The 257,687-nt window shown below is 40.6% G+C and overlaps 4 protein-coding genes across 10 annotated transcripts; 1 reads left to right on the forward strand and 3 right to left on the reverse strand.

Moving 5' to 3' along the window:
• Positions 1–8,571: 8,571 nt before the first annotated feature.
• On the forward strand, positions 8,572–31,086 carry slc12a4 (solute carrier family 12 member 4). Its single transcript, XM_020632048.3, has 24 exons — positions 8,572–8,800; positions 20,488–20,585; positions 20,678–20,809; positions 21,158–21,304; positions 21,640–21,694; positions 21,989–22,119; positions 22,247–22,488; positions 22,873–23,087; positions 23,407–23,571; positions 23,938–24,036; positions 24,227–24,284; positions 24,389–24,563; positions 24,820–24,938; positions 25,100–25,198; positions 25,427–25,546; positions 25,737–25,841; positions 26,641–26,809; positions 27,189–27,384; positions 27,528–27,697; positions 28,082–28,213; positions 28,361–28,468; positions 28,696–28,883; positions 29,096–29,229; positions 29,351–31,086. Exons 1-24 carry the CDS (start codon positions 8,665–8,667, stop codon positions 29,440–29,442), a joined length of 3,285 nt encoding a protein of 1,094 aa, XP_020487704.1. The 5' UTR covers positions 8,572–8,664; the 3' UTR covers positions 29,443–31,086.
• A 133-nt stretch (positions 31,087–31,219) lies between these two features.
• Positions 31,220–39,564, reverse strand: dpep2 (dipeptidase 2). The gene is made up of 11 exons (XM_020632176.3): positions 39,410–39,564; positions 39,033–39,152; positions 38,783–38,909; positions 38,451–38,580; positions 37,927–38,077; positions 36,419–36,488; positions 35,474–35,650; positions 33,097–33,181; positions 32,928–33,003; positions 32,201–32,336; positions 31,220–31,769 (listed from the first exon to the last, which is right to left on the reverse strand). Exons 2-11 carry the CDS (start codon positions 39,143–39,145, stop codon positions 31,560–31,562), a joined length of 1,275 nt encoding a protein of 424 aa, XP_020487832.1. The 5' UTR covers positions 39,146–39,152; positions 39,410–39,564; the 3' UTR covers positions 31,220–31,559.
• Positions 39,565–48,079: 8,515 nt separating this feature from the next.
• On the reverse strand, positions 48,080–50,302 carry LOC109996172 (uncharacterized). Its single transcript, XM_065953005.1, has one exon. It carries the CDS (start codon positions 49,476–49,478, stop codon positions 48,642–48,644), a length of 837 nt encoding a protein of 278 aa, XP_065809077.1. The 5' UTR covers positions 49,479–50,302; the 3' UTR covers positions 48,080–48,641.
• Positions 50,303–99,819: 49,517 nt separating this feature from the next.
• Positions 99,820–238,587, reverse strand: celf6 (CUGBP Elav-like family member 6). Of its 7 annotated transcripts, none has more exons than XM_065953011.1 (13): positions 238,131–238,587; positions 228,860–228,942; positions 152,520–152,568; positions 140,229–140,354; positions 136,258–136,337; positions 126,275–126,418; positions 125,164–125,311; positions 123,512–123,661; positions 122,680–122,742; positions 122,007–122,087; positions 118,569–118,712; positions 112,922–113,071; positions 99,820–107,147 (listed from the first exon to the last, which is right to left on the reverse strand). In XM_065953011.1, the coding sequence occupies exons 1-12, from the start codon at positions 238,378–238,380 to the stop codon at positions 112,944–112,946; spliced, it is 1,446 nt and encodes a 481-aa protein (XP_065809083.1). In that variant the 5' UTR covers positions 238,381–238,587; the 3' UTR covers positions 99,820–107,147; positions 112,922–112,943. The 7 variants fall into 7 exon arrangements, with proteins under 7 accessions (XP_065809083.1, XP_065809082.1, XP_065809081.1 ...); XM_065953010.1 differs by having other exon boundaries at positions 140,229–140,357; XM_065953009.1 differs by having other exon boundaries at positions 122,007–122,084; positions 126,245–126,418; positions 140,229–140,357.
• Positions 238,588–257,687: the final 19,100 nt, after the last annotated feature.

Here is a 257,687-nt window from a genome sequence, read left to right on the forward strand (position 1 = left end):
ATAAGCAACATTGTTGGCATTAAACTTTGTTCCTATATGGTGGGAAAAGAGGAAAGTTACTGAAATAGATAAGCATTAGATGGATGAACTAATGTAGAAATCACTCAATACATGCTTGCTGCGTAATTTTGTGTCGCACTTTCCATCCATCCACATGAACAGTGTGGATGGATGGAACATGGAAGTGAAGTGGTATTTTTGTGATAAGAAGCCCGAAGGAAGGAATGTTAGCTTTGGAGATTAGAGGTTTCATTTACAGAGCACTAATCTGTTTTTTCAGTGGCCAAAAATAATTTACAGTGTTTTTATAATCAAGATGGATGGATGAATTTAGTAAATTAAAAAGTGATCTCGGCAAACCAGACAGACCGCAGTTAGAAATACAATCAAAGGGAAAAGTTTACCAAAGATTTTCTGTCACTGTAGTAATACCATACCAGCAACTTGAGAAGTCTCGTGTTTATAATTTTCAGCCAATGTTTTTGTTTACAATTATGCAATACTGAAAAGAACTGCGGTCAGATGACATGTCTATCTAAGTAGACAAAGCAGAGCAGGGCAGGGAAAACACAAACCCCGTCCTGTGGTGAGTGAGTAGAGAATGTTTGTTTAAATACCCCCAATTAATGTCTTGACCGCTTCAGATGACTGGTCTTTGGCTCCCTCCCAGTTTTATTACTGTGTCTCCAAAACTATCTTTTTCTGTTTTTACCTTCCTCCTCTGTCTGAATCTCCTTTACTCCCTTAATTGTAATCCAGTTTGAGCTGGTTCTTTGTCTGCTATCTGTCACAGAAGAAATATCGTCTTGATGTTATCATGTCCATCAAGAGTGGATTTCCTGAGAGGATGGTGTGTGTGTGTGTGTGTGTGTGTGTGAGAGTGAGTGAGTGAGTGAGTGAGTGAGAGAGTAAAGTCTATGTAATAACATCATGTCAGATGTGTGTTGCTCCAAAGAAGATAGAAAGTTGCCACATGTTAAAAGGTGCTGCTTACATGATGCTTACAGGTTCATCATGTGGACAGCTAAAATGTTGTTCAAATGTGGTTGTATTATTGGAATTCAATAGTAAAAAGTAAAGTTCATTGAAGACGAAGTAAAAATCACTTACACATAAAACAAATAGATTTACTACATATTAGACTGTATTTAACATTAGCTGTCTTTTACTGATTTGATTAATCATTACTGTGGTTTTCACATCAAATTAAGTTATCTGGCTTCAACAACATATCTCTGTGATAAGATACTGCTTGTTCACTTAATGAGAAGAGACATAGCTAAGGTATCTAGGCTGCGTTCTTATCACACCAATTTATAGTCTCATCAGGGCATCTGATGTAGGACCAGCAGTACAAAGACATAATGGGAAAATTGAGTGTCAGGCACAGAGAGTTAATGATAATTTGTAGGATATAAAGCAAATCTTTCATAAGATGGTTCAGAAAAAATAGGAAATATAGGAGGTGAGATTTGTCTGTTATTGATTACATCTGATCATCCTAGAATACGCCTGCGGAAGACTATCTAAAGAGTGAGACATCCCCTTTTGAAGTCTGATGTAGTAATTGTAGAACTTGTTACAAATATGGATTGTGTAACCAAAAAATGCCAATCATAAAATGCCAATAAATGACTGCATAGAGTTCCAACATAGACATATTTACAATTTTACATTTCATTTAGCAAACACTTCTGTCCAAAGTGACGTACATTAAGGAGCAAGTACAACATAAACAAGGATCTGAGGTAACTTTAACTAGCTTTAAGTACAATCTGACACAGGTGCTGCCAGGCAGTGCACAGAGGCAAAGCACATTTTTATAATTTTCAACATCAACAGCTTCTCATGAGAATTCTTACCAGCATAAACAACATCCTAATATAATCATCGTCTCCGTATGATCATAATCAAAGTAATAATCATCAGTCCCTTCAATACTACTGTTTACTACAGCAACACACAGAAAAAAACAGTATAGTTTATGGGGTTTTACTTGCCCACATTGGCTATACAGTACTTCAATCTTAAACCCTTCAGCAATCATTACCTATCACTGTCTGATCGACAAATATGCCTCTGGGAACGGATGTTAATTTCTCCGTAATTCTGGTGAAGCCAGCAATTAGTGATGAAAAACTTCCAGGCAGGACTTCCTTTACTGTACAGAGTACAGTACTGATTTACAAAGTAAACGCCAAATGACATTTCTTGGTTCATATTATATCAGAGTAGCATCCATTCATCTGTTGAATCTGAGTTCAGTTCAACAGTAGACTATTAGGTATACAGCGGCTTCACTCCAACTCACTTTAGGGAGCCAGAAAAAGAAACTGATTTTGTCATGATTTGCAATTAACGGGGATTAAGTTTGACCGAATAAAAAAAAACATCATGATGAAGATTGGTAAAAAGTAAAGATGCTAATTTTGTCAGGTACTACTTTTTACATTTTTGCTGTGGAATGGAGAGAAGATGGATCATTTCTGAGGTATTTCAGGTGGTCCGAAATCTAAATGCTGTTTGGCTTTAACAAGACGTCAAGCAGTTTTGTGGCTCAAGTTGGAATGTATATGATCTATAATTGATTGTTAGCTGCACTTTTATCCGGATATCTGTTTATAGAAACCAATAAATCATTGTTAGATTACTGCTGATGCCGAGTTGGCAATAACTGGTCAAGATACAGCTCAGAACACAGATGTAGTAAACAGAAACCAGAACAGTTCCTATGCTGACAACCCAGACCCCCATGTACAGATTCTATATTTCTATGTAGAATCAGTCAGATGAGCTCTAGTTAAAAGGATGCACAAATCTGGAGTGATCACATACAGAAGGATTCAAATCAACATCAACATGTTCCAGCTGTTGCCAAGCACCTCCATAGTCAACTCATAGACACTAAGACAAAAGACATTGACAGATTACCAGTTGAAGGGGATACTTAAGCCTTTGTTACGCCTAGCATGATATTTATCACGCAAAGATATGCAATAGTGGTAAAGTCTTTGGACCCCTGATCTGCCATTGAAAGTAGTAACAGAGGCATAACTTGGTGAAGACTGGTGATGTGTAACGTCCTGTGTGTAGGGCCTACGTGGAGTTTCCCCCTGTCCTGTTCTACTTGTGCTTCTGCAATGTTGTTATGCAATGTGAATTCACACACTGGGACAACAATAATACACCAGTACAGATGCAATGCAAGAACACAGGTGTAATGTTGGCCGAGCCTCATTACAGCGCTGTTGCAGACCGCGATCTGTAAAGGGTGAGAGTTTTTCTCCTTTGTTCATTAGACATTATCACCCATCTCACAAGGGACCAGCCATTGGGCATACCAGCATCATCAGATGAACATGCATATCAACACATTTCTTGCATAAATAACAATGAATGTATTACTAAAGCTAATAGAGAAACTATTGTAATATCTTCTAAGTTGTTAATTTCTTTTCATTCTTTTTGTTGTAACTGTTATATTGCTTCAATATTGAATACTGGGTTGAACATTGAAGTGCTTGAGCCCCACTTCAATGTGCCTTTCAAAGTATTCAGAGCATCAATAGTTTTTGAAAAATGGAACTGCAAAGAACTTGAATGACAATATATTGCTTTGGGCTATGTATGTCAAGCAGACTTGAGTACACATTGAGACTTTTGCAGGAAAACATGTGCATACCTGAATAGATGACAGTCTATTGATGAGAAATTAGACTTCAATACACTAGGCTGAGTAACTACTAAAGGCCTAACCATGTCACATCGTAAAAACAAAGAAGTAAAAAACATAGGAACAAGTCATAGACAAACCTCTGCACAGGCTGAAAACAATTCTTACAGTAAAAATGAATAATTTGTTAAGAAACAAATGTGAAATCCTGTAAACATTTGTTCACTCTACACAGGCTCTATGGTTGCTTGGAGCCTTGTGTCAGAAACACAACAAACAACAAAATGTCACTTTCTGGCAAAATGGCATTTTCTAGGCTATAGGCTAACCTCAACAAAGGACCCTTATTTGGCACAGTTGTCTTGGTAGTATATCAAATGTAACACAGAGCTTAAAGCTTTAAAAAAAATGCTGAACCTAAATGTTTGAGTAGCATTTCGATGAGTCAGCATGCACAATATAACCTACAGAAACATGAAACTGAAGCAGCTAAAAGCAATTTTCAACATTTAGCCTACAGCTGTTCGATTTCAGACAGTGACATGTCAAAATTTCAACTATGAAAAAGGTGCAATTTAATTTCTGAAGGCAAACACAGTCGCAAGTTTGTCACATAATAAAAAGACTTGGTAGAAAAGAAGTGTCCCACTTACTAACAGAAAACATAGTCCATGGTGACCAAACGTCAATAACCAATTCGTATAGTTCCCCAGCAGACTTGGCTCTCCAAACACAGGATCAAATGTATATTTTGGCTAACCCTCTTCTGTCCACAGACTCAGTGATATCCTTCAAATTCACTGGGAAGCAGGTCCACTTTTAGATGGGCTAGGCCTATTTCTTCTCTGTCAAACATGTTGTACAGTTCCGGAAATGCACTGTCAATCTCTACTAGTTTAGTGCGGCTTTTCTAACCCTGTTGTAAATATTTTTGGCAATAGGCTTTTTGAAAAGCTGGCTAACCCTCCTTGTTCTTTTTGCCTTTCTTTTAAGGCAGTCTAGTTGTAACTTAGTTTTCCTGTGCTGCTTCTTCTTTTTACTCTGCCTCTTAACGCAGTACCAGCCATTTAAAAATTCGCGGTAGCATGACGTCACTAATCAAGGTGCACCTGCTTCCTCGTCCCCCCCCCTTAAAAACTGTCGTCGGCATCGTGTCCGGTCCCGATGATGTACCTCTTTCACCCAAGTTAATTATCCAGTCATGACTCCAGTTGGAGATCTTAGGACTGGATGAGATTTTTTTTCACAACAATAGCCTATAGGCTATTTAAAATAGACTATAAGCTAATTAAATAATTAAATAAATCCGCAATTAGGCTACAATAATAAAAGGATAAACCTGCATGGCTTTACCTTGCTGAACAATACAATCATTTTCCTTTTTTTGGACTTTCTTTTCAAAATAGGCTATTGCTACAAAAAAGTTTGAAACTGTCAAGAAGAATATTTTGTGGACATTGAACAACCTATTGCTTTATTGTAAATGATCCCAAACCTAAGAAGAGCAACCAACGTAATCTTTAATAATTTTAATGTAATAATGAGTATTTTTATCTGCCTGTTCAGGGAACTATGGCTGTCCTCTAAAACCTGCTCGTTGCTAGTTTGAAGGCCTATTTATTTTGTCTCTTCCCCACACTCATCATGTGCTTGACATCTATAACTGCCCCTTTTAAAATGAAGGAACGAAGCAATATGTATTTTCTGTTTATTGCATTAGTTATTAGGAGATACAAATATAATTTTACACAGTGAGTGTATTGACACGGACTAAAATCTACCAAACTTGTTGTAAGTTAAGCCACAAGGCTCTCTTGACAACAATGTGATACCACGGCCTTTGGCCAACCTTTCAGTCAGCAGAGTGGCCAGGCTGCATGGCATTCATTGTCATGGAGGCAGATCTCTAGTGGTAGAAACAAAGTGGAATGGCCGGCGGGCCATGTCAAGCTAATGATGGCAGCCACAGGTAATTGGATCGACTTAAGTTCCCTAAGGCATCGTATTAGAAAATCCTAATCAATGTCACTGGTAGAAAGACAAGGGGTGCTTAGCTTTCACAAGCAATTAGATTTAGCCCCATAGCTAAGTACCATTCATTCAAAATGCAAAGAAATCCCTTTTTGTCAGACAATAGGCTCAAAAGTTTCTTTTTATCTCAAGTTCTTTACCCTGGCTGACTGATGGAAAAGAAGGTTATAATCAAATCTAAGAACTTATATATCCCAGTTTCTCACAGTCTTTAAAAATAGCATTACTGATCACAATATCATGTTAAAAAGATGATGTAAGGGCATGAAATAAGTTTACGATTGTAATTAGAGGACATTAACCATGCCTCCCAGTACAATGATCTGGACTTCACTTCAACTTAAGCTGACTCTTTTTTTAAAACTTGGAAAGAACCTATACCACTAAAACACAACACTACATTTTTCATACTGATATATTTTTTTCACATCTCTTGTGTCACATTGTAAAGCAGGCTTGTATTTTCACATCACCTATAAAATCTGCGGATTTTCCAGCTTTTGTTTTATATGTGGCAAAGTTTGCAATATGAGGCAATATATAAATCTTTAATACTTGCAAGTCTGCTTATTAAAAGTTCAAAATATGACATTCAAAATGAGACCAATAACATTTAATTTAAGGACGGAAAATTCCAAACTAATGTCTTACATGTTGTGAAGTATTCTAAGGCTGCCATCTAGTGGAGGGAAACCACAAGTGCCAGTTAGCAAGTATTTTCTGCATCTGGCAGCATTGAGTGAAACTGTTATTGGGGAAATGGAGTATGAGCCATCATCAGGTCTTTGGGGTAAAGGAATCATCATTTCTTAATTCACCATAGTTGAGGTGACATATTGGCACATAAGAAAATGAGCATGGAGGACAGTACCAACGGCAGTTTTATATTTGCAAGATTACCCTGAATAGTTATAATTATTGGTTCATTTGTGGGTCTAGTGGAAAAAATGTTACTCACACACCTACCTGTCCGTTTTGGCATCAGAAGCTTATTTTTATAGCCACCAACCAGAATGTATTTTAATGTACTGGAATGGAAGGCATCATGTTTGGCCATGGTGTAAAGCAAGTCTGGGACAAATGTGAGCAGCTCTTAAAGTACTTTCTCTTCTTAGTTTTTTTCCCCCAGAACCTCCCGTCTCTTTCTGGTCTGTGAAAAGCTGACCCTTGAGGGCCTCCTGTTTCCCGGGACCTGCCCCTGTTGCTTACATGTCTTTCCAGAAGACTGAGTAATTGTGGTGAAAGACAAAAAGAAAAGCCCTGCCTGCCTGCTGTTCACCGGCCCTCACTCATACACAGCCCAGCGTGTGTTTGTCAGTTCAGGAAATGTCCTTATACGGTTTATTGATTCTCATGTGCATATCTTTAACAAGCTAGTAAGTCAGGCAGAGAAATACTTCTGTGACACCAAAGCCTTGGTCTGTCTGGAGCGATGACAGAGAAGATGATGGCAATACATTTTGTGATACACAACTGTATAAATATATGGGAGATATGAATTACAAAAGAATCTTAGTCATAATACATGGGCCTGTTTGAATCATCAAAAAAAAACTTATTCATTGCCCAAGACAGAACATGGCCATACTTTTTTAGATTTACACAAAATATCAAGCAATCGACAGATTCCTTTATTTCACTTTGACAACTTTTAATACATCATGGAGAATTATCTTAAAGGAGCAAACATGCCCATACAGATGATCAAGCCTGTGTTAGTTTAAATATTTAATTATATCAATGAGTTTTAGTTTTTCAAGTACATACGTTGTAAGACTACAAGGTCATGAGTCAAAGACATAGAAAAGTCTTAGCGCTTGCCTTACTAACTTAGAACTTAACATCTGAGTAAAGTTTCCATTTACTTTCACAGTGGCCAGAAAAATGTCCAAGACCTGAAGCTTGTCTGTAATTATCTAGAGTGAGCAGATCCAAGTTTGATGAAGTTCTTGTTTTATGTGCACATGTACAGATGTGACTGTCCCTACGTTTCAAACAAGAAAGTGAAAAACTTTTTTTTCTAAATGTATTTTTCCTGGAATAGCAGATAGCTGTTAATAGAGCAAAGAAAACTGACCAAAGACAGTCTACCAAGTTTATTTAAAAAACCTCTCAGACACTAACAGAGCAGTAGCAAGATTTTCAGCTGCCTTAAACAAGACCTCTAATAACAGCTTTCAGGTATTTGATCTGCTGTTTTATGGTTTGAGAGGAGCTACTCTTCCTGGAAAGAGGCAGTAAACTTAACTGTCTGCTAGAGATGATTCTGCAATTCACTGCTGAGCCTTTTCTCGCAACTCCTGAATACCATACCAGGTCATAAGATTTTGACTTCAAAATATTTGTAAAAATATTGATTGAATGATGATTTGGCAACCTTTCAAATTCTGATGACCATGGGGTCAAAGGTTGAAAGGACATCCACATGTACAGCTGTTTTAAAAGATTGCAGCAAAAACCCTTCCCTCTCTTTCCTTTCGCTTCCCCGTCACCAAAGTAGTTTGATTATTTTTTCAAACTGCCACGTCGCTGTCTGTGTGTGTTTTGGGAAAGGCCTGCACACACAGATGACTCTCTGTCTGAACCTTGAACAGACTTAGTTCACTCTGTCAGCAGTCATTCTGACACAGAGCAAAGATGGGCTGACCCTACACTCTCTAAACCTCAGATAACTTGGAGATGACAAAGCAAACTCTTCAATAAAAGCTGTGCCCTGCAGGTCACATCTACTTGTGTGAATGTCATCCCAAATGCATCCCCCAGACCTCCAAACCCTTTCTGTTCACACACAAAACCCAGGAGGGGACGGCCTGTGGGCGGGGAGTATGGTAATACCCTCCAGAGGAAGTGAGCGCAGTGTAGTGGAATGTAGTTGCCATTAGTGGGAGTTGAGCTGAGGTTGAGGCTAACAGCTAGCCTGCTATGTTGAGTGTGAGACGGAGACGCAGAGTGATGAAAACATGCCTCACTTCACTGTGGTACCTGTGAAGGATCAAGCTCAGTCCAACTATGACAGTCTGGAGGGCATTAACTGGGTGGATTACAGGGACACTGGACAAGACTACCCTGATCATCATGACACTGTCAGCTCTGATGGTGAGTCTCACAACTTTTTTCAAACTCTTTATCTTATAGCTTGGACAAAACATGAAAAACATGACTATTTTGATCATGTTTTCAATGTGAAAAGTGTGTACTTAATGTGAAAGTTCATGAGTCGGACATAGGACAGCATGGGGAAGATTTACTTTGTCCTGAGAGGCACTGAACAGCTGGTTGTATGGTTACCATGGCAATTCTCCAGCGACAGAAAGCAGTTTTCCTACAGCAGGCGGGTTTGTTTTTGACAGCTCGCTCAAAGTCAGCAGCTCAGCAAAGTTGTTGCAACATTTCTCTTAACATTTTAGACTCTATTTCCTGGCTTTTGGAGTCCTTTTAAAATAAAATCGGGGACAGATGAGTAACAAAGGGGAAATAATGAAGGAGGTGAGAACCGTGGGGGAAAAGCACAACGGAGGGTGGGATTGTGTGAGGGGGGGTGGCAGTACCACCACAACAAGAAAAGGCCTCAAGTGCTTCCTCGAACAAAAGATGGAGCTCTCTTTGTGCCAGGGAGGGATTTCCTTTCAGATAGATTGGCTGCTCCACAACACAGGACCAGATTTGTCCCTCCTCGCCTCTCTGCCTCAGCTTGTCTTTCACTGTCACTCATTTCTTTTTCCACTGTATCAGAGAATGGGAAGACAAGAAGAGGTGCTTGTGGGATTATGAGAGAACAGGGTTGTTGTGTGTGGGTTTAGGGAGTGAACCAGATGGGGGAAAAGAGTTGTTTAATAGAAGACACACATGGGTGTGGTCTCTATGAAGCACCCAACCAGAATGCCAGGCTGGGCACCAAAACCATCCGTTTGTATCACATTACAACCTAGCAGTGAAAATCTTTCCTCTTTAAACTGGATAAAATTAGAAAAAAAAACCGTGATGGTCATATAGCTTTTAGTGAGTATAAGTAGGGAATGCATACATATCAATTTACTAGAAATTAGTGCTGTGCAACCATGCATAAAGTTATTTATCTTTTAGAGAGCCACAGAGATAAGGTGAAATGATATTTCAAGTGTAGCAAGCAGGAATCTGAGAACATGTTGACCTAGCTGTCTGCTTGTATATTTGTGGAATGCATGGACGTCACCCTGTAAAGCCAAATGCCAGTCTTGAACATCAGAAATGTATCGAAATATACGAAAGAAACAGAGCTTTAAATTTGTGTTGAAAGGTTGTTGCTTGGAAGCTGTTTTGCAGAACTTTGTACTATGACATAATGATAACAGAGGGGGAAGGAAAAGCAGATGTCCTGAAATAACCCTCCAAATTTTATGGACTTGTTTTGGGGTAAGCCTGGTACTGCCTCCCTCGTCTTCCTGCTGTCATACGTCTTTGTAACTCAACCGAGGAGGACTTCCTGAGAACAACAACCATTAAACTTAGTGAAAAACTGCAAGGATTACTATATCCTAAAAAGGGTTAAAAGAAGAAGAAAGAGGAAGAAAAAGAAGGAACCTAGACATTATGAATGATGAGATGGATTAAAGGGCGCAAAGTATGGTACCATTAAGTTTGAAACACGTGCTGGAACTGTAAACTTACAGCTTCTTAAAGAAGTGGAGTTGACATTTACATGTCATACAAGATAAGAATTATTCAGTCACATGACCAGATTTATCTTAAATCATTACTTTAAAAAAGTTTTTCCAGTGAAAAGAGTAGCAATGTAGACATAATTCATATTTCTCCTGCTTTTTTTATTCAAAGTTGTGACAGATTTAAGGAAGGAAAAGTTTGGGTGTGTTACTGTGCTCTGGTAGAAGCAGTCCTAAAATGGGTGTGAATACTTTATGATTTCATCATGGGAGTGGGCTGCCGGGAGGTGGTAGGCCTATGCTGTGTGCCTCAATTCCTATGTGACGTGTGTGTGTGTATAGCATGGAGGAAATGACACAGTGCAGAGTCTGTTCCAGCCTGCGAACTTGGCTCTGTTGAGCACAGCACATTGCCCACACTGTGGTCATTGTGACAGCGCTGCTCTCCTGAGCAAGAGCAACCAGCCTGAAATAGCTCTCACATCCCAGGAAGGAAAGTTTGTTACAGAGTTTTCCTCTACATTTTTTCTATCCGGGAAATAAGAGCATATGTTTTTGATTTTATCACAACTTGCCCTAGCCTAGGTGGACACAACATTTGCATAAAGAGCTTGTCAAAATCATGCTTCACTAGCTTTCTATTTTTTCAAGTATTTATTTTTAAACCACTTTTTTTTATTATCTGTTGTGGTAACATCACAGCCCTTATGTCATTGTTAAAGAAATTAATACTCTTGAATTTGAAAGAGAAAGAGTAAACGAAACAATATTTATTCCCTACTAATGTCATGTGACACCTGATGTATTTCTTAGAGAAATATAATCAGTTCAATTAGTTAATATCTGTAAATGAAAAAAAAACAAGATTGAAACCCATGTTTTATAGTGACTCTGATTATTTTGGCCACTTGGTGGCAGCAGACAGAGCTCATTAAGGAAGCTTGCAGTTATCAAAATGTCAATAAAGCATCAAATGTATAATATTTATTTTACCTGTACCACACAATATGGCTGTTTCCCTCAAATCTGAAGTGCATTTCAGTGCTGCATATTGACCTGATACTTGTAGTTCAGTCTATAACTACCCTTCTCAGTGTTGTTTTCTAGCCACATGATAGCAGCTGTTTCCTGCTTAAAACTTCAGTCTGACTAACTAGCAGATGAACATAGAAGCAAGCACAAGCCTGTATAGCAATCAAATATTTGGCTCAAAATGTTCAGGAATAGACAAAAACCTGGCTTAAATTGTTCTTTATCTGCTGGGTGAATACTGCACACATTCAGACAAATTTCTACATGTCCATCCATCCATTTTCTTCCGCTTATCCGAGGTCGGGTTGCAGTGGTAGCAGGCGCAGTAAGTCAACCCAGACTTACCTCTCCCCAGCAACGTTTTTCAGCTCCTCCTGGGGGATTCCGAGGCGTTCCCAGGCTAGACGGGATATATAATCCCTCCAGCGCATTCTGGGTCTGCCCCGGGGTCTCCTCCCAGTTGGTCGTGCCTGGAAAACCTCAAAAGGGAGGCATCCAGGAGGCATCCTTAACAGATGCCCAAATCACCTCAACTGGCTCCTTCCGATGCGGAGGAGCAGCGGCTCTACTCCGAGCTCCCCCCGAATGTCTGAGCTCCTCACCCTATCTCTAAGGCTGAGCCCAGCCACCACCCGGAGGAAGCTCATTCCAGCCGCTTGTATCCCTCTTCGCCACAACGGTCCAGCACAACTCCTGCATTACTGCAGACGCCGAGCCAGTCCTTCTGTCAATCTCACGCTTCATCCTACCCTCATTCGTGAACAAGACTCCGAGATACTTGAACTCTTGGGGCAAGGACTCACTCCCCACCCGGAGAGAACAATCCACCTTTTTCCGGCAGAGAACCATGGCCTGGGACTTGGAAGTGCTAACCCTCATCCCAGCCGCTTCGCAAACCGCCCCAATGCCTGCTGGAGGTCCCAGCTTGAGGAAGCCAACACAACCATGTCATCTGCAAAAAGCAGAGATGAGATTTTGAGGTCCCCAAACTGGAAACCCTCCTCCCCCCGGCTGCTCCTTGAGATCCTGTCCATGAAGATCACAAACAGGACCAGTGACAAGGGGCAACCCTGGCGGAGGCACTGGAAACGTGTCTGACTTTGTGCCGAGGATGCGGACACAGCTCCCACTTTGGTCATACAGGGACCGGATGACTCGTACCAACGGCCCCGGGGCCCCATATTCCCGCAGTACCCCCCACATGATCCCCCAAGGGACACAGTCAAAAGCCTTCTCCAAATTCACAAAACACATGTAGACTCGATGAACAAATTCCCATGCTCCCCCAAGAAGCCCTGCGAGGGTAAAGAGCTGGTCCACTGTCCCACGGCTGGGACGGAATCCACATTGTTCCTCCTGTATCCGAGGTTTGACAATCGGCCGGAGCCTCCTTTCCAGCACCCTAGAGTAAGCTTTCCCCGGAAGGCTGAGAAGTGTGATACCTCGATAATTGGAGCACACCCTCCGGTCCCCCTTTTTGAAAATGGGAACCACCACACTGATCTGCCACTTCACAGGCACTGTCCCAGATTTCCAAGCGACATTGAAAAGGCGTGTCAGCCAAGACAGCCCAACAATGTCCAGAGTCTTTAGCATCTCAGGGCGAATCTCATCGCGCCTTGCCACTGAGGAGCTTTCTAACTGCCTCAGTGATCTCTGCCAAGGTTAGTGGTAAGGCTTCCCCTGGATCTTAAGACTCTGCCTCCTCTTCAGAGGACGTATTGTCTGGGTTCAGGAGTTCCTCAAAGTATTCCTTCCACCGCCCAACAATGTCCCCAGTTCAGGTCAGCAGTTCTCCACCCGTGTTGATAACAGCCTGGGGCAAGCCCTTCTTTCCCTTCCAGATGGTTTGCCAGAACCTCCTTGAGGCCAACCAAAAGTCCTTCTCCAAAGCCTCCCCGAACTCCTCCCACACCCTGGTTTTTGCCACAGCCCTCCGAGCCACCCGATACCTGTCAGCTGCTTCCAGAGACCCCTGGGCTAACCAAGCCTGAAAGGCCTCCTTCTTCAACCTGACGGCTTCCTTCATCACTGGTATCCACCAGCGGGTTCTAAGGTTGCCTCCACGACAGGCACCGACGGTCTTCTGGCCGCAACTCCTAGCCGCAGCTTCTACAATGGAGGCTTTGAACATGAACCACTCACCACCAGGTGGTGATCAGTTGACAGCTCTACTCCTCTCTTTACCTGAGTGTCCAAAACATATGGCCGGAGATCTGACGAAACAACTACAAAGTCGATCATCGATCTTTGGCCTAGGGTGCTCTGGTACCAGGTAGACTTATGAACATCCCTATGCTTGCACTTGGTGTTTGTTATGGCCAATCCATGACTAGCACAGAAGTCCAACAACAAAACACCACTCGGGTTCAGATCGGGCAGGCCGTTTCTCCCAATCACTCCCCTCCAGGTGTCCCCGTCGTCGCCCACGTGAGCGTTGAAGTCCCCCAGTGGAACTACAGACTCCCTAGATGGAACCCCCTCCAGGACCCCACCCAGAGACTCCAAGAAGGCCGTGTACTTTGAGCTGCTGTTAGGTGCATATGCACATACAACAGTCAGAGCCTGCCTCTCTGCAATCTGAAGTCACAGAGAGGCGACCCTCTCGTTCACCAGGGAAAACTCCAACACAGCGGCGCTCAGACGGGGGCTTGTGAGTATCCCCACACCCGCCCGGCGCCTCTCACCCTGGGCAACTCCAGAAAAAGAGAGAGTCCAGCAGCCCCCCTAGGAGTTTGGTTCCAGAACCGACGCTTTGCGTAGAGGCAAGCCCAACTATGTCTAGCTGTTAGAGCCAGTCTGCGCTGCCAGGAATCAGAATGCCCAGGCCTCCGCCTACGCCTGCCACCTGGCTCTGCATGCACCCTTCCCCCATGCCTCTCCCTGCGGGTGGTGGGCCTACAGGGCGGCGGCTCCATGTGGTTGTTTCAGGCTGAGCCCGACCGGGCCCCATGGAGGAAAGCCTGGCCACCAGACGCTCGCCCTCGGGGTCTGGCTCCAGGGGGGTGCCCCGGTTTCCCTCTTCCGGGCGAGGTGGCTTGCTTCCATGTATGCCGCTTCATAGGGGTATTTGTTGAACCGCTCTAAGTCTGGCCCCTCCCCTGGGACCACTTTGCCTTGGGAGACCCTACCAGGGGCTATTGCCCCCGACAACACAGCTCCCGGGTTCACTGGGACACGCAAACTCCTCCACCACGTTAAGGTGGCGATTCTTGGATTCTTTCTACATGTCTGTGTTCTAAAAGCAAAAGAACAATATACATAAGTAGTCCATGTATTGAAAGCATCCCTTGTTTGTTTGGCAAAAATCAAATAGCTCCTGAGAAACATAGCCAACCAAAAGCCAACCTCCTATCCCCCCCTCTTAGAACCAAGCACCGAACCTGGGGGGACAGAGCCTTCTCCATAGCTGCCCCCTCCCTCTGGAACTCACTCCCTACACACATTCAACACTGCACCGACCATCCTACTTTCAAATCACTTATCAAAACTCACCTCTTTAAACAAGCTTTTAATGTATGATTGTGATGTATTTCCTGTTTTCTGTAGTTTACCTTTATTGTTGTTATCTTTATTGTTGTTATCTTTATGATTTGTGTGTAATGTTGCGATGTCCGTTAGTCTGTCCTTACTGTGCTGTTCTTTATGTTTTAACTATTGTAAAGTGTCTTTGAGTTTTTAAAAGCGCTTATGAATAAAATGTATTATTATTATTTATTATATGTAATGAGTGAATCATTTGGAGAATGCTGCTGTGTGTTCCCCCTCTAATGCAGGACAACAGGGGGTCACTCCCGTCAGGCCGTCTGGCATACCACACAGATGGCTCAGAACAGATAAACACACTCTGTGCTGGAGCACAAATGTGGAGCTGATGACAGAGTTGGAACAAAAAAAAGACACACATAAGCAATCATGCTAACATGCATACATAACATTTATCTAAGCTGAATTCGATGGTATACATTTTAAAGATACTTTGATGAGATAATTTGTAACACATAATTTCCTGAATCATCTTCCATCATTGTTCCATCTGCTCATTCACATCTTAATGGCAATAGAACTTCAGAGCAGAACAGATATTTATTTTCCCTTTGCACAACCTTTGCTCTCACTGAAGATCTCCAACTGACTAAATACACAAGTGCGTCCGTGCTCTATTGTGTTTTTTCTTCACACTGCCTATTTAGGTATGAAACAAGAGATTGTTAAGTTCAGTGTTTCTGCAGAGCTGATTTTTTTTTCAGGGTTTAACTTGATAAGATGAATAAGAAAAATATCATACTAGCATGAAATATCACCATGTAGCCCTTTCAGATTGTCACGCTCACCTAGGAATCAACTAACTTAGGTAAAAACTGCCATTACTGAACTCGTAATTCTAAGATTGGAGTGTGCTTGTGTGCTATTTATGACATGAACACACAGCACATGATGTGTACATATACAAGGCAGTCTGTATCCGTGTCATGGCAGGTACAGTATAGGATCTGAGCTGTAACATTTACACTAAGCAAACATTTGTGAGTAGAGCATGAACTTCATACAGTACTACACCCAGTTGGCAGTCATAATCAGCTGATGTATCTTCTCAAGGGTCTGTTATATGATGCACCTCTTCCTGCCCACATTGAGCCCCTGAGGCAATAAGGCTAAGTTGTCATTCTTTTCTCGTCATTAGCACACATCAAAGCTAATGTGTTTTGCTGCACGACTCAGCAGGTTAGCATTCCTCTGTTCTGTTCAGATTAAACAGAGTTATAAAAGAGTTGGCCTGTTGTTACACCTGAATATTATGGAGGAGAAAAAAAATACAAGGAGTCGAAAGGAACTGTATATAAAGCCAGAATCAGTTGGTGACAATGAAAATAAAAAAATGAAGTTATACCAAGGAATATAAACTGATAGTGTATAATCTGACTGCCCATGTTCATTTTTCCTGATCAGCATGACAGTACATGCTGTATTATACTGTGTAGGCCTATACAAGTGGAATAGGACTATACATACTCTATATAATATATACCAACACATTTAAATTAGTTAACATGTTAAAAGTTAGTGACAGAGAAAACCCACTGCATGAAATTGGCAAAGCTGCTTATCACTGCACTGCAATGATGTTATGTATGATGTGTATAAAATGCACAAAAGGACATTATGACACAATTGAGCTTAGCCTTTGTCAGATTTTGGAAAGAGACAGATAAGTCAGCGCACTTAATGTCCTGTAAATTTTCTTTATCTGGGTAATAGCAGCAAAACAACAACGGATGCTGATGAAGGCCTAGTGCTGAGACTTTTGTGTCTCTTTTTAGTCTTGTTGCAGTTGTGCACCTGAAACTGTGTTTACTGTCAAGTGTGCTCCTTTTTTGCAGTTTTTGTCAGATTTTGTACCTTTAAAAACAACTTTTGCTTATGAGAAATGTGATGAGGTTTAATTCTGATCATTCTGATTTTGGTAGGTCTCTAGCAGTTTTATGAAAATAATATTGTTAAATGAAGTGCAGTGGTAAGTGCTGTTGCCTCACAGTGAGAAGGTTCCTGGTTCAAATCCCAATTGAACAGGCCTTTCTGTGTGAAGTTAGCATGTTCTCCCTTTGCATGTGTGTGATCCTTCCAGGTACTCCGGCTTCCTCCCACATTCCAAAAATAAGCTCATTAGGTAAATTGGTGACTCTCGTCCAATGACAGCTGGGTCAGCACCAGCCCCTTCATGACCCTGAAAAGGATAAGCGGTAGATAATGGATGAATGGAATATTCTAAATGAGCCATGTTTAGGTTTGCATTTTTAAGATGGGTGTTCGTGCACATTTTTTTTTTCATGCTGCAGGTTGGTAATAAGATGGTGGATTAAAATTAGTTGTCACAATGACTCTGAGAGGGCAGAGAATCATTTTAAAGGCCTGCAACCATAAAAACACCTAAATGCAGTTGACATTGGAGAACACGTTTGCCCTTAAACTATTTTAGCTACTCAAAGGTAACAGTGGTGCAATGTTTCAGCCGACTTGGGGCATTGTGACAATGCTTTCAAAAGTATGCAGTGTATATAAGCAGATGGAGAAAAAGATAGATGTGCTTCAATTTAGTTTGTGATTTACTCAAGCACTAGTGTATAAAAAAACATGTTCTCCTAACATATTTTAAGTAAAACATTGTTGCCACAATGTGCGATTAGTTGTGCAAGGTGGGCTAATCTGTTTGACTTGTGCCTTTCACTGTTAAGTCCTATAATGTTTATTTAACGTTATTAAAGAGGAAGTTTAGCAAAGAGGCTTTTTCAAAACCCTAAGACGCTAAAAGACGCCGATATTGTTTTCCATGTCTAATAGGCTTTAAAGAGCAAAGGCTCAGGGTGGTTTCTGTTTTTAAAAATTGTCATTTTGACGATGAGTGTAAAAACTGCCCAATCCACTTTGCACTTTGAAAAGTCTTGACAGTGTGGTGTCTTGTCTTGGAATTGATCTACAGATGCTTGTCTCCACATAGTTATTCATTGAATCATCTTTTTGTAAATGTTTGGGCTCCACAGCACCGACAGTCTTTGATCTCCTTGGCTGTGGGTGTGGGCTGTGTTCAGTGGGGGCAAGGCGACATGTCGGTACACGCTCCCATAAATCCTTCAGTGCACACAGCATGACTCCTGTGTGCCTTCATAACAGGCCAGTTAATCTTTAATCTTTTTAATAAGACATTTTACGCAGGTTAGAGACCCCACTGCCTTGCATCAAAGTTAAAGTGACTTTTAGTTTGCTGGCCTGAGTTTGAAGCTTTAAGGTTTATCATCAGGCGAGATATTCATTTGCATGCTGCAAAAAAAGTGCTAGATATCCCTTCAGGTAAATCAGTGTCTACATCTAACCTGCATTAGTTTGCCTTCTTTTTTTCTTCAAACACAGACTCTGTCCTTTGATCACACGCCACTGACAGCAAGAGGACACTAGAGGACAGTGTTGCCATCGTTTTTGCTCTTATCTCTTCCCTAACATCCAGCTGAGTAGAGTAGGTGTCACGGTTGGAAAGGCAGACCAACAGGGATTCGGCATTTATGCTTCAAATGACAAATTACTGATTTATTTTAAACTTAACATGTTTTGCTCCTGGTTATAATTCAGATATATAACTCCATCTCATTAACCCATCAGAACATCATTTTGATTTTTTTTTTTTTTTTCTGAAAGTACCTTGCTAAAGCCAAGCTTGTTAAAAATGTCAATCATAGTGGATTTTATTTAGGTTTCATTTAAGGAAACAACACAACATAGTCCATAATTTTCAAGTTGCTGATACATGGTATTCAAGATTACATACAAATTAAACTGGTGAAAGCTTCAAGTGTTCTGTTGAAAAATCACTATAATCAGATGCAAACAACTGCCCTTAGGTAAACTTTGCACCAAACAGAGAGCTGTACTGCTCGTTTTTCATTAATTACAAGATCAAAATAGCAAACAATGTCTCTAATCTCTACTTCTTGAAGATGGTAACAATGTTAAATATGGTCACATCTAAGTAGGACTTGTGCAAGTCACTGTACTTTTTGCTGCATCGTATGAATAATGGCTCAGAACAGTGTTTATGTCTTATAATTTATCTGGAATATCATTACACATGTAGTTTTTTAAATTCTGCACTTCTTTGAGACACTTTTAATCCATCCGAAGTATCTTCTACCCCCTCGAGCAGACATGCACACTGTGTGTGTGTGTGTGTGTGTGTGTGTGTGTGTGTGTGTGTGTTGAGTGAGTTAAAACTATACCCTCCACTCTCCACCTCTCATCCCCCTCACCATGCTCCATGTGTTAGATCAGTCCCCTGAATGAGTTTTCACCCTGGGTGACCATGGGTGTCCCGGATAGTAATCGACTATTCCCCAAGCTAGAGCACAGAGTACACTGCTGCAGACTGCACACACAGCGTACAACTATGCTCACCCACAGTGAATCTAGCAGCAGTGGGACACAGAACACAGGTGAGTGAATACCAGCATGGAGGCGCAACTGAATCACTTTCAACAGAGCGTCAACATTTTAAATATACGAGAGGTTTTTTTTTATTATTTCATGCCAATTTTGCAGTCTTTGAGCTGCAGGGTCACTTTGTGCTTTGAGATGCTGCTGATGAAGTTTACATGCTCTAATAACCCAAGGTGAGGTAATTTTGGGGTAATGAGGTGTGTGCCTGCCTGTGAGTATGAATGTGTGTTTGATAATTTTGCGGTGCTATTTTGTGCTCCATAATTGCTCCAGGCACTGTGCTCATCTCTGCGTGATTCTTTTCTTCAAAAGCAGAAGTTAATGAGAGTGAAATCTTATTATGTGCCTGCATTTCACCTGGACTCTGCTTTGTTTGGCTCTGCTGCCTTTGGCCTTTCACTGCACCTTCACTGCACTCCATGTGTTTCCTAATCGTATTAATAAGATATATATGTTATTTTAAATACAGGTGAAAGCTGACTGCATTCTGGTGGAAGTAGACAAACTTTATAATGTGCTGTTTGGATTGTGTTATTACTTAAGGCAATAGCAGTTGGCTATATTAATCCTAATGGAAATGTTATCTTCTACTGCTGCCTTAATTCACTATAAGAGTCAGAAATGCACAATGTAAACGTATAAAATATTTTCTTTGGTAATGAATCTAGATAAAACTAAAAAAAAAGTTAGGTACTAAAAAAGTAACTTACATGATGGTATTAAAGATTTAAACCAGTTCTGTTTTCTATCATTGACTGTTTATTGACAATGTGCATGTGTCACAGATTGACCCTTTGAAACAAATGTTTGTCGACCCATTATTGCACATACCATTTTAAATAAATGAAAATGACACAGAATAAAACTCTTACATTAAACTATAACTTTTATTTCAATATACAATTTAGATGAAAACAAGCATCGCTTTGACATGAATGATTTGCAAGGTTCACTAAATGTATTAAACATTGATGACTGTATGCATTAGCACAGAGCCTTTAATACATCTTTAAGAAAATTATTAGCCTGATATATTGTCACTAAATTATAAGTCTGCTGGTGAAGTAAAATGGTTTATGTTTTATATTTTTGTTAAGGTAACCTTCATTTTGTTTCCTGTTCACATAGGACATGGGAACCATAAAGAGGACAGTCCATTTCTCAACAGTGCTGATGCTGCTAGCAAGAGGAATGACTTCTATGACCGGAACCTGGCTCTGTTTGAGGTCCATATTTTTTTGCCTTACATTATTTCCCTCAGAAAACAGACTTAAAGCAAACTCATTAATTTGACCTCATCCCCGCTCTCTTCCTTCAGGAAGAACTGGACATCAGGCCCAAGGTCTCCTCCCTGCTCAGCCGCCTGGTCAGCTACACCAACATCACACAGGGTGCCAAGGAGCACGAGGAGGAGGAAAGTGCTCAGGCCTCACGCAGGAAGACCCCCAAGGTCAGGAGTGGAGAAACACTATGGCTCACTGTTTCTATCATGAGTACACAATGTCTTTTGAGGTTAAGAAACATTATCCTCCACCTCTGGCTGAAGTTGTAGTTTAGTATTAAGACTTGTTGACTGATTGTCTCTGCTTTTGAATGCTCAGTCCCAGTGTGGCTGTGTAAGCCCTGCATACAGGGAAAGGGCTGATAACATGATTGGATGACCTTTAAAAAGTACATCAATCAATACTAATGATCAATTCACTTGTTTCCTGAAATGTCATGGTCAATATCCGCCCCCCCCCCCCCCCCCCCCCCCCCCACCTCTCTCTCCTTTCTCCCCTCTCTTTCTCTCCATCAGTCTCCCAACATGGGCACTTTGATGGGAGTCTACTTGCCGTGTCTGCAGAACATTTTTGGTGTCATTCTTTTTCTGCGGCTGACGTGGATTGTCGGGATGGCTGGCATCATGCAGTCTCTGCTGATTGTCCTCATGTGCTGCTCATGTGTTAGTATGCCTCACAATGTGTACTGTCCAATGAAACACATTCTCTGTAGTACTAGGTTCACTCCACCAGCAATGTAGGCCAGGTTTTACTGCAAAACAAGCTAATAAAATATGTCTCTGTCTGCCTGAGCAGATAGAGAGGTTTAAGGCTTAGAATAACAATTACGGTACATTTTTGGGGGGGTCAGTTTGCTATTTTTGCATTGATTGGCCAACAGATTGTGTATGCCGCAATGTATTCTACATGGTGAGGAATATGCTCCCTTAAATGGAAACTGAATGATTTCAGCAGTTGCCATCTTTATGAGTGTCCTTTTATTTTCTTTCCTTTGCAGACGATGCTGACAGCCATATCAATGAGTGCTATTGCTACCAATGGTGTTGTTCCAGGTAATGCTTCACTTTCACTATATTTAATTAGCCCATATAGACACATTAACAATAACACACATTATTCAACAAGTATCTTCAGTACTGTAAATATGTTTGGAACACAATTTGCACAACTGGGAAATAAGCATTTTTAGCATTTTTCTTTTTTGATGGTTGGACTTTTTCTCAACACATACTGTAGTATTGCCATAACTCCACCACTTGGGGGTAGTACAGATTCACTGTTAAGTCTACAGCATGTAGCAGGCCTTCAAGTGTTGCTGTGTGTAACAAACAGTTTTACTGTTGCAGCTGGAGGGGCATACTTCATGATCTCCCGCTCTCTTGGCCCTGAGTTTGGAGGAGCAGTGGGGCTGTGTTTCTACTTGGGCACCACCTTTGCTTCGGCCATGTACATACTGGGGGCAATCGAAATATTCTTGGTCAGTTCTGTTGCTAAAATATTATCATCTATCCCTCGTATGAAAAAATCCTGAACACGCTTCTGTAATGGAATATGCATTTGTGTATGTGTAGCAATTGTCTTGTTTTTTTTTGTTCCCTCCCAAGAAATATCTGGTCCCCCAGGCAGCCATCTTTCATGCCACAGACCCCCCTGGGAGCGACAGTGCCATGCTGAACAATATGCGAGTCTACGGCTCCATCTGCCTCAGTCTGATGGCTGTGGTGGTTTTTGTAGGAGTGAAATATGTCAACAAGCTGGCCTCTCTTTTCCTGGCCTGCGTAATTATCTCAATTGTCTCCATCTATGCTGGAGCAATTAAATCCATGACTCACCCGCCTGATTTCTCGTAAGTCTGCAGAGAAGGTTTACTAGAACAGAAACACTCAACAGGAATAATGGGAATTATTGCGGAACTGGTGGTTATGGGGAAGAGAGGGCTACTTCTGTATAACATGTTTTTTCACACGAAAAAATACATAATGTTTATCATGTTTTTCTTTTCTTTTTTTTTTTGGCTATTTATGATTATGTGTCCTGTCTGCCACATTTAAAAAATGTACAGTGACAATTTAGATATTAGCTTTTGAAGGCAAGAACAATCCTATGTGGGAGAATATTTCTGAGTTAGCTCTAGTTTATGATGACAAACAAGATACATGATGATGATGAGGAGGAGGATGTTCCATATGTTGCAGAATGACACAGTATTTTTTTGATTCTATTGCTGTAGGATCTGCATGCTGGGAAACAGGACTTTGGCAAGAGATCGATTTGATGTGTGTGCTAAAACTGTGCTAAAAGGAAACATCACAGTCCCCAGTCAGCTGTGGGAAAAGTTCTGTCTGCCTGGGAACATGAGCAGCACTCAGTGTGACGACTACTTCATCCAGAACAATGTGACAGAAATACAGGGCATTCCTGGATTAAGCAGCGGGATTATCAGAGGTACATTTATAATGAGTTTACTTGGATTTAAGTAAAAAGCGTGGGATTTAGTTCATGGTAAAAACTCTCAGTGATCCACGTATAAACGCATGATTTTAAATACAATATGGTTATAGTTAGAAAATAGTTGTAAACCCCAATTCCATATTAGTCAATTTAAGGTCAATTTGCCATAAACCTTAGTTTATCAGCATGATTATCATCATTTATCTTGATTTTTTTCTTGCAGAAAATGACAACATTTTGAAAGGCCTGATAAAATGAAGGTTCTAATGAAAATGTGTCGCTAATGGTTGTAATGTCTGTTCTCTGTTGTTAGAAAACATGTGGGGGGATTACATGCAGAAAGGTGAAATCTTAGAGAAAGCTGCGCTTCAGTCAGTGGATGCTCATGGTGCTGCGGAGAACTTTGGCATGTATGTGTCAGCTGACATCGCTACATCCTTCACACTACTGGTGGGGATCTTCTTCCCATCTGCCACAGGTATTATAATGTCATCAACCAAAAAATATCATGTGATGGTGCACAGAGATGTCATTTTAGTTTTAATTCAGTAATTGCATTACTTTGAAAGCAACTTCAAGTGTGTATAAGTGTCTATACAATACATTAGTCACTAGAAACTAGTTTACCTGTAGAAGCTAATAATCCATGTCTAACATGATACACACACAGATTCAAAATTAAGCTACCTGAATGTTTATAAAATGAGTCAAACTCAGTGACTTTCTCTTCATGTGCAACATAAGAGGGGGCTTTAAACCTCCTAATTCAGCCAGTAGGGGGCATAGTCATACTGTTTTCATATTCTTGGTTCATACCAGCTGTCTATACTTTATGTTTTTATAGGTATCATGGCCGGCTCTAACAGATCTGGGGATCTCCGTGATGCTCAGAAGTCCATCCCTGTGGGGACTATCTTAGCTATTACTACTACTTCCCTTGTTTGTATCCTTACTTCTTCAGTGAGAAAACACACACACACACACACACACACACACACACACACACACACACACACACACACACACACACACACACACACACACACACACAATGTTGCCTCTCTAAACAGAATAGGAAAGCAGATCTGATATACACCCATATGTCACCTGAAGCTCCTTGACCTCTCGTTCAGATTTCAGCTCTGTGGTCCTGTTTGGGTCTTGTATTGAAGGAGTAGTCCTCAGGGACAAGTAAGTTTTGTGTTTAAATGCAATGTACTACTGTTATTATTGTTAACATTTGTAGGAAAGTATAACTTTTGCGTCAAAAAGATGACTTGAGTGTGTATTTGCAGGTTTGGGGACGCTGTTAGAAAAAACTTGGTGGTGGGAACGCTCTCCTGGCCATCTCCGTGGGTCATTGTCATTGGCTCCTTCTTCTCTACAGTTGGGGCAGGTCTGCAGTCTCTTACTGGGGCTCCACGTCTTCTCCAGGCCATTGCCAAGGACAACATCATTCCTTTCCTTAGGGTGGGACAGCACACATTGTTCATTATATATTGTTTAATTACATCATAGCCATTGTGCAACAAATTCCTCCCAGGCATAAATGACTTCTTCTATTGCACACCAGTTACCTCTAACTATTTAGCATGTTGTGATATGATGGAAATGTTTGCATTCGGCTATATTTGTTTGACTAACAAGCTTATTTTAATATGTCAAAGTACCAAACAGTAAGTGATTTGCATATGTTAGTTGGTGTTGAACTTCTATTTTGTTTCAGGTGTTTGGTCATGGAAAGACAAACGGAGAGCCAACCTGGGCACTACTACTGACAGGTCTTATAGCTGAACTTGGCATTCTTATTGCCTCTCTGGATATGGTGGCTCCCATCCTTTCCATGTAAGCTCATATACAAGCTAAACTGCCAAAAAATATAACAGCAAACGACCCACACATGAACGTCTCTCACACATATGGACATAAATATTGTAGTTTAGTTTAACAGCACTGCTCATACTATGAGTTGATTTATTCCACATGTGTTTGTATTTATTCTACAGGTTCTTCTTGATGTGCTATCTTTTTGTGAACTTAGCCTGTGCAGTTCAGACTCTTCTACGCACACCCAACTGGAGGCCGAGGTTTAAATATTACCACTGGTGAGCACAGATGTATCCACACAGTCTTTGTTTATATCACATATGACAGAATATGGTGCATGCCAAATGTTTCCTATATTTGGACCGTCTTGGCTGTCTCATGCATTCAAACCACATTTGTAAGATGTGTGCTACAGTTGTTTGTGTATATGAAAAAACATTGCATGCAATGCATGATGAGAACTGATGAATAAAGTTTCTGTAAATCTCTTTATGTCACACCTGCAGGGCCTTGTCCTTCCTTGGCATGAGTATGTGTCTGGCTTTAATGTTCATCTCCTCCTGGTACTATGCGATCATAGCCATGGGGATTGCTGGGATGATCTACAAGTACATTGAATACCAGGGGTATGTCGACAGTCTGCACTTTTGTTTTTCTGTGAAAAAATCAGTACATTCCTGGGGGGAGTACGGTTGCATCACTGTGTTTCTGTCTAATCGTTGCATGTCTGTTGAGAATTCCTAGGACAGCTGGTTTATTAAAATGTCTCTTAGCTATGTGTTTTGCATCATCTCTTCTGCTCACAAACAACAACAGAGCCGAGAAGGAATGGGGAGACGGCATAAGAGGACTGTCCCTAAGCGCTGCTCGATATGCCCTGCTGAGGCTAGAGATCGGACCGCCCCACACCAAGAACTGGAGGTGCAGCTATACCTTTAAGATGACTATGAATTTAATAAAAAGATTTATTCTATTGCATCTCTGGGAAGCCAAATTAAATTGCATCCTATGATATACATTTTGTTTTTCAAATCCATCTTCAGATATGAGAAAAATTTATAATTTAAGCTGCTCTAATCACCCCACATTTCCACCATCTGAACGCTACCAAATAGTTCACATGATGTTTCCACCTCAAAAATGTGTTCGGTGTCATCTTAAAGGTGTGAGAAACTGCCGGTTTTATCCAAAGATTTGTTTAAGGCATCTTAAAAATATTGTTTAGCATCCTTCTGGACAAGCGTAATATATGCCTTCCATAAAAACAACTACCTGTATAACAGTGCCCTCCACACTTATGGTAATGCTACAAAACACAAGGAACACATGAAATGTTTGCTATCAGTTCTTCTTTATATTACACACTGTTTTGCATTTCCTGTTAGTTTGTGAGTCATCTTTTGATGTGTGATAAGCAACCACGCATACACTGAACTTCCTGTTTTGCCACAAAACTTTTGATGTTTGTCAAACTCTGAGTAGTAGAAAATAAAGTTTAGCGTTTAGAGAGAAGAGTGCTTAAATATTTTAATTCAAGATGTTTTAAGGACATGATTTACAGTTAAATGCTGTAATGTTATATCAGCAGCAAATATATTTATAATCCTTATTTTAATCTACTTCATCCAGTGATCCTTTCCCTCTGATATAGTGACACTTTTTCTACAGGTGTTCAAAGATTCGGCCTTTGTCTCTTATTGACTATCTTTATACACTACAGACCTCAGCTGTTGGTGCTGTTGAAGCTGGATGAGGACCTCCATGTAAAATACCCTCGCCTGCTCACCTTTGCCTCGCAGCTGAAGGCAGGAAAGGGTCTGACCATTGTGGGCTCCGTCCTGCAGGGCAACTTCCTGGACAGTTACGGTGAAATGCAGGCAGCTGAACAGGTAAATACTAGAAAGGGTCTGGGTATACTGTACATGCTCTATTCTATTCTCCTTTGTGCTGTACTGCTGACTGTGTTAGAACTTATTGTTACAACTAATCACCTTTTGTGACTTGCAAAGCACAATGAAAGGAAAACATGCTTCATCAGTTCAAAAGCATTCATCACAAGTTGTTAGCTAAATCTTTATATCAATTTAAGGCATGCACCTTCATCTACTTGTAAATCTACATTTTGAGATAACTTTTTGTCTGTCTGTCTGTCTGTCTGATACTTAGATAGTTCTATGTTTCAAAACTGTTTGAATATTCATTATCTGATTTCTTCCTTATATGACCCCAGATTTAAGTTCAGATTTCCTTTTTTTTTTTTTATGCCAGGCCATTAAGAATATGATGGAGATTGAGAGGGTCAAGGGTTTCTGCCAGGTCGTAGTGGCAGCTAAGGTGCGGGAGGGTGTTGTCCATCTGATCCAGTCCAGTGGTCTTGGGGGCATGCAGCACAACACTGTGGTGATGGGCTGGCCGTATGGCTGGAGACAGAGCGAGGACCCCCGAGCCTGGAAGACTTTCATCAGTAAGAATCACACTGGACACTTAAAAGACCCAATCAGCATTTGGAGTACATTTAACGTAATCTGTAGAGAATGTCCGTTGTGGCTACATGAATGTATATGGTATAATATGTCTTCATGCCACCTTGTGCTCCTCTTTACGCAGACACAGTCCGCTGCACCACAGCTGCCCAGCTCGCGCTGATGGTTCCCAAAAATGTTTCCTTCTACCCAAGCAACCATGAACGCTTCACAGATGGCAACATTGATGTGTGGTGGATCGTCCATGATGGGGGGATGCTAATGCTGCTGCCTTTCCTGCTCAAACAGCACAAAGTGGGTTGAGTTTTATTCTGTTAAGCTACTTTAAAAGTTTTGAATGCTGAAGTTTTACCCTCTATATGTTGGCTACAGAGTAATGCAAATCTTTGAAGGATGTTTCACAGTGTTTTAGTGTGGTCAAAACGTATTTAAGTTGAGGTATAAAATCTCAAATGAAAAATAGAGGACAAAGTCATTGTAATGACAATCAAAATAAATCGACCATGTGACTATTCCTAACTCCAATGCACTCCTCAAATAGTCTTTACTTTTACATTATTGAGCTATTTTCTTGCTTTTTACAGCCTTTGTTTTGCATGATAATTTCTCTAAGTATTGTTTATTATTGCGACTTTATATTACACTTGTGATGAACCAGATGGTTTATTTGCATTTCAGGTTTGGAGAAAATGCAAGATGCGCATCTTCACTGTAGCCCAGATGGATGATAACAGCATCCAGATGAAGAAAGATCTGGCAACCTTCCTTTACCAGCTGAGAATAGAGGCTGAGGTGGAGGTGGTGGAGATGGTGAGAACCCCTCTTACACGTACCAAACCGAGCAAAAGTGAAAACTTCAAGTTCTAACAGATACAAATAAAAACTGCTTGCCTTGAGCCAAATGACAAAAAGGTTTCATTTGTACACAATAATTGTTTTGTTCTCATTGTACTTTAGCACGACAGTGACATCTCAGCATACACCTATGAGAGAACTTTAATGATGGAGCAGAGGTCCCAGATGTTGAGGCAGATGAGGCTTTCCAGTGCAGAAAGACAAAGAGAAGTATGTCTGCTTATGCAAAATGTTTTCATGCTGAAACATTTGTAATGAAATAGATTTAAAAGAATATTCAACCAAATGCATTAGAAAACAATGAAATAAATAAACTGCATGTGTTTTCATGCTCACGTTTCAAAAGTGTTTGTTTAAACTGGTGAAATCGTGTTTGTAGTTAGTTACATACTGTATGTAGACACCCAAGCTTTATAATAATCCCCTGGCCCTCACAGGCACAGTTGGTGAAGGACAGACACTCTTTGGTGCGTATGGGAAGTCTCTACTCAGATGAGGAGGAGGAAGTGGTGGAGGCTCCTCCAGAGAAGGTACAGATGACATGGACGAGAGAGAAGTGTGAGGCGGAGAGGAGGAACAGGAACAATGCACCCGAGAACTTCAGAGAACTGATGAGCCTCAAACCGTGAGTCAAGTGTTCAAGCTTTGTCCTCAACTTCTATATTTTTTGGGGTTTGCTGCACTGAAAGGTAACTGAAATATATATATATATATATATATATATATATATATATATATATATATATATATATATTTATATATATATATATTTTTTTAAGAATCCTTATCTGAGCAAATGTATTTTATTTTGTGTCTCCAATCCTTGCTGCACACCAGGGATCAGTCCAATGTGCGGCGGATGCACACTGCTGTGAAGCTGAATGAGGTAATAGTCAACAGGTCCCATGATGCTCGTTTAGTGCTGCTCAACATGCCAGGACCACCTCGAAATGCCGATGGGGATGAAAACTGTATCCTTTCCAAATCAGATCGTACAATAGGGGCCTTGGCTCATTTAAAGTGCACTAATGAAAAAAACTGTGTTCAGGCTGTTATTTTGTTTTTCTTTTACTCCTTTAACTTCTACCTCAGACATGGAATTTCTGGAGGTGTTGACTGAAGGTCTGGAAAGAGTGCTGCTGGTGCGAGGTGGAGGTCGGGAGGTTATCACTATTTACTCATGACCTGTTATTAGCTGCTTAGCTGCTATACTCGGAGCATGGGCGTCATCAGAATACATTCCAGCCGTGAACAGGAGGCAGCACCTCAGAGCTGCTTTCAGATGGTTCTGGGTAGAGGCATCAATTGTGAAGTATGGACTTTTGAGTTCAAAAGATGTTTATTCTATTTTTGTAGAATAATGAGACACATTGGTGTACATATCCACCAATCAGTCCACAGCTCAGCAAAGAGCTGTTACATTTGACCCTTAGAAATCAATGCCACAGTGTCAAACTTTAGAGTGTATTATTTATAAGGTCACAGATTTTTATAGGTGCCATATTTTCGTTTTCTATTAGCTCTTTGATTTCTATTTATTTATTTATTTTCCAACATTTCCCCACTAAGGCAAAAACAGTGTTACAAAAGATGTAGCGTGTAACGTTGGTTGTGCTCTGGAGGTGGCACAAAATGCCAGAGACTGGCTTTCAGAATTACAAAGTTATTGATTTTTTTTTTTACCATTTTCAGCCTGTTGACAGCTGTGAAAGCCAGATTGCTGATAGCATGACAGGCTAACAAGCTCAACATTGAACAAGAGAGTTTTTAAAGAGTTATTATTTATGATTTTTGGACTGATTTTTGTGTTTCTGGCAGGAAAAAAGTATGTGAATGACTGCTGATGGACTGTTTTTTTTGCAAACCAGAAAAGCTCATCCGTACACAAATGGCTATAATTTAGATCCTTAAGATTGGTATGAAATTCAGACACATTTTTGATATTTATCGTTAGCATTTCTTTCCTGCAAAAGCAATAAACTGAATGGAAATTGTTATTAGCTTTCTACAGAGGAACTTTATAGTCAGTGTCCACAGTTTTCACCCTGAATGCAAGTTATTTCACTAAGCATAATCCTTGTGTGTGTGGTCCTACTGTAAACAGATACACCCATTCAATTTCTGTAAATGTGCCGTTACCACAGATACCACAGGCGTTTCAGAACAACTTCAACAATCCTGATATAGTTTGAGGCTTTTTTCTGATAAGCTAAGTGTTATCAGTGTTTCAGACTAGCAAACAGTGTCGAGAGCAGCTGCTTATTTTTTTCAGTGTAGACGAAACAATCAGCATGGCAACAGTGTTTTATTTGTGATGGGATAATCCATATCCAATCCAGTCAAATATTAAATACCGGTACTTATCACACTTTTCTAAAAATCTCCCTGTGACTCTGATTTTTTATAAAATATAGGTATTTTTTCAGAACAGCATAGATTTGAGTGGATTTTTGTACTTCATAGTTGTTATCAGCCAGTTATACAAATATTACTTGTTGTTAATCAGAACTGTGGAACAGCACACTCTTTAAAAGGAAACTTCATGTTAGAAGTATTTTAGGAATGCATTTCCATTTTTGAACATGATATTAAAACTACTTGATTATGAACATGATGCATATGATGCAGACAATATTAGTGTTGAAGTGAGCTCACCAAAGTTAATGTGCCAATATAAAGATAAGAAAAACAAAGGGAGTATTTTTGGACAAAGTGAAGTTTAAGTAACACTGAAATGACTGAACATGATATTTTGTAAAATGTACAATATCTTATTTTGCAGTAAGATAAAATTAAGGAGCATCTGTTAATAAATGGCTTCCTGTGTATTTTTTAAGACACCTTACATTGAATCATTTAAATTAAATAGTTTGATATCTCTATTATGATAATGGATTCCTCATTATAAGTATTGGACAATAAAAGACACCAAAAATAAAAAATACAAGTTTAAATAAAATGTGTGATCTCTGCAGTTTTATTTAACAGGGTTAATCTGCTTTAAATCATAATTCTGCAAACAATCTCCCAACAGCACAGCAACAAGATTGATCATCAATCGATAATAATGAAAACAGAGCTTTTTACATATTCTATTATATCTCTGTGTTTAATTTATAGTTTCATATATCTTATTCAGAGATTGAATAAATTAACCTTAAGTAGCGGCTTCAAACTGAGTATGTGTATTGGTGTTCATCGATCAATAATGACCTGTGTAGTGCTGAGATGACCCATACATGGCTGCAGCAGTCTCATTAAGCTTTATAAGGAAAAGTAGCTGAATCCAGTTTTCAAGTATTCATTCCATTTTTAGTAGTCTTTGAAGCAGCAGAACTAAGGCCAGGATTATCAAATCTGTTGGTCTCTGGTCAGCTCTAGAGGAGGGAGTCTGGTCAGAGGGCAGCCCTCTCCTGTCAGGGGGTCTGAGGACCAGCCTACAGGGGTTCTGAACTTCCTTTATGGGGATCTGGACCTCACTAGGCATTTTCTCCCTCAAGTTATCACGGACCTGGAAATACAGTATAAAGATATTGTGGATATTTACATAAAGAATCAGTCAATCGAGCGTTTAGTTGTGGGCCTCATGTACAGAGAATGGAGTCCTTGCACAGGGCGGCTGGGTTCAAATCTGACCTGTGGCTCATTTCAACGTATATCATTCCCCACTCTCTCTCTCTCTCTCTCTATCTCTATCTCCATCTCTCCGATTTCTGACCCTTTCACTGAACTATTTTCCAATAAAAGACACAACAATCAGTCAATCATTCTCACAATATCAACTGAATAATTGTTTATGGTGAAATCTTGTCTTGGATAGAAAAGTAAAAAAATGAGACGCTAAGTGTGGCTGTATTACGATGGTGTACAAATGTATTTTCAATTACATAACTGTCCTGGATGATTTTTTTTGGCTTAAAACATAGTTATCGTCTTGCTCACCATCTCCACCTCCTCAAACACTCGCAGGAAGTTCCTCCGAAGGACATCAGCAAGGTCATTCTCAGTCCAGTTCCTTTGCAGGAGTTCCTGGATCAGGGCGGGATACTTTGACACATCCTCTAACCCCTGAGGAAAGCTGTCAACAAAAAAAATGAATAATATTTGTCTGCACATTTTTATCTTTCAAATAAACAATTCCTGAAATGATTAATTACCATTATGAAAAGAAACTTAGAGCAACTCTTACTTAGATTAATCTGTTGCTTTTAATTTGTTTTTGACATAAAACTATTTCTGGACTGGATTGTTTCATATGAACCATTCTTTGGTGAGTTTTCTGCAGCAGACCTTTTTGATGTCTTTCAGAAGTAGACAGTTATTGATTTTTTTTTTTTTTTTTTTTTTACCATTTTCAGCCTGTTGACAGCTGTGAAAGCCAAATTGCTGATAGCATGACAGGTTAACAAGTGCGGCATTGATCTGGCTCAACGCCAGACATAAATATAAAGCAGCAAAGACAGAAATGAACCTGCACATAGGCATGTGTTTCTTTGTATTGTAGTTTAAATAATATTGGTATGTAAGTAAGTTCTGTCTTAACACATCCCCATTTATTCTGAGGGTATGATACCATAAATCCACTAAAGCATAACGGTGCTCTAGATCTACTGTTGCAAACAGTGTATGAAAATGCTTCAAGTAATTGGCATGTTTGAGTTTTTCTCACCTTATAGCACCCTCAAAGTCCCCTCCTATTCCTAGCAATTCAGCTCCAATCACATTCTTAATGTGATCAAAATGATCTGTAAAAGCCAGGTGGAAAAAATGGATCAAATGAGATATAGGAAATACAAAAACTACAAGTAGATATTTACTGCATCTCTGGAAACTCTCACCAGCCACGTGAGAGATGTTGGCATCATCCCTGCAGGAAATGAAGTTGTTGTGGAGATTCACCATGATCAACCCTCGGTTCTTTTTCTATAAACACAACAACATGCAATTGGCACCGATACGTTTAGTAAGTGAGGCGACGCTAACAAAAATAAAAGCTATATATTAAGACAGTTTTTGGAAATGAGTAGCTGTTATGTCTGCCTCTTTTACTCTCAATTATTTATAGTTGTGGTAAAGATCAGGTTAATACTTGTCCTTTCAAAACAGCCAGTAAGCCTGAGCTGCAGCAAAAACACAGACATCTGTCATAATAAAAAACATGCACCCAGAGGTGAGTTGAGGTAAAAATAGAGAAGGATGTTCATTTGTATAATTCACATTGACATGTGGTCTTCATCTACAGCCACTACAAGCTGATAAATTGTACATGCCAAATTAACAGAAGGGATGAAGCCAACAAGGTCGTGGATGTCATGAGGATGTTAGCCAACATGCTGTTTGATCAGATAAGATGAGAATTTAGCTGGATGGTTTAAAAAAATGTTCTATTTTTATAACGAGATAAACATTAAAAGTGATGTCCGCTACTATCAACACAACATTCAGAAACACCTCAGGTTAAATATGAACACAGACTACTTACAAAATAAAGAGATACTTCAGAGAAGGTTTGGAGAAAGAGAAGGTGACACAAGCAAGAGAATATTGATAGTGTTGTTAGCTTATACTTAACCTCAGAGTTAGAACCTGCAGATGATTGGGCACTTGACAGCCATTTATGAGACATTACTACGTTTAATATTCTTTAAGATGTTTGTCGATGGAAGCAGCCTTCGCACAGTTATATCCCTGAAAAAGTCTTGCAAAAAGTCACATATAGTGTTGTTGTTTTCACTGATAAAAAAAATCCAATCTATTTGTTAGCATATCTGAAATACATGAACAGTGATAAATAGGGATGTAACGTTACCTCATGATTCAGTTAAAAATGTACACAAATAAAGGACAAAAAATATATTGCAATACTTGTTTTTACCAGCATAGGATGTGCTTTTGGCTTCTCTTGTTCAACATCAGTAGCTGAAAAAGACCATAGACTGTAAATATTAATGGATGAAGCCTGAGTGACGTCAGCTATCTATTATGGCAGGGGGTTCCGGAGGCTCATCGGCAGCCGCTGCCATGCTGGAAATGCTTTCTCAGTCGAACCCGCAATTCACACATAATCCGTGCATGCCGCGGTCCGTCAGCGTTTCTGGGACGTCAGCGCAGCAGAGTGCACTCATGACACATCACAGGAGAACTACAAGATCCCGGGGGAATAAAGAGAAAAACATGCAAATAACATGTTGCTTTGTCTTTCTGAGGATGCATTGTTGTTAATTCGGTACCTGTTTTGACGTAATGTTGATAAAGTGATGAAAAATACGATCGCGAGTCCGTATATTTCGTTTTATTTTGAAATTGACCGGATGCTCTGTCCTTGTCTGACTTCCTGTCCGGGCTGTCATATTCTGTCCAGTTTGACGCGTGCCTGCAGCGTACTCCGGTGAAAATAGACTCGCTGTGTATTTGAAACGGAGCAGAGACGTAGTGCCGTTGGTGGCACGCGCCAGAGACGGACCGCAGCGCGTATTGTCTTCAAAATCAGCCGTTCACCCAACGTACAGTGTGTGTGCCAGTGATCGCAATAACTAATCAGACCTTTTACGTCTTCTGAACCAAGCTGTAAACATGTTTATCTATGCTGTAAAAACAGCTTTTGATTTTGCACTTCCGCATTTTTTCATTTTTCAAGACCAGAGGTTGCCGCTTGGTAAAGACATGGCAGTGGTAAATCAAGTTTTGGCCTCATTCTCAATCTCATTTCTTTATAACAATTTAAAAATAACAAATTTTCCAAAAAATCTTATTGGAAACCCACTATCCTGATATATATAGTGAGTTGAGTGTATCATAACATTTCTGGACATAAACAGACAAAACAGACAAAAAGAATTGTGTGGCATAAAGTTTGACGTTTTAGCAATATTGTTAATGTTAATCCACTAGTAGCCTCTATTTACCTTTGTCAGGCTTAAAACACAACTTCTTGCCTGAATCTTGTACACAACACATTCAACTAAGTGACTAGAACAAGAATCTAAAATCAGCACAGATTAACTGCATTGATTAAGAAGCAATTATATGACTATTATTGTGGTGAGATGGCTTTATGGGAAAAGTGGTTCTTATTTTTTTTTTTAATCCTTTTGAATGAAAAATGATCGCATATTCTCTGTCAGGGGTACAAATATAACTTATAATGTAATAAATGCATCAGTGATTTCATTGATAAGATAGAAAAGAAAGCAGTTTGTCACTTGGTTGTCTCACCAGCTCCTGCAGCAGCCAGTCAGGTACGTTGCGGCTGTGGTTACAGATGGAGTGGGAAGATGAGTGGCTAAAAATAATGGGAGCCTTGGAGTGCTTTAACACAGCCCCGGCTGTGTCCCATGAAGTGTGGGAAAGGTCCACTATCATTCCCAGTCTGTTCATCTCCTCCACCACAGCCTAGCAAACAGATTGAAGATACATGTAAGCTACAGTTTACAATATACTTGAAAGGAAGCAAGTCAATATAACCAACATCATGGGATGTTACACACACGCATTGCATACAAACACGCTCATTCAAATGCAGTTGAGGAACCAACAGTTTTGCCGTAATAGATGTAAGATGACAAAAAGTCCAATTTTGGGTTAAGCAATTTATCTTATTTATATTAAGTGTCTCACTTCCAGGGAATAATAAAATGTGCAGAACATTTTGCAAACGGAGCCATGGATTGGGAACCAAATTTCTAAAAAGCGAGGGGAGTCTCTTTTTTCTGGACTAGCTCTGAGTGAGATTCGCTAGGCGGACGTGGGGCTACTCACAAGACTGAAGTGTTAACGTGGTTAACACTTCAGTGTTCGATTTCCCCCCATGCAACATGGTGGTTGCCTCTATGGGACTACAAGTCCCTAAGGGGAAAGGTCACACTGCAATTCAGAGTATCTGGCTTTCTTGGAGTCTCTGCATTCATACTTGGCACAAAGTCAAATACATTTTCAGACGGGCGTTAAACTCGGACAAAATGTTTACATTGCCATCATCTAGTTTGATTATTATTGGACAGGATGTCCACAAAAATCAAACAATTTGAAGATCATATTATTCAAATATTGTCCCAAAAAAATCAAACAAGTTTACATCATTAACGTAGTCAGAGTCATGAAACAATAGCTTGTTTTAGTTAGTTATGTATAGTAGTTAATATGAGAGAATATAAAGCTTACCTTGCCAAAGTGTGTCAGACTGTTGTTGTGTCGTTGATAGACATTATAAACTTTTGAGGAGGATTCTGCCCTGCATTGAAATACAACATAATAAAATAAATAAATCACTTAATCATTCTTGTGCCATTGTAGTTCCCAGATCTGCTCGGGGTCCTGCGTCTGCTAGTGACATTACACAATATGATTGATTGTACGTTTTTTTAATGAGGATGTAGCACACTGTGATTGGCTGTTTGTCGTAGAGTTTACAGATGAAGTTTTGGCGGGTATGGGACAGAAAATATGGATGAATGCTAGAAATCTATGGATCATTTTTAACCACTAAATACAAGAGTGGTCACATGTTTTGGACGCAGCAAAAAGTAAGTGCACATTGTGTACATTTAATGTTAAACTGATTAAACATATTACACAAGGCTTACTCTTTGTTACCAGAAGGTGGCATCATTACAAACACTGAATATTGGCATGTAAATATGTTCAAAAGGGACTCTCATCAACCGTGTACCATTTTAAGGCTTTATATGTGGTTTTTTGATCCAGCAGATGTCGCCCTTGAGCACCAGCATGAAACCAAAACAACTTGCGGTGCATTGTTGTGTTAGCATGCTAATGCTAGTGATCTTTATTATGCTCATATCTTCACACTGCATGTAAATTTACCCGAAATGAGCGTGATCTAGAAACACAGTTAAGCAGTGAGTACAGTATGTTAGTCTTCTTTTCTCTAGTCCCTCAATTAAACAACACGAGGGGAGGACTCAGCCGCTGTCCCGACGATGTAAACAAATTGAAAATATGACTCAGAAAACATCACAGACAGTGGGACTCGGGTGTTACACCCATTGTAGACAGCCATGACTCACAGAGTTATTTTCAGAGGATATACACGCATATACACACATATAAAGCCTTTAAGCCAGTTTGGACTGTGTGATTGAGTTGTTTTTCTTTCATGAGGAAACATTCATCTCTCTCATCGACTCTCTGCCGTACAGCCAACCACAATGAGCTACATCATCATACGAACACAGGCGAAGTTCCCCCCGAGCAGATCTGGTACCTTTACTGTCACAACTACAAACAGAACAGTATTTTAAACGCTGCTTCTTTTAGAGCATCTGAATGGGGCAGCTAGCGCACATTCAGCTACATGCAATGCAAAGTTTCAAGGTTAATAAAAACATGGACTTATTTGCATTAAAGAAATAAATTCAAAAATATTTGATCATTGTATTATGTCAGACAGCAGTTTATTTTTCTCTGCTTTTTGGGTGTTCAGGGGCTCCATAGTATTGGATCGTTGTAGATCCTTAGTATTAATACTATATGTGTCCAGTGGCCCATTGCCAAACCAAACCCCTTCTTGAAGTTCAGGCAGAACGTGTGTGCTGATACATTTTGCATAGCAACAAAATACATTTGGGCCCTAAACTTCTTTTTGAATGCATACATTTCTATCTTCAATTGTCTATGCTTATTTGCATTGAAATCAATCTCTTAATTACCAGGGAGTGTTGCAGGTATGTGTGAGGGCCATGGAGCGAACCCCAAGCTGATAAAACATCCGCAGAGCTGGCAGACTGCTGTCGATGGAGTGGCCCCCCTCGATACTGATTAGACAGGCTATCTTATGTCTCATCTGAGAAGTCTTTAGTTCTGCAGCAACAGAAACACATGTATGACACATAGAGTACTAACAATCTATCCACAATAATTTACACAAGGTCAGAAATTGTCTGGGTTATATGATTATTAAGAAAGTATTTTAAAGAAAAAAATTGAAATCTACAAGAAAACACAATATCTTCAAGTGTTGTTCCTTTATTTGGCAAGTGTGTTTAATTCAAAGATTGTTATAATTGTAAACACGGCTCTTTTCCCACACAGACTGAACATAATAATTATATTTAAGAGCATAGATTACATAAATTAATTAACTAGACTGAAAAAAGAATCGATTAGTCTTTCATCTCAACATAACGTTGTATTAATTGCCTGAATTCCCACCTTGGGGTATACTATACTGTACCTTGGGCAGAAGTGACCAATTCAAAGTCCTGGTACTCAGTGCACATGCGCCTGACTACATCTATTTGTTCCAGAGTGAGCCTCACAGCATCCTTCTCCTGGGCCCCACACATCACATAGACCGCAAACATCTGACAAAAGGACGGGGACATGACACAAGAGATACAATCAAGTTACTGAGGAGGTCATTATAGGTCAGGTCAGCTCCTGAATGTAAAAGTCGGACAGTTGAAATAAAGTCAATATGCATTTTTTTTTAAACTTTTCTCTGGAGCCACTTACACTTCAAAGAACCCCTGTGTTAGGATTTGATGATTTATTACATTATTGTACCTGTGCCTGCACATGGCCTGCTTGGAGACGGGTGATATCGGTTGCCACTTTGCTGACATTATGAAGGTCAATTTGGCTCAGCCGATTGTTATGAAGTATCCTCAGCTGGAGCGCTAGGTCATTATGACTGACAGATGGAGAGACAGGGTGTGAGGAAAGACAAACGGATGAAGAGGCGTACTAATTAGATTTCACAAATTCATACAAATGACTATAACTGCAGTGTAGGCAGGATGATAAACATGTTTACCCATCAATAAGAGGATATTTGGACATCAAGTCATGTGCTCTGTCTCTCTCAGAGTATCCAGAAACCAAAGGGCACAAGAGGGAGAGCACCAGCAGAAGCCTCATGATCGTCATCCAGAGGCTGCATGTATCATTTATTGCAGTCGAGGACATTTTTTTAAGAGAGAAAACACATAGACCTTTACAGAAATAACAGCTGGGCTACAGTACGCAAACTAAACACATTTAAAATGACGTAGGAATATCTGTTAATTTGATAGCACTACTATTTCTCTGGGCTACTGTAAAACTTTGATGCAAAGATGCAACTTTTATGTTCAAGAACGTTTACTATCTGTAAAATTGCAAAACAATAATAACAACAAACTCAAAACGCACCTGTCAGGTCATCGGATGACAACTTGTTGACGACCTCGTTGAACAACTGCACACAAACAGTAGTCTATGAACTTTCCAGCTCTCCGTCCCAGACCAATGTTGCCTTCAACAAACCTAACAGCATTCAAAACAGGCAGATGTGCTGGCTGCAGCATTCAAGGACTGTCGGAAAAACCGCACTAGTTTATTGAAGTTCAGCATCCCGCCATGCTTTGTCGACAGGTAGCTCGAGATCTCTTAATGCTGCCATTTAAATACCAGTGTTTATTCAACATTTGTAGGGGATAGCTCTAGATATGTTCATTTTCTTTGACTTCTGCATCTGTTCCTCCTTCCCCTCGAACAGCCTGGAAAGTTAGAGATGTATAATGAGTGTATGAATGGTTCAAGTTATACAATTACACCAGAGTAAACATCACCATCCACGGCCGACCTAACTTCCTGAAATTTAGTATACAGTATATTGTTTATTGTCTTTCTATTTATTTATTCGTCTTTATATTCCGTGGAGTTAGTAATTTACGAGAAGCATTTGAAAGCAGCGTATACTTATATGATGTTGCCATCTGCTGGTTCAATACGATTATCGGAAAGGCTCAAATTGTGGACTAAAAGCGATATTACATCTGACACCTCTTCATAATTATCCTACCTTAGAAAGACCTACGTTGTTCTCGTTTGTATTATTCTTGATTTGTCGAAACATAGCATATCCACCTTTTGATAATAGTTTACTTTTAGCAGTCTGGCCTACTCTTCAATAAAAACTATCAAATTAAAAAAATGCCCAAAAATGTCCAAAAATGGCAGACTATGGTACCTGGTCAGGTGAAAATTGCCTTGGAAATTTGGCTTTAAAGTATGTGTAAATAAAAATGTAAACATTTTGATATGACAAGTTCCTATTAATAAAAAAAAAGGTTGTGAGGGGCCTAGTCCGAGTTCTATCTGTTGTAAAATCTATCCATGGCTCTCAGTTCCTGTTTGGACCCAACATGTACTATGGTTGAAAGATCACATAAACGAAGTTGACTAAAGTTGTGTGGAACTTTTGTTGAACTGTGAACAATGGCTGTATGCCTAAATTATAAATGGTGAATTTCTTACATTAGCTACATTTGCTTACTTTGAGGTCTGGCCTGTATATAAGCCTAGCAGTTCAAACAGGACAACAAGATCTTCTGTTTTGTATACACAACATATTCAAACAGCAAACCAGAATGTGTTAAACTCTTAAAGGTACCAAATTAGTATCATAACTAAACTAATAGTAATTTCTGTTTGCAGCACAGACACTTTTGAACTGCCAAACAGAAGTTTGGAGGATTCTGACACTCATCAAAATGAGGTAAGTGCTGAAAAGTTTCCTCTAAAATGTTTGTAAAACTTTTTTGGCTGTGTTTGTAAATATACTACATGTTGCTTGTTGGTATTTATTAAGGTGTATGTTGGGATGAGATAGTCTAGGCCTCGTCTCCACTGCTCCTGCATGTTCCTACATGTATCCACAGAAAGCAGCTCTAGCTGTTGAAAAGGCACTGAATGAAATAAGGGATCTGCCAAATAAGCAATCTAGGTTCATATATTGCTTTTAGATTTGTAACCTCGAACGGCATGTGATCTCAGTTCTGGATCAGGTACCTCATAGTCAGAATGAGGATGTGACTACACAAACCGTATTGCAACAAGCTCTACTCTGGAAAAGCCATCACCAACTCGTCCTGCTTTGAGGTTGCAGAGTGGTTCAAGAAGGCGCTGTGTGTATTGGCAGCAGCTACAAATCAGTGAAAGATGTTTTCCTTCTTCCATAAACCAATCATTTTTTGATGGCTTTAATATTCCAAGGTGGCTGCCACTATTTTCCAACAGATAGAAACTTGTGAAAAATACTGCAGTTCGACAGTGCAAATTCTTAGCTTATGCATAGTTACTTGGGCTCTTTAAAAAGACACATATACTTACCAGTGACATATTTGTGGGATCAAGAGTCTCCAGTGTTGTCTTTCACATGTCATTGTTATTTTGTCTTTTACCGTGAAGAAAATATCTTCAGCTCCCAGAGCTAAAGTTATCTCTCTCCTGATGCTGTCAATTCTTGACTTTGAGTGTTGTTGTCTTTTGCTGACCAAAAAAAGTTGCATATTGTGTTCATTGCAGGAGTAGTTAGTGAAAATAGTCATGGGGTGTGTAAATAGTGTTTGGCCATAAACTGCACACTTGCCTTTGTTAGGATTTTGTCTGCAGAACATTCTTCTTTTACTTATTTTTAGAAAAAACATCAGTCCAAATATATTAGATGTACAGACTGATTTTTTGACATGGGGTATAGTGACTTGTAGTGGGGTATACTGCCTTGAACCCCTCTGTGTCTGCGCAAGACTATGAACATTTCAGAAATCACTCTACTGAAGCAACACCTACAGTATACTTTGCTTTGTTTCTGATTCTGTTAAGCCCAGACAAAAGGAGACCACCTCTGCCTTTATATGCTTTCAAACTCAAAATGTGCCTGTTTAATTAATCCGGGTTGGATTGTACAAATGTGAATTAGTCTGGTGTTGATGGCGGCATCAGGGTGCCACAAATGAATTTCAATTAATTTCAGTGGGAAGATAGGAAGCCTGATTCTGTGTTCCTCCCACTGAGATTCAGCCTTGTACTCTGTAATGAGGAGAGTGATTCGCCTCTGATTGGAGCACCCTACTGCTTCAATGGAATAATCACAACTGTGTTGATATCACTCTACCAATCCCCCCACTGTGCCGACTGAACCCCCTGCTGACACTGTTTGAATTCAAATTAACCAAATCATTTAGTCATATTGGCGACCTTAGTGACTTTCAATAGAAGAGATAAAAAATCCCTAAAGCTAAAGCGAATTTCTTGATCAGAAAGCCAAAATCTGGTCATTAGGGATGCTGGCTGCAGCTTTTGTTTTTGAGAATTTGTTGAAACGTGCGGTTGCAACATTTAGAGATAACTAGTAAAACCCCTTTACCTAGCATGGAAAGACTATCCCTACGCGGGCAGGAAATGCTGTTGGCCTCAAGTGTTATTTATCTTGATTACTACGGCACATAAATTATGAAACTTTAATTTTGCAACTTGTTTAAAGTTTTGATGGATTAATAGATTTTAAAAGTGAGATTTGAATAACCAAAGAAACATGTCAAAATCAGCCACAGAAATCAGATTTACAGAGTTCTGTTTATAATTAGAGATTTTTTTAAATTCAAATGCTGAGGTGTTTAATACGTATAGAATTGTTTTGTCAGTCAGTCTTTGCATCTATATATTTAAAGTCTCCATGCAGAATCCCACTTTCCATTAGGCTCATACTGACTATGTTCACCGGGCATTGCCAAACTTCAAAGAGAAGGCCCATTTTCAACAATATCTGTGAATAAATCCATGAATGTCTTTTTACTTAGTTAATGTATTACAATACTTCAGTTGAATCCTTCTCATTAATGAGTTTGTGATCACTAAATAAACTGAAATGGACTATTGGCACTATGACAATGGATAATACAGCAACATGATTATACATAAAAAAAACAATAAACATTTAAGAAAAATGTATTATAAATAAACAATGTTAAAAATTCTAAATAGATACTAACATTTGACTGTCCCATTCAAATTTACAATTGAGGTTATATTTTGTGACATCATTTAAATAAAGTCAGACAACTCACGATTGTACCTTTTTAATATTTATTGCAGCAGATCATAGTTTGTGTTTGGCAATCCAACTTAATCACTCCTTACAGTTTTAATTTACTTGCAGAAATGTAAGGAGTGATGGGATGATATCTTAAACCCCCCAGTCGGAGCCAGCAATAGGATGCTGGGTTTGATGATAGGGCTGAGCAAGAGTGCAGTACTGGTGCAGGTCAGAGCTGGCAATAAAAGGAGCAGAGGGACGGACTGGAAATCTTTCATCCTAAATACAGACAGCTGATTGGAAGGAGGTGTTGTCAGGTGATTTTTGAGAATGAGGCATGTGAAGTGTGAAATCAGTGCAGCTCGAGTTGACTACCTGAACTAGCTCGCAGGCGTTGCTTCATTAACTAAAAGTTAAAGCCAAGTAAAAATAAAAAAAAGACTTGCTTTAATTTAGAGAAAATAATCCAAACCATACAATATAATATAATACATAACCGTCTGTATAATAATAGTATTTTCCTATTTGATGCAAGGACTGCTGGTGAAGTTATTTTCCTTTAAATGGTCATACTGTTTGAAGAGAAACTTTCATTCACTTACTACTTCAAGGGTACAAGGTGCATAGTAAATCTGCTGTTCATTTCTCCAGTTGTTAAACTGATCGTGCTGAAAATGGGGATCAAATTACACCGGGGACAGAGAGAGACAGCCACAGACAACATTTGAATGTAGATATCACAACATTTTACCCTACCTGTGTATGATTATTGCATGATATTGACAAAAGAGTCTTTACAGTATAAACAAATAAAAACAGGACAAAAGCAGCATGGTATTAGGCCACCACTGCCTCACATTGATATCTACAGCTCAAGTTTATTGTTGTAGCATTCACACATAATAACAGACATTAGTATATTTATGTAAACATGTAAGTAGCTTTTAGATTAAAAAAAAAAAACATTTTCATGCAAGGGGCCGTACAGATCTGTACAATAAACTAAATGCACTCTTGAGCTGCAGAGATATATTTGTTTCTGCTTTTGTTTTTGAACTAATCATGTGTCCACCAGAGGGCAGCAACAGTTAAAGAACAAAATCCTTATTGGTTTTCTTTCCCTTTGAAAGTCAGTCTTTCATTTAATTTAGTTTTATAAATACCTGCTCTATGATTCAAATGACTGAGAGATGCATGATTACATAAAAATGTACAATAATAATGAGGGAGTTTTAAGAAGGTTCTAGAGGCAGATATAATTACGATTCACATTGTTTTTAAATTCTTACGGTACAATGCAGGTGTCACAGGCAATAACAATTGCATGTTTATACCCACAAGTATATTTAATTTTTCAACTAACTTAATGTCTTATAAATACAGTGTTCTCCCATTTTCCATCAGTGTTTTTAAAAAGAATGCTGAGGACATTTTGGTCTCCAAACTTCTCATTTCTCGCGCCCTGGATTCTGGCAGCCCTGTAGTCAGTGTTCATTATCTGCTCTTACAGCTTTGACTTCAGCACAGCAATTACATCCTCAGCTGCGCTGATTAATCCAACATGGAGGCATTTCACAAAATGGTTTTGAAAAGACATTTCCAGACACTTACCAGGGAGTAGCTGTGGCACAGCTTGTTTATGCAGATAGACCACAGCCAGTCATATTGCAATGAGTTGTTTTCAATGGCTGCTTAAGTGTTCTCTTAACCTCTAGTGTACACTGTGCACAAAACAATAGACTGTTAGGAAAGTGATTAATTTCATCTGTTTTTACTCCTGACTTAAAATGAAGGTCTGCTGATGTCATATTTGGGTAATGCACGTTTTCTTTTGTTCAACATTTTTCCTCTTCAGCCGTCCATTATTAAGTCCCCACTGCTCTCTGCTCAACTGCTTAACCTTCCATTCTCTGGACAATCACATAATCAATCACTGTCCCTTTACTTGACAAGGCGGACAAAGAAAGTGTATGAGTGAGAAAAACCTTTGGCCTGTCTCGACAAGCAAGAGGAATGTCGACTTCAGAGGGCTAACACAGGCAGAAAACATAGGCCCAGTAAATATTCAATTTAAAGGATTCCCAGATAAGGCGAGTTGAAAAATTGAGGCAGCACCCATTCTTCTAGATAAGAGAAGACGGAGCCATCTGGAGGCTGGGAGATAGCGAACTCCCACACCATCCCAGAGACCTCACTCTCATCTGCTGCAGCGGCGGAGAGGGGAAAATAGAGTGCCAGCACTTTCATTATTTTCACTTCAAAGTCAATTTATTCACATTCAGTGCATGTAGTTATTGGCTTTGGTAAACAAAAGATTAGCCTATTGTCTACCATAACAGATGATTGGTCAGTCTTCACAGAATGTCACCCTTTTTTTAATGATTTTATGACTATCTGGAAAGATATTAGTGAGTATAAGTTCAGTAAAAAATATGCTTTTGTAAATTCTTATTTTGAAGAAACATTTGTTGAAACCCAATTTTTTTTCAACTTTCTGAAGAATTCAGTTAGATGTCTCTCACCGTGGGGCTGCACAATATAACATAAAGTCATTGTTAACACAATCTTAGGGTTCACAATGAACAGATTGCAAAAGTCAGAGGTTATATCAATAAATACATAAAAAATGTTTATTTTACCAAGCCATGCTTTCTCACCCAGCATGCATACATTTTACTTATTGGATAGAGGCCTTGGTATAATGGCTTAGCTTCCAAATTATTTAGATGCAGTCAGACTTATTGGTGTCAAGTTAGCGGTGTACCTTAAAAATGTTTTTATATTGGATTCAGGAGTGACATGATTTAAACACAGGTATTGTGTAAAACATGAAGAAGAGCAGTAGACACCCATAGTTTAGTTCAAGCTAAATATGCACTCATTTATAGTCTTTATTTATTGCACTCACAATATTGAACACTGTAATAACACATCACATATCTTTGAAGATCAAAGTTATAGTCACCTTAGGAAATGAGAGTTGGTTTGGGGTGTAAATAATCCCTGTTTAAATGTTTTCCTTAACAGCTGTTCCATAGAAGAGCAGTTGCTTCAAGGAGTCTCTGCACCTGTTTATACACGTATATCCATACATTACATTAGGAAGCTAACCAAACACTAACAGTGGTTTTTCTTTGGGCCTCTATCTCCTCTAAATCCACTTTGGCTGCATCTTTGAAAACAAATGTGTTTGGCAAAATGGACTCTGAGCTTGAGAATAACCTTGTCCACACTCTTATAATGCACTCTGTTGACTCCTCCACCATGCTTTTTCTTGCCAGCCACATTGGATTTAGCTCGGGGATAATTCTTTTGTCAGTATGTTTTATCTGTTCTCTCACTCAGGTATGCTTTGCTGTTATCCCTAATTACCTCTGCTGCATTTTCCACTTGGCCCAGAATTCTTAATGCTTGATAACAGATACAGGTCGATTTGAAATTTACTTACAGCCGCATTATCTGTTTGACCTGCATCGCCGACCGCCTGTCCTAGGCTCTTGGGTTGAAAATTGTTAACTCTGTGATAACAGCCAGACAAAGTGATAACCTTCCTGCAGTCTTGAGGACGCGCAGTTTGCTACATACATTCTGTATTGCAGTCGCAGCATTTCTTATTCAACCTTGGATGCTCTGCTGTGCTCTGATTCATTTAATGGGATCGAGAGGGAGGTTAATCACTATGTTCACCATAGACTGTTAAAGTGCAAGCTGACCACTGTATGAAGGCTCACGATTTGTAATTCATTGAAAACTATATTTAAACATTATCCCATAGGGGTTAACTCTCCTTTTTTCCCTCTGCTTTAAGCTGTAACAGAATTGTCTCCCCAGAGAGGAGTCACTTTGATTAATTTACTTCACGAGGCTGACATCTGCGTTTGCAGATTTTCATTAAGATCAACAGTAAAAGCTTCAGACAAGACTTCCCTTGTCAAAGTTATTATCCCCAAAAGACATGGTCGATTAAGAGGAAAGAGTTTTTAACTTCTTCCTATCCCTTTTGAACATGAACTATATTATTTGAGTTATTTATTTGTTGCTATGGATCCTGAGGATCCAGTTTGTTTTTGTTTTTTTGTTTTTTTTCCTTTTTATTTTGTGTTTGTATTTTCTTAAAATGTTCAATAAATAGACTAAAAAATAAAAAAAGAGGAAAGGAGTTCTTACACATTAATTTTTATTTATCTAAATAATTCTCAGGAAAGTTTTCTCTGTCGATCTTGATTGGGGCAACTTTTTAAGAAACATCATACATCTTGAATCCGTTAACTTCAATTTGGATACCCTCCCTGCACTTTTTCTTTCTTTCTTCCACTTTTTTATTCTGGTTGGAGTTGAACTCTGTTCCATTTGCTTAAGATGTCTGCGGCGGTTAAGCTTCTGCAATTACTCAAATGTACCTCTTTTGTGCAAAATGGTATCTAAATGGTGTGAAAACTGCAGACAATCAATGCACAACAAATGAGAAAAATCTCTGCAGCCGTTTTATAAAGTATTTCAGTCAAACCAAAATGCATGTTGTTTCTGTGGAAACGTGCCACTTTTCAGAGCGAATAGTTCACACATGATTTTGAAGGAGAAAGGAGAGACCGTATAGGAGAAGACTTAAAGTGAACTGTACAATATAAATGGTGGGTGGATCGGCTTATTGACTGAAAGGAGAGAGTAGCGTGTGATTCCTAGGTTTTTATATTTTGCAGGAACATTGTAGTGTGAAGCTGTGTCAAGCCTAGTTTTAATCCTTTTCTCCACTGTGTTGTGTGATGTTATGCTGTTATCTTAATGATAATCTGTGCTTGTATTTCTGCCCCAGGCATATCTGTCAGACTGGGTTGGTTTAGGAGGCTGTGCCTTATCAACAGCTTTGTCATTAAATCAGCTTTTTCTACAGACAAATTTCACTGCGGTTATTCTTATCAAAAGATGAGCACACTGATTTGCTCTTCAATCAGAGCTTTGCAAATTCACCGGTGTGAGTAAGAAAGATGAAGTACAAAACAGCATTTCCAAGGGGGAAAAAAACAAGTTTATTAATTTTTTCATGATGAATCAAATAAAATTGGTATGTTTTCCATTTGTCATACCTTTAATGGCTTCAACCTTTTTTTTTGTCCTTAGTTCTACTTTATGTATTTTTAGAAGCTACACTGTAGATTAGAACATGTTGGAATAGAGATGATTGTAACATGATGCCAGTAAATTATTTTGTCCACAGGCTGCCGACATTTCACTGGGACCTGTGCTATTCATGGCTTTTTCTTTTTGTCCGTGTTTCAGATGTTATAGCACTGTGGTAAACATCGTCACAGTTCTGTGGAAGTGGGCGGCCATGTTGGACGTGCAGACAAACACATCCCTTAAATGCTGTATGTACAGAGGCAAGCTTTACAGGTCCCAGTCAAACTGACCTCTGGAGGCTGGAGTTGGTACTCAGTTCTTGTGACAAAGCGCTGTTCTGTCTGAGTGAGTGTTCTGATTGTCTCAGCATTGTGCTTGAGTGGAGGGCAGCGCCAAATGAACTCCTCTGATTCAATCCTCTCCACTGTTTGATACCGGTTCAGCCAGTCAGTGAGGAGGGACGACAGAGACTCCTTCCCCCAAATACACTCTCTTACACTGAGGGAAACTGCTGTATGGCAAAGGTCCATGAGGTCGCTTGCAGGCTGACTGCAAGACACCAGTTTCCACCCCCTCTCTTTCCTCCCACAGTGCACTGAGAGTCTCTGGGGGCTGATAGCCTGGTTCCTGGGGATCCAGCGGGTCTTTGGAAAGGAGGATGCTGATGGAGGGAACAGTCCTGTGCACCGTCATCTCAGACGTTCCTCCCTCAGAACTCTCCCACACCTCTTTCACCACCTTGTACCGCAGCTTTGTGAGCTGGTGCAGTGAGCCCACTTTTCTTTTCATGATCTCAGCACAGGTGATGGTCTTTGTGACAGCACGACCTGACCCAGTGAAGACCACTTGTCTGAGCCCATCGCCGCTCATACCTCCCCCACTTACGCCCTTCTCTCCCTGCATCCGCGCCATTGCAAATCCCATTAAGTTGCGGATCTTACTTCCCTCCTTCACGCGCATCTCCAGCACCCCTGAGGCCAGTCCCGGAAAGGGACACGGGCTGTCCTCCTCGGTCCGGCAGACTTTCTTGAACCCTTCCTGCCCTAGTTTGATAGGCGGAGGGACTTGTACTTGCGTTGGCTTCAGCAGGTTGGAGCCATTGTTTACCACCGTTAGCTGGCCTGCATTGCAGTGAGTTTGATCCTGGTAGACTGAGCAGTTCCCAGAGGTTACCCCATTCTCAATCTGGATTGGTCGGTTCACCTCTAGTCCTGGGTGGGGCCTGACAGCATCTCTGATAAGATAGTGGCTCTGGCCGCTGACCACTCCACACCCTGTGAACATTTCTTCTGTCCTCAATTCTCCAATTAAATGTTAGTCAGACACTTTCCACACGTGAAAAAAAAAAAAGCGTAACATTATTTTCTCATGTATGTGGCAGTCTCTCCCTCCAGTCAGCAGCTGTAAAGTTTCAAGTCTTCATATAAGAAATATTACCCGCTTCCCAAGAGCACTATCGCTGAAGTCTTTAATACGCGCTCTCAGAAAGAGCTGCAGAAATAAGATAAACGCCTTGCTGGTGAATTAAGAGCACTGCGGGGACCATACAAGTTGTTCTTTGTAGCCTCCCAAATAACTATTTGGAAAGTGCTTTGGAGATTCATGAGAGTAAAAAAAAAAAAAACTCATCTAAATGATTCTTTTCTTCATTTCTATGTATTTGCTATGGTGCTTTTATCCGTAATAGCTGCTGCAAAAGATATGGAGGAATTAGTTTCTTCTTAAACAAAACTTTTCTAAAGAGAAAGTTAAAGCTCGTAATAAGACTCCACCTTTTTGATAGAGATCCAATCCAGCGTTGTTCGGTGTGATCTGCTGATCATGTCGCTTTCAACTCAGAATTGACCTCCTGGGTTGTCCAGCTGTTAAGTTCAACCTCCTGGATGTTTGATGTTTTACTCCAGCTTGAGTGAGTCTGTTCCTCCTCTCCTTGAGGTCCTCCGGGCATCCAAAGTAGTTGAGGCCAGGTCTGTGTGGAGGTCTGCACCCAGGGTGTCCTCCCTGGAGCTCTGCCCTGTCTCCTGTGATGCTCTGGGAAGTCTATTCTATTCTCCACAAAGAGACATAAGGGACAGGAGCTGCCTCACAAATGCTCACAGGAGGAGTGTCTGTATGGTTGAGGGGGAGCATGAGGGAAAGTTGAGACAGCCCTCTTAAAGGCGCAGGTCTTTTCATCTTTTAGATGAACACCCTCCCCTCCGCAACTGAAGCCTGCCATCTGAGGGGGAAAAAAAGAGAAGGGAAAGGCTACTGTGTTCCTTTAAAACGTAGAGCACAGATCCCCGGCAACTTTGTCAATCTCTTTAGAGGACGTTCCAGTGTTCAATGTACATGACTGATTAAACTGGAGTTCTGAAATAGAGACTCAGTCAACCTTTAAAAATGCATTTTCAGCTGCGAAACAATGAATTAAATTAGCTCGGTTATAATTGAAAACATCCTTCAAACAGCCACTGAAAGTCAGCAGCATTAAATTGCACTGTACTTAGCCTTTATCCTATTAGATGTTTGTGGCCATTACCATTTACATAATATAGCATTAATAGCTTCATTGTTGAGGCAATCAAGTGGCATGCTAAAAATGCCTGTCTCTTATCGCTTGGATTGTTATATTGTTACAAGACTGGAGAGCTCTTGTGATCAAGGACACGGGGACCACAAAAAGCATAGAGGCATGACTCCCATGTTCAGGGTGCTGTATTAATACTGACTGTCTTCATTAGGCTGGCAGATCTGTGCAGGTGAGGAGACGCGGCTGTCAGGTGGGGTAATAAGTATCTTAATGGGCCTTCCATCACCAGTGGAGGGCGCTGGCTCGCTCCTGTCTGCACTGAGTCGGGCTCAGACAGCTGTAGCATCGCCCTGCTCAGCCCAGTCTCCCGGTCGACAGGTGAATTTGTTTTTGTGTGTGACTGACAGATGGGAGAATAGGTAAAGACAGCCCACTGAGGCTGAACCTATGAGGCCAAGACAGAGAGAGGCAGGCTAGTCCTAACTACTCTCTGCCCAGTATCCCATGGTGCACCGTGGTATACAGACTGCACAAACTCTCTGTGGCTCAGCTCAGTCCGTACTGTGAGGCTAATTCACTGTGGCATGTGTATTATATTGGATCCCTATGGTAATCAAGGAAAAAATAAGGAAACCCCCCACAGCTCGAGCTTCAACTGGCAAAGTGAAAACTGGATTTGAGTGTCTTTTATTAGCAGAGTTTGAATGGAAACCTTCAATAGTTTGATCTGATGCATGGAATGATTTCTTTTTTGATTATTTTTTACTTCCTATGCATGGAGTGGTGGAGCTATTTATCTCTGCAGGAACCGTCCCTGACTCTTCACCAGACATTGTAATAAATGTCTTTCTTTCTCTTGCCTTTTTTTGTGAGCTAAGAAATAAGCAGAAGAGACGAAAGGACAGGAGGAGGGAGGGTCTGTGGCGCTCACCAACCAAACTGATCATTCTGTTGTTTGGGAGAAATTACCCTCATCAGTCATACAGAGATGCACAGCTGCCTAAGGGGATCTGGTAATGTTACTGCATAATAAACTGTGTTTGTGTGTGTGTGTGTGTGTGTGTGTGTGTGTGTGTGTGTGTGTGTGTGTGTGTGTGTGTGTGTGTACGCATTTGTGTGCGTTCAGAGTTAGAGCAAGTCAAAGAAATGCAAAAGGGCATAAAATAAATCAGATTTTTGCACTGAGAGGTTAAATTGTTGATAAAAGCAGCCCTGCAATCATTCCTCCTTACTTCATGATGTTGGCACTTAATTTATTGCTCCTCAGTTTAACTTTGGGGACCAGTTTGCTTGCAGGAATGTGATAGATTAAGCAATTCAGCCGGTGAGTAAAAACACAGGGTTGTGAAAAAGATGTCCTCGCATGTATATTTACTACTTTTTGAGTCTCCATTAAAAACAAAACTATTCTTGAGGCTAAATAATACCATCAGTGTTTTGCAGAAGTGCTGTGTGCAAGCCATTATATAGCTCTTTTTGCTTTTTTCCTTTTAAGTGGCTTCATTTAATGATGGGTAGAGGCGTGGGGGCTCATTCTTGGTCACTCACTCCTTCACCTCCTCCGCAGACCCTGGGCTCTGCTCATGGAGCTCTCCAAGCACTTACTCCTAACTTTATCTGACCTTGGCTGGCATCTGTGACAGTCTAGGCATTCTCTCTCCTGCACACTCATCCCCCTGCGTTCACTCAACAACCGCACTCATGCTTTCACTCCTGCCCACAAGAATTTAAGTAAAGAAAAACCATTTATCCCCAAAGACCGTGACAAATAGCAGTGCTAGTGTTTTGCTCTTCTCACTCTTTGCTATGTACTTCAAATGTCTGAAGTGGTTGTTGTTATGGATTGTAGGGTTGTTTCTTTGTTGTTGGTTGCAGCACTGCAGAGTGGAGTCGTAGAAGGGGCTCTTGTCTGGGCTGCACATAAGCGCAGTGGCACACTGTGACAGACGCTCGCTCACTTTACGTTAACCGCGAGTGTTTTCACGGTCATCAACCAGTGGTGGCCTGGAGGCTGTCATTTCGCTCCGTGTGGAGCTCGCCCGCAGGCTCGGTTCTGCCCCACAAACTCACAGCCGGCTCTGGTGGGGGCACAGAGGCAACACACACATGCATATGTACACACACACATGCACACTGGATGGGGCGCACACACACACACACAAAAAAACTATATGCTCAGCATAAGGCAGGCTGTTGGAGCAATTACAGAAACATGGCAGAACACGATGAAGCAGGCCACACTATCAGAAGGGAAATAGAGTGAGCAGAGGAAAAATGATGACGCCATTAATAACAGGGCGGCTCGAAGGCATGAAGGGAGGTGGGGCAGATGACCCTCTCTGTGATTTCACTGTGACAGCACTTTGAGGCGCAAATGGTTGTGTTTGTATTATATAGTCGGACGTTGAAAAGAATACGTTTTGCGTTTGAAAGTACACAAAAAAGAAAAGAAAATGAACCAAATATTAAACCAAATGTGGCAAATTAAAGTGATGTTTCCCTCAAACTCTTGCATCCATTATTTTTTGTAAATGGCAGGTCAGACTTTGCATCTCTTTCTCACACTATTCACACACATCTCTTCTCCTCTTGTCATTGCTCTCCCCTCAGCACTGCAATGCAGATGTGCCTTACACAGTGGCAAGAAAGTTTCATTGAAGATTTTTGGGAAAGAGGAACATGAGAGAGATGAATGAAGGGCAGGGAAGAAATATAGCCAGAGGCACACAGGGCAGAATTTGAGGGAATATACTGCTAGGAAAAATAAAACAAAATCTGCACTTGCATTAGAATGTGATAAATTAGAAGCATATGGTAGACAAAGAGCAAACATTTTGATTTGTGAGGCCTGTCAATGAAACTGATGTCTTCAGCTTCACAACCGAACAGCTTAACAAAACTATCACACAAGCTACCAAATGTTTTCATGTGTTTTAAATAACACTATGATATAAAAGGGTGGTCTATTTTTGATCCAAGGTTTAATTGAATTGGATGGAGCTGAACACATTTTAAGCTATTAAAGCATAAAGTTTGATTAACAGTGTGGCCCTCTTTTAAAAATTGGCTGCAGCAGTGGATTTTTGAATCTGTGTTCCTGAGCCTGTGTTTTGTCTAGCCTTGAGCTAAAAGTTAATGGACTTTGTAGGAAAAAAAAGTGATCAATTATCTTCAGAATTAATTTCCCGTGTCGAAAAACAAATGCAAAAAGTAAATGAATGCCCCAGAGCAAACATGTACTAATTTTTTAGCTTCCATGAAATGCTGCGTACTGTATATTCATGGACAAACAACAGATTTGTCCTTTCATGAAGCTTTCCTGAAAATAATCCACTACGACAACAAAGAGGGGACAGATGATGGAAATGAGGGCTGGGCAAAAAAAAAAAAAAGTGTATACAGCAAAGTATTAGGCTATTAGTTTCTACGATACTGTATTGATTTCCCTCTTCCTACATCGAGACATTAAATGGGTTTAAAGTGTCCTTTAATTTCTCTTACATTTCTGTAATCACAACGAACGCTGTTGATGTTGCAGTACGGCTAGTAGGTTGGCTCCTACAGAGCCTAAAGCTGCCGTGAGCAAGAGAGAGAGACAGAGAGCAGGGAGTGCTGCTGATGTAAATAAAGAGTCTAAAGAAAGAAATAAGATGTTATTTTACGACTATCTCACAGCAGTTAAGCTCTAAAGAACTAATAAACTCATCTGCAGCTCCATGCAAACTTGTTTAGTTTGCATGCTGCTCCTCATACTGCACACTGTGTGTCACTGTATCCTGTCAGAGCTGCAGCTACTCAGCCACGACACAGACAGACCGTTTAAATTCAATACCGACGTTTGTGAAGTCCTTTTGGCATCTCACTTAGATTGCACAAGTTACATTATTGTCTGCAAAAGACAGACAGAGAGCACAGGCGAGAGAAAGAGGTGTCACCTGATCACTAAGATTTCATTTAGTCTCGACATGCTGAGTATTTACCGTGAGTGCTACAGTACTGCACAATGAGAGACTGACACACAGAAATGATCCCCAACTAAGAAAAAGAATAAGAAAACTCCAAAATACAGACATTGACCAGGGTAAGTGCTGATACAGACACTTCAACTGGATTAGGAGTGATAATTGAGATATATATTTTTAATCCTACCCTCTAAAAAAATATACCCTGGCTGAAAATTAAGGTAACAATTTGCATTGATCGTTTTAAGTTGTTCCAACTCTCGTGTTATTGAGTAGATCCTTTAAGGTCTTTATTGTCAAACTAACCAAATTAGTTGAGTACAACCAACATGATTTGTTTTGACCTCTACAAGCTTAATTAAGTTGAACTAACCTAATTTTTATTCAAAAGTTGTGGTCATATTAAGTTGTTCTAACTTATTTATTTTACTTTGATCCAACTTACCGGGAATACAATTAAGGTAACAATTTGCATTTACTTTTTTGAGTACAAGTAACTTAAGTCACTTAAGTCAGAATAAAAAACACTTTGCAACTTTATGTTCAAACCGCTTATTATAAAAACATACACACAATATCGTACCAAAAGCACAATGTTTTCTGTAAACTTCAAAGACAATTACCATAGCCTTTATATATTTGTAGGAAAGCAGTCTATTTGTTTAAGGACATTACCTTTAGGCTTGCTTTCAGCCCCTCTAGCTCAAATAATATCTGTTGAAATACCTCAAACATTCTGATCAATTCTTTTGGGTATCTGAGGTTGAGTTGTATACCAGACCCATCGGCCAGGTTCAGCTCTTGGTACATTCAGGTCTTCAAGGTTCCGATCCTTCACTATCTTTGAGCTGGCTGGATCAGACATTATGGCTCCTCTGGTAACAACAATCTCATCAGTATCCTTCACTTCAGAATCCTGGCATAAGGAAGTCAGAATCGACATGTTAGTTTTTTTTTAAGTGATCATGGTTTAAAACAAAAGTTACACAAGTAGTGTCTCTAAACTTTAATGTCTGGATTTACCTACCATGTTTTCCTTGAAGGCCTTCCCCCACAGATAAACCACCAGGCAGTGGATCGCCATCCTTAGGAGAGCAAAAAAATGTCTTAAAAGTGGTTCTCAACAACAATGTATTTTAATAAGTACATTACAGGGAGGAGAGGACTGAGTGTTGACCAGTCTGTATTTTTTATATTTATCATGTACAACTAAAATTGATTCAGAAATGTATCATTTTCAAGACATATTTATTAGTTTTTGCATTATAAAACATTAAGTAAAAATTAAGAAAAACTTCAAGTAATCCGTCAAGTATTAGACAAATATTTCAAAATATTTAACACACAAATAACTTTACCGACTTTACCCCAAAAACATCATAACCTACAATTGTCACAGGTTAAACTACACATGAATGCCAAACAGCCCAGTCACACAACCTAATGCAAACTTTAAATATAACCAAATAAAACACTGGTCCACTTACCTTTTTGGTTTTTCAACCAACAGCTGCATGCTGAATAAAGGCATTCAGTTGACTCTGTGAAACACAACCAAAAGAAAGAGTACACTGAAAACACTGTAAGCTAGGTCAGTGAAGTTCTAGCAAAATGTCAATGCTACATTAACGTTAGCTTAGGACAAACATCACATTAATTTACAGAGCCCATATTATGCCCTTTTTGGTGTTCGTATATTTAATCTATGTACCTACTGAAGTATGTTTACCGTCTCGCTTCTGACTCTCTCTCTAAGGGCGCGGTCACACTGGTCATCTGTCACACTACACAGGACTATTCGTGCCTAAGCACGATTACCTCTTGATAACGTCTTAATACAACACATGCACGCTTTATGTTGTTATGAAGCGTGCTCAGTTTACAAACAGGTGGACGAGAGAGAGAGAGAGAAAAAGAGACGCGCAGTCAAGTCCGAGTCTGCACATCAGAGAAAAACACAGCATGACAGCTACTTTACTGACTTTACAGCTTATTTTAAGCCATTTTAATCAGACACAGCAATAAATAAATTAAAAAATAAAATAGATGCACGGCCGGAGAACAACACAGAAAACATGACAGCTACTTTGTGTCTTATATTGTGTCATGTTAGTCAAATACAGACATGAAACTCTGGATTTCTCCATAATGAAGGCTGTCAGGGTTGTGTACCCACGTGCTTGTGCATGAAGTGTACCATGCCGAAGCACACCTCTCCGAAGTGTACCAAAGCCAAGGAAGTGTACCGTGCCTGAGCACGATACAGAGCGGTCACACTGGCCAAAGCACATGATCTCACATGGGCTCTGAAGTGCCCACGTTCAGAGTCCCCACGTATGCCAAGTCTGATTTGATTGGTCGGCCTGTTGGCTCTGCCGTAATTGGTCAGTCGCTCAGCCACTCTGGCTCCAAGGGCCAGGGAGTATAAACATTAGCACCTTAGCACTACTGTGCTACCGCAGGCTACGGCATATCGTGGGTGTGCTACAGAAGTTAATGGGCGTGCAACATGAACTGATGGGCTTGCCACAACGAGCCAATGGGCTTAGATCAGTGATGTCACACTGACAAGACGTCACATTGGGGGGCTAGAACTGAGCGTTACATGCGGCTAATGCTACAGCTAACAGGAGGAGGTAGGAGAAGCCGCGTTTCCGCGGACTTTGAATTTTTGCACATAGATGTGCCTAAACATGCACAGGACACTTGGAAAACACACTAAAGGGCATATAAAACCAGAAAAAGCATAATATGGGGCCTTTAAGTTTAGCGCTGTGATAAAAAGATTTTTGGAACTGTGTGCAGGTACAGTCATGAAAAATAGTAAAAATAGCTACTTACCAAGTATCTAAATGATTTTTCTTGAAGAAAAAACACGCTTCTCCCCTTCTTTCTCACACACATGGTCACGGTGTGCCAGCAGAACAAGTCTAAAGAAATTCACACGTGACCGCTTTGAAATGATGCATGCAATTGAAAAAGAGTAGGCTATTAAGTTACACTAACTTAATATCTACAAATGTTAATTGGATGCAGAAAAATGTGTTTGAAATCAATATAATAATACGTTAAGACAATGTTCTTTCATTTTGAGTTTGCCATACTCCTTTAAGAATGTGGTGAACTTACTAAATCTAGTACAAGTAACAAACTTATTATTTTATGTTGAAAAACACATTTATTTCAAGTATATTTTACTAACCCCATGAATCATTTCTTAGAGTGTACTCATTATGCCTTTTGTTACTGGTGATAGTATGAGTTGATATTAGTGCCTTTTTCTTGGTTAGTAATTAAAAACCAGAAAGTTCACAATTTTGGGTGTCCAGGTCTTATATCTTTGTTGTTTTGATATCAAAACAGGTATAGATCATGTTTGATTTACCAAAATGACGGTGTTGTGAAAACCCTGCTCAGATTGGAAATTCTGAATATAATCGTTTCAGTAAGAGTACTGTAAAGTTTTGCAATATGTATCGTGTCGTGAGGTACTTGCCATTACCCAGCCCTGATGGAAAAGTGGTTAATGCTCTAAAGTTGTATGTTCCTACCTGGCATTGAGTGATATTGTGTTGTGTTATATATAATCTGCCAAATGGAGATTTTTTAAGTATTAGCCCATTAACTACCAACCCTTTGTCTAACTTAAATCTGTTTGACCTTGAGGCTGTTCTTGTTTGTCTTCTCTGTCTTGACATTATGTGTGATTTGAAATCCTTCACATCTGGTTTTATTTAAATCCTATTCACATAGATGGCGTTTTTTTCAGCAGTAGCTATTCCAAGTGCATTCAACAATTATCTGTTTACAAAGTAGTTTTCATTATTCTTGCAGAGTATGCTTGTCCTGCATGGTATTTAGATTTTCTCCACACATTCATTCAAAGTGAACAACAGTGCATTCATGTGTTCCAATATAACTTTTTAACAATATTTTGTTATTGACAGAAGTCTCACCAATACTTCCCCCTCCAGCAAAAACAGGGAATTTAAACATTCTTTGTTAGCGTTGCTTTTGCTTAGTCATAGTGGTTCTACATGACAATCCACATTACATGGATGCATTTTGGGGTATTTTAATCAACAGATAAGTTTCAAATTTGGGAAGAAAGTAATTGTACACAAAATCCAGCCACGGTAAACTGTACATCTTTACAAACAAACACACCTCACATGTCACGGAGTTAGAAAAAACAGTCTTTCACCTCTCTGCCCCTTACAAATAGAAGCATTTCCAAAGTGCAATTATAGATCTGTGCAAGGCAGGTAGTCATTGCATTGCTTGGCATTGGTATAACTTCTGTAGGACCAAATACATGTTTTAGCCACTTTGGGGCAGCTCAGAATACTCTGAATGTTACATTAGTACATGATTACATTGTTACATTTACATGGTAAAATACATACATGGCATCCACAAAGTCCCGACATGTCTTTGGGTGTGAAAAATGCAGCTCAAGCAGAGCATCACCTGTATGATAGGTATTTCTTATCTTAAGTCTGTTCTTCTTTAGACATGTGTCTTTTTGTGTTTTGGGGCTTTTTGTTACCGCACTTTATAATGAAACAGCCGGTCCACAGGAGGGTCCACGTTTGAGCCAAGTGACAGTTATGTCCAGTGTATCCACATTACATTGAAAAGATTAGGATGTTTACAGATGGGTTTTTTTTAACAAAACAGTCAACAGGCCTTCATGCATTAGGCAATGCCTGACTTAAAACTAAGAGATGGTTATTTATTTGCTGCTTCTTTACAAGTTTAAAAAATACAGTATTTATACTCAATATGTTTGATTTCAACTCTTTCATCACATAATTTGCAATTTGGGATATTTCATCAAACCACATTGACACAATAATATCTTCCTTCTTTGGGTCCCAATTCAGCCTCATAGTATGACTGCCCTGGATCAGTGGCTCCTGTAGAACAAAATGAGACAAAGTAGTCTGTGACTCTGTGTTCCCCCCAGCCTCTCATAAACACCTTGCTGTCACTGAGTTTCCAGATGGCCACGCTCCTCTATATCCCACAGTTCATAGCTTTAAACTTCCTCTCGCACACATTTGCATCGGGTCACTGCTCACTCCGACACGCTAGAGGAAGAGGAGCACTAATCCTACCCAGCATGCCTCCCTGGGAATGGTCTCTATGCAAATTGTTGTTTTCCCCCTTTTTCTTTTTTACTGGATCCCACTGTGAGAGGGGTTTGGTTGTGAGCGTGTGCATCCAGGAGAGGTGCTGTTACAGAAGTATAGTTGTGGCTCTTTTTTGCAAGTGACCTCCTTTTCAGATGTGGTTCAGGTTACCAAGCTGGTGACTAGTTGTTAGAAAACACAGTATAGCAAACTTTAAAAGATTCATTCACAGGTCTATGCCAGATTTATCCTGTATTTAATTGCATCAGAGAGCAATCACTCTCTGCCCTACAAATCCTTGGTAAAGCTGAGCTTTACAATAGAGCCATAATTGCAGGAGTTTAATTGCCTGCCAATGCTCTGCTCCCTCTGCCTGCTTGCATTGAAGGGCCCAATAATTAGAAACGGGGAGAAATTAGGTGGCAATTTTGTCTTGGCAATTATCATAATGCAAAAGAAGTGCCATTAGTATTGTTAGCCCCACAGTACATAATCCTTTGACACTGTCAAGTCCCTCTCTTGGCTGCTTGGTACAACAACTCTTGATTTCCCTGTAGCCTTTGCACTCCCTCACTCACTACTTAAGTCATCAGCTTTCCAGGCCAGCCGGCACACTCGGAGTCAAACTAGCAGACTGAACACATACACGCCCGGAGTGCTGGGAGGATTAGAAGCTACAGCATTAACTGTCTGTGTTTCCTTTAAAGGTATATAAATTGGGTGTTAATCCTCTTCCACCATGTCAACCATGAAATAGTGTTTGATATAACAGAAAAATTAAAGCAGGCGACAGATATTGTATTGGTACTGTACTGCATTGGCATTCCATTATGTTTCAGTTAGTTTTCATTGTTTAATCTCCCACGTTTGATATCTTTTTAAAAGTATACCTGAGTAGTGTTAAGATACTGGCAACGGCAGGGGGATATTACAGGGAGCTGCTGCTGAGTGGCTGTGTGGTACGTTTTTATGGTGTATATTTATACAGCTAAACATAGTAAAGTAACAACTCTTCACTATTCACCACTTTAATCTTTGCCTGAAGCAAAAATAAAATGAGTTTCTTGCTAAACCTAAAAGATGGCCTGAAGGAAATATAAAAACGTGACTTAAGGCAGGACATTTGCATTCCTCAAATAATGTATTTTCTCTGGATACCCAGATCCACATCCTAACCAACTTCTTATTATGATAGGGGATACATTGTCATTGTAATTTGATTCTATTCCCTTCCCTTCATTAACTGAGAAGGGCAAGCTGTGTTTTTGCTTAGCTGTCTGAAAAAAAAGATCCATACATTTTTATAAATATCTGTATGAGAAGCCAAAAGATAGATTTCTGTTTGAATGTGATGCATAAGGAGTGTGGCTGTGTTTTTTTTCTTTTTTTTTGCATTCTGTTGCCAATTAAATCAAATAAACTGTCCTCTTAGTGTGAAGGTTTGCCCATTTGCAATTCTATCTGATCAAAATCACAATGACTTATAGAAATCTACTGACTGGATATTTAATCAACAATTTTCTAAACGTAATTCTGTTTTCTATTGTTGTATTCAAGAAAAAAAACAATTGTGTTACACAACCCTCACACAGCCTATCCTTCTTGTTTTTGCCTTCAGCAGTTTGTTTAAACTTCTGCCTGAATTCTCTCAGAATCTGTTTGTGCAGTCCATTGCAAAATGGCTTTTACCATTTTTAGCAATTTCCTTCATGTGAATGCATGATAGCAGATGCTGACTGTTGTGTTTGACACCCACAGGGGAAGTGACCCTTGCAGCTACGCAGCAGTGACGCATCATGTGCTAATGCACACTTGGCATTCTTTTCCTTTTTTTAACTGCAGCATGTGCTTTACATTTACATATCTCCATTTGTGTTGGTATGCTGCTGGTGTGGCTAATGTTCGTACAATATTTTGAAACTAGAGTATACAAAATGATTGTGTATCTCAATATATTGTAATAACACACACACATATATATATATACCCAGCAGCTGCTACCACTCAATTAAGCCCATGTTTGGTTGAAGTTAGCTACAATACCATTCACGACTATGCTGCCCATGACTGCAATTACAACCAGGTCGAAGTATATTGCTGGCTGGACTTAACAGAATGTCAAACACAATGTGCATTATCTCCTCAATGAATTTCACATTTTTTTGTAAAACAACATCAACCAATATCACATAATGTGTAACCTTTGTTGTTTTGTTGAAGAGTATTTTTAGTAAAGGTACATCATGTGATGTTTTTAAGTGGCATAATAGCAATTGCCATGTGTGGTCCATTAACTTCAATAGAAATGGCTTGAAAAGTCTGGTACCATTTCATTTAAAATTGTTTGGTAATAACCAGGAAGTTGCATTAAATTTGATCCGCATTCATACGGGGACCAACTTAGAATTAAACTTGACACTAGGGACATGGTAAAGCAGATAAAGGGATGTGCAGGACCTGTTTGTCTCCTCGGATAACTGTGTTGTGTGAGAGGCAGTTAAACAGGAAGGTGTTATCTCTGTGCAAAACAAGAGGTGCTAATACACGGCTGAATAATGAAGAGAAAACGACTTTGGGAATCAGGAAGTCCTTCACCATTAATGTTGAACAACTCTCAGTGGCTCCCAAGCAATCAAGCAATGGGATTTACAAAAGATTTTAATTTGGATGCATTATCCAAACTCCTCACAGACCAAAAGGCAGGCAATTGCTCTGACAAAAGATACGCACTGATAAGTTTGAAGGTCAACAAGCTGCTGCAGTGGAGATACCAGCAGCTGGTCCGTACCATACACAGTCAAACTCAATAAAAAACAGACATGCTTAATGTATGTGTGAAGGGGTCGACCAGGTGGCATAAACACTATCAAACACCAAAACTGAGTGTACAATTAGCCTTTTTCACTCCTCATCAAAGTTTACGACCAGTGAAACACTTCTGTTCCATCACAGATTTGAAAGTCACACGGAGCACAGCTTACAATTTCAAAACGCCATAAAGGAGAAGAGCTAATGAGGCCCTGTGTAGGGAATAAAAGGGGGATTAATGAACAACACGTTTTGAAGAGGCGAGGCAGCCCTCGCCTGAAACCCTTTACAGTGTATGCATATATACTAGGTGAGAATATTCTGAGGCTTTCACACGCCGCTGTAGTATTGAATGGTCTGTGCCGCGCTTGGAGGAGCATTCTGCTGATGGAATCAAAACCCCTTTCACAGATTCAAATGAGGTGCACTCAGCTGTGATTGGTATTGGAAAAGCATTTGTCGGAACAGAGGCTCACAGAAGGCTTCTTAAATACAAGGCAATCACAGTGTCGAAACGCAGAGACGCGGCGAGAGGTGTGCCCGGACTGCAGAGTGGAAAACAGGACAAAGGATTATGATGGTAATAAGCAGTAAACCAAAACAAAGTCATCCCCTGATCCCTCATTCTCTCTCTCTCACTCTGTCTCCGTCTCTCCCTATCTCCCTCACCCCTAAATCCTCTAACTCGCTCTCTCGCTCCTTTTCTCTCCCTTTTCCCTGCTTCAAACGCACCACATATTGACAGGGCCTATTTTTTCGCTGCGCCTGAGCTACAATTTAAAACTCATTTCTCATTATTTGCGGTGAATCCTTACACACACAATTTCTAATCTGTCAAAACCATGATGGCTGCTGGCAGAAGCAGAGGCTCTTTTTATGCAGATGCCCGGCTGTACACCTACACGCAATGTCAACTCCTGCACACCCGGCTGGCCCTATTTTATTACAGGCGTCAGCAAATCTGCATGCCGTCAACTGTGAACCTTGCGTGCTAATCTTTCATTCATTCCCCCCCCCCCCCCCCTCCTTTTAGCTGAGCTTCTGGTGCACATCCCAGTGATAACATGAAAAAGCAGATCAGAAACTCTTTCTAGCTCACAGTAGAAATACTCTACTGGGAGAGACCTGAAATACAGAATCTGCAGGCTGAGGCCACAAAGGGTAAGGTCGAGGTGGATGAGCTTGGTGGGCTGCAATGGGGAGGGGGTATACAAACCTCTAATTTGGCTTGTTTAATGGAAGGTTGTCAGAGCTTCAGTACAGCCTAAAGTGGCTCCCCTCCTACTTTTTACCCGCATCTTCGACTGACACTGGAAGGTAAAGTGTGTGTGTGAGAGAGAGAGAGAAAGGGGCAGGGGACAAAAGCAACCATTATTATGCCTACAAGAACATGGTTTGGCAGCAGACGAAAGAAAAGAAAAGAGGGGAGAAGATTGTGTCTGGGATTGTCCAAGTGTGGCAGTAGTGGTCCTCAGTCACTTTATCAGTGCCACAGCAGCCTTTTTCTCCCCTTCAATCTATCTGCCCAGTGACTATTCTTCCCCCCTCTCAGAACAGGAAAAACACTCGCTCTTTCACCATGGATGGCTCAACACAATCACCAACCCTTTTTTTTCCCCCACCACCAATCCTGCTCACGCTATTTCTTCACTCAACAGTGCTTTTTGTCTAAATGCTATTCTCCCCCCCCCCCTTTCCATCGCTCAATCGCCCATCATATTTGTAGAAGTGCAGAGTGCTGAAAAATTACCACACTTCAGCTCCTCTGCACATGCTATTTCTATCAGTTCACTTAACATCAGGGTTGCTGGGTGTAAATGCCACACTGTGTCGAGTAACTTATAGGATTTGTAAAGACGTTTTTTTCTAGTTTCTACACACAAATGATTATTCCTCCTTGAAGAACATCAATGAGACAGAATGACTCTGTTCTCGGTGTTTGACTGTTTGCTTTGCCCTCAAATGAAATATTTTATCATCCTTCGGTTGAGATTGTGCACAGCTTTGATGCTCAATAGGTTTCATATGATTTTATTCTTCATGATTTGTAAACAAACAACTCTGTGTCAAGTCTTCTACTGTATGATACTTCATCTTCACTAGAGTGCTTGAAAATGTATATTGGATAATAACTCGTTAAGAAGTAGCCTACTTATATCTCTATTGGTAAGCTCCAATGTGTAGGTTGATTTCTGTTTGTCAATGACTACATCTTTGCAGAGCTTTTAAGTCAGGGGTTTGTCGTGAAATGATTGTACTGCAGTGTGAAAAAAGAAGCTTTATATTTATAAATGCATGTTGGATCGTAAATAAAAAAAACATGGCTTACCCTTCATATTTGTGATTAATCTTGCATCTGTGCAATGCGCAGCTCTTCATTGATTATCACCATCATCAATATTTAGATATTGACCCCCCGCCGCCCCCCTAATATAATGGTAGGGGAAACTCTGCAATGCACTAAAGCCCAGAATGATCCACAAATTGTTTAAAAAAGTGTATTCAGTTTATGATAAAAGTAACAGCATATCCCGGACAACAGAAGTTTTGAACATAGAGATTTTTTCAGCATTTCTGTTAAAAAGTAGCCATTGTTAGAAACCTTATTGAGTTTGAGCACTGAAAACTAAATTTCTTTTGCAATGCTTGAATTCTTAACATTTCTGTTCGAAAAAGTTAGCCCCTTTTTGTCATTATACTCTTTCTTACATTTTGGTCACAAACAGCATACAGTAATATCAGAACCTTGACCAACATTTTTGTAACCATGAAAAGACTGGTAACTGGGAAATACACTTCAGATGTCAGAAAATCCTTTTCTTTTTTTTCAAGGCGAAGTGGGAATAGAGTAAAAACTGCAACATTGTTATCTGTGCATTTACACCTTACTGCTGCAGAGCAGACATTTATGCTTGGTCAGCAAAAGAGGTGAAATAAACCAGTAATCTGTAGATCACAGATGAAGAGATGTGTGCCCTTTGTGTCTTCTGAAGACTGAAATAGCTGAGTTTAAATTCTGAAGAATGGCTCTGTGGCTGTCATAAGAGGGAAGAGGCTAAAGTAAAAGATATGTCAGCAAACAGGAGAGAGACATGTGCTCACTCTGTGTGAGGGAAGTTACCAGGTCCTTTGAGTCATGACGCCATCATAATTTTAAATAACATACACTTCAAAAGATAATTGTTTTTTCATGACCTAACGCTGTAAGGCAATGTGAATTCACAGAACGAGACACCAATGTGTTAAATTAGCAATAGCTATGAACTCTCTGTGCAGCACATCGGTTTCATGCTTTGTATTTAAATTATGTTAAATTTCATTTCATTTCATTTAAAGAAATGAATTAAATATTTAAAAGTATGCAGTCAAGGTATCAATATGAATGTACAAAGACGTAATGGAGGCAGAGCTTGCATAGTTACTGTGCTGTTGCGGAAAGACAATCTGAAATGGGCTAGTATTACTTATTTTTGCTTGATTGACTCCATTTTCACTTTCAATGTAACAGTCTGGTTAAGTGTTACACACACCTCACCCCTTTAAATAAAATCACTTGACTAGACTTGGATATCCTAGAAGGACTTTACTACGAGAAATAGCCTCAGTCACCTCACACACACTCCAAAACTAACACACACAGTTACTTTCAGGACCAAGGTACAGATCTCTCCCTGTCAAGAGAGAGCGTGCCATGCTTTGTGCCCGCTTCATCAGTCGTATTAACATCTAAGCTCGTCTGGATACTTAACCCACTGCCAACGCAATTACATTTTTCAGAATGATTTGTCAGGTGTTTTTTCTGTGTTTACTTTATAGTTCTTTTAACGTTTAACTTGTATGTTGTCTACTTTTCGTTTTTAGACTGCCTAGCATTGTGTTGTGTTTGCACTGATGCATTTACACAAATTTAGTTCTAACAGATGAATAAAGTTATTTTAAGTGAATTGAATTGTTTATTATGCCAACAAAGGTGCCAGTATTTAAAAAAATAATGAGAACATTAACTTTTTAACTGTAACTTTACTTTAGTAACTATAATTTTAACTATTTTCAATGTCTACTTAAATTCCCTGTTTGAGTTAAACAAGGGAAGAGGGCAGTCAAAAAGAATCTATTCAATAATCTTTTAGAGGCTTGTTTCCTCACATTTTCAGCATCACTTGTGGCAGGTAAAGTACTGCATACATATTTAAACAGTGAACTTTTTCTTAGGTAATGTAACTACATCATTTGTACTTTTATTGCTATTTTAACAACAAAACAGCACAGGCAGTGTAGTTTCTCTTTAAATTTCCTCTCCAACAGTAACTAGTTTGTCTTTGTCGCCCACAGAAGCACATCAAAACAAACTAAACTGAGAGTGTGCTGAGGCTGAGCGGATAATTGATCAGGCTGAAATTACCATGGATTTGTGCAGAGCTTATTCCTGAAAATCCATTGTGCTTCAGGTCATCTATTGGGAATCATAGAGGTATGTAATACAGTGAAATGGGCTCAGAACACAGTGTTAATAATCTGTTTACACTTCAACCCCCTTTCCATTGATTTCCATTCCCACCATTCACCACCTGACAAACAACACACCCCCCCCCCCCCCCCCCCCCCTTCCACCCCCACCCCCACCCCCGCCACAGACTTGTGTAAGATGAAGAAGGAGCCCATTTAGAATGAAACTATGGGGCATATTGCATTCTATATTTTTATGCAACAAAGGATGGCATTCATGTTTCTATTAATATACCTATTTAAAAAAATATATATATTTATTTATTTATTGGAGAATACAATAAGCTTCTGTCTGTATGGTTTTTTTAATAATATGTGAGTTTGTGAACAGCTGCCTGTGCACTTCTTGGTCGAAAAGTAGTTTGAACTTTCTAATGCCAATTCTAATCCTTACAAGTACACTGAAAAAGAAAGTAAACACTTAAAACACACATCAAATCTTAATGAACAAATGATTGCAGTTGAAATTCATTATTGATGTACTTTGTATAATTTGTTGAGAAAACAATGATGTAACAACGATCAATGGAAACCAAAATCATTAACTCATTAAGGGCTAGATTCAACATCACACAGAAAATCAAAGTAAAAAAGTTGAATTCACAGGCTGATCGAGCCTTTATGAATTTTATCACGACAACTTGTAGTGTGTATGGCCCAAGCATACTGTTTGCACTTGCAACAAGTTCTGGGCATGCTCTTGATGAGTCAGCGGAAGGTGCCTTGGGGAATCTTGTCCTGGACCTACACCTGGATCAGGGTATGAGCTCCTGGGCAGTACGGCGTTACTTGCCGTTGTCAGATGAACTGATACACAACGTCCCATAGGAATTCAGTTGGGTTTAGGTCAGGGAAATGAGAGAGCCAGTCCATGGCATCAGTGCCTTTGTCATCCAGGGACTGCCAACACACTCTGGCCACGAGACCAGCTATTGTACTGTACCAAATGTAACCCAGAGCCCAATGCACCAGCGTAAGGTTTGACGATTGCGCGGATGATTTCATCCCTGAAAGCATTCAGGGTACCATTGGCTATGACATCATGGTCTGTGAAAATCTCCAAGGATATGTCTTCCAATTTTCACTTTTCTTTTAATTGATTTTATGTTTACAATTAAACACTGACTGTACAGTAACTGTTTATTTAAAAACAATGAGTTTTGAAATTATCTTTTATAATAAAACATGAATTGCATTCTCTGCATTAAATTTTGATATTCTTGAAAGACTCAATCTTAACACTCCTTAGCCCGAGGTTTTTAATGTAACTAATTCATTAATCCAATTATACCAACAGCAGAGTTTACTACTTCACTCTCTTCAGTTGAATTCTCTCTGACTCCAGACGAAATGATCAATTACGGACTCTGAGCGGAGTAGTTCTGCTTCTCCAGAGACGTTCCAAAGCGCGTGCTGTGGAAATATGAGCATTGAATTGAGTGGGAGCAAATGGCGCCGTAATGTGTTGACCTCGGCGTGGGTCTCAGGTGAATGTCAATCGAGCTGCAGGGTGCTGTGCTGTCAATACAGGTCCTACTAGAGGACGTCTGGCCCTCATGCTACCCTTGTGGAGTCTGACAGTTTATCCAGAAACATTCAGTGGCCTTCTGGAGGTAAATTTTAGGGTTCTGTTAGTTCTCCTTCTGTTCCTCATCGCACAAAGAAGCAGATACCAGTCCTGCTGCTGCCCTTCTACAGCAGAATCAGACCTAAATGCATCTCCTGATTGGGATGAAAGTACTGCCTCATGCTACCCGTAGTATCATGGTTGCAAGGGTTTCGGGGCACTCACTGGTATGGTTTTCAAACTACCTCACTATTAGGGAGCAACGGGTGAAAACTGAACATCTTCTCTCACAGCCACTCCCTGTCACTAAGGGTGTACCCCAGGGTTCGATCCTAGCCCCCACTCTCTTCTCCATCTACATTAATGATATCCCCAAATCTGTCACAGACTCATCCATCCACCTCTATGCCGATGACACAGTCCTTTATGCCGTTGGTCCCTCCCTAGATATAGTACTCACATCACTACAAGATAGCTTCAACAAAATCCAGCGGGCCTTCTCCACCCTGAACCTCATGCTTAACACCAGAAAAAAAAAAAACCAAGGTCATGTGGTTTGGGAGGCCAAGACATCACTACCCTTGACGGGGCTGTCCTAGACCAAATCACTGAATACAAATACTTAGGTATCTGGCTAGAGAGCACCTTGTCTTTCTCACACCATACCAACAGGTTACAGTCAGTCCTGTACAGAATGCGCTCCACCCTCACTCCCTCTGCCAAACTAACTCTGGTCCAAATGACAATACTCCCAATGTTAGACTACGGTGATGTATAGATCAGCATGCAAAGCCTCACTCCATAAACTTGACGTTCTCTATCACTCCGCCATCCGGTTTATCACCAATGCCTCTTTCAACACTCACCACTGCACCTTATATTCCTCTGTCAACTGGCCATCCTTACACACCCGTCGTAAAATGCACTGGTTAATTCTTATATACAAAACCCTTCTTGGTCTGTCCCCCCCCCCCACCTGTGTGACCTGGTGCAAACTACAACTGCTACCTACAACACCCGTTCTGCCCACCACATTCTCCTAAAAATTCCAAAAACAAATACAGTCATTGGTCAAACATCATTCAGGGCTGCTGCAGCCATTGACTGGAACAATTTACAAAAAAATCTCAAACTGGACACTCTCATCTCTAAATCAGCTTTCAAGGACTCTATCATGGACATTCTCACTGACAATTGCAACTGTTTCTCAGTGCACTAACTTTTCCCAAACCTCTATCTGCTGGCTCATTACTGTCTCTCCCATGCATGTTGTCTTTTAGATGTTCACCTCTCTGTGTATTGCATGTGTATGCCACACATCTATTGGTTGTTCTATGTGCTGTGCTGCTGTTGTGAGTGTATGTAAGGAGGATACATTGCACATATGATGACTGTGTTTTGCCTTCCTTATGGCTGGTATGTTTGGATATGTTCTTTCTTGTTGTACACTGCTATCTTCTTACTGTGCTGTATGTCCTTTTAACATTGACCTTTCCTTTCAGCCCCCCCCCCCCCCCCCCAAAAGGCTTCTGTCTTTTGCCAGGCCATCGTTGTAAATAAGAATCTGTTCTGAATGACCTGCCTGGTTAAATAAAGGTAAAATAAAAATAAAAGCAGTAGTAGATGACACTAGCAGAACACAAAACTAGAGAAGAATCAGGCAGGAATGATAAAGCGTGATTTATAATTGTGCATCAAAGCCATACTTTCAAGTAGCCCCTTAACTACACAGACGCCTACGTACATAGCCTGATTGGGCTGATTCCATCTAATCCCATTTGTATCGTCTCTTTCCTCAGAGTATTGCAGAGCGAAGCACCTATACAACACACCATCTTGTTATTGATTGACTAAATTGTTTCTTATCACAATCTTTTTCTTAAATAATAAACACTATAATTTAAATTTGTATTTACATCTCTGTTAATATTTAATACCTTTTTTAGTTGTGTACTTTTATAAAGTACATATATTATCATTGTGTAGCATCCACTCCATTTCTTCATGGCTGCTGTGTGTGTGTGTGTGTGTGTGTGTGTGTGTGTGTGTGTGTGTGTGTGTGTGTGTGTGTGTGTGTGTGTGTGTGTGTGTGTGTGCGTGTGTGTGTGTGTGTTATTGATAATACACCTGCCTCTTCTTTCATCCATGCACATTCTAATGTGTGTGTGTTAGTGTGTTAGTGTTTGTGTGTCCCTCTACAGCCCTGTCTGCCTTTAAAGAGGCTGTGAATGATCTTATTTAGTGTGCGCTGATTGCTGCTTTAACCTGGCGGCCACGCTGGCTGCTGCTGCATTAATAATCGCAAGGAGGCAGGTGAGCTGGCGAGGCCCGCACCTTGTTCACCGCTCGCTCGCTTGCTATCTCCACGGCACCAAGGAGAGAGCCAGCAAACAGCAGGGGAAGTGTGGCGGAAAATTACAGTCTTCACATGCCAGCCAGGAAGGCTGCTGCTGCTGCTGCTCGGTGGGGGCCAGTGCTGTGTGAAGAAGACAGAGGAATTGGGAGGACGTCAAAGTGTATAATGCGTTTGTGGAGGGAGAGGGATTGAATGTGTGGTTTTGTGTGTGTGTGTGTCCTTCTACTTCTGTCCATGTTTTAGCCAGTTTGAGATGAAGTTTGCAACACGTTAGGCCTCTCTTCTTGAAGAGGATAGTTTGACGTCAGGCTACAGTTTGAAATAGGATTTTGTTTTTTCTTTAACACCAAGACATATAAAATAAATGATTTAGGTTTTGTTTTCGTGTTGTGTTTATATTCATTTAACTGATTTGGTATATTTTCCTATCCTACCTCAGTCATGACGTATGCAGGATAGTGATTGGAAACTCAGAACTTTACGTTATCTGCTCATGCTTGATTTCAATCAGCACCATCTTAAGGAAGTACCCTGCATGTCACCCAGAGCATGCTGGGATTTTATCCATATCTGTTACTTTGCACAGAAAATACAGGTACAGAAACATACGGAGATTTATTTTTATGTTAGAAAGTGACCATGCATGTATTCATGTGTGGGATGTGAGGGGGAGAGAGAGGGAAGAAAACAAGAAAAAGCAGATCGTGGCAACAATTCGCTCCACCGACAGACCTCCTTTGTGTCAATATTAACTAGATGTGTTGAAACTGCTGCCCTTTTAAAGCATGGCCAACAATTCCCTCTTTTAGACCAGTCCAGACGACATTTTGATTGGTTGTGTGAAGATTAAAGCTTTGCGCTCTCTGCCAGGGAGAACAGTATAATTGATATTTCAGCTCTGGGCAAACTTGCTCTCGCAGGCCAGTGGCTGTTTCAGCAGAAAATTAATGTTAGCACAGCTTGGCGGCACAACGCTCGGCATGTTTCAGGAAATATACTCTGAGATGGGTCTCTCTGGTCCACTGGCTTCTGCTGTGACTCTGTGTGGGAAATGAACATCCTGTTTTGGGAAAATACATGTACTTCACCTTTTTGCACTGGTACACAATCACACACACTGGTACACACACACACACACACACACACACACACACACACACACACACACACACACACACACACACACACACACACACACACGCGCACACACACACACACACACACGCACACGCGCACACACACACGCACACACACACACACACACACACACACACAATCGCACAAACACACACACGCGCACACACACACACACACACACACACACTCACACACAAAGTTTGAGCAGGTTTAATCCATCAATCTTTATTTATAACGCCAATTCATAACAAATGTTATCTCTAAAAAGAGCCAGTCTAGACCTTGTCCTTATTATGTTATACAGAGACTTAACATGAATCCACAATGAGCAACATTTAGCAAATAAGCAGTGGAAAGGAAAAGGCAGAAATGTTGAGCAGAACCAGACTCATGTTAAACAGCTATCTGCTGCAACTGTGTTGGGCTTGGAAAGTGGGATTGCCTGCCTGAAGTCAGTATGCTGCTATTGCAACAATTGAGAAAGTAGATCTTCCATAGAACTTAAGGCTTTGCATTGTTACAGACATTTATCTATTTTATGTGCACTTCTTACGTTTACATAATAATAAGGGCCTGAGCAGCACGCTGTGCGAGGACCCTATTAAAAGGCAAGAAATTATTTGTCCAAATGAATCACAGATTTTGCAGCCTTCATTCACCATAAATCTCGCCAAAGTTTAAGTCCCTTTTGACTCCTTTGTTAACTGACCAATTAACATGCAGATTTAGGGTGTGAGTCAGCCTTGCCACTCCCTGCACTGACCATTATAGCATACACATTTCTCTGTTTTACATTGTCATGATGTAGCAATGAGATTTAAAATGTCAAGAGCACTTCAAAAAGGAACACAACGAGAGTCAGAGTAGTATTTGATCAGTCCCTATGGAAACCAGGAACATCAAGTTGCTCAACAGTGAGGAGCATCTCCTGTCTACTTCATTAACACATGTATCATTCAGTCAGTGTGAAGAACATAAAGATCAACCTAGCATGACACAATGCCGGCGCTCTCGTTCCGACAGCACCCTCATGCTGTACTTGTCCTGAATGGGCCATTTAAGTGGACACAGGGGATTAGGCAGATGATGGCAGCTGAGGTCCTCTTATTGGTGCAGTGTGACTCGGACCACATTAACACGACATTAGTCTCATTTCCATTCTGACCGCGTGCACTTCCACACAACACTGGAGAGCTGTGACCAAAATCATTGTGACCCTCACGCTCCAGCCTTTCATTTCCTGTCACCATTCAAACCTTCCTTATCTCGCTCTCTCTCTCTATTCTCCCGTTTTCATCTTTGCCCTTTCTCTGCTGTCTGCCTTTTTCTTCCTTGTCCTTGCCCCCTGCACATCCCTTCCTCTCCCCTCTCGGTCTCCTATTTTTCTTTCTTTCTTCCTTTCTTTCTCTCTTTCTTTCCTGTTCCACATCAGCGGCTGGGTGAAGTCTCTCCCCCGTCACGCTTAGCTGCACTCCCCTTAATTACCATGTATTCTTCTTTAGCTAATAAAAAATGCTGATGAAACCGATTACATGGCAGCAGGGCTTTGTAGCGAGTTGGATTTAGGCATGAACGGAGAGTGAGAAAAGAATAGACAAAAAAAAGAGGGATGTTGAAAAAAGAGATAAAAGGAGAGTGAGACAGTAGGGGAGAAGTGACCAAAAAAAAGCAAGAGACAAAGGGGGTTGTGAGGAAAGGAAAGAGACGGAAGGATAGACAGAGGCAAAAAGGACCAGAAACGATGGATGGAAATGAAAAAGGAAAAAAAAGGAATGGCTTGGGCAGTAACCCGTTTGTTGTCTTTGTTGTTGTTTGGGTCAGGGATGCTTTAGGCCCTGAGGGAACTTCCTCATCTTATCACAGTGAGCAGACGGCTGGCACATCTTTCTCATTACTAGCCTCTCAGTTATAGATTACTCCTGCCTTACTCCTCTCCCCAGCTACAGGCATTCTCTGTTACAGTCTACAGAGCCACACTTGCACCAAACGCAGTTTGAACTCCTGAATATAGACTTTGCCTTCTTCTTTTCCTTTCAAGAGCATTAAGTCTCTCTGTCTGTCCATGTAATTGTGGTTTCAACTGCAACCAACTGTGGCTCGGAAGAGAAAATGAATTATGGCTTCGTGCTTGATTGAAAAGCCTTCAGAGGAAAGCTGGTAGGTGGTTCATGATACACTTTTTCTCTTTGCTTTACACTGTGTCCCTGCTAAGCTGGATGAAGTAGTGCTTGTTTAGTTTCCAACTTGATGCATTATCACGTGTGTGAAGTTCATACCCATGCGGAATAAACTGAGAGAAAACGGATGAGAAAGCAGTGAGTGTTGCTGCAATCTGTTTGCTATATTTGAGATAAAAAGAAGTTAATGTGATTTATTGTGAGAAGTTCTACTCGCTTTGCACTCAATAATGGAGTTCTAATAAGAAAGATTGGCTGCGACAAAGTGACCTCTAATGGAAGAAAATGGCTACTGCCAAACTAAAGGTTTTTTGTTCTTGGGGAAAAAAAACTACCTTAGTAACCATTTCCTATATTTTTTGTATTCCATATCTTTATATATATGACTCTAAATACATATTAAAAATGGCTCATGTAAACATTTTAGATCATAGACTGCGGCCTTTGTACCCAGTGCAGTGTTCTGTGTGTAACTGGACCCATTAGCAGCAGAATGGTGCTACACAACAAATGATTGGGAACAAGCTGTGCCATTATTGGTTTGTTGTCCCATTTCATGACCCTTCTTCAATGAAAACAGAAGCCCTGTGAGGCATCCTCCACATTTACATGTTAATGTTGGCAATTTGTAAACATAAATTGAAAATGTCAGAAGCTCAATAGCTAAATGGAGATAAGTAAACACATTATTGAAAAGCGGTGGCCACTTAAAGTTGGGTACCCATTCCATTCGAAGGCCAAAAATTATTAGGAGAACGGGAAAGGATGAGGAGGAGGAAGAAGACAAAGAGGGAGTAAGAAAGAGAAAAAGAGGGCAGGGGCGCTTTAATTCGCACAGCACGTACTTGCCGAGGGGGTGAGACGATTAGGTTTGTGATGAGAGGCAGCAGTGTGACGGAGAGGGCATGGGGGGTGTCAGGATGAGCGAGGATGAGGGAGATGAGAAAGAGAGAAGTATTATCTTGCTGTGCTTTCACAATCCGACACGTGCACAACTGCACTTTTAAAAAGTGTAGACATGCACATCAACTTGTGCACTGCTTTGCCCGTGAGCACACATTTAAAATGTACACATATGCACATAATGTTCACACTCTCTATCTCTGTCTCTGTTGTAGACACACGCACACACAGACATTGGAGAAAAGGAGTCAGTGCATTTGGCACCAGGTTCCCCTCCATGCACACACATTCATCACTCAGTCGTAGGCCTGACAGAACACTCTGCCCCACAGGCCATGGGCCCACACATGCAGGCACACACCCTAACTCTTTAACACACATGCACAGACAAGAGAATGATGAGACATCAAGACTACCAGCCAGCTGGAAAATACCAACAGGGCAGAGATGTGTATAAAAATACATTTATGCTGTAGTGTGCTATCAATGTCAATTAATAGTTCAAGCTGAGCGACGTTATCGATCCAACAACTATTGTCTGGGGAACATACAGCAAACCATGGCAGAAAATATTAACATCGATGTATTGTGTACTGTGACGGCCCATAATGAACTTCAGGAAGTCACACGCTTGTTATGAGTCAATCAAAGACTGTATAAATGGTGGATGTTGCCATTGTGATATAAGGGTTTGTAGACTGCTGAGGCATTGACTTTGTGATTTTGGGGGTTGCTGTGTTTGTTTTCGGAGCCTGATATTAAGACGTTTGTACGGGATGGGCTAGAGAGTATTGTAAGGGAATGCTTAGGTATCACGGACATGCAATCTATGCCTAACCCATTAGATGGTTAACAGGATGGTAAACAACAGTTTCCAACAGAATGAGGTTATGTTTATTTTTCATCTGAGTTACAAGACAAAAAAAGCCAAGCAGGTAAGATAGCCACACCACAAATTACACATAATTTTAAGCCTTACTTAATACCTGCAGTTGAGTTGCCAAATTAATTTGTCATAGCTGGGAAAGTATCATATGATCTAAACCTTGTTTTATACCAGACTGTGAACATGAGTAATTGTAGTTTTTTGTCACTTGCTTATCTTGATAGAAACGATTTCCAGCCCTATTGATCATCTACACTTTTGGCCAGAAAGGGAATAAGGATTTTTTTTAGAAAAGGGTAATACAACCACTGCCTGTGCTTTTAAATTTAGTATACTTAAGTGGAACGTAAAACATAAACAATGCTAGCATTAAAACATACATAGTGGTAAAGTACACAAAAATAAAAATCTCTCAGTATGTTTACATTCAGTTAGAATAGGTGGATTTATTGTGGTGGGCCGATTAAAACCAGACTGTTCATGTGCATGTTAAACATGTTAGTCCGGTTGAAATGGTACTCAGTGGAATTTCTCGAAGTCAGACTAACACACCTCCATAATGCAGCTGGGGGTCAATTTTTCTTTATGCATGTGTGCACCTCAATCGGACCCAAACTGACATCCCATTTCAACCAAAGTGTAGACTAGATCATGTACAAAATGCACAGAGCTGTGAAGTTGTCTTTGTTTTCACCGTTCATCATAAAACTCCCACTTTACTGTTTGCCAAAGTTAGCAAGGTCAACCAGAAAAAGGTCCAATAGTTATTAACTGAAAGGGGGAACATGGCCACCTACTGTATGGAGTCAATACATTGATTCTCTCTTGTTGCTTTTACCAGGACAAGGACAGTATTCCAATTAAAAGGCCTAATGAAGCTGTAACTTAATTGTGCATCTAAACGTAGTGTCTGACACCCATTAGTTGTTTTTAATTTTTTTAAATAATTCACTTATAGGGCCCTACGTGTTGAATGAGAGTCAATAATAATATTTGAGGGTTGCTACATTAACTCAGTCTCTGTCTCGCACACAGGCACCAAGCAACTTTTTTATGAACAGCTTGTGTTTACTCCTGACCCTTTTTTCTTTCTTTCTCGTGTCATCTTTTTTTTTGTTGATGTCTTGAGAAAACATGGCTGATAAACAAAAGGAATAGTGGTCTACCTTCCACAGACAACAATTGGTAACTTCAGGGGCGTCAGCATCATTTAAAATGTTTGGGGGACAAAAATTGTGAATGAAGTAGATCCAATTTCTCGCCTCTTCTTTGTAAAAAATTTCCTTATGTCCATCTCGTCCCTGGAACTATTGTAAACCAAGTGATGGCAACGGAAGATAAAAATTTTAAAAAACACCTCGACTCGAAATCAAGTTTCCATTGTTTTGTTGAAATGAACAACAATCTAACATGACCTGACACTAAAACATAGGCCATGCACTAATGTTTTTGATGGCAAATGCGGAGGGGTCCAAACGACTTCTTTTAAAAGGTGAGAGGGACTCGACCCCCTGCAGATTATATGGTGGTGATGCCCATACGTAACTCCATTTCCCGTAGGAACATGGTTTTAACCTCCCAAAATACTTCATATCCTAGTTTCCATTTTGTTTGACAGCAGAAATCATGGAATTAAAAAGCATGGAAATAGTTTTTATAAAAGGAAACTGACATATTTGCAAACTGCCTCTGGTTTATGGTAAACCCAGCTAAAACTATTTTTTGTGGTATTTTGTAAATGAATCATCATAGAGATCATTTCCACTAAAATGTTTTCCTTTTTTTTTTTTTTTAACAGGACACTCTTTGATCAGAATTGGGTAATGGTTGCCATGTCAACTAATTATGAGTTTGTCAGCTTTGACAGCCAGAAATAAAACACTGTGATTTAGTAACATGTAACAAGATGTGCTAATGTCAGTCTGCTGATAAATATTATATATATATTATATATATATAGTTTTTTATATGCCCCAAAAGGTCCACATAATCCAAAAACCCTTCCATTACACATGTGTCCCAGATGTTGTTGCTGTTAAGACAACACTGGAGGGTCGCTTTAAGTCTAAATGTAAACTGCTTTTATTATTTTCTGCTGCAATGAAGACAAATTAAAATGTCTATTCTTTAGTCCAGGGGCATTAAAGTATACATTCAATTTAGTTAAAATTCTAGTTTAAAGTATCTTCAATGCCGTCCTTTTTAATATGCAACATGGGTGCTGGGACTGATAAAATGCTTCACTGTGACAGTAAATAGACTTTTATTCTCTTAAAATGTCATTGCACTTTGTTGCTACTAGGCATTGTACTCTCGGTGTATTTACCTCTCTTTTAGAAAGAGTCAAAGTGCACTGCACACAATACTCTGGAGGAATATTCACAGATTTTTGACACTTCACTACAAGCAACATATAAGCCGACCTTTCCGTTCGAGACATTTTGCTGTTCCAACACTATTTGAATCCATTCAATGGTGCAGAATTGGATGCCTCTATAGCTGACCAGCGGATCATTTTACATGACAAAATGTAAACTTGAATGCTTAAAAAATCATATTGGAAACAAAATATTCTAGGTTATTTGGAAATAATGTTTTTAAACTAATTTTCACGTATATTGAATTAAAATACAAATGCACAAAAATAATGCTTTATTGTATCACACAGTATAGCCACATTGTTTTAGTCAGTTTGGGTAAAAAAAATATAAACAAAACCTATTTAAACTTCTTCTCACACTCTTGATGCAGGAGAGCACAAGGAAATTGTTTCTCCTTGTCATGATACATTAGACCTTTCCTCTGAGTGCAGTTTGAGAAAATTGCAAATGTGCATGTATCCCAGGCTTTGCCTAAAGAAGTACTTTTGTGTGTCTGAATGTGCTCATTTGAATGTGAGCACTTGTGTGTGCATTGCAGTATTAATGGACGTTCCAGTACATTTGGTCTGACGCCAATGGGCCCAATTGCTTAGCATGCCTGCAGGACATTAATTGATGGCCGGGTTACGCTTCCTAATAAGTGTCATAAATAACGGTTTAGCAGGACGAGGGGGAAAATCTCAAATGCATTAACCACTGTGTTGACATCTTAATGGAGATTCAACTGAGATGTGATCAAGTGGAATCCGTCAAGTAGGAATCCATTAATGCGGGGCCGAAACCCTTCCGCAGCACAAACTGGCGCCAGCGATGACGGCGACGGGACAGACCAGCTTTACTGCTGCTCGTGTGTCACTCGTAGCTTTAATGGACAGCCTTGTCAACATCCTCTTCCCTGCTCGCACATGGCCCTCCACCAACACAGCTGTTGAAGATCTGTCAAACCTCCATGTCAGAGAGCCACACACATCCTCCCTAAAGTCACTGATGGAGCCAGTAAAAACCAGGGACCGTTCACTGGCAGCATCATTGATTTTATCCTCGAATTATTGTTGAGGACACACTATGCCTTGCATACCAATGACAGGCCTCTCACAGAAAGACACATAGGAGGGTCAGATTAGCCGCAGGTTGATTCAGTTTTTGCTACGGGAATGGAAGATGGAGAAGCTTGAGCTGGCACCTCTTTTTGGTGATTTTTTTTTTTCCATGTGAACATGAACACACAGGCACACACAAACATGGGTAATTCGTAAAAACCTACCCACACCCATTTAGCCAGATTTACCTTTCGTATTGGGTATGCAGCCAGGAAGCTCATCAGTGGAATTGCAGGTTGAGCCAACTGAGGATTTTTCTGTGTAACCATGCTTCAAATGAATGGGATGAAAAACCTCTGAATTCCCACAATGTACTGTAAGTGGTGTGCGAGTCAGCAAAGGTATGAGCATTAGTTCCATGCCGGGGATGCATCATGGAGAAAAGTGTGTGTATTTCACTGAACGTGTGGAAGAGAGCCAGAGGATGCATATATGTGGCTGCATGCTCATTTTTGGTGTGTATTTGTCAAAATGGGATTTGACATGTGTATAAGTGCATGCTTATAAGCATGGATGTGGTGTTTGTGTACATCTACACCTCTGAATATAGATGAGCCCTTCTTTTTTTCCTGTTTTTAATTATTTGGTTTTTCAGTACTTTAACATTTTTTTTTGCCGAAGACAAAAATGATATATGACACATATTAAGCAATACTGCGAAGAAGTTTAATGTGGATTTAGGCGGCCACAAAGCTGTTCTTGTAATCTCTTAGCTGACCCTGTCCTGTTAATGCATTTTTATATCCTGTAAGAGAAATCTACTTCCTCTAACTGACTTATGCACTTAGAAACGTTAGAAATCATAAACAAAGCCTCTATTGGTAGCATGCTGTAAATTACCTCCTTGGAGCCTGATCAGTTGACAGTGGTGGTAGGCATTATAAATTAAAATGAGCCAAAATTATTCCTGATGATGGTTTGTAGTTTACTGACAACAGTAATTTCAGTCGGTTGCATAACCAGCTATATCGTCCTCATCATACATTTAAAGCAACTTTGATTCACTTTGTTTTATGTCATATTTTGGCAGCCCCAGTGGACAAACTAGTTCTTTACTCATCCTGTCCTCTACATGTGTGTGATGTATTTGGTGAAATCTCCTTCTTTGCCATTTAACTGTGAAACTACACAGTGGCAAATGTGCTCTGCATTGCTTTGTAAGAAATTAACTTCATGGTAGAGGGGGCAGAATTTAAAAGAACTTCAGTGAAAGTTTCAGTAATCTTCCTGATGGTCTGATTTGCTCTTGTTAGTCACAAGGAGTCATCAGTATACATGTATTTCTGTTCCCTAACAACATAAATAATCCTCAAAGTAATATTAAGAACATTTGTATACATAATATAATTCCTGTGAACATAATATTATTTAAAGCCACAGTGTGTTGAATTTAGTCAAAGTGTTACAACCCTCACTCTTTATCGCTTTCAATAAAAGGCTTAACAGTAGCTGTTCAACAGTGTAGCAATAGAAGTGCCATGCTCAGCTCTTCCAGCAGAGTGCTGAATGTAGTCTATCATTAGCCTACATACTGTCTTGACAGGTGCTTTTGTTAAAGGAAATTCCCTCAAGTTATCAGCGAGGTCTTCTGAAGTTTCTATTGTAAATGTGCCACTGTTTAGGAGGTGAGTAGACCTGCTACAGTGACAGTTGCTGAACGTGTGCTAGTGTATGTGGGTGCTAGTGTGTGTCTGTATGTGAAAATGTCTGTCGGGGCCTGTGGGGTGACAGTTCTGCTCTCGGCAAGTAGGTAATTAGCATGCATTATTCAAATGAAAGACGGAGGGAATGAGGGTGGGGACCTGTCCACCTGGTTGTCAGCACTGGAGCCCGTCTCGTTCAGCGCCACTTACTCGGCACGTTTGGAACATCACAGTGTGTTCTTGTCAATGTATTAGCCTCATGTTAAGCACGAGGATAATGCACTTTTACGGGGGCCTATTATAAGGCGAGATATGATCCAAGTAAGCCATAGTTAAAGACGTTAAATCTTTAAAGTGGAACAGAAAGGCCTGCAATCAAAGTATATATTTAAGTCAGGTCAATTCTTTATATGAAGTACTGCAAAAAGGTCTGGCAAAGCAACAAAGCCAATAAGAAGAGAACTCTAAAAGAATCTTGACATGTTGGTTCAATCTAAGGGTGCCAATATAGAAAAAGGCTCGACATGCTTAAAATCAAACTATCACTGAATGGTGTTCAAATAAAAGGACACAAATTAGCAGCCCGACACATTTGATCTAGCTGTAACATCATGGTAATAGTTTTTGGTCTATGTGGATTCCCATATATTCCTTTTACTGTGTCTACTTCTCCGTCTTTACTCACTTTGTTTTGAGGCTTTGTATTGTTGTCGGCCTTAAAACTCTGTGCAGCAGGAGGTAGAATTGTAGATGCTTTTTCACTACACGGCAGAAGCCAATTGTGATATTTAGCCCCAATTTATTCAGGCAGCAGGATCTGTCGCGTGAGGAAGTCTCCTTGTTCAGCCAGCAGGACTCTGTAAAGGCTGAAGCATTTGTATCTCCACAAGCACGTGTCATTGTTACTCTGAATGAGTGGTATAATGTTTCTGCAGCAGTAACTCTTGCAGCTAAAATACATTGTGCTTCTAATGGCAAAAATGTAAAAATAAAAATATAATATGCTTTGTTGCTTTTTTTTTGGTGAGTAAAACAGCCGACACAATTATTAAACATACACAGATTCAATACCCAAGGATATGAACTTTGGCAGGACTTCCAACGGTAACACTGACCAGCAAGTGGTTCATTCACATCACAGGCACCTCTGCTGAATTATCACCTCAAGGCTCATATTTTAGCCAAATGAGTCATTAGCACCTTTTCTTATCTACCTCCTATTCTCCTGCCCAAACACACACACCACCCCTCCACGGCCGGCCTCTGTTTACTTAATTGATCAATTAGCTGCTTGAGAAGGCTCCCTCTCCTCCATGTGTCCCATTTAGCCAACATTTACATGTGTCAGTATAATTGTGTCCCTATCTCCTCTCCCAAATTATTTACTTACTCACTCACCCACACCGCAAAACTCCCATCATCCCCTAGGTGAGAGCCGGTCTGACTGGAATAGCAATGTGTATAGCCTGGATCACAGTTAGTTGGTTTTTTTGTTAAACCAAAGGCAAACTTTACGGTATTACATTTTTAATGTCGCAATTCTGTTGAGTTATATATACTTATTAGACAACAGGCCCATTTTACCCACCAAGTGCTTTTTGAGCAATAGTTTATTAAAAGTAAAAAAGCATTCATGAAAGTAGGCAGACATGGAACCAAAGGCAAAAGATATTTCTCAATGAAGAAAACTGAACAAGGAAAAAGGAACAAAATGTTTTCAGGGGAAACTGTTTTTTGTGTCAGCGGCTGACTTTTTACAAAACCCTTTCCCCCCCACAACTATCCAGCCATGGGTCTGCTGGCCTGAGGTCCTCATGCAGTTGGTTGACTGGGCATGAAATCAGACTGGCATAACCCTCTCCTCCCACAGTGGATTTACACAATTTACATACAACAGTCTTTTGATTGGGCTGGACCACCAACTAATCCTTTGTTCCCTGAAGGGCCTCTTCTGTACTTTTTCCACTCTTGTCAGTCTCATACTCTTACTGCCCCCTAGTGGTGAAAGGACGTATTACACCATGGTAAAAAAAAAAATAGTTCTCAGTGGACACTATTTGTTTGTGGTTTAATGGTTAAAAGATGTGTTGGAAAACAGTAATTTACTGTATGCCTGCACTGCAAACAAACACACAGTGCATAAACATACTGCAAATCATTTTATCATCTTTTATATGACATGGTTCATATATTTAGGTCTTTTAATAATTACAGAACTCAGTGGTATTGCCCTTGCACTTAAAGTGACTTTTATTTTAAATCCATCTGTTTATTTGGCGAGGCATTTGCATTGTTTTTGCATTTTTTTTATCTTATATTTATCAAAAGTAATCAATAATATTTTTCTTGTAAACCCACAGCAACCACAAGATGGTGGTAAATGACTTTAGTCTGGTTTGGAAGAAAAGTTTGGTGGCATTTTAAATGGTCAGTTTTTCTCTTTCCTATGAAGACGTACAAATCTGACTTAATTTCTAGCAGTGTTTCTTCCTAATTGTAATGCTCTCACAGTTTGAAACTGTGCATCTTTCGTACTACTTTAATGGATTGAAGAGTATAATTTAAGCAGTTCTCTTTCTATTAAGAATTAAATAATCATAACAAAATTAAAATGATGTTTGTTTGGGGACAGTCTTTACAAAAGCCTTCTGAAATTCTGCCTTTAGGGATCAAGCAGAATCGGGTTGATTATAAATTTGCACCCTAAGAAACAGAAAATAACTCACCCACAGACCTTACAGAATAGTTTCAATGATATGAATATGAACAATTGAGTAACAGTTGTATGAAACAGGCCTGTAAAAATTTTAAAGGAAAATTCTTCTCAGCCATCATCTAACTGTAATATCAGTTTTTCCGGTTAAGCAAGGAACTCTGAGTGCAGCAGGAACAGAGGGCTTGTAATTAGAGTCTGTTCCCCATTAATGTAAGTTCATGTTTCCAGCTCTGTCCAAGTGTCCTTGAGCAAGAAAACTAAAGCCTGACCTGCTCAGAGCTTCTCTGACTGAATCTCTCCTGCAGTCTCCTGGATGAAAGTCAGATTTGTTCTTTGATGAGAGACTTTAGAGTTTAAGGAGGAAGGGGGTTTATCATAAGACCATGGGACGTGCACAGGATTTAAGAGGGACAGGGGCTGAAATTCACAAAAGAGTTGCACTTTAACATTTAATTCAAACTCATTACTAAGGGTAGTTCAAACGGTGATTCATGACAGTTTTTAAATACATGTAAATAACTTATAGGAGCGGTTTCTGTAGTTCAGTTTGTGGAATTTCTCTTCTAGGTGTCAGCTTTGTGCTGTGGGTCACTGCCAATACAGGTAGAAACCCTCTGACAGAAGATAGGTGAGGTGCAACAACAGGGTTTAAACTGCAACATGAGGACACACCTCATCAGCTATTCACTGCACTTTCATAGGTGAAATGTTTTTACAGTCAGCAGTGCTGAGGCAGAAACATGATCTAAAAGCCTGCATAAATGTACCCTCAGTGGCTTCAAGTTTAAGCTAAACCAATACACATTTTGAATTTCAATAAATTACCCTTACATGTTGACCATCCCAACTCCGTCACTCAGTCACCTCACCTGCAGAAACTCAGATAAATACTGTTGGTAAAGATCCTCTCTCTAACCTCACCTCCATTTTCATCCCATACCACCTCTTTTAGAAGGTTGAATTACTTTAATAGTGACTGGCAATATAGAGATGCTGATTTTGTATAGTTTAGTAGTTTAACTATTATGTGGCATCAAATCTGTTTAATATAATAACACGTGCCATAAAAAGCTACTGGGGCTTTGAAAGCACACATCTCAGCTACAATTTAAAATGAAACACTTAAGCCTACTATGTATAATACGCTGGTTTAGATTGTATTGATTTAATATGAATATTTTAATTCATCCCTTAATTCATCATCCCTACAAAAAGTGCTTGAACTTGAGAATTAATTAAAATCTGTTACTTACATTGTTTGTTATTAGCGCCTTACTTGCTTTCCTTCATTTTTTATCACACACACACACACACACACACACACACACACACACACACACACACACACACACACACACACACACACACACACACACAACTAAACACACCTAAAGTACAGTACTAGCATAATTTATCAGTCGTGTGTAGGAGGCCCTTTTTAATCTGTTAAGTAGTTCAAACAAGGAGACTCTTACTGCCAAATAATGTGGAACCTTTCATTTTGTCCATCAATATGAAATTAAAATTCACAACAGCTGTAATTATACTTTGGACACATAACTGATTTCTGCCTCTGCCAGAGAGTAACTTAGTGCACATTCACGTGTGTGTGTGTGTGTGTGTGTGTGTGTGTGTGTGTGTGTGTGTGTGTGTGTGTGTGTGTGTGTGTGTGTGTGTGTGTGTGTTTGTGTGTGTGTGTGTGTGTGTGTGTGTGTGTGTGTGTGTGTGTGTGTGTGTGTGTGTGTGCGTGTGTGTGTGATCGCAGCTGCAGGAGGCAAAGAGGATTGAGGGTAGGGCATCACACAGGACTTTATCACTTGTTTACCAACCTAATATTGTAATATAACCAAACATATCAGTTTGGCAGGCCTTGTTGAAAATTATTTATTTAAAAAAAAAAGGATTTTCTCTGCAGAGGGCAAAATGGCAGGTGCCCGAGCCCCTGTTATGTGTGCATTATACATAGAATGATACTAGTAATATCAAACAACAAGAAATAGCATAGGAAGACACTATTCAGTGGACCGTATTGTCTTAATCAGCAGTTTGAAGTACACTGTCGGCATCAGTGCACTGGACTGGTTCATTTCCTACCTGTCAAAAATGTATTTTCTGTAATGCTGGGAGATTCTTCTTCTTGTGCCTCCTATTTCTTGTGGGGTCCCCCAGGTGTATATTTTGGGTCCTCTCTTATTCACTGTCTGCATGCACAGTATAGACTTAGATTGTTTAGCTGATGGCCCTCAACTCATGCCCCAATAAACCTGATACCATTTGTTTTTTCACGAATAACGTCCTGTCTGACAGAAATTAAAAGTTGGATGTCGAAAAAATTCTACAGCTCAATGTTTACAAATATGAAGTTCTTATTGTTACTCACTATGGCCCTAGCTTTATTAAAAAGCCATCCTCCAGCCTTGGTGCCCTATCTAATAATGTTTTCATGAAGTCCACAACCTAAAGGGGTCATCTTTGACTCAGAGATATCCATTGATACCCAGTTGACCAGGGATGCAACAATACAGTCAGGCCACGGTTCAACAAGTACCTCCTTTTGTTGGTCAAGGTTTTTGGTTCAGTTTGGTTCTGATGGCACAGGAGATTTTTTTTAATTATGTTTTTTTTTTGGGGGGGGGGGGGGGGGGGGGGGGAAGGTGGGGTTTCCATTCTTAGAAATGTTAGGCAAACTTTACAGGACCACCAAGGAGAAAAACATTATTTTTTAAATCTCTAAACTATTTCTTTTATTTTTTTACTTTGAAGCAAAATAAATGTTTCCATTTATACACATTCCTTGCATATGGTGTAAGTCTCAGTGAAAAGAAGGCAAAGTTTAAGTAGTGCCATGTAGAAATGTACAAATTGAAGACATTTGAGTATTGCATAATACAGTTATGTATAGTTTTTGTGGAATTTCTCACAGAAAGTGGGCGTAAAGCGTTGGTATTTCATTGTGTATGGATACTTTGTTTTAGGATAGTACTTTATTGATCCCCAGAGGGGAAATTCGGGAAAAAGTTTTAATGCTTCTCTGTTCACTCTGACCCCTTCTGCATCACGCATTGATCAGCTGGTGGCTGCGAGACAATCTGCTAATGTTACAGCCAGCTGTAGTCTGTTGCTTTAAACTTGGCCAAACACCAGTAAGTGTTTCCATGCGAGCAGGCGACACGTGTAAAAGGATGTTTGCAGGCAGTCATTTTTTTGTTTACTGTTTTCTCTTCCTTGTCATTATTCTCAAATGAAAACAAACTGGACCCAGTCCACAGAGTTGAAAGACTGCAGTTTCCTCAAACTGCTGCCACTCCTCACTGTTGGCCATGTAAAACCAATTTTTGAACTCTGACACCAGTTGTCGGCTGCTACCAACTTTAGCTCATAGTGATTGGATATTAACTTGTGGGCAGGCGCCTCCTAATCTTGGCAAAAGGACCCACAGGTACACACACACATAGCTTATTCAGAGTGAAATACAGTGCGTGGAGGCTAGTTGTACCACTACACCATTGATATTTTATTGAGAATTGTTGCATTCCAACAGTTTACCAAAGTGACAACAAAGGTCAGTCAAATAAATAAATACATTAACATTCATAGTACAGATTACACAGCCCCGCACAGTTTAAAAAATGTTAATCAAGAAAAAAATGTTTTGACCATAGACTAAATATATCAATGAACGAAGCCTGAATGACGTAAATGGTAAAAGGTAAACCAACTCAAGCTTTTCTAGTCATCTGACTACTCAAAGCGCTTTTATACCGCAGGTCACCCATTCCACTTTCTATGTAAAGTGATCAACAGAAGTAACTAATCCCATTCATACACATTCATATATGCCCCCAACAAAGCAGCCGGAACAACTTGGGGTTAAGAGTCTTGCCCAAGGACACATCGGACATGTGGCTACAGGAGCTGGGGATCAAACCCCCAACCTTTCGGTATTGAGACAACTGACTCCACCAACTGAGCCACAGTCACCCATCTGTTCATGCAGAGCTTTTGAAGCCCATCAATGGCGGTCGCCATGCTGGAAATGCTGTCTCACCCTAACTTTGAGTCACCCTAACGTCAGGCTAGAGCTGTGTGAATCAGGAAAAGCTACGAGCCTCATTGGGAATAATGCTTGTCCCCCATAAAATAAAGTTATCCAAAAATTCACCCCACGTACAGTGTGTGCAGGAGGAGCCATGAGCAAAATTATTTTTTTGAACCAGGCTGTAAACATGTTAGTTTCTTCTGTGAATACTGGCTCTTTTGACTGGGTGTGTATGTGACTTCCGGTGCTTCAGCAGCCAGCCCCCACTTGATAAACTTCCCCATTGGATTAATTTTTCAACACCGGAGGTTGCCGCTTGGTTTTGACACATGTAGGGCAGTTGTAGAAACCTTTTTGTTAGACTTGTGTTTGTGTGTTGTGATGGAGCGATGAGCTTATTGTATACAGGACTATTTGGGTTATAATAATAATAATACATTTCCTTTCATTTGAGTCTGAGGAGGTCAAAGCCAGAGCTAACAAAGGTGCGCAGAACTTAAACTGTTTAGTTTGGAGTCAAGGCAGGGCAGATGGTGTGTGTGTGGGTGTGTGTTTGTTTTGTGTGTGTGTGTGTGTGTGTGTGTGTGTGTGTGTGTGTGTGTGTGGCTGTGTCCTGCTACATGCGTGCATCTGTAATCTCTGTGGAACGCCAGTGTGCTAATGGTACCGCGCTCTGTCAGATTCAGGCCCCCATCACAAGCATCCAGTCGTCAGAGTTCAAGCTAGGATCTGCCCATTAACATGGAGGCCGGAGGATTCGGGCTACGCACACCAGGAGAGAGAGAGAGTCTGACACGGAGCAGCTTGCTCTCCCACAGCATGCACACCACTCTGCACTTTCCAAGGACATTACAGCTCCATTCCACCAGCTCTCCGGTGGCAGGCTATCATTAGTGCGCTTGCTAGAGCCCAGAGAGGTGATAGCAGGGGAATTGTGGGCTTTCATATCCACAAGCTGGTCCACAGGATGCCAGGCAGAGTGTGGTAATTTAGCTCAGAGGTGATGGAAAATAGTAGGTTAGTTTAATGACAAGTTTGTGTGGCCATGTAAAAGCACTCATCAGAGAGTGGGCGATCGAGAGAATGGGTGAGAAGCACCAAAAGTGAAGGGATAGAAGAGACTGAGTGTGATTTTGAGTGTACGACCCCTTTTCTGGTTAATGCTCTGTTTTCTTACAAGCTAATTGTCAGTGGCTTAAGAGTGTATACAAAATAAAATAGATTAGAGGAGTCTAGGATCAAATTTGAACTTTAAATTGTATTACAACTTTTTTTTTATCGGAAATTCAGATTGAACAACAGATATGATGACAAAAGATCACCCCTTTCATTTTTGATGACACATAAAGACTAGCTAGACCAGAATTCTGTATCTAAGTTTTGAGTTTATTTCATTTATATAGCACTTAATAAAGATATGATACAGTACTCAAAGTCATTTCAATGCATTTATGAAAGCCACATCGTTTGAACTAAAATAAGAAAGCACATTTTGATGATATTTGTTGAAGCATGTTTTTGTGACTGCATTTTAGGTTGAAGTAAAATGAATTAGTATTAAATAGAATATGTTTTTGTTCATTGCATACAGTAGCTGTTTACCTCCAGAGTGACCCTACGAATTCACAGCAGTTCATGGAAATGATTCATCTGTGTTTATCTGTTGGCTAATCTTTACAAATCTGCGTCAGGATGTAGTTTAAACTTCAAATATAAAACTACACATGACTTAAAATCACCATTCATTAATGTTGGCGTGCCCTGCTCCAACACATTGTTTATTCATGCATCTAATTCACATTGAATTTCATCCCTTAAAAAAAAAGAAGAAAAAAAAAGAAAATCAATCCTCCATCTCAGTCTCCCTTGGCAACAGGTTATAATCCATAGTTACGAGGAGCAGTTGCTAGGTGCGTTGCCGAGATACAGACCCTTCTCTTCACTGGTGCTACGTAGGAGGCCGGCGGGTCCTCGATGAAAACTAAGAGACAAGGGGATGGGGTGAAAGGATGACAAGAGACAGGACAATGAGGAGTGGAGGTAGACGTACACACCTTACAGAGGCTGAGGATGAAAAGTAAACACTAAAAGGATAATGTAACTGCCTAAGTGGGCAATCTGCACACCTCCATTTGCCGAAGCTACATTTTACGATATCTGTTTGTGTGAATGTGAATGTGTGTGTGTGTGTGTGTGTGTGTATTTCTGCAGAATGTAAAAGACAGTGACAGCAGAAAAGAGAGGAAAATTGGGAACCATCTCTTACTCCCTGAAAAACCTGTTATTATGCGCAAAGTAAAAAAAACAAATTGCTGCACAGACTTCTTCAGTCACTAAATCATTCTGTTGTATTTATTTATAGCGTGAGGGGAAAAGTGAACAAAAAAATAAATAAAGTAAAGCCCTTATGAGTAAGGTTAAAAGTCCCCTGCACTCAAAAAATAATTCAAAAGAATCAGAATGAGAATCAGAACTACTATATTTTTCCTCTGGGTGAAATTCAGTTACCTTTTAACATCTATGTGACTTTTTTTCTTCTCATAAAGTCCCTGCACACACATATAGTAACTTTTTGTTTATTAGTGCACATGGCCAAATAACCACCTGAGTTACACAAGCTGTCATTTTCTTTCTAAGGTTGATCCGATTATCACGGTGATGATAGACACCCATGGGAGTGCTCACTTCTCACGAGTTTCCTTGTTGGTAGAAATAACGATTCTTTTGGTGCTGAAGCTGCAGGAGCCATCTGCTGCTCCCAGCCATGGTAATGCCCTCCCTCTCCCCCAGGGGGCAGTAGCACTGTGCGTACACGAGCACTCTGCAGCCTTTACAGTCTGCTTTTCCCTGAGATCAAAGGCACAGTTCTTCTGCCAGCCCGAAAGAGCCAACATGGCCCTGTCTTCTTGTCTCCCTCAGAACAAGTTTTCTGCAGTTTTCTAAAAAAAACTAAAAAAAAAACTAAAAAAAAAAAAACGTTAATATGATGTCATAGGATGAGAAGCAGACCTCTCAGCGTTGAATGTGCCCATCACTTCTGACAGTGTTATTAGGGAAGATAATTCTCACAAGCAAATAAACACCCATATGAGTCTGCCTTTCAGGTTGGCTTATTGTGTGTGTATTGAACTGATATTGTGTCATTGGTGAGGGAGCAAATATCAGGGTTAGTTAGAGGTTGGGCTTTTGATTTCTTTTGCGGCTGCAGGGTTTATAGATGATCACAAGAAACACTTTACATTCACTGGAAAACGCATCTCCATCGGTCGCTGACTGACAGCAGTGGAAATAAATGTGCAGCTTAAAAACAACACATTTTGTCTGCTCCCTCATGTCTTACTCTCTCTCTTACCTTACTTTCTCTCCTACTTTCTTTCTCTCTGTCTTTCCCGGACTTGAAAAATACATTATAAGACTTGTAAGTGCTTAAAATGTTCGAAAATGTGTCGTTATTGATTAATCTTAATACATTTGAAATCTCTACTGTTGGCTGCCCCTTTTGATGTCTTGAACATAATTAAGACAAAGGAAAATAAAAACTGAGAAAAGGTGCTTATTAGTTGATGTGCAGTCTCTCACTGAACAGAAAAAGAATGAAATTAAGAAAAAAATATGCGTAGAAGTACACTCTTAGCAAGATGCTGCTTCATTCATTCATTTTGGTAAACTGCTTATTTCCTGTTATTGTGTAAAAGCTCATTGTGCAAGGTAATAGATTTGGCTGAAACATCAGATGGCCTTCTGGCTCAGTGTCTGCCCTTCAGCTCTGCAGCCTTGCACACTGAAGGCTTTGTTTGAGCAGAGACCCCTGTTGGTTGATTGGAATGACTTCCCTAATTGGATTCAATTCCTAATTGAAACGTAATAAAAATGCATCAGTAGACGTGGCGCCAACAATTACCTCATGCAAATCTCTTGATGAATTGACGTGAGGGGCGTAATTGCAGCCGTTAAAAAAAATGCATTGATTTCTCCTGGAATAACATCAATTCAAATCAGTTCACACTCAACGCTTCAACCTGCCTGCGGAAAGCATTTGTCACTGCTCAGGCTCCCCGTTTGAAGGTATACAGAAAAAAATGGAAACATCTGCCGTCTTTTAGGCTTGGGGGATTTTGTATCAAACTTGTTTTATTTTTGCACATGCACTAATGTATTCTCAACACTTAGAAAAGGAGGAGGCGAACAAAAGATAAATGCTTTGTTCTGTGTTTTTGTTTTCACTATGATGGTGCATGGGTTATGACTTCTTTTAGAAACACACACACACACACAACCACACACACACACACACACACACACAACATACCACTGAGCACAGCTGGAGAGAAAAAAAAGCAAATGAGATCCACACAAAGGAACTATGACGTCTTTGATTTTTCCCTCCACCAAATGTTCTGAACATTATCCGTCTGTCTGTTGATCAGGGGTGGCGGTCTACAGAGAAAGGGTTAAAGCATCTGAGTTATTGCCTACTGCTGTAGTCATAGCAACAGGTTAATAAGTAGCTTCTCTGATCTTCCTCTGTTGCTGCAGAGGTTGCTAAGATACAAATAGCATCCTGGACCCAGTGGACTGGATTGCAAACAGCTTTTGATAAGAATGAACTTTAAACATTTAAAAGTAATGTGAAATTAAAGGAGTATAAGCAGTGTACGATTGTAAAAGAGGAAAAAAAACAAAAACTTCTGCATTACACCTACTATCACTAGGATTGCAACTACCACGTTTGACCTACACAGGCCGAAAAAAAGGAACACAGCAAAAACAAAATTGCTTAATCCAGCTTGCTCATACCACGGAGGCTAGTGGTTGGCCCGTGTCTAAAGGTAAACGGGCCAATCAGCTTTGGAAAAGAGTGGCTGTTCCTAGACGCGTGTGCGAAACCAAGGGCAAATTAAAGCATTGCCTCCGAGTTGCATCATTCTCCCCCTCACAGCTCTATTAGTAGGCCAGCCACAATGTCTCTTTACGAGAGCTCCTCTCAGAGCAGATTTAGGCACACTTCCCCTGCAGTGATATGTCTTTTCGGGAACTTCATTGCCATCGTGTGCCAGTTCCAGCTTGATAACACAGCTGAGTTACTGGGTAAAATACAAGCCTGGGTATCTCTATTCTTTGCAAGGTGACGTAAGGGCAAAGTAGTAAGTTAGATGAAAACATTTTCAGTGGGAGTTTGAGGAAAAAATCTAAGACACAGATAAATTAAGATCTGAATTAATAAACTAGGTGGTGTCCTTACCTTTCTGTTATACCTCAACTTTATTATATCCTTTGTTCCTCTTCTTCCCCACCAAGCAAAGGGAGCTGAAAAGTGCATTGATTCACAAAGACGGACTGTCCACGCTGACACAACAAACCAACAAACAAACCAACAGCTTGACTGGAGGAAGCTGTGAGGCCGCAGCAGGGAGCACTGAAGTCATTTTTGATGATAATGCTTGATCCCTCTGTTCTCTCTGTCACCGGGCCTCATGCTTTCACTACGGCTCGGCAAAGCTGTCAGCCTGCTACGGCCGCTCATTCAAGTGCCCGTGCACGCATACGAGCTCTCACACCGGGAAGGTTTTTCCCCCACAATTGTGCGCGTGCTTGTACATAATGATTTCAAACAGCGCTGGAACATATGACAGTCCAATAAAACATTAATGTGTGCGTATAATGCTTCAGAAATAAATAATCACCCATGTGGGGTCATTTGGACGCCTATAAACAGCAATAATTGTGTATTTGTGATTAAGACAGTAATCACAAAGTAATGACACTAAAGTGTGATCTATGAGGACGGATCAAATTTCACAGCTGAAAGGTGGCAGGTTAAACAACATTGACCTATCAAATACAGAGAGGGATTTAAACAAGGGCCAGAGTTAATACATCAGTGAAACAAGGGGTTCTGGGAATGTGTTAGTTTGTGTGTGTTGCAGAAAACCAGCCCTATGTCAAAGTCCTACACCTTCTTTTTTCTGTCTCAAAACTGATTTCCATAGATATGAGTATCCTTCTGTTAGTAGTGTGACGACCCTCTCACCAGGCCACTCACACTCCTTGGCGTGCTGCTGTGTCTTGCTGCAGGAGGTGTGTCCTGGCTGCAGGCTCATCTGCAGAATCAGCTGCACCTGGACCTGGTGCACCCTGTCCTACAAAGATCGGCTGGTTTCCCTCATTCACTTTCTCTCAGCCTGACCGATGCTCGTTTATCAATTAGTTCTTTATGATAGTGAACTCCTCAACACCTCACACACACACACACACACACCCACACGCACGCACACACACACACACCCACACACACACACACACACTTTCTCCGCTGATAATACAGATTAAACACACACCATAACTCTGTTTGTTGGTCAGTTTAACTTGTTTTATGATAAATTATTGGTTTTCTTTAGCAGTCTTTTGACTCCTCCCGTCTTTTGTCATTACAGACGAGCCATGTTATGACACTAGTAAGATTAAAAAATATCCATGACAATAGTGGAAAAAAAATATTGCTGACATTTTGTTATCTTTGACGAACATAACCGTCTCTGCTAGCACAGATGCTGTTTCACGACAGTTGTTTCTTACTGTACAACAAAACTTTAACAAAAAACAGTGGATTTTGGAGGGCTAATGGTTATAGTCTCAGATCATTGATATGACTGGCAAGCTCACTGTTACCTAATGCTGTCTTTAGGCATTATCAGAAAGACTCCATTTATATAACAGCTCTTACCTCCGACTTGAAGAAAATGAGTAAAAAATAATACAACTCCCTGAAGGAAGAAAAAGGTCTTTAGCCTCTTAGTTAATTAAAATGATACACTGGATTGTAAGAGTTTTGAACAGCACAGGGCTCAACTCACTCAGCTGCCACACTGGTAAAAATAAATAATTATACTTAATGTGAACTTACTTGATTTTAACTTCTTTAGAATTATTCAGCGTAAACCTACAGATGAAAGCAACCCTCCCTCCAAAACTGATTATTAAAGGCTCCTTCGCTGCCACCAGCCTCCATGCTGCTCTGGGTTCATTCAATCCCAGCCTTGATTACTGGATTGGACTCATGATTGAAGGGCAACTTTAATGACCTATTATCCCAAGTGTTAATCAGGTGTTGACAGACAGCTCTCTGTGGGGACCGGGCAGGGCGCCGAGCAAAAGCGGACGGAACTTGCTGGACTCCTGCCGCTCAGATGAGTCGAGGGGTCGAGCAGCAAGCACCCCGCTCGACAAGTTTCCCTTCTGAGCACAGTCTGTGCTCAGCAGTGACATCATCTTTAGCTTGCCCAGGTCGGCATGACTCAGATATTTTTGTGCCTTTTTTTTTTTTAATGCCCTCATTCGCTCTCCCTTTATCTTCCGTTGTTACATTTTTAGCACCCTGTGAATTAGCTCCAAATGAGGGAGAAAGAAATTGATATATAAAATGTGAGGCCTGTGCGTGCCCCCGATGTGTTCTCATTTCATTTTGTATTTATGGAATATACGCAGCTGGTAAAGTTACGTAAATTCAGAGGCACTATGTTAACCTTGTCGAATATTAGTCATTCTAAAGGCCAGAGGTTTTAATAGAATAAGGCACAGATCATTAAATAGGGTTTCTGATATAGGTTGGGAATGAAATTACTTTCTGAATGTGCATAATGCACTTTCACTGATATGTGGTCAGTAATATGCTGAATTCCAAATAGTTCTTTCTTAAATGGCTGTGTAGAGAATTAAAATTAAAATGTAATCATTAGCTTTTTGAGGCAGATTCAATATGCAAACTTCTCTGTGATTTGTTGATACTATATGTAGATTTAAACATTTCTGTAATGTAATTGTAATGCAGTTGCAATAGTTGTGTGTGGTTGTTTGTGAAGTTATTTGAAAAGTAAATTAAATTGTAGTGTGTAAGGTTTTAAAGTAAAGACATGCATCCTTGTAATTGCTTTTTAGTTAGTTCAACTTTAATTCCATATCTACAAGTTATAATGTGTCTTGTGAGACATGGTGTCTGGGTGGAAATCTCAGTCTTACAGAGACAGTAACATGTCCAAGTTACACCTGTCTGCATCACCTCCCCTATCTCCCAACTAAATCTCTCGCTCTTTTGTCCCTCCCGCCCCCACATCTCCCTCTGCATCCCTCTCTTTAATTATCTCCCTTTTCAATCCCAGCATCTTCAAGTCTCATCAATGCTTCTTAATTTCCATCAATACCACTGCAGCCTAAGCTCTCCACACCTGTCCAGTCACCATGGCAACCTCACCTCTGACAGCATAGAGCTCTGTAAGACATGGCATGCTGTATTCTCCTTGATTAGATATTGATTAAGCTTTTGTAATACATAATAGGATCAAAGGGATTGTGCAGCTTTGCTTACCCAGGTCCTCTTCACACTTTCATTTAGTTATGTTCTATTGTTATTCAGGAATCTGCATGTTAAGAGGGATGGAATCGAATTTGCCACCCTTTGTTGTCGCCGTTCAGAGTCTCCTTCGGGCACAAAATCTGTGGCACAAAGTCTTTTTTATGTAAATCTGCAATTTATAGACAGTGTTAAGTGCACATTCAGGTTTCTGATGGGCATATCATATGCTTAGTGTTTGCAACATGTTTCCTATTAGTGAACATGTTAATACGCCGCTGAAGTGTGCAGGGACTACCGCATGCTTGAGTGTCCCTAATGGATGCACTGATAGATGAATGGATGATAAAAGTCAAATGCTTAATGCATGGTAAGTGACAAGAGATAAGTCGGTGTGGTAAATATTTGTGTAGGACGCAGCTAAGAAGTTGAAAGGCCATTAGTTAGGATTACGATGACTTGATTCCCTGTTATAATGAGGCATATAGCATGGATTTAAAAATGTGTGCCTTTTAGTTGTTGTTTTTTGTCAAATCTTCCATGTGAGAATAAAACATAAATATTGAAAATCTTTTTATCTGCAGATGTTTTGGGAGTTAGAGTTTAAAATGCTATTTAATGTGTAACTTGATTTTCAGTTTTAGAAGTCGGCTTCTTACCTGTAATTACTTTTAAAACCAAACAAGCTACAAGTGAGCATCCCACACATTACCCTTCTCAAATAAGTACATGTTGCTCTGAATATTATGATTCACAAATCCTATGGACAGTAGTTTGAGGACACTGAGGATTGAGAAAGATCTTTAAAAACACTCATTCACATGTGCTTTTGGTGTCAGCTGCAATATTTGAGCTTCCTCACACCACACCATCCCAATCAACATCACCAATAAAGTAAATACACACAAAGAAACACTCCAGCCAGACAGAGGGTTGAGTGTTTGTCAAATCCACATTGAAGATTTAGAGGGCTACAAGGTTTAGAGAAGTGAAAAATGATTTTTCCCCCTCCCACAGTGAAAGCATAGGGGAGTCAGAATTGAGGATAAAACTGAGAACGGCAAAAAAAAAAACATGTGTGTAACAATCTGACCTTTTTTTGTACAACTCAAACAAGGATAAAGACAACAAAATGTAATAACTTTCCCCTATCCAATCCATACTTCATGATTATCCCTCACTCCAAAAACATTGGGGAAAAAAATGGAACTGTCAAAAGAGTCTTGTTGTTCCATTTTCTTTCCACCGGCCCCCTCCTGGAGACAAACAAACAAACCCCTGTTAGCACATTTCATTAGCTTTAGGGGTTACAGAACAGATTGAGTATCGACAATGGTTGCTGTTGAGGCTTATGGCTCAAAGGCAACAGTGGAGGAAAATCTCAGGGGTAGGAGATGCAATCGAAAGGACCAAAATAATTCAGCAGGACTCACTCGAGGAACAATCCAGTTTGTCATGTGGAATCATGGAGTGTCTGCCGCACAATGAGAAGGCGTCCCCAGAGACTCAGTACGGGAGGCAACATGTGAATAGCCAAGAGTTAGTGTCCCAACTGGCCACTCTTTGCCTTTTTTATCACCTGCAAATTTAGCAACCATAAATCTGTTTCCACACCAGTGCTGCTACATGGACGCACCACAGAGGACCATAAAGTAGAAATGATGTTTGGTGTCTTGGGATGATTCGCTCATTGATGTTCCCTTAGGTGTCATGCTCTACTCTGGGAACAATTACTGTCAAGAGTTTTTAATGTTTTCCCTCCGTTGGGATGAACAGGAAATTATTGAACCATGTTGATTTGATGTAGGGATGTCAAGGTGAGCAAATTTGTCACATTGACACATGAACATTTAACAAGATTGAGTGTAATTATGTTTCATTTTCAAAGTTGCATTCACAGGAAGTAGCACACAAACAAGGACTTATGTAATTGATGAGCAGGATGTGGCATTCCTGTGGCCTGCAAAGAATAACACCAGTAAAGTAACATAACAGTGAAAGTGTTGTAACATTTTGGCAGTGGCCTACAATGCATCTCATTGTTCATCATTGCTGTGTTTGTCATTGACAAATAATATTTTTTTCCCCTCCTGTACATGTTTTGTAATCATAATTATTTGTTGCAGATCTGCCCTCAGTTCCTTGTTGTCGGATAATGATTTTAAAAAGTATTATTATGCTAACATTTGGCCATACTTTGTGAGATAGTTTACAACTGTGTGAAGTAACATACTCACCAAGGAGGAAACGAACAGCCCAGACAATCATTTTTGCCATCCTGCCAACCGTTTGAATTGTTTGTTGTCCGATGGCATCCAGCAAGTGTGATCCTTTTGCTGTCTGCCTTTACTGAATTTGAATGCAGCATAAGTTTGATCTTTCGCTCGTGTTGTTAGTGAGTTACCTTTATACGCAGCTCAGATGTAGTTGTGCTTACCCCAGCTATCACTTGATTAGACCTGTAACGTCTGTTGTCCGCGATTTAGTATAGGTGGATTGGTTTGATAGATTAAATGTTATTTTTATTTTGAACATGTTCATAAAAGTAGGAACGAATCTTTAGAAGAATACCAGTGAAATTATGAATATTGAACCTATGCAATCATTTAAATGGCAACATTTATCAAAAGTTATAGCACATTTTCAGAAAACCAGTAGTTATTTATTCATACCTCTTGTCTATTGTGTATTGATAACAAGAAACTTAATGATAACATAGTTTGCAGGAAATTAATGCAATTACACTGTTTAACACTAAAAACTATGGCAAGGCTTTTTTAAGTTGAATAGCACATTTGAATGACTTCTCCTGTCATACACAGATGGTTGTTTGTATATGGACTTCTCCTCCTCTGTGTTAGGCTTTGAAGCATTCAGTGACTTCTGACCTACTCCAAAGGTTAATGAGGAAGGAGGAGACTGGGGTCCATAAAAAACACACCGACCACAGGCTTCAATGTGACCCGACCCTCCTTACCGTAACATCTCTGTCGATAAAACGCAGCAGGAGGAAAACCTCTGATTAATCGATCGACCTCCTGCTTCTCATTCACAGACACTAACCAGCAGCACCCATTGCACCTGATTTTGTTTTCACTGTAACATCTCCACAAGACAAGAGCTGAATATCCATTTCCCTTTAATCAATTCACAATTTATTCCCCTCCCTCTTCCAATCTCCTTTCCATTTATTATGCATTATTCGCCCTTTTTAAACGATTTCCTACTAACCGTCTCATCTCATTTGGTATTCGGATATGGTTAGCGCTGTTAGCTCAATTAATACAATGACACGTCCTAAATGCATTCTCTCCACTATCCAAGTGACAAGAGGACACCGAACACTTTACATCTTTGCAAACGGGGTCATGCATGCACGCCATGATGGATCCAAACCATCAGGAATTATTCAATGGAGCTGTGTAAGGAGATAAAAAGGACAAAGCAGGCTCAATCTTCTACAGGACTGTGCTTTATTTTAGTCTAAGCAGAATATAATGAACTAGAGAACTACAGAGTTCAGGAGCACTATGGGAGATATCACCTCGAATCAGGAAAGGACCCGAGCCAGAGCTAATTCAAATTACATCTCTGTTTTGAACAAAAAGAAAACAGTAAATCAGTTTGTTCAAGTCCAATAACCAAAATCATGATTATCATTCATTGTGGATATAAATACCCAAATATGTTATGCTGAATTTATTCAGAATGTGAACAAATGGAGGGGATAAACTCAGATGGTGAAGCTGGGAATGTTGTGATTCGTGATATAAAGATTTATGGTGCAAAATCACCCATGAGAAAAAGAAAATCATTTAAAGGCTCTCACTGGATGCTTGATTGGAGCAAAGTGCTCAGTTAGCTGAGTTTGTTTACAATTTGGTCCTTGTAACCAATGGAAATGGAAGAAATTGACCACGTCCATATTTGTGTCAGAATGGGCAAGAGGCAAAACTGACTCCTGCTGTTGTGTTTGTAGTTGTTCTTTTCATGATTTTTGACCAATGAAGAAATAACATTTGGCATCCCCAGAATACACTGTGTCTGACCGCTGTTCACAGGTAGTACTGTCAGAGAGAACAGGCTGGGTTTAAGGCAGAATTCCCTCCTAAAATCATCCTGAACGTAATAAAGCAGTATGACGCTATCAGCTGTTGATACATCTTCAGTGGATAAGGTAACATTATAAAACAAACTCTGGAAGAAATTTCTAATAGGTTAAAACAGAGTTCCTGTCAGCGAGTACCAACCCTTCCAAATGAAACAAGGAAAAAGAAACAAAAATCAGCAAACCAAAAATAGATAGTGACAGAGAGACAAAAGCATTAAAGGAAAGCACACAAGGTTTAAAAAACAATCAGATAAGCAAAGGTCTAGAAACCAATCTGACGGCAGACTGATATTTTTTGGTCTTTTTTTGTCTTTTTTCTCAAAAAACAAAAGGCCTCGAATGAGATTCTTCATAAACATGCAATGCTGATTCATTTAAACTCAGTTGTGCAATGGACTCATTTTTTCATCTGAATCCACATGACCAGTACCATTAATCATTCCTTTACTATGCAGTTTCTTTTTTTTAGTATATTTATGTTGATTTAAGAGCTTTCAGTAAGCAAAAATCTCTTTGAACTTTTCCATCCATGAGAGTTCTCATACGGGGATTGTGCAGCTGAAAATAAAAGAAACAAGTTTTCAAAGCATATACAAAGAAATCTCATGACAATGTGTCCATCCCAGCTTCAGCAGATAATAATTAAAATAAAACAGAGAAAATAAAGAACTATTTATCAACATGAGTATAAAATCCCATTTTTCAACATCAGTGCTTCACTATACAAGAAATAACATCATTGTATCTTCTGTTTTTGATAAATTATTTCATAGCTTCCTTCTCTTAGTTTCACTGAAATATATTAACTATTCTTTTATTTTTTTTAAAGTTTGAACATGAGCTATTGTACGGCCTATAAAGAATGTTCAACAGAATTGAAAAATAAGCTTTATTGTATGTACAGGAGTTACGCAGCTGTGTGGTCAGGAGAGCAGTGGCAGTTTGGGTCGAGCAGGTGGGGAGTTCTGCTAAGTTCTACAATATCTGCCCTCTTTGTTTGTCCCCTTCCCCCAACTTCAGCCCAACCATGTACATGTGAGTATTAAATGAAGATGTATGTACATTTTGAACAAACTATTACCTAGAATTTCATTTTGTAAAACTAACCTCCTTGTATGTCATGACGCTCCAAAGAATATAAAAAAAGTGGCATGGTGGCTGATGCTTTTTATTGTCTCATTGTTAAGTGGTTAGCATGCAGATGGATGAACTCTACATTGGCATATCTGTTCTCCAGCCCCCCGATCAGACTAATCCAATTACCTCACAGGCGATCTTTCTACTGTCAGAAAAATCATGACATGTCGGTGTAAACAGAATCTTTTGTTAACGGATCACGTCAGGGCTGAGGTTTGACACTAAGTCAAATATGCCTCTCTAAGCCTTTGTTCGACCCTAAGGGTTGTAGAATGCCTGTTCAAAACCATGTTTTAAGGGACTTAAATGCACTAAAACTCTCCGATATCCCTGCACCTCTGTGGATACATTATATAGTGACATCATTGTCCCACAGAGTTGGGCTTCCCAACACAAACTGCTGTACAACCTTCTTGTTTTTTTTTTTTTGTTTAATAGGCTATTTACACTAGGAATAAAAAAGTCTTTGTCTTCATTAGTTTCAGCCATGTTGTTAAACACAGTTACACACATCCTGCTTTTTACTGTGCATTGTCAGTTGGGCAATGGCATCTCTTGTTGTTTGTTTGTTTGTTTGTTACTCATGGAATTGGGTAACGATCCCATACCTCTGAAGACCAATTATCAGTCCCTCTGCTTGCTCATCAGTTCTTACAATGTGATGCAATCTTAGAGCTCTGAACGCATATTTACAATCACCATATTTACACAAAGACTTTTATGTTGGTGATTCTGCACAACCTCTCTCAGAATCTGGGGTAAGGCAATGCCCTGAGCCTCTCCACTAGTCATGACATCATAGCTCCTGATGCCCTGAGTATTGGGAGTGATTTTGTGGAGGTTCAGTTTAGCACACAGCAGCCCCACCACCCAGTGCTCATTTCCACCTCCACCTTTTTCCACACCTAATCCCATTTCTACAGCGAAACCCTTTCTGTGCTCAAGTGAGATGACGGAAAAGCTCTCTCCCAAAGCAGCTATTAAATGAGAGGCATTAATTTCTTCCCTCCTGTCCAACAGGTTCCTTTAATTATCTCTCCACTTTCAGTCAATTACATTTCACTTCCTTTCCTTGACAATCACTGCTATTTTAGGGTGAGTGTTATGCACCCCGGGGGTTAGAGACGGGTGGACATGCTCTAGTAGTTTTCTGCTTGTGCTGCCAGGCTGGCACCTTTAAGGATTCACAGACTTCTAGAGGACTGACCTTGTAAGCCATGTTTTGATGGCAACTGAGAAAAAAGTAGTTTGTATATAACCCCCAATTTCAATTCCTGTGGCCACTGAAAGTTTATACTTTTGTGGTGTTAAACAAATGTCTTGTAGGTCTGCCTGGATTGTTGAATATTATAAACACTGCTAAGTAGATACATATGAAATCCTTGTGGCCAAAATGCCAATTTACATGTCTCTTTTTGTAAAGTTAAATTAAATTTTGGAAAAAGCTTGGCGAGTGCCTTCTGGGCTGACATTTGTCATTGCTCTTGAAGGTGAAATTTGGACTTGACTAAAGTAAGAACCAGAAAAGATTGAGGTCACGAGCAAGGCTGGGAATCAGAAAACCTCGTCGATAAATGGAGGGATTGGAAAATCCTTAAACAATCTTGTCTTGATTGGTAGCTCTGGAGTGTACTTTTTCAGATTTTAATGCATGTAACATCCCCTCAGGGTTGTAAATGAACTAAGAGTACCCTCATTAAGTATCGAAGAGCTGATTTCACATCGCCTAATTTAGCCTTGGCATAGCAGAGATGCTACATGAACACTGCGCTGTTAGCCAAGCAGTCAGCAGGATATCAGGCTAGACTAGGTTTTGGCTCACTGGAGACCCAACCTGCAATTAGCAGTGGGAACCAGTACAGCATCTGGTACAAGACAGAGAATATCAGTGGAGCAGGCATGCAAGGCTACATCAAGCAGACCCTAACTTGCAGAATGTTTTCTGGTGGGGACAAGCACAGGAAATATAATTGCTTATGGAACATTAGACTTCCCATCGATTAATTCAGCCTCACATAAATAATGAACACAAATGGTTGCAGAACATGGCTTTGTTTTGACCTACTTCATGTCACTTCAATTCATGTAGCTTTAAATTAATGTCTACAAAAGGGCAGAGGCAGGGCTGCTGTTTTTTTTCCTTTATCTGTTTGCAGGCCTTTTTTTTAACTTTCATTTTGATGGGCATCATTTTAAATCAGAGAAACCACTGTGCCTCACAAATGGTCTTTCAGGATTGAACAGTACGGTGCTTTGCAGGTGCCCCAGCAGGGATACAAGCAAGAAAAAGAAAGAAGTGTAGAACAAGTTATTCTGTGAAGAAAATGTAGGCCTCTATAGAGATAGTTGAGACACAATTACATGTTGAAAGAAGAAGCACAATAACTCAGTCCTTACAGCAGCTGCTTCTTCAAAATGAGGATTTCCAACAACATTGTTGCTTTTGACCCAATTTAGAGCAACTTTGACAGAAGGGTTGTGCTCAGTGGAAAAAAAAAAGGTTTTCTGCATTTAATTTTCAGGCTTTTTTCATCATAGGCAATCTACTTTGCAATATTAACACCTTACTATGATAAAGAGGGTTTTATCCCACATCCTCCATCGCCTCTTCTGGTAAATTCAGCAATATAATCGGTGCCAGGTCAGCTGTCAGCAGCCTTGCCAGGGAGTAGGCACAAACATAATTCTCTCTAATCTTCCTTCTGTCATCCATGTGCATGCAGGGGGACCATCTCCCCCGTCATTTGGTCCAAGTGATTATCCCAGTGATTTTTCACTTGGTTGCTGCTAATGTATAGAGGCTGGTGATTACAGTGCGATTAGAGGGAAAGGTGAAATAGCATGTCTAATACGGTGCAGGTGATAATTGAAGGGTAGTGAGCGCAGGCATTAGCCAGGTTTAGAAAATGCTGTTCCAATGGGAGAGCTGCTGAACAGTTGGGCAAAGGGTTGGAAAAGCATGGCTTTTCTCAGGACAGGGGACAGGAGACCGGGGTACATCGCATACTGATATCCAGAACTCAATCCATGCCCTTCTGCTTTTAAATGACAATGAATTGTTGCCCATTGAAATCTCTTGGATGGCACGTTGTATCAGTCGCTCCTTTGGTGATTTAGAGTAGGACTGGTTTACCTTTCTCTCTAAAGAAGGATAAGGACAGTGGAGGGAACAACAAGGAGAGGAGTTACTGTACCAAAGAAGGCCCCAAGGTACTATAGTCCAGCCTAATGTATCCTGTTCTGTGAAAACATTTAGCCTTAATATGTATGTTGTTCCACCAGTGACTGGATTAGAGCTTCTAATTTTGGGGGGATTAAGCCATTGGGCATATCCTGGAAGTATCAATTCAAACCATATTTATGTCATGTTTGGTTGTAGACTTCCTCTCCTCGCGTCCCTCTTCCCTATTGCCTAGCCATGCCTTTCACTGTCAGCGCTCAAAGAGCTGGTGTACGGATGTGAGCTGGTATACGACTGAGAAAATTGGGAAGTGTTCAGACCGACTGAAAAAGCATCACTCTTCCCTCAAGACTCATTCCAAATATATTGATCTGTAGAGAGAAGCCTGCACCCAGAGCTCTAAAACAGTCCCCAAAAAAAGGCTACAGGCCTCAAAATCAAGACATGAAAGTAGTGGATTGCTTCCTTCTGTGCTGTTTGAGAGGCAAGCTGAATGATGGAGATCATTTAGATAGTCTGTTTAAACAGTAGCTTTTTTTTTCTACCCCTTTTGCTCAATGTATAAATTATGAAGAAATCATGGCAGGGAACATATTGATATCGAATTTACATTACATTTGACAGAGCTGATTGAGCTCTAACCTTTGCCATCAATACTGTAAATTGCGTTTGTCTTCAGAAAATTTGTTTGTATCTGCAAAGAGAAAATTCCTCCAAATCTGGAGTTTTGCAGTAGCTCCAGTGGTCAATTAATACTTGGCATGTCGCTTATATAAGTCCTGCTCGTTTATAATGGGCATAATCTTTTTCCTATTTTTTTGACAAACATCTGACACCATTAAGGATTCATTCATCTGTATACTGAGTTCATTCTGCTGGCAGTTTCAGTAGCTGTCACTTCACTCCTTTCTCCCTTGAACCATCCATTTGTCCATCTCTCTTTCTAGAATCATCTTCCCTTAACAATTTGTGGCTTCATAATTCACACTCCTTGTTGCAATACAAAAGGTCAAGAAAAAAAACAAGAATTAAACAAAATACAGCCCATGTCCATTTAGCTTGGTCTTTACAGTGGATTGTCGCTTGAACACAAAGGCTATTGAGAAGCCTGAAACATCTGCACCATGTCCAGCACAGACTTCAAAAAGTTCAGTCTTTTTTTTTTTTTTCTCTTGTCATTCTTTTTTTCTTCTTCTTCCAGAACAGTCTGTTCATAGCTGTCAGAGTGTGTGGCGTCTTTTACATCATGATGAGCGAGATATCCAGTGGCTGATACCTTAATATCCAAGAGAAAGAGACTCGTTGAGTACAGGGGCGGAAGATTTTTTTTCCTTTCTCCCTCCCATTGCCCCCCAATTCAATAAGACTTCAAGTATTTTTTAAACAACAGCAAAAGTTAGCAAATCTACTTTTTTTTTCTAGTCTACTCTACTATTCTACAACCTGGTGCTAAACCAGCATCCAGAGCAAAAGTTTCAGCCCCTATACTACGATTCCACGTCTTTTTTTTAATACATTATTTCCATTTTCTTATATTCGTACTTACAGTAGGCCACTGGATATTGATTTAATGATTTTTTTGACTAAGAGTAAATTGTAATACTTGCAGCTACAAGGTATGAGTTTTTAAATATATATTTATATATTTATATATTTATATTCTTTTAAAAAGCGTTTAGTCCTTTGGTCCCTATTTCCTAAGGAATGATGCATGTAATTTTCCTGGATTCTCCTCTTCTCTCCTCCTCTTCATCTTCTTGTTTTCTTCTTTGATCCAGAGCTTGCCCTGTCACAGAGCACAACACCTGTGTAGGCACAAAAACCAAAATGGCAGCAGGCTGGTGTGTGTGTTTGTGTGTATGTGGGTGTGTGTGTGCACACGCATGTGTTTGCTTCAGTACTTGAGTTGGCATTTGCACGTATTTATACATGTACAAAGTTTTTTTTTTTCCCCCTTTTTCAAGTGTAGCTTCCTTAAATGTGTATGTTTGCTTTGTTATCTGTGTGTGTTTGACTATATCATGTGTCGGTATGCATGCTTTGAGCATAATGAGTCTATAAAGGTTTTTTTTCCCCCATCATGTCTAAAAAACAGCAGCAAAAAAGTTGGTCTCTGCAAAAAATCTTCTTCCACAGACGCCAAAGCAAAACAGGGAAAGAGGCATTTGCGAAGAAAGGAAAAAAAAAAACTGGAAAAAAAAACTCTGGGATCCCTCTCTCAGTCACCCAATCTTTCAACGGGTTTCCAGCAGGATCAAGGGACCACCCTTCCTTCATGATATGTAGCAGAGCAAGAAGTCTTTGTACTTTTACTGCACTTGTGGAAATAAGGTGTTGTGGCCCTTCATCCTGTGACAGAGAGAGAGAGAGAGAGGGAGAGAGAGAGGGGGAGAAAGAGGAGAGGGGATTCAGTGAGGTTGACGCAAACATGCTTAGGGTTGCTGGCTCCTGGTTATCACACAGACTGACAGGCACAGCCAACAGCATGAGAAACAGACGGGAAAGAGGGAGAAAAAAAGGAGTGTGTCAATCAAAAGCAGAAATAAGTGGGCTAGAGGTGGGGTGGGAGATTTGTTTTTTAACTGTATGGAACAGACATCTACACTGTGACAGCAGTAATCCAAGGAAGGCCTTCATTTAAACTGACTACATCTCCCTGCATGAAAAAAAAAACTGCAGATTTGTTCCTGAGATGTAGCTTCATCCCATTCTTAATAAATAACAAACAAATTACCAAAAGAACAAGAAGGAAACATGAAGAGAAAAACACAAGAGTGTGTGAGTGGTACAATGGTGTAATGATTATGAAAAACTAATGGCTGTCTGAAAAGAGAAAAAAACATGATACTAATACATAGCCTGCAATTAAGATTTAGTAAAAAAAACAAAACAACCAAGTGTCTCCTCTGCCTTTGTGTCGACTTAAAATGCTGCACTGTCACTAAATGCGTCCACGCTGGCGAGCCTGGGATATAAAAGATCTAGTTTACAGCCTATCATCCTTAATATGTTGTGAGCTATGATGTCGGTGAAGAAAGGCTTGGAAATCACAGTAAATCACTCTCTGGGAGTGAACATGAAAGGGTCTGACTATGTGACGGGAACGCACGCCCAGACACTCTTTGTTCTTCCTTTTCATTCCTGTAAATGAGCTTGTTACCATCACATAATAGATCTGCTTTCTCGATGTGGTGGTGAAGATTCTTCCCTCTTTCATATGTGTGCCAAAGTGAGCCAAGCCATTAACGGCATAGAGCACTAAGAATCCCGATTACAGATGCCCTCTTTTATGAGCCACTAGCGATTCTCTTATACATCTAACACAGTGTAGAATAACACACAGTGGCTTTAAAATCTTGATTTTTTTTGTGCCAAGTAAACAGCTCTTTTGAAACGTCACAACTTCCCCCCAAACTTTGTCAGATGATGAAGAATTGTTTTTTTCCCCTCAAGATGTCTGTCCCAATATTACTTTCCCATCCACTTTGATGGTTTCAGAAAGGACACCTGGTAGTTTAGAGACATATTTCATGCTAGAAAGACCTTATCCCTCTATGGCTTGCATTGCTAGACTCCCCCTGAGTTCATTGGATAGACTTCAGGAGGGAGAGCCACCTGCAGGGCCTCTGAAAGAATAGGGCAGGAAGAAGTTCAATGAAAATGCCTAACTCTTATCAGGGTTTGGCCTGGAGGGGTAGAAAACAAACTCAATAGCAAAGAAAGGACTTTTTTTCACCATGAATCTTCTCGCTGCCTTTTCTTTTAACAGCCAGAGAAACAATCATTTAACATGCAAGCAGCATAAACCTATAAAGCTTATTTATCTAGTGGCACAATCCTACCAAACAAATACTAAACAAACAAGGCATCCTCGGTATTTGTATTTAGTTCAATTTCTTTTCATCCTGCATATGCATCTATGCATAAAGTATGGCTGCATGGAGGAGAGGTTCTGGGCATGTGGGTCTACATCGCTGCCTGCAGCTCTGCTACCATGGTGTAATTGGTTTGCACCCTCATAAATAAATAAATGGGAAGTGATTCTCATGTTAGGCAAACAAAACAATCTTGGAGAAGTACTCCCTGTGCAGATGGAATCAGGGGAGAAGTGGAGTGTCAACATTTGCCTGTGCTCTCTGCATGAACGCTGGAGATTTAATTGGCTACGCAAACACGGGGTCATCTCGGCCATCTCTCCACTAAACAGCTGTCGATTTTTTGGGGGGGGGGGGGAGGTCCTTTTTCGCAAAGATTTAGGCTTTTCATTAGAAATCATAGTTTGCTAAAAAAAAAGTGTTGATGTGAATGTGAAGAAGAGAAATATAAAATACAGTACAGCTTTACACGAGAGAATAAAACAACACAAGGGCACACGGTACAATAGCACAAAGGGTTTAAGACACTTCCAGTTATAATCCACCAACGAGTCAGCATTATGTACAACAAGTACCAGCCAAGAAAGGTGTTGTTTTACTGCACTCCACAAACTGCCAATATACAATATAGAGTATATTTAAAAATATAAAGGAGGGCAGAGTATGAAGAGATAGAATTCAGAGATATCACTCAACGCCACGTCATGCAACGCAGTCACAGTCCCACCACATGACGTCATCCAAAAGAAAATGACACCATGGGTTCAACTTACAGCTCTGGGAACTTGGCCCTGTGACAGGTGTGTGGTTGGGGGGGTAGGTGGGTGTGGCTATAGCGGAGAATAGGCCACCTCATACTGTGATTGGCCGTGTCAGGTTGCCAGGTTGGTGGTGGTGGGGGTGCAAAAGAAGGAAAGAAAGAATGGGATTTCCTTTTTCCTTAAGTCAGTATTCAAAGCAACCTTTACATATTTGTTCCACACTCTCACTTATTTTGCCTGACAAATCAAATGAGGTTATTATGCTTATTACCATAAAAACTGGGGAAAAAAACCCAGAAATGACAAGTAAAACAGAAATAGCACAACAAACAATCAACAAAGCACGAAAAAAGGCCCTTCTTATGCCTGCGTCGTCGTGAAATCCTCTCAGGCTGACAACATTTGCAGGTTAAAAGGTTGAATTGATGTTTTTGTATTCTCACAGATAACCCTTAAGGCAGGAATGCATATTTCAGAAACTTGTCCTGTCTACAGTAATTGGATTTGCCTCGTGTTGTCTGCTATATGGGTGGCCATACAGTGAGTGCTTCAGCTTTTTTGCATTATGTTTATCTTTAAGACACAGAACGCAATTTCCACTAGCAGGGCTCCTGAGACCAGCAGGAGAGAATTCTGTCTGATCGTGTTTTTAATTCAACTTCAAAGCAAAATCGTCAAAAGAAGGGGGACTCTGAAGTTATCAACATATTGAAGACACACAGGAAAATATCATAATTCAAGTTTCAACAAAGTTTTCTCATTCTTATAAAGTAGTTTAATGTAGAAATTCAATGGTTTATGGTCCGCAGCAGTACAAGGTATTTAAAAAAAACATCCAAAATTGATTAGTTATATTCTTTAAATGCAACTACGTTCTTGAACTCCTCATAGTTTGTCAAGAATCCATAAACCAGGCTTCAAGGCCCCACTTGTGTTATTTCCTCTAATGTTTTCATGGGATTGCTATTGGTTTTGGTCTATTGGTTTCCCTTAACTCAACAACAGAAGTGGTGTAATAGCGAAAGAAAAACACAGAGATGGATTGAACCAGAAGGGGTAAAAACAACACAAAACACACACACACACACACACTCACAATCATACTGAAGAAGTGACAGAATGTTATTGTGGGAAATGGCTCTGCTTCGAGATATTCTCAGTACCTCTCAATAACTGTTGTATACTCTTCAGTACTGTTGCAGGATATTTTCCATTTGTCCCTCATTGATGTGCTCAATAAAAACCCCCTCCACCCCCACCTCATCCTCTTTCTCAGGGTGTCTGCTTTGAAAGCCTCTCTCTTCAATTAGCAGGACACAGCTCTATTCAAATGCTATCACGAAAGGGATAAAAGGAACACCTATCAGCCGTACTGCACCTCACCTTCCATTAATGTCATCTTGTGGCTTTTAAGGAGTCAATTCTAAAACAAACAAATGGTATTACTCTGCTTTTATTTGTGGAGTAATATAATCCAGGCTTATGTTATTGTAATGAAAAGTTGCCAAGCCAATTGGGCGAGGAAGAGCGCACATCTATATTATTTTGCACTGGCAGCTGCACTTTGTAACAGATGGGAGATGATTCTTTGAATCAAGGCTGACACTGTGAAACGAGCTGTTATTGAAGGATGGCGCCACTTTAACTAAACCATCTTTTTATTGTTTTTTATGGAAGGGCTGATATTTTAAAAGCAAAAACAAGGAACTGTTGGCTATTGAATATATGTGGTGGCAGACGTACACAAATATAAACAGCACACATAAGCTACCATGCATTTGAAAGATTGCTTGTTTGCTTAACTTTGTTAAGTACAGACTCCATAAAAACAGCAGATAAATGTTGGCATGTGTTGTTCTCTACTAGTCCATGCTGGATAGGCTTCACTTGTTAACTATTAAGTTAACGATGCATTATGCATAAGCATTATTGAACACTTAACCAACTTTCTCCAACATGAATACTCATATATACATTGGCAGTTTATTTGTTGTTTAAAGTATTCATTATTAACAATATGAAAATAGCTCTGTAATTATTCTTTTTTTGCATGCTGGATTTATAAGCATTCAAATAATTGCTGCTTAAGGTTACAATTGATTAAAATCAAGATATGACAGATATTGACAAAGAATGGTTGTCCTCATGTTGGTTCAGAACAGTATAATCACATTCAAATGATATAACTATGTTATTTAATTATTTTTGTGCCATTTATGAAAAATCTGCAAACAAAGCATGACAGAATATGAATATGGACAATGACTGCTTAGCTTGAACACATTTGTGAAGCATCACTTGAACTTAACCAAATGGTGCTTACTGGTTCTCTGTCATTATACAAGCCACTGTAGTTGGAAGAGTGACTAAGTGCTTTTCCATTAAGCACATTTGTGTTTATTTATTTTTGTCAGCACTGACTTTTCTTTGAAAAACACGTCATTTACCCTAAGTGCTTATCGATCTGTGAAAAACTATACATTTACTCTCTTTCTGCAAGTGAAGGTTCAACAGGAATGACCTCTGAATTTTGCCCAGCAGCTGACAGAAGTGTTATTTTAATAAAGATATTACAACTAACAGTATTTTTTATATAAATTTGTAGCTTAACAAATTGCATCAATTCTCAATGCCTCCATCAGGGGACGGGTGATTATGCTCAGCTAGGTATTGATGATGTCATCAATTTGCAGTGGAGTATCCTGCAGGTACAAATAAGATCTCAAACCGCAGAATTCAGAAAAGCAAAAAAAACATTTCAGAGGAGCGGTGCAACCTGACAGAAATCTGCAGAGGCAGAATCTGTGAGGTGGCACGGTTAAATCGAGAAAATATAGCGCCCCAACACGTTCACAAGTAATATGTTAAAAAGAAACACATTGACCTGAGAAGGAGGAAATGTAATGTCACATCAGGGCTCAGGGAGACAAAGTCAGATTATGACTACAGAGAAAGAGTTTCACTTCATTCTCTAGCTGATAACATTTTATACTTAACTGGGCGTGTTTTTAGTTTTATCAGTCTTCAGATGATTTTGTAAATTTTAGCAGAATACTTTTAATGCAATTTTTTAAAATTTCCTCTGTGCTGTTCCCAGCCTACACTGAGCACCTTGGAAATGAAAAAAAAAAGTTATTTTATGAATTTAAGTTTTACATAAAAAATGAACAAAATGCTTATGAAATTCCCATGTACTTGATTTTTTTTGAGTTTTCTGTTAATATTGGTTAAACGCAACTCTCATTCATTTACATGTTTTAAGTTTTGAAACTTACAGTTCCTTCATAAAAGGGAAAACTATCTCAGAAAAAACATTATAGATTTAAGTTTTTTAAATATTGTTTAACATGTTCTCATGAGAGATTTAAGGTTGCAATCTCACAAATAATCAACTATACTGTCAACAACATGAACTAAATTGTCCCAGTAAAGTGGGCACTGTGGTTTAAAACTGACATGGCATGGCACTGTATGGCCACTACTATACCTGGGTACAGACGGCAGACGAGTCAGTAAGGTCTGTTGGCATCCTTTGGCCGCTTTAGCTGCACCTTCAGCCTCTTCATGCCAATCTGAAAGCCGTTCATTGCCTGGATGGCGGCTTGAGCGCTGGACGGGTTATCAAAACTCACGAAGCCTGAGACGAGAACACACAACGAGAGGGAGAAAGAGAAAGAGATGGAGGCAGAGAAAAATGGAATAAAGGAATAAAAGGAACAACAGAGGGAGGGAGAAGAATGGGTAGAGATGAGAGAGAAACGGGAAGAAGAGAGAGAGACAGGGAGAACAGACGGGAAAGATGAAAGAGGGGAGAAGAAGACCCTTTTTAACTCTCAACAATGACACAACAATAGGTCTTTGTTTTCTCTTTTCAGCATATTAATTGAAAATCTTTGAATTAAAGAGATTACATAAACCACCACAAAGGCTAATAACACAGATATTAAAAATCAAATGGGGAAGGACTATTAGAAAGCACGAGTTTTACTTGAAGAGAGAACAAAAAAACATGAAAAGGTGTGGGAAGATTAGAGAGAGGAAGGAGTTTCATCCTGTGTGTGTATTTCTGAAAGCAGAGCAGCATGTGTAAATGTTACCTGAGCCATCTTAGAGTGACAGGGCTCCGTGTGTATGTGTGTGTGTGTGTGTGTGTGTGTGTGTGTGTGAGAGACTGAGCTTGTATCTGAGAACGGACTAAAGGTCGTGGGGGTCGAAATGAGATGCTAGCAGCAAGGTGTGTAGGACAGAGGCGCCCGCTGCTCTGAGTTATCACCAGGGTGTCGAGGCGGAATGAGCCCAAAGCTTTCCACACTGGGACTCCTTGCCTGCTCTTATCAGACACCTCCGTGATTGACGGCCCGAATTTTCCGCCTGCCAGCTGATTTGATCACACCGCTATGGGTCCAATTTAATTTGGGGGGAGAGGGCAGGCTTTTGTCAGTGCGGGTGAGATAAGGCTGCTGCTTTTACAAACCCTTTAAACAAACTGAGCAGGAAAGGGCCTGTCAGTTGGCAGTGATCCCCCCCCAACACACACACACACACACACACACACACACACACACACACACACACACACACACCATACCTCACAATCACAACCCCAGTTGCAAAATGCTGATATGATTCTAGGGTCAGAGTACGGAAGCAGAGGACAAACTCTATATACATTAAAATAATTTAAAAGCAGAAATAGACATTTGCACAAGTTTCCAGTTTCAGCTGTTTTGTCGAGACAAAGTAACCGGCTGATGTTTCATTTCTTTGATGCAGCGCTGAACGTGTGGTTTTGAGTGTGCGGTGCTGTGCGACTGAATACCCCGAACACTACTAGTGTTTGATGTATGGCTCTCACTGCAGTCGTCCTTTTCAGCAAAACGCCTCTTCTGACTATAACGTTATGCATTTTTAATAAAAATGCACACAAAGTTCCAAACATTATCAAGTGACAGTGGGGAAATACAACTGGAGGACTTTGTTTTACAGCTGAGAATGCAGTAGTAAACTTTCACATTGCCCTTAAAAGAGTTTCTTTGTGGGGAAAGTGCTACAATGTTGTTTGGTATTTAGTCGCGGCTGTAGTTTGGAGAGGTATAAAAGGTTTGTTTCTCTTTCAAATACAACTTGCATATAAAATACAAGAAGCCATACTACATGAACTGCCTATTTATTTATGTTGTCTACTATCTCCTAAATTCAACTTAACCAAAGTCCGGACCGATGTCCCCCATCTGTTACTGGCTGTCGATGGCGGTCGCCATGCTGGAAGTGTGAATGGGTGTGTATGTGACATCCGGTGCTTCTGCAGCCAACCCTTAAGTCTAAACTTGATGAACTGCAGGATTTTGCACTTCAGCATCAGATTCATTTTTCAACACTGGAGTCTGCTGCTTGCCTTAAACAGGATCATTTTAATTAAAAATGTTTGAAGTTATGTCTGCTTGTTTTAGTCTCTTCTTTGTTTGTTAAGCTTTTCATTCAGCTGTATTTGCCAGGACACCAATGTAAAACTTTTGTGATATGATGTATTTTTTCCTCTTCAGTTAAAGGTTAAATTAAATAAAGTAGGTAACCTCATGGTGGTCAACTTAAAGGGATACTTCACCCATTTGCATTGAGCTTTGTATTATTAGAAACCTGGTCGTATTTTAGAATGGTCGTGCATCTCGCCCTCATTTTCCCCTGAGATGGGAAATCTTTGTATTTCTGAGTCTGAAAAGAAGCTTCCAGTGACGCAAAATGACGATTTTTGCGTCACTGGAAGCTGTTGCGGTTAGCGGTGTGAAACTACAACACTAGTTCCTCATATTTTCGACCACTGAAGCTACAGACCAATCACAGATCAGTGGGTGGGAACTCACTCCCAGAATTGAAACTTAAACTTAGTCTCAGTGCTCTCACTGTTTGCCTATGGACACAGACATAGAGTCTGTTTTCTCCCAGGAATTTCCAAGATCAATTCTTAAAGAAATCTCTGAATCAGTTGAGGAAATGGCCTCATGTGTTGAAGTAAATATGTCTGTAAATGTTTTTATTACTATATTTCTACTGCTATATTGTATATTTTGGAGAAACTGTAACGACTGAATTTCCCTCTGGGATTAATAAAGTATTTCTGATTCTTAATTCCTAGACTTGAAAGGGAAATAAGAACAAAATTATAATGAAACGACTTCAGAAAAAGGCATACTCTTTTCTTTTTTTTCAGAAGCCCTTTAGGTAAATTGCATCTCCTGGTGTATGCTTTTCCTATCATATCTTAAAAGCAGTGGGTTTCCTTTTAAAGGTGTGCGTGTGTGAGTCTCTGAGTGTGTCATTCCGCTCTCAGAAGACCTTCGGAAATTCATTTTCAAGCTAAATCCAGCTAATTCCACTTAACAAGGTAAGCTTTGATCACTTATAAAAAGTCAATATTGAGCGACTAAATACAGAGGATTAAGACTAATGTTGTATCCATAGAGTCCTAGGTTAAATGAAACACAGCCATATAGCTTCTCATCTGTAACAGTTGTGGTGCACTATCACATGCTTTTTCGACACCTGTGTCACTTATGTTCTGTTCTCTTACTTTTTAAATTTCCTTAAAGGTGAAATACTTACACATGCTTTCAAACAATTCAATCTCATTTGCAAAAATGTTTAATATGCCATTTCTCACATTCACCCATTTCCCCACAGTGCAAATAATCCTATTAAACTAAACAGGCACCCATCTGAGCCAACAGTGATGTATCCCTCAAGATATATACTCGTAATCTCTCTCCAGAATACATCTTTTATAAGAACATGCTCCGAGTGCTCCTCCAGTGACCTTTTTCATCTCATTCAAGTTTCCCAGAGTCTCCGTAAACACTCCATCCTAAAGAGTGATGTCTGATTATCTCTTCAAAATGTAGTTCACCTGTGCTGCAGAGATATCAGGCCATGTAAGCACAGATTTTCCAGTTAAAACTCAGAAGGTTCTACCTTGGCAAGCAAATCTCTGAGTATTTCACTTTTAAAATATCGGAAATATTTACCTCATAGCTCACACACTTACTGTAACCTATTAATTAACTGTAATATGAAACATTTGAAAACACAATGAAGAGTAGTACAAACAGACATAAAAAGAACAAGGTTAAATATCTTAATACGAATATAATTTTTTGCCATTCAAAGTATAGTAGGAAAATTAAAATCTTGGTTAACTTGATCTTAACAAAAACTTCTGCTGATTGTATGTAACAGACGCCAATAATGACGTTATAATGTCCTATAACGGAGTCTTCGTTATCTTCAGCACTTTAGACATGTCACTTGCTTTCATCTTGACTTAAATATTGAAGAATAAATAAAAATGTTTGCACTAGAAGGCCAACACAAGTATTCTTTCAGGTACACGTGATTCTTCATTGTGACGGCCCTGTGGCCTGTTAGGTTCTGCCTCCTCTTTTCTTGTGTTGCAGGTTGGTGTAATCAGTAGGTGTGGCTGTCATCAGTCTGAATTAGCACCTGGGCCTGGTGCTCACAGTCAGGATATAAGCTGCCACTTCACTCTACTCGGGAAGACATGGAGAAGGAGTTTGAGGAGAGAGGCGTTTCCTTAATGCTCCGTCTAATTCTGATTAGTGTGCTGTCAATAAATGGGTATTGTTGAGTGTACTACTTGTCTCCTCCAGTTTTTTGACATGGGTTTGTGAGCCGGCCGTGACATCATACATTTAACTGTATGAATCTCATGCAAATATTCCTACAAGTCCATGATCCTACTGTTCCCATTAAGCACAACATCAAGGCTTAACTCACACGTTTTAAGATGAAGCGGTCCAAGTTCTTGGGAGCCTAATAACTTATCCCCCCTTAATGCGCAGTATCTTGTTACTAATTTGTTAACGTCTTACAAAAAGAGCCTTGGGGCTTCTGCTATAAAAAGGATGGAGAAATTAGTTAAAAAAGAAAAAAAAAAAGAAAAAGAATCATGGGTTAAGTATTTCAGCTGATATCTTAATTACAAGCCTGGAAAAGTAAGCCAGTGTGACTGATGGGGTCACCGCCACTTTGTCCTTCCCCTTTGTTGACTGACGGATAGTGATAGCAAGAGGCATATGTTTAGAGGAGAGCACACAAACGGGAGGGAGTCCGTCCTGAGATGGACAGAGTGAGATAGACGATGGCAGAGAGGAAGAGAAAGCCTCATAGACATGCCATGGTGAAGGGAAGGTGAAAGAAAGCCAATGCTGGGAGTCTCTTTCTCTCTGCCTGCCTGTCTCCTGGGTGCTGCTGTCCAACTGAATCAACAGCAAGGCCCACACCAGTCTATTATTATCTCTTTAAGCCCATGGATCCCACCTGCACTGCCTCCACCCTGATGAACTGGTTTGCTGTGTGTGAGGTGAGAGAAGAGAAGGGGAATGGGAGTTTGAACGCTGCTTGGGTGCCCAGCTGGAGGACTGGGGGGTTCTGGGGAAATGCTTAGCTTGCGTAAAGGGAGCTGAGAAAGATACAGAGCTAATAGGAAAAGTGTGATAAAAACATGTGCATTGCTCAGCCTGTATGATTTGAATGGTAACCCACAAAACCTTCTGGTTGTAAAAACACAATGATTAGCATCTAAAAGTATAAACGTTGTTGTTTGATTTTCTGTTAACTTTTCTGATTTTTGGTTTGAACTAGGCGAGTTTATGCAAAGATATTTCTACATAATATACACAAACAACTCTTCAATCCAATCACAATAAAAAGTCATTTCGCAGCTATGTAGCTTTTTGCAGCCCTTTTCTTGCACTCGGGCCAAATATTATTTATCAAAAGTTTCTGTTGGCTACAGGAGTTTAGTGTCAGCAGGCCGGTGAAGGGAGTTTGACTTTGCGATAATACGGCATAAGCCAATCTAAGGAGTCGCAGTTAAGCATTGCATCAATAGCTTTGAGAACAAATATGGGTAACGTTACAACTAACGTTACATGTTGATGCTAACTGCAAACTGACTATAATATAGAAAGCAAATCAAAATGAATATGTCAGGTAACAGACGTCCAAGTCAGACAGCTAAAAACATTCCCTTAAAGGCTGAGTACAATGATAGTCACATGAGCACATGTGCAATTTTTCCCCATTTATTTCAGTGGATTTCTTTTTTTTTTTTGACTCACCAAAACATTTGCTTTGATTGGTGGCTCGGTCCACAAAGACTTTGGCAGAGATGACGTTGCCAAAAGGCAGGAACATTTGCATGAGCTCCGCGTCTCCAAACTCCTGGGGCAGGTGATAAATAAACAGGTTGCAACCTTCTGGCCCTGGTGATGAGAGGAAGACAACAGGATGATTGCACAGGAGCATAAGCAGGGGATGCCCAGTGTGAGAGAGAGGTAGAGAGCCACAATAACACAGGTGGAAAAATGACTCAATATAACAATAAAAGACAATAATCCCAGGGACCCAGGCACCATGTAAACACCAAGCTCTTACTCAGCCCACTGTGGCACAACTATTTGTGTTGAACCTATTTATGGTGACATGAGTTAACTAACACATTTTTTTTTCAATAAGGTCACAAGTTCTTTCCATTTGAATCCTCCAAAGAACCCAATTTTTCACAATAAACACAAAGATAGGTGTCGCCTTTCGTGTTTATATCACGCACTTTTTTACTCACAGATTTTACTGTTGTCTCAGAAAAATATACTGGCAATAGCAGTGCACATGTAAAGAGCCACAAAGAAGCAGAGATAGAGGTAAAAGAGAGAAACAGCCAGAGATAAAAACAGAGACAGCAGGAGGAAAAAGAAGAAGCACAGAGGTTGATTGAAAGATAAAGATTAAGATGGTTAGGAGAGAGAAACTCTGAGATACAGAGAATAGGAGGAGGAGAAGGCAAAGCCAAGTTTTGTCCCAATTACTGTGTGACAGTAGGACTGTCTTCCACTCTCTCTCCCTCACTCTGCACTCATCCACCCAGCTGCCACATATTGTACAGGCCAATCAGGATAAAGGAAGGAATGAACTGGAGAGAGACAGAGAGAGTGAAGCATGGACAGAGAGAGAGCGAAAGATAGAGGAAGAGTGAGACAAGATGGACTCTAGTACAGTATGCTTGCAGCCGACTGCGTGGCTAGCATTCTCTCCTGTCTCATTGCTCAGGGTGATAGCATGACGAGATGAGACCTGGGCTTGTGAGAAGGCTGATAAGAGAGCTGCAGTGGTGGCTGGCTGTAGTGCTGCTATGCCTGGGAGAGATAGAGGACACACATACACACACAAACACACACACACAGGTTGACAGAAAATAGATTTTTCTTCTTCTAACAGTTAAAGGTTGAATCTCTTTTATGTCTGTTTAAGTTTAGGTCTCAGAGAATTAATGCCTTGAACAGAACAGGTTTGTTTAAATGAAAGACAGGTCGTTGTGTAAGAATGGTTAAGGCAACATGCTCCTCCAAAAGCATGACACTTGATTTTTTTAGTGGTTGCATTAGATAAAAGTGCAAGCACACTTGTAGATGTAAGACTATAAGATATTTAGGTTTTTATCCAGCCACTGCAGGATAGCAGCAGTTGTAGAACAGGACCTGCCCTCCATTCAGGTGAACAGACAAAATATTCAAAGAAAATGAGCAATGAAGACTTTTAACTGTCAATGTCATTAGTTGAAAACATGCTACCAAACGTATGTTTTATATGTCCATTCTTAAATTGCATGTATCATATTCTATCCACGTTCATAAAGTGCTAAAATATAAAGAGCCAAATTGCAAAAAGTTAAAGTGCATGATGACAAGTTGTTCTGTCTGATTTGTTCTAATGACACATCCATGGCTGCTGATATAAATGACTTTAGGGTAAAAAAATGAATTTCCAGATGTGCAAAATGTAATATTTTGTACATTTTGAAACAGAAACTTCAATGATTTAACACACCAAAGTCTGTTTACAAATCTTCAGTAGAGTTACAAGATTGGAACATTTGTGTATTAAAATCTGATGCGTTGCTTTTAGTTATGTCACTTTCAGCATTGACTAAAACCTTCATAGATTTCTTGGGGTGTGGTGTTAAAATGAAGTGAGCTACAAACCTTTGGAACTCATTTATTTACCTCTGCTTGAGGCCAATGTCTTCAGGCTATATTTGTCGCTATTAGCGTAACACACTGGAAACGCCAACCTTAGTGTGGAAAGAGTTACACCGTGGGTATTGAAGGAAAAGGTTTCAATAAGACAGAAGAATCTGATATGGCTATTTTTTGACTTTTCATTTTAACCTTGGAAGACGCTGGATAGTAAGTTGCCCATGATGCATTTAAATAAATGCTCCCTACTGGGTCATGTTAATGTTAACAGGGAGAGATTTGGTCAAGTTGACATCGAACTTGAGCTAACACACAAGAAAATCTCATGTCTGTGACATATTCTACAGACTAAAGTAGGACTTTATCTGGTTTAAAATGTGTTTTTGGGTGTGACTTGTTTTTTCAGCTTCAACCACACATACACAGACAGACTTTGAGAATGTGTTGTGGAGATTGTTAGCTCTCAGAGGGAGGTTGAAGCTGAGGCTCGACTGTGGCTGTGAATTCCGGTTTAGGTGTCTCTTGTTAAATGGCAGGGCTGCAGACTGTGGCAGTGGACTGAGACAGGCTGGGAAAGCAGCCAAAACCCAGAGGAGCCCACAACTCAGACAGGCCACTGGCATAACCAAGAATAGCTCGGTGTGTTTGTGTGTGTCTGAATTTGAGCATTTGTGTGGCTGGGTCTGTGTGTGTGTGTGTGTGTGTGCGTGTGCGTGTGCGTGTGTGTGTGTGTGCGTGTGCGTGTGCATGTGTGTGTGTGTGTGTGTGTGTGTGTGTGTTACCATGACTTATAATTCTTGCCAAAGATTAAAATGTTCCAAGGTAGCAGAGTCAGATGGATGTCCTTAATAACTGTGTTCTTTTCCTGCGATGAAAAATTATGCCTGCATGTCGTGGAAATATGTTGGTGTCTATCTGTACCATTTTATTTTCGATTCATTGCTTTGCTGTGACCCCGTCATGCACTCGAACTACAGCAAAAAAAACCCCCAAAAAACATGAACACAATCTCTTCCTTTAGGCAATGCTGAAAACACTAAGTTTCAGAGTTCCTACAATGAATATTCATGCCACTCTGCGCTGTCTCATACAATCATATAGATGAATATTAGAGAGTGACGAATGGCGTCAAGAAGAGTGATTTACCATCACAGTATATATCCTATACTTTATTACATCTGATGCCGTGGCATAAGAACCAACGCTACACCAGGAATGGTAATAAATGATTATGCATGCAGCTAATTAATCTGATGAATATTTATAACCACTTAAACACATTGTAATGGACTGATTAAGCAGTCCAACGCTGCGAGTTTGAATTAGTGCAGTTTTTGAATAATGACAGAGTAACTTTCCATCTCACTGCTAATGTTCTTCTCTTTAAATGGGGAGCCTTTTTCTCACTTTTTCCCCAGCCAGCTTTTTCCCTCCCTCGCTAATTCAAAGCAGCACAGCTACATTAGAATGGAACATGGCAATTATCACCTTTTATCTTGGGTGGGCGCGTTTGCTCGCTCTTACCTTCCCTCTGTTGCTGGGGAATGATGGTTGGTTGCTGGGGGAACGCTTGGCTGATTGGCGCATAGGCGGCAGGGTAGGCTGCTGTTGCAAAGGGAGAACCAGAGTGGAATTTTTCACATCTCCATTTTCATATTTGACACAACAAAACTCAAATCATTATTCCATTTTTTTTTCCTTTGCGTCCTTTTAGACATTGCATAAATAAATTGCATTACGACTGGGAGCTCGGCTTGCTCGGCTGTGGTTCACCACACAAAGAATACGGAAAAAAGGGGAGTGGAGTGCAGTTCAACTAGGCAGGCACACAAAGAAAGAGAGGGAGACTTGCACAGTGTTAATGAGAGCTGATATCAGGCAGAAAGCAGTAGTTATGATAGGTCTATGTCACCTCTTATGTAGCAGGCTATGCCAGGGTCAGATCCTCGGCTCTCGGTGTACTTTTGGAATTACGATTTTTTTTTCATGTGTGGGTGTATAATAAAGTCCACAGAAAATCCTTTCACAATCCTAATGTAAAGCAGTCTAATCCGGGAGGAAATTGGCTGGTCGTGCGGCTATCTCTATACCTGTCATAGTGTCTACTGATGTGACAAACAGAGCAGGAGAGAGAGGAGAGGGGAAAGGGACAGATGGAGGGAGTGAGAAAGCAGAGGAGGTAGGAGAGACAGATCACCTGCGTAGTGTTGGACGCCAGCATAAGCCTGTTGGAGAGGGTCCGTCACTGTTGGACTCTGTGCTGCAGAGAGACAAAAAGAGAGACAGAGATGAATGAAAGAAAAAAAGACAGAGGGGACAAAGAACAGACAAGGAGAGAGAGAGATATAGAAAGAATGTTAAAGAGCATGACAGAAATTGAGACCCATTGGGGGGGGGGATCACACAGGGAGTGGGAGAAATTTGGGTTGTCAAATCTCTGTTCCTCATAGAGCCTGTTCGCCCCAGATGTTTGCATCAAATATTAACAACATGCCAAACAAACCACTTTGTAGTTCATTACAATTGCAGCTGCCTCTGCATAATGCAGAAACAGGGAGTGTGTGTCTGTCAATTCTTCAGGAATCAGTCCCGGGGAACATTAAGAAGCCGAGGACGTGGCTGAGACACATCAAATTAACCATAATGGACTGATGGATGAACTGATGGATTCATCATGATACTGGGGCTGGCTGCTCAGAAATCTGCCAAAGACACTGTTGATTAACCCTAGAGTCTGAAACGCTTCAGTTCAGATCAGAAAGAGATGCGATGAGAGTGTCAAGTAATAAGAAGACTCTTGTCAACTTTTAAACTGTACCATGTGATAGAATTTGATTAGTCTCTTCTGACATGTTGAACTCAAATTTCAGTGATGTTCTTTTTCAGATCAAGAGAATCACTCGAATAATCATATATTTATGAATTCTTATCCTTACAGCAAATCAGAAGTCTCAGAGTCAGAGGTCCAAGAAAAGTAGATGTTACACACATATCTCATGTTTCTTTTATGTAAACCTTTATAAGCTCACCTGGGTATGGATGAATACCGTTAGTGTAGATTTGCTCGGAGGTGGGCTGCCCGTTGCTTTGAGGCGGGAGGGCACTGAATCCGTTGACCCCGATAGGGGCGCCTAGGCTGGGCACGGCTGTGGCAGAGATGCCCGGGGGTGTGCTGGTGCCTGCATATGGATACAGAGTCATTATGGAAACTGCAGGGTGCACGCTACACATGCTACACACCGTAAAAATAGAGGTAAGGGCAGAAAAAAGGAAGAAGGAAACAACTAGAATCAATTTCCCTTTCAAGAAACAGAATCATTTTGTAAATGCTGAATTAAAATAAAATCTGAATGATGTTATTTTTCTTATCAAATCTTTGAACCACTTCTGTATTTAATGGGTTATTTCTAGAGTGATGTCAATTAATTTTCCACTGGTTTCCAATGTTTCAGAGTATACTTCCTCATTGTGGGTCCCACGTTTTAAGACGGTTAGACTGAAACACTCTTTTGTTCACCATTCATTTCTAAAATTGAATGTGGGGCTGAATCCCAGATCAAAGCACGTTTAAGGCCTCTGAATGTTTGTTTGATGTTTGAATGTTGTGTCAAATGTTTGCATCTTTGTATCTTGTGTTAATTTTTATGTCGCAAATGGAGCCGCTGTGATGCGAGACAAATTTCAGACCACGTCTGACAATGTAATTCTATCAATCAATCAATCAATCAATCAATCAATCAATCAATCAGTTGTCTTGACGCTGGAAAGCTGTATCTAAATAGTTGCTTTGCTTACTTATCATTCCATGAAATATCATCCTCATGTATGTTGAGGTCCTATTTCCCTTCTTGTTCTGAAATTCAAAGTCTGGCACCTTGTCAGTGCCCTTTTGTGCCGGTGGCTTTTTCTAATTTTTCTAATCCAGGTGAAGGACATTAAAGTCATGTAGGATTATGTTTGATAAGCATTACCTGGTATATGTAGGACTTGTGGATTACAAATGCCAGGTGCAGCGTCAAGCCACTCTATTTAATACATTTGCAATGACCCTGCCTTCAGGCCGCCTGCCTACTTAGTGTCGAGCCATCAAAGCTCCTCATGACAAGGGCCAAAAAGATAGTTCAGACCGGGGTCCCGGATTATCTCGTGCAAATCTTTGCTCTTATATTGTATAAGCCAAGGACTCTGCATCCAAAGTCATCGGATTGGCTGTTGTCCCAGAAAACACACACTGTCACAGAGACAGCATAGGGAGAGCACAACAGACAGAGAGAGAGAGAGATAATGAGAGCTGGGGGGAGAGAGAGGGGCTGTAATGTGTCTGCCAATGAGTTTCAAGGAATGCTGTACATCTTTTACCGCCATGTCTCATTCAATACAAGACTCTGCTTATATCAGTTCAACATTCACAAAGTCTGCTTAATGAAATTGGACCCTGCTTCTTCATAAATGTTGCAAACAAAACAGGAAGTCCATTACTTCAGCTTCTATAATTCTTGATAATGATGGAAATGTTCCAGGGCAGCAGTGAGGAATGGTCCAAGCAGCCCTTCATGTGTGTGTTTGTATGTGCCTCTGTTCTTGCTCCAGTTAGTGTGTGTGTATGTGTGTGTGTGTGTGTGTGTGTGTGTGTGTGTGTGTGTGTGTGTGTGTGGGTGTGTGTGCGTGTGTGTGTGTATACCTGAGGATGGTGTCATGGGAGTAGCCACCAGGCCGTTGACATTGAAAGCTGCCATTTGCTGCATTTGTGCGGCAGCAATGGCCGCCATGGGGTTCAGGTAGGACCCTTGTGTTGCTGCCATCAGGGCTGCTTGCTGTTGCATCATCTGCTGTTGGATTAAAGAGCAGTGGGGAGAGAGGCGAGTGGCGGGAGAGGGATGGAGGGAAGGACAGAAAAAGGAAAAAGGAGGGTGAAATAGCCGCAGGACCAGAGCGTGTTTACTCTCACATCTCTGTTTGCTTGGCCAAAGCCTTGTTCTTCAACAGAGTGGTCTGTGTTGCCCTGCAGCGTTGCTTCCCAGTGACTGTAACCCAGCTCTGGCCTTGTGCTCATTACATTGACACGATTTGAAGGCTGTACAGTAGGTTGCAGACTATGCAATATATATATATATATATATGTATACATGTGTGTGTGTGTGTGTGTGTGTGTGTGTGTGTAGTGTGTGCATATGTTTGGAGCAAAATGGGAGATGTGATTATAGAGTGGAGAGAGTGTGCTTCAGTGGGCGATTCTCACCTGTCAGGAAGACTTGTTAGTTACTGTGTGAGTGCAGAAACTCACAGACTCCTAACACGACTGTGACTTTCATGTGTGAATATGGAAAATGGGGGTTGGGAGATCTTGCAGCGGGTGGGGGGGGGGTTCTTGTAATTACATGCACCAATATTTAAGAGTAAAGGCATATGTGTAAGTAGATGAAATGTTAAAGAGGCAAGGTTGAATTAAAGACCAAGTCAAGAAATAAGGGTGTCAAAAAACGAAACAGGAAATGGATGCTAACAACTGTAACTAAAAGTGTTAAGTGCTATGCATACATGATAAGCAGCTTCTCTGCACAAATGAAGGGATAAAATGGCACATCATAAAAAGCAGTGCAGCATTTTCCATGAAACCTCTGTATACCTGGACACAAACAGGCATTTAATGGTGTGAAACACTTGAGGACATGTTTGCTGGGAGTGTCACTTGCCTAGTGGGAGAGATTGTGAGTTAAACCCTCAAATCATAACAATTTTTGTTTTCTTTTTTTAAAGCTCACCGTCTCCTCCCCCGCCGGGCTGAGACTTACAGCATGTGAGTAGGCGCCATAGGCCCCAAACTGGATGGTCATGGGACTGAAGATGCCGAGCTGGCCCGCCATCTGGTGCATCCTGCGTAGAGTCCGCTCCTTATCCGTGTCTGCAAACTTGACCACCAGACTGGACGAGGCACCCTGGAATGACACATATATATGGCAAGGTTAGTGGGATGTGCTGCTGGACTTCAAAAAGTTTTTACTGAAAGGTCCACTATTCAATTGGCATTTTTCAAATGTGTCTTGATAAACATGGTGGTTTAATGAAGACTTAGCAGCATATAATTACTTTTTTAAATTGCTGCCTGGGGATTGAAAATCCAAATAAACTAAAGACAACAAAAAATACCCTGCCCCTCCCCCCAATTGAAAAAAAATAAAAACATTTTGGCAGTGAGAATTTCAAGAAAGTTATAATACTAGCTCTTGCAACTTTGCCGGTAACTTTAAGTCAAAGTGCAGATTGCACCTGTCGCTTCAGCTGGCCATCCGGTTCATGAGCTGGTGTTTAATGACCAATACTGAATAAGAACGTATTCATTGTAAAGGTGAACTAACACTTGCGCTGAAAACACACTGTTTATAAAACTTGTATACATACTTACTTCATCAATTCTATAACTGATCTTGTACCTGAAAAAATGAATGGATCTAATCAGTGTGTCTGACTGCAAGTAAGCACATGTATGCTCTCATTTAACATTAATCATCTCACTTTAACCCAAATATTAACCATTTAGAAAAAAAGATCTCCAAACTTGTTGCATTTGCATCTTTCATTGTGTAGTTGGATCAGCTTCCAATCAACTCCATGTCAACAATATTTTGTGAGTCTCCATATGACGATCAAGGAAAACATTGTCAGCAAAGGGATTCATTTCTGTCATCTGATGCATCCAGTTAACACAGCATTCAGCTTTCAAGACCTACAATAAAAAGTCCAGTAAGTCATCGAAAGGAAATGTGCACCTCCCATGACTGCGGTCATTTAGCTGTCAGCGATAAATGGAAGAGAATAGTGAGTGATATTTGCTTTGGTGAACTTTTAAACTCAACTGTATACACTGGAAGTGAACTGTGATCCTAACCAGATCCCACCGGAGTCCAAGTCCCCCACTGTTGAAGCTCCACTGAATACAGTCCTGGGTAATTAGGTCTGACAAAAGCCTTCGGCATGTGGAGGGTGAAGTATTGACTAATGGCTCTGCCTTATGGCAGATATAGTTCTGTATTGATGTCTGTGCTCCTGAGTTTGCATCCAATTAAATCATTTGAGAGACAGAGACCAGAGTCAGTTCCTTTGTGACATCCATGGAGGGAGAGTGTGTGTGAGTGAGTGAGTGAAAGACAGACAGACAGAGAGAGAGATACGGAAAGAGAGGATGAGGAAGCTGCCAGGCAGAGAAAGCAGCTAGAGATACTGTCAAGAGGACCAGGCTCCTATTTAATTACAAGCAGTGCATGCTGGGAAAGAGCATGGAGCAGCACCAGGACAGAAGGACACAGGCAGCCAGGGGCCAGTCAGGATATGATTAGTAGGATCATAAAAGTAAAAACATGCAGAGAAAAAGACTTAATAATCACAACTTGGATTCATCTTTCACAAAATGTCTCATCCTGACAGGGTCAGAACAAATTCAGACTTTGATTTGGATTTACATTTTTTCTTTGGGGGGGGGATCAAGTCTAAAATGTAAGTGAACAGCAGGGGACACAGTGCCATAAAGTGATGAGGATGACCGGTGTGAGTGATGCCCCATGCACCTGTTTTCTTTTTGTGTGTGTGAGAAATTGAATTTTACAAAGCTAGACGGAGCTTCTCCACAGGTTCAAGTTTAAGCTTGAGTGCTACCTACATGAGAGGCATTACTAAAGCAGAGCTATCCAAACAGAAAATCAGAGAAACAAACAAACGAATGCCCTGTGAAGCTGAATAATGCAACTGCACAGTGAGAGAGAGTTTTCAGCCACTGAACAAATACACTCTCTGTCTCACAGTTGTGCATCCTTATTTCATGCTAGTTCATAGTAAGTCATACAAATAGTGTGTCCTATTTTTGTAGACACTTCATGAAATTTTAAACAGGGACAGCTAAGTGATCACGCCACAGAGAGGGCAGTTTGCCAGTGTAGTCTCCAGCTTTGGGGTTGGGGTAGTAATAGCTGCTTCAACAAATCTTACGTAACATGTTGTCATATATTTATCCTGCCAAAAACCTGACACTTTTTTTTTATGTTTTTCTACTTTATTCTTAATGATCAGTCAGCATGTCTAAGCCTATACTTCCCTCAGCTTCTGTTTCTGTTTTTTTTATCTCATTCTTTTCTTATCCAAATTTTCATTTTCTTAATTCAAAAGATAAACAAGTTCTCCTTCAGTGGCTTTGCAAGTAAGCTCTGACTCACCCATGTGAAAAGTGTCTAATAACATTCTATTAACACCTCCAAGAGAATGTGCTGGCTGTAGATAACAGCGAGAAACCGGCCAGGGAATGGAGAAAGCATCAACATGGACCCCGGGGACAGAGTGTCTCAGATGGGATCCTATCAGAGCCAGCCAGCAACCCACCTCAGGCCAGAGGAGACCCATCTGGTGTTTCTCCCTCGATGCCATTTCAATTAGTTAAATCAATACTCGGGACATGGCGGCGTTAACGGCACAATTTCTCCCTCTCTAATTTCATTTCATCCCACCTCCTGACCTTTCTCGGTTCTTTCTCAACTTTGTGGGCTGGTTGAAGGGATGGGGGCTGCTGGACTTAATGAGGCCGGCACTGAGCAAACATCCTCCTCCAGCGTTGTTGCTCAAGCCTGCCTTCAGCACGAGCGCCTGGCATTTAGATCACATTCATTTTCTCTGCATTGTGTGTCTGTGTATTCTTACATTCATTTAATACCTCATGAAGAATGCATTGGGGACTGTGAAAGCCTGAGGCTGCCTGTAGCCACTGCACCATGACTCAAGAGTCTGGCCTGGTCTAGTGTCTCGCAGCAGAGAGCTCTGCTGTAGACGACAGCGCAGGAGGAGACCAAGTCTGAGAATTCTACTCTGAAAGGCTTTGGCATTCTCACTAAAGCACTACAACATCCTCTGCAGGTGTTGTCAGCTCTGTCACTCATGTAAAAGCATAGCATTTCTGACTTTCATAGCCTGAACGCAAAAAAATCCCCTTGAAAATGAAATATATTTTCCTGTCCCTGAACAGGTGGATTTCGTGTCTTCACATATCAAGTAGATATATAATCCGACTAGATCCCTTATCAGAAAAAAGGCAGATTCCAGACCGTGATCCACTGGCAGATAAATCAAAAGTTTCTGTTAATAAAACAAAGAGCAATATGTGCAGGTAATGAAGGAACAGGTGGCAGCAGACAATAGGCGCTGGATGCAAAGCGGCAGCATCCTCGCTCTGGAAGCAGAAAAGCACAAGCTGACAAACAAACAGAATAATAACCTCTGCCCGCACGACTCCCGTACCTGGAGCGAAAATGAATTCACTGAATTTGATAAGGGCCAACAGGGAGCCTTCACTTTTGACAGGTACAACTAAGGAATTTGTCACGGGTTCAAAAACTAATCTAATTTCTTGAACAACGCACTTGACTTGTGAAAATCTCCTATATTGGATTTTGTATGGGCCACAAAATGTGTAGATGGAAAAATACACAACAGTAATTGAGGGATTAGAACTGAACTACAGCAGTGAAATGGAATTACGCTTTTTATCACTGCATTACTGGGACACAAAGACACTGGTGTTAAGTGTGTGACAACAGGTAAACACACGTCTTTCATCTCCTTCAGAGGATTACAGCAATGTTATATAACGACACACTCATTGAGAGGAAAACTTGTCACTTTGAAAAGCGTATTAATGATCTGTTCTCGCCTATTCTGCAAAAAGCTACTACCAAATGAGAAACAAAACTTTCCTAAGCTTTATAGGTTTCTACAGGCTTACAGACTAAAAGTTTTAATCGAGAATCAGTCGGAAATTAATTGAAAACTCCATAACAAGTTTGTTGGTAATTGGATGAGCCCCCTGTGGGCTTCTTATTCAACTCTCTGAACCTTGCTCCATCTCTGCTAGCCTCATGGGAGGACTGTCTCTCATTAGCACTGGATGATGCTGTCTTGGTCTGGCCTGGCTGTCCACCACATACTGCTGCAGATATCGAGCATACTGCATCAAGCCAAACGACACCGTCGAAGAAAACTGTCATTCATACTGGTATGTTCACTTGGCTTGTAAGGCGTTTTGTAAATAACAGTTTTCACAGCAATACATGACGAGTGCAAATACACAAAACTCTGTGTACTCTGTCAGCTACAAGATTCAACACTTTCATGTGGCGTTTGATGAATTGTGTGCAACAATGACAATGCTCCCTGGCTTGGTCTTATCTCTCATTAATCTAGAACCATAGTATGACACATGCACTGTCTTGTTTCTGCCAACATCGGCAAGCTCCACAGACCCTGTCAGCCATGCTGTGACACTGAACATGACAATGTCTGCAATTTACTGGGTGTTGTCTGCCTGCCCCTGGCTCTGCCATTTGAAGTTCTGCCACCTGTGCCTCTGCAGCCTTGCTGTAGTTCAACAGCTGAACCAGTGAGAGAGCCTGTTCTGTCGCCCAATCACCTTTTAAGTTAATTTTGGAAGCACCTGCAATCCGCAATAAACATCAATTAAAGCTATGACCCGATCTATCAGCGCATGCCCTTCGGTGGCATCCCCTTGCCCTTAAGCTTCATTAGAGCCTTTCATTTTGGGCCAGCGTATTTTGGTGCAGGTATTATTTATGGCACGCGTGTGTGTGCCAGGTAACACAGATGCTGCGGAAAGAACATTAAGAGGGAGAGAGACACGGGGAGAGAGTGAGAGACAACTCTTTGTTCAAGGTTCATCCAGACCTCACAGCTGGCAGCAGGCAGTGTGCTGAGCAGCCTACTCTGTGAATCCTGCCTCCTGTTAGTCTGTTGTTGACGACATGTGGCAGTGATATTATCCAAATTAACTGCATCCCCCATCGGTACCCAAGCCTAAGTTGGATACTAATGGCCACCTTGCCTATTAATCTGGAGTGGAAGTTGGATTTGTGGAGAGGAGGATAACAGGTGCAGGGATAGAGGGAGAGAGATATGGATAATATTGATTATTAATGAAGTTGGATGGCTCTTGATCTGCCCCAGGTCTGTTTGGGGCTCCATATGTTGCACTTGGCCAGCTTGTCTGCAGTAGACCTCAGGTGGCTCTGTAGTCAGATGGATAAAAGCTATGTCTGAGCTTTAACCAGAGACTCTACAATAAGATGGATGACATGACAGGTCAAAAAAGTAACGCTAAAACTTTGAGAGCTCCCCCTACTGACTGGCTGCAGTATACATCATACAATCTGCCACCTCCATACTTACAAATAAGACATGGGTCAAACTATGAAATCGAAATACAAGTGATTCTAAAAAAATAAATAAAAATACAATACATTGAAAAAAATGAATACAAAAATGAAAATAAGACTAACAGTAAATGTCTGTTTCAAACACAACCAAGACTCTGTTTTGCTGTAGACTGTACTGACCTTTTTATTGGTAAATTAAATGTGTGTTTTGGTGAGCAGACTTCAGTACTGTGGTTCCACCTGCTGATCCCTATTGTGTAGACTTGAGTTGAAAACCAACGACATCCAGCTCCACATCGCCACCAAAGCCATCACTCCTGCCACTCACTCAATCCTCACTGATTGCATCACAAAAATATAATCCTGGCTCCAAACCAGCTTTCTCAAACTCAACTGTGACAAATCAGAAGTCATCATCATCGGTCCCAATTTCCTCATCAAATCCACCAACAACTTCTCCCTCACCATGGATGGCTCCACAGTGCTCCCTTCCCCCAATATCCGTAAACTTGATGTCATCTTCCACCAAACCCTCTCCTACGACAAACACATCAAACACATCACCAAAACAGCCTTTTTCCACCTCAGAAACATCGCCCGCCTCCCCCCATCCCTCTCATTTTCAGCTGCTAAGACTCTCACCCACGCATTCATCACCTCCAGATTAGACTATTGCAACAGTCTCCTCTACGGATCACCATCCAAAACACTCAAGAAACTTCAATACATCCAGAACTCTGCTGCTCGTCTCCTCACACACTCCTGCATCACCCCCGTTCTTCATGACCTCCACTGGCTCCCCATCCCCCAGTGTATCAACTTCAAGCTCCTCATCATCACCTACAAAGCCCTTCACAACCTGGCTCCCCCTACCTGTCTGAGTTCCTCCACCGACATACTCCCACCTGCCCTCTCAGGTCTGCGGATGCAAACCTCCTGTCCCCCCCCCATATCAGACAAACTATCGGTCCTGGGGGGACAGGGCCTTCTCCATTGCTACTCCCACCCTTTGGAACTCACTCCCAAAAAACATTAGAGACTCCCCCACACTCACCTCCTTCAAGAAATCCCTCAAAACTCACCTCTTCATCACTGCCTACAACCACTAACTCCCCCCCCCCCACATTACTTCTTTGTTGTACTGTCCTCGTCGTTTTTTGTTTTGTTTTATTGTTTTATGTTTTTGTGAAAGCGTCTTCGAGTTTTCAGAAAAGCGCTGTATAAAACCAATGTATTATTATTATTATTATTGTTATTGTTATTGTTATTATTATTATTTTTATTATTATTATAAAACACTTTGGCCACTTTTATATACAGTCAATGGCTTAAACTAACATACAAGGTGTGCACAAATTGTCCACATAAGCCAAATTTTGATACGGCAAGAAAGCAAAATGCCAGCCCCAATGAGCCCCAATTATGTAAATCTTCTGGAAGTAAACATATTATGTTGATTGAGTCAACAAGATAGTTTGAGTAGAAGGTAAATATCTTGATTAGAATCAAATTTCAAGCAGAGGCCTGACATCACTGTCTATGATGAGTGTGCAAGAGGATTATTCTTCGGCTCACGGCCCACTGCTTATTAAATTTTGACCCTTGTGGTTTACATGCCAAAAAGTTTGGTCTCCACTGAGCACAACAACCACACACACAAATAGAGAGCCACTCTACCACTCATTCCCCTTCCTCACTTCAGTGTAATGCAAATAGAGGCGGCATCAAAAAGATGTGTAAATTACATCTGGCTTCCAGGACACTATCTGGCTGCCAGGAAGCGTCTGTAAATATTTATTGCGGAACATCAGTGAAGTGTGTGAAGGTGCGGATGTCTGCCAGGAGGAGTGTGTGCTCTGTGTGTGTGTCCAGCTGCACAGCTCACAGAACCGGCCGGGAGGTGCTTCGTCAATCATCTTTTTTAAGCCTTTTCGGTGGCCTTGTTCAAGCCCGACAGAAGCATACCCAATTCATAATTAACTTTAGATTGAAAATAGTTGCAGGTTTGGTGGCTTCATTCTACAACTAAACAAATCAACACTAACTTATGCTTAGTCATTTATTTCACAACTACTGTTTATTATATTCAAAGCTCATTTCCGACTATGAGGCAGTGTGGAACAGCCCACACTGACCAGAGTGATTCCGTATTTGCTGACATCCTGTGTAATGGTCGATAAATGTTGTACAAAAACCTTGAGCTTTTAGGGCAGCAAGCGCTTATGCAGTCTGATTTACATTTGGGCTGAGTAGGTTTATAATAGCTGAACAATATTAAACACCATCAAGATGAATTTCCCAGTCTGCAAGAAGAATAAATGTCATGAGTTATTGGAAAGCTGATAAGCTACAAGTGTCCCATAGTGTTATGAAGGACAGGATACTGAAATTTCAGGAAGCAGTCAAGGAAGCAAACATGGTTTATTAATCTGACCTGATTAAGAAGATTCATCTTAACTGTCGGGTGCTATTCAATATTATTGACTAACGTGTTAACCTTCCTTCCATTCACTGTAATGAAGCCTCCCTTGATAAGTGTTTTTCAAGTGTTTTTAAATATTTAATATTCTTCAGCAAAATAGCCCCCTGACAGGGTTCAAACTGTCAATGGTACTACATTGGCTATGATGAGCTGTTTATCAGACACGTTGATTTTATTGTGAGAAGAGACTGTGACTTAAATCCCCTTAGCCCATCCATATTAAGAAATCTTTTGCTGCATGTGTGTTATCTGTCACTTGGGCACAGGCTCATTGCAATTTAGAACATGCAGTTTGTCTTGAAGACATTGTTTACCTTAAAAAAACAACCTCCTCTAGAAAATACCAGAATATCAACGCTTATCCTACCTAGACCTGTCTAAAGCAAACACAAAAGTGTAACTGTTATGCTGATAACATATGTATATCTTCAATTGCTTCACCATGTAACTATCTCCAAATGTAAAGCCACATATTTTACACTTATTACAGCTGGAACAGTTTCAGAAAGTTGTTAAAACTATTAACTTTTTACAATGCAATTTTCCCCTCAAAAATAGTAAAACCTGCTGTGTATAACATAACCTTCCTCTTGTTACCCTTATTCACTTAATGCATTACTTTATTAACTTAAATTCTCTCTTTCTTATTGATCTTGGTAAACTAAGAGAAAACTATGATGTCAGTGAACATTGGATTTACTGTCATCAGGTGGCTTCTTCTGCCAACGCAAGTAGGGGAATTGTAAGCTAATGCATTTGCTATATCACACAGATATGCTCAAAGAGCATTAAGAGCTTAATCAAAATGGCCAACAGGGTACCTCGTGCACAGCCCTTACGTTCTCAGGTGCACACGGTTGTAGGACCATACCATGAAAAATGACTCAAAACTCTGTACCTGTTTTGTCTGTAGTTTCCTCAGCATTAAGAGCTTGTTTCTGCATTGATCAATATAATGTGAAATAATCAAATCAAAAGGGGTGAATTAAATTAATTAAACTCTAATCTTACAGCACATAAAATGGAAATCACCCAATTAAACAACCCTATTTTCTCTCCCCTTTCTGTCTGTCTTCATTGCCAACTTTAAAAGTAAGCCAACTGCATAGTGCAAAGTCACAACATACTGTCTGTTATCTCAAGACTAGAGCAGGTCTAGACAGTAATAGCCTATATATTGTATTGTTGCAGAGACCCAATATTAATCCACCATGAGTTATGCATGGGGCAACAGTGGCAGTAAAATGTCAGACAGAAACCTTGAGCAAAACCAGACCCATGTTAAACAGCCATCTGCTGCGACTGTGTTGGGCTTGCAGAGAGTAGAGTCATAGCATAACGCCTCCTAAGGACAAATTCAAGGATTCATGTGCAGTGCAAAGTAATCATATCTTTATAAGAGTGTGAATGTAAACACTCTATCTGTCTGCTTTAAAGGTAATCTACATAGCGAGGGAAATGGATATTGAGGGAAAAGACAGATAGCGAGCATGGAGCTGTGTGCTGTGAGGTGGCGGATGCTGACTGCAGGAATCTTTTGTGTGCGATAACACACAGTGAGAATGTTTCTGTGTTAGTGTGGACTGTTAATGTGCTTTGAAGAGACACGACAGAGATGGCATGTTTTTTGGTCTGTGTTTTTATAAATGTATGCATTACACAGCAGAAGAAATGGGTACATCCATAAATGTTTAATATTCTCATATATGTTAATAATGTTTATGCCTATGACTTTTCTTAACATGTTTGAGAAACAAAAAGAGGCACAACCCATTCGGTTGGTGCAGTAGAATAGAAAATTTAAAGGGAATACTGAGTTGGTCTTTTTTTGTGGGGCAGAAAACAAAATCAAAAAGTGAACTAGTACTACTATAAACTTAATCCCAGTCCACCTCCAACAACTTGAAATGATACACATCCAACTTACAGCACGCATCTCTAAAACTGTCCACTTGATAATAAGTGTAATTTTGTGCAACTGCATTGACATAAATCTGAAAGTAGGCTTTACTAATGCATTTTTAGTCCTGATCGTAAGTTGATTTTGTTGTGAGAAAACACATACAACAGTTAGTGAGTGTGTACTTACAGGCATAGTCTGTCCACCATGTAAGCTGTTGATGGCAGCCTGTGCTTCTGCGTGACTGGAGAACTTGACAAAGGCACAGCCTGCATACACAGAAAACAAGAAGAACAAGAGGGAGGGGCACAACATCAGGGAGATTGCATTGAATATGGGTGGGTGGGGAGGGGGCATTTATAACCATTACTTTCATGTAATCTAGTTTGTAAATATATTCTGCCATGTGTTTGTTCAGCGCATAACTCTGAATAAATCAGTCTAATTGTAGCAAAGGCATAAACTACATGGAACATCCTGTCCCTCGCCCCTTTCTTACTGTGCCCCCCTCCCTCCCCCCCCCCCCCCCCCCCCCCCCCCCCCCCCTCCAGACACACACACACACACACACACACACACACACACACACACACACACACTTTGGAGCATGCAGCCAAGGCATTTACTACCCTGACTTGTTTGTGATTATTAATCTGTTTAATATTTACACAATGTGATTTGTGTGCAGTCACTCATAAAAGAGATTATGATGACAAAGGCATAGTATTATAATCTGCCTATCTAACCGAATCTCTGCTCATGTATAATTTCAGATGGGGGGGGGGCTTTGCTCAAAGGGCATCCAAACCATCTTAAATCTGTTGTGTGGTTAGTGCACAAAAGGAGAAGTCAACATAGAAAGTTGGCGGGGAGACAAAAGAGCGGCTGTTGGCAGCAGTGTTCTGGAGCCTCATTGCATTAACATTTCAAATGATTTGAGTAGCTCATAATAATTAAGCACAATATGTTTTTTTTTACAACGTTACAGTACATAGTCTAACTATATGATTAAATAGTGTATCTGTGTGTAGGTTAGGGCAGGCACTAAACCACTAAAACATCAAGAGAAATGAAGTGAACTGAAATACAGTGGAAGTAAAAGGTGGTGATTTTCCAAAAGCTATTAAATTAAACAGGAGCTATTTCTCTAAGCTTTATGGTCGTCAGAGACTTCACGAGGTATTCTGTTATGTCCTATTCTTATCCTTGCCTTCAGGTAGCTCATGTGTTAAGTCAAGAGATACCTAATTAACAAACTCATGGATTAATTCTGTCCTCTTTTCATTAGCTGAGCAGCTCCAGTGTCTTCGAGGGAGACAGGCTTTTTAGAGTTCAATCCCATGGTTTCTTAAAAACTACTGATAGCTATTTAAAACAGTAACTCCTTTTGTGTATATTCATTTACCCTATATTTTCAAAGTAGTTGGGAATGATTTGTCTTAATTACAAACACTGATTGGTGGGCTCAGGAATGGATCCATTCGTTTCTAAATCCTAAGAGGCACATCTTCCCAAACAACCAAAAAAGATTTAACAGAGGGAAATGCAGTATGTGCACAATCATTTGGTTGACCATTTTTATGCTGAAGCTGACATGTGACGAGTAGTAGAGGCCATGTGTTTTCTGTACCGTCAAATGTCCATGAAGCTGTACAGCTCTACAGAGGCAAACAGATAAGTAAAAAAAAAAGCCTTTGATTCTGTCACAGCACTTTAAAACCCTTTTACTTCACTTGAACAGCCCTCTGGGTGAAGGCAGGAAAGGTCTTCATTTGTCCGACTGAAATGCGTCTGCCCACTGTGTACCATTTGACTGCAGCTTTGCCTTTGAAGGAACAAATGCATTTAACCTTTGTAGTTGAGATAATAATGGGCAGTTTGTTCTTGGAAAAGCCTCTTGGTTTTGTAAGGCAACACAACTTGCTGTTGTTTCCCTAACAAGGGTTTTCAGATATTGTGCCAGAGACTCAGTGGCCCTGGCAGCTCTGCTCCACCAGAAAAAAAAAAACCTTAAAACTGCAGGGCTTGGCGCACACCATCAATGCCAAAGTCATGTCAAAAGAACAATGTCCTCAAATTTCTCCACCCCAAAAACATCAATGCTGTAGCTTTGCTTTTCTTGGACTACAAAAAAAAATATTAAGGGACACAGCAGACATCATCTCAAAAGAATTGGAAGTGCCAAAGCCTCATAAATTATAGTGCACATTTGAGTTTTTGAATTTGATGGCTCAGAATGAGTTTGGGGGGGAAAAGGAAAAAAGAGAGATTGTATTGCTTTCAAGCGAGAGGATCTGCACTGCCTTTTGAATTCCCGGGGTAATAATATGTATGCATGAATTCCATCCCGCTGGATGGGTGACATTTATAACACAACTTAATTATAGACCTAAAAGCCATCTCTCTATTTTTCCTGACAATTCAGGGCTCTATTCAACTCTGGCAGCAAGTGTTGCACTTTAAAAGTACTTTGAGGAGCAGCGCCATAGAGAGATGGATGTTAAACTTCTCGGCCTTTTTTATTGGGTGAAGAGGGGTGCTGAAAAGCCTCTGAGTAGCATAAATTTACATCAACAGGGGACAAAGCCTCCATCATGGAACAGATAGCACCGTCAATTTCAAGGTCTGTCTCATTCAAATTACGCCAGCCTCATCCCAAGCGAGGAGGCTGGCAAAATAATTTGCCGTAACATCCTGTAATGATTACATGGGACTGTTGCACAGACAGTGATAGGACTAGATACCTATATATGAGACCTTTGTCTGCTGGTACAATTCCTAGTTAACACTTTCCCCATTTCAAAGCAGAGAAAACATGAAAAAATGTGATTGAGCAAATACCGAACACAGGAAACATATGGCATGTGAGAAAGGGAAAAAAAGAAAAACACAAGAATGAAGTGAGGGGTGCAGGAGGGTCGAAAACGAGTGAAGGCGAGAATGTGGGAGAAAACTAGCTCCTGTCTGATACAACAGTACAGGCCTGATTTCATTTTATGTGCTGTCAATCAGATGGAGGCTTCTGAGCAGACAAGAAGAGAGTGAGCCGGTGAGGGAAAAGAGGAAACAAGCCGGTGAGGAAAAAAGGTAGTGGGCTGTTGGGGCGACGCGGTGCAATAGACCCGGGATTAACAGTGAGAGGAACAGATGTTGACACAGATAGGCATGTGGTTGGGTATAGCCGTCTTTTCTTTTTCGATATACTCAGCAGGCTTTGCCTTCCCACACATCCTTTTCTCACATTCACACACTTCGTATGAGAGAATAAATCACAGAGAGAGAGGAAGGTAAAGGTTCAGAGCAATATCATTGGCATTATCGCTCTAAATATGGCTATAAGACAGAAACCCATCAAAGGATAATGGGGAGACTCCTGCACTCTCAGAATAATCCCACCTGCATCACACATTTCATATTTGTGCACGCTCTACTAACTTAATTGCACATAAGCCACAGAACTGAATGCATAAGCTGTTCCTGAATGCAGGCAAATCTGCCGCACGGTGAGTGACAGCAGCGCAAAAAAAAAAACCAGAGCCTGGCCGCTTTATTTACAGAAGGACATCATCATCCAATGGCGTCCCCGGGGAGGTATGACGGGAATGTGAGAAACAAACATGATTACAACCTCTCAGCTTTTCAGATAACAGGAAGAGTTGGATGAGAAGAAAGAGAGTGGTAAGGAAATAAAAGACGACGTGTTGCATGATGGATCTGTTGAGTATACGAGCTCAGGGTGAGAGGAGCTGCCGGGATGAAGAAAGAACAGAAAAGGGAGTTTGGAAGGAAACAATAAAATGAGAGAAAGGAGAGTTGGAGTGAAAAGATAAAAGGGAAGTGAAATGCACAAAGTAGTGAGAAAAGGAAAGTGGGAAGGGGGAGGTGTCAGAGCACAGTGACAATGAGGTATGAAAGAAAGAAATGCGAGCGAGGCACATAAGAGGTGATGGGGAAAAAAAGAAGAGCTGAAGGGGAGGATGAGTTATTCAGAGGAGCGGAGCTCAGACGATGTCGATAAGAAAGAGCGGCTGAAGCATGGTTCCAAACATATAAAGAGAAGATAGAAAGACAGAAGACCACCAGTAAGACAGACAGATAAATTGAGAGGGATTGAGAGGGACAGAAGGGGAAAAAAGAGTGGCAGGTGTGTGGGCTCTGACCCTTACTGGCCCCATCAGGCCCTCGCAGGACAGTACACTCCTCGATCTGGCCGAAGGTCTCAAACAGCCGCCGGACGTCGTCCTCGCTCTGCTGCTTGCCGAGCATTCCCACAAACAGCTTCCTGTCTTCTGGATAGGAAGAGAGGAAGGAGTGAAGTGAAGGGGCGAGGGAAGGAAGCAAGGAGGGTGGGAGGGAGGGAGGGTGAAAGAGAGAAGAGAACAGACAAAATTCTACAGCTGATCACACCGTTCTGCTGAGCTGAGAGGAACTCCCCCCACCCTCACCCCCACCCGCCCTTTTATCAGCAGTCGGCTGTTTTGAGCCGATGCTGCTGCTGCTGCTGTTGTTGTTGTTGATCTAACTGCTGTGTGGCGTGCCACCCCACCCTGCTATGAGGGAGATATATTCCTGTTACCAGTGAGCTATTCAAGTATGCCACAGTGACGTTTGATGATGATATTTGGAGCGCTGTGAGATTGGGGAAAAGGTAGAAAAAGAGCAGACATATTTTGCACGGATAGACAAACTGCTGGATCGTCCTGAAGCTCAAATTCACTGAGTTGAAAGAGAACATGGAAGAAGAACTTGGTAGGACATTTTCTCATCACCAAAGGGAGTAGGAGTTTTAATAAGTAAGAGTACATCACATTCTATCCATTTTAAACCTTAGAAAAGAAAGACGTTTTAACAATATCTTAGCCAATGTGTATAGGTTTTATATTAAACCTTAGCTCAGCTGCTCCACTTCCTGTGTACTATTTTCAGTGTAAATTTGTTTATAGATAATAATCTGGCCATGGTTCATGGAATTTGTCATTTTCATACTTCAATTATTGCCACAAATAAAAAAAAACAAATCAAATATTGCTGTATTCACAAAATGCAATTGAGTGAAAATAATTCCCCCCCCCACCTTTTTGCTCACAAGCTTAAAGCTTAAAGTTGTATTCAAGGGGAAGGGTAAATATGATTTATTTCATGCAAACATTACCAATATAACAATGATTGAGGCCTATTATCTCCAACACCCATTGATGAGGACAGGTGTTTGCAGGAAGTACTGCGAAACATATCATCGAGGAAAACTATCAGATGTACCTTTCTTGGCTTTAATTTTAAAAAAATGACAAAGCTTGAATTCATGACTAAATATTTCAATGGAACAAGTGGTTAAATTGCTTTATAGACTATTTTATTCTGTCAACAAAAGAAGGCTAAAGATAGTTGGAGAGGGATAGACTCTCTACTGGCCACGTGTTAGTGGCTATGTTTACTCGATAAGACAGTGATAACTTAAAATCAGTGTAACATCCCCTAATTAAAAAATGTTAGGGTGTTGTGTAAAATGTAAATAAAAACAGTATGTGATGATTTGCAAAATATTGAAACATAGTTTTTAAGTGAAAATAGCGCAAATATATCATTTCAACTGTTGGAACTGAAAAATGCTTTTGTTTTTGGATAATTATTTGCCCAATCTTTGTCTGATGCCGACAACATGTTTTAAAATATTTGGTATAGTGTCCACATAAGACTGGAAAAGTTGTGAAATGCTTAAAAAAACCTGATGGAACACCTCACAATTAAATAGGTTACTGGCAACAGGTTAATACCATAACTGGTAATAAAAAGAGCGTCCCAGAGAGTCCATCTGAAGTAAAGATGGGGAAGCTTCAAAGGATCAGGCTGGAAAATTGTGAAACAATTGAAAAATGTATCTGAACAATTCGATATAATTTACTGTGTGCAGTACATAATATCATTAAACGATTCAGAGAATCTTAAAAAATATCTGTATGCTGGGTAAAAGGAAAATGGATGGCTGTGATCTTCAGACCAGCAGACGACCCTGCATTAAAAACAGACACTGTTCTGCAGTGGACATCATTGCATCAGCTCAAGAACATCCAGAAGCTATTGTCTACACTGTTCATTATTCTGTGTGCTACCTGAAACTACCACGCAAAGAGGAAACCGTATATATACTACATCCAGGAATGTTCAGGTTTTTTCTGGAACCAGGGAAATTTAAAATGGATTGAGATGAACAGGAAAACTGTCCTTTGGTCTGACAAGTCAAAATCTGAAATTCTGTTATGGATGCCACATCCTTGGTTTTCAGAGGAGAGGGACTGTTCAACTTGTTATCAGAACTCAGTTCTAACACCAGCATGTGATAATATGGAGGTTGTTCGAGTACATGGCACGAGTAACCTCCATTTGAGAAGACTAGATTAATGCAGAATCATTAATACAAGTTTTGGAGCAACATATGCCACGTATACAACATCTTTTTCAGGGTGGGCTATGCAGTGATTTACCCAACTCGTGATGCGATTCACGATGCTGGGTTCCCAACATGGTTGTTCATGATTTTGGAAAGGGTGTAAGTTACACAGTTTACAGCACATGATAAGAGTTGCTTTATTAAAATGTGTTTAGATAATGAATCCCAATTAATTTTTCATTTCACCGATTTGAATCGTCCCTCACTGTATGTGTACCGATAGAGAAAACACAGTCCCCATTTCAAAATCTCAATGTTTGCTAAATCAGTAATTTAAAGGGGTTAAATGTTGTGGCATTTCCAAATTTCCCAAACAATGGAATGAAATGCAGTTCAGTATTTGAGTAGCAGTGCTGCTGCTCATAAAGTCTGAACAGTAACTCTAGCTTTACAAGCCTCTTCTTTGACACTTTATGTCCTTTCCTTTCTAAACTCCAGAGGGGAGCACTCTGACTCAGATGTATGGCTCCATACCTCTACATTTTGACAAGTGAAAAGGCTGGATTTCTCTAATTAATCTTCTGCGTGCCCTGGCATTAGACAGAGCATTCATCTTCCTTGAATCTTTTACATTATGCATCCCCTTATTCTGCCGTGTTGTGGAATGAAATGGCTACTAGCAAGAACCTATCGCTGGAACTGATGGAAAGTGGCAGGAAGGGGAAGAAGAGTTTATTGGGAATGACACTGTTGATCTTCTGTGTGAGTCATTTGACTGGTCAGGAATGGGGCTAGGAGCGGGAAGGAGCGGAGGGTGAGATCATCACCTGGGCCTCGACAGATGTGACGCCTCCTGTACCTGCCAGGCTCCATTAGACGCAGCTGTTATAAAAAATAAAGCATCAGGTCTTCCTTTCTGCAGTAGGTAAATCGGATCTGTTCCATTCCTGTAAAGTTCAAATGGGACACGTGCCTGCTACCCGCTTGGCCACACAAATGAGCCCCTGCATAATCAATAAGGCCAGACTGCCTGGTCTCTTGGGCTGGTGTTGTAGCTATGGTGTCAGTCTGTGTTCCTGTAGTCACGCCTCACACAGCAGGTATTCTCCAACCTGCCAGCTGAGCTTGCTACTACTGCTCATTACTGCTCCTCCTCCCTTGGAGCTCCAAGGTTGGAAGTAAGCGAGAACCCAGAGGAGATCACCACTGACACAGCCATTTATACCGTCGACTTGGGTTTAGAAAAAGACAGCCAGGTAGACAGACATCTAACTGGATATTGAGCATCAGCAGAGAAGCTCTGAAGCTGTAAAGTCAGCCCTGAACAGGTGTTAGAGAGAAATGAGCCCGACCTCTGTCCGTGGCAGCAAAGGTGAAACCAAAGCAACAGCCAGTCCAGAGCATACGTGACTTTGCCTTGATTGTCCCTCCATCTTTCACATTTTCACCGAGGTGTCACTGTTACGACGTAAATGGGCAGAGTGCACTTTTACAGGCCTCCTGCAGTGTGTTAATGTTTTGGGACAAAAGTCTCATCTCGGTCCTGGCCCGAGGAGATCTAATGGCGGCTTTACAAGGCTAATTAACAAGCCATGAGCGAAGTAATGAACTTTCCAAATGTGCTGGCAAACGCAAAAATAAATTACACCCCAGTGCAGGCATTAAAAGAAGTGTGAGTGTACTTGGGAGCTTTCTCTTGGGAGAGCCACGGTGAGAAAATGAATTTGGAGCTGCTATCTTTTCATTGCCCGACCTAAGAGTGTCTTAGTCGGCCCACTGCGTGCCCTGGCCAGAGTATAGATTGCTATTAATTAGTCCGCTTTGCACCTGTCTCCAAAGCAGCTCTTATTGGATTTTGCAAGTTCCCTGCTCATCTCCTATGGCCACTCGCAAGCTTTAAATTGGCATTTTATGAATATGAATAAATATCTTGTAATGCACCCTCTGCACGAGAAGATGACTCCAAAGAGTGATCCATTAAACTGGGGAGAGGAGAGGGGGGAAAAAAAGAAAATACTCTTCTGGAGTACAGTCATGTATTTGCATTAAGAGGGTCGAGGACCTTCATATAGAGCTGTCTGAGGATATAGAAGTGTGAAAAGTATGACAAAACTCATTGAGCTTACTGTTTGACCTCTGCTACTTATCTCTCATTGAGAGGGGCTCATCTTATCCCTCTAACAGAGCTTAGCCACACAGCTGGAGAACATTTGAGCTCTACAGCACTTCTCTGCTCTCCTCTGAAGAGACCTTTGTAATCTGCACTTTCAAACCCTGCCTCTACTTTAAAATGATAATTAGTGTGTCTGTGTATGTGTGTGTGTGTGTGTGTGTGTGTGTGTGTGTGTGTGTGTGTGTGTGTGTGTGTGTGTGTGTGTGTGTGTGTGTGTGTGTGTGTGTGTGTGGGGGGGGGGGGGGTACAGTATGGTAGTGAGGAAGCATGGCTACATCATTTTGATTTGTTTCTATCATTTTATTTTTAAACACTACTAATATATCCATGTTTCTCTTGCACATTTATACAGTAAACTTTAAATAACAGACAGATTTAAAGATGCAGAGGCTATTTAAAAACGAGTTTGCTTGGATGGGAAAGACTAAGGAGGTGCAAATGTAGGTTGTAATCATATTCAGTGCATGGTGCTTTTGTGCATGTGTGCAATGACATTGCAGGTTTTCTTTCCTCCCCAAGCTAAGTCAGAGCTCATTTACTCAAAAATCCATATCGTCTTTGTTTCACTCCCCGAGCCTCATCTCCTGACTGAAGATGGGAGCAATTGGAGGGAAATGCCTCCATGTCAGTCTCTAGCCATGTCCAAACCAAAGTGTGTGTCATGTGGACAGCCTCATTTTATGAATGCAAATAAAAAAAAGGAGATCAAAAAACTTATCAAAACACTGCTGACATCTGACAATTGCTTGTCTCAGGAAGCCTTTTCATTTCAGCGCTGGTATATTAAAAATTAATGGATTTTGCACAGCCGCCATATGCTGTCAAGATTGATGCTTCTCTCCATGGAATAAAGTACTACTTGTGTCATACGCTGCAGTCTATACGTATAGATTTTGCTTTTCTTTTCTTTTCCTCTCCTCTTACTTTGTATCTCTATTGCTCTTTCTATATCTTTTTGTTATCCCTCACCCTGCTCTCCCTCCGCAGGCAAAGAATCAGTTGGTGTGAAGTCTACTTTTAAAAACTTTATGCTTTTGTTTGCCAATAATGGGAATATTCTCTTAAAAGAAATACTCTCTTGCTCCTGTGCTTTGGTAAATATTTCTATTTTTCCTTTTGTTTTCATGGTTCTATTACATATTGCCCGCTGGCAGTAGTCAGGGAAGCTTGCTAGTAGTAAGTGTTCAGAAAGCATGGACAGCTGCATCCAACGATAAAAGATGCCTGCTAGGCCGCTGGGTGCATTTCAAATGCAGACTAATGTTCCAGGCAGCACAACAGTGAAGTTGTGCTTCTTATAGTCTCATTAGAAAAGCCTGATGCTACTGCACTGCTGCCTGGGAGGTCTGCCACCAGACACGCTCACACATGTGGGCGTATAAGCAGTGTGTACAAAATGTTGGTAACGGCTTCTTAGTATTGAGTTAAACTTTGTTTTTCATCATCTATACATCCCAGTTAAAGGCAGAGTTCTGTTTGGAATCATAAGGTGCTATTCCGTTTTAAACAAGACCTTTAAGCATCAAATGTTTTGTTTTTACAAAAAAATACATAAAAAGGAAAAATGTTATAAACCTTCCATTAATCACCTCTGGAGAAAGATGACCCTACTATGAGCCCTTTTTTTCACAAAGTCTCTGAATCTCCATTCCTCTTTTTTGTAGATGCATGAGAGAAAAAATATTTCTAATGAAAAAAAAGTGCTGGAAATAATAGATCAATTATTCACAAGAAAAGCAGAAGTAAATGATGAGGATTCAATTGGTAGTGATTATTGTGACTAATTATTTCATCAAAGCTCAAGCAAAAAAAATAAAATTGATTTCTTTTTACAGACCTCAATGAAGGGAAATTAAGTGAAAAAAATATTATTTATGAAGAAAGAAACTCATTGCAATTAAACAAAAAAATAATTTCCCCTGAAAGCTTTGAAATTTAAATTGTAGACTATTTTCTCCTAAAACTCCTTCTGGATAACAAAAATGTAATATAATATTATATAACAATGCTGTGTAAATGATTTAAACAAATCAAGATCGATCTCTGAATTCAAAAGTTAAACTTACATTTTTAATCACGTACTCATCTGAAGCTAACAGTACTCTACTTCCTGTTTGGATATCAACCTGCTTTTATTTTGAAATAAAATAAGGAACTTGTGGTACACTGAAGGCTACAACATTAACTTTACTACAGGGAAAAAATGTGTGAAGTAAGCTATTTAAAGGAGCAGAGGTGTTGTTCTTTTCCATCACTGTGCCTATAGGGAGATGCTGCTCTTCGTGTGGTGGCTTAACTACGGTGTGCCTAAAGGGACAAGTAGCTCGTGATCAATGCATAAAGAAATGAACGCATTAATTTCAGACCTACTGTAAATTGCATCGTTATTAACGCAGTAACGTTGACAGCCCAAAATATAAGATAATATATAATAAATACAAGGTTCAAGTGCTGTTTTGAGATAATATAGAACTAGTTAGGTAATAGAAAAACAACCTGCACAATTTATGTATCTGTTCAGCTACATTTCTCAACCTCCACAAGCCTTCTCTTTTCCTTTACGCAACACCTTCCATTACTTAATAAGCTCTGTTCTTCTAATTCATGTTTAGTTCCTTCTCAGCTAACAGAAGTAATTAGACCCTTTCTCAGTGAAAGAACCTCTGTAATGCTGCGCAACCACACACTAAACCATCCTGCTGCTCGTCCCAATCTGATGTATGCAAGTGGATTATCCAGCATAGTGAGGTGGTTAATGGAATAATCAAAGGAGAACAAACATTCAAATTGTCAGCGTATCAGGCTCAATGAGAGGATACAGGCTTTGTGTTTGTATATGCATTACTTATACCACTAGAGATGTTGCAGCCAATTCCTCAGGGGAGTGGGAGAGGAGCATTGGTATGAACCCTCCAGAAGAACACAGATTTATCTGGAAAACTTGTTTAGAAAAAGTTTGAATGCTTGTTTTTCTATATTGGAAAACCTTCTCTAATGGCAGTGCCCAATCACAGAGATTCTAAAAAGAGGAAGTCAAATTAGGGCCTGAAAACTTTCAATTAATTAAGTTTTACTTTTGAAGGTCCCTAAATTCTATTGTCTATCCATGTGTCTTTGTGCACTCCCCACCACACACACACACATACACACACAGAAACCCACACACACAATCACATATCCACCGCTGCGAGGGTTCGTCTTGACTTTTCAGAGTTCTGCACGATCTTGTCCAGAGGCACAGAGGGATCTTTTGGCTTCATTTGCATGTAAAGTGATGTGCACTCTTCTGTGGGCGTGAGGTGCCTCCAGACAGACCCTCCCCTGTGGCCCTGCCAGACTGAGCTCAGCCAGCAGCCCCTCGCTCTTCTCCTTCCTGCTGGGGTGTGGGCCATGACTGCACAGAGCGCTACATCTTAAGGTTCTGTCAATCTTTCCACCGGCCCAACAAGGGTCAACCTTCTGAAGAGCAGCAGGTTGGCTAGGACAAACGTGAGCCATTCACAAAGACTCCCCTCAGCCAGACGAACTTAAGTGCATGGAGGAAATATTAAAAAGGCTGCTGAGTATCACATGGAGGAATTATGACACTCCAGGCACTGTATAAGTATCCAATAAAACAAATGTAAGGGGGAGCTATGGACAAATGCACAGAGTGGCCCTTTGTGGAAAAAAGTCGATGTTGATGGAGGTTGCGAGGTATTTTGGGAGAGTGTTGAACCCATCTTATTAGAGTTAATAAAAGAAGGGGGTGTTGCTGGCTGACCCGTCATCTCTCTTCTCATCAGTGTGGTCTCCTGTCTCACAGCAGTGGCTAGAGAAGTGGGACCTGGCTCCAAGATTGTGTTTAGATAATAGCCATCTCCAATCATAGATAATCTGTCCCCATCTTTTCTTCACAGACACAGCGGCAGACAAGGTCAGGGGGAAAAAGATTCCTGGCGAGGCGAGGAGGAGATAGGGCTGGGGCGGCTCTGAGATGATTTAGTGCTGAGATTCACTCAGCTGCCTCCATCACCCTCCGTTAACTTTCTCATCCTGTCGTCTCTTCCCCCCCCCTTGGTCTTTTTTGTCTTCCATCTCTCACCCTCTCACACATTCCTCCCTGGGCCTTGTACTGAATCTCCACCTCTTTCCCCATCACTCGCTTCATCTCTCTCCTTGCTTTTTGGTACCAGTGAGACAGAGTGCGGGATGTAGAGAAAGAAAAGAAGCAACAAAGAGTGTGTGAGAGATTTCCATTCTTTCCAATCTTTCTGATTTTTTTCTTTTTTTTTTTTAACCTTTTTCTCAATTTTGTACCTACCTTATTTAAACTATGGTTGCAAATCTGTTTCTTGATAACCCTGATGAAGTCCACAAGCCAAACCACGTCAGTCTAATTTGTTAATAAAGTTAATAAATCTTCTCACTTCAAGTGTTGCTGGAGCTTTTTGACCTCTTCAAGATTTCTATTCTTCCTCATTTCTGCACCTTCTTAGTTGGAAAAAATGTCTTGTTTCAAGTGGAGATATAGTCGCCAGTCTGCTCCTTCACTGACCACAGATCTTTGGAGCAGAAGACCAATGCCGCGATTGCATATCAGTATCTCTGAGTTCAAATCATTGTGTGTTAGAATTGGTCAGATAGGAAATGGTTTTAAGCACATCAGATAAATGTTGACTTTGCAGTGAAGAGGACCGACGACTCAAGGAACGGAAATAGATTTAAAGGCTGTTGAGTCCCCCTTCATTACCCTTGTCTTTTTAGATCAGGGATCTCCAACCACCAGGCCTCTGACTGGTACCAGGCCTTGGGTTGCCCAGTCGGAAGCTAGAGGGTGGATGTAATTGCCATAAATATATCTACTGCTTTGTGTTTAGTTGTTCCTGGAAACAGCCAACCTTTTTCACTAAATATCAAAAGGTAAATTATTTCCATTTAAAGTTGGTTTATTATTGTTATATAAGTAAAAGTTAACATATGAAACTGACTAGTTCACGTGTGGGTCAAAGCTGTGCATGCAGCACATAGAGGGTGAGCGGTCACTTTTAGTAAATAAGCTAGTGTGGAGAAAACATGAGGAAACGACATTTACATGTTTTTTTTACTGGAGCTGCTGAAAAAAGGCTCACAGACAGAAAGGATAGTGGAGACACCAGTCTGTCAGATATTTTACAGCTGCTGTCTGGTCGGTGTAGTGAATAAGTTTGGGGATCCCTGGTCTAGATAATCCAAGGCAAAAAATAAAATTAACATGTGTCATTGCAGTAAACAACCAGAGTATTATTCCTGTGATCCAAAATGGCAGCAAAGCTGCAGGATCTCGCCCCCCCCAGCCGTCATTTTCCGAGCTCTGGTTTTTATTTCTCTTTCTGACACTCCCATTTCCCCAGAGTGAGGACGTCTCTCAGGGACATTTCAACAAAGAAGGGGCTACTGGAGTCTCCAAATGGAGTAATGGACCCTAATACCAGGCACGCAATCGAGTCCCTGCCACTAGCTCCCATGACAGATAATTGAGTCTAGTGATAAATGTGACTCCATTCTAGGGGTGCAAATGTCCCCAGGTTTGACAATCTTTAAGCCCCACTGGGAGTGGTCGACCTGACTGGTCCTCTGCCTCCCACGGATGGATCCCTTGCTGCTTTCTCTCCTTTAGCCAGCTCTGGCTGGGCTGTCTATTTTCCTTTAACCACAGGCCTTCATAGTAAATCTCATTTCATTGTCAGCTGCGACTGTGGTTTACTTCCCCGTCCTGTCTGCTGACTTCCTGTTGCCATTAATGCTCAATATCTCTGTTGGGGCCTGTCTGCTTGGTCTTATTTCATTCTGTTCTGTGCCCTATCCTGTCCTCCCATATAGAAAGTTCCTCTGACAGACTAGCAAGGGCCCTGCCAGCCTGAGAGCCCTCTGTATTTCATTCACACTGCCTGTTCATCTCCATTCTCTTTCTGCTGAAAAAGGGGAGTAATTGATATTGGGACCCATCCATCCTCCCCTCTTAAGCCCAGAGACCCAATTTATCTTTGTGAGAACACCGATTGGCTCTCGCCCTGGCCTTGTCGGTCAGACTTTGCCTGTTTTTAGATGGCCGTTAATTAAAGTGCCGCCACGACAAAAAAATAAGATCTACATGGGGGTGTGTGGGGCAATAGATATAGACCATCTGATTCACAGTTGACCATATAAATCAGTCAAGTGGCTCAGTTTAATCTGACCTATGTAGACCATTTCACAACTCTAAAATGGAAATACAAGGCACACACAGACCAGTCCTATTAGATTAAATGCCACCCATGTACATCTTTAACTGGCTTAATCTGCATTTACTTCAGTGCTGTTTGTTACAAATGATCTAGTCTATCATGTCAGGCCTGCTTAAAATCGAGGAAATAGGATGACCAAAGTATTGGTACTGTGCCAAAGCAAAATTTCACATTTTAATGTCACAATTTATGCGTTAGACAGATGGGTTTACTTTTGACAAAATGTTGTCATCTCTTTGAACTATTAGTTCATTTGCAGCATGACGTTATAACTCAACAGGGTCAAATGGAATAAGAATCAGATAATGCTCAGAGGGTTCAAAATGTATAACATTATCCCTGTTTAAATCATGTGACAGTACTATTAGTGTTTCAAATGTATTAAAGAATTCACAACCTGGAATTCAAATAGACTTTTTGGGGCTTCTTGATTAACAAAGAGGAGCAATCATAAAAGCAGACATCTGTTGAGTGTACTAGTTATTATGACAGTATTTTGTTGCACCGGATCTTAATTTGAGAATTGAAGTCAAACACTCAAAGCTATTCACCTGTTTATGTGTAAATCATTTTGAAAATATTTTTATATTTCTCCCACCCACCTATAAAATATTGTCTCTTTTGTGGGGGCCCTGTATATACAAACCCATTATAATAAATTCTTACCCTGAAAACATTTAGAAATCTTCATGTGGGTGTTTCTTTATTGCAGTTGCACTAAAAACAGAATAAATGAGTGTTTTCTATTTAAATGTCCTTGTTTTTATTACTCAAGCAAGAGACAAAAGGTCGGTCCTATTTTCACAAAAAAAATGTTTTGACCTTATTAGTGTGAACTGTCTTAATGTCTAAACATAAAGTGTTGTTTTCTTGAACATCTCACTTCATGGGCTCTGTTAAGCCTGCTAGCACTGAAACAAAATGTTTAATTCCCTAGTGACACAAATTAAAGCCAATTTAAGATGGATGGATCTGTGAATCTTTACATCCCCTAATATGCAAGGCACATAGCATATAAATACAATGATATTTAAGGAGTAAGCTGAGTAGGTAGTGTATGTCGATGGAAGTACTATTGGTTCATTTAGAGTTGATTTTGTAGATTATGTGTTGATTTTCGAGGAGTGAATCCTTTAGCTGTGCTCTTTTTTTCTGAACAAAAATACAGCTCCTGTGAATACCACATGGAGCATCCACAGAAATAATGAAACGTCCCACTTTGAGTGTGTTTGTGTGTGACTGTGTCTATCTATGTTTGAGCTGTGTGCCACTTCCGCCACCCTCTGTAAGCAAACTCGACTGTCACTCTGCTGAGATCAAGGGACGGAGAGTCCCCACTCGTCATTAATTTCTGTTGTCTGTTTCTCTTTTATTTCTCTCTCTTCTCTTTTCTTGTCTTTGAACCACTCCCAGTGACTGTGAAAGTACCTGAGACAGCCCCTCTGCTGGCACAGATGGGAAGTCAATAGAAGCAAGTGACCTATATTACGGGCTACTACACTAACTCCCTGTGTGTCTCAAGTGAGAGCAGAATATTAAGGATTGAGTGTGTGCTGTACCAGTGTATTTGTGTGTTTGCTTCTGTGTGTGTGTGTTTTCTAAAGGGGGGTGTGCATGCAACAGAGACCAGGAGAAGGTTAATTACCTCCTCGTCCTTCGCTGTCGGCTGGCTTCACCTGGATGGGCCGGTTCATCTAGAGAGAGAGAAGGAAAAATAGAGGAAGAGAGAAACAGAGAAAATGAGAAGGGGAAATCCCAGGTTAGCATGAAACAAAAGGAACAGTTTCTACAAATTCGTTAAGGGGGGGGGGGGGAACTCAAATGTGGCAGTTTTCCTGGCATTGATGTCCTGAGTGTGTCCCACTCTGAGCTGAACGCAAAAATCAAACAGTTCTGATGCTGTAAAGGAAACTGTACGCTGCTCCATGCCAGCATGTTTAATTAATCCAGGGCACTGCCTCTAGAGATGCCTGAATTCCCCTCACAGTTCAGCAGAATTAGCACTTTTCAATGTTGATGCCACACTGGGTGTCAGATGGCACTTGGAGATTAATGCCATTACATCAGCCACTCCCAGCCCCACAAGGGGAGAGCCTCTCAAGATGGCCCTTGCTCTTCCTGTCCCCCTCCTGGCTCCAGACTCCAAGTCACCAGCTACATCCTGTTCATCCCTGACCCCTTAGCAATCCCTCTCTCTCTGCCTCCATCCCTTCCTCAGGTCTCACAGTCCCCTCTGCAACTCACAACCAATATGCCACTCGTACGACTGGCCAACACCCCCCCCCCCCCTTCCGCCCCAGCCTTCCCTCCTCCTCCTCCTCCTCCTCCTCCTGGAGGCTATTGAACAGTATAACTGTGAAATAGGCTTGTGAAAGGTTAATAGCAGGGAATCAATAAATAACCTTTGAAGAGCCATTATAGTGAGGTGAAAGCAAAACGTCACCAATCTAAAAAAAAAAAAAACACTTTTGAAATCTGCCTTCAATGAATAAACCCACCTTGGTTCCTTCTTCCTCCCCTGTCAATGGTTTCATATATTTTTACTCCCTGTACTTAAAGTACGAAAACAGAAAAATACTGTTGGCTACTCCATCTTGTTCCATCTCCAATACATGAATAATATGCTCTCATTCCCTCATGAAAATATGGCTGTTTGGAGCCACCCTCAAAGACCTTTGCTACGCATTTATGTCATATTTAGAATTGTGTTTAATATTCATCACAACATTTTTTTAATCTGCATCCTCCTAACTAGGCCATGTGGACTGGTCCAGAATGTGGTCTCTGCCCCCCCCTCAGATCAGTCAGCGTGGTCTGCACAGTGGGTGTCAAGCCCTCATGCAGCGCAGTCCTTGACAGCAGTTGACCAAGGCCTAAATATAGACCAACGACTGCCAGACATGTATAGACAAGCGTATACATGGTGAAACCCATGGGATGTATCGTACATGCCGAGCAATATGCTGTGACATGGGAACAAAGCTCTGAGAGACGACAGATACATCACAAAGACAAGCGGTTGGAGCTGTAGACAGAGAGAGACAAGGATGCAGCTGCAGTCACACCCATACAGATTGACCTGCATGGACACATATCTCCACATCAATTAAATCAAATGTAAGTTCTTACGCTATAGAATGTGTATAATCTAACCAACGGATGAGAAGAATAGCCTGACTCGTTGTTTTCCTTATCAACAACATTGATACGATCACTAAGAAAGATACTCAAAATACTTGGAAAGAGACAATTGCTTTGTCAAGGACTGAATAGAGTACACATGGAGTCACATCTTCAATCTAATATTAATTCATTTCTTATTAAAGGCAGAATATGCGATTTTTCACACTTAAATATCCTCTGAAAATGACTCTGTGAGTCATGACTGTCTACAATGAGTGTGACACCTGAGTCCAGCTGTATGTGATGCTTTCAGAGCATTCTGAGCCGTAGCTACACTTTGTTTACATCGCCGGGACGGCCGGCCGGCTCATCGCCTTGCATATATAAGTTGTTTAATTGAGGGACTAGAGAAAAGAAGTATAACATACTTTATTCACTGCTTATTTGAATGCCACTTAAGCATTTCTAGATCGCGGTCATTTCATGTAAATTTACATGCAGTGTGAAGATATGAGCATAATAAAGATCGCTAGCATTAGCATGCTAACACAACAATGCAGCGCGAGTTGTTTTGGTTTCATGCTGGTGCTCAAGGGCGACTCAAATAATAATCAAATAATCGCATATTCTACCTTTAATATAGAGCCAAATAACAACAAAAGTTATGTCATTACAAAGTACACATTAACCAGGTCGAGACTGTCCAAATTTTTTATATTATTCATAGTGGCCTCACATCAATCGATGAATGAGCAAGCACTTTGCAACAGTGGCAATGAGAAACTTCCTTTTAGTTGGTAGAAACCTCGAGTACAACTGGACTAAATGGTGGATTGAGGGAGTGGAGTGGTAGGAGGGAGAAGCAGAAAGAGTGAGAGGTTTGGAGAAACAACATATTTTAATACTGTCTTAACAGCTGTGGGATTACATCAAAGTAAGACTTAGGTGACTTATATTCATTTCAAGATAAGATATTTTTTATTCTCTATGGATCAAGTGCTAAATTGTTTACAGTTGTTTAGCATTAAACAGCCAGACAAGAGGCAGTTTCACTGTATTAGTTTGTTCTGGCTCACTGCCATCACTCCTGCTCTAAACATGTTTACATGTGAGTCTGAGACAAAGTTCAGGTAGGGTGAGACATTGATGTATGAGAGTATTTGTGAGGGAGATAATTAAGGTCAGTGTGAGCATTGTAAGCAACAAGTCAAGGTGTGATCTTAGCACATATTTGAGTGTGTAATAAGTGTGTATAAGTGTGTGTGCGACATGAAAGAGTTTTAGGGTAGCCTGAAGTCCCTCAGTCCCTGCCCAGTGATCAGTCAGCTTCCAGGTCTTAAACAGCAGCGATTGGTTGGAAGGCTTCATTAGTATCCCCTGTGCCACAGAAGCAACAAGAGTCATTTGGGGTTGCTAGGCAACCGAGTGGTGATGGCCAGCAGGCAGGCAAGTCTGGATGTTGTTCTGCAGGCTGTTAGCCGACCAATTGGCACTTTTCTTTTTCCTTTTTTTGCCTTTTACTTGGTCCAAAGGAGGTCATAGTGAGAGGGGAGGAGAAAAAAATCTTGACTCCCACCTTCCAGCATGTCCCACTTTCATGCCCCTTTTTAGTGACTGTGACAATGACTTTTTCAGAGCGAGTCTGCTGCAAATTTAGCTCCAGCTTCTTGTTAAATTATAGAGTTCAACTTGATGCCAAACTACGGCGTTATGAATGGAGCTAAAATGCAAAGGGCAGTGGTTAAGATGTCTACTTGTATGAGGCCCTGTATAGTGTCCTTTACACACATTTTCTTCTGTATACAGAGAAAAGTTCTCTAGTATAAAAATCTTCCACTTTAATTTATTTTAACTCTCTCTCTCTCTCTTTATTTCTAACACACACACACACACACACACACACACACACACACACACACACACACACACACACACACACACACACACACACACACACACAGGCACAAAAAGTCTAGGGGCTCAATAACAGCAGGTGGCTTAGGTGACATTTTAATCCCTTATTACTGAGTGCAGGATTAGCCAACAGATCAAGGCAGAGTTAATTATATGAATTCATCAGAGGCTGGGCAAAGAGGCAGCCTGTGTTCCCTAGGGCCAGGACCTATCCCCACCTCTGCCACCACCACCCACCCTTTGAGCTCACACGGAAACACACACACTAAGGAAGAGGACAAGTGACAAGCCGTCTGTCTGAGGAGCTAGCTTGAACCTTAATAGCGTCGAAGCGGGAGAAAGCTAAGATAACATATACAGTGGGGCCTCGTGAGATGCTGTAAGACAAATGACATCCACTACCTTCCCGTTGGGCTCCTGCAAAATGAACTACATAGACATTGGAGAGGAAGACTACAGGCTTTTTCATCCCACAGACGTGCGGCTGCCGAGGCTGAAAGGAGTTCAACACCCCCCGTCTTGCTTTATCTTTGTCTCTCTCTGCCCCTTTGGCCTCCAAAACCAATATGCTTCCCACCACAGCCCCTTAATGGGTTGATCAATGCTGACAAATAGGCAGCTCATGCTGTCTTGCCTGGGAACTCACAGCTTTGTGCCTATGCACTTAGAGAGGCCCATCTCTCTCTCTCTCCTCACCTCACCTTTTTTTCTGTCTCTCTCCTTCTTTCACTCACTTTTCCCTCCACATATATCTACCTCCTTCATGCTCTATTTCCTCTATGTCTATACATTCGTTTTTTTCTTAGTTCTAATCTCCAGGGTAGAATCTATATCTTTCATTCTGTTATGATGAATAAAAGTCAGCTGAAGCCGCACAGGGCTTGAAAACTGACAGCGTGGAAGAGAGAACCTTGCTTACATTTTTCTGGGGAAAGGCCTGTGTGTAAGTTTGAGAGCGTTTGCAATTCAGTGTTTCTGTGTGTGCACTTTTTTCAGCTGCTCTGTCTTTGTCTATGTCTGTCTCATTGATAACAGTGCAGGGAGATAGAAAGACAAGGACACTGCTGGTCTTTGACCTTGTTAGACCATGCATTGTGAATACCACCGCTCACAATGCTAGCAATGAAAAAAACTGATTTTTCTAGATGCTTTAAGAACAAAAAAATATATATTTCACGAGCATGACAAAAAAGTGAACAGTTATGTCTCTTATAAGTGTGTAATTTTGACAATATGAATCGAACTTGTGAGAAGATCCTAATTTAAAATGTTTTTAATCCACGTCATGTTGCCTCCTATTGTTCTGCTAAACAGTATTTCCTAATGTTAGTGACATGCTAACTACCTATGACATGTACATATTCTGAAGTGGGCATTACACATTTTTAACTACCAGAGACACAAAGAAAAATCAGATGTGTTCTGAGTATATCATTTTAAAATAATAAACTTTGTACCTGACCCATAAAAAGTCCTTAAAGTGTCAGCAATCCTCCTGCAAACATTTTTAGAGGACAATTTCATAAGATGGCTCACAAGGCTGTACACAAAATATGCGTTTCCTTATCCGGGCCTATTTAACACACATTTAAAACCATCCACACAACTGTTGTTTCACTTAGTGTGTGCAGAATGCAGGCATATCCAGGGGCACCAAAAAATGCATGTTGGCGATAGTGAGTGTCTGGTGGCAGTGTGTTATTTTGAATGATACACTTTTCCTTTATTTGCAAGATTAATAAAGTCAAACTCATTAAGTTCTGGCTGCAACATGCAACAACAAAGCCACTACTGCCAACTCTGTGATTGAGCATTACTCTTTTTGAGCCCTGCATGCAAAAGACTCACAATTCCCCAAAATAATCCTATTTACTTGTCTCTCTCCCGAGAGAACTGTTGGAATTAGTTTTTCCTCTTCCAAAACAATTAACTTGTTTTGTGACTCATCTCACATACAACTGGAACAGTTACACCCATGTTTATGCTCTAAATCATGATGTTTATTCATCAAAACTACAGATTGAGTTTATGTAATTTAAAATGCATTGAAGATAATACAGTGTTCATTTTGAAAAACCTTTTAGTAAGGAGGGACTACATGCATTACATTCCCAATGTTACCCAGAGATTGGTGTAACTGGAATGAATGCTATGCAAACTTGATGGACACGTTGTATTACAGAAAGAACCTTTTGATCGTGAAATGTAAACAAATAATAGTGTAGAAAATATAATAATGAAAAATGTTGATTTATTTTAGTTATCTAATTTCATTCCAAAAATCAGATCCAAAGTCAAATTATTTTTACATCATTATATATACCATTCTACTGGTAAGTGGTCCTTGCTTGATGCCTCTCGTTATCATTCTGTGGTTTCTCAATCGATGAATTTGTTGGAGTTGTGGATGCTATTCACACCCTTTTTAAGCTCAATTAAAGACGTTAAAGCCGACTGACTGAAGGGCCAAAAATGGAAGCTGGTTGAGACAAAGACACAGGCAATCCAAAATGGTATATGAGGATGCTAAGAACCCGACCTCTGACCGTTGTCAAGCCACAATAAGTGTCCTGACCTCTGTCACTATTATCAGTGCCTTTGGAGGTTTAGGTAATTAAGAGTATTCTCCTCTTGCATTGAATGGTATTGGCATTTCTGTCAATAGTCACTTTAAAGGGCCTTGGTAGGCTTGTAATTAGTTTAACTGTTTTTGTTTACTTTAGATATGGATTTTTTTGTCCTCAAGGTAAAGATGGAAAGAAAATTGTCACCACAAACCAAGAACAAAATTCCTTGAGAAAGCCACTCTGAAAGAGTAGTTAGCTCCCAGATCCTGCACAACCTGTACTGAAGCAGCCCAAATAAGTGCTTCCATCAACCATTGCTCACATGTCAGGACATCCTGCCCCTCATGTAGAAGAGAAACAGGGCCAGCACAGCGGGAAAGAGTCTTCCTCTCAAATTGGAGTGTGAGTTCACAGCAGCCTCCCTGCGAGCCGGGCTAGTCAGGGGCGTTTGGGGCCTGCCGTGTGTGTTGGAGGAGACGGGTTAGATAGAGCTGAAATGATCACACACTGCCTGTCTCCGTTCGAAAACACTTCAAGGAGGGTTGTGTCTGTCTCGCTGTGAGGAAGAGGGAGACGGGGCGCTGACAGCTCGGCTGAGGGTGGCTGGCAGTGAAATATGGCCTATATTTAGCCCTAGGCCCGTGCTCCTATTTAAAGACAAGGTACGGGGGGGGGGGGGGGGGATGGGGGGGATTTGGGAAGGGGAGGGGAGCAGAAATGACAAAAAAAAATGTAGCCTTTATCCTGCAAACAAATATTTCCCTGATGATGATGTGGCATGTCATTGAGGAAAATGTTCATCTGTTTTGTCTCAGTAATCTCTGTCCTTTTCCGCATAATTACCTTGGCAATTAAATCCCCCCGGAGCAGGATTTTGGATTTTTAGTTTGTCTCTATGAAGCTGGTATTGGCTCCTTGGTCCTCTGGGAAGCCAAGCTGAACATTAGAACCAATGCCCTCGAACTCAATCCTGCTTGGCCCACTACAACCTGTCTTCTTGAGGATTCAGCCTAGATAGCCCAGCCTAGATACATAAAATCCCTCTTTTCCCCCTTTCTTTTAAAAAAAAAAATATTTTTCTCTTTGGTTGCCCAGCAGGCTAACTCTTGAGGGAGGACAGAGTCAGACAGAGACAGAAAGTGGATGAGAAATCGAGCCATCATGCTATCCCCTGCTCCATAAAGCCCCTGTTCTTCCTCTGACTGCCGATGGATGGCTGTGTAGATCACTGCAACCAATGGCTGATGCACTATATTACATTTATTGCCCCCTTTTTCCCTCCCTTTTCCCCTCCCTCCTCTTCCTGTGGATATGAGGGGGGTTGTGAAAAGAAGGACAGGGGGAGTGAGGCTAGAGGTGCATCGGGGGGAAGAGAGGGGTGACGACTCGACACAGTGAGACAAGACTAACAAATTAGTCAAAGTGACAGGGAGTTTTATGAGGTCTGCTCTGGTGAGGCGACTGCTGCTCTCTACCCTCTCTCTCTCTCTTTCCCTCTCTTCCACCTCTCTCTCTTTCTTTCTCAGAGCCATGGGGACACCTCACCAGGGCCATGTGCATGTATGTGTGGTAATTTTGTTTGGGAGTTCAAGTAGAAGAGATGTGAAGTTAGTGGTGGAATAAGGAGGATGAAAGTATATATTAGAAAAATAGAGTGAACACGTGTGTATGTACATGAGATCTGTCCAGAAAACAGAAACACGTAAGGTGATAACGGAATACACCCACCACTGCTGATGCATACATCCAAACACAGAGGGTTAAATGCCCAGACTCAAGCCCAGACACACAGCATAAAAGCCAAAGCACAAATTACAACAACAACCTGTTTCCTCCCCAGAAGCATCTATAACTCCAAAAGATAACAGTAAAACGTATCTGAGTTTGGCCAGGAAACGAACTGAGGTAGCTCACATTGGAGTAAGTGAATAATAGTAAGTGGAGGACAGTTACACACCATGCATCTGTCAGTTTGTTTATATGCTCTGCTCCAATTGTGTACCTGGCGGCATGGTCTGTACTCTAGCTTGTACACACAGCGTATAGTGCGTGCTGATGAGCCAGTCAGCAGTGAGCAATCATAGAGCACAGAGCAAAGGGGAGATTGAAGCTGGACTCGCTCAGCTATGGGCAATGACAACATCCTCACACTTACAGTTACTTTACACATATTTTACGACATGCATGAAAAATTTGCACAAAATCACAGAGAGGCATTCCAGAAACAAGAAGGTATTTAGCAAGCTTTGGTCCGATGGGCTCAGTTATGTGATTTCCCGTATGGTTTTTGATGTCTTCTATACTCTCGGGTTGAGGTTAATAAAGGTTTCATTCAATCATTCATCAATCTGTTCATCAATCTGTTCATCCATTCAGCACACAGGTTCAGAGTCAGAAAAGAGAGAACGTGAGACAATGCTTAAAAAAGAAATTGCAACATTGCAAAATAGTTACTTGTTTTACCAATCTACACTTCCAGATTGGCTTTTGTAGGTGACTTTTCAGTGTGGTGAGGGGTTGGATGAGTTTGTTTTTGAAGCCCTGTAGGATCTCCATAAAACATCCTGTATGATCACAGCAAGAGCAGTCTTTTACATGCCCGTCAGCCGTAATTACATAGATTTTGTTGGGTTAAGATGGTACACATGTTCATGTGTTTACCTGACAGACTAGATAGTCAGCTCTCTCCTTCAAAGCAGATGCTCCACTAAGTTTTCTTAAAATAGCAAAACCAGGTAATATTATACATGTACAGCAAGTAAACAGGTGCAATGATTAATCCAACTAAAGAAAAACCTCATCCTCAAAAGCAGAACAATGTCTCAGATAACACATCTCTATTTGTGCCCCCGACTTTTCACTACAATAAAAACCTATGAGTAAAATAGTATTCCTTTCTTCTTTTTAAATTAATTTTAAAATTATTTTCAATAAACTAAATGTCTGTTAAGTCACTATCTAAAACAGAACCTTGTACCCCAATTGCCATTCATGTTCTTTAAAGAAGTGCTTGCATTTGCAGTATCATAGGCAGCACTCTGGGTCAAATATACCAGTAGAATTTATTTTACATCACCAACAAGAGTGAGGTCCATCAAAGGGGGTCGATGAAGCTAACCCAAATAGACTGGAACTTCAGCTTAGTATGGTGAAAGCTTTATATTGACTTTCAGTTCTCTCGTTGCCTTGTAAGTTCACTGTGTCGCACACACCTCCAATTCACTCGTACCGCCAAAAAGAGAAACTCTGATATTTGGGACCCTTCTTTTAAAGCTCCTGGGAGGAGTTTTTAACTGGTTATGAAGAAGACTGAAATAAATAATAGTAGAACCTTAAAGTGACTTGAAAAAAAAGACCATCAGCATTGAGATTATCTATTTCCATATTGTAATTTTATATACCGTCTCCCTGTCACAGCCTTGTCAGAAAACACTACCTTTTGCATGAACAGGATGAGATTGGCAAAGAGATAAACACTTTATCCAGAAAAATTAACACAAACCAAAAGTTCTTCACAGGAACTTTAACACATTGACAGATGAACATTGAGTCTGTCCAGCTTTGACTCTATTAAGTCATAAAAGCTCTTGGGATACAACAAACACGCACAGAGGCTGCTTTTAATTTCAGGTAACTGATCACACACACATCATGCACTGAATAATACACACCACAAAGGAATAAAAGATTTATTCATTAAAACTCACTCACAGGGCTGGTGATCGTTATAGAAGGGACAAGCTTGAAGATGCTCATCAAATAGGCCCTATCATAGTTAAATGGTATCATAAATACACAGAGCAGCACAGACACTGAGATAAAATAAGTAATCATGGTGTAGAAGACATATTGTTGTATCGTCAATCGAGGAATGTTATCACATACAAAATATTCAGGCATGTGGGTTACAAACATTATATGCTAAGTTGCAAACAAATGCATACTCATCTACAAACACACATGCTTGCAAACTTGTGCTGAGATGTCTTTAGAAGAATACTTGCACACACACACACACACACACACACACACACACACACACACACACACACACACACACACACACACACACACACAAAGCCCTGCAAGTGTGTTTCAAGAAGCCGTTAGCACAGAGGGCTGTTTGTGAAAATGATCACATCAATCGAAGTGATAGATAAAAGACTGGGAGCAATTGATAAAGTGCCACAATTATTTGGAAGACGAATGGCTGAATTTGCTTTTGAAATTGGACTGGATCTCAGTGCAATGGAACAGAACTCATCATCATCAATGAGCCTGCCATTAGATTGCTTTCTGTCACAGGCCAATATCAACCCGGACAATTGGATCCATCTGCCAAATGGGATCAAATAGACCTACTCACACAACCTCACCGGTGATGTATAGTGACCATGTGTAAAACATATTACCCTGCGAATGCACAATAAATCATTGTGTATGTTGTAGTGTGTTCTTCAGCATAACATTTTCCATCAGAGTCCCTGTGTGAGTATGCTCAATAGAAATGATTTGAGATACATTAAAGGAGCATGAGTTTGACATGTAGGAAAATGATCACACTTGCAAGGCAGCGAGGAAAACAAACTCATGATGTTTAAATGCCGCCAATGAACCCATCAATTCATATAATGCATGTTAGGATGATTGTAAAGAAAAGCTATAGTGTGGATAGCTTGAGATACATGAGCTTTTAAAGGCTGGCTTGAACAGCAGGGAGAGGACTCTTTTTCTCACATCATCAAACAACACCGGGATATTTTTCTTGTATTATTGTTATTTAAAAGAATATTTGCAAAGTTGCAACTCATAAAAATTGCACTATCCTTTCCCATAATTTATTTAAGACTATAAATCCTTTGGCTTTTGCAGTTATACGCCTCATAATGATGCATTGGTTAACACGGCCTGAATACTTGAGCCACATAAAAATGGTAATAGATTAAACCAGGGGAGTGTGTAGAACTGCAGTGTGTGTGTGTTTAAGTGTGTGCCTGTGCGAGCTGAGCTATCAGTAAAGAAGTATTACAGCAGCTTACACAGGCCTTAGCAACTAAAACGGAGCATATCAGCATGCATGGTATCTTCTACCACGTGAACACACAAGAAAGCAAAGAGGGACAAACACAGCAGGAGGTTTTAGGGGAACACACTAAGTAATGTTTTGTTCCGGTAAAGAGGTGACAGACCTGACGATTCAGAGGAAGCATGGAAATAGGCTGTTATTAAGTGAGAGGAAGGCTGAATGATTGTTTATGGCAATAGATATGCCCAGAGAAAAACCTCTCCGCATCCGAAATTAGTTATTTACCTTTTCTACCCCTGGTGTCTGGATTATGTCTGGCGTCTACTGCTTCTCGTTCACATGCACCATAAATCACACACATCTGCTCCAAGCTGTAAATCTGTCAGTGACTATGAAACCACAGTTATGTGTTTATTTGCTGTTTTATTTTTATTGTGTTTATTATGCAACCTGACAGACGCATATTATCTCCGCAATTTATATGGACATATATATATATACATATATATATATATATATACAGTGTATAAATATATATATATATATATACAGTGTATAAATATATATAGTGCTTTCAAACCTTTTTTGCCCTTTACTGACCTTACTATGACAATGTACACTGTTCCATAGTGTTGTCTTGTATTCTTTTTTTTTGGTCTGAGGTAGCTAAAGTGAAGGCTGGCTGTCTCTGTGAAAAGTGAAAGACAAACTTAAATGAAATGTCATTGAACTTTTCCAGACACATAACTCTTCCCCAGACGCCTCCTCATGCCTTTTTCAACCAAATTTGCAATAAAATAATCTTATTTCTGCCTGTGTGTGAAGAGCTGTGTATACATTCATTCTGAAATGTCATTCATCATCACATCCAGGCTTGTTTTATTCTCATTGTCTCGATCAAACTCAAGCGCTCACATAAATAGGCAATCAGTCATGCATTAGCACATGCACTCTGAGCCCCACACACTCATACACATGCACATACACACATTGTTGGTGTGCGGTCAGTGTCTGGGGGAGCTCTGCAGGGACCTGTGCTGTCAGAGAGTAGACCACAGTGTCCCTGGTCTCTGCTCCACCTGCTGTGACAGCTAATTAGGCCCAGCCACAAAGGCTGGCCTGTCTGGGTGTTGGAGTGGGAGTTGTGGCATGGCACACCAGGGCATGGCTTGGGATGGCATGGAGATCGCTCGACCAGCTGATCAGGTGCCCTGACTTTTTCTTTCTTTTTTTTTTTTTTTGCGCGGACAAGTTTAACCCCGGAACACCAACGACCACAGCAGTGTTTTCTCATCTTTGTTTGGTTCCCCTTCAGTCATTAATTACACTCGCACACTTCTATTAGTCCTCCATTTAGGCTAATCATCACAAGCAGGACCCTCCGCTGACATCATTAGCTCTCATAACAAGCATCAGCATTTTGGGAGGGGTCCTTCAGAGCCATTTATGAACATTAACCCTTACCTAGCTGTAATGAGCCATTCTTATCTCACAGTGCACCTCAGGGCCTATTGTCCTGCTCCTGTTGTCCTACACTCCCCAGCCTGTTCTTCTCGCACCGCTGTCATTAGAAGATGGCAACAGCTAGCACCAAAGACGCTTCAGGCAGAAGAGGAAGTTTAAATAGCATAGCAGGAAGTTAACACTGCGAGGGGAGCAATGTATTTTTGGGTGGGCTGGGGATCAAAGGCGCTGAGGAAATGGGATGAGACAGGCTGGTCTAAGCCCCTTGGGTGTGTTTGTTCCTTTGATTGTGTGTGCCTCATATTAGATATGAGGAGAGGAAGGAGACACAGGTTGATGATTGTGACAGGGACCCCAGCCGTTTTGCCTGGACCAGCAGGGAACACAGGGAGGGAGGTCGGCCCCCTGAGCAACTGTGAAACCTCCTGGGGTTTGAGCTGCTGTCTGGACTTAAAATTTAAAAAAAACAAACACACACACACACAGATGTAAATACACAGACGTACACACCCTGAACTGAAATTTGCTAGTTGTCCTCAAGCTATAAAAATGCTTACTTCAAAGTTTGGGCTATCGTATTTGATTATCGCACTCCACCATTATGCACAGACACGTAAACACAATCACACTCAGTCCTAACTTTCATGCTGCTTGCACATATATTCAAGTCCCCCTCCATATTTTGTAGAGTTTCACATGGATTGACACCCGATGATAATGTAACTGTTGTTTCCTATGAATGTTATCATGAATGTGTATTTGTGCCTATTTAATGCCATTTAATGCAAAGATACACATTTTTATGTAAAAGTGGATCAAAACTGCAATTCCTTAAACAGCCATGTGGCTCCCTCCAAAATAATGAATCTCTTATGTTAAAATGCCCAGTTATAAAAAAAAAAGATCATATAACAATCTGTGCCAAAAAAAAAGTCTGGTCCCTAGAACTTATACCCCCAAACATAACAACTATATGGGGATGGATTTTTAAATAGCTCATTCATTTATTCATATACATTATTAAAGTTTGCATATTTAAGGGCATGGCATTTTTCCATTTGGTGTAATCTCAGTGTCAGGTAACAGAATGTGCCTTATTGCGTTTACACCCCATCCAAATATGATCTCCTCTGGCTCTAAAAAAATCATGAGGGCCCCTAAAAAGCAGTCAACAAAGTTTCGACGTCACTACAGCTATGTGCAATTCTCAATCACAGTCTATGCACTTAATCAATGCATTTTATACGTTTAAACATTCAATGGCAACGTGGTTCATTGTGGTATAGGTCACAAATATGCTTCTAAGTTCAAACACTGTTTACTTTAATTAAACTTCAAGCAAGCATCTTTAGTGTCCCTCTAACTTACTGAAAATGTGTATATAACTTAGAATATGTGACGTAAGTCGGTTAAATAAGTCAGGGACAGCAGTGCTCTGTGGCCTCTTTGGATGTTGTGGTTTAAGCTATTGTTATAGTAAATGTTTATCAAATAGTAACGTATTATATCATATCATATAGTATCGTAAGTTGCAACTTCTAGATTGTTAAGCTCAATAAAACTAAAGACAGCAATATCTAAAATATTCTGTGCCCGTCTTGTGGTCGAGTCGTTTGCCATGTGGAGACAAACAGGCACAGATTCAACTCTATATTGGGGCACAGGGAACTTTGAAGTGTAAGTGTTTCAAAAGCATATTTTCCTTTAAGTGGACCATTGAAATCATTTTTATTACAGCCATTGTGTCTTGTCAGCTGTAAATTATAGCTGAGACAAAGAACTTATAGCAGCAATTGTCAGTTTTATGGACAAAAGACAACATTCAATAATTTAACATGTGAGACCCACAAAGGATGCTAAAGGTAAGCAGAATCTGTAGAAAAGTACAACAAAGTTAAAAAAAACAAAAAAAACCTTCATTAGACTCGTGTACACGCTTCAAGTTGACTCTGAAGGCACAATCCTCTCCAATTACTGCATCCCAAAACTTGTGCTCAGGGCAGCGGGTAGCCCTCTCTGTTCTTTACTTATTAATCGCTGCCAGGCTGGCTGTATGGTGCCCTGATTGACTGCTCATGGTGAAAAATTCATGCGCTCTCATTGTCTTTCTCTGTCTCACACACATTCCTTGTAACCGTTGCTGACCAGTAACTGAATATTTCTGTCCTCTTAGCTGTAATTTAGCAGGATATGCATGCACTACTGCTCTCTGCAGGCTACCGGTGCTGAACCGTGTGAAACAAGGCTTTAAAGTTGTCTCTGAATAATGTAGCCGTGTTGGCGAATGCTATGTGACACATAAGCTGCTGTGCAACTTTGAAGTGCAAGACATTTGAAAGCTGTCGGTGTTGGCTAAAGTGTAACTTTTTCTTCTCAAAAGAGTAAAAACAAAAACTGTAGAGCAATGCGTTGCTCTGTGTTCAACACTGAACTATGTTAGTGTACCTTTGTTTGTTTGTTTGCTGTTTGACTCATTTGTTGGCTCATTTTACTCATTTGCAAACCCACAACAAACAAGCCTATGCACATATTCAATCATGCATGCGTGTAATTTGTCTCAAGAGAGGTTTGGGATGAAAAGGGTTAACACACTATTTTCTAGCTCTTATCGGTGCTTGTAAAAGGATAAGGAGAGGAAAAATGAGAGATAGAGAGAGGGTGGGGAGAGAGAAAATGCCATTTGGGGGGAGAGCCAAGTGGGTCTGCTAAACGAGTGGATTCTTATGCAAATACATGCTAATTAATGCGCACAAGGCAGTGGCAGCGCCCGAGGCTGCTTTGATTGGCAGTTGCAGGTCTGTGTGTGCTGAGAAGGGACGCTTGGCTCCGGGTGCTTCTGTAAAAGTTGGGCACGGCTGCCTCTCCATGTTCTACATGCTCTGGATCCACCAGCTGCACACGTCTGTAGCCTTGCCTCTCCACCGGACTAGTCCCAGCAAACCGGCAAGGCTCACGTCCAAAAAACTCTCCACACACCAAGAGCTCCGCTCAGCCAGCTTCAATTCCTCCATGTCTGGAAGCAGCCAGGGCATCATTATAAAATCAATGCCCCAGCTTCATCTCGCCTGGCTGTTTGTGTGTGTGTGTGTGTGTGTGTGTGTGTGTGTGTGTGTGTGTGTGTGTGTGTGTGTGTGTGTGTGTGTGTGTGTGTGTGTGTGTGTGTGTGTGTGTGTGTGTGTGTGTGTGAACTGGAGGGGCACCATTCTGGGCTTGTTTGTGTTGATTCTAGGGGGTGTTTGTGAGTGGCAGAACAGCAGAGGAGCCGATGCAATGCTCTCAACACTCACTAATGGGCTGACAGAGAGGCTTGAGGTCAGGGCCTCCCATTACTTCAGGAGGCAAACTGGCTAAATGAATAGGAACCTGCACCCAGCTAGCACCCAGAGGAAATGTAAATGCCATTTGTTTCTGTGGCAAGGTGTTGTCATGCAGAGCAGTTGTACATCTTGATAATGTAAACATAAATTCCTGAATACAGTGATGCCAGAATAATTGGGTTGCAGTTATTTATCATTTTTTGGCAGTTTTTATTATTTGCAAGGCTGGAGGAAGAAAAAAAATTAGGCGGGCAAGGAAGAAGCCATTGCTCCATCTATTACTCATTGCACAGGCCCCCAGGCCAATAAGAAAACACTTGGAAATCACTAACTGAAAGAAGAGTATGTTCCCCTAAAAAGAATAGTTCATTTTATGCGCCTTCATAAATATACTCTGGTTTCTTGGAATGAATCAACTGAGGCATTTTCCCCACTATTTGTCTAAAATATTATACTGTATTGCAGTTCTCAGGCATATGTGTTATAAACATCTCATTCTAATGTGCAAACCTGCTTTCCATCACACAAACAGCACATGTTTGTGTACCCTCATGACAAGAGCTGCTCCCCCTCCACCCACCCCCCCAGCTTTTCACACGTGCCAAAGCAGAATGGGTATTTTTAAAGTCTGCAATTATACACTCGGCAGAGTGTAGGCAGCAAAATTACTTGGTTGGCACCCCCAGTACACCAATCCCACACTACCCTGCACGCTCTATCTCAATGGGAAATAAAGCAGAACCATTTAGGCAGATCTGGAACAAACACATCCAAACCTTTTGTTTGTCACACCTGGGAACTGCAAATGGATTCACATCATACAGTAGATTGAAAATGTATGCTTATTTACACCTGCATCCCTCTCTTTCCAAATACTACAGCCATTTTCGCCAACCGTGAAGTGGCCCTATATGTGACCGCGTGGCCCTCATTCATCTGTCTCCCCTTTTCTTTAGCTTCTGATGACACTAGAGACACGTTGCGATGCTCCCTCATAACCCATCACACGCCACCCAGCGCTGGCACTTTTTGAAACGGCACACACACCGTATGCATATTTCATCCCTCCCCTCTGTCACTGAAGAAGCAATGAATAATACATCTTTTATTGTATTATTGCAAGAGATTTGTAACACTTGAAACAGAATGCAATATGCAGTTTATCTCCGTGCATGGCGAACACAAGGTGCTTCCGTAGCGTCTGTCTGTGTCACCCGGCGAGAGGGGAAGAAAAGAGGAGAACAGAGGAAACAAGCGCATGCGACTCCTGACAGTCCATCAGCCTCCTGCGGCAATTATTCTCCCGGGCTGAGGGGTCGGGTGCTGAGGCTGGTAACGGCCTTCGTGTATATCTACACACCTAAACAAAGGATGTGTCATTTTATACATGTCTATGTATGTTGTCTGTTTGGCTGATAGAACCCAGTGTATGTTTGCAGCAGCTCATGTTGGCATACATTTGGTGTTGATGTTGCAAAAAAAAAAAAGTTCTGTTGTGACAATCCGATGGTTATATGAGCAATATCCCCTGACATCTCTGGTCTTTTTGCTCATACACAACAAAACATCATACAATGTTGGAACACAAAAGTTCCTCCAACTACCCAATTAAATATTAAAGATATCATCAATGAAAGTTTGCTCTTCATACTTTCTTCTTAACGTTTTGTTCAATTTACTAACCATTCACGCCTTGAAAATTATTAAATCCAGATCCTGCAGACCTGTGCAGAAAACCTGGCATTATTCAAAATCCCCCTTTAATCATGAAGCGCCTTTGTTTTGCTGCCATAACTCTGGCCCATTTTGAAATTTAATTTCCTGAAGTAGAGGGTCGAGAGCTGATGCCATTTTAAATGGAATAATTGAAGTTTTTTTTTTTCCCCCTCTGCATGTAGAGCAGGGGTGTTTGTCTGTCACAGGCCTGCCCTTTCTGTCCTCTCAGAGATGAACGAGTGAAAGCATGCTGGAAGCCTGGAGAAAGCCCTCTAGTTTCTATTGTTTTATTGAAGAGTGGGCGTGAGGTGAGCTGCAAGAGGAAATACGTCTCGCTGTTGCTGTACACCACTTGAGAGCTCATTCACTGCCGGGGGCTATTGACCACACCGTGTCAGGTTCTGTGCGAGAAACACGTCCCTACACTGCACTTAAATTGCATTTGGACCTTGGCTGGGGTGAGCAAATGCCTGGCCAGAAATCAATGGGAGGATACAAGCCTCAGTGGACACAGAAAGGCGCTAGCTTTCATTCCAGCTATTGATAAATGCCAGGTACATTTCATCAGATGACTGTAGCTCACAGAGTTTTTGTTGACTGTACTCATGCAGAATTTAAGACAGGATGAGACTAAACCTACATGAAACATTTGACGTTTATCATCAACAGTTGGGATGTGACTCCAGTGAATTTCTTTGGATAGTCAGGAGCGGATAAGTCTACAAAAAATCTTAAAGTAGATGGATAAATAAACATTGCATTCCTGCTTTGCTTCGCTGATCTGTGACTAACTGGATGGCCATTACGTTTTAAAATTCCAGTGTGTGAAACAGACTGGAACACGTTGAGCTTCGGCTCAGCATAATAGATTTACATTTCCTCATCAAATTCCTTATTCAACCCCCCCCCCCCCTCCTTATTTTTCAAGGAATTAATATAGATCAGTGTAAAAGGGAGCCGAATACTGTATGTGAGTGACAGCATGCAGGTAGCAGGCTCAAAGAGCAGCTTTTCTCCTTCACCAGCAGCAGCAGCATCTGTTGCTCCCCTGCTCCGACTGTATTTTCAGATAGCTGCCATTATTTATGCCTGATGAGATTCTATCCAATTTGCCAATCCACAGTGTTTACAGAGACATGGGCGACACGAATGCTTAACAAGGAAGTATCACAGGGAGGCGTGTCAGACATGTAGTTTCTGTTCTCTGGCTTGCCTACAGTCAAACATGTTCTAAAACACGTGTGAACCTACAAAGACACACGTATATGGCGCACATGATAAGTAAATTAACCTTTTAGATCTCATATTGTGACTCTGCTTAAAAGATACAGTTTGAATGTAAACTGCTTTGTCACTGTTAGCATAGAGAGGAGATGTCTTGGTGAAGAGGCAATGTGTCTACTGTGATAAGGTTTACTCAAAGGTCTTTGGATAAAATTCTCTTCTCACCATGTAACAGAGCCACTAGATCCTCACATTATGTACACCTCTGCCTAAATACTGTGCCTAAACCTCAGATGAACGCTCAGAAAGTTTGATGTGCCAGCTTTCAGCTTTAGGCTAGGTGGGCGAGTGCTATTTTCCAAGTAAAATAATGTACTGTGGATATTCTGCATGTGAATTTCTTGTGGATTTTTGGAACTCCTGCCATTCCTGTGACTTCAGGAACTTCAAAGAAAGGGGATTTATTTATATCTGTATTTGTATGAAGGTTTGCATGAAAGACAAGAACCAAAAAATGGCACACACAAAAATGCTGCCAAGAAAGTGACAACAAAACAAAAGGATGAAAAAAGACAAAGACAGAGAATAAGAAAGTGGCGAGAGTAAAATGAGGCAACAGAGGGAAAGAAAAATAAATTAAAAAACAAAGCAAATTGAAAGAAAAAAAAAGGGGGGAGAAGAAAGGCTACACGGAGCAGACAGAGAGAAACTTAAAGGGGAATTGTCTTTGGCAACAAAAACATCTCTCTATGATTGCTGTTCTCTTTGCAAATGACATATAATGTCAGTTTTAGTCTGCTCCAAGCAGCAGATGGATGTTTTTTTTCATATAAGGACAATTCAGATGCCAGGAGAGGAAAATATATACTAAATTGCAAACTGTAAAGAAGTGATTTGACTTTTCAAATGCTCTAAACTGTCATATGTCAACCCTTCTGACTGCTCAGAGATTAAAACAAAACAAATATTTGGTTATTCGAGTCGTATGCATACTGGGACAGTGTCATCCGTCAGTATTGCCTGAAGAGATGTCAACAAAATCATTCTCAACAATCAAACCCTCACTGCTGCCTCAACTTTTTGCTTGCTACATACAGTTGCCCCTTGTATCACAGCGTTTAACGTTTTCGGTAAGCAGCTGCATCTGTCTGTGATTAGCACTGGCCCACCTTCACTAAAAGAAAATGATGATTGCTGATGATCCTTGGTGTTCACATTATCTAATTGATTCCTCCACAAGTACACACAACCAAGATGAAAGGAAAAAGCAACAGGCTTTCTGTACTCTGCTTTTCTATGAACATCAAACAGTTGTATGAAGTTGTGACACAATTCTTTGTTTTTTGCCTTCTCGTTCTGTATGCCTGTCACTGTCCACAGTCTCCTATGCCCGTCACGGCAATAGGAACAAATCACACAAACCCACACTACACATCCTTCCCCTTTATGCCAGAGGATAACCCTGTGATGTTATACCCTTGCAGGGTGCAGCATCTATAAGCTCCTTTTTTGTCTATTGAAGAAAAGCGTTCCACTCTGGTAGATTACGGTCAGGGGCGATTAGGATCTTGCCTCACTGAAGCAGGGAAAAGGGAAAAAAGGGACGTGCTCTGTGTAACCTAAAAAAAGACCAAGCAGATAAAACAGATGAAATCCTTCCTTCACTCCTGAGCCTCCTGGCTGATCAGTGGGCGTGGCGATCCAGATGTATGAGCAGCATCATTGGCTTCTCTCTTTCTCTCTCTCATTTTTTTATAAATGTCTCCATCTTTCTCCTTGTCTTTTTTTTTGTTACTCTGTCCCAGCTGAATCTCCTTGTCTCGTTTCTCACCTTCCTGATTTCAAAAAGAAAAATATCCCTCGCGTGTCTGTCCTTCACTCTGATCATTCTGCTGTCAGAATATTATCAGTGCACTGGGGCATCAAATGATACATTTTATGATGCTGGATGCTTGGATTTTTGTAGATCTAATATAATCTCAGTCTGCTCCGGCACTTGTTGAAAATAAGTCAGGAAATGGTCACCGGTATGCCTAACATTCTGACTATAAGTTTGAAGGATCAAACATGTACAGTATATTAGATATAGTATTAGATATGACTGTTATTTTGGTGGTGATTTTTTGATATTAAGATCATGAATTAAAAACTAAAAAGCCCTGACAACCTTACATACATACAGTAAGTAAAAGCCAAATTACAGTTACTTCTCAGTCTTACAAAATGATAACATCATTTTAAACCTGGATATTGAACTAAAACCTATACAGTATTTAGTTTCTATCTTCTCATTCATTCTTTGCTCATACTTGTATCCTTTAGAAATGTGTACAGAGAGTATTTTTTTAAGATTGGAATAAATTACATGGTATAAAACAGATAGATCACACTAGATTTTGATAACACATTTTTCTGCATCTTAAATGGTTCGAATAAACAGCAAACTTATAATAATAAAGTGAATACATTCGATGAGTTTGAGATTCTGCACGTACAGTATGTCAGTTGTCGGCGAGGTGTGCAAACACTGAAGGAGATAAACTCTAATTAAGGAGCAACTGCAAGTATTTTAAGTCAAGGCAGAAAGTGTGGTAAATAGTATAGCCCTCCGTGTATAGGAAAATGTCTTCGCTGATTTCATTGAAACTGTTGAGATCTCGCTGCAGCTGCACTGATTTAAGCTATCTGATGACTGAATGTCAATTATTAAAGTCGTGAGCCTCATCAAGTGATAGAATCAGCAGCTTTGCTGTCACAGCAAATTCACGCACAAACATCATCCGAGAACGAGTGCTTTAACAACCTCATCAACTCAGTGGAGATGCTGAAATTTTACAAATCAAGAGGCAGATCATTTATGAGCCCTCCTAAAAGCCCATCATGGCTATTTTGAAATGCATTGAGTTCTTCAAATCCCAGGATACTTATTATAAATTCTAGTTAATGATGAAATATGTCACTCAAAAAACGTACTTTGACCATGGATACTGTCAATCTTTCAGCATTTTGATCAGAAATGGACATTTTGGTGTCTCGCTTTCTATTAGGCACTATACTGTATATACGTATCTATATATATATATATATATATATATATATACCCTATAAACCAAGATGGCTAATGTCATTAAAGAAATCATTCTGTTCTACTGCTATGTGACTGAATGAACTTCATAATTTGCCATAGCAGAGTTCATCCACTTTGAATCTTGCAGGAGCAATGTCTGGCACCATTATTTTCATCCATTCCTTTCTCTTATGAAAGATGAAACAATCCTCTAGTAATATTTTTAATAGTTGTGTGTCCCTTCAGGGGTATATGCTGTATACCAAGAGAGTATCACAGACCTTGCTTTGGTCACCAGTTGTAACCCTGCTTTTTCTACCCCAGGTGAACATAACATCCTCCTCTCTACCTCTCTTCAGTTTTCAGTAAAAATCACTACTCAAAAAATGAACCTAATTTGTACAGGTAAAACATCCATGGGCTTGAGTAAATCTGAAGGACATTTATTTAACAACCCAACAAAAACTTTAAGGCTGTGTATAGGACCAGCCACAGAACAAGTGATTGTACATGTGGACAAATCAGCCATTGAGCACTTGTCCTGTATCACACAAGGAAAATCCAGATGTTAAAAAGTTAAAATCTAAAAAAGTACCACTTTTTGAAAGCTTTGGAGTGGCACGTTTTTCAAGAGAGGGATGGCAAGATCACTGAAAACAATAATCTCATGTACTACATTCTAGCAAGACCCTCCATGGTTACTTTCCTACTGAGTGTTTTGATTGTTTACTAATTAGTTTGATTTCACCACCAGAAGTTCCAGGAGCTCATATTTTTACATATTGAGTTGTGACAGGATAATGTCATCTAATTGAAAAGAAGTTGAAGAAGACTGCACTAGGACAGGAGACCAATTGTAGATTAAATGGCTTGTAAAAACCAAACATTTTTCAGTGTATTCTCTGCTTGTCTCCGGTGCTCTTACTCTCTTTGCTCAACCCAAGCAGGAAATCAACCATATGGCAAACCATCCCCTTACTCCTGTGTGCTCTCAATTCCACCATCACCAGTCTTCTCAAAACACCACACACACTCATGCATAGAAGAAAAGACTAAACTAGAGTCAACCAGAGGGATGCTTCGGGTCCCCGTGCAATAGGGCATAGCAGGGTGGGAGACCAGAGCAGATGTCGCTCCCTTCCCCTATGTCTCGCTCACCCAACCCTCCTGGCAGAATGTGGTGTCAGCCAATGCCAGCGCACTAGTCCGGGCACCACATTGACTAAAATGTATTCATACAGAAGTTGTCCATGGAGATTAAACGTCTCTGCGGTGTCTGCAGTTCGGGGTCAGAGTTGTCTGGTAACGAGGAGCTGCAGCACAAGCACAGGGCAGACAATAAATCTTTTCTGTGTGCCAGCAGACCTGTGGGCCCACAACTCACCGAATGCTTTGTTTTTTAAATGAGCAGAGTTGACCTTAGCGGTGCATTAATGCACATTTCAGATGCAAAGACATTCTCTCCTAGCAAAAAAAAAAAAGGACAAGAAAAGAAAGAAAAATACCACTCCTGGCAATATAACGGAGCGAGAGAGAGCAGGGTTAGAGCAGGAGAGAGTTTACTGTTATGACTGTTCACCTTTTTACCCCGGCTGGCTGCAGAATTAATTTCAGCATCTGAATGGTAACGCTGATGTTTTGGCTGAAAGATACTGCCAGTGCAATGATCCTCAATAAAGAGCTTTGAGCGCTTTAAATGGTAAGAGACATTTGCCATTTGTAGTGGGAGGCCCGTTGGATCACTCGCTGAGGGCTTAGTGGGAAGAAAAACACACAGGGCTTTTATAGGGAGCTGATAGAATAGCCTCCGCATATATATGCTCTGTCATACTAGGGCAGAAAATAAACACCATTCTCTAAACTCAGATTATGGCTTGTTTATATTCAAGCAGGAATTCTAATGGTATTTCTTGCTGAACAGTAACAAAGCTTCTGAGATAAACGAAGCTAGTGTGAGAGTTGTAGCTGAGGTGATGTTGCTCATGTCTGTGGCAGGTCAAGTTGACATTAACAAATGGCAAGTGTTCAGAAAACGTAGCACAGTGCCCCCTTCAGGCAAGGTCCTTCATGCCATGTCTCTATAGAAGTGAAGACAGAGCGGGAAGGGGTCGCGAGGGCTGAGCCAAGCTGTCGTTTCATCATTAACAGCAAATGATTGATAGCAATATAATTCTCTCAACTATGCTGGGTCCTACCCCAACGCTACTCACCGCCCATCTCGGCCACCCCTGAGATGATTTGTCCAACCCCTGATCTGCTGTGTTCACACTGTCCCATCAGGCCCAAGAGTTTGAACAGCCTTGTGAAACAGAATACCAAGATGAAAGGTGGGAGGAAGGATGAAGGAAACACCAAAGGAGGTTTAGCACAGGCCAGAGTAGCCAAAACATTATTTGCCATGAAAAACCTTGTGATGCGAGGCCAAGGTCAAACAAGCAGACAGGGACAGCTGGAAGCAAAGACCAAGGCATCCCATCGGCAATTGGCCAGCCTTTGATCAGGCATGTCATTTCTGTCAGGAAGTGACCTGCATGATAAGACCACGGCGACTAGCTGGAGTCTCTAACAATGTCTTCAAATTTAGGCTAACTCTCTATATCAAGCCTCCCAAATATAAAACTGGAGGAAATCTTATTTTGTGGTCGTGTCAGCCTCACAATATGAGGTCACACCCTGAGAGATCTGCTGTTTTTGTATCTTATACCAAAGTTTTTTTTTTACTACATCTTCCCCTCTTTCATAGCCTAACCTCTGCTTTATGACAGCTCATCGCAGAGACAGACGGAAAGAAATGAGAGGGAGGGGGAGGGGCACAACAGTCACAAGCCAACAGTATTACCAGCCACATTTATGGTGGCATCTGCAGTAGACAAGCCGGTATCTTATGATCCCATGTACGACGGTCCTCTCTCCTCCTCAGCCTCCTCAGCTTTATGTCTTTTGAACCACGAGAAAGCAGACTGACACTCAAGTTAATTAAGATTTTAATCCAGGCTGAGAGTTTCAACAGCAAACAAAGGAACATTCAGTCCTATCAAGGCAGGGTTGAGAAGGAAAAAGAGATTTGGTTGTGGGCTACACTACATGACAATATTCACCCCTCCCCCTGGCGGTCAGACGGAGTCTGTCACTTTGAGGAACGATCAAAAGGGCTCGACATCTGGGTCCATTACAGGCTAAAGGCTCCGTTAGATGCCATCCACAGCTGAAATGATGAGTTCATCCAAAACACAAAATGCATAATCAAAAGCCATGTCTGATGTTGTAAACATGAGGAAGCAAATTACCCACGATGGTGGGGGAGCGACAATCCATGACTGACTAGAGGAAAAGGAGGATGAAATTGACTTGGAGACGTTTGAATGCCTCAAATTCTTAAAAATTCTCTTGCAACTCCACTTCAAAATGGGACAGCTTTTCACAGTTGACATGTCGGGGGATGAAATATGAGCTTGCACAAAGGCTGATTCATTCTTTGTTTTTCCCACTTAGTTCAGAATCAGATTTGAGGATCTTTCTTTATCAATGTGCCCCTAAGTTCAATATAGCCAAGAGTAAGACCTTCTGGGAAATGTAGTTGGAGTGAAAATATGAGAAAAGCTTCCCTTTGGTCTGGTATCAGATCAGGCAGCAAGTTGCAAGAGAGGAAGGGGCCTATCTTATATTATGGGGGGGTTTACCTACGTGGCAGGGTGTGTATGGTGGAATAAGTGGGACAACTCCCAGCAGGCTGTGAGAGCACTGGCCAATAAATGATAAAAGAGCAGGACTAGTCCCCACGCTGCCTTATTGAAGTTTACCTTTGTACATTTACACGGAATCCCAATTTGCCCTCCCTGCATTTTTTAACACATATACCATCTCCCCTCAGGACGTCTGGGGGACCGCCAGACGCATCCACAACTGTTCTACCTGACTGGCCTTTGTCAGAGGAAGATAAAAGAGATCAAACTAACTGCAGGAGAACTTCCCCTATACTAGAAGCTGTTGCTGATAAAATAGTACTGTATTTCCCTCAAGACATAAAAGTATTTGTTTTTTTACAAGATCAAGGTACAAGATTAGGTTCTTTAGGGGTCTTGTTCTTGCAGTTTTCCCAATCTCTTAAGGCAGAATGTGCTTCTTACATTGTTTTGAAATGTTTGCACAGAGAGTTCAGAAAATGTAAGCCATAGTTCATCTTTTAGAAAGCAGGTTGATTTGAAGCCCCTTTTGAAGGCATTCAAAATTATTTAACAAGTAAAATGTTAAATAATACTCTTTAAGGATTTTTATCTTGAATTTTTCATAGTTGAGTTTGAGAAGCCACATGATTGAGTAAGATTCCATTAAACCCTCTTTGTTGGTTTTAGACTCTCTAGACAAAGTATTGAAGGGCAGGATTTGATTTAGGCATTTAGGATTTAGGTGAACAGATTTAGTCCATGTAAACATAGTTCACTTCACAAGATATCTTAGTATCATTTCTGTCCCACATGACCTATAGTGTTGCTTTTATGTCATTTTATCATCCCTTTAACCCCAGGAAATATTTACCCTAGATTCATAATATCAAAATTACATCATGCCACAAACAACAAATTGGAAAAAAACATTCTCCAGTTTGTGTAATTTTTTAACCAAGAGGTTTGCGTCATCAAAACAATAATTGAAGCATTACATATTTATAATCCAGCTCGTATTACATAAATGATTGCATTGAGATCGATATTAACTTTTAATCCATAATGATGTCGTCACTGAAAAAAGTGCCCATCTTCTCTAATTTCATGTAGTTCCTTTAAACTCACTATAAAAGACAATTTTAAACATGCTGTCTAACATATGAAACGAGCCTTGTCTGTGCAACCGTAGTGCAAATGTAAGAACACTTTCCCTCTCCCCCCTTAGACCTGAGCAGACATAATCCCGATAATACTCTGACCCACTCAGCTGACCTGAAAAACTCTAATCATATTTGTAGTGATTCCCAAACATAAGCACTTTAACTTTACTTGGATATGCAAATATGACTTCATACCAGTGCCTACAAGACAAACTCTCGCTGATGTTTCTTCCTTTTTTTTTCTTTTTTTTTTACTGTTCCAGCCGACTCAATACCTTTCCACTTAATATGCTGCCAAGTTAATCAACGTTGGTTGAAATCCGAGAGATCACAGGCACTTTAGCTGCTGACGCGCCTGGCGTTCCTCAAAGGCAATGGCTGATGGATCTCCTGCGTTCATTATGGAGGGAAAGAGTTCTCTTTAATCAGGCTGGGAGTCACTTATCATAAGGACGCTTTGCCACACACAGACATGCACATGCAGGGTTTCACATTTGTGCATTGAACACACACACAGATCTTCATGTAGAGAAGTAAACATGGAAATACATCATGATACCTCAGTGCACACACATACAGAGCAGAGGGGTATGCAGAGACATCCACCCAAGCATAAAAGGAAGGCAGAATGGCCTATCACAGTGTATAGATGTGCAGATACAGAATATTCATCACATTCTCACACACACACACACACACACACACACACACACACACACACACACACACACACACACACACACACACACACACACACACACACACACACACACACACACACACACACACACACATACATACAAACACACACACACATACAAAGTTGCTAGTACTGTATGTAGGCTGCCACATCAGCTCTCAATGTGGCCAAGTTTAAGTGTTCTACAATTCTACAATTCACTTAGCAGACGCTTTTATCCAAAGCGACGTACATCAGAGAGTAAGTACAACACAAGCAAGGATCTAGGAAAAAGGGAACAATGTCAGTAAGAGCAAACGATCAGCTTTGAGTCCGATTGGACACACAGGTGCTGACAGGCATTGCACAGAGGCAAAGCACAACATTGACGGCAGTTCTTGAGAGCTCTAATCAGTATAGAAACCATCTTATAAGTCATCGTTATCAGTGTGCTACAAGTGTTGATACATTCTTTTTACAGTTTCATGTTCTAGTTCATGTAGGCACATTTATGCATCTGTATTGGGTCCTCACTGTTTCACTGTGTGTAAATCTTGTGTGTATAAGAGCATGTTTTTTAGGGTGACTGTGCGGTTTGTTCATGGTCTGTATGTGTTTGTGTACGTGAATATGTGTGTGTGTGTGTGTGTATCCCAATCTCTTTGGATTGTGGACAGGCGTACACTGATTTAATCACTCCCCAGGCAGAGTGTGGGGGAGGCAGAGGAGGCTGTGAGGCAGATAGGAACAGACAAACGCGACAAGGCGAAAGAAGGAGAGAGCATGCTCGCCCCGCGGGCCGCCTCTGCTTCACAATAGTTGCAGACTTGTACACATGCTGCACCACAATTACTTCACAGACATATAAACATGTACATGTTTGTACTGTATGCACTTATATTGGGACATGTGTTCTTTAGACTTGAACGACTTTATAGCATAAAAACCAAAGTGCATGCATGTCTAACATAGTTGCACATGTTTTATGTTCTTCCCTGGGAATGCATATCTTTGTGTGCACATGTATGTGCTTTATTACATGTAACCTTGCCTTTGTGAGAGTGTTTCTTTGTGTCGTCATGATCCACATGCGGTACACATATTAGTCCCAGCCAGAGGTCACTAATGGAGTACAGGGTGGTAATGGGCCTGGCTGTTCAGGTTGTTCTGTAATCTCATCACAACTAACTCAATAAGATAAAGGTCAGCCCCACCCCCAGTGTATAACCCTGTCCCTGCTTTGACCTGCTGAGAGACAGAAGACATGGCACCACAACCTCAGGGCTCCTGATGGAGGTTGTGTTAACACCTATTCAGTACAAACTCCCTTAGTTTGTAAATGCTTAGTCTCTTTTATTTACGAGGTTCAAGGCTGCACTAAAATGCATCAACAGGTCTAACAAATGTGATATCTGAGCATGTGAAATGTTACATGCACAGTACAGGAAACTGATGTACATTTAAAGAAAAAATATTATATTCTAAGAAAAACAACAACAAAAAAAACAAAAAAAAAACAAATGGACAAGTGTTGGCAAGTATTCTACATTTGAGAGTTTAAAATTGAGTATCAGACACTTTGCACAGACACATTTCATCAGGAATTGACACTTGCAACGGAGATACTGTCATTTGTTTCTTCCCCCCATTGTAATTAACATCTACAAATAAGGAATTCTTAACATTTAGATAACTTGAGAGCACTGTTACTTGTTCAGGTGGCTCTGTTTTTAATGGTTCTTTATATGATGGCTACAGTTAGACAAACTTCACAGGAGTTATTCGTTTATCTTTCCCTAAATAGTATCTTTGGCAAAGGGGATTTTGTGGTGGTGCCCTTGGTTTGGCTTTTTTTAACTTACCACAGAGTTGTAAATGTTTTATTGCAAGGTTGAAAGATATCTACAGATATTAACTATTTGATCCGAGTACTATTAAACATTTCCTGGGAACAATAATACATAAGCAACAAACTGTTTTGGTGCTTTCCTTGATCTGTTCCTCCAGCCCCCCCCCCCCCCCCCCCCCCCCCCCCCCCTGCCTCACTCATCTCACACCGATCGCTCATTCCTTTTTCTCACACGTCTTATTTATACTATTCTTCTTCTCCTCTTTCACAATCTCTTCTATAGATTTCATGTGCTTGTCAAATGTAAAGTAGACTCCGAAAGAATTCTAACGAAAGTCTTTGCCTTTGATCTGTACAAGATAGATTTGATGGAAACTGTAAAATTCCCCCAAAACACTTTACGATATGAATGGAAATAGATTATTCTTTTCTGTCCTGCAGCATCTCCCTTGCTCTCACACAGCAGTGAGCAGGTTTGGTACTAGTGTTGACAGAATTAGACCATGTGATCAATCAGAGCACAGTGGTGACAATGAGGACCGATTGGTGAAAGATTACACACAAAAGCAAACACACACACAAGTTGGAAACCCAAGACTTAATAATAAATTAATTCAGTAATTTGAATCACAACACTTAATGGCTAAAAAAGGACTCACTAAAAGCAACAATCACAGTCTCCCTTAGTCTTGGGTGTGTGACACTGCAGGCTTGTAGAGGGGGGAAGGAGCTTAAAGAGTGACCTGGGAGTCTCCCAGTGAAACGCTTCTAATCAGCCCCGGGGGATAACATCCTCTCTGGGCTCTGTCTGAGCCGGGAGCGTGGGGCAGGCACACAGCAAGCCTGACAGACTCTCTTCCCAGAGATCAATACCCCAACTCCTTTTTAAAGTGTGACATGTTGAGGGCCAGACAAGGAATTCTACTTCTGAATTCCCAGGGAGGAGAGTCTTCTTTCCTAGCCGATTTTTTTATTTTGGGGGGGGAGGTGGGCGTATGTGATTTTCTGTTGAAATTGCCTGACATATAGTAGGTGTGAAACATCAGTATGTGGTTATGGATGTTGTATTACTTTGGATTACATCAGCCTTTTCTTTATTAGGGAGGGTGAATGGGATAGACGGTGCATGTTCAATATGTGCACAAATAATATGACTTGTGTCAGTTTTTCAATCAAATATAAAAAAAAAAACTCTGTTATTATTCTTAAAAATAGACTTTTGAACTGTTATACTATAAAAAGGTGTTGAATACCAAAGGATACTTTTTAAATAGTCTGTTTATCACATGTATCCTATGAAGACTTATACAATTGCTATTTTCAAATAATTTCAAAGCCATTGCATAGACAATAAAATAACACTGTATTCTAACTATTGTAGCTGCATCGTTTCTATCGACACAAACTCTTCCTGGTACCTATCAGAAATGTGTGATATTTGTTTGTGTTGCTTGGTCTCACCTTCTGTAATAAGTGGCCAGTGCTTTGGTATTTTGGACTTCGCTTCCCTATGATCACATTAAAAAAGCGTTGGCAGTACTTTGATGTCGCAGGAGTGACAGCAGTTCCCCAAACCCCAAACAAACAAGAACAGGCTGTTCTACTGAGACTAGTGAAACGACAACAAAAAGAACAACAGAAATTTAGCCAGCGCCTCATGGTGAATAAGTCTGCAGAGTGGATGTATTTTCTGCACTACAAGTAGTGTATCTAAAATGACTAAAAAGACTGTTGTGCTACGCTATTACTGCAGATCTGAGATAGTCTATAAGATTCCTTGTCATCTCATAAACAAGAATAAATGCAGCTCATACACAGCAGTACATCTAGACAGTCCTAGAACAACATCAGTCATTTCTCGCTCCTTTTTTTTTTTAGCTCAGAATAAGCAAGAGTTTTGATTGACTTGTTCTGAGTTGAGTTCTGATGTTTGTCCAAGTTTTGTCTGAGAGATGCCTATTTTCAACTTTGTTGCTTGCCTCTAATTATTGTGTTTTTTTAAATCTCTATTGTCTGCTTTTAATTCTATCCTTCATTTGGTGCTTAGTTTTTTTTTTTAAGTTTGTAAAGTCATTGTGGTCTTTGCCGCTCATACCACCCAGCAGTTCACCTTTTGTGTCACAACCATAGACTGTATGGACTGTGGAATACCTAGCCTCAAGTGAAGCCAAAAAATGTACAGCTCCCCCTGCAGGATTACTGTTTTATAGGTCAGAAGTCTAAGTCTAAGTCTAAGTCTCTATAAAGCCCACTTCCTCTATGTTAACAGATAACACATGTCAAACTATAGAATCAAAGTGCAAGGGATCTTTTTAACTGAGAAGATTATTTTTAATTTGTTCTTTGATGCTATAAAATGGTATTCAATGCCATGATTGAATGTGTCTCCTGTGGCGCCGATTTCACTATATTAGCTAGATCAGAGTACATTACATGTATGTATTACATCATCAAATGTAATGCATACATACAGTTTCCAGTCAATCACGGGACTGACATATAGAGACAAACGTTTACTCTTAAGTCACACCTATAGGCAATTAGTCACAAATTAACCTTATTATCAAGTCTCTGGACTGTGAGAGGTATCTGGAGCACCAGGAGAGAACTTGCACATGCAAACTATGCACAGAAAGGCAGCTGTCCAACAGGGATTTGATACAGGAACCTAGATTTCTGTTTTAGTCTATTTGTTCAACCTTCTTATACAATTATTGTCTTCTGTGACAAACAAGTAACACCAATCTGGATCGAAAGTAGTGGAACTCTAAAAACAAAGTATGGTACTACCTGGTCTGGGCATGCTTGTTACTCTGCATAACTCTCTGCCATCTATCCCTTCTGACATCTGGCAGCGGCTGAGTGGGCACAACTAAGTCCAGCTCGGCTCCATAGCTTTAGGGGAGGTCAGTGACTGGGGGCTGAGCAGTGGGGCCAACCGTGAGGCTGTTCTGCATACTGAACAGCCTGATTAGGCAGAGGAGCACAGAGGGGCTGCTGCCCAAGAGGGCAGGTGGGGAGACAGGCGTGACGGCACCCAGTCCTACAGCTCCCTGCCACAACTGACCACCAGGTAACTGATGACAACTCCCACACCATCTTCCCATTCAAAAAATATGAATCCGTGAAGCTTTTTGGGAACCACCATTGAAATCAAGATGAAAAGTTAAAGTTTAAATCTTGATCTTAATTTTTGATTGATGGGATCAAGTTTGTGAAAACAACCTTCAAATATGTTTCAGATTCAGATGTGTGTTGTTGCTGTTATAGCTCTAGAGAGGTTCAATTGTAATAGGTAAAAAATATCTAAAAGGTAATGTATGTTTTCGCATACTCATAGAGTATCCAGCGTGTTTTGCCTATGAGTAATTTTTCTTTTGTTACCCGGCCTACTTACTGCTGTCTCTAGAGCAAAACGATAAAGATCATGAGCTAATGATAACACTGGCTTCCATCAAGCTAAGCACAGCTGACCGCCCAAAGCAATGTATCACCTCCATGGACACTGCCATTCTGACAAACAACTTGCGTAATACCTCTCCAATCCACCTCACCCTGCACCCTGCACCATAACTTACTGTATATAAGGTGCTCAGGCGCATAGTAACTGATGAGTGTTATTTATGTAAAAATCATAGGGATGTAAATCAGCCAATTATTAGGGAGATCGTTGCTGCATCACAGGCAAAGGGTTTATGGAGCGTCCTTGACGGACACTGATTATTTTTGATTCTCTCTACTCTGTCTTCTTTTCCAATGAGGTGAACAAAAGAGGAAGGATGCATGTATGTATGAAAAATCGGGGCATTGCGGCTGACTCCGTGGTTTTCTCACACCATTTCCCATGGCTCATGTCAATTGCTTTTTGTCAGAAGGTTGTTTTACATCAGAAAACATGCCATCATAGGTGAACACACTTTTTAAAAGCAATTTTCACATATGCACTCCTGAAAATGTCAAGAGTTCTGACCCGGAAATGTTCTTTGTTTCTTGTTCACACAGTTTTCCCTGTCAGCCACGAGGGGTGAGGGTTGGGGGTTGTACTAGGGAGCAGAAAAAAGAGTCTGGGTGAAGTCTGGGGTGAAAAATGTGACTTTTTGCATTCACACATGCAGCTCACCCAGGAAATTTGAGGACAATTCCATGAGTTTTTTTTATGTGTGTGGAAGCACTCACAGCTATATAAACCTGAACGTCCACACAGACAAGAGAGAGCTGAAAACTGCCAAGAGCAAGAGAAAGAGAACAAGATTGGGAGAGGTAGAGGGGTCAACCATCCGCTGAGATGATAATGAAAGAATAACAAGAGAGTACAGGATGAAATTACTGAGCTTTACCCACAATATCTTCTCTCATTAGCTCCAGCACTAATGTTGCCATTTATGCTTGTGTTATACACCAGCTCTCCCTAATTAGGCGTGGGCTTCTAAAAATAAACAGCAAACTAAATACTGGCGTGAAAGTACATGCAAATCTGTGGATGTACATGAATAATAGTCGGTAGAGGGGGGGGGGGGGGGGGGGGGATTAGTGGTGCGCTGCAGACTAAAGTAATTGAGTTGGGTAGTGTTGACACTCGGGTGCAGTCACAGTGCCCATGTTGTGGAACCTGCTGCATGCAGGTGCGCTGCAAGGCTCAGACAGCATTTTGTTTTGTGTGGCTGGTGTCACGGCAAAGGTGTTTGCTTTGGATAAAAGGCTGGAGAGGAAGCACAGATACTAATCCCTGTGTTACTTTAAAAAGAGAGGAGCAGGGTGGAGTCTTCCTCCTGTGAGACAGCCTCGACAATCTGTTGTAACACCTGAGCCGGGCACAGACAGGGCATAGGGCCTGGCAGAGCAATCACAAGTAACTGTCAGCCATCACTCACATCCAAGGACAAGAAAACATGGTTGAGAGTGTGTTTAAAAAAAGATACTTAAAGTAATTCTGCTGTTCCAGTCAAGGGGAACAAATCATAGCACCAACACAAAGCAACATTGCCAAAAGTTCTCGCTGTACCTGCAGCTATACCTTCACTTTTCTGGCCTGCTGTATGCTGGAGCCCCCTTAAGGTCCATTGTAAGCACAAGGACAACTTACAAGTGCCACGAAGGAAAGGAACAGGGAATCTCCTTTTTACTGTGCAATGACAGTACCAACCGCTGAGGCACTTTACTGGCCTCCTGTGCAATTTAACTCGGATGATTTTAACATAACAAAGACTTTGAACCCTCACAAAAGAAAATTCAAATTCAGTACCTCTCAAATAAAATCCAATATAAATGAAAATGGGTGGAATGTTGACAGTTTTATGATACGAGGAAGATAAGAGAGAAAATACTCTGGCTTAAAGCAGTTTTCACAAGGAAAGTGCCTGTTTAAGCGCGACAGGGGCGAAGTAGGGCCAGACTCATCTTGATAATTCCTTTTTTAGCCTTGTCACTCCAGCTTTACCACTTAAAGCAAATCCTTGATCTACTGACATTGATTTGGTTATTTCTTTTTTCATTGACAATCATCCCACATTTTTTTCACCTTCAGTGAAATGTGTTTTTTTGCCAGATCATACTTTCACAAACATCCTTGACTTATGTTTAAATGTTTGTAGGTAGTGGTGAGCATACATAATTGTTTTATAGCCATCTTGAAGACTCCTTCAAACTGCCACTGAAAGGCATGACGGCCAATGTGTAAGTAAGGGTTTTATAAAAACAACTTTAAGTATTTTTTTGCAAAGAATGCCCTGTTTATATATTGCAAGGCAAGTCAAATTATACTGCTGAAAACATGGACTGTGGTGATGAATTAAATATATATGAAAAAAATAATCAAATGATTCCAACTCCTCTAGAATTAATCATTTTAAATATGTTTCTATGGGCTTCTAAAGGATTAAACAGAAAATAAATCACAAATGATCTGGATAATAAAATAATAATAATATTTGCATTGATAAGTACTGATTCATTACCCAGGTCTACAACTAAGATATAAGATATTTATTTTAATTGATTGGATGTCCATTAAAGACTTACTATGTGACTTTTAGAGCAGATTTTCAGAATAAAACAAATGCCCTCTTCAAAGTTCCTCCCCTGCTCCACACCTCTCGTCTTGTTTCACTAGCAGGGACAGCAGCAGACGAGCGCCAATAAACATCTGCGAGACAAAGTGGGCAGGGCCATCTCTGTTCCCCCATGTGGTGGAAGGGCTAACGGTTGAAAAAGGAGGAGCTCATTCGGAAAAAACAAACATGGATGAAACATGTTTGAGCCGCTGAGCGAAACATAAACAAGCTGAAGGAAGCGTGAACACATAGCCAAGAACAACAAATCCAGAGGGAGTTTGACTTCACCCTCTTTTTAGGTAGTCTTTACTCCACCATATATTTACATAGGGTATATTAGATTTTTGCCATATTAATATTCAAAATGTCACATATTATGCCTTTCAGGTTCAATAACATTAACAAGCCACTAAAAAAACCATGCAAAACAGAAAACCTTTAAGCTCAACATGTCTAAAGGGGAAAAGTTCTGATGCTTTACTATATAGAGTCCAACTGGAATTACAGGGTAAAGATGAGTCACTACTTTTCTTCGCTAGAACTTTAAGAGGCACTTTGCAATGATTATAGCTCTAATCCAGTGTTTTTTCTACCTTATCTGCTGCATATTATAAAGCTGTCAAAGCCTCTTCCAGTCCTCTTTTATATTAGATGTTATTTGAGAGCAGTTGAGTTTGAATTCATTTCTTTAAAGAATGTCAGTGGAGGACACCACTTTTTTATTATGGTAATTTGAAGTCATTGATGTTATGGAGATGGAACAAGTGAACAAACCAAGGTTTCAGAAAGACATGCAATATCGGAAAATATATATATTTTTTTATCTTAATCGCAGTTCAAATCAAAGTAAAGCATTATGATCAAGGAATTAAATCCATTTTCAACTTACTCTCAGGGGAATTTGTGACACCCTAGATGGAGAAAGATTAAGAAAATAACATTCAAGTGTGTGAAAGGGGACACAATCTTTCACCAAACAGGACCAAAGTTTAAACTTCACTCATTTTCTCAATTCATTTTCTCAATTCTTGCTAGCTCAGTAGGTAGCAGAGACCTTTAAATGGGTGAACTTTACTTTCAGATTTATCACTGATATTACTCATATCTTATTGCAATAGTAGCACCATTGTGTAATGTTTGAAGATCAACATGGTGACTAATTCCTGCCTGGAATTCATTCCATTTAGCCTCCCTTCCAACATACTCTGTCCATTTACTGCAGCTCTGAGTCACAAACCTGCACCCTGAGGCTGTCAGCAATAGTCACCCTGTTGGGGGGGCGTTCGAATACACAGACTAGCAGGCAGACATGTATTTTATGTACACACAGTTTCTGTCACACATACCCACTCCCAGTCTTCTTTTTACCTTTCTCTCTGTCACACAAAGCCTAACTTCCCCAGGAATCCGATCTTTTTATAGAGCCACTGTTTGTTGGCGTGGGCGGTGGTAGGGCCGTGCTGTTTCACCCAGCTCAGACTGGATCTCAGATCAATATCCTGTCCCCCGCCGGCCAGCGAGTTCAGGCTGGACAGGCTGCTACTGAAAACCTGTCCTTATGGTTTCATGTCGGACATATCTCAGAAAAGGAATTCATCTAGTGGCTATTATCTCATCTCTAATACATGAACATACAACATGCTTATGTAACGGTTTCCATGGTGTTTATCCACTTTGAGTATGCATAAGTATTATCATCAAAAGTTTTAGCTTCTGGTAAAACACACACAAAAAACCTTCAGTGTTTGTTTAGTGTAGCACTCACATGAAATTTTGCAGAATTATTACGCATTATTTATGTAAGCATCAAGTTAAGTTAGTTGATAGTCTGTGGCAAACCTTTTTGCCTTATACCTTTTGAGCCCTCACAGCATTTTTACATGTTTAAAGCCAAATTACTTTTTGGCTTATGATCTTATGTTAGCTCCAATTATTCTGTCACTCGCAATGATCCTGTATTTGATCATGCCTATAAACTCCTCTATTTCAGCCCTGCTCAGAACAGACTGTTTCTGTGTCTATAGCTTTAAATGCAAGTGAGCTGTGTTCTGCCACGCCTCTCTGGGATGGGCTTGGGTGGCTTGGGCTTTCTGGCCTCACACCTAATGGTTTATGATGTGAAAGTGGACTCAGAGGGCAGTACAAACACCTAGCTCAGGGAATGTCACCCACCTGGGGGAGGGGTTACTGCCATTTGTAATGTCATGAAAGGAAAATCTCCAAACGGCCTGTTTGAGCACACATTTTCTGAAAAGTGGAGCAGGTAGATGATGAAGAGGATGTACTTTTTCATAATTGGGGGGGTTTGTAGACAGGCTAGAGAAACATATTATTGTTCGAAAAATCATGGTGAAGTGTATTTTGCATAATTTAAGATGGATGAAATTTCCAATGATAAAAAATAATGTATCAAATTAAAGGATAAATAAAGGACAACAGTTTTTGATATACAATATCTAATCAGACAGGAAATAAAGGATTTGAGGATTTGGCAAAATTATAAAAGGTTTTGAAATTGTCATCATTATCATTCTACACCAGGAAAATATCAGAAGAACTGAGTGCTCTCATTCAGACCACACAACAACAAAAACACAAATCCACCCAAAGCAAATAAATCACGTTTAAGCTTGTATAAATTACACCTTATAATTTTAGTTATGTGGGGTTGCATTAGAAGGTCTTAACCCCTCTTGTTGGGTAGATTGGCTGCTAAGCTGAGCGGAGCTGCAGTGATCTCTGAGGCTTGTTGGACCCTTTTACAACGCTGTCAGCTCCTGACGGCCCTTCATGATCAAGGTGACTTATGTTGGAGCGTCTGGCGTTATGACGTTGCAGTCAAGATCTCATTCCTTGACAGATTACAGTGTTGGACATGCTGCCACTCGCAGCAGTGAGGCTGTGATGGCTCTGATAATTGAAGTGCTCAAAGGTGGATGGGTTGGACAGATGAAGCCCAGCCAGTCAATGGATCAATAGTGTAATCGTGAGCTCCAGGTGCTGCAGCTAAATGGGACGTGTGGAGTGGACCTAGCAAAAGAAAACTAAGTAAAGGTCACAGGACCATTTTGTGCTCAAATTCTGTCCTCTTTTTCTTAAATCCCTAAATCTGCCATTATGAGAGAGAACAGCACAGTGCAACAAATCCTATCAAGCACCATGTGCCCCGGGCAACGTATATGATGTACAGAGACTGACAGCCGAAAAATACACCTCTACAAATTATATGACAGCCAATATATTTTCGTCACCATGTGACATGTACTGGCATATTAGTCCAATTTAGATTCTGCTATATTTGTTTTATCTACCCCAGTACCATTTCACTGATGTAACCATCTATTGGCCCTATCTTCTTCTGCTGGCAAATAGACTAACAGACTGTTCAACATTCATTGTGTGCTGGCAAACAGATTTCAAAAACGTCACTCGCATTCCTCACCAGTCAATAGCTAAGACTTTATCAGCAGGAAAACACACACAAGGTTTGTTCATGGACTTAATTGAATAAGAATAACTGAGCCTCAGCGTCATGCACAAAGAGTCCTTTTCATATCGCTAAAATGTCACCATCCGACGGGGTGGCAGGCTGGTCCGGCCACCTGTCAAGCCTCCCCCTGACAAGTACCACAGAAGGCAATGCTCTGACCCTGGCGTTAAAAACAGACTAATACATAGAAAATCACATCAGAATCTCTGTATTCACCATCTATAAAGTAATTTTTTATCTATATGGCACAGAGGGAGTATTATTGACTTACAGTTTGATGAGTGCATTACTCAGATGTAGTACAGGGACAACAGTGCAGGTGAAATGGACAGAGCAGGACAAACAATACAGTCCTCACTATAAGCATCACTTTGCAAACATGTCATTCAATCAGCGGGTGCATTCAAGCAGCACAGCATACAGAGAAAGATGAGGAATACCAGCTGTGCGGTTTGCCAAATGGAGGTGTGCATATTGAGAGAGCACACAGGGAGCGGTGGGGATGCGGGCTGAGGCATGGCTTGGGGTGGGAGAGAAAGAGATGATGATTTCTAATCTGGAGGTCCGTGGAGAATTAGAGGATCAGGATCATATAGTCAGAAACTAACCAACCACAGCCCTAAACCCACCACATCTGAAAAATGTACAATCGTGGACATCATGACTGAGGCTGAATGAAGGTGAATTGCACAACGATGTGTATGAGAGGCAGATTTATCCCTGCCTATAGGTGTTAAGAGGATGCTTGGGTGGAAGGACATGGGATCATGTTTAACCTTTTACATTTGCCTAATGCTCTTAGCCAGGGACACCTATCGGAATGAGCTTAAATTGTGATATCACCAACATGACAAGCAATGAGTCATAAGTACAGTACGTGCAAGGGTCAGAACAACGGTGACAGGGCCGTAGACTGATAATATAAAAGAGTTGCACGAGGAAATGAAATAAAGAGGTACAGAAAGGAGGAACTGAGAGGGTCACATGGAGATAAATGCCAGACACCAGAGGACAGAGTTGTGGTCTGTCTCTAAGAGGAAGCTTAGAATGTTTATAAAGGAGAGAAAAGAAAGAGTTAAAGAAGTAGAGAAAGACAGGCAATCCAGAGTGGGTGGTAAAAAAAGTTAGAAAAGAAACAGGAAGTACTGAGAAAGAAATAGCCAATTAGCAGGAAGCCAGCAGGTGTGCTTTCTCTCCAGAGCCCCGCTTTCAGTACCCCCCATCCTTGGTATGGGGTAGGGGGGTGGGCTAATGCTGTGCGGACCTTAAAGAGCAGGAAGTTGCTATGACAACCGCCCGGCATGCTCTGTCTCCAGGGAGACGGAAATGTCACAGCTTAAGAGGTCTCACAGAAAGCGAGTGAGGAAAAGAGAGGCAGAAATAAGGCACAGGTATGCAGCAACAGGATCGATGCATAACTCCTTATCTTTGTTGCAGGGCTGTCACATTATCTGTGGAGTCTCCGTGCAATCAAATTAATTATTTGGCGTCTCCCCAAATCCTCCAACTCACCTCTTAACTTAGTTTACAACCTGAACAGATGACAATGTAGATGTCTAGTAATTCAGAGACAGTCCCTTGGTAAGAAACTGAACCAAAAACACCTGCATCTGAGCACAATACAGACTGGTGCTGTGCCTTCAGGAGCTAATCAACCTTCATTTATTTAATCAAATATTTACTGTCATAAGCAGCCGAGGAGCCTGAGGGTGATGGGAAAGCTAACGCCTGCATTGGCAGCATGTGGCGAGGCTTAATGTGACTGGTGTTTGCCACTGAGCTATGGGCTGACCCTCCAAATCACACATTAGCCGGGCCGACTTGCTGAAAGCCCATTAACCTGAAAGGCCGTTGATTGCTCCACCATTAACACTGTCTGACTCCTCTCCTCAAGGGCTGTGCACACTTACACAGGTGCTCCAGCACCCCTCAAGGTCTTGGATTAATCAGGGTAAACAAATGTTGTTTCTTTGTCATGGCAGTGCCACTTTGTTTGCTGCACCTCACAGCGAGAGTCACTCCCACTTTGCTTCCTTTTAAAAAAAAATCTTTCTACTAATTGTGCCCGTGTGGAACAATTGACCTTTTGTTTTACCCTGTCATGATTCAAAAAGGTTGTTTCGATTGTATCAGAAAGTCAGAGAAGAAACGAAAGTTGTGTGTCAGTATGTGTGATATATGTGTGGGTTTGTGTAAGCGTGGAGACAGTGGTGGGAGAAAGGAGGTGGCCAGCTAAATGGAGCATTTCTCCTGCATGCTGCTGCATGCCTGAGAGTGTGGCCCGGCCATGCCTAATTTATTTCCTCTTTTGTCGTTGTTGTCTCCATTCCTCGGTTGATTAAACCAACCTCATGCAGCTATGCTCAACAAATAGCCTAATTGAGTACGACCTTGGCAAATGATATATCAGCCCTATCCTCCAAAAACACCACCTGCACCAGACACCCATCTCCCCAGCTCATCGCTCTGTGGGCCGCCGCAGCAAGCACAACAAACATAAACACGGGGATTCGCCTCCTCAGCCAAAGTCATTTCTTGCACGACCTTTCCCACAAATCACGGAGATGACACGGGCCTGGATAGATCACTGAAATGGGACACATTTGTATCACTTAGACCTTTCATCAGATGCAAGCAGATACTCATCTATTATTCTCCCTTCCATTTGCAACTTTCACACCACAGCCTGCACACAGAGGGCAAAATAAGTGAACAAAACATTCCTATCTGTGCTCCACACAGCAGCTGCAGCAGGCTTAAGCAGACCAGAATTCTCATTAAATTTCCATCCTGTCTCTGTGTTTAGATGGGAGCTGGAATGAGGGAGATAAAGGGGGGCTGCTAGTGTGTGTTCAAAGGGGGCCTGCTGGAGAAGATCTGATGGCTCTCTCAGTGCGGTCTCTGGTGGGATCTCTTGCAGGATACAGATGCCTGCTCTGAGATGGCTTCATACCTAATGAGTCTGAGCTCCAGCAGGGCTGCACACAAAGCAGCGCTGCCCTCGATTCTCTGTTTGCCACCGCTGGCCCCACCCTCTCTCAGTCGCTCGCTTGTTTGCTCACTCAGCACTGAGCGATGTGCCTGCCCACAGCTAGTATGTGACACTGATGTGTTTCTCAGGAGGGATGCGTGTCCTGCAGGTAAACACCTGGAGGCTGAAAAATCACCACCCAAAAGCAGGCGACAGAGGCTGTGCTGTAGCCAGGGACTGTTATCAAAGTGAGACTCATCCCTCTGCCTGTCTGCGTGCCGTCTCCTGTCTCGGCACGGAGTTACTGGACCACAGCACCGGCCGGGTCCTGTATGGTGTGAGAAGATCAGAGAAAAGTACATCTCATACAGGTCACTAGATCTGAGTTTCTTCAAGATATCCCTGAATTTCCTGACTTGGGCCTCTGACAGTTAAACTTACAAACCTTTAAAAATAAAGGGGAATCGGGAGCCACAAGATCTGAAATACTAATAAGTAAGGCAAGAGTGAGTATACACGTAACCTTTCCTCATGAAGGATCAGAGGGCCTTATGAGATGATTCCATAATAACACTGAGCCAAAGCTGGTTGTTTTTGAACAGGACTGCATACAAATCATAGAACAAAAGGAAACTTTGAATCCTACATAGTAAACGAGTCAAACCATTTTAGAACTACCATTTATATGAGGGTTAGTACTTTTAGGCCTGTGAGCAAACAAATTAAAGGGATTTGTGCTCATAAAAATAACAAGCCTTTGTAAGATTTCAGGTCTGCATCTTAATACATAAAGCTCTTTATGTGTTTTTTGTATTATTATTTAATAAGAATGCTGCAAAGTTGAAAGACACAGCGTGAAACGTATGTGTTACACAGAGTTAATAGCTGAAAAATAACTTTTGTCCTTATAGTTAGGCCTTAGTCTACAGTGTAATTAAAATATACAGCTTCTAGTATCATAAAACGATATTACACTATGAAAATACAATGACACATACAATAATACAACAACAAACTAATTTCATAAAAGAATAAATCCTGCACCCTAAGGTTAAATTAGCAAAAAAGAAGCACATTTTTGGTTTGCCCATTAAGGAGCACTTTAACTTTGTTGTTTAAATACTTTATATCTGAGATTCATTTTACATGAGTTGGTGATGTGTACTAGAGTTTTCAGCCCTGTAAGTACAGTAATATTGTCCACATTACATCTCCTATATTGTATGTTACAGTTGCAAATCTCAGTGCTTCTAGTTATCATCTTGTCTCTGAATATATCAGGAAAAAATTTTAACTGCTAGTTTTTTGATACATTATGAAACTAATTTGAGAAAAACAAATGTAATGTTAAAAGCTCTTGACACGTAAAAGATTGCGTCTTTTAGGTGAGTGGAAGAGCTATAATACTTCTGTATTACTAAGTATTTCTTAGTGTGTTTGTGTAGGCTATATGTGTTTGTTTGTGTTGGAAAAAGAGTCCTTGGAGTGTGTATTTGTGTGTTTGGAAACAGAGCCCATGCAGTGTCGACCTCTACTGAAGACATAGAGGGGACAGAGGCTTTGGTAAACAGCAGATCTTCCCTCCATGTCGCTCAGAGCTGTGCCGCTTCTGGCCTGGAGGTGGGATGGGGACGTGTTGATAAAAATAGGTCACACTGACAATATAGCCTGAAAGGATGGCAGGGAGGTTACCACAGCAAGGAGAGGGAACAGACGGATGTCTGTCTGTCCATCATCCTCATCCTGCTGGGGAGATTATACGACAGAAGGAGAATCCTCATCCACTCTTGGATTTTACACAGAGGTCAGTGTTTCTGACCACTCAGACTCTTTGCACTGCTGGTCATTTTAATGTCCACATCTGTGAGCATCCACTTTTTAAAACCACATGTAGTATTGCATACTGGAGCTCATTAAAATCTCACTTTTGACATCTTTGATGAGCTTGAAGCTCGAAGACAGCATGCCGTCGAGTGCATATGAGAATGAGTCCCTTAAGGCCATTGCACGAGAGCGACTGCAGGGGGTCTCTATATTTCCTGGCATAGGGGTAATTAATGCATACTGCACTGAAGGCCCCATGCTGTCCACAGTCCTTATGACATTATATGCCTGCACAGAATGAACCATCATCATATTGACGCTGGTCATCCCAGGGCAGAAGGTTTTAATCAAAGCCTGAGAGGAACCTTCAGTCACAGGGGACAAACTGCTTTAGGAGTTATGAAATTAGGAAGAAAGAGCATTGCAACCTCAACTTGTCCTATGTGAACAGGGAATTATAGTGTGAAGAAGTGAGGAACATGAATGGAGAGAGGAGGACATTTCATAAAAGCTTTCCTGGCCTGCTTATTCATCGAAAGCTTAAAATTCTTAAGATATTTCACCTGTATCATTTTAAACACATCTGAGTTTCTGCCCCTCTACATGCCTTAGCCTTTTGTTTTAAAGCAGGGCATACTTCATATCCATCAATCAGTGCACTACTTTATCAACATCCCACGTCACTGACAATATACACAAGTAGGCCTCACACAAGCCCCTAATAACGTATTCCTTTCTCAGCTTCCCAGTAAATGTGTCAGGGGATTTATTAAAAACACTTCCCATGGTTAACAATTTACATATAGCCAATATCATAAGACTTCATTAAATAAATAATCTGGGATCACATCTCTCCTCAGATATTTGTAGATCCAATTATTGCTTTATCAAATTGGATTCTGCTATTATTATTTTTATTTTTTTCAGGGGTGTGGTGTCTGGTGGCGGGATGATGAAATTGGTGCAGTTTAATATAAGCGTGCCTGATAAATGTGTTTGGTTTCATCACTGCAGCTGTAGACAGTCCAAAGGGCAGACGCAGTGCTCAGGAGCACGGGCCACTGCTGGGACGACTTCTGCGTTAATCATATTACAGTGCTGCTTCAAGGTGTGCGCGCAGAGGACATTTGCACACAAGGAAATGTGTGTAGGACAAAACTAAAAGGAGAGGAAGCCCCCCCCCCCAGACAAGCTAGGGAGGCTAGTTTACAGTTCTAAATAGACAGGAGAGTTACGTCTACTGTTTAAAGGTGCATAGAGACTCTTGCTTTCCAAGGGGATTGTAATTAGCAGCGCAGCATCGAAAAGACAACAAAAGAGTGCAACATGAAACTGCTTCTGATGCATATCCTTGAACTCTCTGCAAAGAGATGGTATCTTTACAGAACAAAAAGAGCCCACATCTTTGTCTCTCATGTCCTCTGATCTCTTCTCTTTACACTGCCATCTACATGTTTTGAAAATAAAAAAACAAAGGCAATAGAATAGCAAGGATTCTCCACGGAAGCAGTCTAATAAAATGGTTCTTCACAAGTTTTCCCTGAAAGTAGTAGAGTGTCCCCAGAGTTCCTATGTCCACTCCGAATGAAACACCAGCAGACCTGCTCTCTAGGGAAGCACAGGAAAGAGAAAGAAAAGAAAAGAAAAAAAACACAGGGAAACTAAAAACACTTTTTTTATTTTCGTCTCTCATCTTTGATGCGCGTCTGGCACATACCTGGGTTTTCTTTTTTCTCTTTGTAGCCCAGGCAAATAAAAGAGTGAGGAGAAGCAAAGAAAAATGAAGGAGCCTAAGGAGGAAAGACAAGGTAGAGCGTGGAAGGGAGAGCACTAGGGTTGTTTTCTTAAACAGGTATGCCAGACAAGTGCAACATCTTTTTAATGTGCTACCTACAGTACACTTGCCCTAATACCTTAGATTTCCAAAAGTGTGAATGGATGTGGAAGTTATGCATGCATAAAGTGCATGAGTGGGACCTTTTTAATGACCTGCGCTATGTGTGAGTCATACATAAACATAAACAGAACATCATTTTACAAAACAAGAGAGAATTGAGATAATCCCCTTTTTTCTTTTTCTTTGAATTCATGTACTCCTTGCCTTTCCGTCAGCTATTTAGTCCCATGAACACAAAAACCAGGGTTCTCTTAATGCAGATAGCAGCTTAACGACTCCAGATCAGGGAAGATGCAGTAGATTGGCCCAAGTGGTCGATAGCCTAGTCAGACCAACCCAAAGCAGCATCAACATCAATTGGATAAACCACTAAAAGGGTGTTGTAAAGGACACAGGCTGGGAATTAAAAAAGGGACGGGAAGACAATGAGCATGACAGCGAATGGGAAGGCGATCCTTAGGCCTTAACGAGACTTGTCATACTTCCAAACTGTTAAAGACATAATGACCAAACTAATTTCCTTTTCTTTGATATTACAATCATTACCAAATTATTAGATTAAATGAAGAGAAATGATCAAAAAGAAATCATTGAGAATTATAGATTTTTCTAAACCTGACAGGCTTCATAGGCTAAGTATAGACCAGCTTGAGTGCTAGCATGCTGCCAGTACAGCACCTCTATGCCAGCTCATGCCCTCTCTATTATGATATCCCCACTCCACTATATATGTGTCTTTTCTCGCCTTTGAGAGCGGTTGTGAAAATGGAGTTTGGAACATAAGTGCTGCAGGAAAATAACAGAGAATAAGAAGTCTGTGTTGTAAGGCCCACAGCAGCTCCACTGCCAGACATCCACACAACTCACAGGCCTTATACAAAAAGAAGCTCGCAATGTTATCTGCATCTGCTGCCTTCCCTATGCCCAGGCCACCATCATCCATTTATTTATCCCGATCCTGAAAATAAAGAGGGAAATGAAAACACACCTTTTTCATTATTTTTTTCTTCATTCAAGTGCTTTCCAGCTGACTAAAATTCATATTTATGCTAATATGCAGCACCTCTTTTCCGCCTCTGCCTCACATGGGAGATGGGAGCCAGGCTAGAATTAATGACATTGCATTGGCGGTAATGTTTGCCGCGTTTCATTAGCTGGTATATCTTTAATTTCCAATAAACACAGTAATTAGGGGAGGTATCCGCCGAGACAGGCCCTGGCAGGCTGCTGCTGTGGTAACAGCTGTAACCGAATCTGCATAGAGGTAACAGCAGTCAAGATGGACTTTCAGCTCAACCAAATCCTGCCTCGCAGTGGGAAGAGCCCTGATTCAATTATATGAAAATGAAGCCCACCACAGATATCAGCTTGGCCGTTCACTGAAAAGTGAGCGGAAAGAAAAAAAACATATGCAAGAGCATCTGCCGAGAGGAAGGACCCATCCATATTTATGTATACATTTATGGATTTCACATAAAAAAAATACATCCATATTTCAACACGGACTTTGCTCTTATATAAGAATCAAAAATGGACATAAATTCAGACTTTCATGCACCTTTTTTTCCCTTTAAAACCCCTTTAAAAGCAGTATATGCCTTTGCTTCAGCTTTCAAAAGCCTCCCCTTTCAAAGAGCTCTTAAGAGGGAGGGTAAAACATCCACAGAAAGTTCCAAAAAAAATCAGCCGCTCACATATTACAGTCTCTTACTCACTGTGAACACAAAGGGCAGTAGAAAGGATTAATCCTACACATTATAGTCAGAGGACTAGTGAGAGTCATGTACAGAGAGGCAATTTACCATCCTGACCTTTCAATCATTGAAACGTTCCACATATCCTTTCCCTCCCCCTACACACATACTTCTGAATGCTCTCCTCCAGTGCAAGAGCTGCAATCATCTGAGGATTTCTTCATCTGAACACGACTTGATGAGCAGGCTGAGATAGAAAAAGAGGAAAGAACATCACAAAGAGTAAAGTGAGGGACTAGATGGGGGAGCGATATAATGATAGAGACAAAGAAGTGAGAATTTCTCCCTCAGAAGGATATGGGCACAGGTACCCGAGTGGCTGTGCTGCAAAGGAGATGAGAGCTTTAATGGAAGCTGACACCACCTGCATTCCCAGTGTTGACCTCCCAGTCCGAGTGTCCTGGTTATTTAGAGACAAATAAATAGAGAACCACAAAGAGCTAATAGGCTGTGCTGGCTGCTCAAACTTAGTCACCTCAGGGTAAGGCAGGGAGGCTGAACACATGCTGAACGGCGACAATCTCAAAAGCTGAGATTTGTTCCTCAGTGAGTGTAAAAAAGGAAATTGAAGCTTTAGAGAACATATTTTAGTGTGGAACAGTCCACATCTGGCTATAGATGTAATTTAAATGACAACTTAACTGGTTTAAAATGCTCCTGAGATATTCCTTCCTGTTAAATAAAGGACTGCCACTGTTATTTATTTGATGCAGATCCCTAGATCCCTCCTCTGAAAATGTGCATCAGGGCTACAAAATGTGTATTACCTGGAAGTAGTCCCCAATATATATAGTGTAGAATTTACTATTGCTATTTAATTAGGTTTAAGTAACCCTTTGCGACAATTCCCAGCCGTTTGAAGAAATTATGAAGCATTTTCTTAAAATATAAGCTACATTTATATGTGACCTGCTTTTAAGGAAAAACATCTATTAAAATGAGCAGATTCTGGGCTGAGAGCCACAGACGATGTAGGAAGGTCAGAACAAACTTTGTGCCTTTTTTGTTGGTTTCGGTCTTTCCTTTGGAGTTTTTGACAGTAAAAGAACTTCATAATAAACCAGCAGTATCCTTCAAATATTAATCATAGAACACATTTTGCAGAAACAAAAGACCTCTCTCTATGAATGTAATATTTTCCATACGCTATGACGCACCCTCCATTGCCCAACCTACCCTATTGCACTGTTGTTTTAGGTGCCATGTTTGTTCAGCTGATTATATCCCTCCCCTCCTTTTTCTTCCTCCAAGATCTGCGCTCCTCACCAGGAAGCCAGATCAGATGGAGGCTGTGGAAAGGTCACAGCTCACTGGTGGGTCGTTGGCAGTCTATCCCGTTGCCCTTCATAGGATCAGACATTGCATCCAGGTTATGTTGGGACCCAAGAGCTGCCTTGCTTCCCTTTGCCCACTCTGGTGTCCCAGCATGTGGGTTCCATAATGTCAGACATCTCCATATCCCCAGTAATCATCTGATCAACTTGGGACCATGTGCTGGGCTGTGATTAGCGACTGTGGCTTACCAGTCCTGAGTGCACAAGAGAACAATAAGAGTTGATGTCTCCATCTGCTGCCATGAATTACCGCCATCGCTTTTCTTCACTCCCCTCACTGAGAGAGAAAAGGGAAAAAGAGCTCCCTTGCCTTGGAATAGCTTGCTCCCCGAGTCAGTAAAGCAGCACGGTTCAAGCTGTGCCTCTTCACCCTCCCATCTCAGTTGATCTTTGGGTGAGCATATGGCCTGAGAGCCGAGAAAGTGCAGCATCTCGGCAGGCTGGATTAGGGATGGAGTAACAGGCTGCAAGGGAGTGGTGATGGGCACTTTGGCTAGAGCGCGCCGTAATATACCCCGACAAGGCAGAGTACAGATGCTGGGCCAGGCAGGGAGGCTCTGTCCTCGTTAAGGGTCCATTACAGAAAAGTCCTTGTTAAGAAACACCACTGCGAGGAGAGATCGTTTGATAGAAGAGCAGTAACACATAGGAGGAGATGCGATTAAAATATTAATTGATGGCAGCATTATTTTCAGTGTTATGAAGTCGCCTATTGCCTCATTAAAGATTTAGCAACCTATTCAGGAGGTCAAGCTCCAATTCATGATAACTAACCTATTTTTTGGTTGGCATTTTCTGCCTTTCAATACCATCCAGAAAGGCTTATCCCACAAAATGCACTTTTATCTCTGAACCAAGGAAGGAATGGGAAGGAAAGAGGCCAGAGGAATTGCACTCAACTGAGCACTATAGGGAGGATGTTAACATGGGGCTCTGGCACCTCTGCCACAATGAGTTAGCCTTACTTGATGTTTCAGTGTTGATTAAGAGACAGGGATGGGAATAGGCTCCAGCTCTATGAGGAAGCAGCAGGTGCAGGTTGGGACAAGCCAAAGTGATGACGGTGTTGACTAGCATCAGTCTGTACGCCGCTATAAGTGAGTTCTCTAGCAGGTCATTAATCACACTATAATCACCACAGCATTTCCATCAGAAGAGCAAAGGAGGAGCAATTCTTCAACCTTTTTATACACAAATCAACTCTTTTATGTTTGATTTATTTTTATTAAGCATTAACTATAACTGTCCCCAGCTTAAAAAAATGTTTTATTACAAAAAAAGTACCAGAATACAGTTTGGAAATGAGTTTTGATCGCATCAGGTGACTTGATAACCTGTGTGGCTCTTTTTTGTTCTATAGGTGACATTCAACACTAAAGACATTTTTTTTGACAACAAGATTTGCATTAAGATAACATTCATTTTTCGATAGTATCCCAAAGAGCCCTTTTTAAGTCTCTGTCTGGTCTACAGAAAAGACAATTGTAGTTTAAAAAAAAAGTTAAATACCTATCTTCAACTAAACAAAACAAATCAAATAACTCTGCAACACTATTTGAACTTTGTTGAAGAAGAATATTCTGCAGATGCTTTAAGAAGGCTCGACACTGTTCCTTAGTAACAATCAGTTTGATGCAATCAGCAAGTCTTCTTAAACCTATTGAATGATTGCATTGAAAGTTTAAAGTTATGTAACAGTCCACTTATTTTAAAATCACTATTCATTGATCTAATGCAATTTGACTACATTCTGTAGACATTTACTGTAGTGTAGAAGCTGAAAGCGCCTCTCTGGAGAAGCATGTAGGCCGAACTGATGAAAGGGAGAAATTTTCCTCTCCCTCTACTTCACTGTAACAACCTCCCTGAGCATTTCATAGCTGCATATGCTGCTGCTTAAAGCACTGCTGAGATTTATGCCGTTGTCAGCTCACAAGGGTGCAATCAGAAATAAAGATCCCATAAACCCCTCTGATGTGTCCACAGGTACAGCAGTACTGGGTTATTGCTGATGGCGAATAAAAACCACGTAACAGTATGTTTGGTAGTTTTCTTTCTCTCATTGGAACTTAAAGCTTACATACTTAAATACTGAGTTAGTTCCATGACCCCGTAAACCTTTGAATCCTGAGTAGACCTCATGGCGCAGTTTTACAAATACAATGACGTCAACAATTTAAAAAAACAAAACAGTTTAGCTCTTCCCTGCTTAATCCAACAGCAGCATGATGTTTGTGGAGAATGAGGCAAAGATTTGACTGCTAGAGAAAGAAAAAGAGATTGGGATGGAGGAGTGAACATGCACGTCACGACAAAGCTTCAGGCCCCTTTGTTTCAATCCTAAGTAATGCTGATTTCCTCTGGGTTAGTAAGGTTGCCAAGAGTGCCAGTGTGTTTTGTATGTTTGTACATGCAATATGTGTCTATGGATATATGTGTTTAGACGGTTTGTCCATTCATGATGTCAAGCCAGGCTGGCATCTGCTGCATTGTTTATGGCTTTAGTGTGAGTCTGCATGAGAGTGTGTGAGTGAGTAACTCTTGGACCACACACACTATCCCTGTTTGTGCGTGTTGATACGTGTGTGTGCCCACCTGGCCATCTCGCAAAGGGTTACATAAGTATTGTGAATCCTTCAGGGCACTCCCCAGCACCAGGTCCAGCTGGCACATTGTTCCCACTCCTAACTTTGCCTTTGAACATACATCAAAATGCGTTCCTTCACTTAAACATATATTGTTGTACTTTATTCCTTTTTTTTTTTTTTGATTTGATTTCTTGTTCTCCAGATAGCCTTTAAGCCATGTCAGCCACTGGGGTGACTGACATGGCTTATAGCTGGTACTAACCCAGATAGCTTCTGAGGCAGTCCACTTTTCATTCTGTTTTTTCAAGGTCAGGTTGTCTGTTGTTCCGCCTGGATAGATGGTATCTGCTCGATTTGGTCTTGCTCAAATATTTGGTCAAACTGTACAAATACAAAATAAGAAAACATCCGTAACTGTCCCGAGTGTTTGTGCAGTTTGAAGACTGATGGGAAAAGTAACGGCGTGAAGGCCAAGGTGTAAGAGGTGCCTCGCTCCTGTCTGTACGAGACTGCAGGGTAGTAATCAAAGAGTTGGCATATCTCCGGCTGAGCTGGGGTTGCACTTGCGAAAAGCGACCCCCACACCACCACCCTGAAACCCCCCCCACCATCCCCCCCAGGCCTCTCAAGGGCTGTCTATCCCACTCCATTGCATCAGCCCAGCGACAGCTTTTCCGAAGCCTCCCCATCAATCCCCTTGGCTGGTCGCAGCTTCCCCCGATCTGGCTGCCAGCTCCTCAGCCAGTCAGCAGCTGCCCGACAACGCCAGGCCTGACAATCGCTTACCCTGCCGGCTTCAAGTCTGTCAACCCCCGGCATGTCAAATTACTGTCAGCGTAAACAGTGGAGGAAGGAGGGAGGGAAGGGGTGAAAGTGGATGTGTAAAAGAAGTGGAGAGAACAGGGTGGGGCATGAAATAAAGACAGAGTGTCTCACACACACACACACCCACACACACCCACACACAAATACACAACTCTGACATATATATCACTCTTCCCATCTCCTTTTGATGCTGGAACCCACTCGCTCCCATCACTGTCCCCTTCCCTCTCTTTTTTACCCATCTTTCTTTCAGGTAATTCCCTCGGTCACATCAGTCCTACTCATCTCTCCATGCTTTTCCTCCCCTCCTCCCACTTCTGCCCCACCGCAGAACATGTTCCAGCCTCGTCCCCCTGGTCTCAAAGCACCGACTCAACATCACTTTGATTAAAAAAAAAGGGGAGAAAAAAAGAAAAGACAAAGAAGGGTGAAAGTAATGGGCAGAAAAATGAAATGACTTTCTGGGCCCTCACGTAAAAGCGTGGCTCACTCTTCCAGACAGGCAATATTCCCTCAATTATTGCCACTCACAGAACCCTCTTCACCACTGAATGAAGCTTTAATTCCAGGCCTCCAATAAAATGGATGCCCTAGATATCATGTAGAAATAACTTATCAGTGTTTCAGGATGTGCATGACAGTGTACAGTACAAGTGACTTCTAGTGGGTGTGTATGTGGGAGCCTCATATTGATCTGACAACTAGCCATGGACTCTGTTTTATTCTTCATAACTGGCATCAATCAGTGACCAGTCTGTTTTCGTTATTTATTTTTTATTTTTTACAGTTTTGACCGTAATCCTCCAGAGTTTGTAATAAGCAACTGTTTGCTTTTCTTAATAACGGTGAATTATTCTTAACAACAGGGATCTGTCGAGGAATATCAGGCCGTTGCTTTGCGTAATTGGCCAACCAAAATCAAGTATTTAACTCAACTGCGTAATAATTAAGCAGTATCACACTTGAGGGAGTGATGTTGTACTGAATATCAGCACTGCTGTGATACAGTTGTAGGCAAGAGGCTGCAGACCGAGTGCTGAAGTTAATCACTCACAGGATGTAACTTTGGCAGTGGGCTGTGCTCATCTCACAAAAAGTGTGTGCTATAGTTCACACAGCCACCTTCAGTGTTAAGAAGAAGTGAGTTAGACTGTGTCTGTATGGATTGATACAATGACTGAGGCAGAAGAAGATGGTGACAGATCTAAGAAGATAAAAAGTGACCGAGCAATAAGCAGAGTGTATATCCCTGCATATTATTCATAACAGATTGTGACGTAACATTAGACTGTATCTGTGTCATTATTGTCTCATTTTTAGCAGCTTAACCAGGGGCAGAAACTCATCCAACTCAAATTATGTCTCGGGCTTGCATATTTATAAATAAATGAATGAATCCATCCAACGCCAAAAATGTGTCTCTTTCCTTGTCTATCTTCAATTTAGCTTCATAAGGTTGGAACCATACAGACCTATCTTATCTAGTATGACAAATAACCATCTCCAATGTAGCCATTTAGCCTCAGCCGATACATATCATGGCGACAGTTGAATACACTTGGGCCGACATGTACTCCACACGCAAACAGTTTGCTAAACGGGCTAAAGATCGCTGAATCATACAGTATTTTTGCAAAATCCGGTAATATTACTGTATATTATCGAAGAGGGGCAGCACTATGTGTGTCTTACAACAGTCCAGTTGCATGCAGAGACCTTCAGTGGCAGCCAAAGCATACCAAACCAAATTCCTACATGATGTTGTTTAGATAATCATACAGATTTAAAATGCCAAATATCCGATATTATCAGTTAGTCCAGATGAGTCTATGAGACATCTGAGAGGTTGAAAAATGGTTGTCAGCAGGGGGAAGTCCAATGTATATTGGCCTTAAACTCATGTAGACTGAACATTTCTAAAGTTATAATTCTCAAACTAAAGTAGTAAGTAACCAAACTCTGGTTGAAATTATTCTAGTACTACTTGAAGGCACAACCAACATCAGCATCCACTCTCTAGACATAGTATTGGGGTGCTGAACGAATTTGCCTTAGTGACTAACCGCAGGCACTATAGGCTCTCTGATTGGTCAAGGGAGGGGAGTGGCCCTGCTGTGCATAGATGAGTGCTCAGATAATTGGTTGAGAGAATTGGGAGTCGTCAGCGGCCACTCTAACAGAAATGGGTCTAGCCAGCTGAGCTCCCAGGTCCTTAAGTGCCATATTAACAGTCATTCCCCCCACCTTTTAATTGCAATCCGACTTTTAGGACCTGGACATGGACCTGCGTCATAAACTGACCGACACGTTTCATACCCACAGCAAACATAAGGAGAAAATGTGTCAGACCAATACCGATAATCCACAAAAGACACACACACGCAGACTACAAAACACAAATCTTTCCACATTGCTTACGCACTGGAGGAAATAAACATGGCAAAACATTCAGTTTTGTCTCTGACTCAGAACAAGAGAGAGAGAGCAGAGAAAAGAAAAGCTTTGTCTTGGTTGTAGCTGTGTGGCTGTGGGGATCGATAGGTTTTACCAGCAGGGACTTGGGTTTGTGGAACAGGAAGAGACACAGGCAGGAGGTTGGGGCTGGGCAGAAGAGCCTGGAAATGCTTTATCACCACTACCAGCACGGCACTGTCTCCCATCAGGGGCAAAAGAAGCTTAGGGGCTTGAGAGGCTGTGTGTTGTGTGTGTGTGTGTGTGTGTGTGTGTGTGTGTGTGTGTGTGTGTGTGTGTGTGTGTGTGTGTGTGTGTGTGTGTGTGTGTGTGTGTGTATGCATCTGTGTTGTGCAGGGATAGGTCTGTGTAAATGCATGAACTGTTTGTGACAAATATTGTATTATTGTCCGGAGTGTTTCACTTGCTTTCTGATATTGTTTGATTCAACCTGGCATCTTTAAAAGAGCTCAGGAAAGCCTTCAGCTATTGTTTGTGTTTTGCCCTCCATTACCTAGCCTAGTTGAGATGGAGCCATCAGAGAGAAATTAATCAAAACTGTCTGCTGCAGGTGGAGGTGGAGATGGAAGAGAAGAAAAGGGAGCTGAGTAGCGATGAAAGCGGAAAAGTTATAAGACCAGGCAGGCAAAAGCATTCTGCTTATTGCTGACATTAGCTCAAAGATTATCAAAAATGCTATTATTCTCCTGTCTATATTTCTTAACTATATGGCTCACAGAAGGAGGTTGCTTGAGAAGAAAAGGCAGGGGAGGAAAGGGAAGTTTAGAATACAGAAGACATGTCTGGTGGGGGGTGGGGTGGGGCAAACTCACTTACTCAGAAGGGTGGATTAGGCGTCATGGAAGAGCAGAAAAGAGAGGCAAGACAATAGAGTTGTTGAGGCAAGAAGAAGCTGACGCATGCTCAAGTACCCGCTGGTGACAATGACATCACCAAGCTTAGGGCTACAGAGTGCATCTGGACACAAATACACTGTTAGTATTGCATTGGGTCTAAATGGTTGCAACTAAAGTGCAGATTAATGTGAAATAGCATATCACTTCTTTTATCACATCATCACTCAGGATTTTGCATATTTGATTTTGCTTAACTTTTCCTAATGGAATCAAGCATAATGAGTTTTCTTTAGACAACAGGATCACTCCATGTAAAAAAATAGAACAAATCCCATGATAGTAATTTATCTCAAATACAGACAGATTTGGTCTCTGACAATTTCATTCATTAAGCCAGACAAGTTGTGCTGTAATTTCGCTGAGTAAGTTGGCCTAATGTCTCCGAACAAACAATATTGTCATAATTTATTTTTAATTGGATTGCATTGTTTTGGCTGATAAAATATGCTAACGTGCATTATTATGAGTAATACGGGGATTGGGACTTGTGATGCATTTCTCCCCCCCTAACAGTAAAAATAGACTAATCTTATTTGTGCGCTTGATGCAAATCAGCTCGTCTTTCTGTTTATTGATATAGAATTGTTTGATGTGGATGATGCCATTTTTCGGTATGGTTTTTACTTTTCACCTGCAGCAGACTATTTCTGGTGTTTGATCCTAGTGTTTTAATTAAAATGCTTTCTTCGGCTCAATATTTGGATTAGTTTAGATTTGAGATGTGAAATTTAATTTGCCAATATTTTGAGCTATATCGGAAAACCATGTAAACAACTACAGACCTTTGAAACCATTTTTTCTATTTCCTAGTGCCATTTGGGTTGTTAAAATTTGCATCATAAGAAGAATTTAGGCGCAATGTTTGTATTCTCTTTACTTAATGCAATGTACTATTGCACCATTTTATTTGAGTCTTTATTAACTGTGGCAGAACACCTGGCGATTCCTGGAGATTGAGATAAGACTAATGTGTAATTAATTATTCACAATCCATCAAATTATCCATATCATGTTTCTAAGTATTGTCAAAAAAAATAGATTTTCCTTATTTTTTAAACATCCAAGGTATAGTTGGCAAAAAGAAACTAGCTGTGAATCTGGGTCAAGTCATCACTTTATCCTTTTTGCTGTCAGTGTTGCAGAGTAATTTCTATTTACATGGTAATGGTCTGTCAATTCATGTTAGCAAAGGTATTTGAGATATGGATATGAAGCTGCATAAATAAAGATTATCCAAATGTGAAAACTCAGTCTGGGAATGAGCTTTACTTAACTTTCACACTGCCAAAAAAAGATGAATTAAATGTAAACGTGCATCATGAGACAGAAGCTTGTTTCAGGTTTTCCAAAATGGTCTGTGTTACATTGGAAAAGCATTTGACTAAAGGCCCATCAACAGGTGTCTGAGCTGCCAAGGTTGCCTTAGAACAACAGGGCCCTGCTCCAACACTGACATGTATGACTTAAACACTCTGCAATCCGCTTTAATTTCCCCATTTAACTCTGTGGGTAAAATGAGAGAACAGGATCAGCTGTCAAGTATTGTTGCTGCTTATCTTACATAAAATACATTCACATTTTTATTTTAGGCTGCATGATGATTTGAAAATGTTTTGAGATCCAGCTCATTCAAAACATTTTGGCACTTGTGAAAAAAAAGAAAAGAAGCATGCTGCACATTGAGGGGGTGTTACCATACAGCTGTTCCAATTCAGGGCTAATCCAATGAGTCTTAGCGTCACAAAAAAATGCAATCTGAACATATAGACCTCACATTTCTGCTTCTGCACACAAGCTCTGACAGGATTGGGTGCATAAATAACATTCTTCTGAGCATAAATAGCCTGTATGGGTTGAAAAAGTAACACCTACAGAAGCCTACTGCACAAAGCCAAATGAAATGCTGCACAGAAACATGTGATGGATAAGAAACCAAGACACTCCCAAAAATAAGGATAACCTGATTTGAGGTGAAATGTAATTCTTCGCTGAAGCACAAAGTGAGCAGGTTATCCGTGTACTTCTGTTGTCAAAAATAGTCAAAAAGATTTAGTTTAAAAACTCTGAAATAAGATACCTGTTTGTTTCAGAGGTTTAACCTCATGCTGCAAAACCCATACCTGCTTATTAAGCCTAAACATTGTGTATATTTCCTTTTCTTAAATGAAAATGTAACTCTTATTTATTGATAGAAGAAAGAAATAAGAAGATGATGAGACCTTTCCTATGAACACTTGATTATTAGAAGCCAAAGTTGATCTAAATAACCCTAAGGTAAGGCAGAGATAGAACCCGTGCAGCTAAGCAGACTGATAAAGGTTTTACCTTCATTACAGGGGCTAAGATGAGACTCAGGCCAGTGCAGCTTTGGATTCCAAGCACGCCTCCGGTTTGTCAGCTCTGGGAGGATGCTGTAATAGTGGACATAATGGCAAACGGAGCAATGTTGTTGGAGTGTGAGTACATGTGTGTGTCTGGAGAGGTGGGATGAGGTGTGTGTGTGTTTGTGCATGTGTGTGTGTGGATTTGAAGGGGTGAATGAGGGTAGAAACATTTCTACAGATGGATTATGAAACAGCCATACATCCTCGTTAGACCCCCTGTCTCCAGAAGCGGTCTGTTCCTCTCCCCCACACACATATACACAATAATAAAAAAAACATATATACACAAGACACAATAATTGTGCCATTCTTATACACTGGGTTGTTTTCAAAATTCCTTGGTTGGAAATGTAGAAATCCCATTCACACAAAGATACACACACCCATAGGCCTTGAGTACTGACACTATATGCTGACAATAGATCAGAGTTGATATTGCTGATTAGTTCCCTGATTTAAGTTTATTATAACTACAAGTGTCTTAGCCATGCTAACAGCTCAGAGAAACTGTACTTACAACGGCTATGCTGTGTTCTAAATGTGAAACACATAATGACAATGAACCAATGTTAAGTCAGTATAATGTCAACAGTGTTTAGAAAATTGAACTTTAAATGGACATGAGCTTGTTATAGCCCTTGTCTAGTCATCTGACTACCCAAAGCGCTTTTATACTGTATGTTACATTCACCCATTTACACCACATTCACACACTGATGATGGCAGACTCTACTATGTAAAGTGTATATTAGTATAATTCATACACGTCTTATACAACCTGTCATCTTCTCTCCAGTCCTATAGAACCCTCCTCCAGCTTAAGCTAGCCACCAAAAAAACACCAACCCCAACATCTCCAGGTGCCCTTAAAGTCTTTCCATTCCTATGTTTTCACCCCTGTCTCAGTCCACAACACAAGCAACTTGCCCTCAAAGAGGGCTGGCAGAACAACACTCCAACAAACTAAGATGCAAGCAGCCATTGTAGACAGCTCACACCAACATCTGCATTCACCACCTCTTATTTTTGTCGACACACAAAAGCCTCTCACGGAGCCGCCATTGTGCGCTTATGACGGTGCCATCACAGCGGCCTGCAGGGCTCACGGCTTCCATGGTTGAGACAGTCAGAGGTCAGTAATGAATATACATGTGTGGTCTGCAGCGGGGATGATACTGGGGGAAGTAGAGCGAGGGAGGAAGATGAATATTGAGTTAACGTGCTGAGCAGAACTACGGCTACATTCCCAGTTCCCCCCGCCACAATGTCCTCTGCTGTTAGTCTTAGTCAGGCTTGTGAACATAAATATTTACACGACTGTCACAAAAAGGATTTATAGGACATCCTCTGCTCTTCTTGTTACAGAAAAATAAAGTATTTCATATTTTCTTTTGAGATATGGCTCCTTTTATTCACAATGGCAATGCAATTCTTCTCTTTGGGAGACCCTGTTTTCTCTGTATTGTGTACCGAGGGTGTGAATATTGTCTTATTATATTGACAGTTCTCATCCTTGCCTGTTTCAATAAACCAAAATGACGCAAAAGTATGAACAGTTCTAATATATCCAGCTGGTGAAGAGAGGTAGAGGCAATAAAACACATACAATATGCTTATTGTCTTTTTTGTAATACTGGATGCAATAACATTGCTGCAGGGTAACCTGTCTGATGTTTATTTTGTGCGGCTGTGTTTGGCCAGACAAACTCTAAATGTTTGTGACCATTGTTGGAATATTCTCAGTTGACGCAGCACTAATGCAAACACCTTTTCCTTCGCTTTCCTCTCCCCCCCCCCCCCCTTGATTTTGTACTAATCTGCCAATGCCCAATCTATTTCTTTTATGTTTCTCCTCTGATAGGTTGGCATGTAATTAACTCCTTGGCATGCACTGTGGGTTGTCATTTGAATGGTAATAAATCTCTGCTTCTTACTGTAGGCATGTGTGCTTAGCTTCAGCAAACATCCCTGTCAAACCCTTATCAAGTCCCCCGCCTTCTATCTGTTTGGGCCGAGCTGAGTATTGTCATTTCCAGGTGTGCAGACCACAGTGACAGAACATTGCATTACGTTTTTATGAATGTATTTGAAGGAGAGCAGTGGCAAATGAAGCTTTTGCATAAGTGATTGCTATTAATCCAACTGTGCATTCGGAGTCTTGTATTTATTTGTTCCTACAAGCCTTCTGCCATCCATTACAGAGTCATTTCCTTTGGTCCACTTTATCAATTTTGAGCCTCATCTTTCCTGGAGATCCCTGGCTCCTGTCCAGCCATTGCTTACATACAGAGTGTCAGCTGAAAGCCACAAAGAAGAGGCCGAGCCAAAGTGTGTAGTTTGTTTATGATGTGTTAGTCCAGTTACGTCCCTGGATGCTCACTCAAACACCCAAATAATAGGACGATAGAGGTGAGGAATTTGGGGCCGGGTGGGAGGAGGTGTGTGAGGGGGTGCGAAGTGATTATATTTGTGTGTTTTGAGAGATGGATGAACGGAGTAAAGATTGCACTCATCTGTCGTGCTACAGTGCTCCCATCAGGTCTAATGAGTGTGCCGGGGTGACCTCAGTCTCGTAGGTTCACAGGCCTGATTAAACATTGTCTCCGCATCGGCTCAGAAGCCAGGCAGACCAGCATCAGCTCCCTGCTCTTCCCCCTACCCCCTACAACCTCTTCTCCCCTCCATCGTCCTAATAGCTCCTGCTGATCTAACCGCATTTATCTCTATCACCCCCTTCACACACACATATACACACATTCTCTCTGCTGCTTCACTCGGTCTTGGTTTGACAGCCCCATGTCTTAATGTATTTATTTCTTGTTGTCTTGGCTTGCATCTCTTGTATTCCAAAGCTGCATGTTTTAATTTAAAGATTTCTGGGAAATTAGTGTTTGCTGCTTATGCACTTCCAAAAAAACTGACTCTCACTTTTTCCTCGACTACCATCCCTCTGTGTTTGTTCAGAGCTAGAAAGCCATAATGAGGCTGAGTTTGAGGGATGATGATTAACTGCTACAGGATCCAGGAACCGGCGTAACTCATGATAAGACAGCTTTCTGTGGAGACTTTGATTTATTTGGCTTTAAGGTGAAGAATATCAGCCGTTTTCTCTAAGCCAGAGGCCTTGTGGGGTCACAAGTCGGAGACATGCAGTTAAGACGCAGCAAGTCAGTGCGTTTTAATCTTTCTCTCTCCACTTTGATCTCGCTAGCTTCAGTTGAAAAGCTTGCTCAAATCATCATCAAGACGTTTTAAAGGGTTGCAATTAGGGCCAAATAGCCCGTCATTTATCAAGCTCCTTTCATGTCCCCCGTTTTATTTTATGAACGCAATCGATTGTCTGTGAGGCGTGGAGGCACAAACCAAACTCTGCTTCTAAAGGTGAAAGACATGAGTGCAGAATGGCCATCGGTCCGGCAGCGAGTGAAAGAGATGGAGGGTGATTTAGCTGGCTGGAACACCATGACCAATACTTCTATCTCATCACAGAGTAATAAGACAGCAGATGTGGTCAAAAATATAGCAGGTAGTAAAAAAAAAAAAACGCCTGTGGATCCAGGCATGTGTGTTTGCTTTCAGGGTGGGGCTCAGGATATTGGTGAAGAAATGGAAAAAGTGAATAGAGAGAAGAGAGAAGGATGCAGGAAGAGATGCAAGAGAGTAAATAAAGCTGGCTAGTGCTACAGTTATCTATTTACATAAGTATTTCAGAGAAATGCTCAGCTCTTTTAAGGACAGATGGTGAGAGAAAGACATGTGGCCGACAGACTTAAACAAAGAGAGAGGGAGACTGCACACATTTACTGTACACACACACACTCACACACACAACGACAATTTGTAAACCTATCCAGAAAATGATGCACAAATGAACACATTCATCTATATTTAAGTCCTCAAACTATAAAATAAATGCCATAAATACATGAAACATGTATTTGTTAAAGATTGTATCTGCAGGAGGTGTTCTTGCATGCATAAGTAGCCTATATTAATTCATAAATGTACACACCCATACACAAACGAGCATGATCTTAAATCACATATTGTGCACTTGCACAGTGAGACGCGTAGTAGCTGAGCAGATCTCCAGCAGTGCAGGGCAGCAGAGGAGGCTGCAGGGCCCTGACCACATAATCATCTCCTAGAGAGTGATCATCAAGGCCTCCAACATCACTGCACAAATACACCAACCTTGGACCCCCTGGCATGAGGGGGGGAGGAGGGGGGAAGACAAGTGTGTTTACAGGGGATAAAAAGGGAGTGAGATATAAAAAAAAGAGAGGGGAGGGGAGAGAAAAAGAAAATAAAAAAGTTGAAAATTTGAGGAAAAGCAAAGGGAAGATGTGTTGCGTGTTTACAGGGGGAAAACAGGGGGAAGCAAATGTAGAAGATAGAAAAAAAAAAAGGTTATAGAAAGACAGATAGGAGAATGGATGGTTGGTATGTTGAGAGGGAAGGGTAAATAAGGAAGAAAATTAGGTGGGATATGTAGGTCTAGATGATGGGCTGGATAGAGAGGTGAGAGACTATTTGGAAGAGAAGAAAAAAAAAGGGCAAGGATAGTGGTCTGTGTTTACAGAGGAGAAAGGACAGAAGGAAATAGTGAGAAAAAGACATTAATAAAGGGAGTGGAGGGAACAAATTAAAGCTGAAAATGGGGCTGTGCAAACAGGAAGGACAAAAAAAAGAGAGAGAAGTAGAATGAAAAAGAAGGGGAATAATAAAGACATGTGATAGAGATGTAAAGAGAGAGACAGAAATAAGGGAGAAAGTGTATCTGTTTGCCACGCATGAATGTACAGCAGCGTTGCCACGGAAACGGCAGCCGCTTGGATTATGAGCTGATTAGTTGCCCTCCTCCTTGAACCCCCTCCCCAACTGACTCAATAGGGTGTGTGCATGCTACCTGGGAAATTGCCTGATAAAGACACACACTCAGAAGGACACACACATACACAAACACACACACACACACACACACACACACACACACACAAACACAACACATAGACACACAAATACAAAATGCTCAGTCTTTACTCTTGGTTACCCATTGTGTTCACTGTAGCCAATGCCTTTCCATGTCAACATCTCAATCTTTCACTCTCTGTTGGACTCTGCCTGTATGTGCGTGTGTGTGTGTGTGTGTGTGAGGGTAGGTGTGTGTGTGTGTGCATTTGTGCGTGTTTGTGACGTGGCAGGGTGCTAATCTTGGCCCTTATCTTTGCCTGCAGCTCTGCTCACATTCCCTTCTCCACCAGCACCTTATCTGCCATCACTGTCAATCAGAGCAGATCAGGCAACCTACAGCTGAGTCCGCTCGACCCCCTCCCCTTCTCTCCCCTCTACCCCTCCAACCAGCCTCCCTACATGTCCATTACCTATCCTCACACCATGGGACCCACAGCCTGTAGCATCTTAACCACATCCTACACAAATGAAAGTACACATGCAAATTAAAGACTATTATAATAGCATCAATATTTCACCTTTTATTTTATTTACAATTTTACCTTAAATGGACTTACTGTTCTGACATATTTATTGCACAATGACCACAAAACTTGTATCCCTTTCCTTCCAAGAGCTGATTAGCATGTTTGTCCACTAAATTCTGCATCCTTACTGGCTAATTACCAGATCGGTTCTTGTAACCTGCTCATAGCAAAAACAAGGGTGAAATTTGATTTTGATTAGAATCTCACCCGAGGGGAACAGAGCCGAAGTGCAGCAGTAATTCAGAAAGCATTGCTGCAAACAAAAGCTGTTTTGCTATCACACTTATACTGCAGGATCTCTATTGCAAAAAGGTTCATTTTATTTCCATGATATATCAAGAAGGAAAGTAAAATATAACTGTGATAGAAGTGTTTTTTTCTTTCAAATTTTAGACTGTACCTTAGGCAATACAACATGGCAATTTATCAACTTATCATTGCTTTTTACATGAGTGACCCCTTAATGTCAAGTTTAATAAGAAAACAAACAGATTTAACGATTGATTTTAATGATGAATTAAATTCGTTGGATTAGGGATTCTTCGGTTAATTCACTTTTAGTGTGCAGGGAAGATTATTTTTGTCATCTAAAATACATTTTGGTAATTTGCTCTGTGTATAATTGCATCATCAGGAGTTTTAACTTGTAACTATACTGTATTAACACATTACATTTTCAATTCTTCTTTAATTATGTTCTTTTCCCACAAATCATGTCGATAAAGTATCCAACTTCTTGCCAAAGCTGGCACATGGTTAGATGTTCAAAAATAATCTGCATTTCTTCAAAACAGCCATGGCCAGTGACCTCCCAACCCGCAACCAAACTAGGAAATCCATCTAAATGCTACGCAAACACACAGGTTGACTAAGCCAGCCACTAATCAGGAGCTGTAATCCACCCTGCTGGGTTCATCATTTTTCTGCCTCACCGTGAGGGCAGCCACACCGCAGGTACAACAAAAAGAGGAAAACGATAAAATAGCACAAATCCCTTTTGGGCTAGTTTAATATTTTTGGGCGAGGGCACTTTTGTGTGGGGGCAGGTGTGCTCCGGCTCCCTAATGCTAAAGTAATTGTAGATAATGGAGTTTTAAGGACAGCTGCCGATGTGGGTTTAAGTAGGATTGGATAGAGATTTATAGGAGAGAGAAATGGGCGGACTGGTGGAAAAGTTGGAAGAATGTGAGCGCAAGGAAGGTGGTGAGAGATGAGATGGAGAGGTCACAAAAGAGGGGTGTTTATACATAGCAAAGGTGAGGAGCGGATGTAGGGGGGAGGTGGGGGTCAATGGCTCAATCGTCTTGTAGAAAAACTCTTGGATTCAGAGTTTTTTTTTTATTAAACTCATCCATAGTTCAGTGCTAAACACAAGCCGGCTTGTGGAGAAAGGGCGGTTATAGAGGGCACAAGCTGGATGACTAATTGGGGAGGATACGAAATGAGGCTTGACTCAATCCACACCCTTGAATCAACTCTGCCCCACAGTATGCATCAAATGGTCTCCCTAAGTGGTGCTTTTCCATTGATTATACTCTTTCAATGTTACGGTCCAGCTCCTTGTTGGAGAAATTTGACATAAAAAAGGAGAGAGGGAGAGATCTGAAGGGGGCAGTTGAAAAACCGGTCAATACTTTGCAGGGGCAAAGCAGAAAAAGTTGGAAAGCAGAGGGTGAGTAATATCATATAAACAGATAACCATGAAAGTAGTTTGAGAGATAGAGAGAGCCAGAGAACGAGAGAGAGGACAAGGTGTGTAAAAAGTGAGTTTGGCTCGCCGTAAACGCAGCGGTGCATGCCACTCCGCCTGGCATGGCACTCACACTTTATGAGGTGTGGAGGGGCCGTCTCCCTCGCCTCTCTGCCCGTTTTAATGATACAGTTTAAATGGAAAAGCTGGAGCTTCAGTCGGTACCAAGGACTCCACTCCCTCTGGTCCACACACAGACACACAGAGACCTAGATGGGCATGCAAACATTTTAATTGGCCACTTATTTGTTTAAACAAAGAGATCACCTGTTCCGTCCAAAACTGGACCAAAATCCTATATTTAGTTTTAACAGTTAATGTGAGTTTACTTAAAACTAATGGGACCTTGAAAAAAGCAAGTCAACTTAAACTAAAAGTTTGCAAGTCAGCCATAATATGAAATGGCTTCCTAGTTTCACTGGAGGTAATTAGAACATCTATAGCTTTCATAGCAAATTTAAGAACTGGAGTTTATAGAATATCTGTAAAAAAAATTCTAACACACACACTCTCTGTTCACCTTCCACATGCTGTATAGATGATCACAGGCCCAGGGCAGAGACTTGGATGAGAGCAGGTAGCGACAGCACTGAAGCCAGGAGGTGAAACTGGCTGTCAGAGCTGTGAAGTCTCCTCAGATCTGCCCCAGGTGCCTGGACACTGTACAGACAGCAGAGACGCTTTTTACCCACAGCCCTCACCTATCACTGTAACCTCTCAGAAGAGAACATACTGCAGTAATGCAATATTGATCAGACAATGTACTGTGTGTGTGTGTGTGTGTGTTTGTATGAGTGTGTTTGGGTGGGATGTGTGCACACCAGCATCGTGTACAAGTTGTGTACATTGTGTCTGACGTGTGTGCAGGTGTGTGTGTGTGTGTGTATGTGTGCGTGTGTGTGTGTGATAGAGAGGTGGCTATGAGAGCGCAGCATTAATAAGCAAGAGGAAAGGTGTTAGCCTTGGTGCTATTTCTGACACCTCCCTGTCAGAGCCTTCCTCTGTGATGGCAGGTCTGACTGAACAGAAACTAGTTGGGGCCCGTGGCGTGCACCCTCATTTCACCTTCTCTCTCATGTCTGAACACTATCTACCTGTCTGTGATTTGGAAAATGTAGTCACTATAACTTGCAAACACATTACTAAATTGTTGGGAAATATGTTAATTAAGCTTGTGAATAAAACATTAAGAGTCTGTGTTTTCTTAGCCTTAGTATAGGTAGTACATTTTTTAAATACTGTAGAACTTGAGCTATGTGTGTATTTTCTCATACCATTCGAGGCTAAATTGCCAACAGGTTTCTGTTTTGGGTTTGAGTTTCTTATTTAAAAATCTATTGGAAACATAGTTTAATACCATGAATACTAATCTCAAAAAGTAGATATTTCAATGCAATTTTTCTGTTCAGGTAAATAACCTGTTTTGGCTCACTCAGAAAATAAGATGCTGCGCTTGCATACAGTAGGGGTGGGCGGTAAAGCGATATCAATACCTGCAACAGTGTTACGTTCTGCCGATTTTTGTAATACAATTGTTGCTGGTTTGGTTGTATTGAAACAACAAATACAAAATTGATTGATCAGCCTTCAAGCCACAGTTGTGGGTAAATAAAAATAGCGTTACTTGGTGATTTGTGACAGACTCAGATTGAGTACCCCCGTTCTAGAGAATGTTTTAAACTGACACTCGGTGGTCTCACAGGCTCACTGGCTCCACCTACTCCTCGTGTCAGAGCGGGTGTCAGTGACTACAATGAAAGTGAATTGTGGCACAGCAATCAGGTAAACTTGTATTCTCTCCTCTCTAGTTTTAGCAAATAACAGCAAAATTGCAGGAAGTGCTTGCTTGCAGCACGTCTCTTTTTGTCCAGGGTTTTGAAATAGAAAATGTGATGGAATTGATTTACATCTTCATTACAACAGGTCTCTGTGCTTAAAGGTGTGTTTAAACTGATGACTCTCTAGTCCAAAGTCCAACATCAAATTTAGTTAGAAGTTAGAAGCAGGCTGTGTCTCGGACTTATCTGACTCATGGGCCAAGGAGCAGCTGTTAATACTAAAACTTCTGACAGTTTTATTAAAAAACGCTGCTAATTGGAAAGTTATTTTAATGTATTTCCCCCGAATCCTTCACAAAAAAGCCCTGAGGTTAAGTTGTTGAAACACTTTTATTTTGAAAGTGTTATATCAGGAAATGTTTTTTCAGCACCAGCACCGATGCAGGAGAGAAACAACACTTAGAACCAGACAGATAGTTCACAGCGACTGAGATCTGACTTATCTTTCTCTGGTCTAGCGAATAGAAATGTGTCAGGTATCTGAGGTCATATCACCCACCACTAGTTTAATAGTAAAGCATAGTATAGTATAGTATAGTATAGTTACATAAACTGACACATTGGAGCCCAGATACAGCCGTTATTCCCAGTGCAATGAAACATGCAGACTAACTAATGGAACCACCCACACAGAAAACATTCTTTTTATCACACACTTTCCTCACAAACAAAACACACACACTCTCTCTATTTCTCGATCTCACGGTAGGGCTCTTTTTGTCCCACTCGTTGCTTGTTAACGGCTACACCAGGTGTTTTTGTTTTTTTCGTGTTGTCACTGTGACATAGACTGGCTGCAGTTCAGAGTATCTGCTGAGAGCACACCACCCAAAATACTTCACTTAACAAACTCTTGTGATTACGGTTTGACTTTCTCACTGTCTTTTTCTCTCCCTCCTGTCTTTAATCAGCATGTAAACAAGCGCAAGGTCATTTTCTTTCTTAAACGAAATGGGGGAGATAAGAGGAGCGTGGCGTAGTTAATCCTTTGGACACGCTGATGGAGGAGTTTGTCCTGGTGATGCTCGGCTGGTAATTATGCAAGAATGCATCCCCTCTCCTCCTCATCTCTCTCTCTCTCTCTCTCTCTCTCTCTATCTCTGTCATGATGACTCATCAGTTTATTTCCTCATTTTGTTCCCTTTTCCTTCTTCTCTTGCTCCCTGTTTCACCCCTTTTTCATGTCCCCTCCCAAATATGTCAGATATCCAATCATGTGTCTTCCAAATGAAGAAGTGCCTTCTAGGTCCTCTTTGTGTGTGTCTGTGGCTGTGTGTGTGTGTGTGTGTGTGTGTGTGTGTGTGTGTGTGTGTGTGTGTGTGTGTGTGTGTGTGTGTGTGTGTGTGTGTGTGTGTGTGTGTGTGTGCGTGCGCGTGTGTGCGTGCATGTGTGCGTGTGTGTAAATAATGAATGAAGATTACTGTCAAATAAGCTCAAGTTTCACACACGTCTACCAATTAAATTAGTTAGTTAAATGCAGTCTTTGACAGCTCAGAGTGATTTGCTGACATCAGCAATGTTTTCTTGTCCTCTTGTTTATATTTTTGAACAAATAGGTACGGATTGTCTAGAATCCTGCAGTGATTATCCGAATGTGTTGTGAATTTCATGACAGGAATGAAAGGGAGGAAAGCAATGGTGGAATAAAAATAGGGGTTGTTTTAGAAAAAGACTCAATAAAATGTGCTTTTCTTGTCAGCTGTCTTAGGAAATGACAACACCTTTTTCTGTTACCAACTTATTTTGGGATGTCAACATCTATTTATTTTCAGAAATCACATTCTTTGAACCTAGATGGAGAGATCCTTCACTGCACATCTTTAAAGTTAGATTTACACCTTGATCTCCTCAAATTGAACTGGATGGGAAGTTAATTAGTTAAATCAAACAGTCTTTTTGATGATTTTGAGGTAAAAATCTTGCCACAAATATACATTTTTGGTTTTCCTTTCTAGTTTGTATTCCAAAACAGCCTTATCTTGATGCAACAAAAACTTTGATGTTTAATTGGTTTAAGAAATGTCACTTTCCAGCACGCAGCCTGACTAAGAGACAGCATCCAGCCCTAGAAAAAGACTAGAAGCATCCTTCCTGGAGGTATGACAGCAACCGGGCCTCATTTCCATCCCCCTACTCTATTTGTCAGCCTTCTTCTATTTCCCAGTGAAGCAGCAATGTTAACAATGCTGTCCCCACATTTACCAGTTCTGCCTCATTACAGCTAAAGAAGTGGATAAATTAGCAGGGGAGAGCATGCACGGCAGAGTCAGACTCCACCTGTCAGCCAGGGAAAGATAGTCAATGTGTTGGATTGGAGGAAGGGTGTGAGGGAACTGCTCAGCTTACAAGCTTCAGCAGATATTAAAATACAGTAAAAGCAGTCAAGGGAGGCTCAGGCTTATCCTCCCAAAATAAAAAAAACACTTTTGGTATGTCTTTCAGAGTTTAAGAATACAGATAATTGAACTCTACAAAGGTTTCTTCAGGATGACTATTGCTGCATCTCTAAACGGAAAAAAAAACCATTACTTTGTTTGTCATTTTTATTTGAGCATGCATTGTGCCAAGTTCAGCTTCTGTCTAATGGTAGATTCTTTTAACCGGTCCTTTGTCGGACAGAAAAACAAAAACAAAAAGTATTTTTGTAGGCATCAAAAAAAAAATTGAGAATTGAGTTTCTGAGCTTTCCTAGCCGTAGCTTCACTTTGTTTACATCGCCGGGACGTGCTGGTTCTCAAGGGCGACATCTGCTAGATCAAAATATTGCATAATAACCCTTTAAATCAGACCTGTTTTAATGTTTTTCAGATTACATTAAATAATTGAAAAAGCAAACCTATTGGTTTTGTGAAGATGGTATGCACTTTTTACAAATGTTGGGAGTCACAATGTGCTTTTGTAGCTGGGATTTTCCACCTTAACCTCCTGGACACTAGCCTGTTTCACTGTATTGCAGTATATGTTCAAGCTCAAAAGGACAAATGGACCTGGTTGTTGCCATGCTCTGAACACCCAGACTGTCCTGCCCTGCGGCCTTTAAAAAGCACTATCTCTCCTGCTCGTTTGTCCAGCGCCTCTGGCCTGCCATCTTTATGGGCTGGTTAAAGGCTCTCTCACAATCCACTATGTTTGCACCCTGACAACACACTGATGCCAGTAAAAAAAAAAAGAAAAAGAGCTGGGCAATCCACGATGTCCACCCGCCTGACTGCCAGGATTAACATTCGCCACTCTCCAAGGTTGAAAATCCCATCAGATGGAACGAAATTAATTTTTGCACAATATCCAGGGCCACCAGCCACATAATAGGAGACAATGCTGAGTGCATCCCTCGATTGTGATTCTATTCACTCCCTAATCGGCAGGATGGCCATGCTCAGTGCAGCAGCGTACTAAATGCTTTCATCCCAGGGGGATTAGAAAAACAATGGCCCTTTTTAATTTCTTTTCTATAGCGGGCAGCAGAAAGGAAATGATATAGACGTAATTGATGATGAGGAGAGCAGGGGGAGCCTTTGCAAAAGGTCTCATGTCCAATGCCCAGGCCTCTATTTTTTTTACTTCATAATGGCTGAGGGGCACTGGTGGTTGACAAATCTGGCATAGAGGACGGATTGATCAACAACAGAATGCAATTTGTGTCTTATAACGAATGAGTAAAGGCCCCGTGTGGCCTGAGTAATTAGTTTAGACTGTGGCATGTCTGTTCAGGTGAGGAAATCCAAAATGAGATGCCCAAACTTTGCATCGTAAACACACAACTCTCAACTGTAAAACTCCTTATGGAGCCTTTCTACCTGAATAAACTAATAAATTCATTCAGGAGAATATTGAAAAGTGGTTTAACATGTTGCTAGAAATGTTGCGTCAGCTTCTACAAGTTGTGATTTTGTGTATTTTGTTTTGTTGCTTTTTCATGAATAAAAGTTTGCTTCAAATCAAACTCATAAAAAGCAACACAAATATACACAAATAAAACTTTTCCCATTAAGCATACATGCTCACTGGCTTTCTGAGGCTTGTTGGATTGGAGGAAAGTAAAAATGACAAGGGGGGAAAATGCTGGCTGCTTATTCTTAGGGTGCACTGAGACACAGACAAAGACATATGGCAGGTCTACGGGGGCTGCATCTGTGGTATGATGCTGTGAGAGAATGTCAGGCACACAGATGCATTGGTCCATGGCAGTGTGCTTAGTGACACATGATACTGGTATTGCACAATCTTCCCCTGACCCATTTTGTGTGACACACACCCCAGTCAATTTTCTGCATTCTTCATGCACTGAAAGGAAAAAAAAATGAGGGGACCAAGACATTTTGGTACTCACTTTTTTTGGAAGCTGATACCTGTGCTAACCTTTATAAATTTGGAGAGAAACACTTCAGAAAACAAAAGTTGTGAAGTTTTTTTCTCTCCTCTTTTTTTCCCACTCCCCTGCCTCGTCGTCAATGGGTTGAGAAATATGGTTCCCTCCTTTAAAACCTCGACATAAGTGACATGTATATGGGTGCCGCATACACTTAGCATTTCCACAGAGAAAGTATCTAAGAGGAAATAATGCAATAAAAGAGCTTGAGATATGATTTGCAATGGGGGAGGGGAGGAAATGGGAAAGAGCAAAATGAAAGTGAGACAAAGAAAAACGGGATCTTTTTGCCTAGAAATTTTTAATTGGCTTTTGGGCTTCAGTAGCACTCAATTAGCATGCTTGTTACATGTGAACACCAGGAATTAATTGGCCTGAGAGGAGAAAGTGATTCAGCCCTGAAAAGACAGAGCAGGTTTCATTTGACAAGTTGGTAGTCTCCAACTGCAGAATGTTGGGACGCCACTCTGCAATTGTAAGTAACAATGCAGCTGCAACTATTTATACATCCTTGCTGTCTTTCAGCAGGTTTTTGTCACTGAATGAAAAATGTATAGTTGAACTTGTGATCAACTCCAATGGCAATCAAAGAAAGTATTTGACCAGAGGGACTTTTTCTGTAATTAAAAATTACCTTAAGCTACACAAATTGTCTTAACATTGAACGGAAATGCTAATGAATTGTTCATTAAATTCTATTTGTTCCTAGTCTCTGTGATAATGTCACAGGAATTAATCAGATCCAGGGAGAAATCATTCACAGGCATGACCTAAACTGTCCACATACTATGCTGCCCTACATCAGGGAATGTGCTGAGTGCGCACATTAACACAACCACATCACGGTACTAACCAAGGGCAAGAGGCTGAATCTCTGATTACATTTACAGTACAAACTGTGGCAGTAGGATCGGATGCACAGGACATCAGGAGCTCATTACGCACTTTACATGCAATTAATCAAACAATGTAAACAAAGCTCGCTTCAGCCACAACAGACAGAGCCCCAGTCCCTGGTGGCAACTCAAATGCTGCACACACAGAAGAAGATTTAGTGAATACAAGGAATGTGAATTATGGAAAGTTAAAGATTCACAGCAAATCTGGAGATGATGTAAGAGTGCTGGCTTCCTGCTGAGACCACACACACAACTCTCTGCCTCCTCTCTTTCTTGCTGTTAAGCCTAAAGTCTCCTTCTCTTGCAGAATACATACGGTGTTAATGCAGAAATATCTGTGCAGGGAAAGTGAGACAAATACGCTGGAACAATGAAAGTATTACATGAAGGACACACAACATGAAGAACAACAATCTTACTGAGAGACTGGCCAGGCTTGTTCATGATCTCACCTCCAGAAGAGAAGTCATTTTCAATTTGCTGGATTCGATTGACATTTCTATCCTGGTTGTTACATTGGTGTGGTGTTAAAACCACTTTCTTACCCTGCAAATGAATATATTGTGAGCACAAGTTTAATCATTTGAAAGAGATAGTTATCTACTTTAAGTTAGCTAACTAGCTGCAAGAACATGCTACGCCAGCAAAATTTAGCAATAGCTGCAAGAGGAATATTGTTTTCTGACATTAGACATTAAAACTACAAAAAAAGAAAAATCAGTTGGGTTCAATAAAAATAAATTAAGTTGTTGGCCCGATGCTCCTCAACAGAGCAGTGTTTCAAAAAGCAATGTAAGTAACGTCATTAAACTTTATAGTAGCTTGGTTTTCTGACTTAAATAGCTTTTCAGTCACTCAGCTGTTTAATAGATCAAGTATTATGAAGTCCACCAAAGATACTTATTCCAACAACCAAGTTGAAGTGCAGCGGAGCCTTCTGTTGGAGACTGAGATCAAACTGCTCAAGAAGAGTGAGAGACGTTAGCTGACCCACAAATATATGTTTATGTAGCAAACTATTTACTTCCATATCTTGACTTATAATAATATTTGTACAGAGCGGCCCTTCGTATCTTCTAACCTTCATCAAACAGAAGAGTACAGGAACTTTTCTTACTGTCTGTTAAAAGGTCAGAAGTGAACAAGGGAAAACGGCTTTTAAGTTTGCTGCTCCCTTTACTTGGAACAAATTACAAAAAGAAACTTGAGACTTAATGAGCTGGTCTTATTAGATGTTTTAAGCAGCTGTTAGATAACTCTGTGGCAGACACAAACACTTTGTAAACTGTGCTGCCGCCTGTCTTGGCCAGGACACTCTTGAAAAAGATATTTTTAATCTGAATGAGGTTTCCCTGATTTTAAAAAGGTAATAATAAATAAAGTAGTTTTGATGTACTAAGCTATTTCTGCAGTGTTGCCGAAGCGAATTATACTTCTCTTTGGGAGGTAGCTTTAGTGAAGCTTAACTTAATGTAGTAATGTAGTAGCTTAGCGACTTACATTTAACAAGTAACCTGCCCAACACTGCTCTGCATCCCATATGAATAAGGCTTTAAACATAGCTCTTGTCTAAAATAGTAAAAATAGACCTTGTCTCTGTCTCTCCACGAACCAAGTCTCAGCAGACCCTAATGTGACTTGAAGACTACTAAACTGAATACATGGAGCAAGAATTGGGATGCGCTCATCATCTCTGCCCTCTGCCTCTTGGCAAATGCCAGAGGAAGCATAAAGCAGAACACGTTCGCAAAACTTGTCAAAACAGCTCCACTCAATTTAGAATTTTCTTTTGGAGTCTGTTTTTCTAGTGCCAGCTGTATCTTAAAGATCTGTTTGAAGAAGCTTCAAAAGGCTCTGCTCTGAATCAAACCTGGAAGTTAAATAACTGAAATCCAGCATTCTGTTTGCATGAGCTTTGAAGAAAAGTCCATTACTTTGTCTTGGTAATGGGAATTTCTGGCAAACTTTGTTTTTTTTTTGTTTTTTTTACATGTTTAATGTTACATTAAATCCTTATATAGTGAAAAAAGATTAGCATGGTCAAATAAAGGACAGTGACTGCTGGATCGTCTTTGAAGCTAACATGTACCCTTAATTGCTTTTAGCTACATATATTACTGTGCAGCTGCTATTGTAAATGTGATAAAGCTTTGAAAAATAAGTTAAAAGCATGTAAAATTGTATTTTTTTGTTCATCAGTATGTTGACACTTTATCTTAATGTGTTTCCTTTATCATGGTTTTTCAGAAAGACTGTATATTTTTAAAAGCCACCAATGTCTCAAAGAAAATTGCAACAAGGTTGCGTGACAGTTGCCCAGCTACATCTGGACTACGCAATCATGTCTGCAAAACTGTATGGCGAAGCCACTGAAGGACAACATTACAACCGAGAACATCTCAAACCATCCAGCCGTGACAGTGACAATGAGGCCTGTCCAGAAGTGTCACCTCTCCCTGTCTTTGCCTGTGTCTGTCTCCCTCCAACTCTGTTTTCCTCTTTTTCTATCCCTGTATCTCTCTCTCTATCTCTTTCTCTCTCTCACACACGTGCACGCGCACACGCACACACACACACACACACACACACACACACACACACACACACACACACACACACACACACACACACACACACACAGAAGACAGAACATCTTTATTAGCGCTCTGTATGCAGCCTGTGCTCAGCCTGAGATTGCAGGACTGACCCCTCGCTGTGAGCTGTACAGGGGAAATGTTTACCCAAACCCCCACAGAACATGCCATTAACCTCTTTCTAGACAGAAGACAAACAGTAATGTCCCTCCATGAGGGCAATAAAGACAGGGACACCTATCCAGCACCATCATGACAATCATCTCATTATGAAGCTGCAGGAGGCAGGAACTAGCTGGGGAGCCTTCGTTTTCTCAGGGACTGCTCACAGCAGTGTACAACATTCAGTGAAGTACCTGTTAAATGCATTGAAGTGCAAACAACTGATTAACCCAGGACTGAGGAATAAAATGAAGCCCCTCAACTCCATCAACCACCTCTGCCCCTTTTCAAACCAATCCCCATCCATTCCTTTTTCTTCCAATCCTACCTGTTTCTTCTTCCCAATCTCCTTTTGTATCTCTTGCCCTCCAAGCAGGGGTTTGCCCTGAATTTGACTTGGGTGGCTCAACTTCAGCACTACTTACAGTGTCATGATACGTACAAGAACCATAAAGCTGTTGTGTTGAAATGCCTCGAAAGCAGTCCTTTGCAACACAACCCAGTTCATTAGACATAAAAACCATCTCAAAATTTGCAAATAACCAATCAGAGCTTAAGATTTTAGGTTGACACCGGAGGTGGCCCATTATATTTAATGAGGGGGCCATGCTGACCCAGTTCCATCCACTGGACACACCCCTGCACAGGAGATATTGATTGATATCCTCTGACTAAAGCCCCCAACCTGGGAGGGTCTCTCAGTATGTGGTAAAATAAATGAGGGGTTGTAAAGGGCAGTGAGGAGTGTGGGCACTAGATTGTGAGCATTATTCAATAAGAAATTGACAATTCCCCTGATGTTAGATTAAAATCCCCCATTGCACACATCAAGCACAGATATACACCACCAGCTCACTCTCATCCCAGATTGAGGGTCTTCTCCTGGGTGGGCTTAAGAGCCCACTGCTGGCTATGTTTTACCTGTGTCGTTTGAAGAGGCCATTATTTTTATTGAAAAAAGTTACCCGTCCGCCAAAGGCAAGCGGTACAAGATGGTGGGGAAAAAATAGGGACGAAAATTAAACAAAAACACCAGATGGTGATATACATGGTAAAAATTATTGTTTATACTTACTGTTTGATTATATGTGATAATGAGAGCGGGATTCCTCAAGGCAATTAGTGTCTGTGGCAGCCATATTGTGAGAGGACAGTGGAAGGACAGCAAGGGCTGTTATGAAGGAGCGCTTATCAAATAAATCTCCGCTCGGGTGATTAGTGTAATAAGACACTGCAAGGTGAGATAGGCCACTTGTGCTCTTTTAGCATGTCAGCTTAGGTGTGTGTGTGTGTGTGTGTGTGTGTGTGTGTGTGTGTGTGTGTGTGTGTGTGTGTGTGTGTTTGTGTTGAATGAAGCAGGAAGAATGCATTGTTTTGTGTGATGTGAGAGAAAACGAGGCGCAGTGAGAGAGTCGGAGAAAGCGGGTGCGTGACTCTTTCCATCTGTTTCCATAACTGTGTGTGTCTGAGTGTGTGTCTTAATGTACACTGTATCCCCATGTGCCTCAGCATGTGCATGTATGATATCATTCCTATAATAATGTTGGTTTCCGTGCCAGGGCGCTTGCCCTGAGGGGCTTTAGCCTATGACAGAGGGTAGATCGGAGGGCACTTACCCCTGGCAGAGTCTTCTGTTCATGGAGGGCGCTCTGGGCCTTCAGTGCTGACTCTCTGGCACAGTATGTAAGAAAGGCACATCCTAAAGTGGTAGGGAGACAGTAAAAAGATATGGTTATACCACCAGGCAATGCCTGCACAACTACGCACCACCCATTATGATGAAAAGAAGAAAAGGTGTTGTAGAGACAGAGAAATTATGGCTACAGAAGAGTATTCACAGTATGTGCTTTTATCATCCCAAGTAGGCGTAAAGACTTTAATATATAAAACATAAAACTCAAAAAATATAAAGTCATATTTCTGTCATAATTATGATCCGGGGATTTCAGAATTATTACCCCAGAAAATAAAAGATCTAACATGTAAAAAAAATAATGCTTGTAAACAGTAAGAGAACAAACCACAAAGCAGAATTACAAAATAAAACCTACAGCTCTTCATCATTTTAATGTAAGCCTATTTTGTGAACACTCAAACACACATCTTTTCAATGAGCTCCTCCGTGATAATCCACTCTAAAGACAAAGTAAGACTTACACCTCTCCATAGATGTTTATTGAGGAATTAAGCTACAGCCGGCTGCAAAAAGGAAAACACATAATATAAGACTTACTGGAGTTTTACAAGCTATTGCCAAAAACATGTATTATATTAAAATGAAATTCATATTCTCCGCTGACAATTGGAATGTGGCTCTCTGAAGTTAATAGCTCTATACCCTCATAGAAAATAGCGAACTGGTTTAGAAATACAATTCTAATTCCATGCCTTTTTTTAATTCAAAATATAGAATCCCTTTCGCATTACATTCAAGAATGTCTTCCGCTACTTTGTTTGTAACTATATTGTTGTTTTTGTTTTCATCTAACTGTCATTTTAAAAGAGTAAAATGCACCGGTGGAGTGTTGATGGAAAAATACTTAATCTCCCACAAAAATGTATGTTGGTTTTTAAAAAAAAAACTGTGAATAGCTTTCCAGTAATGATCTATTTCTTAGTTATTGAACTTGGCACATAGGAGTTTAAAAAAGTCAGACAGTATGCCTGTGTTTTTAGCTGCCAAGTCATCAAAGTGAAGCATGAAACTAAACCCTTTCACTTTCCTCGAGACTTTTCTGTGTTTTTAAAAAGTGTGATAGAAGAGAATGAATATTCATGAATAAATAAGTCCCTAATGTTAATGTGACAGCTTTCATTAAAGGGCGAGTGGTTGCTCTGTTACGCACTTGGCAGAGCTGACAGTGGGTGACCCCGTTCAGAAGAGGTTTTGCACTGTGCAGCATAATTTCCCATTACTACATGTCACACCTGCTGCCAAGAATTCCCATGGGAGAGGAGAGACACACACGCACACACTCACACACACATTCTCACACATACAGATGATGTGCGGCTTGCAACGCATAGCACCCATCAGCCCCCCCAAAAAACCAGCAACACACTCTGGCGCCCAGCCAAGAGTCTCCCTTTCACGACAACCTTCACCCACCTCCACAACTAGGCGGTTACTGAAGAGAAAAGAATCTGCTAAACGACACTGATGAAACACATGCTGCACAGCAAAGCAGGAAAGTTTTGGAGCCTGGGGAAACACTCTTCATCCTTTGTGACATTACAAAACTGCGGGACAAGAGCAGAGGCTTCCCAGGGGCCATGTACGAGCAAAGGCTTATGGGAATCATATGCTTGTTGTCACTTTTTTGCCACTGTTTTAACCTTTTCAGAGCTTTTCACTGAGCTGCTTTGCAGCAAAATGTCATGATGTTTACAAAGTATTTCCAGATAACACTAGATAAGTTTCCATCTGGTTATTACCCACATTTATAACTTGTTTCATTTTGGGTTTGTTCATGCCTTTATTGGAGAGACGGGACAGTGGATAGAGTCAGAAACCAGGGAAAGAGAGAGCTGGGAATCACATGTGGGAAAAGAGCCACAGGTTGGAATCGAACTCAAGACTGCATCGATGACAGCCTCTGTACATGGGGTGCTTGAACTAATCACAAGCCACTGGTGCCCCACATTTATAACTTTAAAAATGTCCCCAGTACAAATCAGTATGTTTTTCATCCTGACTTGACATGTCCTTCGCTGAATCTCAGGCTGTAAAAAAAAAAAACCTTTCCATGTTTACATGCTATTGATCCAGGATGTGCAGGACAGTATAACTTTCTCTCAGCACCTCAACATACTTAGTTTCAGAAACACTATTTATACAAGTTCTGGGCTTAAGTACAAATTTGATACAAATATACTCCCCTATAATTATTTTACAACTATAGTTGTGAATAATTTCAGATTGTACTAATCTTTTGATTGATCTAATTTCTGAAGAAATAATTTCCTCAACTACAGATATTTAAATTAGTGCATGCATTTTAATGCTTCAATCAAATGATACAATAATATAACAATGGTGGCAGCTCAGAAAAATGTAATTTTAGTTTGTATAGATATAGTTTGAAAATTGATTTGCAAATACTTGCAGTAATTTTACTAATACGTTTACTTGAGTGCAGACCATTCGATTGTTGGGTAAACAGTTTTGTAGTCGTACTTGCTTATGTTGTTTTTTCCGAGGAGCGAGCTCAAAGGAAGTGAAATTGCATCTGTAACAAGTGAAGCAAAAGTCTCCCTGGGACGATCTGTTAGGCTGCTTCAAGACAAATTCAATGTGATACTATTAGTTCAAAAGACTTGTTTAACTGGACTCTTCCTAGACTATAGCTCTCAATAATCAGCTCAGGTTATTGGGTGGTGGATCATTGGAAGAGCTTTAAGAAATTTCCTCTGACAGTGTTGACCCAGGGGTCATCTTTTCTCCAAAGGAGTCAGGGAATGAGAAAGCCACGTGAGGAACAGATGAGCGTTGGGATGGAGAACATCTAGAGAGCCTGAATGATGTTTGAATGGGGATGAAAGGGATGTAGCAGCATAGCAGGTGAGGACTGTCAGCTGGAAATTTAAACATGACTAACAGACATGGGATAGTCCTCTGGATATTATGATACAAATCTTGTACATTTTGAGGTATATTTTGAGTCTTTAAGCTGTTTAATTATTTTGCAGTATTGTAAAATACATTTTATTAGTCAAAAAAATAACCCATCTGGTCCTTGCTTCAAATTCCTTTAAATGTAATGATACTGAAGATGTACGCTATTCAACCTCTTGAAATAACTCTTAACATTTTAACCTTCCTTCCTGAATTGTAGTTGTGATTTATGAAATATAAAATGGATACATGTTGCATGCATTAAATGTGAAGAAGAGGAATAGTAGAAGGAGGACATGAGTCTTAAAATAAGGGTGGACTCTAGTGGTGGTTTACCAGAAAGACTAGCGGCTCCTGTGATGAGCAGGTTAAGAGGGGTGAAAATAATACTTGGGTAATCAAAGACAATTTGCCACACTATAATTTCAATGAGGGACAAAAGTTCAACAAATTATATTCAAGGCAAATGAAAAAGTAAACCCTACAAACTACTTCAAAGAGAATGCAGGAAATGTGGAAAGGTGTTTTCGTGTTTGCAAAACACGTTCAGGGTAATTACTTAAAGAACTTTCCCCCATGTAATGCTTCTTCTAACACTTTGTTTTTAAAATGGAAATTAGCATGTGCTCACAATTGCATGCATCCAGGCATTAAGACTAAATTGGGCTTTTTTAAGGCTTCAGATACCTGTAATTGAAATAACTCCAGAACAAATTTGTATAAAATTTCAATTCATTAGCACGGAAATCATGAATCATGAGCAATTTGCTCTCCTTCAGTCTCCACTCACGTCTGAGCCTAGAATGTTCATTAAAGTGGAAGAAGAATGCAAATTAATTTCCACAAAATATCCAGGCACAAGACAGAAAAACAACTGGAAGCTACAGAATATGACCCTGACCCACTCATTGATACTGAGAATAATACAAAGTGAGTTTTTTCCTCTGCGTCTTGTTTCTTTGGTAACCACACTATTATCTGGATTCATCTACATTTCAAGTACCTGTAGCAGTTAGCTGTCTGGTTCACATGCAGCCCCCCTTTCTAATGATCAAAGAGGTCATCTGAAGACTTAAGCTGCACCTGTCATTCAACGCTCGGAAACTGTCAGTCTCTGTCCAGCACATCCTTTACAACGCTCGTTTTGTAGATAAAACCCCATTACAAACATGGATCTATCTGAACCTCCTCTGGGTGGCAACAAACGTCTGAAAACTATTTTAAAAAAACAGAAACATCTATATCACAGAAATCCACAAATCTCTCTACTAATTTAACAACAAAGTTTTGTTTTTACTTTCTAAGACAGATTCCCAAAATGATAACAGCTACCCTAAGTTTTTAACTTTTGACATTTTAATGCCTGGGAGATTTTTTTATATCAACTTGGCTGGCTATTTATAGCCAATGCCACTGCATGGACCAACCAAGGAGAGCAAAATGGATGAGGATATTTAACATCTCTTTGTATCACCTCCTCCTGACTGCGTTCTAAAGCTCAGAGTCCCTGCTCTCAGCATCAGAGACGGATTGATAGATAACACTACTCAAGCAAAAGATTTGCCCCCTGCTAACATTCAGCATGTCTGAACAATGCATGCATTCTGGCACTGACACTTAGTATTATGATAATGGAGTGCTCAGCAAAATGATGGATGTTAAACAGCATGACCTGGCTGCAACACAGCACACAGCCAATAGTGTCAAGTCATACCACGCGCTGTGTAAGGTTCCCTGACAACATGGAAATTATCAAACCGGCATTAAGGGCTCCAGTGTCCAACGAATACAGGGTGAGATCATTTGTAAAAAGAAAGCACCGTAAAAATCCTTTTGAATACACATCAGCAAACAGCTACATGAAATAAATTATCTCAAATTCCCCAGATATTCAGAAAAGTCCCTGGAGGAAGCCTAAATGTCCAAACTAAGAATTCACAAAGCACAAAACATCTGTTCAAGCTGCTGCAGTACAATCCACATGAATTAGTCATAAGCGAACATGACATATTTTGATCTGCCCTTAAATCCATAATTATGGTGCAATGCTAAGTCACAGGACTCAGGCTGTGAAAGAAAGTAGTGCTGCAAATCATCTATTAGGTACGGTTTACTAACTGATGCCAACAGCAGTATACATCATCCATCCAAAACAAATCAAATCATTCTCAACCACAAACTCAGCTCAAAGAGGGATTTGAAAGTAGTAGTCAAACTCAATTTACGGCAATGCATTAAATCTTTATGAACTTTATGTTTTTTAGGGATTATGGAGCCAAACTGATTATATCCTCCCCCTCGCTTCTGTTGCTCTGCTTTGAAAAATGTTTGTGTGACTGTTTGGGATAAAAAATGTGGGTTGAATTAGTGACAGTGTTACAACATTTGGAGCCTCCTGGGCCATTTCCATAATAGCTAACCATGACCCATTGGCTGTTGCATTTGTGTGAACAAAAACAGAGCACAAACTACTTTTCAAGCCAGATATACTGTGGGGAAAGATTATGCAAAACTTTAAATTGTACAGACCTGAAGGAAATTACTTAAGGTCTGTAATACTGTGCTGTTGATAATACCTACACAGCTCAGCACACACCACTTGTCTGTGTAGATTAATCCATACAGCCAACACAATGACTAACTTTTACTGGACCGTTAGATATAGAGCAGTGTATGCAGTGAAGATATTTCAGCACTTTCAGCAACCGAGGGATTAATGTGTGTAGACCGTGTATCTGAGATTATCATGTGACACAAGTGTCAATAAACCAACCTCATGTGACAGAATGATGCAACAAAATCAGAGAGGTCAAAATGTCCAGGCCTTCAACCAGTAGAAATAATAAAACCCTACGTATGAGTAGCATTCCACTTACAGCTAGAACACTTTGGCCCAATACGTGACATCATAGGCTTGGTCTGCTTACACACATACTGAATATTTTTGAATAATTTTTTTTTCTTAAATTTTTTTCACATGGGGGGGCGCGCTGGTGGCGCAATGGTTAGGGCGCGCGTCTCCATGTATTGAGACTCTCGTCTCGAGCGGTAGGCCCGGGTTCGCTTCCACCCGTGGCCCCTTTCCGCATGTCATTCCCTGCTCTATCCACTGTCCTATCTCTGCATTAAAAAAGGCACGAAAAGCCCAAAATAAATCTTAAAAAAAATAAATTCACATGAGTCTCATTTGTTCTTATCAACGAGTAGGGGGTGGGGGTCTTCTTTAAACTCGCATGAATCTTTAATTTGACCCTTGGAAGCAGCGGAAAACAAACCATTCATACAACACAGACATTTTGAACCTCCTGTAAACACTTGTTTATTTTAACAAATGGCACGTTTCCTGCAAGCTGGATAATGCAAGTTAGTATATTTACTTTCCTTTAGCTATGTGTTTTGACTTCAATACATCTTTAACAAATAAAGGTACAAATACATTCAGCAGCTAGTAACCAAGTTTATCTGTAGGTGGCTTGACTGCGGGCCAAAAAGCATTTGGTTCTAAAGATATTTAGCTGGAAAAAAACTGAAGCTAAAAAAAGTTTATTTGTATTGAACGTTTAAAACAGACTCAGCTGATCAAAGTGATTTACAGAAAAGGCATATAAAAAGATAACAAAGACATTCAAATGATCGAGTCACAGACAAACAGAATAACATTGAATTAAATAAACAAATACATTTGAATCATAGATTTAAGTTGTTTTACTTAATTTCAAAGGCCAGGGGGAAAAGGTGGGTTTTGAGCTGTGCGTTGAATGAATATAATGGCTTTGCACATCTGATGCGGGGAGGTTATTGGTTCCACAGACGGGGGCCAGCAACTGAAAAGGCACGGCCATCGCTAGTAGTAGTGTGGACATAGAAGTAGTAGTAGTAGGAAGGAAGGCTCTTGTGCAGCTTGGTTCAAAGAAACATTTCATGACAAAAAGTATGTAAATGATAAAGCTCTTGACAATAGCCATGAGTGTGTATCAAGAGTTTTTAAAAAAAAGTCTTAATAAACTTCAAAAAAAGAAAATGTAATCTCAACAAACTTGTGTAGCTTTTCAAAGAACTTTCACAGTTTAGTAAGTCATTAGTTTTACCTTCAATTCACTTGCAAAAGCTTTTTCTTAGTTTCAGAAGGAGCTTTCAGTCAGTGTTTTAGACTTGTTTCCCTGAGTGACACAGATGGGGATTCACTTTACCTTTTTCTGTTTTGTTAACAACACTAATCCCATTTTCTCCCTCTTGTACCTTCTTGCTTCAGTGTTCAGATATTAAACACACAGACGCAGCAGGGTTACATGAACATGCTTTAGGTGAGCAGCCAATAAGAAAAACTCATCCGTATAATGCATTGCGGAAATCTTATTAAAAGTGCATGCTTGTGCTCCCAAAGTGACTTTGAATGTCACACGGGTTGAAGTGGGTATAATGCATATATCAGAGTGGCCTTGGTGGAGGATGATTTGAATGGGCAAATGGTCTGGCTTTGGAACAGGATTATCCTTCCCAAGGAAACCATCCTCCGGAGTGTTGACATTCAGGGATGGTTGAGGACGGGCGTAAACAACATGAACATCAGACATATTGTTTTAATCGATCATGGGGCTCTGAGGAGGAGCACTGGGAAGGAGCAAACGCAGGTTCAGCGACTAACGGCTGGAGGAACAGGTGGTGCATGGAGACCTGCTTCGCGTCCGCACACACACAAGAGAGAAACAACGCTGAGACCACACTCGTTTCTCCCACAAGAGCGCTTGATTTTCACTGATCAATAAGATCATGAACTGCACTTACTAACTTACATATCATACATAATTTGCCAGCCTTATGTATACATTATTTGAGTAAAGAGAAAGGGGGATTCAATGGTACAATTGTTCAAATGTAAAGTGGACTTGTTTTCCTGAGGATTTAATTTCATATTTATACCATCGCAAAAGAACTATCTGCAAAATAGTATAAATCTCAATTATCAGTATCAGTGGCATTTTAATGTTGTACCTTGCAGTGCAGTCCCAAACTGTCCTCAGTCTGCTTATGATGACACGAATACTGGATATGTGACCTTATTTTGCATTCCAGTAATTCTGGTGTTTTAAGCACTACAAAATAAAATCTTAAAATACAAAAACAACAATAATGATAATAATGTTGTTGTTTTTTTTAGTAATTTGGAAAAAGTACAAGATTTTTTTACATATGATAAAACAAAGGTGGGAAAGCTTGCAAAAAAAATGGAATAACTGCAAATAGGGCTACTTTGAAAAATGAACATCACAATGCTCATTAAATTACATTTTTCTGTGCACAAAATGTAAGAAAAGAGTGGCATTTAATAGCAAAAGCAATAAGTTGTGTTTCAAGCAAACTCGGTTTTTTTTTTGTACCTTAAAGACCTTCCAGCTGTGACCGCACTGTGACACTCATAACTATCAGCAGACTTGATCCGTGTTTTCCCCTGGCCCTAACTAATTCATAAGTTAACACTGATCCCGCTCGCTTTGGACAACGAGTGAGGATGAGTAGGGGGCTGACAAGAGAACAGAACAGGCGAGGGGACGATCCATGCTGGATCTCTTGCTCTACTATTATCCTGCTTTGTACTTCCTGACTGCAACCCGCCCACGGAGCAGCGTTGGTCTACAATTCAGCTGCCATGCAAATAGTATTTTCCACAGATAATAATGACGTCCGAAAAGTAGGCTACATAATAGCGTGCAGAAAGGTCAAAGCAGCATGTAAGCACCGTCGTAATCACTGATAGCCTGATAATGGTTTTCATTTTCCGCTCCCCTGAAAGCATTCGTTTCTCTCAGACAATACGCAGCAAATGGTGATCGTGATGCACGACAGAAGCTTGTTTTGTTTTAGTTGTGGAGACATTTCCACAGCTGCACAAATAACACAGCATCGAGCGCGTGCCTGTCCCGCCCCCTTTCGCTGGGCTGCTCAGCACATGAGAGTCAATGTAAACACACAAAGGCGTTTTCAGCTGTAGTATTCACGTGGACGGGCTGACAATTAACCCTGCGTATGCAACCCATTCACTTCCACGTGTTTCCTTCTCACGCCTCATAACCTATATTTATGTGTGATTGCGTGTGTGTCTATGTGTCTGTGCACGCGTGTATGAAGGCTCTACCGGGCTCCCACTCTGTCCCAAACATCTGCAAATGTACACACTTTTCATGCCCTTTCCCCCCAAAACTCAAAGCAGAACGTTCTTGAATGTCTCTTCTTTGAATTTCACACATGAAAGTGAAAATATTCAAACAACCAACCTTTATGCATTCCCGTAAACCTGTCTTTCAGTACAGTGAGTTCGTATATCTTTCCGAATTCCTCAAAGAGGGGTTTCAGGTCTTTTTCCTCCAGGTTTCTGGGAATCTGGCCGATGAAAAGCTTGATGGCGTCGTGGTCCTTCATGGGAATGGTGTTCTGGCCGATGGTAAGCCCGTTCATCCTGCCGGCGCTGTTCGTGGTGCTGAATCCATTCTCCTGCTGCACTCCGTTTGCAGTGACTGTAGCCATCTTTCCTCAATGGGCCGGCAGAGCTGCTCTCTCTCACTCACTCACTCACTCTCTCTCTCTCCCTCTCTCTCTCTCTCTGTGTGCACACTCCCCCCTTCCGTTATTTCTGCTCCTCTCTCCTCCCCTCCTCCTGTTTTACTTCCCTACTCTCTCCTCTTCTCTTTCTATTCAGCCTATAAGCCCCCTTGTTGGTAATCAGCCCCTGTTTATTTTTTGTGGTGCTATAGGTGTTTTCAGTTTTGGTGCCCCCCCGCCCCCCCTTTCACTGTGCACGTGACGCCAACTCTTACTCCCAAAGACAGACCACGCCCACATTCCGATTTGCATATTAAGCTTGGCATGGGCCAATTAGAGGGCAGGATGGCTGAAGGCCCCACAGGGCAGAGTAAGAATGCAAACATTTGTGTTGAGTGGAGAGCTTGGATACATTTAAAGTGCGGAAGCGTCTTCTGCATGTATTAGGGCATTTAGTTTTCTTTTAGCAATAAGGTTAAAAAAAGATTCAGCTTGATGAGAATCAGGGCTGTCTAATGGCAAATAATCTAATTATCGTGATGCTCTGAATCATTATTTTTAGATTGAAAGTATAACAATCCCTCTAGTCAAATACAAATTGGAACTGTAGTTCCATATTATTTTTGCATATTGACAACTTCAAAATCGTTTTATTGAATGCTTTCTAAAAGATTGAAGTTTGTAGACCATGTGACTTGGCCCCCTGTCCATATAATCCCTCTGGTATGCTTGACTCAGTTGTTAGTTGTGCTCCTGAGTTTTTTAGTCCTCTCGGGTAAATGACTGCATTATTCTGGCATGCTGTGCAGAAAAAAGTCCTTTTCAGATGTTTGGAAAGAAAACCAGCAGGGCTGTAAGTCCCGAGGACTAGTCATGAAAGTCACTGCTGTGAAGCCTTGTAGAAATGTTCTCTGCAGCAGTGGTTCTCAATCCTGGTCCTCGGCCCTGCTCGCTTTCATTCTAGTCATCTAACAGAGGCTATTTTGCACCTGCGAGGCCAGGTGAATGCTATTAACTGGCCATGAGGGGAGAGAACTGACAGAACTGTGTTTCCTGGAGATAGAGAGCCACAGCTCTATGATACTGTGCTTAACTTACCTAATGGAAAGTATGTATCATTCATGGTATATGTAGGTGCCCTACATGCTTAATAAAATTCCAAATCTCAAGGATGTTAGATAAAAACACTATTGTTACTGGCAAACACCCAGACCCTATGTCAGAGTTTTATCATAACAAAAAGGGCTATAATTAAATAAATGGAATCCAGTCTATGCAACCCCAAAAATATATCACACACAGAGACATACACAGTCTACAACACCTTTTTTTTTAAACCCAAAGTTTATGAAACAAACAAATTCTTAAATGTACCCCAACATGGAGACCTGCTAAAGTCATTGTGGGGTCAGCCAAAGGACAGTGAGTACAGAGTTTTCAAGATTTTGTCCAGACACAGCTCTGAATTTAGTTTATACTTCAAGAGGACTTATTGAACAGTTTCTTAAATGATGGTTAAAATGGATCCTTTATTTCAAGCAGGATGCTAGCACAATAAAAACATGTGCAAAAGGCCTATAGGATAAACCTTTAATAAGTAAGCTATGGATTCATGCAGTTTGCTCAGGTCTTCAAGGATTATCATAGTTTACATATATGCTGCAGGTCTTCAAATGCAGTGGGATCTTAGTATGAAAATCTTTAGTATGTATGTTTTTCTAAGCATTTAAAAGCTCATTAGTGCTTTTTCATGGAGGCACGGTCAGGTGCTGGGATCAAAGGCATATTTGGCTGAATAATTAAAAAGATAGCAGGATTCTGAAATGCAACGCACAGCAGCCCATGGAGTGTTTAACTATTTACAAACAAACCTGCCTCCCTTACATAAAGACATAGCAGAACATAACAGTGTGAGCAGATGGAGAGAAAAGAAGGAGATAATAAAACACTGTGGCTTGAAATGATGTCAGCTCAAACCTGTCTGAGGATTCAGAGCTGCCTTTTGTCACTGTCCGTGGTGCTGAATCAACACTGCCATTCAGAGACCGTGAAATAGATTGTTGGAGCTACAATTTGAACGGTACATGTTTGCACTTCAAATTTTCCACGCCTTCTATCTGTCTGCCATGCACAATTTCCTAAAAGGACTGCCCTTTACTTCACACAGAGAATGATGCATTCAAAGCCACTGTTTGGTATTTATTCAAGTGAGCATGTGCACTGCCAGTGTTGTTGTTACTTGCACAGTGTATTCTGTACACAGAAAGGTCTAATTAGTGCAGATGGGAATATAACATCAATACCTGGGCAGTGCAGCTCATACTGATAGGATAGTTATAAGTCATATGACAGCATTAATGTAGAACATAGCATGTATCAATAATCCGTTGTGTGTGGAGAATTCATTAGAATTAATTGGTAATTAGGGCTGCGTTGTAGCATTTAGACTAACAAGATGTGCCATTTGTGTGTGAATGAGCAAAAAAAGGGATGCTGACAACACTAGAAGTGTTGTTCTGTTACAGAGTCTGACCTCTGACCCCCTTTGGACTTGGGAAAAATAAAGAGAAAAAAACATCTTCTGGGATCAGAGTAGGATCACAAAAAACGTCATGTCTATTATTGAAATGCAATCAAGCAACATGTTTAACCTCTGTTAGGTCAAAATTAATTGGCTGGTAAAAAGATGTAATTAAAAAGTAGTTTGTCGTGTTGCTTATACTAATTGGGGAAAAAAGCTGCCTTAGAACCTTTCAAGAATATAAAATATGTCTATCTATCTATCTATCTATCTATCTATCTATCTATCTATCTATCTATCTATCTCTCTCTCTCTCTATCTATCTATCTCTCTCTCTCTATCTATCTATCTATCTCTCTCTCTATCTATCTATCTATCTATCTATCTATCTATCTATCTATCTATCTATCTATCTATCTCTCTCTCTCTCTATCTATCTATCTCTCTCTCTCTCTCTATCTATCTATCTATCTCTCTCTCTATCTATCTAGCTCTCTATCTATCTATCTATCTATCTCTCTCTCTATCTATCTCACTCTTTCTCTATCTATTTATCTATCCACTTATCCATCTAGTATGTGTCTGTCTGTCTATTCATAAATAAGTACAATGCACACACATTTAAAGCATTTTTTTGTGGAAAAATTGATCAAAAACAGAATTTCCCATGAGTCAGGAATTGAGTTGACAACTTTTTCCCTCCTGATACAGATGCAAATTTGACATTTGAATGCCATCTCAGCGAGCTACTTAGTATTTATGTTATCAGAGGAACAGTCTTATCTATCATGAATTAACAACGGGGTGGTCACCTTTTTCAGGACTAGCTCACATTATGATAAGCACATATATTTGTATGGAGAAGTGTCACAACGTACCCCATGAACTCTTTAGAACACTAGGAAGTAAGGAAGTCAGCTTTGATGGGTTATACTGTATTCTGTGTGTGTGTGTGTGTGTGTGTGTGTGTGTGTGTGTGTGTGTGTGTGTGTGTGTGTGTGTGTGTGTGTGTGTGTGTGTGTGCATGCTTGCGTGCGCATTCACCCTGATGTCTGTCAGACTGATTTGTCTTTGGGGATCATAATGTTCTGAGAGCAACTAACAGTAACATCTGGCACTGCATTGGCTTTGTTATGAATATATTTATTTATTTTACATTTAATCATGTCTTTTTAGACCATCTCAGAGTTTTTTTCACTCCAAATGGGGATCAGAACACAACAGGTCTCCCTTGTCAATCGCATCAGGGCTATTCTTTCCCACAAACGCTTAGCTAATTTAGTGTCAGTGTTGCTTATTGGCTTTGTGAATGTTGTTTTCTTGTTTTTTGGGTTTTTTTTTTGTAAATTCTCTGCAGGACAGTTTGCCTTAGGAAGTCTTGCAAACTGGCTGGCAGGAAGAATCATAGGTACAGCAAGATCTCTTCAATTATGCCTGTGTGTAAGCATCCTCTTTGTTCGAGCACAGGCAAGCGTATCAGAAAGGTTGACAGGGTTCTTCTTCTTGTCTGTGCCAAGCTCAGCAACTGGATGGCTGCGCAGGGCACCTCTGCCGATTGCTCTCCGTTCAGACAAAAGAGCAGTCAGAATAGCTCCAGCTGTGTTTGTGAAGTGGGTTTGAGCTCGCATAAAGCAACACAAAGGAAAAATAGTCCCTCAAGGATCATGCACACCTGGAGACACATTTCCCCCAAATTATTTTTTTTATTGTTTCATTGTTTCTGGATGGAAACTGTATTAGCCCATTAGCAACCAAGGAGGATTTTACCTCCACTAGAATTGGAAACAGGTGGGTGTAAATTTGTCAGCAAAATCACCTCCAGGCTAATGGAAACAATATTTACCCTGGGTATTTCAGCCAGTATAAGTGCAATTTTTACAGTACAAAGTGGTTGGCATTTCTGTCATAATCGCTAAATTTTTCATCCCACTGTCAAGGTGACTTGTTGGAATGTCACAGACACACCACTTGAAATAGCCCCCGAAAATATAGTCCCTTAAAGGAGCAAAAATCAGTGACATAAGTCATGCATTGTGCATAACAGCTTGGTGTCATGCACAATTCCTTTATACTGTGTGTTCATTATCCCATTAAACAGGATATATGGAGTGAGCCAGGTGGAACACAACCATGCATGAACATTTTTCACTGTCTGATTTGTAGAAGAGTCCAAAAGAAGAGCCAACATTCATATTCACTGCACAGCAAGTAAGAGGTGTGACAGTATTTTTTGTGAATATGAGAGTGTATATGGTAATACCAGGGCAGCCGCAAACCTCAGCTGCAGACTCTGCCTGAGGGAGGGAGGGGCACCCCCACCCCCAACACATACACCAACTCTCCGAGATATAGAACCTTTCACTCTCTGAGGCCATAATTTTGTCTTGAAGCACAATCACTTGCCACTTCATTTGCGTCTGTGCTGCAGGGAAAATTCAGGAAAGGTTGTTGGTGTAGAATGATTGTTTGGGATAAATTAAGTTTTGCTCACTTTACTTTGAAAAGGTGAATTGCATCTCTGTTTTCCCTTATGGGTGGTGTTTTGTCTGTTCTGCTGTTGATGTACTGCTGAATGATAAGCAGGCTTCTCGCTGCATGTTTAAGTTCACTTGTGACGCATAGGAGGGAATAAATGAGAAAAAAAACAAATAAGAGGTCAGGGAGACCACAATGAGTCATTCGCTTTCAGGCTGCTAATGAATCCCAGAATAATCTAGCCAGGCCTCCCCTGAGTACAGCCATATAGGGTTTTGGCTTTATTGCTTTTGCATGTAAAGAGAGCTTTATGCCTGTTTTTATGTGTTAACTGTAGATCTGTTTATAAACAATGACTCTGCAGCTCTGTTTAAGGTTGAAGGATCTTTTTGGTTTAATTATCCTCACATTGCCACTTTTTCACAATGTGAATAATTTCAGGAACTTTCAGTTCATTTTCCTTTTTTCTAGGGAAATTTCCCTTGATGCAGTCGCATGGACTTGCAAACAGTTAGAGGGGCAAATCATGTGGCATAGGGGTATCCTGGGCTAGGTAGCTAGGGCCAAAATCTACTTCATATGGCTCCTAGTCCCAAACACAGATGTTTGGTATTACATATTGGATAAAACACTTTGTTTAACTTCTGTTAGGTTCCTTAAATGCTGACGTTGCTGGGAGATATCTGGGTCATTTACAATAATGTCTGAAAGACACTCTTACTTAAAGTCATAATGCTTAAGACTGTATTTAATCATGCCTATAAACCTCTTTATTTCAGTCCTGCTCAGAACAGACTGTTTCTGTGTCTATAGATTTAAATGTAAATGAGCGGTGTCTCACCAGGTCACTCACTGGGAGGGCTTAAATGGCTCGGGCTTTCTCACTCCATGCCCTATTGTTTACGGAGGACAGAACAAACACCTAACTGCCCTTTGTGATGTCACAAATCGAAAATCTCCGAATGGCCTGTTTGAGCACACATCTCCTGAAAAGTGAACAGGCAAAAGACGGAGCATACAGACTTTTCTATTAATTTGGGAAGTTAATAGACTGACAGGGACACATATTATTGTTGAAAATCATGGTAAAGTGTATTTTGCAAAATAGTTGACCTTTAAGGTCAATTATGTTTTTACATTCAGAAAAATAAATATATGTTTGATAAAATTCCTGTATTCATGTTGCAGATTGAAAGTATTGTTATGTCCACTTTATTGCACCAGATGCAAGCAAATACTAGAACACTACTGTGTTGCTTAAGGGTTGTTCATACAACTTTAAAAATGTATAATTACATAAAGTTATACTGTTTTTAATAATATAAATCAAACCACAAAAAAAAAAAAAAATTGAAAAGCTGCCCCAGAATTTTAGCTTTGCTAATGCTCAAATGTTGAAGTCCTGCCAAACCACGCACAAACATATGGTATACATACAAATATGCATGCACAGACAGTTGAAACACAAACTTCAATACTAAAGAGACAGTTCTATAACAATAACGTTGCAGTTAACTAACAAAGCCCATGCCTCAGCAGAATGCAGTTTAAAGCTTTATTGCTTATTGAATGGTAGAGAAGCAGACTGGAGCGTGGAGGGGGTGAGGTCAGGGAACAGTGAGGGGGAAGAGACTCAGGATACCAGCAAAACCTGCACTTTGAGTTTTCAGGATACACCCGGGAGAGGACTTTGGAAAGACGAAATGAGGAGAGGGATTTGTTAGATATTGAAAATGAAGAGGCCTCTTGTATGCTACTGTGAAAGGTGTGCTGAGATGCTTTCTTTGAGCTTTCTTTGGGAGTTTGATGAGAAGATTGACACCACTCTGAAGTCTGAACAGAAAATCATGAGCTGTAGCTAGCAAACAGTTAGCTTTGCTAAGCCCAAGGACTGAAAGTTGAAGGAAAATGCTGACTGGCTCTGTTCAAAGGTTAAACAAATGCCAACTGGCACCTCCAAAACCAAAAACTAATAACCCCCTTGCAGAATAAAGGCATCACCATGGATCAGTCAAGGATCACTTTGGATTATTTTGGGATTATTTTTTTTTTAAAACAGGGAACAGAATAAGGCATGTTCTTTTGAGAAAGTTTAAACAAATGCCACTAAATGTACAGGACTCTGAGACATTTGTGGACAGGAACGAATCATCAACTCATTGACAGATGATTTAATACGTTTTTATGGGTTGAAAAAAACGTGACAACTGTAGGACTGCACTATTGACAGCAGATTCCACACATGTGAGTACTATATATGCCTGTTTACAGATGTAACATTAAAAGGTTTTGTATCATGATGTTATTTGATCTGCAACAAAAATCCAAACGACCTTTATTTGACAAAAAAAAAAACAATTAAAGACTTAAAACATCCTTCTTTCATTAAAAGCAAAGACAGCATAATGACTAACGCACTATAAAAGTTATTGGTATTTCAACAGCTGGGAAGACAAGACTTTTCAGAGCAGTACTCAGTGTTGTCTTTAAAATAAACACCCCTCTGAGCTCGTCATTACCAACAATAACATCAGCGCAATGTCATCAGCGTCTCCAACATCAGACTGAAATTGCTGTTTCAGTTCGCAGTAGCTTGTTTGACAGATGTTTTTTTATATACATAAAATTAGAGCAGACTGAAATATACTTGTACCAGAGTGTCCTTGGATTTCACATCAACATTTTTTCAATATTCCTAGCTAAGTAAGGGTTCCTGAGAGCATGGAAATCATTAACATTATGGAAATGAGTATCACTTATGTGTTCATAATCATCTTGACACAATAAAAAATAACAACAAAGAGTCTGCCCTCATGCTTTTAATAAATGATCTCAGGAGTGGCAGCTATTTTTCACTAATGTTGTAGATGCAGACGGCAAATAAATGTACAGGGATTTTTCTTAGTGACATTGGTGCGGAGACAGTGACAACTTACAGAGCTTCATGGTGCATACTGAGACAACAATGGTACAAGGACAGCTGGACTCAATGCTCTGTGCAATGAAAAAGACACTGAAATATGAACTCTGGCGACTTGAATACAAATGAGAGATTACTTTAAAAGTGAAAAGAACAATGCTGAGAGGATGCTGCCCACATCTGTGAAGTAGCCTCAGCATTAGTGATGATGAGACCAGTATGCAGTTGATAAGGTGGACTAGCATGCTTAGGCTGTGATTTTGAAAATGCCAACAAAAATTAAAACCATTAAATTATATTAAACAGAGGTGATATATTGGGTTTGAACTATTACTAAATAGAGGTTAAACTGAGTTAATGAAATATTACAGCAATAGAAAACTGGTTAGACAGTCAGGGACACATTTGTAAAAAAAAAAAAGAGTGGGTTAACTGTTAAAACGTAAGGAGATAATGTACTGTATACATGAATGCAACATTTAAAAAATGTTAATATTCTTATACCAAATAATATAAGATTTCAGCTATTCGTAACTGTAACTTTCCCTAAATTATAAAGCAACAGCTCTTGGACACAAATACCAAGACTTAGAGACATGCAGAAGTGTAAAAACAATATAGGAACATCATTTGAAGAGATTTTACCTCCTTTTTTTTGTCATGTATCTGTCTTGATTTGTGATGGTTTTCCATCTCTTTGTCCCTGCTTTGTGTCTTAGCATATGTGTATCCCTTGTGCTTCAGCATTGTCCCTTTGACAATGTTTCCCTGTGAAGTTCTTTTGCACGTCTTTGCATTATTTTTCCTTTTTACCCATAGTGTTTTGGTTTTTTGTAGTTATTTTATTGACTTTCAGTTTTTAAATACAGTGGTTCTGACTGTTGGGGAACAAAGGGAGGGTGTGTCTGGGGGGGCCATGGTTGAACACCATGGTTGAACACTGACTAACCCTACATCTGTCCTAATACCTCTAACTTTATATTCCACCCATCCCAAAACCACATCACACAATCTCTTATTCAGAGAAAGAGTGGCCCACCAAATACACAAACGTATTCACACAAGTTCAAAGTTTTCCCCTATATTTCCTATATTTCAGTGAGTCAGACAAGAACATGTTGGATCCTCACACTGTGCAGCTTGACAGAAAGAGCGCTATGAAGCTTACACAGCACTCAGCCATTGTCAGGCTCGATGCCATGCCTTGCACCAACAGCTTGCACTCTGTTTCCATCAGATGTAACACACAGTCTGGCACTGCAGCCAGTCAAACCCTGTTAGTTGCTTTAGCCCCTGTTTACAAAGACTGGGCATTTTGTCATGTTGGATTTTGAATATCTTATATGCAAAAAGGAAATGTTTGACCAAGAAGGTGGGTGTTGTTGGGTTGATGTTGTTTTGCTGGAGGCTGCTCTGACAGCTTGAGGTGAGCTAAACTGGAATCACACATTGTTAATGGGCGTCTTTACAGCACCAAAGGGTTGTCATCACAGTCTATTTTTACTTTGGTGGAGACCCGGCAGGATCAGCAGCATGGCATTTGAAGCTAACACCGTTGACTCATAAACAGCATAGCTTCATAGAGCCTACACAGCTAGTTCACAAGCTGTTCTGACGCACATGTTGCCTTCCATCATGTTGCTTTGGAGTGGCTTAAATAAAGAAACATGTTCCCTTCTAAATCTATTTTTCATTAGCTTTTAGCAGTGTTGTGCAAGCTGTTTGATTTCAGCAGTGATGCCTTTGGATCTTTGGATCAACACATCAAAACATCTCCCAACAACTCCTGAAACCTTTGGAGGATTGTTGGAGGACTCTGAGTAGACACAATGAAACCCTTAAGAGACCATTTGATAGAGCAGGTGCATGCTGTAGTTTACAGCTTCAATAAAAATGAATTCAATGAGTGTTAGGTTTGCATTTAAGAAAATAAAACATTCAAAGATACACTGCAATATTATGGACCAAATAATAATAAAAAAAGGGGAAAAAAAGTATGAGAATGATAAACAAAGCAATACGATATTCTTTTTCAGTTTTTCTGCACTTATCTTCACTTCCTTGCTTGTGCTGAATCTATTTCAATTTCCCCGCTGGGGTCTGTATGTTGAGAGCACAGTGTACATCTGTGTGTTTGTGTGTGCATTCATGTGTGCGTATCTATATATGATTCACACACACACGCCTGAGTGTGTGGCGGATTCGAAGCCCACCTCTCTTAAGATGTCTGAGGACCTCAGGGGCTCAATATAATATTGTTGTTTTCTACTTATTTTCTAAGAATGTTCCATTCCCAGTAGTGCGCTTCCATCCAATATAATGCTGTTTATTGTGCTGCAAGGACAGGATGTGTTTGTTTTGCAGTCTAAAGGATGTGTTTTGTGTCTACAAGCACTCAAGGTTGTACATTGAATACTGTATAACAGAGCTGACACAGGGAACAAATAAAGGTCTAACTGCCAGGTGTTTCATCTCATAAACTTTTTTATCTTTCTAACTCTTTATGAAACCCTTTTCTTTTTATATTCTGTAACTCCGATACAGAGCTTAGACACACTGATATATTATTTAACTGGAATTGTCACACACGTGTTGCAAAGTTACTTATCTTTCCAACATTGAAGCACATAGTCTGAGCAGCAAATAAGAGACAGATTGTCCCATTGAGTGTTTTATCAATTGATCAGCTAATGTTGACCTTTGGCTTAAAATACATTAGAAAATAACATCTAGCTACATTTTTGTTCTCGAGTGGGTACAGTTCACAGTAGTTATTTCCTCAAGCAAACTATTTGTAAACTGCAAGCTTCTTTCATACATAACTGCCTTAAACTTTTGGAGTGTAGTTCATGTATTTTATTTGTATATCCTTACGGGTGCTGTTCTTGTGTTTCAGTATTTCTAAACATTTTAAACTACAGGAGATCGGGGACTGTAGCAACAAGGGTTTATTGCAACAAGACTTATATCTCTGATAAGAGATTGTATTCAATCTGCACATGCCAATAGGAAGACAGAGGTCAAATTGAGCAATTTATGCTTCATTTATTAAAAAAAAAAAAGAGTTTATTAATTTCATGGCCAGTGTTATTGTTTGTTTGTTCTAAAACTTTTTAATGAATGAATTAAGACTGACTGATTTTTGGATTCTTGTTTTTGTGTCTAGCTAGCATATGATTTTATGTCATGTCTGGTAGGATGGGGACATCTGCAACTAGACAGTGCAACCAAGCAATGGTTTACTGAATTCATACATCTTAAATAAGTTTGTTATTTGCTAATTGTTGTCTTCTTCCTGTCATACTGAAATATAGGAGGACTGAACAAGATCCATTAGATCTGTAAGCTGAGTAAGGTTGCCTATTTGACATGCATAAAGAAAAAAACACGATACAAACTTCTGATTTATTCTTTCCAGACGGAAATATTCCAGACAACACTGTAATATTTTTGTTTTACTAACACATTATATAACATAATTGTTATACATACCATAATTATGTTACAAGTATTCCCTACAGTTTGAGGTAACTGAGAGCAGAGTGAATGATAGAAGAACAATAGGCTGATTTATTTTCTTTTTTTTTTACTTTATTATGATCTCCAGTTTTACACGGTGTCATATAGGTTAAAAACTGTATTCGTGAGGATTATAGTGTCAGAAAGTACTTCATATAATGCTGTAGGAGGATACAGGAAACTTCCGGAAAACAAATGTCTCTCAAAAAACTCTGTTCCTTGTTTTGCTTTCTGGCTTCATCCTTACAGACTCAAAAGGCATTAGTGAAACTGTCAACCAGTGAGCTGGATTGCATCCATTGTTCTCCTCTGATGGATCATTTGCAACAATCCACAGATAAATCTGCTTTCTATTTTTGGGCTCTGACAGCTTCTACCTGTATCCAGCCGTCTGCTGTATCCCCCACCCAGACAGTGGCTGGCCTAATGTCTGGTCGCAGTGGCTTCATTGAAGTGCTCCTGCAAGTTAATAAATTCTGGGCCATCTGTTTCCATACAGACCCTTTCCATTACCAGGTGCCCCCCTTCCCTGGACCTCTATCTAATTAACTTTCCCTTCTCTGCCTCTCTTTTGTGCCCACATACCTACTGTTGAAAAAAAAAAGAGAGGACAGAGAGAGTGAAAGAAGGGAGAGGCAAATTTGTTTAACCTGATGTTTTGGGGCAAAGCACACAGCGCAATAACCTAGTTTCTTTTTTTTCCTGCAATTTAGAGATGATGTTTTTAATAACCATGTGAGTTTAAAGGGTACTTAACCATGCAATAAAGAGATGGGACATTGAGTGCCACTGTTCCGCCTTCACATTCGAGAGAAACACTAATTGCTAGCTGGGAAATCTAATGAAAATCCTCCAAACAAATAACAAAGCAAACAGTAAAAAGTGTACTGGGCAGAGCAAAGGTAGGATAGCAATGCACAGTAATACTAAAAGAAATAATACTTAATAATACAAATTTAACTAATTATAATATTAATACTACTCATAATAATACAGTTAGTGAACAAACAGAAAGTCAGAGCTGCATTGGAAACAGTAGAAACATAAGCCATGTGTTGAAAAGGTATAAGAAAGATTAAAAGAGCATCAAAATTAATTTAAATCAGGTTTACAAGTGATGTAAAGAAACTATTTTTGCTTAAAGTTTCTTTGAGGAACTTTGAGTTTGTGTTCATTGAGTTTGATTGATTTTGTCCTGTACATATGTACAAAGATGAACCCTGCTTTCTTTTTACAGTCAAGTGTATCACTCAATGAGATCTGTTTGCTGTGGAAAATGTAAGAGAAGACTGTTTCAGCAGAATGTTATAAATCACTTCATCACACACTTACCCTGCAGCAGCAATTTCCGGCATTAAATATAACAATATAGAAAGAATCAATCTTGTCTCTGATGTTCTTGTTTGCTTCAGTAGGTCATAAAGAGGCATCAGTATTAATTTCAGCCGGTTTCATAACTTGTTAAAATTCCTCACAGGGTGCTTCAAAAATGTTTCGGAAGAGATTTAAAACTTGTGAGAAAGGGACGTGAAATGTTCTTTTTTTTTTAATCATTGGAAGGTTTCTTTTAAATTAAATACGAGCAACATGTTCTCCTCTCACAGTTTCTGTGTCCTTTCTTTGGATGAATGCTGAAAGGGCTGCGGGGAGAAAACAGCTCTCTGACACTGGAAAGACAGGCAACGCCCACAACACATAAAGCTTTTAGCTACTTTTTGCTGCCACAATCTTACTAAAGGCATCAACCATCAAGCCATTAGGATGCCAGAGTACCCCTGTGGTTTTGCCATTAGCCCATAATATATTGGCAACAATGTGGCACAACAGCGCTACATTATCAACGTGCATGCACCGAGGAAAAATTTGGAACATAAACAGCGTAACCAAAAAAAGCTTGACGCTCTGCACAAGGTTAGGATTCCCCGTTGTGGAGGAAATGTAAGTTATGTGTCGACATTAAGCTGTAATGTTCTTGGAGAAGATGATGCTACTTTTTTTTATGGAAAGACTGTTGACTATTCATGAAATCATGAAGGTGGCTGTAGGAGATTATATTCCTGCTGTTGCATGAAACCCTCGTAAGTCCGACTGGTAATTTCCATGTTTCTACCAGGTTTATGTGGTTCTTTATAGGAAGTGCCAGCTGTGTGACCCCGAGGCCCACAAAATCTATTCATAAACTACAATATGGATGCATGGTTGTCAGTACGAAAATAAGGCTGCTTTTCAAAGATACAAGCTTTCCACCCAATGGCAGTGATATTTCTGACACATTTCCATTTGCATGAATCGCATGCATATTACATCGCTTCGACCTGTTCCTATCCATGGTGATTGTCATCATCGGTTGCAGGCAATAATAGTAAGTTACTGCTGCTTGTCATATGCCATCCTGCTTCTGCCATAATTTATGTGCACGGGACCATTGTCTTCTGGCCCAGGGGGCATTTTGTGTGCCTCAGATTTCAGCTTTATGACGCAACGAGCTTAGAGCCAATGCCAATGCCAAGCAAACCAAAACCCAGCACATGCTGGGAAGCTCCTCTCCAAATTAATGTTTCACCTCCTTCTCCAATTGAATCTGTGAGGTGGAGAGGGAAATGTGTAGCCTTCCTGTAACTTACGAAGGAGATGTAAGGAGAGCAATCAGGCTGGTTTACATCTCCAAGGGGCTCATCAGGAAGGGCATGTCCCTCATTACAGCTGTTTGGAGAGAGCTCTCGCTTTGCCAGCACACTCTTCTGCATCAGGTAGATCAGGGAGGAGGGAGAAGTCTCTGACATGACCTCCGGTATAGTGAGCATGTCGGGAACCGCTGGAGATTGGGGGGCAGAACAAATGCCGAAGAGGGAGAAACACATGCCTCGCAATCAGCCATGAAATGCAACCTGGCACCAATTGGACTAGGCCTGCAGGGAGCCTCAACCCAGACCCTGAGCCTGCCGAACACCTGGGGGGGAGGGAGGGACAGGTAGGGGTGAGGGAAGAGGAGAGGGTTGTATGGTGCGAGGTCATTCTACCTCACAGGGTGTTTTATTAATGTAATTAAACACGGGCGAGCTCTCTGGCTCTGCATCATGGCTGACCTCCGCAGCAGAGAGAAGGGAGCGAGGGAGAGAAGAGAGGGAGCAACAGAAATGAAAAAGGGAGGGCGAGGGAGGATAAAGGAGGGGGATAGAGGTAGGGATAACAAGGACATGAGATTGGCGGGATAACGCAAGATGAAACAAGACAGGACAGGGCTGAGCAAGAGGGATAAAAAGAGATAGATGCAGTATGATGCATGAGTAGGAGGGGAAGACGGGAATTTGGTCAGAGAATTAGTGCATGGGACAAGACAAGTGAGCCGTGGAGGAGTCAAGGCCAGGGCATCTGAGGAAACAGAGGTCAGCATGAGGGCAACGAAAGGCCTCTGGGTGTGGTGCGAAATCTGAGGAATGTCTTGTAATAATATTAGACACAGGTCACTGCTCCGTCTAAACACAAGGCTGTGTTCTCTCTCTGCATAATGATAATGTAAATTATCTTCTAGAAACCTTGGTTAAGCTTGGGATTTTATTTCAAGAAAAGGGATACCTTTTTATTTCTGCTGTACATATACAAGCATGGACAAAATAAGCAATATAACATTAAAACCTGAGCCTTAAAACCTGGTTAATATGATTACCATAATATTATTTTACCATGTGCTAAACCAAGCACTATGTCAGTGTGTTTCCCCTCAAAAACTTTTTTATCTTTCAATTTTATCTTTCTTTACTGCATGGCACATTAACTCACATTCAGCTTACAGGCAAAACAAAGGGGCTTTTGCCATGAAATTCAAACTAGAGTGATTAAGCTCCGTAAGAGGTGAGGACTTTTTGAGAGTGATGCTGTAAAGAAAGGTTGGTGTGAATTCACTGCTGAATGTGACAGCTTGAAGCACACCCTGTCACAATCCATTTCTCATCTCCATTGCCCGCTTAGAGATTCCTTGTCACAATAATTACATTTCTCTGTATTAATTGATGACTTATAATGGAAATAAGAACCGTCAGGGAATGTATCAAACGACAGCAACAATAATGGCAGAGGCAATAAGCAAACAAATATCAAATGGACAAGTGAGGGAGAGTCTCAGACATGATTGATGAGGGGCGCAGGCACAAACACACATTGTGTAGGCCTATGTGGTGAGAACCGTGTGCTGCTGTTCATTTAACAACTTGCTTGGCTGTGTGTTTGTGGGTGTGTGTGTGTGTGTGTGTCCTTGCATTTATCTGGTATTCGTTTTTATTTTGGGTTCTAGATTCTGCTTGCAGGGAAATTATGACAACTAATAGAGCAGGAAAGAGGAATTTGTAATCTTGTCAGAATTGAATTACTGTCCAATAATGCTCATTTCAATACACAAAGACATAATCCCATTCATCGGTACGCTTTTCCGTCATCATCAGAGTTTCCACAGTGGAATATCAATGCAGAAACACACAATCAGTACATTATTGATATGAAAGCTCATTTGTCCTTTGCCCTCTGAGTTCAGCACGGCTTAATGAGGTATATCTGTTTTTTAGGTGTAAATATTTACAGCTGCTGCACAATGGTTCTATGCAAAATGTCATTAGAAAGAATGCCTTCCTCAAGTGTAATGAACTGAGAAACCATCACACACAGTTAACGATGCAAGCACAGGGTGGCCATGTATACAATTAGTAATGCTACAGTGTACTGTGATCGTGTGCTTTGAATTGGCCATTTATCTTTCTGTGTCTCTCAGAGAAACATCTTGCAGGTGACATGATAAGAGGCAGAGGAGACGGTCTAGTGGAGCAAAAGACCGGAGTTGGGAGTAGCGCTTTACTGAGGAAAACGTCACTATTACACCACTACTATTTGCAGTAACTAGTAGAGTATTTGGTTACTTCTCAAATTCAAGAACAATATTCAAAAGCACTCGTTACTCAATACTTTCCATGAAATAGCCGACAACAACATAAGATTAGGGTGTATTGACATCGCTTCGACGGGTGAGGTTATGCTAATGTCAGCACAGCAGCATCCTGGGAGAAAAAAGTATAGTGTGCAGTAAACACACACATGCTGATGAACATTCAGGCGTGAGCTTTATGTTACTTTTCCCTGCTCCAGTTAAACAACAAGAATATAGCGGTGAGTTGTATTCTATGTGCAGGAGGGAAAACTTTGTCCGAAGCCAAGAATAGTGTAGTTCTTATCTTATGAAGCACCTATCTACTGTAAATGACGCACTTTTAATAATCTAGTTGTCAGAGAGCCTGGTGAGGCAAACACTGGTGACCCAGGTGGGGCTCACGTTAGCTCGGTGGAGGGTCAACTCAATCAAACAGCCGGGTTGGTTTTAAATCAATGCCAGCTCCACGAATCATGAGCCAGGACTAATCAGACTGATAGCAAGGTATATTGTTAAGGACATGCTTCATATCAATTGTTGAGTCTGTCACCCTCAGAGATCCAATTAGCAAAATAACTAGCCTACATATTTAAAATGGCTACAATGTTATATGAAATGTGTGGGTTGTTTCCTCTCACAGTGCCACGGCAACCTTCAATAATGTGTACATTAATATAAGTACTGAAGCAAAAAAGTTAATTTCCCAAGTAACTACAGTGTGGTACATGTGGTACATATGTTACATACATACGATAAATGGTACGATTTAGAATATTTCAGATCACAGACAAAGAGTTCACCAAAAAATAACGTTTCATAAGTATTAACATTTGCATTTAATATATTTTTGGACGTAATGTTTTACGCACAAAGGTGTCATTTACAGCTACATGGTCAACTTAAAGGGATACTTCACCCATTTGCATTAACCTTTGTATCATTAGAAACCTGGTAGTATTTTTGAATGGCCATGCATCCTGCCCTCATTTTACCCTGAGATGGGAACTCTTTGTATTTCTAAGTCTGAAAAGAAGCTTCCAGTGACGCAAAATTATGACTTTTGCGTCACTGAAAGCTGTTGCGGTTAGCGCGGTGAAACGACAACGCTAGTTCCTCATATTTTCGACCACTAATGCTACAGACCAATCACAGATCAGTGGGTGGAAACTCACTCCCAGAATCGAAACTTGACGTCCGCCATATTGCTTGATAGCTATGCTAACAGGCTCTATGGAGAAAGCTGACAATGGCGAAATAATATAAATATAGCGGCGAGACGGCTGCTGCCGACAGGCCGGTCTTGTGTTTTGTAGTCATCTCATCTGCAGATCCACTAACCTGATTTGAGCGGGAGTCTCCCTATTTTTAACCCTTCCTTTGATGTACTCCTGAACGCTTATGAAAAGCTGAAATTACAAAATGTAATTTACCAACAACAAAAATGATGGCTAGTGAAAATGCTGAGTGGCTAGTTACTTTGGAAAAACCACTAGCCACAGTAGCTGAGGCAAAAACATTTATATCAAACCCTGCTTTAGTAAAGGTTGGAAGTGAAGTTTTGTGAATTAAGACGAAAGGACCCAAACGCAGACAGTTCATGCTAACAAATTCAGGTCATAAAAAAAATGGATTTTGCTCAATCTTGCTTTTAACCACACATTATCTGCTTTTTTTGGTTCCTTTTGTCTTCGTCAGGACATCAATGACCATTGTCAGTTTGATCAATGTGATAAAATGAATGTCCTGACAGCGTAATGGTTAGGGCAAGCGCGCCATGTACAGAGGCTGCAGTCCTCTAAGTGGGCTGCCTGGGTTCAAATCCAACCTGTGGCTATTTTCCTGCATGTCATTCCCCACGCTCTCTGTCCTATCTCGAATATCTTGAAATGAAGGCATAAAAAGCCCAAAAATAAACCAAAAAAATTATGTCCTAACGGAGAGTTGAGTCGAAAGGGGTAGACACGACTGTTTAATAAAGGATTTCTAAACTGCATCAGAGTGCCTTTGACTGTGAGTTTAGACTGCCATTTCTTCACAATGAACTTTGTTTCTAGTCAGGACAGTCATTTATTTATTAGCCAATTGATCTTCATATATTGTCCCCTTTTCTTGTAGAGCACCTGATTCTACATCTTTTGACCCAGTGCAGCACTCACTTCAACCTTTTCTCTGTTATCCATGAATGTGGGCAAAGTAGTCAAAAGTTGACAAAATACAACAATCAGTTGAGACAAGGACATTCATACTGAACATAATTGATTAAAATCAACACAAGTGTCCACGTTGTGTGATTATCAGCTGATTAGAGGGGCATGATCAATAGTGTCAAAAGTTGTGCTGTGGTTATATAAGACCAATGGAATGCACCTATCGATAAATCAATGATACCTTCAGAACAGCAATTTACTCTAACATCTCAAACATGTCAGTACCCTTGCAACATTTAACGTTTAAAAAAAAACAAAAAAAAACCTTTTCAACATTTTTGGGAAATTGTTTCATATTAAAACTGAACCATTTTTTTTATTTTACTTGCTGTAAGTATTAAGGTCAGAAAATTTGGTCGCCCCTCCTAAAATATCTGGAACTCATCCAGATGAAAGAGAGCTGTTTTGAATAGAAAGCAAACCAGGGCCTACAGCCTTCATAACCTCTCTGAATAAATTTACGGGAATACTATCAAGGGGACTAGAGCCTCATATGTGACACAATCTCAGCAAAAGTATGCAAAGAAATCGGCCCAAAGCGATTCCACAAATTGGGCAAGGAGGTCCGCGGCAGAAATTAGAGGAGTTGAGGGAGTGATATTAGTCCTTCCTCAGACTGAGTAAACCTAGGGAAAATATTTCAACACTCTTTTCATCTCCATCAGATAATGCAAACATTTGGAAGCCATTTCAGGGTCCCAGGGGTATCACCAATGTTCTGCACTCTCCCTTCTA

This window comes from Labrus bergylta, chromosome 3 (genome assembly GCF_963930695.1).
Source record: "Labrus bergylta chromosome 3, fLabBer1.1, whole genome shotgun sequence".
NCBI classification, from domain to species: Eukaryota; Metazoa; Chordata; class Actinopteri; order Labriformes; family Labridae; genus Labrus; species Labrus bergylta.

Bases quoted from the DNA above. Each gene is read 5' to 3' on its own strand.
- dpep2 (XM_020632176.3), bottom strand. From the start codon at position 39,145: ATGACGATCATGAGGCTTCTGCTGGTGCTCTCCCTCTTGTGCCCTTTG. The intron at 38,078-38,450 runs GTACAGTATAGT...CTGTTGCTGCAG, and splicing joins ATTGGTCACTTCTGCCCAAG to AACTAAAGACTTCTCAGATG. The intron at 32,337-32,927 runs GTGAGAAAAACT...TTTTGTTGACAG, and splicing joins GACTTTGAGGGTGCTATAAG to CTTTCCTCAGGGGTTAGAGG.
- LOC109996172 (XM_065953005.1), bottom strand. From the start codon at position 49,478: ATGTTCACAGGGTGTGGAGTGGTCAGCGGCCAGAGCCACTATCTTATC.
- celf6 (XM_029278424.2), bottom strand. From the start codon at position 238,380: ATGGCTACAGTCACTGCAAACGGAGTGCAGCAGGAGAATGGATTCAGC. The intron at 140,358-152,519 runs GTAATTAACCTT...CTTCCTATCCAG, and splicing joins CGACAGCGAAGGACGAGGAG to AAGACAGGAAGCTGTTTGTG. The intron at 136,338-140,228 runs GTCAGAGCCCAC...CTGTGTATGCAG, and splicing joins GCCTGATGGGGCCAGTAAGG to GCTGTGCCTTTGTCAAGTTC.
- slc12a4 (XM_020632048.3), top strand. From the start codon at position 8,665: ATGCCTCACTTCACTGTGGTACCTGTGAAGGATCAAGCTCAGTCCAAC. The intron at 23,572-23,937 runs GTATTATAATGT...ATGTTTTTATAG, and splicing joins CTTCTTCCCATCTGCCACAG to GTATCATGGCCGGCTCTAAC. The intron at 28,469-28,695 runs GTATGTCTGCTT...TGGCCCTCACAG, and splicing joins GTGCAGAAAGACAAAGAGAA to GCACAGTTGGTGAAGGACAG.